This window comes from Apis cerana, linkage group LG7 (genome assembly GCF_029169275.1).
Source record: "Apis cerana isolate GH-2021 linkage group LG7, AcerK_1.0, whole genome shotgun sequence".
NCBI lineage: Eukaryota > Metazoa > Arthropoda > Insecta > Hymenoptera > Apidae > Apis > Apis cerana.
Window position 1 is genome coordinate 310,547 of NC_083858.1, and position 256,880 is coordinate 567,426.

General features: G+C 30.1%; 6 protein-coding genes and 8 long non-coding RNA genes across 22 annotated transcripts; 5 read left to right on the forward strand and 9 right to left on the reverse strand.

The window, feature by feature from the left end:
* Positions 1-4,472: 4,472 nt before the first annotated feature.
* LOC133666386 (uncharacterized) lies at positions 4,473-5,610 on the reverse strand. Its single transcript, XR_009830479.1, has 3 exons — positions 5,065-5,610; positions 4,645-4,970; positions 4,473-4,558 (listed from the first exon to the last, which is right to left on the reverse strand). It is a non-coding gene; the product is annotated as an uncharacterized LOC133666386 (long non-coding RNA).
* An 8,554-nt stretch (positions 5,611-14,164) lies between these two features.
* Positions 14,165-16,020, forward strand: LOC133666382 (uncharacterized). The gene is made up of 4 exons (XR_009830475.1): positions 14,165-14,222; positions 15,148-15,246; positions 15,555-15,822; positions 15,917-16,020. It is a non-coding gene; the product is annotated as an uncharacterized LOC133666382 (long non-coding RNA).
* Positions 16,021-29,102: 13,082 nt separating this feature from the next.
* LOC107994566 (uncharacterized) lies at positions 29,103-53,281 on the forward strand. Of its 2 annotated transcripts, none has more exons than XM_062076924.1 (8): positions 29,103-29,429; positions 33,065-33,232; positions 38,322-38,506; positions 40,507-40,745; positions 41,281-41,559; positions 49,310-49,652; positions 51,140-51,428; positions 52,341-53,281. In XM_062076924.1, exons 2-8 carry the CDS (start codon positions 33,071-33,073, stop codon positions 52,557-52,559), a joined length of 1,716 nt encoding a protein of 571 aa, XP_061932908.1. In that variant the 5' UTR covers positions 29,103-29,429; positions 33,065-33,070; the 3' UTR covers positions 52,560-53,281. The 2 variants fall into 2 exon arrangements, with proteins under 2 accessions (XP_061932908.1, XP_016907035.1); XM_017051546.3 differs by lacking the exon at positions 29,103-29,429 and adding an exon at positions 29,446-30,254.
* On the reverse strand, positions 40,377-41,404 carry LOC133666379 (uncharacterized). The gene is made up of 2 exons (XR_009830470.1): positions 41,271-41,404; positions 40,377-40,850 (listed from the first exon to the last, which is right to left on the reverse strand). It is a non-coding gene; the product is annotated as an uncharacterized LOC133666379 (long non-coding RNA).
* Positions 53,282-65,649: 12,368 nt separating the features above from the next.
* On the forward strand, positions 65,650-74,262 carry LOC107994567 (uncharacterized). Its single transcript, XM_017051547.3, has one exon. The coding sequence runs from the start codon at positions 66,957-66,959 to the stop codon at positions 68,631-68,633; it is 1,677 nt and encodes a 558-aa protein (XP_016907036.1). The 5' UTR covers positions 65,650-66,956; the 3' UTR covers positions 68,634-74,262.
* Positions 74,263-76,615: 2,353 nt separating this feature from the next.
* LOC107994568 (uncharacterized) lies at positions 76,616-98,055 on the forward strand. Of its 3 annotated transcripts, none has more exons than XM_017051548.3 (8): positions 76,616-82,522; positions 87,542-87,749; positions 87,871-88,063; positions 92,624-92,940; positions 93,476-95,106; positions 95,189-95,584; positions 95,972-96,357; positions 96,545-98,055. In XM_017051548.3, exons 2-8 carry the CDS (start codon positions 87,637-87,639, stop codon positions 96,896-96,898), a joined length of 3,390 nt encoding a protein of 1,129 aa, XP_016907037.2. In that variant the 5' UTR covers positions 76,616-82,522; positions 87,542-87,636; the 3' UTR covers positions 96,899-98,055. The 3 variants fall into 3 exon arrangements, with proteins under 3 accessions (XP_016907037.2, XP_016907038.2, XP_061933464.1); XM_017051549.3 differs by having other exon boundaries at positions 96,548-98,055; XM_062077480.1 differs by having other exon boundaries at positions 76,616-77,603.
* LOC133666466 (uncharacterized) lies at positions 92,349-93,477 on the reverse strand. Its single transcript, XR_009830641.1, has 3 exons — positions 93,237-93,477; positions 92,612-92,994; positions 92,349-92,543 (listed from the first exon to the last, which is right to left on the reverse strand). It is a non-coding gene; the product is annotated as an uncharacterized LOC133666466 (long non-coding RNA).
* On the reverse strand, positions 97,810-99,654 carry LOC107994563 (protein HGH1 homolog). The gene is made up of 6 exons (XM_017051540.3): positions 99,422-99,654; positions 99,101-99,329; positions 98,793-99,026; positions 98,433-98,717; positions 98,199-98,360; positions 97,810-98,122 (listed from the first exon to the last, which is right to left on the reverse strand). The coding sequence occupies exons 1-6, from the start codon at positions 99,504-99,506 to the stop codon at positions 98,017-98,019; spliced, it is 1,101 nt and encodes a 366-aa protein (XP_016907029.1). The 5' UTR covers positions 99,507-99,654; the 3' UTR covers positions 97,810-98,016.
* Positions 99,655-100,504: 850 nt separating this feature from the next.
* On the reverse strand, positions 100,505-105,370 carry LOC107994569 (calcium-independent phospholipase A2-gamma). Of its 3 annotated transcripts, none has more exons than XM_017051553.3 (8): positions 105,299-105,370; positions 103,911-104,313; positions 103,452-103,818; positions 103,152-103,364; positions 102,652-102,860; positions 102,357-102,555; positions 102,061-102,267; positions 100,505-101,978 (listed from the first exon to the last, which is right to left on the reverse strand). In XM_017051553.3, exons 2-8 carry the CDS (start codon positions 104,217-104,219, stop codon positions 101,725-101,727), a joined length of 1,758 nt encoding a protein of 585 aa, XP_016907042.1. In that variant the 5' UTR covers positions 104,220-104,313; positions 105,299-105,370; the 3' UTR covers positions 100,505-101,724. The 3 variants fall into 3 exon arrangements, with proteins under 3 accessions (XP_016907042.1, XP_016907039.1, XP_016907043.1); XM_017051550.3 differs by having other exon boundaries at positions 104,989-105,364; XM_017051554.3 differs by having other exon boundaries at positions 105,347-105,362.
* Positions 105,371-111,951: 6,581 nt separating this feature from the next.
* On the forward strand, positions 111,952-221,114 carry LOC107994565 (octopamine receptor beta-3R-like). 3 transcript variants are annotated; one of them, XM_017051545.3, is made up of 5 exons: positions 111,952-112,537; positions 119,347-120,703; positions 122,708-122,945; positions 216,201-216,312; positions 220,613-221,114. In XM_017051545.3, the coding sequence occupies exons 2-5, from the start codon at positions 120,059-120,061 to the stop codon at positions 220,821-220,823; spliced, it is 1,206 nt and encodes a 401-aa protein (XP_016907034.1). In that variant the 5' UTR covers positions 111,952-112,537; positions 119,347-120,058; the 3' UTR covers positions 220,824-221,114. The 3 variants fall into 3 exon arrangements, with proteins under 3 accessions (XP_016907034.1, XP_016907033.1, XP_061933466.1); XM_017051544.3 differs by having other exon boundaries at positions 111,952-112,350; XM_062077482.1 differs by lacking the exons at positions 111,952-112,537; positions 119,347-120,703; positions 122,708-122,945 and adding exons at positions 191,347-191,967; positions 197,709-198,009.
* Positions 118,192-119,453, reverse strand: LOC114577067 (uncharacterized). The gene is made up of 2 exons (XR_003696816.2): positions 119,313-119,453; positions 118,192-118,949 (listed from the first exon to the last, which is right to left on the reverse strand). It is a non-coding gene; the product is annotated as an uncharacterized LOC114577067 (long non-coding RNA).
* Positions 188,766-198,621, reverse strand: LOC133666467 (uncharacterized). Of its 2 annotated transcripts, XR_009830643.1 has the most exons (3): positions 197,641-197,776; positions 189,016-191,940; positions 188,766-188,943 (listed from the first exon to the last, which is right to left on the reverse strand). It is a non-coding gene; the product is annotated as an uncharacterized LOC133666467 (long non-coding RNA). The 2 variants fall into 2 exon arrangements; XR_009830642.1 differs by lacking the exon at positions 188,766-188,943 and having other exon boundaries at positions 190,133-191,940; positions 197,641-198,621.
* An 8,825-nt stretch (positions 221,115-229,939) lies between the features above and the next one.
* LOC133666468 (uncharacterized) lies at positions 229,940-238,371 on the reverse strand. The gene is made up of 2 exons (XR_009830644.1): positions 234,156-238,371; positions 229,940-234,052 (listed from the first exon to the last, which is right to left on the reverse strand). It is a non-coding gene; the product is annotated as an uncharacterized LOC133666468 (long non-coding RNA).
* A 4,181-nt stretch (positions 238,372-242,552) lies between these two features.
* Positions 242,553-243,390, reverse strand: LOC133666398 (uncharacterized). Its single transcript, XR_009830483.1, has 3 exons — positions 243,321-243,390; positions 242,902-243,226; positions 242,553-242,815 (listed from the first exon to the last, which is right to left on the reverse strand). It is a non-coding gene; the product is annotated as an uncharacterized LOC133666398 (long non-coding RNA).
* Between the last annotated feature and the right edge of the window lie 13,490 nt (positions 243,391-256,880).

Below are 256,880 nucleotides of genomic sequence, written 5' to 3' on the forward strand. Positions count from 1 at the left end.
AATATATAATTTTAATTTGTTAAACTCTTTATATATGAAAAATATATTCGCGTTCGCAGCCATTAGCTCATATTATTCGCTATAAAATTTATAATTATATCCCATGATATAATTATGAATTGTATAGTAAATAATAATGATTTCCCAGGTCTCACCGGCGTGGAGGTTGCTGCGACTTGGAGACCCACCCTAACCACGACGTCCCATCCACCCTCCTTTACAGCGAAAAATTTATTTCAAATCAATGATAAATTTTCCTTCCGATGTAGATTTGCGAAACGTTCAATCCTTGATCGTTACGCAAAACGAACAGCGAAAGGAATTTTAAGAAAAACCGACGCGATAAACTAAACCTGAAATTAAAATTGAAATGTTATCTTAATCTAAATAAATGTAAAATATAACTCTACATAAGATATAAATACGTTGTTTCGATATCGATATTTTATATATTCATTGCCATGAAAATACAAAATATTGATAATTACGAGGTTCTAAATGAAAAAAGAAACGAAATTAAATATGTATTTCACACAGAGTTATATTTATTTGACCACCACCATTGTTAATACCAACACTACTATCATTACCCATTAATTGCATGCACGCAGTTACAAATTCTACTTTAAGCAGTTTAAGCAGTTTAAGCAGTTTAAGCAGTTTTCTAAAGCAGCAATTTTCTACAAGCCAACTACTTATATTTTACAAATTTCACATAAAAAAATTTCACAAATCTTTGATTAATTAAATATCCATAGAAATATGTTAATTTTAAATGTAACCATACTTCTTAAAGATAATTCTTAACATAAGTCTACAAATATTTTTCCAATACAATTATTTTATACAATAATACAAAAATTTCTTTGCAGATAGGTGAACCTATCTACAAAAAAATTTCAATAAAATCAAAGGAATTATACAAAAATACAAGTATCTCTCATTGATTACATACCCACTCCTTTACATACATTACATACTCATTCCACACTCATTCCATTAGTCTCGGATACAAAAGATTGGATTAAAAATTTTATTTTTCAATGATATGATTCCTATCTATGTAGAATCTAAATGCCTTTCTCAATACTTAAAATACTTATGAATTACCTATCTATTTATAAAATATTAAGATTTGTTTAGGGGCCCCTCCTACAGAAAGATATCGATATCATTAAGGAAAGGGAAAAAGGTATTATATCTTCTTTAAATGATAGTCCCTGAAAGAAATCAAATTAAACGAATAATTAATAAAATTCCATAAGATATAATTATTAATTGACGACAGATTGAACTACCACATTTTCTTGAAATAATTGGTACCTTTTAAGTTGATGTATCTGAAACAAACTTACTTAGAAGATTAGTATAATAGTTAAAAAAAAAAAAAACAAACAAACAATTGAAATATTATAATGTGGAATAATATAAGTCTTATAATGAACATTCACCATCATTGATTACAAAAAATTTAATAAAAAGAATTTAAATCTTAAAAAAATTCCTTACCAGCGATAAAAACAAATATATATCATGGCAATATTTTCTGTAACAAACGCAGGAAGTGATGCTGGGGTGCTGAAAAAGAAAAGAATCTAGTAGCCAGAGTGACTACTAAAATAAAAATATTTTCCACTCGATATGAGCCCGAGCAAAAAACCGTGAGTGGAATATTCATTTTATATCGCAACACTAATAAACTATTAATATTTTTTTTTTAGAAATCAAACGCGATGAGTGCTTTAATATATTTAATATGTAATATTATTTAATTTACATTAGCAAAAAAAAAAAAAAGATGAAATATTCGCGAAAATTAATTATTTACGCAACACTACTCTATGCACTCGAATTTAAATAACGCAACACTAATGGCGAAAAATCCAGTGCAGTCTCCTTAATGACTGCCGTATAGTCACCCTTGTAGCTTTTTTAGCCACTTAAGGTGATTCAGGAACATAAGCATTTCCACAATCTTAGTGGAAATTTGGGCATTTAATATTTGCAACACTACTTGAAAAAACGCGATTATTTATAAACGCTACGCTACTTTTTAAAATAAATTCAATAAAAATCATTTTTCTACAATTAGAAAGCTATTAAAAATAGACAAATTAATAATTAGTGATATAAACTATAATACTATTTTATAAGAAACTAACAATTTATAAAAAACAGAAATCGCGACATATTATAATTCGCAACACTAATGCAAACGCGATTCTCATTTAACGCAACACTAATAAAAACGCGATTTTTATTTAACGCAACACTAATGTAAACGCGATTCTCATTTAACGCAACACTAATGCAAAACGCGAAATTTAAACGCAACTCTAATTCAACCCGTTATTGTATAATCGCAACACTAATAAAAATCGCGATGCCCATGATGACTGGATCTGGATGATGGGCCGGCATGCAAATCGGCCAGACAACACAACAACAATTACTACATATACTAAAACGAGCACAATGACAAAATAGTAACAATGACTTCCCATCCTTTGGACCCAAAACAGATCCAAAAGATGAGAAGCCATTCGTTGCAGCCCCTCTTCGTGACAGTTTGTCGAGGCCTCTTCGGTCTTCCTCCTTCGGGCGCGATGCCCGCTGAAACTTAAATCTAGGCTCGAGACTCACTAATCGCAAATCAAAGAAAAAAAAACGAAAAAAAAAAGGCTAAATCGCGGAAGCTAAATGCACATAGACGATCAACCATCAATTGTCGATCGTACACGTGCAGAATCTCGAGCGCAACGTTCGTTTCGAATTTACCTCGCGATCGCGACCGCGGAAATTCGAAAAATCGATGAATGAAGTCAAATACGAGTGGCATGCTCCATTCGTATATTCCAACTTCATCCTCGATTTTTCAAATTATATTTCCTGAAACAAGTTGTCACGCGAAAACGCGCCTACCCGACCAGAGACTGTGACAACTTGCCCGGCCCTACCTACTTATAATTAACACACACACCAGAAGTATACTACCTATCCTACCTAACCCTATATTTAAAAATATGGCAAAACAGGCATTCCAACACATTCGTTCTACGATTCTCACGCATAATACTCGGGCGCAAAAGCCTACACTAGGGAAAGCGTCCCGGGACGCCTCCGACACCCGAGCTTGGCACACAACTCGCACACTCTAACTTTACGTACCATTTTCCTGAAATCGACTGACGATGGCTAGTGACCATTGCGTGAAATGCGATAAAAAACATGTATCTCTTAATTCTAATTATAAATATTTATTATTAAATGAATATATCTTTTATAATATATCAATTGAATTATTAAAATAATGTAAATTTGATCATCATTGACCATTGTTATAATTTAAAAGTAAAAATTATAATATCGTGTACAAATATTGTTGTTGGAAATCGTAATGATATTAATCGTGAATACTTTAAATATTTCATAAATAAATGAAACGACGCAATTCCACAGCCTAACCACACACACATAATGTGGAAAATACGTCGTGCACGATACACTAACGCATCGTCAGTCGCTAAAAAATGATTATTAACTTATAAACTAAAGTCATCATGCCCATTGCCTCTCTCTCACCCAAGTAGCACTTGGGCACGTGAGTGAGATCCTGGCAATAAACATGGAAGGGGTTAAACCTGAAAATCCTGAGCTAAAAAAAAGTATTAGTGCGAATTAACGGGCTAAAATTATATCATTTTACTTCATTCTTTAATGAATGTTTTATTTAACAAATTTAATGAATTATTGAATTATTATTTTTAGAAAATAGCAATACAAAAAGATATTTATTTGTAATAATTAATAAAAAATAATTGACTCTAAATAAAATATTAATCAAAATAACCTCAGGCGATCTCTCCATCAAAGCATATATTCGAAAATAAAGAAACAATGTGCAAAACTTTTTGCCCTGATTCAGAGATCTACCTGTCGCGAAATATCTTCTTGCACATAATATTTCATACATTTCTTTTTTACGGAGGAAATTAAATATTTTATAATTTAATTTAATTCAAATCATAGTTATTATATATTTATAACATATCAAATAATTATATATTATGATCAAAAGTAAAACTGAATTTGTTTTTATTACTACATTCATATAGTTATTCATATATAGTTTGATTCATATAGTTGTTTAATTTTTACTTTACAAATGATTGCGGAAATATTTTCAACTATAAACAATCAAACTAATTTATATCATTCTAACTAATCATATTAAAAAAAATCAGATATATATTATATAATATTAACTATCAATATTATCTTTAAAACGCGATGTGCAAGAAGATCTATCCTGATCTAGTAAATAAAACACAAAGAAATGTTACTATTCACGGGTATGATGAATACCCGCGGTCATTGTGCTCGTACAAAAATCTACGTATACAACCAATCACTCGTGTCGGTTCGGACTTTTGTCCTACGACATGATTGAATGACCGGAGGAACATAAATGCATGCGACTCACCGATAGATGCGAAGAATCTGCATTGTCGTGGCCCAAGATGTCATCGCCAAAGTAGTCATCATCAGGAAGTGGAAACTGTAAGAAAACATGAAACATTTTAATTAAAACGCAATACTGATTATTTTAAAAGATTGAACTGGAAAATATATATAAATAATTACCTCTTCGCGTGGTGGATGATTGTCCTATTCCTTTGAGAAACACTGACTCTACTCTGTACCGAAAACGAATATTAAAAATAAAAAAATAAAAATAAAAAACTACCATCGCGTCGATTTAAAACATCGGCGACGAACAAGCACTGATTCTAATTTCGCGAATAATTATGACAGTTTAATTATTAAGAGTTATTATACATTAAAATATAAAAAATAAAAAAAAACTGTTACGGAACAAACACTGATTCTACAGACCGCATTGCACGCGGTCACAAAACGTTATTTAAAATTGAAATCCAACAGAAATGTTCACTGGCAAAGTCAGGCATCTTTAACAAAATATAAAGTGTTATGTGTAATTATTTTTTCAACAATACAATATCGATGATATAAAAATATTAAAATAATAAAAAAAATAGTTACCTCTTCGCGTGATGGATGACTGCCTTCTTCCTTAGAGAAACACTGACTCTACTCTGTACCGAAAACGAATATTAAAAATAAAAAAAATAAAAATAAAAAACTATTAACGCGTCCGTTTAATTTACAATCGGCGAATAAACACTGATTCTAATTTCCCGATTATAATAAGTAAATTTAATTAGAGCTATCGCGCTCTAAAATATTAAAAAACTGTTACGAAACAAACACTGAATCTACCGATCGCATTGCGCGCGATCACAATAATTGTCTGAAAATAAAACTGTATTAATAATGGGGGGGAATATAATAGAAAAAGAAGCAAAATATTTTTTTCTTCTTCTTTCTATCATTTGTTTCAGAAAAATATTGTCATTTCTATTGAAACTATGGATTCATTATTATCAATTTTTTTTATGAATAAAAAAATTTTATATACAAGAAAATAGTATATATATCATTAATACAAAACTATTAATATTTATGGTGAATGTTCATTATAAATATTCATTATAATATACTTTAAAATGATAAAGTATATCATAAAACCGATCGAATAAAAACAGAATAAATACATACAGTAAAATGAAACATCAAACTTTTTCTTCAAAAACTACGATGGCGTCCATATTGAAATTCTTCCCGCCTTTCAAATCATACCAATAATCGGGTAATAATCTGTACGAAAGAAAATAAGAATTTTCAAATATATATGTATATGAAATGAAATAAAATTAATCGATCATACATAAAAATAAAACTAAAATCAAACACAAATTCCATTTTAAAAAGGCATACATACGAATTAATTAAAATCTTAACTAAAATTCTAACCGTCGAATAAAAGATTATTATTACGATTGACGAATTGAAGGGAAGGGGGGGAAGGAGTATGCGCGCGCACGATAATTCGACAAGTCGAAACCTGTCGAAACCTGTCGAAACTTGTCGAAGCATGAACTTTCAAATTCTTAGAAAAGCGATATTATGATATTATGAAAACAAATAATGAGCCTCGAGCATTGAACAAAAACTGAAAAAAAATATATAAACATTACGGAGAGATGCATTTAGAAACGAAATACATTTATAATACGTATATATATATATATTATACGTACATATCGATATATTTCGAATATGATAAAATAAAATTGATTTTATACACGTTCGTTTCAATATGGATAAAAAAATTATAAAAATCTATTCCAAATAAATTTATTCTAATAAATTTGTTCGTTAAAAGATATATTAACATGAAAATCATCGGTCATAAATCGTTGTAATGTGTCCATATCACGAAGCTATTTTTCCTTCCAAATTATCCCGACAATCGAGCGAACGAATTATTTCAAATAAAAATTAAAATTGTAAAACAAATATATAAAAAAACTATATTAAAATGAAGCAACAAGTGAATTCGAAACACGATTCAACGAAGCACGAAATACCGGTAATCTCGACGGAAACGATCGATGAAAAAAACACAAAAAAAATCTCAAATACTAATTAATTTTGACACTACAATAATAAATAAATTATTAAATAAACGAAAATGATAATAATTTATAAAATTGATGATGAAATATGATCAAAATTACTTACTGCGTAGTAGAATTTTCGAAGCCGGCTGCGACGACACGTCCACTCACTATCACTTTCCACACAAAACTGATCCCTGCGCGCCAAAATTTACTTAGGAGCTTTCTGATTGGTTGGCATCGTACGATTCGATAATCGAAATTCCCCTGAAAATTAAAATATTCTATAATATATTTTATTTATTTTAATTAATAATATTAACTAAAAAATTAATTTACTTACATATTTTTAAATTTTAATCTATTATTTATTTTTCTAATTCTTATATTTATATATTTTTTATTAATTTATTTATTCATTAATTTATTATCGATATATCGATTATCGATTTATCCAATTTATTTACTGAATTATTTATTCCTTTAATGATTTATTTTTACATATTTTTATAAATTTATATTATAAATATATTTTTATATTTTATAAATATATTATTTATATTATTATTTTTATAAATTTATATCATAAATTTATATTATTATTTTATTTTATAAATTTATTATCGATATGTCGATTATCGATTTATCCAATTTATTTACTTAATTATTTATTCCTTTAATGATTTATTTTTACATATTTTTATAAATTTCTTTAAACTGCTCATTTATATACACAAAAAATTAATTATTTCTTAATTTGTCATTTTTTCTACAATTTATATTAATAAATTTATTTATATAATATAATTGTTTATATATTTATTTGTCTATACCCATTTGTCTAATTATTTCATAAACATTTTTATGGATATTTTTTTTCTGTTCATTCAATCATGCATCTATTTATTTATTTATTTGCTCTCATTTATTCCTTCATTTGGTTATTTATATATTTTTATATATTTATTTATTCATTTGTGCAATGACTTATTTGTACACTTCATTAATTATATCCATTTATGCATCAATTCATTCATTCATTTATTTACTTCTTCACCTATTTATATTTATTAATTTATTCTTTTATTAATTCATTTATCTACTGACTTATTTATAATAAATTTCTTTATTTTATTCATTTATGTATACACATGAATATATTTCTTTTCTCTTTTATTCCTTCATTCATTTAGTTATTTTTTTTATTTCATTTATATATTTATTCACACATTTCTCTAATGAATAAATAAATATATAAATTATTAAACTAAAGTAATAAAAATTTCTTTATACATATCTTGATACATAATACATAATACATAAATGAACAAAATATAAAATCTATAAATAAATCTATAGAAGAATGAATGTATAAAAGAATAAATATATAAATAATTAAATGAATAAATAAATAAATAATTTAATGCATGTATAAATGTCAAAAATAAATATATAAATGAATATATTTTTATTGTTTCATATATAAGTATATATAAAACAAAAAAGTTTACAAATAAGTCATTAAACAAATGAATGAATAAATATATAAGTAATTAAATAAAGAAAAGAGTGAATAAATAAATAATTTGATATAAATGAGCAAAACAAAAAATCTACAAATAAATCAATAGACAAATGAATGAATAAAAAAATAAATGGATATATATATAAGCTAATAACTTAAGGAGTACTTACACAAATAACTTGATGCATATATAAATAAACAAAATAAAAAAGTCCAGAAATGAATCATTAATCAAATGAATAAATAAATATATACATTTATACAATAACTGATCAAAATATTTAAAAATAGTTAATATATAAATGATTTGATACGTACACAAATGAACAAAATTACAAAAAATTTTATTATATGTATGATATTTGTTATTTCATTTGTATAATGATTTCTTTCTTGATTTTTTTGATTAGATTTTATTGTTTTATTCATTTATATCTACATCAATTTATTAATTTATTTATTTATTCTTTCACATATTAAACATTAATTTTGTCACAAAAGAATGAATATATAATTTTACAAATAGTTATGAATGCAAATAAAAAAATATAAAATAAATAAATGTATAAATTTATATAATTGAAAGAATAAATAAATCAAAAGAAGAATATTTATATAAATATATAAATAAATAAATAAATAAAGTGAATGATGAAAATTAATAAATAAACAAATGAAATAAAAATATTAAAAAATTAAAAATAAATTAAGAAATAAATGTGCAAATAAATAAATAAGTAAAAATATAAATTAAAAAATAAATCAAGAAATAAATGTGGAAATAAGTAAATAAAAAAATATGAATTGAAAAATAAATGTTTAAATAAAAAAAATATGTAAATGATTAAACAATTAATAAAAATTTATTAAAAAGTAAGAATAAATAATATATAATGTATATGGCGATATATAATAAATGTATTAAAAATATTAATTTACAATAACGTTGAAAATTATTTATTATAAAATTAAAAAAATTTACAATTAAATTAAAACTTAAAAATTTAATTAATATACTATAAAATCGACCTACTCGTCGACAAAGTTCGATAAGGAATGATTATTCCGTCCCGACCTGCTTTGTATTTATAGGACGCGAAGATATACGGAAACGTACGTACTTTGTCGATTGCTTTAAAATCGACATTTTGAATATAATTATTAATAATTTTCCAAATTTTAGATTTTTTATCGTTAATTTACGCATCTAACAATTAATTACGATATTAAATGTAATAATTATTGTATATTTTTACAGACCAAGTTGCTGTTTTATGATGTTGATCTTCGATTTACTACTGTATTAAAATATTTTAAATATTTTGTGTAAATAATAAATATAGAGCAATTACAAATGAATTTATGAATATTAATTATTTAAAAATTACAATTATTAATTTATGAATCCAGTAAATCTTATAACAAATGTAATAATTTTTGGAAATTAGGTTATATATATATATATATATTTATTATTTTAATTATTTAATTATTTATATATTTATTATATATTATATATATATTATATATATAATATATATTCATTATTTTAATTATTTAATTATTTATATATTTATTCATCCATTTGACTAGTTTTCTTTTGAAGTTTTTATATTCACTTATATATGTATACATATTAAATTATTTATGTATTTACCGTTTTAATTATTTATTTATTCACATATCTATTCAATTTTTTTATTCATATATTTCTCTAATGAATTATTTTTTGACTTTTTGTCTCATTTGAGTATAAATTAATTTATTTATTTCTTTCTTTCTTTTTTCTTTTATTTAGTTATTTATGTGTTTATTCATACATTTATTTAGTTACTTATTTTCAGATTTTTTATCTTGTTCATTTGTATATAAATTAATTGATTTAGTTTTTTATTTCTTTTCTTTTTTATTTAATTATTTGTGTGTTTATTCATACATTTGATTAATCACTTATTAGATTTTTTGTTTTACTCATACATATATTTATTTTTGACACTTATGTATCAAATTATTGATTTATCACTTCATTACATGTAATAATTCATACATTCATTCTTCTATACATTCATTTATTTCTTTTAAATATAGATTTATTTATAGATTTTTTTTTTTTCAATACATCAAATGATTTATATATATTAATTACTTTGATTATTTAATTATGCATATATTTATATTGTATAATTAAACAATGTTTTAAAACCATTAAATATATATTATAAATTTACATAATAATTTAGATATAAATTATGAACAAATGTATGAATAAAAAAATGGACAAATAATTAAATAAAATGAAAAGTATAAGAATATATAAATAATTTGATACATATGTAAGTAAACAGAATAAAGAAATCTAAAATTAAGTCATTTATTAAATGAGTGATTAAATATATAAATTATTAAACTAATAAATATTTCTTTTCACATATTTTGATACAAAATACATAAATGAACAAAACATAAAATCTATAAATAAATTCATTGAAAAAAAATGTATAGAAGAATAAATATATAAATAATTAAATAAATAAATACTTTAATACATGTATAAATGTCAAAAATAAATATATAAATGAATATATTTTTATTGTTTCATATATAAGTATATATAAAACAAAAAAGTTTACAAATAAGTCATTAAACAAATGAATGAATAAATATATAAGTAATTAAATAAAGAAAAGAGTGAATAAATAAATAATTTGATATAAATAAGCAAAACAAAAAATCTACAAATAAATCAATAGACAAATGAATGAATAAAAAAATAAATGGATATATATATAAGCTAATAACTTAAGGAGTACTTACACAAATAACTTGATGCATATATAAGTAAACAAAATAAAAAAGTCCAGAAATGAATCATTAATCAAATGAATAAATAAATATATACATTTATACAATAACTGATCAAAATAGTTAATATATAAATGTTAATATACAAAAAATTTTATTATATGTATGATATTTGTTATTTCATTTGTATAATGATTTCTTTCTTGATTTTTTTGATTAGATTTTATTGTTTGATTTTATTCATTTATATCTACATCAATTTATTAATTTATTTATTTATTCTTTCACATATTAAACATTAATTTTGTCACAAAAGAATGAATATATAATTTTACAAATAGTTAAGAATGCAAATAAAAAAATATAAAATAAATAAATGTATAAATTTATATAATTGAAAGAATAAATAAATCAAAAGAAGAATATTTACATAAATATATAAAATAAGTGTACAAATAAATAAATAAATAAATAAAGTGAATGATGAAAATTAATAAATAAACGAATGAAACAAAAATATTAAAAAATTAAAAAATAAATTAAGAAATAAATGTGCAAATAAATAAATAAGTAAAAATATAAATTAAAAAATAAATCAAGAAATAAATGTGGAAATAAGTAAATAAAAAAAAATATGAATTGAAAAATAAATGTTTAAATAAAAAAAATATGTAAATGATTAAACAATTAATAAAAATTTATTAAAAAGTAAGAATAAATAATATATAATGTATATGGCGATATATAATAAATGTATTAAAAATATTAATTTACAATAACGTTGAAAATTATTTATTATAAAATTAAAAAAATTTACAATTAAATTAAAACTTAAAAAATTTAATTAATATACTATAAAATCGATCTACTCGTCGACAAAGTTCGATAAGGAATGATTATTCCGTCCCGACCTGCTTTGTATTTATAGGACGCGAAGATATACGGAAACGTACGTACTTTGTCGATTGCTTTAAAATCGACATTTCGAATATAATTATTAATAATTTTCCAAATTTTAGATTTTTTATCGTTAATTTACGCATCTAACAATTAATTACGATATTAAATGTAATAATTATTGTATATTTTTACAGACCAAGTTGCTGTTTTATGATGTTGATCTTCGATTTACTACTGTATTAAAATATTTTAAATATTTTGTGTAAATAATAAATATAGAGCAATTACAAATGAATTTATGAATATTAATTATTTAAAAATTACAATTATTAATTTATGAATCCAGTAAATCTTATAACAAATGTAATAATTTTTGGAAATTAGGTTATATATATATATATATATATATATATATATTTATATTCATTATTTTAATTATTTAATTATTTATATATTTATTATATATTATATATATATATTATATATATATAATATATATTCATTATTTTAATTATTTAATTATTTATATATTTATTCATCCATTTGACTAGTTATTTTCTTTTGAAGTTTTTATATTCACTTATATATGTATACATATTAAATTATTTATGTATTTACCGTTTTAATTATTTATTTATTCACATATCTATTCAATTTTTTTATTCATATATTTCTCTAATGAATTATTTTTTGACTTTTTGTCTCATTTGAGTATAAATTAATTTATTTATTTCTTTCTTTCTTTTTTCTTTTATTTAGTTATTTATGTGTTTATTCATACTTTTATTTAGTTACTTTTATTTATTTAGTTATTAGATTTTTTTGTTCTATTCAAACATATATTTATTTTTTTTATTATGTATGCATCAAATTATTTGTGTAAGTATTCCTTAAGTTATTAACATATTTATATATCCATATTTACTTTTTATTCATTGAATTGTCTACTGATTTATTTGCAGACTTTTTATTTTGCTCATTTATATCAAATTATTTATTCACTCTTTTCTTTATTTATTATTTATTATTTAATTACTTTTATGTTTATTCATTCATTTGTTTAATGATTTATTTGTAAACTTTTTTGTTTTATATATACTTATATATGAAACAATAAAAATATATTCATTTATATATTTATTTTTGACATTTATATATGTATTAAAGTATTTATTTATTTAATTATTTATATATTTATTCTTCTATACATTTTTTTTCTATAAATTTATTTATAGATTTTATATTTTGTTCATTTATGTATTATGTATTATGTATCAAGATATGTATAAAGAAATTTTTATTACTTTAGTTTAATAATTTATATATTTATTTATTCATTAGAGAAATGTGTGAATAAATATATAAATGAAATAAAAAAAATAACTAAATGAATGAAGGAATAAAAGAGAAAAGAAATATATTCATGTGTATACATAAATGAATAAAATAAAGAAATTTATCATAAATAAGTCAGTAGATAAATGAATTAATAAAAGAATAAATTAATAAATATAAATAGGTGAAGAAGTAAATAAATGAATGAATGAATTGATGCATAAATGGATATAATTAATGAAGTGTACAAATAAGTCATTGCACAAATGAATAAATAAATATATAAAAATATATAAATAACCAAATGAAGGAATAAATGAGAGCAAATAAATAAATAAATAGATGCATGATTGAATGAACAGAAAAAAAATATCCATAAAAATGTTTATGAAATAATTAGACAAATGGGTATAGACAAATAAATATATAAACAATTATATTATATAAATAAATTTATTAATATAAATTGTAGAAAAAATGACAAATTAAGAAATAATTAATTTTTTGTGTATATAAATGAGCAGTTTAAAGAAATTTATAAAAATATGTAAAAATAAATCATTAAAGGAATAAATAATTAAGTAAATAAATTGGATAAATCGATAATCGACATATCGATAATAAATTTATAAAATAAAATAATAATATAAATTTATGATATAAATTTATAAAAATAATAATATAAATAATATATTTATAAAATATAAAAATATATTTATAATATAAATTTATAAAAATATGTAAAAATAAATCATTAAAGGAATAAATAATTCAGTAAATAAATTGGATAAATCGATAATCGATATATCGATAATAAATTAATGAATAAATAAATTAATAAAAAAATATATAAATATAAGAATTAGAAAAATAAATAATAGATTAAAATTTAAAAATATGTAAGTAAATTAATTTTTTAGTTAATATTATTAATTAAAATAAATAAAATATATTATAGAATATTTTAATTTTCAGGGGAATTTCGATTATCGAATCGTACGATGCCAACCAATCAGAAAGCTCCTAAGTAAATTTTGGCGCGCAGGGATCAGTTTTGTGTGGAAAGTGATAGTGAGTGGACGTGTCGTCGCAGCCGGCTTCGAAAATTCTACTACGCAGTAAGTAATTTTGATCATATTTCATCATCAATTTTATAAATTATTATCATTTTCGTTTATTTAATAATTTATTTATTATTGTAGTGTCAAAATTAATTAGTATTTGAGATTTTTTTTGTGTTTTTTTCATCGATCGTTTCCGTCGAGATTACCGGTATTTCGTGCTTCGTTGAATCGTGTTTCGAATTCACTTGTTGCTTCATTTTAATATAGTTTTTTTATATATTTGTTTTACAATTTTAATTTTTATTTGAAATAATTCGTTCGCTCGATTGTCGGGATAATTTGGAAGGAAAAATAGCTTCGTGATATGGACACATTACAACGATTTATGACCGATGATTTTCATGTTAATATACCTTTTAACGAACAAATTTATTAGAATAAATTTATTTGGAATAGATTTTTATAATTTTTTTATCCATATTGAAACGAACGTGTATAAAATCAATTTTATTTTATCATATTCGAAATATATCGATATGTACGTATAATATATATATATATACGTATTATAAATGTATTTCGTTTCTAAATGCATCTCTCCGTAATGTTTATATTTTTTTTCAGTTTTTGTTCAATGCTCGAGGCTCATTATTTGTTTTCATAATATCATAATATCGCTTTTCTAAGAATTTGAAAGTTCATGCTTCGACAAGTTTCGACAGGTTTCGACAGGTTTCGACTTGTCGAATTATCGTGCGCGCGCATACTCCTTCCCCCCCTTCCCTTCAATTCGTCAATCGTAATAATAATCTTTTATTCGACGGTTAGAATTTTAGTTAAGATTTTAATTAATTCGTATGTATGCCTTTTTAAAATGGAATTTGTGTTTGATTTTAGTTTTATTTTTATGTATGATCGATTAATTTTATTTCATTTCATATACATATATATTTGAAAATTCTTATTTTCTTTCGTACAGATTATTACCCGATTATTGGTATGATTTGAAAGGCGGGAAGAATTTCAATATGGACGCCATCGTACTTTTTGAAGAAAAAGTTTGATGTTTCATTTTACTGTATGTATTTATTCTGTTTTTATTCGATCGGTTTTATGATATACTTTATCATTTTAAAGTATATTATAATGAATATTTATAATGAACATTCATCATAAATATTAATAGTTTTGTATTAATGATATATATACTATTTTCTTGTATATAAAATTTTTTTATTCATAAAAAAAATTGATAATAATGAATCCATAGTTTCAATAGAAATGACAATATTTTTCTGAAACAAATGATAGAAAGAAGAAGAAAAAAATATTTTGCTTCTTTTTCTATTATATTCCCCCCCATTATTAATACAGTTTTATTTTCAGACAATTATTGTGATCGCGCGCAATGCGATCGGTAGATTCAGTGTTTGTTTCGTAACAGTTTTTTAATATTTTAGAGCGCGATAGCTCTAATTAAATTTACTTATTATAATCGGGAAATTAGAATCAGTGTTTATTCGCCGATTGTAAATTAAACGGACGCGTTAATAGTTTTTTATTTTTATTTTTTTTATTTTTAATATTCGTTTTCGGTACAGAGTAGAGTCAGTGTTTCTCTAAGGAAGAAGGCAGTCATCCATCACGCGAAGAGGTAACTATTTTTTTTATTATTTTAATATTTTTATATCATCGATATTGTATTGTTGAAAAAATAATTACACATAACACTTTATATTTTGTTAAAGATGCCTGACTTTGCCAGTGAACATTTCTGTTGGATTTCAATTTTAAATAACGTTTTGTGACCGCGTGCAATGCGGTCTGTAGAATCAGTGTTTGTTCCGTAACAGTTTTTTTTTTTTTTATATTTTAATGTATAATAACTCTTAATAATTAAACTGTCATAATTATTCGCGAAATTAGAATCAGTGCTTGTTCGTCGCCGATGTTTTAAATCGACGCGATGGTAGTTTTTTATTTTTATTTTTTTATTTTTAATATTCGTTTTCGGTACAGAGTAGAGTCAGTGTTTCTCAAAGGAATAGGACAATCATCCACCACGCGAAGAGGTAATTATTTATATATATTTTCCAGTTCAACTTTTTAAAATAATCAGTATTGCGTTTTAATTAAAATGTTTCATGTTTTCTTACAGTTTCCACTTCCTGATGATGACTACTTTGGCGATGACATCTTGGGCCACGACAATGCAGATTCTTCGCATCTATCGGTGAGTCGCATGCATTTATGTTCCTCCGGTCATTCAATCATGTCGTAGGACAAAAAGTCCGAACCGACACGAGTGATTGGTTGTATACGTAGATTTTTGTACGAGCACAATGACCGCGGGTATTCATCATACCCGTGAATAGTAACATTTCTTTGTGTTTTATTTACTAGATCAGGATAGATCTTCTTGCACATCGCGTTTTAAAGATAATATTGATAGTTAATATTATATAATATATATCTGATTTTTTTTTAATATGATTAGTTAGAATGATATAAATTAGTTTGATTGTTTATAGTTGAAAATATTTCCGCAATCATTTGTAAAGTAAAAATTAAACAACTATATGAATCAAACTATATATGAATAACTATATGAATGTAGTAATAAAAACAAATTCAGTTTTACTTTTGATCATAATATATAATTATTTGATATGTTATAAATATATAATAACTATGATTTGAATTAAATTAAATTATAAAATATTTAATTTCCTCCGTAAAAAAGAAATGTATGAAATATTATGTGCAAGAAGATATTTCGCGACAGGTAGATCTCTGAATCAGGGCAAAAAGTTTTGCACATTGTTTCTTTATTTTCGAATATATGCTTTGATGGAGAGATCGCCTGAGGTTATTTTGATTAATATTTTATTTAGAGTCAATTATTTTTTATTATTAATTATTACAAATAAATATCTTTTTTTGTATTGCTATTTTCTAAAAATAATAATTCAATAATTCATTAAATTTGTTAAATAAAACATTCATTAAAGAATGAAGTAAAATGATATAATTTTAGCCCGTTAATTCGCACTAATACTTTTTTTTAGCTCAGGATTTTCAGGTTTAACCCCTTCCATGTTTATTGCCAGGATCTCACTCACGTGCCCAAGTGCTACTTGGGTGAGAGAGAGGCAATGGGCATGATGACTTTAGTTTATAAGTTAATAATCATTTTTTAGCGACTGACGATGCGTTAGTGTATCGTGCACGACGTATTTTCCACATTATGTGTGTGTGGTTAGGCTGTGGAATTGCGTCGTTTCATTTATTTATGAAATATTTAAAGTATTCACGATTAATATCATTACGATTTCCAACAACAATATTTGTACACGATATTATAATTTTTACTTTTAAATTATAACAATGGTCAATGATGATCAAATTTACATTATTTTAATAATTCAATTGATATATTATAAAAGATATATTCATTTAATAATAAATATTTATAATTAGAATTAAGAGATACATGTTTTTATTTGCATTTCACGCAATGGTCACTAGCCATCGTCAGTCGATTTCAGGAAAATGGTACGTAAAGTTAGAGTGTGCGAGTTGTGTGCCAAGCTCGGGTGTCGGAGGCGTCCCGGGACGCTTTCCCTAGTGTAGGCTTTTGCGCCCGAGTATTATGCGTGAGAATCGTAGAACGAATGTGTTGGAATGCCTGTTTTGCCATATTTTTAAATATAGGGTTAGGTAGGATAGGTAGTATACTTCTGGTGTGTGTGTTAATTATAAGTAGGTAGGGCCGGGCAAGTTGTCACAGTCTCTGGTCGGGTAGGCGCGTTTTCGCGTGACAACTTGTTTCAGGAAATATAATTTGAAAAATCGAGGATGAAGTTGGAATATACGAATGGAGCATGCCACTCGTATTTGACTTCATTCATCGATTTTTCGAATTTCCGCGGTCGCGATCGCGAGGTAAATTCGAAACGAACGTTGCGCTCGAGATTCTGCACGTGTACGATCGACAATTGATGGTTGATCGTCTATGTGCATTTAGCTTCCGCGATTTAGCCTTTTTTTTTTCGTTTTTTTTTCTTTGATTTGCGATTAGTGAGTCTCGAGCCTAGATTTAAGTTTCAGCGGGCATCGCGCCCGAAGGAGGAAGACCGAAGAGGCCTCGACAAACTGTCACGAAGAGGGGCTGCAACGAATGGCTTCTCATCTTTTGGATCTGTTTTGGGTCCAAAGGATGGGAAGTCATTGTTACTATTTTGTCATTGTGCTCGTTTTAGTATATGTAGTAATTGTTGTTGTGTTGTCTGGCCGATTTGCATGCCGGCCCATCATCCAGATCCAGTCATCATGGGCATCGCGATTTTTTATTAGTGTTGCGATTATACAATAACGGGTTGAATTAGAGTTGCGTTTAAATTTCGCGTTTTGCATTAGTGTTGCGTTAAATGAGAATCGCGTTTACATTAGTGTTGCGTTAAATAAAAATCGCGTTTTTATTAGTGTTGCGTTAAATGAGAATCGCGTTTGCATTAGTGTTGCGAATTATAATATGTCGCGATTTCTGTTTTTTATAAATTGTTAGTTTCTTATAAAATAGTATTATAGTTTATATCACTAATTATTAATTTGTCTATTTTTAATAGCTTTCTAATTGTAGAAAAATGATTTTTATTGAATTTATTTTAAAAAGTAGCGTAGCGTTTATAAATAATCGCGTTTTTTCAAGTAGTGTTGCAAATATTAAATGCCCAAATTTCCACTAAGATTGTGGAAATGCTTATGTTCCTGAATCACCTTAAGTGGCTAAAAAAGCTACAAGGGTGACTATACGGCAGTCATTAAGGAGACTGCACTGGATTTTTCGCCATTAGTGTTGCGTTATTTAAATTCGAGTGCATAGAGTAGTGTTGCGTAAATAATTAATTTTCGCGAATATTTCATCTTTTTTTTTTTTTTTTTTTTTTGCTAATGTAAATTAAATAATATTACATATTAAATATATTAAAGCACTCATCGCGTTTGATTTCTAAAAAAAAAATATTAATAGTTTATTAGTGTTGCGATATAAAATGAATATTCCACTCACGGTTTTTTGCTCGGGCTCATATCGAGTGGAAAATATTTTTATTTTAGTAGTCACTCTGGCTACTAGATTCTTTTCTTTTTCAGCACCCCAGCATCACTTCCTGCGTTTGTTACAGAAAATATTGCCATGATATATATTTGTTTTTATCGCTGGTAAGGAATTTTTTTAAGATTTAAATTCTTTTTATTAAATTTTTTGTAATCAATGATGGTGAATGTTCATTATAAGACTTATATTATTCCACATTATAATATTTCAATTGTTTGTTTGTTTGTTTTTTTTTTTTTTAACTATTATACTAATCTTCTAAGTAAGTTTGTTTCAGATACATCAACTTAAAAGGTACCAATTATTTCAAGAAAATGTGGTAGTTCAATCTGTCGTCAATTAATAATTATATCTTATGGAATTTTATTAATTATTCGTTTAATTTGATTTCTTTCAGGGACTATTATTTAAAGAAGATGCATCCTTCATATAATACCTTTTTCCCTTTCCTTAATGATATCGATATCTTTCTGTAGGAGGGGCCCCTAAACAAATCTTAATATTTTATATAAATAGATAAGTAATTCATAGGTACTTTGAACATTGAGAAAAGCATTTAGTTTCCATATAGATAGGAATCATATCATTGAAAAATAAAATTTTTAATCCAATCTTTTGTATCCGTGATTAATGGAATGAGTGTGGAATGAGTATGTAATGTATGTAAAGGAGTGGGTATGTAATCAATGAGAGATACTTGTATTTTTGTATAATTCCTTTGATTTTATTGAAATTTTTTTGTAGATAGGTTCACCTATCTGCAAAGAAATTTTTGTATTATTGTATGGAAAAATATTTGTAGACTTATGTTAAGAATTATCTTTAAGAAGTACGGTTACATTTAAAATTAACATATTTCTATGGATATTTAATTAATCAAGGATTTGTGAAATTTTTTTATGTGAAATTTGTAAAATATAAGTAGCTGGCTTGTAGAAAATTGCTGCTTTAGAAAACTGCTTAAACTGCTTAAACTGCTTAAATTGCTTAAAGTAGAATTTGTAACTACATGCATGCATGTAATTAATGGGTAATGATAGTAGTGTTGGTATTAACAGTGGTGGTGGTCAAATAAATATAACTCTGTGTGAAATATATATTTAATTTCGTTTCTTTTTTCATTTAGAACCTCGTAATTATCAATATTTTGTATTTTCATGGCAATGAATATATAAAATATCGATATCGAAACAACGTATTTATATCTCATGTAGAGTTATATTTTACATTTATTTAGATTAAGATAACATTTCAATTTTAATTTCAGGTTTAGTTTATCGCGTCGGTTTTTCTTAAAATTCCTTTCGCTGTTCGTTTTGCGCAACGATCAAGGATTGAACGTTTTGCAAATCTATATCGAAAGGAAAATTTATCATTGATTTGAAATAAATTTTTGCTCAAAAGGAGGGTGGATGGGACGTCGTGGTTAGGGTGGGTCTCCGACTCGCAGCAACCTCCACGCCGGTGAGACCTGGGAAATCATTATTATTTACTATACAATTCATAATTATATCATAAGATATAATTATAAATTTTATAGCGAATAATATGAGCTAATGGCTGCGAACGCGAATATATTTTTCATATATAGAAAGTTTATTATGAAATTAAAATTATGTATAAGTAGATTTTAGTTCTGTATTTTTTATGCGATTTATTTTTATTCGTGTGTTTAGATTATCACATATTTGATAGCGCTAGAATCTTACTCCGATTTTTTTTGATATTTCAGAATGTGCGATCCCATAAGATATCGTTCCTATTTTATTCTCGTCTGTGATGATTCGTTCATTGAATGGAGGAAAGTAAAAAAAATGAAAGAATCGATCGTTAGTGTCCTTTCTTGCCTCTTTGAAAAAATTCTCTTTGATCCTTTTTATTTTTGACGCTTGCAGAATATTAGTTTTTGTTCTTCTTTATCTCTTACTTCTAGAATAGTATTTTAGACACTCGATAGATGGCGACTTCTATCCATTTTGCTTCATCTTTCTATATTTCTCTTGCTATTTTCACTCAACAGATGGCACTGGTTTCGAAATTGTAGTTGTATGACTTTCTTTTGCTCATTGTTTTTAGTAATTCGTATTTTCAGAAATAGTAATATTACACTTGAATCGTAACATATAAATGAATTAATAATTTGTTGTTATTTTATTTCAATCCGTTTTTGAAAATATTTCGCAAATAATATAATGAAAAAGTAATATAATTTAGTATCTATTAGAATTCACATATGTAGAATATAATTCGTAAGTATTGAAATATATTTGATAGTTTATAACTAATAATAATAATTTTATGTATAAGTTTGTGTTGTATTTGTAATTAGAAATTAAATATGAATATAATTTCGATATCTATAATACATGGGCATATTTATTGAAGTATGTATGAAAAAGTTATTTTTAAAATCTATCGATGGTTTTAACTTTTATGATTTAATTAATTATAATTTCTCTATTTTCCATTCTCATTTCTTCTAGCAATTATCTATTATCTTATTATTATTATTATTATTTTCTATTTTCTTAATAGTCAAATCTTTTCAAAATTCTTATATTGAATATAAAAATGATACAAAGGATTATTCCCGAATCCGAATATTGATGCACATGATATCTTCATCTCTTCAATCTGTTCTTGATTCATCTGTTCTTGATTCATTTCATCTTGCTTAAAGCGACAGAAATCTCGCGAAGCATTAATGCCATGTTTTAACATTACATCACATCGCCACTTTCTACATCCACTTCACAGTACTGTTATAAAAATTTCCTCGACATTTAATCATGTGAAAGGAATCTTACAACTCTTGGATCAGAATGTTCTTTCTGACGTAGATCATATTTTTCTCGAACCAAAAAAAAAAAAAAAAAGAAAAAAAAATGAATTCCGTTTGTCGTATTCATCGCAATAAAATATTACGATACTCGTAGTTATGTAGGATAATTGTTAAAAATATTAAATTCATTTTCGTAGCAATTGGAGTTGATTTCATGTATTCACCGTTATATGTATTTGAACATACGTGTATCATTTTATGTACATTTAATCATATGTGCGAAGCATATTAAACATCGATAGAGTGAAATATCTATATTTGTTAAATCCGATATCTCCGAAAAATTTCTTGCAGTTTAATATTCCTGCCATCATTTTCAAATAAAAATAATCCATTTAAGTTTTTCAGTGTACTTATCAATCTGATTCGAAGATAAAAAATCAATTATTCTCTTTTTTCGTTAATTCTTCTGGAAAAAATTAATTGTATATATATTCATTCAATAGATTAACAACGAGTATATAGATTGTGTATGAATAAAAGTAATCTTGGAAATAAACTGTTTAAATTTCAAAATAAGTTAGGATTTTTGTTAATAATTGCTGATTTTTTCTACTGAAATACAAGGGAACGTGAATATTCGGATATTTGAATTTTGCTCTCGCAAGAGTCTCGATCGATGGAACCTTTAAAGATGCGTGTCATCTTTTCACGGTTGATTTTACATTGCACCGGAACTGTTTACTTTCTCAGCGGCGTTCTACCGTAACAACGGTGGACACACGTGTCCTCTTCCTGTTTTCCCTATCTTTTTCCCGGGACATTACCCCGCGATTAGATGGCGGAGAGAACGTTACGTGAAATTACGCAAGCTCGTTTCCAAGAGTTTCAGAGCGTATTGCTGGCGTAATCGTCGTAAGCCGTTACTTTGATGAGATTGAACTTCCTTCGACCACCAACCGGTAATGAACCGTATATTTTATTGAAAAAACATTGTCGTTTCACGGAGATCGATGGTTAATAGTTCATAAAGGAATAACTGTACCTAAAGATCGACTTGTGTATGTTTCCGACCAGTGAAAATGTACACACATATGCAGCAGTACGATGTAGTAGTATAATAGTTGAAGGGAAATAGAATTAATATCGCGATTATTGTTGTAGTCGTATGTATTAAGGTAATTGGGTCGCATAATGCAACAATTCGATTAGTATAGTTGGCAACTATTTTAAATGCGTTGATATTTGTTGATAAAGTGGAAAATTATCGAAGCATTAAAAATACGTGTTATTCGTATCGAATTTCAAGATATTTGCAATTTTCAAAAACAAAATGAAATTTTTATAAATTGGATCGCGATCCGTTAATTATTTTTAATTAATTGGGATTTTTTTTTATTCGATTTATTCGATTATATATTTATAAACGCGTAATATATTTATAAACGTATTTTTGTCAGATTTTCTTTTAACTTGTTCACGTTTCTTAAATCATAAATCGCTTGAATAAAATCGAAATTCTTATCTTTGTACATATTTTGTAAATGAATATCTTTGTATATTGTGAAAATGATTAATAAGTATCATTTGTAGCTAAAAACTGAAATTGAGGAAAAAGAAAATAAAGGAAATAGATGTAGAATTCTTTTGATTATCATTTAATAAAGTAACCTGTTAAAAGAATTCATTTTTATATAGTTTAAATGAATTGTCTCGTCACTTTCCAGACCGATGAGCAAAACTTGGAAACAATGTTTCAGTGGATTTTTCTCCGCTTCAATTTTAATCCCGTTAGATTTTTACTCTTAATTTATAATTCCTTCTTGATCTATATTTTTTATTCCTTGAATCTCATTCTTTCTTTAAGGAATTCTCTTTAATTTACATTCAAAGCCGCTTCATGAATATATTTATATTATATTTATGCGTATTATGTAAATATTTTAATGATATTATGTTATTTATAATACACGTTATGTAAATATGTATTTTAATAATATTATATTATTTATAAGATTTTATTTTAAGTATTTGGCAATAGATGTGTCATAACATACCAATATATTACAACATGTTAAACATATAAATATTTAATATTTATAAACAATGACAAATTGATCAATTGACAAGATGATGAAAACTCATGATCGATTACAAAATATTGTCTTTATCGATACTAATTAGGATGGAAATATTTTTTAAATATTTCTTTCTTTTATAAATAAACGATAAACCATAACAGTTATCGAAATCTTATCGTTATTTTAAGAATATAACAATTTTTATCATTATTATATTTGAAAAATAAAAAAAAATCCCTTTAATTTTAGCTTTATCTTTTTTTTAAATAATGTTCATAGATATTCGATATTTTTGCATAAATATCCACAGCAGATAAAAGTATTCGTCCTTTTAAAATTAAACAGAAATGCTAGAATTGATTCCAAAGTAATAAAAATCGTTAAATAAAAAAGATTCAAGATTTTGACACTGTACTAAATTAAAAGAACAAAAAGACCTTTTGAAGCAATATAACATCGACGCATCAAGTGTTCCCAAAGAATAAGAAGAATGCGTTTTTTCCACAGTTTCTTTGCTTCGAAGCGATGTTATCTGTAAATGCTCGAGTGCTCGAGTCCTTCGCGAGTTCGCCAACGATACTTGGCGCATCTGGTTAACATTCATGCCAGTGGAGGTGTACACGTTCTCGCGACTCGCTTTTGTGCATCGTCTCCTATATCGGGTGACCCGAATAAATAATACGCACCAACCTCTAATTTCTCATCCCCTCTAACTTTAATTTTCATCATCGAGCGATCGGATACGCTTGATTGCCTCTGCGAATCGATACTCGTGGATTGAGTAATCCGGTGTTGCTTGATACCATAGATTTTCCTTTTTATTTGTATAATTAACTTAAACTACTCTAACTACTGTATAATATCGGGACGTGTTAATTGCGATTACAACGGTGATTGGATTATATTTTTTTCTCTACGATAATGTTTCCCAATTTTTTTAATAGCGGCCTTCTTTCGCAAACCTTGACATTTCTATAAAAACAGAATTAAAATTTAGTAATGTAATATTGTGATAACCGTTGGAATTAAAAGGCTGAAATGCTTTCGACTTTTTTTCGAATCGCTTTTATAACAAGCGATCTGCATGTTCTCTCTTTAAATTTGCATAAAAATTAACCGATAAATTGTTTTAGCGACATTGATATTATGATTCAAAAAGAATGTGTGTATTTTTGGAAATGTAAAAAAAGATCTTTAAAATTTATATTTCATTGTTAATGTCGAAATGTTAAAAATCTTTCTATAGTTTCGATTAGTTGCATTACTTTTTGGATCGAATCGCGTAGGAATTCGAAGTTTAGAGGTTTATTTTCTATCAATCGTTGAAATATATTTTTCATTCTTGAATATTGGTGGATATAATACTGGTATATCGTTATATCGTCCAAAGAAAATTTAATATTACAATTTGAAGATGGTTTTTTTGATTTAGATTGACCTGTCAATGGTCTACCATTGCGACCCATCCGTCCTTGCGAATCATCTCGCATATTAACTGACCTGAATAAATAATAAATATAAATGGCCAGGTTTAGTTTTAGCCTCACCTTTCATTTATATTCGCCGATTGCTTCTAATCCGCGCGTGCCTGGTTAACGCAATCTGTCATTATCCATTCTATTCTCGCCCATCTCATGAACTGAATATGTACTAATAATCTATTAATTGATAAACAAAGACAAAAGACGTAAAATGTATAGAGAGGAATTAAAATTAATAATAAAATAAATAATAATTACAAAATTTTAAAAACAATCGTCGAATTATCACGAAATAAATCTACTTTTGAATCAAGAGGCAATTCTGCGTTGATTTTGACAAAATCTCAGGGATTTAGCCACGGTAACGATAAATGGTGCGAGTCGATCTTCGAAATACGCACCTTAACGGTTTCAAATTATAGGCCATCGTGTTCTCCGATAGCAAACCGCAGCATAGTTTCATATGTGCGCCGTACAAAACGAAATATATCACGTATCGGCAACGATACACCCCGTGGCGAGCACGGGTGAAAATAAAATAGCACAGATATCCCTCTGCAGGGAACCGAGTATAGTCCCGATATACTCAAATGGCAGTGAAAGTCCCAATCGTGGCCATATATTGCGGTAAATCCTACCACGTGCTTCGTTATTGTTGATCCGAATTTAATGCCAAATTAACGCGAATTAACGCAAATAAAATTTTTTTCGAAGAAATTAAATTCAACGAATATATTACGATTTTCTGTTAGATACGATAATAATTTTATGGATTATTTTTTAAGATATTTTTAAAAAATAATGCGTCTCGAGTTTTCGTTTTTAAATTTTAAATTATGAAAATGGAATTTTCTATTACGTATCCCGTGATTCATAAATAACGAAATAGTAAAAAATAATTTCACAAATTTCACAAGTTTCTGAATCATATTCAAAAGTTACGGAAAATTTTTCCTCCTCCATCTTCTGAATATAATTATTTTTGTGGACTATAGTTTCGATGGTTAATCGATTTCAGAAAATCTTTACTAGCTTAGACATATTGAACTAGATGATTAAAGCTAATTAAAAAATAACGATACTTTATTGATTCGTTATTTAACTCAACACTGTTAATGGTAAAAAAATTGATCAATGATCGATGCAACAGGTCTTTGCCCTCGTTGCTTCGACGTTAACCTGCATTCCAGGAAAACGGAAAAGCGTCTAGCCACGTGGCACGTGCGCGCAAATAGCATCGTGGATAAGAAACAGAATCATTAATATCGATGAAACATGAACGACCCTGAACGAAACGATGTATGACGCGGATAAATATGAATTCGTCCTTCGACGAGTAAGAAATTGTAAAAGCCTTCGAGGGAACTTTCTATAAATATGCGTTTTCACGATGATCGCGTAATGTTTATGGCATCTTTTGAATTATGGATGGACATTATACCATATGACGAGGAGCGATAAAACTGTTTCGTATTAGACAAAGTGATGCCTTCGATAGTCGTTTGACAAATCGTCGAGTATGCTCCTTTTAATTTCGCGAAATGGGACTGAAAATTAAAAGGGAAAGAATCGGTGTCTGTTGGATATATTTAAACAAATATTTCTTCTTTTATTCGAATAATGTAATAATCGGTGCCTCGAACGCAAGCTGGAACGAATAATCGCATTATTGCTCGCACACTCACGCATCATCTACCTTTGCAAAATCTTCTTCAACTTTCGCGTAATAAGACCGCACAGGTATCTTTGTGACGGTTAATTGCGTTCAACGTGCACGAACGCACCGCTTCGGTTCACGCATTATCTGCACGCGAGCGTGCGCTAATTCATATAATGCGTCCAATTTTCTAAAAAATCGAGATCTTTAACAAAAGTTGAGAGTTCTTTTCTCAGAAAGATCAAATACTATTTTTACATTCGAGAGATTTATTACTCTTCATCGGTTATTATTATTAATATTTATTATAATTATTATTCTTCAATCGAATGCAATTGTATAAGTGCATTAATAATTCAATTTTTCTTTTTCCTCTTCTTTTGTTTATTGCGAAATGAAATCGAAACTCATCGAATAAACTCGTCGATTCGACATATCCTTCGAATTTTCGTCGTTTTTGATCAGAAGAAGAGATAGAAGTACGAGATACGTAATAATAGTGAGATGTTAGAAATGATTAAAATTTAAGTAAAACGAAGATTATAACAACGATAAGAATAAGAAAAGATGAAATTAACTAGAAAAATGAATCCAATAAAATTTTTTGGAATTTATCGTAGGGAATAAAATTTACACGTGTAAAACAAAAAAAAAAATTGTAATTGCATTATTTCAGACGTTGTATCATAACGTATTAATAATTGTAGTTTTATAATTCATCTCTGAAAAATTACACGTTACGCTATCCGAATTTCTTTGTCCAATTTTTTCTCAATTTGGAAAAACTAAAAACTATTTTCTTAAGCTTTATGATATATTATTTATACAGCAAATTCATATGAAATTTCCCAAAGTTATTATTCGTGTTTTTTTTTTTTTTAATATAACCGCTCTGAAATTTTTTAGTTTAAAAAGGATATCTCGTATTTCTACCTCTTCCTCTACACCCTATAGAAACACACCTGGCATCGGGTTAAGCGAGTATCTATAGAAGCGCGTAGGTGGAGAGGGTAGGGTCCCCGTTGGAGGCCTGGTCGGCAGAAAATGGGTATCGGGGAATCGTTTTCGAGTGGAAGAAGGAGGAAGCGATGGCGGAGCGAAGAGGAGACGAGAAGAGAGATAATGATGGGAGGGAGATGGCGCTAGTTGTGGCCAGAAGAGGAATCGCCCGCCATAGGTCTGTCGCTTGCATTAGCGGTAGTGATGGGACCGACTCGATACCTGTCTATCAGTTCAGAGACGTTATGCGTTAATTTGAATATTCGACTCGTCTCGCGAAAACAAGAGAAAAGAAAAGAAAGAAAAAAGCAAATATCGATTACTTAAATTACCCCTATGGGCAGATATATTTTTCGCGTTTATAAGCTTCGTCTTCGATTATCCCGTAATATAACCTCGAGTTTTAAGTTCAATGACTAATGCTCACCATTAATTTCGCAACATACGTGAATATGACTGCGCGCACGTGTTCGTGGAACAAATGGCTCGATTTCATGCGTACATAACCTGACTGACCAGCGAGCAACGTTGAACCTGACACGCTAACATTTAACGGAGGGGAATTGAAAAAGTTGACGAGCAATCGACACCAGCCGCATGTTGTTTCCATCGCTAATCAATGGGGCCTCTCTCTACCTGGCTGCCTCTTAACCTGCCATCCTCGGGTAGGGGGAACGCGCGCAGCGCAGGCTAAGGAAGAGCAAGGGAGTTGGAGTTGGGACCGAGGGAGGGGATAGAGGGAAAGAGAAAGAGCGAGGGAGCGAAGGAGGGAGGGAGAAAGGAAGGGAGAAAGGAGAAGGGGCCCGGTTCTTCCACCACTTAGCCGCGTTACGCGTCTCTTTCCCTACCTATGTCCGTCTCCGTTGCTCGAGAGGCCCCGGGACTAAAATTCAGGACAGAAAACCGTCCGGTTAGTTCGAGGCTGCTGGCAGAGAACGCGTTACCGGCGATCGCGAGTCAATCTCGGCAAGGTGTGGCGATTCGTCCGAAAGAGAGAGGAGAAAGAAAGAGAGGAGAGCGCGCAGAAGATCGAGACCCGTCGAAACGGGCGTTCGAAGCGAGAGGGAGGGACCCAACGCCAAAGGATAGACGTAATCTCGACTCGAGTCGATCCGCCTGTCTCTCTTCCGCTCCTTCCTAAGGTAGCTCCACCTTTCTCGCTCGTTCACTCTCCCTTCATTCGCGTTTCACTCGAGCTCTTCGCGGAGGATCTCCACCGTGGAGTCAGTATCCCGTGATGGTTAGGTACGCGCGAATCCACTCGCGCCGCGTCGTTGACAAGTGAACTCTGCCAACAAGCGACGCCTTTACAGGATCCTACGAAATTTTTCTTTTCGTTTCCTTTTTCTCTCTCTCTCTCTCCCTCCCTCCCACCCTCCCTTCCTCCCTCTCTCTCTTTTTCTTCCGAATTTCATAAATCCTCGTGTCCCTCGAACCTCGTGACTGTGGACGTTTTCGTTCCGTTTCGTTTCATTTTCTTTCGTTCCACCGTATTCACTCGAGGTTTCTTCAAGCGTACACAGTAAACAGAGAAGAACGCGTAGCGTGTGCATATAAAGAAACGGTGGCGAGCGTGGAAAAGTGCTTCGGACTGAAATCGCGCAGCTGTCAGATCAACCGAAGCGACGAGCTTCTTCTTCTTCTTGTTCTTCTCGTTCTTCTTCTTCTTCTTCTTGTTCTTCTTCATCTTCATCTTCTTTCTCCGCTTCTTCTTCGACGAGCTAGTGTGCCCGGCCAGGATTTGTGTATACACGTATTATACGTACTACATAGAGAAGGTTGTGCATGTTGCAACACGTACGTGGGCCGTACGTACCGTACAACTTGTTCTTCTGCTCACTGAAACCAACCGCCTCCGCCACCGCCGTCTGTCTACAGAAGATCCGTTGCCTCTCCGCTGTGCTGCGTTGCTTAATTCCTGTGAAAATCGCGGCGAGCTCTGAGCATCCCGGACACATTTGCTGCTGGTCAGTTTGATTCGTCATTTCCTCTTTTAAATTTATTTCCTCTCATCTTTTTTACTCTAAAAATTAATCGAGTTGCGTTACTTTTAACGAAATTTTTTCATTTTCTTTTCTCTTCCTTTCTTTCTTCTTGAAAGAATATATAAGATAAAGTATATATTCTCGCCGAGTGTTGTAATTTTAGTATTAAAATGATACCAATGATATTTTGTATTTCTCGTAAGAGATATTTACTCACTATGGTAATTTTCGTGTTAACTCGATGTATCAAGGAGGTATTGTTAATTGGCAATTAATTAAAATCGTAGATATTGTTGGAAATATTGATGTTGCGATAAAGATAATAATTCGAGTAGGAACGTGCACATTATCAATGATGAAATGGTCGATTTAACAAGGGAAGTGGAGGAAATTCGTTTAATTATTTCCGCCGCGGTATGATGAAAGCGATAGATTTGAAAGTTGCAATTCTTATTCAAAGTTCGATTCGCGACGTTCGAATAATCGCGTTTAATGTAAAACGTAATTTCCATTCATCGAGGCGGATAATTTTTAGCATCTGATAGAGAGTGATAAATGATTCGATCCGTTTCTCGTCACGCACGCAAAAATTACCTAAAATTAATAGTTGTTTCACGCCTTCTTTCTTCCTTCAACGTTAGAACTTTTAGCAACTAAATTTATTATTAATAATTAAATTAAAATAATAAAAAGATATGGGTTATACAGGATGTCTCATTTAAATTATTCTCAAACATTTTGAATTGTTCTCGATAATTAATATTTTTCTAAGTGAATTTTTTTATAGTAGATACAATTTTTCATTTTTCACAAAATGTGATAAGACTATCAATTTTTTATTACGTAATTTAACTCTAATTTTACAAAGCCTTCTTCTTTTGTTATCAAGAATTTTTGATCAGTTTTTATGAAATTATTAACACGTTCGCGTTATATACATATATATAACCAAATCGAATCGATTTTAGCTTTTAAGCTTCGAATAAGAAAATTTTCATTCGCTCTCATCGATAATTTAATATTAGCAACGATTAATATAGATGTCGAAACTATTAATCAGAATCGATACACATACGTTCGATGGATAATCGAATGGGATTTATCGTTAAAAGAAATATAACTCTCCTCGTAAATAGTGTTGCGTCCTAAGGTAAAGCGAACCTATTACATATTTACGACTACACGCGAGCGTATAAGATTTCGAAACGCGTGTAATGCATAAATAAAGAGAGCAAACCTATACCGTAAGAGCGGACAGTATCGTGTACAGTTTCGCATGATTCGATCGCGTGCATATTGAGCGATTCGAGTTCGAACATTTCCAAAAGCGAGAATCCGATTCTTCGCCAAACTTTTGGTTACGCATTTTAATACGATGATGACTTAAACGGAGTAATCGAAACAAATATATTTTCATTTGTATTCACCAGTCTTTAAGATTAACTATATGGATATTCATTTCGATATTAATTGCCCTCTTTAACTTAATATGAGTAGTCTGAACGTTGGGATAAATAAGTAAATGAGATTGTTTTTAGATTTTTATCGATTATATCGGATGAAGAAGAAGTAACAGATGTGTGGAAGCTTAAATATTTAAACATGTGTCGAGAAAATAACGATAGAATTACTCTTAATTATTTATAAAGATATTGTTTTAATATAATTTCCTTTGATAAATTAGAATTTATGTTTATTCGAATATATATATATACGGTTAATTATAAAATAATAGAATCTAAAATGCGTTTCATTCAAATCAAATATATTAATTTCATTTTTGATATATTAGAGTATTCGACTATTTTACCTTCATATTTTTGCATTTTCGTATTTTTTCTACATCTGTACATTTCTAATTTAATAATTTAACGAAAAGAATTATAAGTAAAAATAAATTTTAATTTGTTATAAAAAACACAAAAATTGTTATCTCTTTATCTTAAAAATAATAAATTATACTTTTACATTTGTTTAATTACGAAGGTAAACAAGATCTTTAAATCTTTCTCTTTTTCTCCGACTACGATTAATTTCCTCGAAATATTCTGAAATATGTTTTCAACATCGGAAGGATGTTGGAATAATTAATCGCGTAGAACGTATGAACGGGTTATGGATGAAAAATCGGTCGATAATTGGTAATACGAGGTCGACATTGATCCTGAACACGTTTCTGTTCCGGTTCCTGGGATATTTTCGCTCGAGATACGGCGATGCAGATCGGTGGGAACCGATTCTTCGCGAGACGGTTTAAGCATAGAAAACGGGTTTAAGCGTGAAAGTAATTGAGGAAGCGGATGAACAGACAAGCGGTTTGTGTACTTGGCCAATCACGGCTGCGAGCTTGCCTCGTGGAAAATCGATGTTTTTGCGCAAGAGAAAAGTTATGTATGCGATATGTCCAATGGAAGAAAATACTCGGCTTTGAGAAAATTTCAGTAATTACCACTACGTATAATGAGAGCTAATGCGCTGGCCTTGATTAGAATCATGCTTGAACAATACGTTCGATTAAATGTTGGGAAAATGCTTTACAATATTTCATTTATATACAATATCGAATACTTCGTTTCAGCTTCAAATTTTCAGAACTTCGATCTTCTAAAAATTTCCGATATCGATTTTCAACGGATTCGATATTAAATTCGGGAATCAAACCTACGAATATCCAGTTTTTCACGATATCGCAATCTTTCCGTGATCCTCAAAGATTCGAATCGTTCGAACTGTGGAAAAGAATAAAAGTCTCGAAGCTGACAGACGATGCATCTTTTCTTTGTTTGGAACAGTGAGTGATGGCCCTACGTCTGAGGAGCAGCAAGGATGTTAAGAAGAGCTCGTACTACGTTTGGTACTTGGGCGCGAGGGAGGCCAAGGGGGTGGACGCAATGCCCGGTGCCATAGCTTACCTGCTCGAACGAGAACGACTACAGGAGCCTTTCAAGGTCACGCTACAGGTGAGCGGTACCATTTCGGAGATCCGGTTTCGTGGCCGAAAATATCGCGAGAGAGAGAGAAAAAAAGAGATTAATCGTTGGGGTCGAAAATTGGGAAGAGCATAACCATGTTTCTTCGTTTCGCCCGTTTCATTTAAAGACAACGAGGAGAAATCTCGATAAATTGCATTTTCTAATTTTTATAGAAAATTTCTTTCGAGTAATTTAAAATGATCGTATCTTGAAATTTATTAATTTTCCGTCTAATTTTTATAGGAGAGCGATTTAAAGATCAATTTTTTGAAAATATTTCTTTGTGCGATTAAAATTGGTCGTATTTTGAAATTTGTTCCCTATTTTAAAAAAGTAGGAATAATGAATAAAAAATGGAGTTATTAAGTTTTTCATTGTTTTTGGTTTTAATTTGATTCCGTTGCGTTCAATTGCGGTCAAGCGCGCATTCATCGGGTGGCAGTGAAAGCAGTTTGCAGGTCGAATAAAAATCATCAATTTATGACCTCAGCCTACATACCAAAATCGCCAGGCCTCGACCTGTTCGAGACGGTTATCAGTTTCCTCGAAAACGCTTGTATTTTTCTACGAATTCACCTCGAAACGAATAAAATCGAAATAAAAAGGAGGGGTTGGACCTCGAATCGATAGCTTCACGCACTCTTTTTCAGATATAAAGAAACGAAAACAAGGTATATTTTTGATACGCAAACGACTATATGGTGATAACGCGATGACTAAATTTTACGGTGACGTTATACAATGGAGAATTCATAGCGACAGAATTTGGGGATGGAACGAGTTTCGAGGTTTAGTGGCCGTCGTAATCCGAGTTTTTAAATTCCTTCCTCTCGTAGGAGTCGGATTTTAGAGTTCTTTATTTAAGTTGAAAACGTTCTTGGTTGTTAGAAATGCTACGAATAAAAAATGGAAAAAGTTGATACTAAAGAATTATTTTTATAATCCTTTGTATTTTTCTCAAACTACTTGGTATTCAGATATATTTTATATACTACACGTTTAAAAGTCTTAGGTCACTTCTGTTTTTAACCTCTTAAATATAGTTAGTCTCTGAATGTGGTCTCTATAATGGCACGTATTTTTATATTTTTTATTATATTCTTATATCTTGTTTTTATTCTATTCCGTTGTCGTGATTTTATGAATACATAAGAATCATTGATATATAATGAATATATAGCGAATGTATTTATCGTTTACAGCAATGAATTTTCATATTTTTTAATTTATCTAATTTTTCTCGGTTTCGAAGCAACTGATAACTGTTCCAAGATTCTTGAGTAGAAGTATATCGAGCGGAGAAATGATCAAACAATTTTACGTGGTTTCTTAAAATTAATTTCATATCGTTTCTAGGAAAATCTGTTGTGTCAAGATTTCTTCGAAAGATTTTGTTATTACGAAAACATGCCACAAGCAATTATTGCATCAGAAAATTTTCTGGAACTATGTGAATCAATTCTTCTTTGCCTATATATTATTGCCTATATATATATATTGAACTTTCATCCAACTTTCGACGATCGATAATTCTTCCTTTTATTTCCATTATTTCATTCGATTAAATATCAATTATAAAATGAATATATCATAGAATGCAAAGAGAGACTTGCAAAAACAAATGAAGAAAAGAAGGATAAAAATAAAATTCCTTCGTTTCGTTTTCAATGATACGAATGACACAAATGAATTATTGGTTAGACGTTATCGTACGTACTTAACATACGTGAAAAATTTGGAATAAAATTATATTCTTTAAGATTTTATTTTTGAGAGAATCAAAAATATATCTACACTTAAGATATTCTCTAAGATATCTTATTTTCGAATTTAATTTTCTTTAATTATTAAATAGAAAAATTTTATTCTACGATCATTTTTGTACAATTAATTAATAGTATCTGATCCTGAATCGAGCGAATACACATTTACAAATTTGACGAATGTCTCCGTACTCGATTTTCTCGAAAACTAAACGTCGAAAAAATGTTATTCCTCATTCTTCTACGAAATTATCTTTAATCCGCTCTGAATTGTGTTACTCCATTTAAATAAATCAAAGTTAATGCAATTTCCCAGGGTCAAAGATACAATTAAATACAGATTAATAAGAGATCCCATGGAGTAAGGTTAATTAGATTTTTTCAATAAAAGATTCATTGACCCGAATGTTAGGAAAATGGGCACGAAACTGATGGGCACACAAGGCGCGTTCGATATGGGAAAGAGAAAATAAATGGATGGCACCGAAATTGTATCGCGACCGTTAACCTGGCATGTTACTCGACATTGCCGTTGCATATCAATTGAAATTTGCTAAAGAGGGTTGTATGTCCGATTTAAAAATCACCACGTTATTCCTCGTTTATTTTACAATTATTTCGACAGAAGATACGTGGATTCCTATGTAATTCTGTGTAGAAATGATCTTTCAATTTTATTTTTTCATTTAAATTGCTGTGAACATCGTCGAGAAATGATATATAACGATAGGATATATTTTAATATTGGTGTTTTAATATAATGTTTTTAAAATTTTCACGTGTTATATATTTTTATTTTATAATTAATTTATCGCTGCAATTTGACATCCTCTATAAAAACATATGAAATATTTTTTTATCAAGTATATCAATTTTGAGAAATATCAATTCTTTACTTTTTATTCATAGTAGTTAAAAATTTATAAAGAGATTATTACTTTTTACTGAACGAAGAAATATATAAGTCATAATAAAACTTATACCTATAATTAACTATTTTAAATTTAGATAGAAATTTTAAAAATCGATTCTTTTTTTTTTTTACAAAGATAGCTAATTTATTCGTGTAAAGATAAATAATTTTTATCGAGCAAAAAAATATAACTTTAATGTTTAAATCGACAAAATTCTCGAATCAGGATGTGAATCACGTGATTCATTTCTATCACAAAAAAAGAAAAAAATTACATCTCTTGGAATCTTGGATAGTCCAAGGATTATCATTCGGTAATTTATCACACGTTTAAAAGCCAACAAGATCCTCGAAGCTTCATCGCCTGGAAAACAAAGGTGTTCTCCATATCGCCTCGTTCGATCTTAATGAAAGCCTTTTGCGTAGATTTAGGCGTTGCGTTAAATCGCATGCTCATCTGACAAGAAAGAGAGAAAAACGAGAATGTAGGAGAGGAAAAGGGAGGAAAAAAAAAAAATAAAATTATTACAAAATTCCGCAAGAGGCCCAGCTAATTATTGTGCAAGTGTAATTGTCGGTACCCGGTTGCGAGAGATCGCTTGCCTTGAGAATATTTTAACTCGCCGAATTTTCGCGATGGCGGTTCGCGACAATTTTAATGAACAGTCTTCCAGTTGGATGAAAATTACCCCACGTCATTTTCTTCCCGACCGATTTCTTCAAAACCGCAGACGCGAGAACAGGGACTGATTATTGTTCGTTTCAGCATTGGATTTTGTAATTTTCTTGCAGATGTGTGTGTGTGGATAAAAATATAAAAGAGGTCGTTTTAAATTTATTTTTTTTTTTTGAAATATAGAAATATTTTAAAAAGTTTTAGAATTTGTATTCTTTAAAATTTTTCAGTATTTGTTTGAAAAAAATTCTGGCACGTTATCATACGTGCTATTTACGATATATTTCGCATGCTATTAATTAAGAAAAAAAATGCAAAATTTTTCCGTAATTGTTTTCTTATTCAAATTTTTTTCATAATAATAAATCATTAGGTTATTATTTTTACTTGATTAGTCATTAAACTATCAATAATTCATTAATAGTCACAATGATTTAAAGATATTTCTAATCCGAAATTTGAGTTAGTTGATCTATTTTCAGTGGAGGATAATCTTTTCGCGATCGTTATTCGGGAAAACTGTTTAATTTCGAGGAGAGTAGAAAAATTAGAAATTTATTCCTCGCGTAAAGCGAAGGAATTAAAATTACAGGTATTATTTGTCCGATATTGTATCGTGTTAACAATCGATTATATTTAAAATCAGTTATTCATTAGATTATTCTTTGATTTTTAATAGATGTTCATGATCGTTAATGAAAGGATACGCAATTTTAACGCCTTGGCAGACAATAATCATCCACATGCTTGTACGCACATTCCTCTAAAAGTTTGATCGTAAAATGAGAGAAAGTCTCATTTTTTCGTGTTCACTTTCATCGTTCTGCTGTTATTATTTGCTTTCCAAAAGGAAATTGCGTTTTTACGCATTCATATGCAAAAGACACAGGGGTATTGTTATTGTTATTGTTATTGTTATGGGGAAAGTATTCTTTGTTCGATGACAACTTTACTTATCGAACGATATTGCTTACTGATACGTTCTTCGTTACCGTCGCTGACATTGAATTAGAACGTATCAATGGGAATTAATCGTATGCTCGAATGCTGATATAAACGAATCGATACGAATGCGAATGTCAATTAAAATATTGTAAATAAACAAGAGAACGAAAGAATACGTAGTTTTCAAAACGCAGAAACGTGCAATTCTTTAAATTGTAAAGAATAGTCTCGGTTTTAAGCGTAAATTATCGTACTGCAACTAGTAAACTAGGAGAAATCGTGATTACAAATTTATTGCGATTATTTATTGCATATAAAAATTTAAAATATTTTTTAAAAGCGTAAAATCCAATTGCGATTATCGTACAGGGATGAGCGCAGCAATTACGCGATTATGAAAAGAACATTAAGAAGCAGATACGTAAGTTGCGAAGAAGCAAAACAGGTGGACATAAAAAATTCGGGAAAGATAAAAAATTAATAACCCAACATTCCCCTACAGTTTTTCCCTCGCAAAACCGTCTCCTTTTAAAGCATAAAATCGAGGCGACGTTTAACGTTCATTAAAACCCGGTTCACCGATGCGTTACAGCCGTGGAAGTAGCACGATCCTCGCGACTGCACGATCCATCGCTCGATTTGCATTTTAGTACGCAATAATGCCGCGTTTCCGCGGCCGTGTAACTCATCGTGGAGGCCTGGCCCGCGTCGAATCACCGTTAAACGGGGCTGCTCGTTAAATCGGCGACCAGCTGATCGTACACGTTTTACGATTGCCAGGTGAGCAACAAGGGGCTGAAGATTATACAGACGGTCCATCCAGGCGGCTCGACGAGGTCGGCTGTGAAGCATTTAGTGCCAGGACACGCTGTACTTGCGGCCGTGCAACGAGAGGACGTCGTCGCCGCAACTCTTCTGCTTCCAAATCCGGCCACCAACAATCCTGTCCACGTGCACGCGTACAGGTTACCAGAAACTTGAGAATCATAATTTATTCTTTTTTTCTTTTCTTCCTTTTCTCTCTTCTCTGTCCTCTACCCTTGTCGGATGTCCGTGAGGATTATGCTGGATGTTGGCGCGTTTCAACGGGAGGAAAACAGGAATGGCGAATGTGCTGGGAAGCGAAGATTTGAAACTTTAACTACGTTTTTCTTCTACGCAGCGAGAATGTTGTTTTTTCGATTCGAGACGATAGCACGAGGCTGGAACAAGTCTCGTCGCAAACTTTATACGAAGACGAGGGATTCGAAATAATTCCAACTGATTCGTATCATCCTGTAAAGTACTTTGGATCTTCTAGAATATCTTCGGAATCGTATACCTGTCCACCGCTTTGACCCAACTCTAACCGAACCGCACAGGATTACGCTCGAGATTTTAATCATTTAAGATCATTATAGTTTTTCAACGATTTTTCTCGCCTTTCGTTATTCTACGTCGTGTTTTGTACCGGCTGAATTTTAGTGCGTTTATTCTTTATTCCGGTAATTTCTCGCAATTTCTTCATCGCCTACGATTATTCGTACGATAATTGAATCGGCGATCGAACGATTAGAATCTAGTTTATCCCTTAACTACAGCAATATTATGAGATAATATTTAATTCTGGAACTAAATTCGAATCGAATAAAAAATGAACCGAGTCGTTGTATAAAAAAACGAAATAACGAAACGACGATTCGGTTAAATCTCTCTAGAATTTTTGGACATCTTTCCTCGAAATATCAGGTTTCTTGATTCGCGTTATCATAAATTAGCATAAATCTCTAATTAAACGGTATATCGCGCGAAGCAACCAGTTGGCGCAATCTGATCGCATTAGTACCAATTAACGGATAATTATCCGGAAAACGAGGCGCGTTACCAATTGCATGGATCGCCGTGAGATCCCTCGAAACGCGTTAATTTCCGCCTCTATCCTCGTTAACCGTTGTCAGCGAGTTCGAAGAACGCGACAGAGAGTCCTCTTCCAATCTTTCCTTTCTTTCCTCTTTTTTATTCGGCAAACCGGATAAGATGAGCCGCGACCTATGCGGCCATTTCATTCAGATCTCAGCCATCGCTTGTCTTCGCTAATTAACGAGCTGCGCGATTCTAACGGGTCGCTAATAATAAATTCTTAAGTCGGTGTTCGCACCGTGTTAATCCTATCGGCAAGAGAACAGCCTTGCCATTCAAAATTCCCGTATTTTCTTCATCTCGTGAGAAGAGGCTCGTGTTTCTCCTAACAACACTATTACTTCCTTTCTTTCCTGTTTTTCTTCTCTTTTCTTCCATTCTTTCCTCTCTCTTTCCCCCTTCTTCTATCTCCTTTCATATGGTACAACCATTTGCTCGTATACGTAATGCAATCGTGGATTATACAACGTTGGCATTGAATTCATGAATCGGCGGTTTCGATCGAAACCAGGTAAATGGTTCGTTCGGGGTTTCGAGGCTCGCGATCGTGCTGGCCGCGATTTCTTGCCGAGTTCATGGAAAATAATAAAGGTCATCGATTACGCGGAGAACGTTATCCCAATGGTGATTAGAATTTAAAAGACGGTTGTATTTATACGGAGACCAGGGATTAAGTCGGTAGGTCGGGATTATGGGGCTTGGCCTTCACTTCTTTCTTTACTCTAGAAATACGAGGAATGTATTTGAAAAAAATTTTTAATCAATTTAATTGGAAATTCGTTTCTTATTAATATTCGATAATTTAATTTGGACCGTTATAATAAACTCCAATTAACGTTCCAAATTAAATTAATAATTTCTAAACTAGATTCTAATTCATAGATTCTAACCGTAGATTGTATATACGAATTAGTCGTTTGATCTAGTAAAATTCTCTAAAGTTTTCTTAATTTTATATTTCAAATTAACCACCTAACAAATCGAACAAGTAATCATAATGATAATAATAATTTTGAAGGGAATGATCCGAAAGCTGTCCTTACGGATTTGATTGTTTTAACTTTAGATGCGACTCGGTCGAAACGGCCGAATTGTTGGGCGGCCAGTTGAAAGCGCTGGCATCGCACACCGACAATTTGGCAAGGGTGAACTCGGTGGAAGGCAGAGCTCGTAGCAATTTAGGGAGCGACGGTCGAAGTACCAGGGAATCGGAGTCGTCGGAAGGCAGCGGTGAACTGAGACACGATTCCGTGCAGACAACCACGATATACGAGTCCTTGGCCGCGGAGTTGCGTGCCAAGCTGGGTGAGTATTCCCTTTCGGAGTTACTTCCTTTATTTCTCTTCGACGCACAAACGTTGTACAAACGTGGATCGTATCGTATCCATTCGGAATTGAAATTACATTTTCCTATAAAAAATGCAAATGAGATCTGTATTATAATTTTGTAAAAATTTTCCAAACAGGTGTGTGTTTTAAAAGAATTCAAATTTATCTTATACCGATTCGTAGGAATAATTGCAATCTACATTTTAATTGTAAATTTTATCTATATTTTCCATCTTAGATGCAATTGCAAAAAATATTAAATAATAAATTATAATTCTATTTACATTTCAAAGTTCAACCGCGTCTGCATTTTTCAGTGCAACTGTAAATACAAGATTATAATTTTATCTACATTTCAAAGTTCGCTCGCATAACTGCATAAGTACAACTTCAATATGCACGTTTTAATTTTAACGCGAGGCGATAATTATAAATGCGGAATTGGAGTAGAAAATAAGAGATTGGATGGAAAAATAACGGAGGGATAAAGTCTCGACTTACTCGTTTTCAGGTAGAGGGAACTCGGGTGACAACGACGTGGGTCCAATTTTGCTACCTCCGCGAGATTACGATACCGTGCACAGACACAGAGGCAACCTGGCCGGGATCGAGTTCAGACGTTGCTTGAATCAAACGATCGTGGGCGGCAGTACTACGATCGACAGGGGAGGCACGAGGAGCGCTGCGAGCAGCGGGATAGGATCGGATAGCGCCGCTACTCCCCCGCCTTATCAGAGCCATCATCCTTTGGGCCCCAGACCCTCCAGACCTTCCAGAGATTCCTCCTCCGGTAAGTGCTCTCTTATCTCTTACTTTTAAATCATCGATCCTTCGATAATTGCGGATAATTGTAACGAGAGTTTATGATAATTTGCTTCGTTTTATCTCGTGAAAATCTATCGTCGACCGTCTAATTAATTTTAGAGTTGGCAGTTTTATTTTAATTCGTGTCTATCTGTTTATCCACGTTAAATAGGTATAATTAACTAAAGTAGATAATATGAATCTAATTGAAATTGTTATTGAATTATTAGTGTTACTTGTGATAATAAATTAGCTCGTGCTTTCTTCTTTATGCTTCTTCGTTTTAACATCGAGCCATAAGCACAACAGGGTCCAAATTTGATTTAATCGCAAAGTAATTAACAATTTATTAATGTCGGGAGAAAGAATGAAAAGTTCAGTCTCTTTTCAATTGAAGTAACGCTATAAGAAATCGAAATTTCGTGTCAACGCTTATAATTCTACAACTTCATGAGTCACGTTACAATAACCACCCACGACATTCTCCAAATTTACCATCGAATTTGTCGTCACGCGAAACTTTGAAATTTGCACAACGAAACGTGGATAGCGCGAAAGGGAAGAAATTACGACAGCATGGAGGCGTTACGTTCTCGTGGCGTTTCGATAGTCATGCTGAGCAAGTGTGAAATTTATTGTAAATGAAAAGCGCGAGTGTTCACCGTGACCGCGGTGCGAAAGATACGTACTTACTTAAAAATCTCGATTCGCGATACACGTTGAGCAATTGAAATTAAATTTACTCTCGGTTGATTTTTAGCCGGAGGAAATTGTCCGAAGAGGCAATTAGAGGGACTCGTTCGTTTCATAACGTTCAATTACGATTCGCTAGTGGAATCGTGATCCATATAAGACGAGGCGCTGTTATTCCCCGCCAATTTCAAAATATTTTGCAATCCGTGATGCAACAATTTCGTTGTTGCTACGATACTCGCACTTTTGAAACGTTCTTCATTCAGAAAAGTGAACACGTTTCGGATCGTTGTTTGAATGAAAATCATTTAACTCGACACTTGTGCTTTTTACGCAAAATTGTATGCACGTGTATCGATAACATGCATAAATATAATTACGTACAATGTAGATATCGCGTGTAAATTTTAATGTAAGCGTTTTTAAATATTAAACTGAAAAATTCGATCGCATAAATTATATAAATTCAGATTTTCAACGTAAAGATATTACATTACGTTCTAATTATAATTTTTAACTCGTGGTACGTTTTCATACGCATTTCATCTTCGTGTTCACGATTAAGTAGATACGCGTGCCAACTTTCGTTTAAATCGAAGAGTCGGTTGTGAAGCACCCCTTGTTATTACACGGACTACTTCATTTCCTTTCATTTCACAACGATCTACTCGCGCTTGTACCACGAACACGATTACGATCCTTGAAATACTTCTTCTTAAACTCAGTGCAAACTGTTTCGAATAATTGCAAGGAGATTTAATTTCAAGCAAGTGCAACACGATTCATCGATTTTGGTTGGCGAGGGATCGTTTCCTGAGCGGGATCAGGAAAACAAGAAGCGGAGGACTTTCACTTTCGTGCAGCATCAAGCGACGCGCGATCGTTTAGCGGGCGTAATGGCGCGTTCAACCGGATCGCCTAATTTCCTAGGAAAACGCTCGAGCCGCTTTCCACTTGCCAATTAGACGACAATAGCGCGCGATTATTCTCCTTTCCTCGTCGAGACTTTTTATTCCAACTAGCAAGATTCGAGATTGCGATACAACTGTGAAAACTTTCCGCTGGATATGTATGTTCTTGTAATTATTTTCACGATGCTTGTGCGAGTACGACAGATTTGAAATTTATCAGATAAGTATCTGGTATATCTGCACAAGTGTAATAAGTTAAATGCTTTCATTGTCTTTTTTTTACGAATTTTTGAAAGTTATATATGCTATAATCTTGAATTTCTATATCTCCGTTACACGCTTAATTATCCACTTATTCTTTACTTTTTTTATTTTAAAGATAAACTTTACTGTATGCAGTTGTATGTCATTTCGAAATATAAGTAGAAGAAAGTACAAATTCTTTCATCCATAACCGTATCTTGGAACAATTAATAAATAATAATACAAAAATTAAACGAATAATTTTGGAAAATTTTCTGCGAAATATTATATTCTTTTTAACTCTTAGAACATATTATAATTAATACTTTATTAAATTCCTCTCTATTGAAAAAAAAAAAAGATCCGAAGAACTTTCTCTAAAATTTCGATCACGACGAAAAAGGCTGCAAATTGGAAGTAAAAAAAGGAGATCCGTGGCGATGACAAAAATTTGGACGCTTTCTACCTGTGGAACAGGTGGCCGCGTGTGTTCTGCCTCGAATCTTATCGGTGCTCGTAGAAAACCGGGCGGAAGGCGACCCGGTAACCCAGTTTCTCGTCGTGCTACGAAAAATCGTTTCTTCGTACACATTCCTCCTCTTCATCGTCCACCCGTGTTCCTCCTCAATTTTTCTCTCTCCGCGTCGTTGCTCCTCGAGCTGAATGCAAACGCGCCTCTAACATCTCACCGATTCTCTCATCTGCTTTCACTTCGAATCGGTCGGCGACGATTCTTCTTTCGAATTTCGTGCCGACAAATTGTTGAACCATACATCAATATCGGAGAAAGTTACGTTTTTGGAAACTTGCCGCCTCCTTTTGACTCCAACTCGTGCTCTTTCTTCTCCATTTTCTCCGTTTGCCCGATCGATCGTGCTTGCGATACGAAAATATGTATCGTGCTTCTGCACCTCTTCCGTGTTTTAATTTTTAATCGGTGATCGAAAATTAAAGATTAATATTCGATCCTCAATCGTGCTAGAATTTGTCATTCGGATCGCCAATCTGTTATGCTTTTACGTATTGTTTTATAAGTAGTTAATGCTAAGTCGGTATCGATACATCCATTTCGATTTCCGGAAACGTTTCTCTATTTAATCAATATTCTATTTGTTACCAAAGACCGTCCTCTTGATTTTATTGCCTCGAGAGTAGGTCTTAACATTCTACTTTCTAATCATGGAAGGTATTTGATTTTCACGAAAACGAAGTCTAAAATGTATAAAATAATTTTATTCTTAATTTCCGACATACTTTTACATCCCCTCCTTCTCCTATTCATTATACAAATATTTTATAAATCTATATATATATAAATATATTTTAGTCGATATAAGAATATTATAAAAAAAATATTGTATTTATTTATGTAGTAATTACTTAAAAGATAGTTACATATATCTAAAAATAAGGAATGTTAAAAATTAGAAGAAATTTGTCTGATACAATATTGAGATAAACTACTTGACGAAAATACCATTGACCTAAAATTTTAATTTTATTATCTAAAAACCAATATTTTTAAAATCTCGTAATTCCTTTTATCTTTATTATATAGTAATTATAATGTTTTTTAATAATTTCGTTAAATAAATTTTAATAAAAATTTATATATATGCATATTGTTTTTCAGATATTTTTCAGATATGAATTTATTTTAAATATAATTTCCAATTTGTTTGTTAAAATATTGATTCGTCAAAAAATGCATAACCATGAGTCTTTGCATTAAAATAATCGAAGCGAAAGAATACAATTTTGAAAGCCATTTACTCGATTTTGAATCCTTCAAAATTATTAATAATTCCGAATATTTTTGTTCTCTTTCATCTTACTTTTAATCGTTTCAAAGTTTTCGAGATTAAATAATAATCCTTCTATAATCCAGCGAATTAAATTTTACGACAAACTCATGGCTGAAAGAAAATTCCAAGAATCAAAGAATAAGAAAATATCCGAGAATCAAAGAAATGTCAAAATCAGCTCGTTCTCGTTCGCCATACCGCCATACGTTCTTCCGTCTTACGTGGTGGAACATGTTTTTAACGGACGACTGACCCATATAACGAATAATCGAATAAATTTCGCGGACGAAGATAAAGAAAAGAAGGGAAAAAAGAAAGAAAAAAAACAGGAAATACACTGTATATTATACGTCGACTCCGTTTTATAAGTACGCGCACATAGGGGACGTTGGTATTGGGCACCTGTTACGGTGGAAGGAATACCGTTAGGATGTCGTGTCAGCGGCAGGTACCGGCCTACAGGTACACGCATACATCTTACCAGGGCTCTCTGTCGCAAAAATCAAGCCGCTTCGACACCAGGACCCGATGTCGAGACGCTGTGCTGCTACTTGAATCGCTACACGGTTTCGAGTGGCGTGTACCTGTTCCGCTAATTCGATGTCTGTCGTCCGATTAGGATTATCCGTTGCGTATCTGCGTCATGTATATTGCCAACTTGTGTATTGGGCAAGGATTAAGGACATGGACGATAATTATTGTATATAAAAAGATAAGAAATTTCTTTTTATATAATTATGATTATATGAATAATATGATGCATTGTTGATACAATATGTGTATCAGGGGTGAGATTAATTAATCGAATATGGAACTGTGGACGATTACGCGTGATTTAATGGTATATTTCGTTAGATAAATCATTTTTAAGTGAATATAAAAAATGAGAAGAAAATTCAGGAGAAGAATCATAAATGATATATCGTCGATAATATTTATGATAATAAATTGCCATGTATAATAGGAAAAAGTTATATAAGAAAAAGTATAGGTACGAGAACGTGGAATTACGGACGACGATACTCGTTACTAATGATATATTTTAGTTATATTTTTTAAGATATATGGGTGTAATTATTAGAAAATAAAGGAATCGTAATAACGAAATATTATTTAAGAATGTGTTTTACATTGAAATATGAAATATCTTCTTTTTATATTTATCGATTCACGTTATTCGATACGTAATATTATATATTATAATAATATTATAATATCACTATAATTAAAAAAGGCTAGACGTTTCAAATGAACGAAGTTGAGAAGACTTGAACTTATAATTTATGATAAATTATTAAGCAAGGAAGTTTTTAATGTTTATTATTTAAAATGAAGCGAGTCTTTACCCATTATTTAAGACTCGAAACAAGTTTTTAATCTAATGAATTAAATTGTTTTGGATTTATACTTAGATTTTTTTTTTTGGTTAGAATCTAATGCGCAGAGAGAATATCTAGATTTTTTTTAATAAAGTTACATCGAACAAATTCCTAATTGGTATTTTTAAAATTCGACAAGATTCGATGTCGGTATAACATTACTATGTTTCTTAATTTAAATTGGATAAATAATCGATAAATTTATTTGAATCGACGAAAAATACGACAGTTCGTTCTTCCTTTCCAGTTTACGTTAGTTATCTATAGTTTAAAACATTCGTTCTTCCTGTCTAATTTGCATTAGTTATCTACAACTTGAATAAAATAAATTTAAATATCACGATTGAGAATAAAATGAAAATGTCCAAGCATCAAATAACTGTTTCTTCAAGACAATTAAATCACGAATAAAACGAGAATCATTTGATTGATTTACAACTTCGACACGAAATAATTACACGATTTTTCGCGTGGTTATGCGATATTTTCTAGCTAAATGTGCCACTGACCGACTAAAGCAAGATTATCACCGATGTTACTTTTTATGGGGACTCGCTATTAATCTTTCTTGGATTTTCGGCTCCATTTAATCTTCTTACTATAACGTATAGTGTCCATTATACGACGGCCTTAATAAATGTCTACATACATCGTACGTCGTGTATTTTGCACGAATATAAAACGAATATAAATTATGCTCGAACAAATTTTCCTCAAATTCTAATAAATTTAATAAAAGTGAATATTAAAGGATAAGATTAAAGATGCCACCACCGAAGCAAAAAACAAATATGAAAATAGGGTGTTGATTTACCAACAATGGGCCATAATAATACCTATCTTTTCCTCTATCATTGGTGTTTTACTGGCCATATAGGAACCCGTTTCGCAACAGGTGTCTCGAGGACGTGGCTCGATCACGATTTCCACGTTCGTATCTCCATATAAGCGGCGCTTCTGGCTCGTTCGCGATCTGGCACACTTTGCTCACGATCCGTGGCTCTCTGTATCGCCTCTCGCGCGTTGATGCATCGCGTGAAACTATCCCGTGCTCGCAAGATTCCGGCCGTTGATTAAGACGATTAATTTATCGCCACATTCGGTAGCCGCTTTACTCTTGATATGTTACTCCGTTCTGAAGATACTTATGGTATAAGCTTCAGCTGGACGAACGAAAAGCAATAAATATGTTTTATAGATTGTTTCATCGAATGCTTATTTTTTATTTTTTTTAAACGTAGGAGATGCGTTTTTATCGCGATATATTTGCAAATTTTCGTGCCAATAATCGTAAAGTTTTTTTTAAATTGTAATATAATTGTATTTATTTATTTTAATTCTAATTAGAAAAAGACAAAATTGTCAGAAATCTTAAAGATCGAAAGATGGATGATTTTAGATATTATGTGCTATTTGTGAGGAAAAATTTAAAAAGTTATCAAAAATTTTAAATTGATTAAATTTTAATTGATCATAATTTGTGGATGAACGAATAAAACGCCAACATAAATAGAAACATAACTATACGAATGTCAGCTATTTATTTCACTATTTCCTTGGCCAGAACGCACCATCTCGATCGAGTTAATGCTCGATTTCGATAGAATTTTATGATTATTATTCAGGTACCAATTCGACTCCCCTCCATCATCGAGTAACAATCCACTTTCTCCATTAATCCATTACCAATAGCAGATGGAGAAAAATGAATCAAAACGGTACACGGGAACGGTGCAACGATCTCTTCTCAGACGCCAAGGATCGTCGATGATATTCAGAGGAACCTCGGGCACTTTGCCTTTTAACTTTTACCCATTGCAGCATTCCACGAGATTACGCAAAGCGACAACTCTCGAAAGGCTGATTTCCATGAGGAGCCTTCCATTCTCCTCGTGTCTCCTTGCTATTAACCATCATCGTAGTATCCCGCTGACAACGATGATAACGATGACGATTGACGAATATACGTCATACCGATGTAGTATACTCGATGAATTGGCATGGAAATTGACCTCGTGGAAGGTCAACAAAATGGGAATAAAGTTCCGCATTCTCGGCCCACAGCCCGAGGCAACTGTTAGCCTGACTCCTCTTTCGGCCTCTTCCGCCTTCCTCCTGCCTTTTCCATCTTCGAACCTTTCCGATCTTCCGCAAAACAACCGAGAAAAAGACACTCGCTACATCGATCTTCTCCTCCAACTTTCTTCATCCTCTTGATCCTCTTTTTCCTCTTTCCTCTTCTTTTTTCCAACGAAGGTATTTCTATGCAAAAGAAAAATATATTTATCTCTTACTTTTGGATTTTACGTACGCATCGATACACGTATTATAATTTTCGGCTTTTGTTGTTTGTTGCAGGATAATCGAAATAGTTTAAGATAAGAGATTTTCATTTCGATGATTAATTCTAATCTTTATCCGATTTTTTTTTTTTTTTTGAATTGATCGAAGAAATTGAAACTAGGTATAATTAAAAAAGTAGATATAAGAAATCAACGTTTGATTTGGAATCACTCGATATTTGAATAGAAAAATAAAACGATTGTATAATTTTGATCTGAGAATGTGTCATTTCAAAATAATTCCTATTGAAACCCAATAAATAATAAAAAAAATTATATTAGAGCATATGTTCAATTATTGATGAATAATTACCGATAAACATCTCTTTGGCTCTCTAAAACGATTCGTTCGGTTTGTTTCAGACGATGATTGGGGAGCGCCGGCAGAAGAGAACGATTATTTACCGGAAACAGAAACGACTGGAACAAGTCTGACGTTGCCAAGATTACCCAGAAGTCCCGAAAGATTGAGCAGCCAGGTGAACAGAGGTGTTTCGCCGAGTTGCAATAGAAGTCGCAGGGCACCGGAATTCAGACAGCGGTCGCCTAGCCCTCAGTATCAGCCTAGAATCAATCCTTGCGAGGTGTCCAGTCCCAGAGAGAGATTCCAAGATGCCAAGGAGATGTTCCGAGCCATGGAGAGAGAGGCCATCGCAAGGCCTGTTCTTTCTCGGCAGAGAGATGTGGAAAGTCATCCTGTTCACAGGTACGGTTTTAAATGTTTCTTTCAACGTATTGGTTTTCTTTTCGCATTCCCATTAAATTTATTATACTATAAAATTGTACACAAAGCTGTAATTTTACCGCGTATAAACCTACTTACCAAATTTAAATCTTGGTTAAGGATATGTATACGGATAATTCATTTATTTTAATTTATCTATTTAGAGATATTAAGAGAGTTTAATCTATTTACGGATATTTAATTTGTTTGTACAAATAGAAATATAAATGGAGCAAGTGCTAGGAAATTAATCTCATCTTAGATTCTTAGAAAATTTGCGATATTATTTTATTGCATTGTTATCAATAAAATTAATAAAAAAATAATATTTCAAATAACATGTTTGAAAAGTGTCGGTGGGGAAAAATATGAAATAAAATAATTTCAAAATTGCTCGAGTCTCCGAAGCGATGCAAGTGCCATAAAATGCCACTCGGTGTCTCTCTCCTTGAAAACAATCCGGTTAGAAAGCCTTGAAATTGAAAAGAACCCGATATATCATCGATAAAAAGTAAAAAGTCAAGGTATGCGCAGAGTCGATCAGCTTTCAGTACCACAACCGTCATTACGGTAAGCGTGGTCGATCTTAACAAGTTCTGGGTATTCGTTTTCTAATCCAGAGAATCTGCACCGATCCCATTGTAAGAGAGGACCGTTCCCTACTGCTTCTTATTTTCTCTCGAGCCGACCAGAAAGACTAGTTTTAAAAGGCCACGCGGTTGCTTTTTCCCTTGCTGACATTCGTTTTGGGCCAGCAATCACCGGTGTCGATCTCGGGTAAAAGCTGTCCAACCAGCTGGAGAACGGTCTCGAACCACGAAATAGTCGAAAAGTCGAGCATTATTTCGTAGATACACACACGGTTCGCTCCATTGATGCCAACCGACAGTTTCTCCCGTTCGAAACGCGAGATCGAGCATCTACATCTCAATGCTCTTGCTCCACTTGATTTCTATGAAAAATTATCTTGTTGCTCCGAACCTGTTTAACATTCTTAAAGATTATGGTAGAACGTTCGAACAAGTTGATAAATGTTCCTGTCGATTTATTTCGCGAGAACTGTCAGGACTGGTACGTGGCAAGTGGAACAAATTTGTGGCACGTATACCTTTCCAACCTCTTTCGAACGTGTCTGCAAATTTGCAGAAAATCTTTTCTTTAATTTCACATTTATTAATTTTCATTGGACGCTTGAAATCAACGAAATATGAAACGTTAACTCTAGAAAAATTAAAAAATTAGGAAACTTTCTCATTAGAAAATTTGAAAAAAAAATGTTTTCTTATTTAAAAAATGTCCAAAAAATTACTTGTTCCCATTTTTAATTTCAACATTTATATATATCATAAAATAATCAGCAATTAGATTGTATTTCTTTCTATTTTTCTATCTTCTTCCATCTCGATCTAGAATTAAAATTAACTCGATCATTCGATACTAATTTATCGTGAATTTTTTTACATGAACAGGGTTGAGTCAGCCAGACAGAGCCACGAGGAACAACCGAGTCGTCAACATTCGGCGAGCAACAGTTCAACAACTGGCCACGAACATTTGATCAGACGGAATCATTCGGAGGTATCGGAACGGGAGAATGATGTTTCTTACAGAGCTCGACCGCGGCCACGAACCCATCATTATGCGATGGAACGACCAGCGGAGCAAGAGGTCTCGAGGCCTCGGCCGAGAAGCTTCTACGAAAATCCAACGGTTGGAAGAGACTTCCGAGAGCAAAGAAACGTCGCTGATCCGAGAGAAGTAATGACCATTGATTCCACGATTTCTCTTTCCGATGATCATCACGTTCCGTTCCTTCAGATCTCTGCCTTGAAATCCTACAGTGTCATCGAGAAATTAACTTTACCTCTCAAAGTATTTTTTAAGATATTTACCGTGATAGATATTTGACCATCTAATTTTTAGAGATTGATTTACCGATATATCGTAATTATATTTCATTTTGATCGTTTCTTGCTCCAAGATTTTCAATTCTTTCCTCGAATTAAGTTCGGAAGATTTAACTTCCTATTAATTTCGTTGTTTAAATTTTAAATTTACAAATCTCTATTCTAAGATCTTCAATTTTACGAAGATTCAAAGTATTAGTTAATTGACATCTTCGGGTTTGCACTTTCTAAAAGATAGATTTTGTAAGAATCTACTAATAGCTTCTCAACGTTTGATGACGAAAAGTGGATAAATTTTCACTTTCCTGGTATCTTGTTTACTCGTGAATCTGTTCCTTGTTCGTCCATTTCAAGATGTAAGCAAATATAAATGTGATTAATCACTCGCAAATAATATGTAACTATATAACAGTTACTTAAAATTATTCGATTGGATATTCTACTTTATATATATAATACATATATAATACATTCAGTCTTATTTTGTATTGATTATTATAGAATTCTTATATCAAATCATGAATTTATTCCTTTTCTAATATTATTTTCAAATTCTTTACAAATATCTATTGAATTATATGACCATTATACATTAATCTATTCATTTCTTCAACTTTTTATTTTTACATCTTTATGTATGTTAAATTCATACGTCGTTACATACTCTTATCAATATGATATTGATATTAATTTTTTTATTTCTTCGATCGAAGACTTTATCTTCTATTAAATCATTAATATGGTTATTTTTTTTTGCCCACAGGTTCGAGATTTCCGTGACCGCGCGCACATGAAGGAAATACGCGAGAAAGTACGCGCCAGGGCAACCACGTACCAAGAACTCTCTGAGCACGAGAGATACCCAGGTTTAGACCGTGACAGCGCGAGACCACCCTTGGAAATCGTGCCAACCCCGGGTCGATATCGACACAGCTATGCAGAACCGCCCAGACTTGGTTTGGCGGCTCTTCATCCATACTGAGTCGATCGACTCGTTGTTAACTAATAAATTATTTAATTAATCCGACCGTATCGTTATCGTACCATTCTCTAAATGGCGTCCTCGACGATATTTTATGCGTCGAATAATTAAGGGGAGCGAATGAAAACCTGAAAAAGACGAATTGTACAAAATTCATTTTACAAATTCTGCTTTGTTCGCTGTTTAATCGTATCTGATCGTAAAGAATAAACTTGCAAACTTACTATTTAGGTATTAATAATATTACGAGTGTACAGATGTTATTTATAAATCAAGTTCAAATATCTTCATCTTCATCGTTACATTCTTTCGATATTATCTGTGAATACTTTTTCAATTCAATCGTTGTTGTGATAATTTTCACTGTTATATTGTAGTTCTTTCGAAAATAAGTTCGAGATAGAAAATGAAATAAATTTCATTACAAGAGATAATAATTATGAAGCTTTTGTCTTTTCGTCATTGTAGGGTTTCATTTGCCCCGTTTTTATAAATTCTAAAAAATTTGCGGATTTTTTCGAGCAGTCAAAGACGACGATTTTTGTATTCGTCGTTTCATAGACCTCGATCCTCCGAATCGTGGGTCTTATATTGATTTCTGACCCTTATATGCACTATATTGATATTCGTGCCAGATGCCAGGCTAACGATAATGATAAGAACAAGTAACAAGCAATAATATTGACAATAACAGAAATAATAATAACGTTAATAACAATAAAGATTGGCATTATTTTTCTTTATCCTCTTTATGGATCCTTTAGGTTAATTTAAAGTCTCCAATTAAGGAATAGTTGAGGTAATATTTTAAAATAAATATTTATTAATCTAGTTTCAGATGCAATATTTTATCTTATATTATTATTTTCAGATGAGATAGTATTTTAATAATAAATATTTATTGACTATATTCGATTTCTGTACGTTTCTTCTGTTTAAATAATGATAAGTATTTGAATTGTATCATCATTCGTATAAATTAATTTATGAATTTTATTTAAAAAACAGTTGAAGCAATATTTTAAGATAAATATTTATTATGTTTCGGATGCAGTTTCTATTTTTATTGTTCAATCAAAAATAAATATTTGAAGGTAATTTATAAAGAACGGTGAGAAGGAAGATTTATTGAATAATTCATGAACCATCATTTGGGAAAAATATTTTCAAATACATATATTCAAATAAATCTTGAAAGATCATGAAATAAATGTTTCATGGAGACAGAATCCATTTCTTGATGTGCACGATAACACGAATTGCACTCGGATTCTCATTTTCCTTTGTATTTCTATTGTCTTTTGTTACGCCTCCTTCTTTCAATAGCTACATAATTGCCACGAATTATCTTGGCGCAATACTTTTCTATTTAATATACCGTTATAATTTTTTCTTATCGTTCGAATTAGAAAGTATTTCCTGTTGTTTTAATTTTAGAGAAGGTTATCGAAGAAGGTTATTGATCCTGGTTAATCCTTTTCTCGCGAAACAATTTATTTTATGATTCAACAGATTATGAAAATTTTTAATTTTTTCTCTTTCGATTATTCCATTTTTATCTTCCATGTTTTAATTATTTTATTCATCACATCTTTGATTTTTGTTTTAAAACGGCAAAGAAAATTAGAAATTTATTTTCTTTTTATTTATAAATCAATATTAGTATGAAATTAATCATTGATCAATTCCTCGTTTTTCCAAAATTCAATTATGAGCCATAATTTAAAAATACTTGTATTAAATAAAAAAAAAATATAAATTTAAAAGCATTGAATTAATTTACACGATCATTAGAATTAAAATTAAGATAAAAAGCTTCAATAAAAATACTCAGTTTTCATCGTTCTTCCCCTTAAATTGCATTTAATTCTAAAAGTAAAATATAATATTTTGAAATATGAAAAATATTCGATTTTATTAATTTTTTACATTATCTCGCATTCTCTTTCTACTGTTATATTCACATCGATTCATTAGCATCGTTTTGAGACTAAAATTTCTTTGATAACCGACTGGCATGGCATACGTCCACTGAATCACGTACAGTGGCTCGTTAAATTGCTTTCATGGTTAACGGAGCAGGAAGTGGCCGGTTTGCATTGTTTCAGTATCTATAGTTGTTGCACGAATAATAAATGAATAGAAAGTTTTTCATGCTAGGGAGACGAATAAATCTTGGGCTAGTCAGTTGCGTTTTTCTTTCGATTGGGTGCCTGAATTTCCTCTCGAAACTCGGTTTGGATTTCAGTTTTCTTTTGACGAGAGGAATTCGTATATAGACATTTTTTTAATCACTTTTATTTTTTGCAAAAGTTTCTATTGAAACTTCTATTGAACCGCAGTATTCGTAATCATCGTAATCCGAAGTAACCACCGAGTTACATTGGAGTAGACGTACTCACCGCAGAAGCCAGATCCATTTACCCCCGATTTCTAACGCGTCTCGGTTAACCCGTGGTTTTCCTCATTTCTCTGTGGAATTTCGCAAGTTTATACTCGGTCGTTATGTAAAATATACCACGGAATAATAGGATAGATGCATATAAAGAAAACTTTATATATTTTTCTAAATTATTATATATTTTTTTATTTTTCTATTTTTTATATCCTCTAATTTTACAAGGAAAGATCGAAGAAAAATCACATTGAATTCTAATAAGTATTCCTGATTTTCTATAAAAATCTATAGTCTAAAGGATCCTTTTTTTTTTTTGTATTTTGAAACTAAACCAAAATTCTATTCCATTTATCCATTTTTACCTTCTATTTCTTGTAATTTTGAAGAAAAATAAAACGTTATTTCGAACGTTCAAATTTAAGTATTAATCCAACATTGAAGGAAAATTAAAAAAAATTATTATAATATTGGGATCTAACAAATATTCCTGATTAGAAATCATTTTTTTTCTTTATTTTCGGACCAAAAGTATCATTTTTCATCTATTTTTTTAATCATTTTTATGTTTCATTGATATCGAAGAAGAATGAAATATTTACATAACGTACGTAACATAACACCAAGTATTTCGAACATTTCTCGGATGGAGGCCTTAAATCGCGCAGAACGCTGTTCGATCGTGGATCAAACCGTTACAGCTAGGACGTGGAGAAACGGTACCGTGGAGTAGGTCCGGCTACCATGGTTGGATAATGAAATTCGCGCATCTAATGGAATTCAGAAATTTGATTACCGTTGCCAGCGATGACGCGTCCTGAATGGAGCGACACCTTGGCCTTGAGGAACGAGCGAGGACAATATGATTCCGGTGGAATGTAAGAAAAGAGACGAAACCTTGAAAACTCGAGGGAACTTGAGGGAAAAGTGACTCGTCGGAATGTTGAAATAAGAAAACCAAGTGTTCGTTGATTTTGCCTGAAAACGCGGAGAGAAACTTCTTTTTTTTTTTTTCGAATCGTTCCATTTTGGAATGTAAATAGATGCCATTTTTAGCCGTCGAGGAATTTAAAGAAGATACAGTGACATTTACAGGAGAAGCTCAAGTCTGATTGATACGTACCGATTTCAATGAAATTTGCAATTTCTTATTCGCACACTTTCTTTTTCTTATTTTTATTTTTAGCGAGTCGATCAAAATTCTTTTTGAAATTTGAGAGATTTGCTTCAATTAAATAAATTATACATATATACAATAGAATATACAATAGAATAAACGTTATATTTTTTCAAAGAAGGGAAACAAAGAATCGATCGAAGAACAACATCACTGTTTCTCACTGTTAAAAGATACATCGATGTTCAAAATTGCAGCGTAATACGTAAATACGTCGCATCGTAGGAAAAAACCTGCGAGAGAAACAGATTTACGGATTAAAGAAGTAAGCTGGATGGAAGTGGTGGATCGTGTTGGTAGAAACGTACGTGGAATAAAGCGGATCCCTTTCTCCCATAAAGAGACACGAACTACCAACCTGCTTGCTTCTCTGGATGGCAGTGACCTGTTATAGAGGGTCTCTCTCACGGGATCTAAGTGGCTTTATGCTCACGTGCAATCTCTCGGTTAAATGTCAGCCTTTGTACGGTTAAGAAGTTCGTTTGTCGATGTTATTGTTCAACGTTGCGCAAACTTCGAGAAAATTGACGATGAAACTGGGCGAATTTCATTCCATCGAGTCGCTCCATTTTCGTGATTCTCCCACATTTTTTAAATTTAAATTTGTGTCGATAGAATTGAAGATATTGGACAAGAATTTTTATTAAAATTATCCAATTACTGTAATTTTTTCTAAAATATATACATGGTAAGAAATTATAAGAAATTAGTAAAATTGTCACGTCCCATTTATGTAAAATTAAATTTATTATTTATCATAATTAATATATTGCACGTCTTTGCTAATTGCTTTCTATTAATAATTATATAGTCAATCACAAACTTTCGAAAAATTAAAGGTTATTAGAGAAGCTTTCTGTTTCTATCCAGCAAACTTTCTTCCATTAAAATGTTCCTCTTGACAAACATTAAGAAAATAATAGTAATAACGAAAAAATAGTAATCGAAAAATCTTTGAAAATTCCTTAAGAAAATAACAAACTCGCATAAAAAATCGATTATTCCGAGATTAGGAGCAAAAACGAGAATGGTTGGATGCACACAGGGTCCCGATGAGGTCGTAGAAAGAATTTCAAATAGTGTATTCCGTGAAATGTTTGTATCTGTACACGTCATTCTTTGCTACTTTCGCATGAGTTTCATGCGTCGGCCCCTGCCATCAATAGTCATGTCGATGTATTGCAAGCTACGACCCGCTGCCTATCTAAAGGCACACGAATACGTGACGGAAAAGCGGATACTTGGTGTCGGAAGTTCCCGTTGCTCCCGATGCGCCTACGAGAAAGAATTTTTCTAGTTTCTCTTACGGCATTCGCGTCACTTATGAATATAATTCTCCGTTCTTGGCTTATACGAGACTACAACGAGGCAATTAAAACGTGGATAGTAATTAATGGGAAAAAAGTCGAATGAAAATTTATTGTTTCTTTTATATATACGTATATATGATTTTTGAAAGAGAAGCATTTGCGAAATTGCATTCAAATAAACGCGATAAAGATTAAATTTACAGTTTCGGATGGATTCAAATTTTGTTACGTTTTTTTTTTTCAAATTTGTCTTTGATATTCTAAATGAGTTGATTAAAAATTATGAGTGAAAAAATTTGATTATTTATTAATAAATTTTAAATATCATATGTGTATGTATATATATATGTTATATACTATTAAGCTCAGCATTTTACTTCATTCTGTCATTATATCACAATCATTTCGAAAACATTTACAACATACTTTCAATACTCATAAACGTTCTATGATTATTGAATAATAACATAAATCTTTGACGATCAAAAAATAAATTAAAATAAATTTCACTTAAATACTTTCTATTACTATGGAAATAATAGACATTTGAATAAAAAATATTAATAGACTACAACAGCTTTGTTATGAAAGATGATCATAATTTCCATTTTATTCAAGTTTCAATTCTTATTAAAAATTTCACTACTGTAGAAACCACAGTATCTCGTATTTCAATTCTATCTCATATTTCTACCTTTCCTCTCTATTAATTACTTTCCAATGCTACTTCTTTTTTTGCGTTCTTGAAAGACGATCAAGAATCTCTGATCGTTCTCGTGCATATTAACGAACAGTTAATTAGTGACAAGAATGTTCGGTATCGAAAGACACCCGTTAGATTGGCAGGGCAACGGTGGATTAACTCGACCGCATTAGTAAAAGTGAACCGCTAGCGCAACACACCTCATCTCTTGCCTTCCGTTACTCGAATAGGCTGGAGATTTCGATGCGCGCATGTGGCTATCGATGTGATTAAAGTTTATCGTCGAACAACATTTTTAATGATACGAAAAATATTACGAATTATATTAAATATAAAAATATATTATATATCTATTTCTATATACTTACTGCTATATTATATATAAGTAGATGTGCCAATTTCAAATTTATTATAATATTCTCTTCATTTAATATCCTATATAGTTAAAACAATAAGTTAAATTAAAGAGGAATAAGTTGAAGAACAATAAAACACAATTCTTTCACAATTTTTGGTTAAGTTACGTTTACAATTATAATATACATATTATTTCAATGATCTTCTTCTTCTTTCAGAAGAATCTAACGATCCTCTTAACACGCGAAACATTCCAATGTAATTGCACCGATTAGAAACAATTTCACGTTTCTCAGTCACACTTTCGACCGAGCGCAACGAACAAAACGTAAACCGAATCGTTTTAATTAACATTGGATCCATTTCACCAGCGGTTAAACATCGTGCTACGTAACTGGAAGAGCGTCCATTACGTCAAGGCAACCCCTATTTTTTCATTCCAAGAACTTTCTCGCCTCTCAAACGATCGTTATGTTCTTGCTCTTCTCGGTAAACGATCTCCACTCTTTGAACCAGGCTTCGTTGGGAAAACGATGACACGAGATGGAAAGTATAATACGTAGCGATGAAATGCCAAACACGAGAGAGATTTGTCGATTTTTACGCGCGGCTTATAGCTCGCGGCTTATTTGCATAAAACTTTCGAACCTTCGAGACGATGTTGTCGTAGAAAGCAGTTAAGATCGGCGACGTGTCTTACAACCAATTGACTCGAGGATTTACGATATGCAACGAAATTTCAAGGAAATAATTTAAATTATTTATTAAATAGAAAAAAAATCGTATTGAACGAATTGGATGTTAAGGTAATGTGATTACAAAACGTGGTGGAAAGAGAATTTCTTTCGAAATTCCATAGATTTTAAAAGAATATACTATCTTTCGATAACACATCGCTCAATTTTTGATGTTATTAATTATATTAATATATTAATGAAATTCTAAAATTAATAATTAATAATGAAACTTTGATAAAACTTTGTTTCGAATAAATCATTAATGATCAAAATTTTATTCGAAGAATGCATTATTTCGTATGCACTAACTTAATAATTATTAAATTAAGTACTTGTAAATTTTTATTGTTTATTCGAACAGACGGACATGTTCTTTTTTTGAATTAAAAATAAAAGTTTCAAAAGGATCCAAAGAGGGATATATTTCTCTTTTTTACGAGGAATTTAAAAATGCGTATTGCCACAACTTTTATCGTAGACCTCGGACAAGAAACTTTCTTTTCTTTTTATCAGGATTCTGTGGCTCGAATCGTTAAAGAAGAGCTTATTATTTCTTCCATATAAGATTTTCTGAATATGTCGTGGCTTTTTTTTATATATATAGATTGTAAAATACATATGAAATCACTGCATGACTCGTTAACTCGTTCTCTTCAATTTTTCGTTTAAAATAATATTTTTTTTGTAATGCTCAATTATAACTTTTTAAAAACTAATTATAATTTTTTTTAATCTCGAATTAGATATTACTTTTGAATTTTTGTTTTTACCATTTTAAAAATATATAAAATATTTCGATAAAATTATTATTTAAGATAGATTAATATTATTGATCAAAAATTTGAAATCGTTAAATTAAAAAAGATTAGATCAAAATTTCACGACGTTAAAGAAATCCCTCGTGAAAAATTTATTGAGATTATCATTGTTATGTATAGCAATTTCAAATGAATATCAGAATTAGTAAAAGATTCAACGGAAATAGAAAAGAAAAATGATTTCCAATAATTATAAACAAAAACGTATTCAATATCTATTACTGAATATTACTGCAATATAAATTTAATACATGGTGGAAATAAACGATATCAAAAACCATTAGGATTGTGTTCACAAAAAACAATTACATTAACAAAAATTTTTGTTAATATTTTTAAAAATATTTTTAATTAAACTCGAAACAATAAACGAACATTTTTTTTACATTGTGGAATTACTGTCACAACGACTAATACATGTTGACCGATATTTCTCTTAGTCACGAGAATGTTTTTTATTTTCAGCTCGAACCGATATCTGAACACGCTCGAACGGTAATTCCAAAAAGATGTCAATGTTCCTCCTCGCAAAGAGTGCAATATCATTTATGCATCATGATTTTTTTAACGGTATTACAGTTAGATAGTCGTGGAACAGAAAATATTTGCGAAATTCGATATGTTTCTAGGTTACAAATGATTGAAAGATACAATGTTGCAACGTTCGAGGAAAACAAGTATCCTAACGTCGTTAACCTCGAAAAAAGAAAGAAGATCGTCAAGTATCTTGAAAGCTTTCTTTGGCTACCTTGTGACTGGTTGCTCTTTACCGGAAATACAACTTGGAATTTCTTGGTAAAAGTTCTGATATTATTTATTGGAGTATCATTATTTGAAATTATCGAGAAAAAAATCGATTCTTGATTCCTTATATCAATGTTTATAATTTTCGATATCATTAAATTTCTAATTTTAAAATAATATTTTTATTAATCTAAAATCTTGAATTTAGAACGATAAATAGATAAATACGACGATTTAATTGAATTGAAAAATTGATTCGAATTGAAATTATAAATTTCAAGTAAAAAAAGAAGAACGTATTTACGAAGTGTTAAAAATTTCAATAAATATATATTTTTCTCGACTAACAATCGTTATTTATTTTGCGGAAACTGACTCGTTTGACTCGTTTGAAAAAACGTTATATTCTAATATTGGTATTGTGTAAAATAACGAGGGAGAGTAAAAGAGAAAAGAATTCCTGTACAAGGAGGTGATTATTCGAACTGCATGCAGCCTCTGAATTCCTCGTAATTAACGTGACAACGACCCACTAACCCACTCGATCGTTGATTTCAGAAACCTTCGAAATCTCAAGATGTAACCCAGTCCTTATTCCGTTTTCTCGATTCATTCGATATTTTTTAAATACCAAAAATCTTCTCATCCACGAATCATAAAGTAATTAATTTTCTTCTGCAAATAGAATTCTATATTTATTTCGAAAAAGAATTAACAAATTTTAATCATAATAATTCATCGAATATCTTTATATTGTTTTCCTTTTTTCATTGAAAGCGATATAAAATTATCTAGGATTATTGACACTCAAACGGCTTTAATAGATGATTATTTTATCCACCAATAAAAGAAACATGGTGGAAAAAAGGCGCGACTGGTTTCAAAGATCATCCTCCGAAAGATCTCTCGTGATTTCATCCTCTGAAATAAATATACGAAGAAGCAAAGATTGGATCCGACAATTTACATACTAATTTTCCAGATTGTTGGTCCGTTTAGCATGTTTTCGGCGCTCGTTCGGCTTTTGCCTTCAAACTGAAACGAAATCGCGAATCGAAACTTATGTTTGAAATTTTTCTGTTTATAGAATTTAATAGATTCTATAGAAACTATATAGAATTGGCAAAAGTATCAGTTTTTTTCTGTTTTTTAACAAATTATATTTCAATATATTTTGTAAAAAAAAATTATATAAGAAAAAAGTTTTTTATCTTAGATAAATTCTTTTAATCTTACATAGAAGATGGATTCTCGTAATTATATCAATCTTTAACAAACTTGTGTACAATATATGACGAAGATAGATATTGAAAATAATTATACTTATTAATTCTAGTTGGAAAAGTTTCATGATATGAATTTCTATTCTCAAAGTCAGTTCACATTCTTCACGTTAAAATAGATGATGATCAAGCAAAGGTCTTGATTAAAAATATTTTCTTGAGTAGAAATTATTTACGAAAATTTCTTCGGAATATAGTTCATCGATTTTATTCAGGTTTCAGTATTTTTACCATTATTATTCTTACTGGCTATTTATTAGATATTATTTTCTATCGTTGTAAATGGCAGAAATGAAAAATATTGTTTCGATATCTATTACCGACACGTTTGAGAAGAAAAAAAAAAGAAGCTATCGAATATCCTGTTCGCAGCGTCATACGCAGACCATGAACAATCCCGGTTGGAATTTCCAGTGTGGAAGAGCCGTTTCCCTTGATATTCCTACGTCTTCCCCTCGGATCAAAAGCGGTCTAGCGACAAAACCGGACGATGTTTTCCATGTAATTAGCCGCAAGTGCAGGAAGCGACGAGGAACGCGATTGTGTCACGAAGCCAGAAAACATGGAATCAGGATCGCGTGACCGAAGACCCTGACCATGGCCCACTCGTCAGATTTTATACTAGAAAACCAGTTACACTTTTTACAACGAAAAAAAAAAAAGAAAAAAAGACAATTATTAAAGAATTATTTTGAATTTTACTTTTTCTTTGGAAATTAGAAATAAAAGAGAAGTTTAAAATGAATTTTTCTCGTATATATAATAAATAAAATTAATTGATGTTTTTTATCTATATATTATCTATATAATACTTGAAATCAATTAGGATACTTGATTAAATATTTATACGGAATAAATCACACGAAGATTTACACGTTGTTTCCTCTTTGGAAGAAAGAAAAGGGGTTTGCTGGGAATAAATGTTATTTAATGTTCAACATGCTTTGGTGATTAAAAGTTTTGTATTTTAAACTCTTTATAGAAATTATGAAAAACGAATAATATCTTGGCTCAATTATATCTTGCAGAATAACGGAATATCAAGCAAATAATAGTTACTGATTCGTTTCCACGATATAAAATTTCAAATATCCGAAGAAAAACATCCATAATATATCCATTAATATATCTTTTCACGGAGGAAAAGGATCGAGATCATTCGTCCGTCTAAATTTCTCATAAATAAAATCGAGTACTTAATAATTTCCAAAAATTGTCATATTAGTTTAAATTTAAGAAAAGAAGTTCCATTCTAGATGGATCAGATTTCCCAATATCTTAAAAAAATGTAAAAAACAAGAATGAAAATTCTCAATTTTTTTCAAGATTAATTCGTTTCGTAGTGAAAGAAGTTTGAAATAAAAGAGATAAGGAAAGAGTAATCGGGTGGTGTGTTACAAATACATGGTTACCCATATACATGTAAGACAACGCACACCTGCCCTTTATAGGTCAGAGACTGCACGGGTACCGTGAACGAGGCGAACGTGCACGATTCTCTTTTGACAGAGGCCGATTCGAGGTCTTCAGGTCGACTCGTCTGGATGTCCGCTCCGCTTCGTGGCACGTCGCGTGGCCACGAAGGCGAAATCGCGAATATTTATTGCGCAACAGAACGAATCGGACCGTTTGCCCGTTAATCCTGGAAAAGGGAACACGTGATTTATTCCTACGAGATGAAAAACGAATCGTGCTCGGTGCCATTTAATGGCCATTCGTGAAATAATTACCTTCGTTCTCGAATCTATTTTCCGTTTCGAAAGAATTCGGAATCTACCGTATGCATTTTTTCTTAAAAATCGAAATAATACTTATCTCTAGAAATATCAAATTATTTTGTAATAATATGATTTTTTCGATATAGATATTAGATACAAATAAACAAATTCTAACGAAGCAATAGTTTCATTGAAATGGAATCTTGTTAAAAATAGTTGGAATATTTTAATTATTGATTAAAATGTGTAGTTCAAAAATGGCTTTATAAAATATATAAATCTCAATAATTTCGATTTGACGCAATCGATCGATGATTTTATAAAGCGAAATAAATTGCTGACTCAGGTCTTATCAGAAGAATTGAATAAAACATTTGTTCAAGTGTATTGTATTCTGCACAATTTCTTAAAAAGTTGCACAAGTATATTAATCAAACTTTCTGTTAATAATTAGGATTGTCTAAATCTAAATTATCCAACTTTAATTTTTTTTTACAATTATAAAATATTTACACAAAATATTATAAATATATATTAATCATCTGCAACGTATTTCTTTGTATTTTTTATAATTATGTGGCATATTCTTTCATTTTCTATTTTCTTTTTATAAAATTCTATTGTTTTAAATTCAGCAATGAGAAAAGCCTCTTATTTATAAAGACTCAATATATTACAGTTCGGGAGAAAACTATCTATTCGTTTTAAACATCGATGCTTAAATCTTTCTATGAGATAGATTTCTTCAATGAGAAATTGCACTGTTAAATATTTATGAACGAGATATCCTCTACTCGCGAATTCCAGGAATAATCTGTATTAATCCTTTCCCTCCGATTCATTCATAAATCTGAGATTCGAACAACGATTCGATTGAAAACTCGTATAATTTTACGAAATGATTTTTATTAATTTTTATTCTTCTTTTTTTTTTTTTTGCAATTTCGAAGAACATCGATCACGAAAACTTTCTTTGCGACACGAGAACGGAAGCCAATAAACGCGTACTACTTTCTTTTCGCATGTTCTGGGAGATTTAATCGATTAAAATTTTAAAAGTATCCCTAAAGGTAATTTATAATTTATGGATAAATGTAGACATTGATCGTTAAATTATTATAATGACACGTAAAAGTTTTCATTTTTCTAATTTAATTTGGAAAATTAAAATGACAAATTGTCTTTGAAATTATTATCGGATTAAAATGAAATATAAATGAAAATATTACAAATTATACGAAAAATTTAACCGAAGTAAATCCTCTTTTCATTTGTATTTAAACATTGTATTGCGTGTGTGTATATATATATATATATATATATTTATATATATATATATTTAATTTCGTTATCAGATCTTCCATTGAATAAAATAACTATAATGAAATACAATAAAATACGTGCAGGATTTTTTTTCCTTCGTCGATTATAATCTGGCTATGAAATTTATCACATCTTAATTTAAATTCTACAATTTAAAAATATTTTGAATCATGAGAATTTGCATCTTTTTCGAATTAACCACGATTATTTTCAAATATTCTCCGATCGGAAATTCTCCAGCATCTATGTCACGGATAATTATTCAATAAATGCAAATAGGTGGAAGAAAACAACACAGTGTTGCATCATCCGATTCGAAGAAAAACTCGTAAGGAGAGAAAGAAATGCGCAGGTTTCCTTCCGACAGAGAGGGAGAAGAAGAGGGAGAAGGTATCTCTGCGTTCGTTGGTAAAATCGGTCGGAAAGAATGTTCATTTTCCTCGGCACAGTTCCAAACACCCCATCGGGCGAAGGGTTCTCGAGGCAGGTACGGCTTGCCAGGGAGTGCCTCTCTCGAAGCAGAAAAGCGGCAGAAAGAGAAGGAGAAAGAGAGGAAGAGAAAAAGGGGGGGCCCGGTGGGACGTAGTGGGGCCCAGTCGGTCGAAGTCTCACGCCTTCCGTCAGTCCTCAGTCCGACGAGGAGCGTAGATCGGTGAACACCTTGTTATTCCATCGCCACCCGCTCGATTCGTGCGCGTTCCATTATCGAACGTCACTCTGGCTCGCGATAAACAACGTCCCCTCGATTTTCAATCGACCTGGAATCGACCCTTGCAGACTCTCGTGTAGGAGGAAAGTTGGTTAAATAGGAAGCAGTCGGTCAGGCGAAGGCGACCGACAGCGCCATCTACGCGGCTAAAGGACAGTGCGATCGTCGAAAGGCTGGCAAATAAGCGGATAAAGCGAGTGGATAAACTCGTCTCGGGATACAATAAGACGGAAGCTCGGACATGTTTCGGAAGGTCGATCGCCGATGAGGCAGCGAGGAACGTCGGATACGACAGCCTGCGTGGCTGACGAAGGCTGTCGGCCGCGCCTCTGGATTCCAACAGCGGCGACACACTCAGCGGGCCCGTTCGATTCCGCAGTGTGTCGGTGAGCGTTGCTCGTTTCTTGTGTTGCGTGGAAAGAGTGTGTAACCTGTCCGCCGCGGTGGATCGGTACACGTGGAGGTGAGGGGCGACCAGGAGGACGTAGACGCCACTGGTGTATACCGCATACCACAGGAGGACCTGGCCTGGACGAGCAGAAGAAAGAAGAAGGGGAGGAGGAAGAGGAACGAGGTGGGGGGTTGAAAAAGGTAGGCAAGATCGGGAGCGGTGTTGGAAGAAAGAAACGCGAGCCGGCTGGAGGATCGAGGAGAGAAGGCCAGGTAGAAGAGGAAAAGGGAGTTACGGGCAGGGAACGGTTGGTGGGGAAGCCGTCAGAAGGCGGCCATAATGGCCTGACGCGATCTCGAGCGAGCGGCGGCTACAGCTGCTGCGAAATAGCCGAGAGCGGCTCTCCTCGTTGTCCACGCACACGTATTTTGCAATCGCGGACGGGCTACGTGTTTGGAAAGTGACTGCGTAATCGCGAGTGAAGTGTGTTACCGGGTGGAGTCCTCCTCTCTAACGTTGTTCCACGAGTGGTGCTTCTCGAATTTTATTTTCGATCGGCTCGATGCTCGATGCTCGGTGTTCGATGATTCGACGGTTCTGGATCGTTGCTGGCCACTTCGCTATCGCGCCTACCTGCTTCCATTTCCTGTTCTGAGTCGAAAAAGCGAGGGAGGAGACGCGACCGCTTGAGAAGATCTTTAATCGCGCAACGAGGCTCGCTCCGAGGTAAAGATGAGGGGTGCCAATCAAGATACCGCGACACCGTATTGTCGTTGCAGAGTCCTGTACTTGGGTAGCTCCGTGCCCCATGCCAGCAAGGAAGGGTTGCTCGGTGTCCAGGAACCCTTGAGGGAATTGTATCCGGAACAGGGGGCCCTAGGAGCACGTGGACTCGACTCCTGGCTCAGCGTTTGGAGCAATGGCCTGTTACTGGAGAACGTGGACGAGCATCGCAAGAAGGTTACCAGGTTCTTTCCCATCGAGGCGCTTCACTATTGCGCCGCGGTCAGACACGTCAAAGGCGGAAGCGGCGACTCGTCAAACACAAGGTTTCTGCCTTTGGACTCGCCGTTCGCCAGGACGCCAAGTGCCAATCACCCGCCCCTTTTCGCCGCGGTTCTTCGACGAACTACCGGTATCAAGGTTCTCGAGTGTCACGCGTTCATATGTAAACGCGACATGGCGGCCAACGCCCTGGTCAGATGTTGTTTTCACGCGTACGCCGACAGCAGCTATGCCAAGGGTCTGGATCCGAGCACCACGACTAACGGGGTAACCGGTCATCCTTCGAACAACAGTCTGTATCACACGTTGGGTGGATCCAGCACCACTTTGGACAGCCCTCAGGCGACGCGTTTGGACGCTACCTCGACGGACGATATCAGTCTGTACAACGGTGACGAGAATCACAAAGTTTGGGCCAGGGGTCGCGACGAGGTCGAAGGTTTATACCAAGAACAAGGCACTCTTAGGAGTACCAAGGGTTCCAGACCCCGTCAGCTGGTCGCTCCACCTCCTCCACCGCCGCCACCGCCCCCACCCTCTCAACCTCTGCTCCTCGAGGAATCCTCTTCCTCCTCCGTTCGCAGGAAAGCCAACAAAAAGTTGAAGAAACTGAAAAACCGATCATCTCACGAAGATCCCTTGCAGCAGGCGCATCTACACCCTCAGCTTCACCAGGGAATATACACGAACGGGCATGGACATCACACTCTGGGCCATCCGGTCAGGCAGCAACACTATCATCCTCACCCTCTGCCGCCGAGCAGTCGATCCGTGGCCGGAACTCTGGCCAGACCGGCCCCGGTCTTGTTAGTCCCAGCTGCCACTTTACCCAGGAAGGCTCATCATCATCCCAAAGGGCTCAGACCGATCCCAGCGGCCGCTCCGATTGTCCCGGTGTACGCCCCCCTTCCGGTAGTGCCTCCACCACCCGCCGCAGCTATTTATCCGGCTGGAACTTACGGGACGGCTGGGAACAGAGGCAGAAGGCAACACGCCGACGCGGATTCTTCGACCTTAGGCGCTTCCAGGAGGCTGGCCGCGTCTCACGCTGACCTAACTTCCGCCGAAATGAACAGAGCGGCGGACAGTCCTGAGAACGAATCGCGTTTCGGTACCGGGATCTATCGGCGGAAGGGCCATTTGAACGAGAGGGCATTCTCGTACAGCATCCGAGCGGAGCATCGTAGCAGAAGTCACGGAAGTTTGGCTTCTCTAGGTTTTAGCGCGCAAAATGGGAACGCGCTGCCCAAAGAAGAGAAGAAGGACAGGGAGATAGCGCAATTGGTGGCTGGTTTGAATTTGGACGATAGCCCGGAGAGGGCACAGCCGCCGGCCAACCCCAGGAACGGTTATTCCCATCATCAGCAGCAACTCCAGCCTCTTCCCAGGCCTCGACCTCGTTAAGATCACTCGCATCGATTCGTAGTCGATCCAAGTCTGGAGAGATCGTTGCTCGAGTCGATCCATAACCGAGTCAAAGCCTGACTAACGGGGACGCTTTATCCCCTCGTGGAAATGTGAACGATTATTGTAGAATTTATTTACAGAGTCGGAAAGAAATCCGAGCTGACGATGCGAATGGATTTGAGATCGATCGTCTTTCGTTGAATCGAACGACACGAGATAGACGTTGCGTATCGTTTTCCTTCGAAGAACCAGTGTTTTCGTAGATGGAAATTTCGAAATTTCGTTTCTTCCAGTTTCCGGCTGTTCAAACAGGAATACTCGTTTGAGCAGAAAAATACGAGGAAAACGATTCGTCGCAGCATTAGCGTGGAAAATCGCGATAGGTGGTCGAGCTGTGCCCAACTGGTTCAGTTGGCTTTCGTTTCTCGGAACAACCTTCCCCGAGTAGGAAAATTACGGACAGGTAAAAAGCTGACAAACGTCAGGCCTCATCTTCGTCGTGCAGGTTTCTACCTGTGACCTCGATCGTCTTATCTCGAGAGTTGGTTACCTTTGTCGAATTAACAACTCGGATCGTGGGATGCTTTGGTGGAAAGAAATTGAATACAAGTTCGTCTGAAACAAATTGATTTTTCTGGATTTAGAAGAAATTTATATTTTAACTTTTCCGAAGTTGTTTTCTATTCTTTTTTATTTCTTCTTTTTTTTCCAAACTTTTAGAAGTTAAATTTAACATTTTACATAAATAGATTATCCCTTTGACGGAATATAGCAAAATTATATATAGTCTTGAAAAAATAATTTATTAGATATGATTCAATGGAATTAAAATATGAATAGTCGAATATGATTTTGACTCTTCTAAAGATTAAATCGATAAAAATCCGATGTTTTTTTCTTTAATTGATGATGGTTGGCGGAAAAGATTGATGTAACGAAAAAAAAAATCCTTCCTGTCTAATTGGACAAGCTCGAATTATTGTCACCAGACCAAGAAGATCGTTCTAATGGTTGAAACTCGTTAGACACCGTACATAGGCACGCAATCTATATAATATTTCCTTCAAGAATATAATAATAATTTTGAAATTAGAATTTTATACTTTCATTAACGAAATATTACTTACAAATTTTACTAATTTTTATAATTCGATGTTCAAAATTTCTTAAAATCGGTTAAAAATGAAATATTAAAGGAAGATCGTTCGTTGTTATTTTTATTATTTCAATTTTAATTGAATCCGATCGAAACTCTTTCATCGTGATAATGGTGAACAATTCGCCATTCTTCTAAAATTATCGAAAAATCGTCGAACAATTTCCCCCTAGAAAACTGATGGTTTTCTCGCTTCCCGACGCACGACTTTCAGTTGGCTCGCTCGTGAGAACGCAAACGTTAATCTTAATTGCATGAGAAAAAGTTATGCCGCGAGGGAAAAGGAAGGAGAATTTTGAGAGATCGAGGGAAAAGAAAACTTGTATATTTCGTTCTTTCTTTCTTTTTTCTACGATCGAAACAATATTATATCAAAAATGTATCTTACGCAAAATCTTTACATTTTTTCGCCAACGAAACGCATAAATCTCACGATAAAAGGAAACGAATATCACGCGTCAAGTTTTATAGATATACATTGTTTTCGTGACGAATGAGATTTCATAAGTGTGAATCGGCCTTGCGGTATTAACCTTAAATCCAATTACAATTATTAATTACCGGAATCTATAAAATTTCGAAGAGAATGCGCGGTAATTGCGATCATTTGCATGTTTCCAGCTGTTTATTTTTTGTTGCTCGATGTTTCACGCGCGTAGCGCAACGCGGTGGGAAAATTACTCGGGTTGCAGGGGCGCCACCATTAACATAAGGGAAACGGCGTGTATCGCGTTCCTTTGACACACGGCCCCGTTTTTCCACGGGAAAAAAACAAGTATCGTAACGAACGAGTATTTAATAACCGCGGAGACACGGGGATTACTTAAGCGTGCATACTTTGATGCGACTCGCGCAATCGCGTGTAGAATCGTGCTCGTGAGAACCAAATCTGGGAAGCTTGAAATGCAATTGCTTTGTGCAATAATATCACCGAGACGAAGTTGCCAATATTGTTCCGCACAATTAACCTGATGATAGTAATTAGTGCGCGGCTTAACAGGGGGAGAAAATCCGCGAAACATTTGTTTCTTCACGCTCGAGTCGAAAATTGAGCAAATATCGAAATATCGAGAAAAATATTTCGCGTTAAAAAATTAAAATAATTTTCAATGATGATAAATATTTTCTCCGTTGAGATTATTACGAGGAATTCTAGGTTATAATTAATAGTCTTTATAAAAGAAGAGAAACAAGTCCGAATTAATTAATTAATCAGAAATGAGAGCCAATCCAGCGGTCGTTCACTTGGGCATCGAATATATCTATTTTCGAAACTGGTTATAGATATCTTGCATGCATAAACGAATACATTTTTCCTATGGACGAGTATTGTATGTATTATTAGATATTATTATTAGATATTAATCGATTATTATCGATTCGCGGCCGATGTTATGCACTCGCTGCATATTTTCTTATTGGATTTTTTCTCGATCGCTTGTCGAAACAATTTGCGCAATGAAAATGCGAGATATATTTATTTATCATTTCATTTATTTGCTATTAAAAAAAATCGATAATTTTTTTCTACTTTGATTTATCGAGTCAAATATAATATTTCTTCGGTTCATAAATATGACAATTGTTCGTTAATAGCGATTTAAAATTTTTTAAAATTATCCTATAGTACGTTAAAAAAAAAGAAAGTAGAAATTACAACGTTTGCGTTTCTTTACGTTTCCTTTTTGATTGGCTTTTGCGAAGGAGATAGACAAAGAACGATATATAAAGGTGGTTAATGATCGGTAAATGAACAAGTAACGTGGAATATCGCTTGAAAACTATTCTTTATACTGCTCGCGCTTCATCGATTGCATTGATCGGCTTGGTGAAAAGTGTCTCTTTGGTTTCGTAACGAGTTTCTTTATTCTCGCAACGCATAACTCGTGAGGAGGATAAAAAAAAGGGAGGAAGGGGGGAAATGGAATTGCGTGGTTGGTTCAAGGTATCGCGAGTGCAATGGACCGAATTATGCCATGGAATGTATAATTCTTAGATAGCAAAACCTGCTTATGATTTAATTTATAATTTAAGCAACGTGTTTTAGATGGAAATGTTGAAAGAAAGGCAGAAATATTCGAAGTGATTTTGATAAAATTTTAATGGAAGTTTAGGATTTTATAGTAGAATGTTTAAAAAAAAAAAGAAACATAAAAATTTACAAGAAAAATTCGTATAGAAATAAAAAATTTTGTAAATGTTTTGCGTGATATTATATTTAAAAAAGACATTTATAATTAATAATTTTGTTTATTCCCTCTATCTTGGTGCGTTTAAAAACATAAGCAAAACGTACAATCGCTTTTAAATAAATGTGTTCGTGGTCAAAGAAGTTGACCTGACCCACTGACACTTATCATGTAACAAATTGAACTCTTTGGTTTGCGACATCACGAAAATTCTTTCCATTGGTTACAAACCAATTGTCTTCGAGATTTCTTTTCAGTTCTAATGACATCATTGTTGTAAGCAAATCGTATCTAATTTTACCGCCATTGCATCAATCAAAACGAGGCAAAGAAATACGTAGAAAAAAAAAAAACTGAATATCAATTTCAATTTTAACGATGCTTCAATTGCTTAAAGTAATAAAAAAGATTCGCTACATTGATTATCCAATTTTCCACGCTAAAATTGCGAATTTTTCCTTTTAAAAGGCAATTATTTTGTGTTGTTAATTATACATGCGACCACCGTATCTTCGATTTTTCCGTTTCTTGTCCTCTTGTCTCTATATATAAATATAAATATAGATGAGTGATACGACGTCGTTGTTATTTTTCTGCATTAAAATTGCATAATTCGGTAAGTTACAAGATGCAATTGTGTGTAAATTCTGCTATGAAAAATAGAGATACCGAATTACCGGATGTGAGATCGCAATGATGTCGCGTCAGTCATTTGCTTCGAAGTTAAACTAGACAGATAGCGCCACCAAGTGCTATCCCGAGTGGTCCAGAATGGGAATCAGTGCCAAACGTCATAAATTGTCCGACTTTGCAAATTGTATCGACATTTTTTTTTTTTTTTTTTTTACCTCTTTCAATTCTGTCGCTTAATTCTTTCGGTGTGCTGAATTTAACAGAAATATTCAAAGCTTGGAGCCTAATAAGGATGATACGCGAGTTTTCGTAGATTCGCCTAGTCATTAAGATTATCAGGCTGGAACGGAAGTTCCGCTCGTTTGTCCTTTGTGGTTGACAAAAATAAGACTGAAAAAAATAATCATTCATCTTTTCAGCAGACGATTCAAACATCTTCATCTTTCTTTTCCTTTTTAATATCTATTTTTTTAATTTTCATACAATATTTCGATATTTTTATTTTTTTGTTATTTCTCGAGTCTGATTTTAAAAATTATTATGCTCGATATCTTCGATTTTTCGAGTATAAAGTTGAAAGTTTCGTGAAAAACAGCCTGGTATCGGAATGAAGGGAGAAAGAAAAATCCGGAGACTTGCAAGTCGGACAAAAAATGCAACTGGAACTTATTTATTTTATATTATCGCATGTGCCAGATGAATTGTATAGGAAATCACCCCAGCCGAGTGTTTTCAACTCGATGATATAATTATAACTTATATTTTTCATATAGAATCGTGTTATATATTTGAAGAGCAACGTCTAACATCCCTTCTATTATTATTTCCTTTATATTAAATAGAATCCTTCCGATAATAAATATTGTTTTAAATAACAGATGTGGCGTTTTGCTCTGCAAATAATTACACATTATCGTTAATGGGTTTACGAATCGTTCACCATACAATTACCTTTTTTTAAGGACTTCTCTCGAAAATTATCCCATTAACTCTTCCTTTGATAGACTCCTTTGATAGATGAAATTAATATCGGATATCAATGAGAGACAATAGAGAGACAAATAGCTGTTCGAACGAAGAGTTAAACGGTGAAAATTAATCGAGATTTTCGCGAAGCGCAAACGATTATTTATTTATCGTGATCTGTGCTCGTTTCGCGGACATGTATCGTAATGAAAATGTATTTATATGATTTATCGAACGCGATGGAGTCTCCCCGCCTTCGCTTTCTGGAGACATTGTGCTCGTAAACGCTTTATCTCGTCATACGTTTGTCCTTTTACACAAGCCTTTAAACATCACCGATCCTAATTATTTAAATATTTGTATTGAATTTGAAATTACGACATGCATGTCAATGCGGAGAATTAAATTCAGTTCAAAAATGCCATGGTAAGTTTCGTAAAAACTTATTTCGATAAATTTTATGAATTTCTGTAAAGAGTTTTTTGGGGAATGAGTTTGATTTTAAAGGCTCGAAATCTAAGAAGAGAGCGAGGATCTTTTTAAAAATACGAGAAATACAGAAGACGGATTAACTGGAGATCCATCCCATCCTCTTGAATTACTTGTGAACATATTATGTATATTGTTACGTGTCGATTGCCATGCAAGATTAATTAATAATAAACTAACAATGCAATTAAAGTAGAACAACGAAATTTTATTTTCATCGAAACGAAAATTCAAAATGACAATTATCCTATTTTATTTGGAATTTTTGTTTAAAACTTTCCATTAAAAATCGTAAAACATCGAATATTCATAATATCGGTGGAATAAAAGAAAACTAAAATTCGACACCAAAATCTGTACTAACAAAAAAAAGAAAATACAATTCTTTCTTTTAAAATCACAATTTCTAATTGTAATAATAATCTATCTTATTATCAAAACGATAATAATGATTTAAGCATTTTTAATACCGATCGATTTAGAGAAATTTTTCAAGAATATTACAAATTGAAAATTTATAATATAAATTGAAGGAATATAATAAAATCTACAGAGTAGCGATATTTAAATATTCATAGCACTAATCAAGGCTTAGAAATCTTTCAAAAATACTATTAATATATATCTACTAAGGAAGGAATAGTAACAAGTTTGGAAAGAAAATAAGGAACGACGACTATTGATAGCATTAGACAAAAACGTAAAAGAGCGTTCTAACGTGTATTTCGCGATAGATTTGAAATCAAGCGTTTCCTGCTCGATATATTATGCGCATACCTGTGTGCTCTCGGGACGAATACACGCGAGTCTCTATCGTCGACCACATTCCGTTCTCGCGTGTAATTTTCAGGGTTAACCGCAACCGACGATATACGCCGGTTTCGCGATCGCGGCAAACGTTCCTGGAATGCAAATCGCCTTGATTGGCAGCTTAAGTGGAACGCCTTTTTCCTTTTTTTTTATCTCCCTCCTGTTCCTCGCCTCTTGAAAACGAGTCTCGTTAAACTCTGCTATCGGAAGTCTTTTCCTGTCAGCCATAAGTTGAACACGTTTCATTTCCTTATGTCGTGCTTTTTATAGAAATTTCTATCCATCCTATTTTAAATGAACTTAAAACGAATATGGTTTCTTAGAAATGGATACATATATTTGAAAACCCATGACATCGATCATTAACTACGTTATCCTTTTAGTTTCGATATAAAGATTTGATTTAGAAATTCTTACAAGCACTTTTTGAGCATCGTTACGTTCAAGTGATAATAATAATTTCGTTCTTATTCTGAAAATAATATCTACATTAATTATCTTTTTGAAAAAGATAAAATTAAAGATTCATAGATTTGTAAATTTTTTTTTGACATTTTCATTTGTAATTTCCATCATAAGTATATATAAATATCGACATATCGATGCTTTCTTCTTTTTTATTATATTTAAAAAATTGAAACCAAAATTTCCAATTTATTATTTAATCAACATTTGTTTTTATCTTACGTATAAATTCTTTTTCAAGAAATTTTGTCAATTGATTAACAAACAATGAATCTTTTGATCGTAGTTGAGATAATATTGCGTTCAAATCGTAGGCAAAAATAACTTCACGGATAATTAATCTTGGGAATACAAATCATGGATCTCCATGATTCAAACGATGACACTGTGATGTTTAAACTCGCTAACCTTGCAAGTCGAGTGCATCCAACCACGAACGTCACGTGCTAACATGGCACTCTTCCTCTTCCATTAATGACTCCATGTTAAATACTTGGAACATTCATCTAAATTACGATTGAAATTACACGTTAATACCTCGACGAGCTTCTGGAATAGTCCTCGATTATGATTGGCGATTACTTTGAACGATGACACGATATAAAAGGAATAGAAAGACAGCCTTGGATTATGGATGCGCGAGAACCGACCTTTATTGCGCATCTCTATCTGACGTAACGCAAAATTCCTTGTTTCATCTTTTGATTTCTATACGTGAGATGTACGATTAATATTATATATTGTTTTTTTCATTCCTGTGGATAAATTTCTATTGAAATTATTATTTATTATTTTATAGATTCAAGTACTTCAGTACTGAATGTACTTTAGATATATTTGCTCTTCGTATTTAATTGTAGATAATTGTACCTAATCAATTGAAATTTTTATTTATTGAATTTCAATTCGTGTAAGATATAACACGAAATTATTCGTGATTGTTAAAAACAAAAAGACACATGATTTCATGAAACGTATTAATCGATCTTGTGATCTCATATGAAAGATGTTGTATGAAAGAAAAAGAAAATTGATGATCGAGGAAGAGAAGATAATAAAAAATATATTATATTGTTTAATTAAAAAATCATTAAAAAATCATGTTGAGAGATCAATGTAATCTATTCTCGATGCTGAAAATAATATAATTATGTAAGATTGCAATTAACATTTCACGAATATCCATGATGTATAGCATCATTCGTAATTACATGCACGCCATTACAAATTTTTATTGATAAATACAATGATTCTTCAACGCATTTACTCTTTTCATAACTTTTATAATTTTATGTTGTTGAGTAGAAAATTGTTCAAGTAAACACATAAATATTTCATTTTCTTTTCTAATTTATTTAACTAATATATCGTTTCAGTGAATTTTTATTTTTTTAATAAAATTATTTTTCCCAATATTATACCATATGCGTGAGAGTGAATAGAATAACAGTACCGAAACAATGTTAACACAGATAGTCCCGTTATAATTTGTAATTTGTAAACATGAGTTGCCACGAATAATTCATAAATTATAATCTGCGAAAAACTATCAACAACTCGTGGGATTTCTATATCTGTAAATCATAAACTATAAAGTTGAAAATTGAAACGATGAATTTAAAAAAGAAAAAAGATTATTTTCCACGAAAAAATACTTGAAATTCAAATATTGAAATAAGAATTCTTAAAATTTTTGATTATGTCCATATCTTATTTAAATTTCTTCTTCGAAATCATTTGTTTGAATAGATACTGTTATAAAAGGATTTTTTTCAAATATTTATATTTTTATTAAATTCACGATAAATCATAAGGATTAAAAAGAAAAAGGGAGATTTTCTTTCTAAGAATTTGTTTAGCTTACTTTTCAAGAGATTTTCTTTCTAAGAATTTGTTTAGCTTACTTTTTGAAGAATGTTTAAAATAATTCTAAAATGTTTTCACTTTTTAAAATTTCAAATTCTCTTTCAACAAATTTTCTCCAAGAAATATTTTCTCGAATGAAAATAGGTAGAATCATCATTATATATACCATCAACAGATAATTACGTTCTTCGTATTTCAAGGCAATACAATAAGACTTCTTAAGACGCATCTGCGTCCAAAAGCGAGAGAGAAGGGATGAAAACGAAGACTGTGAAAACATAGCATACATAACAGTTATTCTCGCGTTGAAGGCAATCGTCGATTGGAATGCGCCATCGAGAAGAAGACTCGTTACGTTCTATGTGTAATTTAACAATTAAGAGAAGATCAAAGGTGAGGAAAATCTTTGGAGAAATCTTCAGAGAAATCTGCACAAAGTTCAATTTTAATATAAGTATATACACATATATATATATTATAAAAAGTAAAATCATCTTCGTTCGATTCCCATGTAATTTCGCGATGGAAACATCAATGGCCCGTATTACAGTTAGACGCGACAATTTACAGTTACGCACACGTGTACGCATATAAGCGTAAATGCTTTTAGATAGAAACAGGGTCACCAATGGAACAAATTCATTGGATATTTGCCATTGATCGAAATTCAATTATCGATAAAATTCATTTTTCGTCGAATCTTCTCATCTTTTTCTGAGTTTGAAATATTATTATGGACAAGAAATTGCGATTTTTTAAAATAATTCATCGATCAAACGTTATATAGTTATTATTACGAATTATTGGAAATTTTCTTTTTTCAACGTAATTTGTTATATCTACTTTTTGATCTTTTAATTAAAAACTTGAAAATTTTAATAATAAAAACTGATTAAATATTTTTAAAAAAGTTTTAAAAAAACGGTAAAAAATGTTGATTTTTTATAGTCGACGATACAAAAGTATATGTTATACGACAGACTGCATATTACTTCTCAACCGTTGACAATCGCACGTTCCTTTTCGTATGAGCCAGACTGTGTAATTGCATCACACATGCTCGCGACTGATGTCTGAATCAAAAGGAAACAAGCAGAAAACACGAAGGAAAGATCTTGGACTGGGCTGAATTATAACAAACACGAATGGACAATGAATTTGCATTTGAATTGGAAGGAAAGGAAGAAAAAATCTACGCGACGAATTTAATTAAAGTTCAAGAGAAAGAGGAATACAATAAAGTTGAATACAATAAAGGGCTATATTAAATTACATCATAAACTTTCTTATTGACTAACATTTTTTTCTTCAATAAATACTCCGTTTTTGTAGAATTTAATTGAACAACAGTCGTCACAGAGTTATAATATTTGAATGTTCATTAGATGTTTAGGAAATAATGGCTTAAGAAAGCAATAAGTTATTTAAGAACCTAGCAAATAAATAATGTAGATATCGTAATAGAATAATAGAATGAATAACATTTTCAAATTAATAAATTTTCGAAAGACAAGGAAATTTTTGAAATCTTCTATCTATCCTTTCCTATCTTATAGGAAGATCTTTCGAAGGTAACGACAGCTGCGAAAGCGAGTCGATGAAAAATCAGTGGCCGCGATAACTTCCGCCTCGAAGCGATGTCCGTCAGCTGTCGTTTACAATACCCACGGCATGTAATGGTACAATGCATAAAATAACTGGATATTATTGTAAAATTGACGGTACGTTTTAATCAAGAAAGTCGCGAACATGCGAAACGAGCAACTTCTTCATTTTGAGGATTTTGAGAAACCGAAAATTATGATTTTCTTATGAAATTTTTTCTTTTGAAGATATTGTTTCTTATCATTCTATCTTTAAAAATATATCGAATATCGAATTACTTAATGCTATGTACAAATGTAAAGTAAAATCTTTTCTATTCTTTTTTTTTTTTTTTAAATATTTTAAGAAAAAGAACAATGAATTTATAAAAAAGAGAATTGTTAAATGTTTGTTCCTGAAACAGTAGAAAGCAGGAAAAATAGGTGAGAACGCGTTTATCTTTCAAACGATTACTTTCGCCGTGGCAATGTGATAGAAAAAAGGGAAGTAGATACGAGGAACGTAAACAAAAAATTAAAGTATGCAAATGAATTTATGGAGAACACGTAATTGAGCGTGCTTTATGTTGTTCTGGTACCGTATGATGTATTAAACCTGCAATTTCAAGTCCATCTTATTCGACGATGAACTTTGATCCCGCTAAGCGAAAGCCGTCATTATGTAAATATAAGCGTGACTAATATGATCTATCTAGTACGTAACATCAATATCAAGTTCAGGAAACGTGCATAGAAAATTTTTTTCTAAATCGAAATATGAACTTCAATCCTTAAAAGATATATTCATGTAAGTACAGTTTCTGTATCTAACGTCTCAGTATCATGTTCATCAGATGGAAGAAAAATAAAAAATTTATTTACAAAGAAATTTTATCATGAAAACTTATCTGAATCGAATTTTTTCTCTAGAAATGTAAACTAAATTCGTAGAAAATTAAAATGTATGCAAATTTTAAAATTTGCAGATATTTCTTCAAGAGATGTATGATGTATGATGCGATTTATCACTGCGACGAAGATTAGAATATAATTGCTTCCTATTTTGTTTACCTTCCATATAGGGGAAGAAAATGACGTGAGATAATTTTATCACATCTCTTTTCTTAACTATCTTTTTATTCGTCATCTATATATTTTCTATTCTATCTCTTAATGCTTTTAACCTTTTAAAACTTTATTGCTTTTATTTATTTTCTGAATTTCCAATAAATCTGATTAGCTAGTCGAAACCTCTAATTTTTACTTACCTGATATCCAATCTATCGTCTACAAATTTTATTTTCCTTTTATCGAATAGAAAATTTAATTCAATCTCTACCTATCCAATATTCGATTTATCATATCTTTGTATCATAATCAGAATTTGAGAGAATATTCGATTATTTTTAGTTTCTATAAATTGATTTTACAAACTCTAAATCGGTGTGATTAAACGTTAACCCCTGATTTCAATTTCTAAACTCTTGTAACACTCAATCTATCATCTAAAGCTCGTTCATCTATTCTTTATCTCCATCTAAAGCTCATTATATATTTCCAAGTACATCAACTCGAATAATTATCATCATATCACTGTCATTTTCAAAAAAATTCTCATCTAATCCGTTCTTAAACGTATCACATCACTCAATCAATCGTTATTAAAACTCATCCTTCTCCATTATATCTGCTCAACCTAATCTAGCAAATGTTGAAACAGTTATATAATCAAATCACTGTCGTTTTTACAAAAATTCTTATCAACGATCTACTCGATCCCACACCTATTCTTCCTACGTTCTCGACGAGCGCTAAGGAGCGACTAACAAGCATCCATGTTGCTTCACGCTTGCCGGGTGGCAAAGGAACAGGACGAGAAGGAACGACGACAGGAGTGGAACAGAGAGGAAAGCTGCATCGTTGGAATAACAGTACTCTCACATTGGTGAACGCCGTCGAAGCGCAGTACCGTTATCGGTTACCGCGTTACCACGTCGAAGAGGACCAACGATGGAAACCAGAGAATCCAGACTGCGGTTGCTCAGCTTCTCCCTTCATTCTCATCCTCTCTCCTCGTATTTTTTTTTTTCTCTTCTTGTTCCCTTGACCCCAACCGTCCTTTCGCGATCGGAGTAAAAATATTGGTCACTGGATACAATGTAACGCGTAACAGAACGCCGTGCAGATCTCGTTATACGCGATCGAATACTTTGGAACGAATACGTAGTCTCGCTTCATGAATCAATCGCATGGAGTGAAATTTGAGAGGTACATGCTCTTTTTACGCTGAGCTTAGATTTTTTTTAATTTTGCTCCCATCGTCTGGCACGGATTTGGATTGGTGTAAATACGAAGTGAAAATTTGTAATTAACAGGCATTGAGCGAGTTTCGATTTTTTAATAGATCATTCGTGAAAATCAGCAATTATTTTTATTAATGTTCTATTATACGGAATAATGGGGAAGTCAGCAATCTTTTCCTGTAATTTCTTTTCGATGCAAATAAGTTAGTCTTGAGTTAGTATTATAATGGTAATGAGTAGGTATCGTGCGTTTTTCAATTCCTTAGTAATTTAAGCATTTCCTTTGGATAATGATTACACGTTAAATACAAGGTAATTTGCATAATATACGTAACTAGTTTTCGACCCACTTTCCCGCTAGCACTGTCGAATTTCTTCTCGCTAAAACGCAGAAATTTAGATAAACTATAATTACGGTATACATATTATAGTCTTTTTGTTTCGAATAACTATTCCTACGCAAAAATATCTAATCGTTATCTTTCAAATTTCTGGAAACTAATAATCCAAAGTATCCTACTTTTAGGAAAGAAAATCGTTTTAGAAAAGAAAAAATTCTATGGAGAAAATTCTATGAAACTTGAAATTCGCAGATTGTTCTTAACCCATAATTTTAATAAATTATCAAAAAAAAAAAAAAAAAAAAGAAAGAAAGAAAGAAAGGAAAGAATTACAAGAAGAAAATGAATATCTTCCACACGAGGTAATCATTTCACTCTCTCGAGAATTCCAAAAATAGAATTTTCCCTCTAAACCACAACTTTCTATTTACTTATCCCTCTCAAGCGTCATATCTCCAGAAATTGAATAAAGATCGATAGTAAACCGATTAATCAAAATGATGCGTACGTGTCATCCATGTGACTCGAGACGAGGTTTCCGGTAAAAAGCTGTGGGATGGGGGAGGGGACCAGACGTTCACCCTTCCTATGGAGCACCGCGAAGAGAGCAGAAAGTCTCTCTCCGTCGATCTTAATCCTCTTGTTCCTCCTCCTCCTCCTCCTCCTCCTCGTTCCAGCGTGGAGGAGCCGACTCACTGGCCAGAGAACTCGAGTCTCTCCTGCGGAACATCCCCGGCAGTTTCACGTCGACGGTCATCCGGATCGACTCGCGGCCAAGGTCGTTCGTCAATGTTCTCCTCTTCTGTGTGTTCGCCAATCGACGTCTCCCTACGTCGATTTTAAAGAGAGCAAGTTTAATAAATCCAAGTTTCGATTTGTGAAAGAAGAATTGTGCTTCGATCTTTATCGTCGAAAGGATCGTGTAATTTTGTTAAATGAAGAAGATGGAAAAATCTGGAATATTGTGGATCGACGAGTGATTTTCACGATGGAATTAATAGTGCACCGGTGTTTCTCGAGAGGATTTTGGATATTTCTATATTTGAAGATTTTTTGGGAATAGATTAAGGGCATCGATTGGGAAAGTAAGTGGAATGAAATTTTAATGTATATATCTATATTCGTTATTAATATATAGTTATATATATATCATTAAAAGAATTTAAGAAAGATTTTAAGAATTGTCTTCTTGTTCTCGATAATAATTTCTCTGTTTCAGAGTGAAAAATATTTTTTAAGTATAAATGAAAGGGAAAAATATTCGATGTTCCTTTACTTATTTGTATAATGATATTATCCATATAATTATTCATATATAATTCATATAGTAAATCTCGTACATTTAATTTGGTTAATTCAAGAATATTTCTAAAAAAAAAAAACAAGAATAAAGTTTTTCTCGTTTAATATATTTATAAATATTCTTTGAATAAATACTATTAAAATATCAAAAATAATTATTTTTCTTTAACCTTAAAAAAATTAGTTCTTGAAGAAATTGAGTAAAAATATGTAAATTTTATTTAAAAAAAGATAAGTAACGACAAAGGAAATCAATCAATGATGTTTTGTTTATTTGTTTATTTCAGTTTTTACTCAATTTCACAAAGATTATCTTATTCATTTTTTAATTCTATTTTCTTCGATTTCCATTTTTCCTCAATTTATCCGACCAATCGGAGATTTTCACATCAAAGGAGTGAGCGAATGCATTCGACACGATTTTCCTTCGCACGCAAACAGTTTCGTATGACCAATTTTAGTAACTTCCGTCTATTTATTCGATTTTCATCAGACTGAACTCGGCTGGCAAACGAACTATAAACTTGGTAATTCGAACGATTCACACTCTTTAAATCGGGAAACTAGTTTCTTTATGCGATTCGTCGACACGTGATATTGATATCCATTTGTCGACCTTAATATTCGTTGCATTTGCCGGCCATCGCGTGAACAAAGATATACTTCGTCATTCGAAGAGATGACAGCCGTCTAAATAAACACCAGCTGGTTTTTATCTTGTAATTATTCCGAAATTTATATTTATTAAAATGATAGAATATTTAGTGAGAAGATATTTAAAAAAAAAAGAAAATAAAATCGTTTTTTGATAAATCAATCCCAATTAACTACATATGTATTCTATAATTTGTATATTTCTCTTGATATAATATAATACAATATAACATTATTTTATTATATTTATTTTATTAAATCCTAATCTTTGATTTATGTTATTACATTATTATTATTATTATTATTATTAGAAGATTATTAAGAAATTAACAGTAAAAATGATAGATAAAATTCATCGTTTTTTTGTTATAAATTATTCCAAAAAAATTTTATATTATATATTTCTAAATTAATTTATATATATTACATAAAATACCGGTAAGAACGTAGTAGTTTTAAAAAATATTTTTCGTTGATAAATTAGTTGATAAAGAATACAGAAAAAGTAGTAAAGTTAATGTCTCGTGAATAGATTTCGTTCAAGTTTATGGACCATTCTTTTGTTTGAGTTACGTTTAAAAATGAAATCTCGTTCAGCGGCTTGTTAAATAGACAATTAAGGCACGTGTTTAATTTTAACTCGAGATAAGTAACGATTGAATTTAAGCTCTTCAAATATCTTCATCTTGAATATTTTTTTTAATTGTATGCTACTCGTGTAATGTATAATTAATCATCTGTGATTTCAAATTTATAACTTAATCTTTTCATATTGGTATTGATTAAACAAGCATAATTCGTATTGGTTTATTAATTCAATTGATAAAATTTGAAAAATTAAATATTGGTCCTAAATTATTTCTTCTAAAAACATTCTTTAAATCCTATGGTCGTACATCAATCATTAAGGTTTTGTTCACAGAATAATTAGAGCCATTTTGTTAAGAATAATTTATCAATTAAAATTATAAACATTATTGACTTAATAAGTTAATAATTAAGTTTCTAAATAATTGATACTTCTTTTTTATAATTTTTCAATCGAAACATCATTATTATATTTCATTATATCTGTCGCACAAAATTCGTTAGTATATATTCTGCTATTATTGAATTTTACAATAATATTTAATCCGATTGCTCAATCATCTAACCATCATCCTAATATTTGAGACAAAATTTAAAATTCGTTCCCGTTTGTTGCAATTAACAGACAGAATAATTGTCCAATTTTCGATAATCGGTCACGACTTGAGCGTGCAACGGTGAACATATGAACAGATGGGCTTCGTTTAAGTGCTCGTGTCAGCGACAGTTATTCTCCATAATACACAAGTTGAGAAGATAACCACCTTCAGAAAAGTCGATCCGAATAACTGTACAAGGTTTTACGCAGCTTCGTTTTTCAGAAGAATTCGTAAATTAGAAATTATAATTACCATATATATACCACGTATATTCTATATTCTTCTTCGACTTATTCTGAACGGATTCTGATACGATCCGATACACCATCTCAGAAGGAAATGATACTTTATTGGCTTTTGAATGACATTCACAATTTTGGTGAGGATAACTGGATGAGGATTAATTAAGAAGATAGTGATTGAGTTCTTTTACGAATTGCTTTTATACGAACCACTTGGAAGTGAAAAGAATAGATTCTTATTACGATACGTGGATAAATTTACCTTCTGAATGTTATCAAGCTACGTGATTCGATATTTTTAGGGAGATTCATTTAATAGAGTTTAAAACTTGACTTAATTTAACATTTCAAAAATAAACTTTTTTATGTTAATATTTTTGAAAAAAATATTTCTTTTGTAATTAAAATTTTCAATAATTAATAATATTCTCATTTTTCCTTATATGTTTCTACTGTTTTGGTTAATTTAAATAAAATGTTAAAACAATGTGAATAAAGTATTATAATTATATGCTTTGGAAAAGTTTTCCAAGAGTAATGGAATCTTTTTTATTTTATCATGGCACAATGTTGATTTTGTAAATGTTATGTTAATAATATAAAATTTCACAAATATCAAATTTTAATAACAAAATCAAATTATAAAATATTAAACGAGCAAATTAGATAGCATTACCAATATGAAATCACAATATTTTCATATTATTGATCATGCACAAACAATTTAAAAAATAATTAGATTCTTTTAACATTGAAATTTTTAACTCGCACAAATTTTCATAATAAATTTGCTCTTCGCATACGAAATTTATATGGTTATTCTTATCAGCTCACTCGAATATATCTCTCGAGTCTGTAAAACAATTCAAAGAATCGTTATAAAGCATTACCGATTTTAATTAAACCAAAATTAAGATGATATCTTGAGAAATATTATATGTAGATATTAAAAAATATTATCACGCAACGTGAAATTCAAGTTTTGCATCGCTTCTTCCCCGAAAGATCAATGTTCAAAAGAAACGCGAGTGCCAAGTGAAAATCGAGCCGTGTTCATGTCGATGGCATGCGTGCAATAATTCTATCGAGTATTCACGATTTCTATCGCGGTAAACAATTGCGATTCGCGAAACATAATTCCTTCTTATCCATTCTAAACCAGGTTTCGTGTGACTTGCGAACTTGCGAGCGTGAAAATTCCTTTGGAATTCGCTGATGCAACAATAGCAAAGATGTTCTAGTTACGATTTACGATCAGACACAAACCGTAAGGAAATTGAGCGAGATTCATTGATTCATTGAGAGCTTAATTCGCATAGTTATGACGTATTGAATCTTTTGCATAAAAACATTGATATTGAAATTCTGAAAAAAAACTGTTTATACTTTTTAAAATTATAAAGAAAATTTTAAAATTTTATAATAATATATAGATCATGTTTATATTATATTGTTCATATATTCAAGATAATCTCTACTATCCAAGTTATTATTTGAAGTTAAAAATAAAACAATTACAAATTAAATTTCTTTATTAAATTTTTAAAATTAAATATAAAATTTAAAATAAAAAAAAAATAAATCTGAAAGTACTTAAAGCGCAATTCATTACAATTATTATATACATTAGATACGCACATCTGAATAAATCAGCTGATTAAAATGTATCATATATTAATAGAAATTATAATAATTTTACTAGTAGTATTTTTCCTAAAAATATATTGAAAAATATAAAATCTGAATATTTTGCAAATTAATATACTCGTTAAAGATATTACATATTCCAAAAAAAGTCATTCTGCAGCTTTATTAAGAATAGGTTGGATATTCATGACTAAAAGCATCATATCGAAGGGTGAAATTACGAGGAGCTATCACTTTTACTGAAACTTTGAAAGGCGTCCATCGAGAAGATCGGATAAGTCTTTCTTATCCAATTTTCTTGCCTGCAATTACAGTTTTAATTGCTAGTACGTCCGACGCGGTTTGTTCTCGCATAAATTTAACGCAGGTTGCGGATCAGCGGCAAGTGTCCGTGGAAACGAGGTGAGATCCTTGCCAGATCTCCACAATCCAATCCTGCGAATTTTTTTCACCGCCACTTACCTTCGTGAACTTCTTATTCGACGTTCAAAAGTTCATTGACATTTTTATTTTTTACCATCGTTAATAATCGAGTCTCTTTTTCCTGTTAATAAATAAAGTTTAGAATATTGCATCGATCCATCGATATACATTGCTGACCATAAATACTTTGGGAAAAATAATCGTACGATAATCTTCATGAGATCATTTTGATCTTTTTGAATCATCTATTTTTATATTCTTACGCTAAATTCTCTTTCTTTCTCGAAAAAAAATCATTTTACACCAGAAAATGAATAGTGAAAAGTAAAGATTTTTCTTCCAAGAAAATTAATAAAATTCAAACGGACATCAAATGTTTAAAAAATTTTTTAAACAATTAAAATTGCATATAAATTTGAAGATTGAAGTTTTTCCAGTTTAAATGAAATACTTTGCACGCGTATCCAAAATATTCTGTTGATATCAAATTATTTTTTACCATCGAAGACATGCTTTTCATCCAAAATAAAGATGTTGGTCTAAAACAATGTATAAGCAATCGATAAACGAGTAATCAATACCAATAAAATTTTAGAATGAAAGGTAATTACCTGTTAGTGAAAAAAAAACATTTATTGAATTATTTCAGAACGAATGACGTCGATATATAGAAGTACAACCAAGAGAAAAGCCATAGGGAGCCTGCAAGACGTGGATCTTATTCTAATATAATTTAAATTGAAAATGTCTTGCGTGGGGATGTCCTGTTACGAAGATGGCTTCCGGTTGGCTGGTCCCGCATCGGAATGCTCTCTCAGGAGCAAAGCTCGCATCGATGCCCTTTTCGAGGACTCGAGGTATAAATTTAACGTTTTCTTAAATTCCAAAATTTCAAATTCCTAGAAAAAAAAAAAGAAAAGAAAATATTGAAAAGAAATTAAAGGAATTAAATATTATTCAACATTTATTGATTTATAGATCGATTTACGGATCCAACATTGGGGGGTGGTACGGTGGGGTATCGACTATGAACTCGAATTACGTGGAGAACGTGGGGGCGGAAGAGCAAAGGCGGGTGAACAGCGCCGTACAAGCGCGGATCGAAGCCATGTTCGCCTCGGTGGAGGCCGAAAGCGGAACACCCGAAGAATGCGTCGCTGCAATTTTACCGGTAAATATACATATTGATTACTTTCCTTTATAATTTTTATTCGTTCTCATAGCAATTATTTTATTCCCGTGAATATATTTTTTTCTATCCACTTAACTGTAACTTTTGTATGAAACATTTTTTTTTTATACAATAAATAATTTATATGTTTGTTTAAATGACACTTTGCATGATTGACGTATACGATTAAACGAAGAATGTACTGGTAAAAATTTTAATTCAAAATCTTGTAATTCTTAATTTTCTTCTACTTTTTAATAAATTCGATTGTTGAGAATTTTAACAAAATTTTAAAAAATTTCTCATCTTCTTCTAGCTTCTTCACCTTTAAATACAAGAAGAAATCTCAATTTTTCGAGAACAAAATTCGAATTGATTTTCTTAAAATAATATTTTAAAATAAATCGGTATATTTAATGCAATTCGCCAAACGTATATCGTGCAGCAAAGATTTCACTGCAATTAGACGGGATCACGAAGAAAAAGAAGATTTTCACTTATGTTAATTTGACCATACGGCCTCGTCACCGCATCCCTCTCCCTAAGTACTGAGAAAAATCTCTGAACGATCATTCGTTCCACTCTCGAGACGAGTTCGCAGCTGTTCGCGCCTTGGCCATGTATTCACCTACTTCACGAGCTGAAAATTGCCTTTAAACACGCATCGATCGCTTCATGCTTCACCAAGAAAATATCAAACTCGTACGGACGATGAATGAAAAATCTTTTCTCGATTTTACTTTTAGATCAATTCTATTTGAGACGAGAAAAATATACTCGAATAACTATGAGATATTAAAATTGCAAAGTTTCTTAATACAACTACAGAATATTATAAATTAATTGAATATGTATTAAATATTTCAATTAATTATTTAATCATGGTTACTCTAAATTCTTTCATGTATGAAAAATTTTAAAAATAATTCAATGCAAAGCAATTTCGAATGGAAATAAAATTTAGATTTAGTATAATTGGTTGTACTACTTGTTCGTTCGAAAATTATATCATTAATTATCAATTCTTTTTTTCTACAATTAACGCAATAATATGGATTTTTATTGATTTTCAAATTTTTCTAATAACGTTGAAAAAAATGATAATAATTTTCAACATACTTCAAATCTTCGATAAACTGATCCCAACTTTACTTTAAGTGGATAATCCTAAAGAATATTTTCGTATTCGTCCAACAAACATGAAGAATATCTTAAAAATATTTGTATTTTTTTCTTTTTATATTTTTTTTTATCTGATCAAAGAGACGTATATTAAATATAATATTTGGCCGAATGAGGGTAGAACGAAACGTGTCAGCAGAGATTAAGAGCGTCGTAACACTTAATATTGTGTACTACTAATTATGCGACACGGTTGAGCGAAATTTTCATCGAGAAAGAGGCGAATATCGTTCCTAATGTCTAAGAGACGATGGAAAATATGTCGACGAGGTTGTTTCGTGTGATAGAAACGATATTTTTGAACAATTTTAACTCCTAATTCGCGTGATGTCGTGATACACATCCTTCTTCAAAATTGATTTCTCTGAAGAGAACATCTAGTCCAAAGTCATATGTACATATGAGCGAACAATTTCTTTGCAAAATTTTAAAATTATAAAAATTCTATAAATATCCTTCGATATATAATTTGACCATAGTGAGAAAAATATTTTGTGTCGTTTATATAATGGTTGAAGAAGAAACTGAAACTTTTACATGCTTTCGTTTGGATAAAGAATCGCCGAAACATACCTACTTTCTACTATATGAAATCATACGATGTATTATTATTTCTATTACCCGAGATTTACAGTTTTTCCTCGTGAAAATAATTTTATTTCATTATTCGTATTCTCGATTTTTAAGAATCATCACGATATTTTAATTGAAATTAAAATTATTTCTATAAAAACTTTCGTTAGATGAATTAATTTTAAATTTTTTCTATTTGATTATACACAGACATATATTAATACTAAAAATTGTAGAAATCTATAAAAAAGACTATAGAAACCGAGATAAATAATTTTTAATAGTTTTCTAACATGTAATTTACCATAAATATTAGGTAAAATCTTGAAAACAAATTACTTCAATGTCTTTTTAAAACTTTTTATTTAGAAAGATAAATAATTCGCATAAAAGAGGGTTTTTTTATCCAAGCAATAAATTTTTCGTCTTTTTTGAAGCACATCTTTCATATTTCATCAAGTGAAATGTTATTAATATATTCGTGGGATATCTCTATGAAGGACTGATTCTTCGAAGCAATTGAAATTAATTAGATGAAGCAAAATGAAATTCTATCTCACTTTACTTAACACAAACTTCAATCGTGTATGAATTAATAAATAAGCCTCAAGCGATATTTTTGTATACCAATCTTTACGTTTCTCTTTAATCTTCCAAAGGTATCTCACATATCGATAACTTATGACTCAATGTGAATCCACATTTAATGAATACGAATTAAATTGTAAATCTAGTTTACCAAAAAAAAAAAAAAAAAAAAAGAAGAAATATTAATAAATATTCAATTGAAATATTCGAAGACAAAAAAGCAGACTTTTCTCAGGTATCCGTGGTCCCAACGATTTTTAATCATCACTTTCATTCCATTCACGATTCACGAAGCGTGACTAGGCTGGACTATGTATTCGGAGCACTGAAAAATTCCCCTTCGTTGCCACGAATAGGTATGCGGATTTTTCTTATTGCCCCGCTTTTATGCTCTCCCTCTTCCGCATCGTTTCGTTGCGCCATCCGCGATGTTGCCTCGCCGAGGTCAGATCATTGCCTCAGATCATTGCCTCGACACGATCCAGAGAATTATACGATCTTGAAATTGAGAAAGGAATTTCTTCTAGGAGTTTGAGTTTATGATCTTTTCTAGATAACACAATTGTGATTGCTGTAGATTTTTTTAAAAAAAAAAAGTGCAATCGCATTTCTGGTTTTGAAACGGCGACGAAGCGATAAGAGAACTGGGAAAGTGGGTTTGTGGGGGAATTTGTAACATGGAGGAAGAACGAGTTCACGTATGGTCGAAGGTTCGATGCACGGTATATATATTTAAAAAAGAAATTTGGATACAAGATTTGGAGAAAGGGAGTACACTTGTGTATACTGTATTGAAGAGAGGTAGAGTGTAATGTAGGGTAGACTTAAGCATTATTGAAATAAAATATATATTTGAAAATAAAATATTTTGCAGTCGTCGTTGAAAATAATTTTAATTTAAAATATCGTGATAAAAATGGAGAATGTGAATAGAACAGAGCAATAGGAAAATAAAGTGGGATTAAAATAATATATTATCTTATTTTGGCTAAATGTTAAATAATCATCGTATATTGATTTTTTTCAAATATATGATTTTTCTTTAAATTAATTTATATTTTATTATTTATACTTCTCAAATGAACTTAAATGAAATAATTTCTTATAGTATTTTCTTTTATTAATATTTTGCTCATTGTAAAAACATCGAAATATTTCAATAACATTTTTTTATCAGCGTTAAATTTAAACCATTATCATATATTATTCGTTCCATCATTCGCAGATGTCTGTCCCAATATGCAAACTAACTTCGTTGTTACAGTTACGGATAAAGTCTGTTGGAGTAATAAAAAAGTGTGTCACATTGCATCTTTTAGCACACTTTAAAAATTCATTTTTTCACTATCTACACTATACTGAAACTCTATCGTATACTTAACGATAAACGTTAAAAAATATTCTTTTTCTTAAGAACATTTCTGTCTTTTAGAAATAAATTTTTCAAAAGATATCACAAATGTTTGTAACCATGGCATTTAATCAACTGTGTTAATTCTTATCAATACTTTTCGCTTCTTCCGCGAAATATTCTAAAAATAGTATTCATAAATCTTTGTATATTGTTCTAAATGAAAGGATATCTAATTTTTTCGTTAATAATTTTTCATTTCACTTTTATTGAAAACACACAACGAACAATTATATCGCAACGATGAAACGATTTTACGATGATTCTGCTTAATCACGATCGATGAAAATTCTTGATAATACCATCGATTTATCTATATAATTTACACGATATTTATATTTTAATGAACTTTCATTATATCGTTATTTAAATGCGCATGCCTCGCTATCTTTTTAATAGATCCATTATCATTTTTCACTCTAATGATATCTGCCTGATATACGATAACCATTAGTACAACTAATTTGATGTTTTTTTGATAATAGTCATATCATAACATATAGTAACAATAATCATTACTACGTTTTTTAATTTACTTTAATATTTTTAATTCGCTTTTCTTCATTTTAATTCCAACATATAATACTAAGAGAAATATATATATCGATAAATTTGTAATATTTTCATACAAAATACAAAATCTTTGTAAATAATTATAAAAGTAAGCGTTTATATCCAAATTCTATTTTCCTAACCAAGGAAAGTGATACGTTTGTATTGCTGCGGCTAGAAACGAGACAAATATTAAAAAATCTTATCTTTTACTTTAGAAAAGAGATCAAATTCATCATTACTCGTTCGCTCAGGTGAAATACATGGGAGCAGCTCCAGTAGGTGGTCGTGTGGCCAGCGTTCGAGGTCTCCAAGAGCCTCTGCGTCAGCTTCTGGAAAGGATCGACGAATCCGTGAGAGCGGAGCTCGAGGTGTCGAGACGAGGGCTCACTTTTCGCATCAACGACGCCTGCGAGAAGAACAACCCCTTTCGCAGAATCGCCGTGTGGAGCGCGTTGAGGCTGCGCGGTAAACGCGTGCAATCGGGAGAGCTGCATCACGCTTTCTTGCCGTTGGTAGGCGATCACGAGCAGAGCCAGACAGGCGAGGAGAAGCACGCAGACTTATACAGGTGAGCATCGCGATGGAAAGCGTCTCGCGGAGAAATTAATGACGTCGTGGTTACCTGTAATTAAATTTTTTCATGTGTTAGTACGATGACCTTGAGAAGAAGTATAATCGTTTGGAATTACAAAAATGGAGAAATTTTCGTGGGATATTGTCGTTGGCTGTATCGTTCTATATTTAAACAACATTTTTATTTTTCATTAATTAGCATCAATTAAGCAAATATTTTACATAATTAATTATAATATTAATAAAGTTAATAAAATGACCGAATTAACCACTTATCGAGCATCAACTTACCAATGATTAATAACAAAGTCTGACCATTAAACTGACCATCGATTCGATTATTGACTACTGAATTGACAAAGCAAGGACACTCGATTGACCAATGATTAATGGATCGATAAGTAATCGCTGACTTGTTATCGATCGATCAATAAACAATTTTGATGAGTAACCAAATGACTAATTAATTCCAAAACAGAAAAAATATTTTCTTTTCGAGAAAGATTGTTGACGAATTCGATTCTTTCCAGAACAATGCGTGGATTGAAAACGACAGCGGAAAATTATCCCCCCATATTCGCTGTAGTAATGCGACGACCAGGTGCAACGAGACTATTAGAATGTCACGCGTTCGCCTGTAAAACGGAAGACGACGCAGTGGCCGCAGCAGCGACCCTCTACAGAGCTCTTCTGGCTGATCTCGACGCGAATCGACGTCGACCAAGGCACGCGAATGGCATTGGTTGCGTGAGCCTAGCTTCGATAGCCTCCAGTGATAGAAAACTGCCCAGTCTAAGCAGCAGACTCGGCATCAGAACGAACATTTTGCAACCAGAGTCCGTTAAAGCGACTACCTCGCATCCTATAAGACCCCCACGAACGAAGAAGACCTCGGTGTCCAGTTCGGTAACGGAGGATGAAACCTCGAAACCGTCGGAATTACAAAAAGCACCGAGAAGGAAGAAAAAGAATTCGGACGTGAAAGCGGAAGATATTTTGGAGGCACGGGGAAGAAGAAGAGAGACCCCGAAGGAAAAAATGATTCCACTGGTCCAGAATTTCAATTCTATCCAGAAAAACTTCGACTCGAGGGTATCCGAAAAGGAGGAGTGGCAAAACTCGAAGAACAAGATATTTGCAACTAAATCAGACTTAATAATATCGGAAAAAATTGAAATAGACAATTTTAATAAATCCTCGAGTAAAATTTACGACATCGGAGCTAATGGATTGTACGAGGCTGTTTCCAATAGATACGAGATATGTCCTGTGAGTGGGAAAACAGGGAAAAATGAGAATCTTAAGAAACAGAGCCCCGATAAGGAGTTGGAAAACGCGAAGGACAAGATGTACGAAAAGACGCGTGATTCCTACGAACTGATCCCTTCGAAAGACGTCTCGAAGGGTCAGGAGGCGTATTCTTCAAACAAATCTCTCAAATCAAACGCTTTGATCCACGACAGGATCGACAAATCGACTTGCAAGAGCGAAGAAAACTCGCTGTACGAACGAGCGAATAAAAAAGGTAGCAAGGAGAGACTCTACGAAGATCATTTCAAAGACGTTGACAAGATATATAGTCTTGCTCAAGAGGATGTTCAGAGTAGTAGAACCGGCGAGAGAGGGAAGATAAGAAGTTCCCAGGAAGACATTTTCTTCGGCAGATCTCGTAAAAGTGAGTTTTACCAATCGAATCAGGAGAATTTCGATGATTCTGTGTCCGTGGAACGAAGAAGATCGAGGGACTACGAGAAATGCACATCCGGAAGACGCGTGAGCAGGGTGGTCACTATGGACAAGCCTCTGAAGAAACAGTTGAGCGATTCCACGTCGAATTTGGATTTGTCAGAGTGTAATCAGCCGAGGATCAGGAAGAGGAGCAGAGCTGGTAGCGAGCCACCCGTTAGCAGGTCCGAGGACGCGACGAAGAATCTTCAAGAAGGTAAATTGAAGAGATCTCAAAGCGACATCGACGTGGATCGAGGAGATTTGATGACCAGGGTCGAGTTACCTAGAAGAGGAAGCTTTTTGAATCCTGGAAGCGCTAGAAGGCCTAATAGCATCAAAGGTGGCACCCCTCTCGGATTCACGGAGTTGTTCGACGAGTTTAGAAATCAGGAAGGTCTGACCAGTGTTGACGACATCTTGGCAGCTATTATCGGTAGTTATCGTTCGATAAAATTGAAAATATTCATAACCGTATGATATTTTTAATATTTTTAATATTGTTTTTTTTTATTTAGATCCCGAAGGGATGTCCTTCAACGATTTGAAACCATTGTATAAAGAATTCTTGTTAAAATTGGCGGCGACACTGACGCAGGATGAGTTATATCAGAGATCAGCGAGCATAATGAGAAGACGTCGAAGACCGCAACGAAGACGATCGAATCGACGAACCTGCTTACTTGGCAGGGCTATCAAGAGGTCGGTGTCGAGGCTGAAAGGTGGACCGACAGAATTCACTTCCGTCATATTCCCTGCAAAAAGATTGAACGATAGTTTCGGTAGCAGTTCTTCCTGCGATGTCAGAAACAATCACAGAAACCGCGTATTGGCTAACAGGCTGGCGAAGAGAAGGTCTTCTTGGAGGACGAGTAAAAATGGTTGCCACACTACTTCGGAGGACAGTGATACGTGTAAATAAATATTTAATTTCTTATTTCTTTAGGAAAATAACCGTTCGAATGTAATTGCCACTTTATCTTTAAAACTTTTATCGTATAATCATATTTATTCATATTATTTGAATATAAAATTTTCTCATTTTGACAAACAATAAATCTATAAATCTCAGTTCTAATTTAATTATTTATTAACTATTACGATTATTAAATCATTGAAAATTATTTGCAACACTTATATTTAATAGAGTAATGTGAAAAAATGTAGATATTTAAAATTGTTGAACTTTACGAAAGAAAATTACATATGAAAAACTTCTAGAGTTTGAAAATCAGTTACGATTTAACACAGATTCAAAAAAAATGTCACAAAAGACTTATCAAAGCGTTGAAATTCTTCAGGTAGAAGATTAAACAGAAGCGCAGGCGTTGCCGCGAATAGGAGCAGCAGTGGTTACGTGAGTTGCAGCGAGTGCAGTTACGATTCTGAGTCTTGCACCTGCGTATCGGCGGACAAATGTTACTGCTCGTTGTCCAGAAGAATTCCGGAACAGCCTCATGTACCTCCAAACACGGTGGTGTGCTCGTGTGACACCGACAGCTGCTCCGAGAGCAATAAATGTTACTGCGCCCGACAACCGATTCGTCCGACAATACTGGAACAATTGAGGCAAAGGGGCATCATGCCCTATGAAAGTACCTTAAGTCGAGCCGGAAGCCCAGACAGAGGACGAGCGACGAAAATGGGGAGAGGTCGAACGCCTTCTCAAGGTTTGGATGTACTCAAGGTACATTATATCAAAATTAAATGTGTTAACGTATTTAAATTTTTATACGGAGAGATTAAGATAGATTTTTATTTAAGATTTCAAAAGAATTCGTTCGAATATTTTGATAGCCGAAAAAGAAAATGAAATCGAATAATTAAAATCAGATAAAATAATTAAAAATTATATCGTTAATTATATTTTCTAGAAGCAGTCGTCATCAAGCTATGGCAGTTCGAACAATCTCGCCCTGGATTATGATCTTTTCAATCCAGATCGGAAATCTCAACAATCGTCGGACAGTGAAAAAGTGTTGGTCGTTAGTGCCAGAGACACACAGGGTCGTTTGGTATACGTTGGTGGCGCAGACAGGAATAAGAAATGTCATTCCCATTCTTCCAATCGATCTGGAGCGCATCACGAAGCCCTTTCCATCAAGAAAAGCGCGGAAATCGCGGCAGTCTTCGGGGCTGATTCGAATAGGATCAGTAGACGAGCTAGTAATGCCTCCAGCATTAAGAGTTCTATTAGTCTCGAGGCTGGACTAGGATATTTACCATGATGATTATTGATCTTAATTCTTCCTATTTGATCCAATCGAAATGTTTTAAAGATATAAAATATTTTTTTTTAAGTAAACTGATAATTAATAAATGGCAATGATGTAATTTTAAATAGGAAGATGCCAAAGAGATTAAAAAAATATATATGAATTTATGCAAGGAATTTTTTATCTGTATGTATAATTATACATTATATACGTATGTATGCATATATAAATTATTTTTTTATTTTTATTAAGAAAGAAACACCAGTTAGCAAAAAGGTGTAAATATTGTATGACGTACTTGACTTAAATGAAAATATTTAGAAAGAAATAAATAAAAGATATTAAATTATGTATTACTTAAATATAAATGTTAGTGATACTATTATATGTTCTATTTTTATCATTATAAATATTTGTTTTACTAGAAAAATATTTGAAACTATTTGAAGCGTGTATTGAGCTTTTACACAATTTAATTTGAAAAAATTGATGATGATAAATGCTCCAATATATCGATATATACATATATATATATATAGTTGTTAATTAATAATAATATCATTTATATTTAATTCGAATATATCAGAAATCTGAAATATTTTTAATATATCAATAATGGTATCATATTCTCATTTTTGCGAGACTTGATCTCAGCAAGAATTACTTTGAATCGAGTAAATTAAAATTATATTACTTCGTATTGAAAAGAAATGTAATAAAAAGCAAAAGAAAAGAGAAAAGAAAATATCAACTTATTATTTTAATAATATGCAAATATTTTACGAATATATATTACCTGCTTTTCTTCGTTTCTTTAATTCTTTTAATTGTTTGAAATATATATATATAAGAAAAAAAATTAATTTTATTAAAATTTAGTCTATCTTTATTTATAATTTGTGATTATTAAAATATGTGATCCATTATTTGTTCAAATTTTTATTAATTCGTCTAATAGTCTAATAATTATATAAGATCTGATAATTTAACTAAAAATAAAAACAATCAAGGGAACAGTGCAATATCACGCGCAATCTCGTTTTTTACGAGATAAATTGTTATTTTATATTTATAGTATGTACATTTTGTGCAATGTATATGAAATAATTCGTATTATTGTACCAATATCATCATGTACTATTAATAAAGTCTTGATCCATTTTATAAAATTTCTCTGAGTATTCTATTGGAACCTCTATATTTTTTAGATTATCCAAACCTATTTCTTCTTCGGTTCTAAAATTTATATAACATTTGTTATTATATATGAAACAACAAAAAAAATTTGAAGAAAGAATTAAGATCTCGTTACCTAATCAAAATATCTACAATATTTTCACAACTTAACAATGCATTTTTATTTTGCTCCCATTTATGATACTCTCTGAGTATGATGTACGTATTTTGCGCTCTCAATATTTCTCGGCCTTTTTTCGTTGCGCATAATTGAGTTAAAGCTTCCAGTAGCATAATTCTAAAACAATTAAAAAATAAAAATTTAAAAAAAAATAAAAAAATAAAAAAAAATAATAAAAATTTTTAATACCTAATATCCAAATCTGGCTCTCTCTGTTTTGTTTCTGGTAAGTATTGCAGACTAACTGGCAATTTATCATTATCATCATCATCAAATTCTTCTGGTCCAGCCAATGGTAATAAAAGATACGATAAAATATCTACTTCAGGACTTAACAACCATTCATGATTTTCTACATCAAAACAACAGTTTTTCAAGGTGCCAATAATTCCACCCCGCCTTATTATACTATCTGCATATTCTGTGAAAGGAAGTAGTCTCTGAATGACATTACGATCTCTATCCATTAAATACCTATATTGTATAATAAAATTACGATAAATAAAATTGATAATTAAATAAAAATAAAAGGATTAACTGATAACTTACCTTCTTACACGTGGAGATTGACTGAGATTGCTGAAAACAGGTCCTAAATAATGAAGTTTGGCACCAACGTTATTATATTGTTTAGCAGTAAATGCTGCCACAATACTGTCCCAAGTATAATCACTATTTTCAAAAAGTGTTATAATTCTATCCACTAAATGCAATGGTCTGGTCATATTGGAAAGAATCATACAACAAGGATCTGCTAAAATACTTTCTTTGTCCATTATAAATCTATAAAAAAAATTAATAAAAATATTTATAAAAATAATAAAAATATTATTTGATTTAATTAATGATATGTCTACCTAATACAAACATGAATTAAATTGTAATTATATTTTCCATTCTTAGGTTGAGTTTCTGAAATTAATAAAAATGCATTTGTTCCTAGTTCATCTGCAGTTATGTTTATCAAAGCTAGAGTTGCATCTTTTGAAATTGCAGTGGAAAAATCTTGAGTTAAGGCAATTAATTGTACTAATAAATCTGGAAATTTTAATAACAATTCCCGTCCTTCAATGGTGCCAGTTATACCTGTAATATATAGTAATTATCATGATGGAAATTAATAAAATTAAGAGATTAAAATTGAAATAATAAAACATTTTTTAATAATAAATACTCACTGAGAATATGTTCTAAAGCGGTAGCTTTTAGATCTAATCGCGTATTTGGATTTAAATATTGCAATATTTCTTGAAGAGATTCCATTATAAATAAATAATTTTTCTAATAAAATAATCAAGATATATACACGATCACAAATGAATAATAAAATACACAATAAACTTGGTTTTCTGAAAAAAATTTGATTATTAGAATAAAAATTGAGGAACTACTGCCATCTTCAGAGCCGTAAATAAAACATATATAGACAAGGAGAGTAAATAATAGGAGAAGGACAGAGATAGATAAAAATATTGAAATCAGCGCCATCTTCAGAGTGCCGCAAATGAAACTCACAAAGAAAGGACGGAAAATAGTAAGACAAAGATAGAGATATATTAAGAATTGACCGCTGTCGCCATCTTTGATTACTTTTAGAAAGTAATTCTTTGAAGGGATACCGGCAGTGCAGGAGAGATGGCGCTAGCAATCAAAAATAAGAATTGATCACCAGCGCCAACATCGGATACTTCTAGAACGATGATTCTTTGAAAAGATACCGGTAGTGCTCGAAAGATGGCGCTAGCAATCAAAAATAAGAATTGATCACCAGCGCCAACATCGGATACTTCTAGAACGATGATTCTTTGAAAAGATACCGGCAGTGCAGGAGAGATGGCGCTAGCAATCAAAAATAAGAATTGATCACCAGCGCCAACATCGGATGCTTCTAGAACGATGATTCTTTGAAGAGATATCGGTAGTTCTCGAAAGATGGCGCTAAATGTCAATTCTTAATATATTTCTATCTTTGTCTTACTATTTTCTATCCTTTCTTTGTGAGTTTCATTTGCGGCACTCTGAAGATGGCGCTGATTTCAATATTTTTATCCTATCTCTGTCCTTCTCTTATTATTTATTCTCCTTGTCTATACATGTTTCATCCAGCATTCTGAAGATGGCGTTAATTCCGATATTTTTATTCCACTATTTTTATATTTTTAAAAATTTTTATAACATGGAAAAAATGTTATGTCTATTCTACATTTTATTTGTATATATATTTTTAACAAATGATAAAGTAAAAATTCAATAACACTGGGTATGTTTAATTAAATATTTGTAATTTATTGTTTTGGTATTCTTACAGTATAACATTTTTTGAATGAAATTGATAATAACTTAAAATTTTCAAACTTGTACAATGTTTCGTAGAATAATATAAAATAATGTTTAACTATTGTTACATGAGATATTTTATACATATAACATAATATAAATAATATAAATTTTCATTCTATTTAAAGATTTTATCACATCAATATTATCATCTATATAATATGACTAGTATTAGAATTGATTATATATGAAGTAGAAATTATTTGAATATTTACATGCTTGTTAATTATACAAATTATAAATTATTTGATATAAAGCTTTGTTTTTTGGATATTTGCAATTTGTTAGAATACTGTTCTACTGTGCTATTTTAAAACAATATAATCATTTATGATAGTTAATTAAAGAAGAAAATATAATGTTTTTGTTATTAATAAAAATAAATAAAATAAATATTAAATTAAATAATCTTATGATAATAATCTTAAATTCTTATTTAATATATTCATTTTAAGCTATATTTATACATATATTATTTTATGCATGTGTATAGTATTAAATTAAAAGAAGTGCACATTCATAGATAAACTTTGAAATTACAATTTACGCGAAATAAATTATTTTTTAGCAAAAATTAATATATGTATTTATATATAATATTGTATATAATGTTTATTCATTATATCAATATCATTAAAGAATAAATAGAATAACAATTATTTTACATATTTTAACTACAAGATTGTTTTAAATATTTTTTCGACAACAAAATATAAAAATATATGGCCAACCCAAATCGGGAAGCTATAAATAACCACTTAAGTAAAAGTTACTTAAGTTTAGAATAAAGTTTTTTTTTTATCCTAAAAACTCTTAGTTTTTAGAATGTCAATAGAAACACAATTATAATACAATAAAGTATTATTATAAAATAAACTTTCGTGTCTTAGCTATAGTATTATACATACTTTGCATATATCATGGATTTTTAAAATTTGTTAAATTTTAGATAAAAATTCTATATTTTTAATTTATATTTGCATGAAGAATTGTCTATTGTCTTCATTGTTTCTTGTTCATTATTTTGCTCATATACTGTATATGTAAGTACATCTAATTAATATAAAATGTTATATAATAATGTCTATAGTTTCTATAGTTTTATATATCGTGGAATGCGAATTAATTTGTGAGATATGATAATTTAAAAGTTTGACATTTTTCTTTGTAATGTAATCCAATCCATAATTTTTTGTTGAAGTCTTCTTTTTTGTAATAAAACTTCAGCAGCTTTCTGAAATTTTTCTTCATTTCTGCGAATATACATTTTTGCATCCTGTTCTAATTGACTGATCTTTTCAGGACGTATTTCTACCATTGATAACATCTCCGTCAAATATGGATTAAAACGAAAATAAACATATTCTGGTAAGAGGTCGTTCAACATCGTATGTACAGCTGCATAATGCATCGTTATTAATATTTAAGTATATTCAATATGATGCAACGAAATAAATATTTCAAGAAATAATCCTAATACCTTCTGTATCAGTTGCACTATCTAAAATTTTATAAAATTTTTCTTTCCAACTTGAAATTGCAATTTCCGCAGATTTTTTGCTATTTCCACAAATTTGACTCGGCGTTCTTCCAGTTCCAAATGAAATCACACATTGAATTGGACTATTTGGCCATAATTGTTTAGCTTCATGTAATGCAACTGCACAGGGATTATTTACCAAAATACCTATATAAAATTAAAATATTATTTAAGTAAATTATTTAATGAATTTTTAATATCAATATCAATATTATATAATATTATAATATCTATACCTCCATCTTGATGAAGATATTCACCACATTTAAATTCTTCAAAATAACTAGGTGCTGCAGCAGATGCTCTAATAGCTTCCCATAATTTATGTTTGTAAGATCCTATATATAAACTTTCGACTCTATGAGGTAAAGTGTAATTTCGAAATACATAAGCCATTACGCGCTCATGATTTACTACAGCAGATATAGCTGAAAACTAAAAAATTTTTGCATTAAAGTTAACAAATATTCAATTTTTAATATTTTCATTTCAATCATCATATTTTGCTTATAAATAAAATGTAATAAATACTTTTGGAGAAGTAGAATCGCGAGCAGTTTTTATAAGAATTTTTTCTCCTAAATGTTCTTTTAATAATTTTTCCCAAAGAGCTGTATCATAATATCCATGGCTCCATACCAAGTTGCTTGTACCTTTTATAGCACTTTGAGTAAATACTTTGGCACTTAATTCTTTGTATAATTCTGATATTTCATATAATGATTTTCGTTTATGTCCACCTATAAATAATATTATTATTAAAATGTTAAGTGCTCTAATAAATTTTATTATTTTATATTAATTTTTATTCTATAAATGTTTTTATCTTAAATAAAAATTATTATAAATAAATACTATATTTTATTGAAAAAAAAATTAAATATGAAACTAATAAAAAGAAGAAAGATTCATTGACTATATTAGTAAATTATAGTAAATTATAGTAAATTAAATTATTTACATAATTAACTTTTAAATATTATATATTATATTATATATTATATAATATTATTATATGTACATATACATACCTAAAACAGCAGCAAGAATAGCTCCTGTACTCACACCACATATATAATCAAACATTTCATAAGTTTTTTTGCCCGTTAGTTTCTCAAGTTTTTTTAACATTTCTATAACTAATACTCCACGCATACCTCCACCATCAATAGAAAGAATTCTAATACCTCTGCCAGGCAATGGATCAGTATAACCTAATACTGTTAATGCTTCTCTTATAGGTGCTGAAATTTCAAAACATTTAAAATATTAAAAATCTTATTTATACATTCTCTCTTTCTCTCTCTCTAAAATTTTAAATTATTTTATACCTCTTATTTGTTCATCCTTAATTCTTTGTCGAGTTTTAAGCAATATTTTAATTGCTCCTTCCTTAATAGCATAATGTCTAGCTTCTGAATATTGATCAATATGTAATAATAAATCTTCAATTCTCCTCAAACATGAAGCATTTGATTCAGCAGTTGCAATAGCATTCAAAACATGACGTGTTCTAGATGCAATACTGTGTTTTGGTATATTTTTATGAAGATTTATTTTCCATTTAGGTGATACAACTAATCCAGCTGTTTTACTTTGAGCAGAATTAAATATTAGTGCATTAAGAAATTGAGAAAGAGATTGGGATCCTATTTTAGCTTGAAATTTATTCTCACTTGTGGTATCTTCATGAGTTTGCTATAAAAATTATTAAATATAAATAAGAAAATTATTTTTTAAAAAATCATTTGAATCTATATTTTTTATATTATTTAAATTATTTGACTTACTTTTTTACATTCATTAGTATTGGTAATTAATGTCTTTTCCTCTGAAGTTTCTAATATTACATTTTTCTTTTCTTTTTCACTATTATTACATTTTTCCACATCTGATATTTTCGTATCATTTATATTTTTTGAAAATTCAATTGGTGACAATTTTTTCAAAGTATTTATTTGCGAATATGTTACTTTTTGTAAAAAATCTAACCAATTTTTGGATAAAATAATTTGTAAACTTTTATCATAACCAGATTTGTGTAAGAAATCTTTCAATTGCATTAAAAGTTTTGTATGATTTTGCATAGACATTTTCATTTTCCATAAAGAAGCATTTTTTATACGATTTAACAATTTATTTCTATTAACACTTCCACTATAACCTTTACCCGCAGCACTATCTGTCAATTGTCTAAAAATACAAAGTACACGTTTATTATTCCATACACTTCTATTGAAGTAAGAAATTATTAAATTTAAATTTCAAAAAAATTTTGCATTTATCTTATACAAATATTTTATTTTATCTTATAAAAATATAAATAATCTACAACAATTATTAAAATATTATAAGCATAATTATAATAAATAAGTTTCTATCCAAACACTCTTATATTAAATATGATTGTATAAATATAAGAAAAATAAAATTAAGATTAATTAAATTCGTAAATATGTATATAATACTGAACGTTTTAATATTTGCTGAAGAATTTCACATGGACTATTCCCGAACAAAGTTTATTCCAAGTGCAACTATTATTAATTCAAACGTAAGCTCAATATATACATACGTATATATACGTAATGTTATATTTAACATATGCTTTTATATATATGTCAAATATCTAATTAATCAATTAGAAATTAATTTAGAGATAATTAAAAAAAAGAACAATTAAAAAACAAAGATTATAAAAAAATATATTATTTAGTATTTCAACATTAATTTTTTATAAGATTTCATTGAAAATTAATATAATATGTTTAACTTTTTAAACAGATATAAAAAATTTACAATTTTTTATCAAAGAATGACATACAAAGTTGGAATGATAATAGAATATTTTATTATATTATCGTTTACCTCGTTAAAAAAATAAATCTTTGACATTTAATACTTGTATTTCGCGTCATTATTTATTTTATTTTATTTTTTGCACTTTTTATATCAATATGAAAATATTGCAAGATAAATTAATTAAATGAATTATGAAATATTAGTGACAATTTTTTAAAGTGTCTGTAATAATTTTAGTTTTTAATCAATTTTCACTATATTTTATAGATCATTTAAAAATAATTGTTAAAATAATAATTAAGATAATAATTAATTAATATTATTTTTTTTCGTCTTTGATTTTACTTTGTTGTACTTCGTGATACAAAGTACTTACATAGGTACTAAATTATTTCGAACACTAAATACACACTAATCTAAATACCTTTGATTCAGCTTTTATAAAAGAACTGATGACGTAGTTGACAACATTCATTTTGTAAATAAAATCACTGTTCCACCAATGAGATTTGTTGGTAGCTGTGTATAAGATACTACTTTAGTAGGTAATATGATTAGAACAAGTGTTATATATTAATATTAACTATATTGTTTATAACTTTTGTATCATCATCTTGCATGTAAACATATTAATATTTACATATATATGTATATATATAAGATTGAAAATAAAGAAAAATAAAAATATTTTTTCTTTTAAAAATGTAAATATTTATATTTTTTATTCATTAATTAAAATTTCTTTGATTATAAGAAATATTTTAAATTGTTATTTCTGTATTTATTTTCTTTGTTGTACTATATTTCATTATTATAGAAAGAAAAAAAAATTATAAATTATTTAATCCTGATACATATACCAGATAAATTTTTCTTCCTTTATATATGAAGATATACATAAAAATTTTGAATCTAAACTTTTTTTAGGTTATTTTATATTATTTCTGAAGTATGTGATTATAATGTGACTAACGATATATCATATCAAAGAAAGTGTTATAGAATATACACGATACTTAAAAGTAGACTTACAGCTATGAAATGACTTTAAGAACAAGAACATAGATAAAGAAATTAAATAGTGAGAAAAGGACAGAGATAAAGTAAAAATTGCGGAATCAACGCCATCTTCAGAGTGGCGCAAATGAAACTCATAAAGAAAAGGATAGAAATAAAATAAGAATGGATCACTGTCGCCATCTATTAAATTCCAAAGATATCTCTTCAAAAGCAGGTAAATTAGTAAGGTAAGTAGAATTAAGAATTGATTATTAGCGCCATCTCTTAAGTATTTTTGAATATAATGCTATTGAATTCTGCTTCTATACAATAGATGGCACTGATAGTTCATTCTTAATATATCTCTATCTTTGTCTTAGCATTTTCTATCCTTTCTTTATGAGTTTCATTTGCGGCACTCTGAAGATGGCGCTGATTTCAATATTTTTACCCTATCTCTGTCCTTGTCTTATTATTAGTTCTCCTTGTCTCTCTTTATACATCCTTTTGACGCGGATCATAAATATATACCCATTGAATATACTTTCATTTTTTTAAATATATAATATATATAGAGTATTTCAAGCTTAACGTTTAAATTATTTTAATTTTCAAATAAAATACATCTTTATTCTTAAATTAAATAGCAAAATATTTTATAAAATTTTTTATTTTATAGAATTGTTGGAATTTAATATTTTAATAAATATGCAAAAAATATTTATTTCAAGAATTTTATTTTAATAGTACTAAATTGCGATTATAATAAATTTTATTGTAGATTTTATATAAAAGTTTTAACTTTTATTAATTAACTATATTAACAAAGACAAACAAATTTTATCAAAATTTATAATCGCACTAGATCGATAGATTGTTCAGTAAAATTATGTTTCTCAAGGTCAGCGTTGCAAGCGAGGAGATGCATCGATTATGCATTCGTGACCCTTATTCCACTCGAAGCAAAGATGATGAGGCTAATCGAAAAGAGAAAGACTATTGCCGGTCATATCGGATCAACTTTATGTGGAAACTGCGTCAAACTTCCTTCGTATTTCGAGGGCTGTAATTATTTAACGTGGAGATCCATTCGTTCTCAGTTTATCAATGTAACCTTGTAACGAATTTTAAAGACTTTGCGTGGGATGATAATAAAATTTTCGAAATATGCTGGGATATATTGGAACACGGAGTACTGATATTTTTAAAAATTTAAAAAGATGGATTTCTATATTTCTATGGAAGAAAGATATTAAAATTGATTCGGAATTATTTTTTTTTCTTTTCATTAATTTTGAACTGGAACTGGAAAATTGGACTATAATATAATGTAAGTTTGTTTTTTCTGAAATAAGTTATATGTTCTTAGAAGATATTCAAATATTCATGAGATATTCTGAAAGATTGATTTTAAAGATTACAATAAATAGAAAGTTTTTTTTTTAATACAAAAATTATACTCACGTTCACTTAAGTAAAAATATTCGATTATATTTATAATATTATCGATACATTATTAATGGAATATCATATCCATCATTTTAATTCATGATTATATGATTATATTGAATTTTTACGATCAATGTAGAAATAATTCTCGTACGAAATCTATTATTATAAAATTTTATATTTGTGAACCATTATACAACATATATTGTGGAAATATTTCTTTTTTAATTTTATCTTTACGTTCATATTCAGCTAATCCAAAAATACTCGATTCTTCATTTTTATTATTTTTAATTCAACAAAGGAATTCTTGATTAAAAATTTAATTAACAAAAAAAATATATCAAATCCTATATAAAATAATTCTTTTTTTAATAAGAGTTAACACGTTCAAAGAAAATTAGAAAAATGATGAAAATATGATGTATTTCTTTTCTCCGAGTCGTGTTTCAATGTTTTCCTCCTTAATGATGCATATTTCACACCCAACTATGAAAGCATTCGTGTTTTCTGTCCCAGTTGACCGTTGTTAAGGGGATTATTAGTGGTGTGCAACGTTTAAGCTGAAAATTATAGTCATCTTTGTTTGTGAATCTCAGAGTTATTTTAGCAGAACTTTGTCTTCTGTGTTCGTGACATTTTCTTTGTTAAATGTGAAGTAGACTATTATTACCTTTTTGTTCGGACAACATGTCATAATGCTTCCTATTTCTGTTTGCAATTATTATACAGAATTTATGATCCTTCTTTTAATTCTTGGTTAAATAATAGAATCTTCATAGAAAATATTTATGTTACTATTCAATATTTATTTATAAATTATTATATTACAAATTTCTATATTTCTATGAAATCCTATTCATTTTTAAATTTTATAACATTATCGTATATTTAATATAACATAAATCGTTCTTTTTCTTTCTTTCAGTTTCTTTTTTTTTTTTTTTTTAAATTTGCATTTGTTTTCCACAATAATTTTTATCATTTTCTCAATACAAAATTATAAATTAATTATATAATATTTCTATATTTTATATAGAATTATATTTATTTTAAGATTAAAAGCAAAAATTTTTAATAAAAGATTTTTATGAAAAGTTAAAAATTTGTTTAACATATTAAAATAACGATAAAGGATATTCATCGATCATGATTTTATAATATTGCAAAATTGTAAACTGATATTTTGCAAGAAAACATTATCGATCATTTTGATAGGAAGCACAAGCACAATTTCTTATAACATGAATTTTTGTATATCATAGCTATTGTATATCATAGTTTACTTTTGTAAATCGATTTATCGAATCGTGTATGATACTGATTGATAAATTATGCGTGTCACTGAATTCTAATTTATTTACAAAAAAATTTATATATAGAACTATTATACACAATATTTCTTTCAATAGGATGAAATAATATATTGTATTATAATGCCAAACAAAATAAAATATCGATAAGAAATTAATATTTAAAATTTCGCGTAATATTTTATTTTAATAAGATATAATTTTTGTAACTGTGTTCAGAAAATAAATTAAGTAAAATTATTGTTTAAATTGATAAAATTAAAAATTGTATAACATGAACGAAAGAAAATTAATATGTGTGCTGTATCTTGTAGTATAGATAAAAAATACTTGAAAAAATTTTCACGAGAAGTTGAAACTTTCATGTTTCGTCGAGGAAGTACAAGAAAGTTTTGAAAATTCCACAGGCGACGACACATTTCTTTGGCGAGAAGAGAAGAGATCGTGGTAAAAGTTTGATGAGCTTGCTACGAAAGTAACTCGTAGTTAGCTTGAGGCCATGGAAGAATAAGTGACAAACTACATGATTTTTATTTAAAGAAAATTCATGGCAAAATTTTGCCATGATGGAATTAAAAAACACTCGTATAATTATGGATGATTTCTTGTAATAATAATAAATATTATAGATATTGTACGAAATAAAAAAAAACTTAAAAATGAAGATAATTTTTAAAAATCAATCGATATCTGTTTATTTATTTATTTATTTAGATATTATTGAAGATAAAGTTTTTATTTTTATATCAGTTAATAAGTAATCATACACTTTAACATTTAATATAAGATGTTCGAAGATATCCTATTTTAAAATAATATTTTTCTAATGAAAATATATTCCAAATACAATATATTAATTGATTTTAATCGATTTATACTGAACTGATTTTCAATTAAATTTTAAATTAAACACAATTTAATAATAAATATATTTCTTACGAAGAAATATTTTTATTTTATTTTTATTATTTTGTGAAATGAAGTTTGTGAAATAAAACAGCAGAAAAAGTGTAAAATAATTTTATAAACGATAAATTGAAATGATTCCTATTTTTTATCTCATTTTTCATATGTCGTGAACGAATTGACAAGTAGTACAAACTATGATAACTGACTAATGATTAGTCAGACCGATTTTCCTTTTTCAGAAAGAAATGAAAGACGAAATAACCTTAATCCTTCTACATTAGTTCTCTGTTCATGGAATTTTAAAACTGTTTCAAAGAAAAGCAGAAACATGAAATTGAAATTCTTTATTCTTTAAGCGATCTTTGATTCTCTATTTTGACTTTGAAATGATGTTAATAATAAGTAAATTAAAAAATAAAAATAAATTATTTTTAGAAATAAAAAAATTAGTTATAATTAAAATATTAGTTTCATTTGTTATTTATTATTTATTATATAAATCAAAATTTATTATATTTGAATTCTTCGAAGCTTTTGATAAAACAAAGTTAAATACAGTAATTAATCTTTATTTAGCTGATCATTTAATTAATCGCTTTTTGTATTATTCCATTATTTTGATTAATTATTTAAAATTATTATTTAAAGTAATTTTGAAATTTAATTAATTTAATTTTTTTATTAATAATTAATTAATTTTTCAATCTATTAATGCTCAAAGTGTTCTTTGATGTATTTTATGGGAACGATTCAAAGGTATTAAGAGTACGACGAATTCTCTTCGTAAACAAGAATAAATAATCCTCGAAAAAATTTCATTTCTCCAACTTAATTCTAATTGTCTTTCTTCGAATAAATGAGTTGATTAATTACGAGATTGATGAGATTTCTTTAGGCGGAAACAATTTTTCGGGAATAAAATTTATTTAAACTTTATTCAAAATTGTATTACTATTTATTTTAATAAATTGAAGGATTCGTAGCAATAATGTGAAAATTTTATTTTTTATCTATTTTTTATCATGTATTACGATTTATTAAAAGAAAAGTAATAATAAGTTTTTTAAAATTTTAGTTTATAGAATGTTCATGTTAATTTTAAACGTGTAATAGTAAATCTATCCATAATAATAAATTCTTGTTGCCATTTCTGCGTAATTTATTTACAATTTGAATTAGAATATATTTAGAATTAACTTATATTATAATTATTATATTTGTATCAAATTATTTGAAACTTTGGAATAAATAGGACTGCCAATGTATGTATTTCAACAGAGAACCTCGCATTTACTATTCATAGAATTAGAATTTTATGTTAATTTAGATGTTGTTATTTTAACAGAAATATAATATTTAATAACCTCTCATATATCATATAATCAATAAAAAGTAAAAAGTATTATTTTCTATAAAGCGATAATCTAATGAATACTCATCGTTGTAGGGAAATTTAATAAATTGATTTCAATTAAGGAAATACGTATTACGGCTGAATTTTCCTGATTTCAATCGAATTTCAATCAAATTAATTAACGATGTAATAAGTTAAATCTAATGTATAATCAATTTCATAGTGAATATTTAATTAATTATTGTTATTTATTGTTTCAAAAAAAAAAAAAAAGAAAATGATATTAAAAAAAATGATTGGATCTTATTTGTTATAAGCTTATTAAATAAGAAAAATAATGTTTTTTTTAACGAGATTTATTTTGGAGATGAATCATTATAGTTTCTAATACTGAAAGGAAAAAAAGAAAAATATTCGTAATGCATAGTTCACCTCAAACATCGATAAATTTTTAAAAATTAAACTTTTTCCCTTATTTAAGAGGTTTATTTTATCTCTGGCTCATCGATAATATAACAAATGAAATAAATAAGTCGGTCAAAGGATAGAAAAATAAAGGTTTCGATTCACTTCTCGTTCAACGAACATAAGTGATTACCGAACTTTTAACAATTTTTCATCGATCGAGATGCTACAAAGTATGCACGACGTAAGAAGTAGTGATAACAGACGAATCTGATCGCAGGTTGAACGGTGAAAAACACAAAAGTATCGACGCAAACGTAGCACGAAAACGTTGTGTAATCATTGGCGAGAGAATATTTGTGGAAAAATGGACAGCACCCAATCCAGTGGACGGAAAGCAGAAATCATTCCGGTCGCTTCTGCCAATTAACCTTGCACTTGCCAGTGCGACGCTTATCGTGGCGAAGAGGGTGGCATCCCTCTCCGCCGCTGCCGCCCTTCTTTCTCGCCAGAAACTTGGTGCATCGCACCTGGCGCTCGGAGGGGGTTGTTTTCGACGTCGGTGGCGCCATCCACGGCGGTTGGCCAAATCAATCGGTGTCTTCCCAAAGCGGACAGTGCGCTCTGACCCGCTGAAACAAGCGGCCGGCCTCGCGGCTCTGATCCGCGATCGCGTTTCTACACGGTGTATGTTCGAAACGATGAATGAAAATATGCCGTCAACCCTTTCCTTGCCGATCCACGCTTCGGATTTTAACGTGGCCTGCACCAAGAACCGATGACCTCTCGTTTATGCACGCGTCTTTTGAAACGAAATTCGCCGGTTCGGCACGATGAATACGTTACTCTTCGGTACACACCGTGCGGCGAGGACAAAGAGAAATATCGAGACAAAGGGTTGACGTCTCGCTCGAGAGTTCGTTTGTTCGTTGCTCTAATTGGAAAGGATACACGAGTGCATGGTAAAGGCTGAGCAGAGCTCAACACGCCGGCGGGAAGGTCAGTTTCCGCTTGAAATGTCCGCGGTGAAAGTGTCAGGGGGGTATTAATAGAAAGGGGATGAATTTAGAGGGTGTTGTTTGTTTCTTCGTGTTTGTTGAAGATCTTTTTGTGATGTTGACGAGGTGGTCGTTTCGATGTGAATGCTTCTCTCTGCGGAGATAATGCGGTGTTTATCGGCCAGAGGGTGAGTTTTCAGGGTTAGTTTAAGCGACGATTGTAAGGTATTTGGAGATTGTACGCGTATATACGATTTTTATTCGTCTTGTTGATGACTCGATGTCTCTGTGCCAATGATTGTTCGTGAATTCGAGTAGGATCTTCGTTAAAGGGTAGTTTTCAGAATTATTTTGTATAGTATTTTCTTAAGATTTGTTAATTTATAAAAATTTGGTAGAAAAATGCTTCATTGCGTCGTATTCTTTGTAGAGATTAATAAAGCGATTTACCAAGGTGATTATTTTTAGATTGATTTAAATATTATTTTATTAAAATTATAATATTTCTTAAGAGGGTTGAGAGATTAGGGCTTTAATAAAATTAAATTATAAGAGGATAGGTAAAATAATATGCTTTGAAGAGAATTTAAATTTAAAAATTGTTCTAAGAAATATTCTGCAAGAACTTTGGAAATTGTTTTTTAAAAACGTTTCTTTATACATAAGTGAACAAATAATTATTGTGAAAGAGTTTAATTTTAGATATTGAATTTAGAATTGAATTTAGAAAAAAATTTCTAATAATACGGTGTTTTAGTACGAATATCTTTCTGTAAATTTAAATATACAAAAGATAAATTTTAATCTCTTCTTTTATGGATAACTTCCTGACATTAATACATTTTTCATCAATGATTCCTTCAGATTCTTGTCTATAAATATACAAATTATGACGTTTTATCTTTTCAATTTTTCTTTGAATATTCATTATTTCGATTTATTATCTTTAAAGTACGTAAAATTTATAGACATGTTTATTAAGAATGAATTAAATTCTGATAATTTAATTTTCCTCTTTCGGAATTTGATAATATTATTGACAATTTATTATCGATAAATATTTCAGCGTGAATATTTATACTTTATCATTTATTTCAAGCAACAAAGGATTTCTCAATCATGTATCTAAAAATTCTTTTAATAAGTTAATTATTGTTGCTTATTTATTATTTTCGAAGTATGTAAAGTATGATACAAATAAATGTATATGTATATATATATTTTTTTTTACTCGATTGGAAATGCTAAGTTCGAATTTTCGGTTGAAATATAGGCGAAATTTTTTTTCGTGGTTCCTCGTCGTTATCGTGCAATTATTAAGTTTTTACAACGGTATTTGAACTGGCTTCGTACATTCTCTGTTGCCGGAAGCAATTTACGTGTTAACTTCATGACTCATCAATCGATTTTTTAAAAGAGAAATGTTTAAAAAATGTACAAATTTCAGATATTCCAATAATAATCGAAGAAAGTAAAATAAAAATAAAATAAATGAAATTATTATGCTAAAATTACATGATATTAAGCTAGAAAATATTAAAAACATTAAAAACAATATAAAATATTCGAAATGAAACATTATTCATATACGATAAAATATTTGAAAATATTAAAATTCTTTTAATTGCTTTTTCTTGTAATTTCCTTGTTATTTAATTTGGAAAATAATGAATAAAATTAAAAAAATATATTAATGATATATTTTAATCGAACAATATAAAATGTTTAACGATGCAAAAACAATTTTTTTTTTATCAGAAGAAATAATTATATTGCACAATTCTTCGTATATTATCTTCCGCAATAGAGATTAAATTATTTTCCATCGAAAGATCTTCCATTGCATCGAGAACATACTTAAGTACATGTGTATTTGTAACGCTCATTGTCTCAAGATTTTCCATTGGTAATGGTCTGTAACTATTATAGGTTTCGAGGTTAAGTGTAATTGTTTCTCGATTTTTCTCCATATTTATACACGATGAATAATAAAAACCATTGTTATCGCTAAAAAACATTATTCAACTTTTCTGAAATGAAAATAGCTTTTCATTAACATTGAAATATGAATGTCATTAAGTTAAAGAGGAAAATTTTTTCTTTTCTTTATCACTGTTGAAAAGAATCTTTATTGCTATTTAAAACATTCATTATTACTCAGTATTTAGTAAATTGAAAAACAATAATATATAATATATATTACAAATTTTATCTAAGTGTTAAATCATACCTTATTGTAGATTTTAATATATATATATAACTTATAAAGAAGATATGATATAATACAAGAAGGAAAGAAAGAAAGAAAGAAAAAGAGGATATAAGGAGAATGAAACATCTGTTGTCAGACATGTTACAATTGAATAAAGAAAGTATCTTCTTTTAAATTATTTTCAGAATAGTTAATACCACTATACGTGATTTTTTGTCGTATTTGATTATTATATAAGTACATTTCTTTTAGTATGTTTTAATATATTTCATCCTCTCACGTTTTTATTATTTGTCACTGTTATTTTATACGTTATGTTTTGTGACAAAGCGAGATACAGAGGATAATATAACAGATAGAATTGTTTCACTTTACTTCCACCTAATTTCATCTAATATAAATTTCAATTATTTACTATTTAATATTAATATTAACGATTAATAAAAATAAGTCTCGATTTTACATTTTATTATTTATCTATTTCATTTAATCCTTCAAATGTGCCCAATGAATATATAAAATCTTGTAAATGCTTAATTCTTTGCATTCCGTGTACTGCAACAAGATTTAGAAGACTTATAAATGAAACGCTCTTATATACTTCAAGATAATTCATATTGAGCTTCCACGAACAGATGATTGACAGTGTACATGGTTAAAAAAAAGAAAAAAGAAATTATTAAAAACTAATTCAATCGAAATATCGATTATCCTTACTCTAAAATCTCAATAATTACAATCCAAATTATTCGGGTATGTAGATGATAATCGAATTCCGATTATTTTCCGGATATAATCCGGAGGAGATATTGGCCACCAGAGATCAACTCTAGTCCAATTAGTAATTGTTCTGGTCCATCGCGTAGCTGGGAGGCGTTACGCTCTCCCACATCGATTGAACACTAGCTGTCATGCTAATTGATCATGGTTATTCGCATTGGATTGTGAATTTTCGTCCACAAACCTTTTTCGCACGCTATTTCTGCTTGGCGTTGCACCCAAACACAGAAGAATCGTGTTTATTCAAACGCAAGATGGCCGTTAATAGAACGGTTATAAGGATAATCGGTGAGATTGTTCTTGACTTTTTTTTTTTATTCTACCGTTTGTTTAATTGGGAAATTGAAGTAATTTTCTTATCTTGTTACGTAAAGTTTTACTAGTTATCTAACAACGAGTAACAGTAACACAATAGTGCGTTCTGTTATAAAATACTTCTTATAAAATTTTGTTAAATCGTTTGTATTATCCGAATCGAATTGAAATCGATACCGAAGGTAGATTGGAAATATATATTTTAAACTGTAAAATATTATTTGCGATGTTTAGAATCATTCTTATTACTTTTTAAATACACCTTGGATACGAAAGATGACATTTTACGCGCAGAAACGATTATGAAATTTGCATAATATTAAATATACATAATGTTATTAGGGTGTTATTAAATACATAGCGTTTTGCATTATATCTTGAAAACTGAAATCACGCAGAAGCTAACCTGATTAATTTTACCAAGATGAGTTATTTAGCTTTTCGAAAGTTAATAATTAATCATATATTTTAACACGAAAATTAAATGGATCTTCGGAAAATAGAATTTCGAAGAAAATTGATTCTGAATTAGCCATTTATAAATAAAAATATATTTTTTACAATTAAAATTGATAGTGATTCTGCATTTTCAACTTCTCTTTGCCATCTCTTTAAAGACTCAGTCCAATGAGCTAACGACTCGTGCGATTAAGTCGAAAGAAACATGTTTATGCGTGTGTGATATAGTTATATCTCTATCTAGAACATCCTTATCTCTCTTTTTTTCTCAGGATTTTAATCGTACGATCGTAATTGCGCGAAAAGAAGAATGGAACGATGCAGCTTCATCTATCTTGAGACAAAGAAAACAGAATAAAATGGTGTTTTCGTCTCGCATCGTTTTCGTTCGTGAAAATAAATTGCCTCGGATTCGAATATTGTAAAATTGAAATTGAATTTCGCTAGGGCGACCCTGTTAATTAACACTCTGTTCATTTCGCCAAATGCGGCTAACCTATTTTTTACTCAAGGAAGAAAAGAGAGAGAGAGAAAAATTTGGGTTTCGTATACGAACGTGTCCGTTGCATTTGAACGGAAAAATGTCGGCTGTTTTGTTTTCATAGCTTTTTCTTCTTTTTCAATTTCGTTTGTCATTTTTCTTTTTCTATCAGTTTCGTTTCTTTTCAAACATTCGTATTTTCCGCTCGAATATCTCCACTTTTGTGTAGGAAATATTACTGAAAATTATTTATCGTTCTTTTTATAATTGAATAACAATTTATATATATTGTAATTCTTTCTCTTTTGACTTTCCCACGAAAATATTTTATTTCTTATATGTCACAAAAGAATTAGAATTATAAAATATTCATTTTAAGAATCTTTAGATGTCGAAATAGAATTTATTCAACTTAACTCGCAAATACAATAATTTCATTTTTATTATTTTCCTTTTCCAGAAAAAAATCTAATTAAAGGAATCAAAATATAACTATTTAAACAATGTTATATTTTATTATAGTATTATTCCAAGAGAAGCAAAATTTGTTGAAAATATATTTCAAGATCTAATTTCCATCTTCTCAAGTTTCAGTTGTATCTACTTGTTTTACTTACTAATTCTGCTCTTCATAATACAATTAATCTCGAACAATTAGAAATTAACACGATTTAACGAGAATGTAAATTTGTCATGTAAAGTTTCTACAGTTAACGCTCTCCATTGCGAACTTTTCCAAGAAATGTGAAAGAGTTTGCAATTCTCTTATTCGAGGCTTTTATTCATCTTTCGAACCATAATAATTCTAAACGCTTGCTTTTTACGTGGCCTAGTTTATTCGGCCATTTTCTAGGCCTAGGAGGATCACATCTGCGTAGTCATATCGCGCCTCGAACATTTCGACGGCAGAGAACAATGTTTCCTCTTTCGCAAAATTCCCCATCGCTCAACATCTGTAGAAAATTGTGGAAAATTAATCGAATCCCACTGGAACGGAGACGAACGATAAGAAGAGAATTCGTGGATATTCCGGTGGATGGGCTCGAATCGGACGTGTCCAGTCGGCGGAAATTAGTTCACGGTTGAACATAAACAGGAAGTACAAAGCGTGGAAAGGTCGGACCCTACAGACCATGTCGCGAGACGTGGCCGCCGATAAAATTGTTCCACGATCTATCCTGTGCGTTTTATACTTCGAAGAACGTCTATCGATTGACATACATTCCGTCTCCTTTTCTGGCATCCACGTGCTGTGTGGGCGATTTGTTCCGCTCGGTTTCCACGTCCTATCTCTTTTCATCTCGTTTCCTACCGGTGGTTACGAGATTGGATTTTTGCTTTTATAAGATGTCGATTAAAAATTTGACCACAGTTACGTATACGTTTCCTCGATGTCGAGAACTATTTCAGTCCGGGGAAAGAGTTTTCAATTTATGTTCCGTAGAATTCGAAAATTCTACGGATAAAATTCCAAGTTCTATAGGAAAAGGGAAAACTTTTAATATCTTTTATTGTAGAAGGATGTTTATATAGTACGAGATAGATATAGATGATAACGAGGAATAAGAGAAAGAAAATGATCTTTTAGCGAAGAATCATGGATTTGAACTTGGCTCATATATTTTCTTGGTTTTTACATTCGTGCATTCGTATTCGATGAAAGTTTATCTCACACGAATATTGCGAAACATCCTATGATTTGTCCTATGATAAGACGACTTTTTCACGAAGTGGAATTTTAAAAAAAATAAATGTATTTTTTTTCTCAGTCGAACTTTGATATTAATAAAATTTCAGCGATCTCTCGTTTGATTATTTTCGCAGATTATTTTCACTCATCTTCTCTCGAACATTTGTCGTTGGTAATTGATATTTTTTTGAAATAAAGGAGAAAAAAATGAACGAATTCTTTCTAATCTCACCACTGTTAAATAATTATTCGAATATGTTATTAAATTGTTCTCCATTTTAACACGGCTCCAGGAGTGGTGAGCCAACTATGGCGACATCGGTTGTAATTAAAGGTCCGGCGAACAGGGAACAGCAAGCCGGAATTCGCCCCTTTCATTGTATTCGCCTCCTCGTCCCACAACGATGCGGAAAAGTATTTCATCGTCGCGCTGCGTAATTCCATCGGCCCTCTTGCAATCTTCTTCGCAAATAGCCCCATCTCGGTGCAATCACTTTTTAACTGGAAACTACGGCCAGACCGGATGGCAAACTTTTTCTTACCACCGTTTCCCCGGAGATAGGGTGATCCGTCATCGATGCAATTTGTAACGGAAGTCCACAAAGGATGAACTTGTCACGGTGTTGAGTGAAACATTTGTTGCGCTCTTCCACCCGTTGCATCCTGGAAACGATAGAATTTTTATACCCGTTGCTACTCGTGTTTAGACACGAGAAATGATAAAAAAAAGAATCTAAAGTTTCTAAAGATATATTTGGAATTGTTGAAAATTCTTTCCTGGATAGAGGTAGAAAGATTTGGGAGAAAATATTATTTCTTTTATTTCTTTCGTGCGATCGATCGTTATTACTCAAAATATATCAATTTTAGATTTAAATTAGCACAATTAGATTTTAATATTAAAGAAAATACACGGGAAAAACTTAACGGAATAATTCTATATGATTTTACGTATCTTATTTATCTTAATTATTAACGATAAATTAAATTATTCAAAATTTTGTAATGAATTCTTTGATAATTTACCAATTGCACGTATTCTCGTATTTCTGAATTGCAGGAATTACGTTTCGAGGCAGAGACACGAGGAATTAGGCTAATGCTTTCGATAGCCATCGTTTAACTCGATAAACAGACATCGTTCTGGAACACGAGTCGTACAACATCCCAGAGATTGGACTCTAATTTTACAGAGTGTTCTCCAGTGAAATCAAACGTACAACTCGAATAAAAACAATCTTTTCCCTTAATGAATCAAGTTGGAAAGACATTTTCTACTGACATTACACGAGTCCTCCTCGATCAAAGAAATTGCGCAACCAAATACATTGGACATTCAACAATGGACATTCAACGACCATGGTCAATCGCCACGAATGCGCGTACGTCATTGAGGAGAGTCCTCGTTCATTCGGGCAAATGCGTCGAGACCGCAACCGTTTCTCAAAGAAGGTTCCATTGGAGGAATTCCCAACAATTACATCTACCTTCCATACACCATCTAAAACAATATCTCGAGGAACTGAATCAATATCGTCATCGATTACGTATTTATCGATCTAAAAACAGATTCTAATAAATAGAGATCACTTACCAAAAGAGGCTCGACACAATTTAACTTCAAATTCCAACAATCAACCACTAACCTACATTACCAACTATTCGAAACTGAGGAGGAGAAAGTGCGACGGCGATGATCGTAAACGATCAGGCGCGTCGCACAGCCATGATCGAGTAAAATTGCTCGAGCGGAGCATCAACGGTTCATCACCATGTTGAACGTAATGGCAGCGATGACGACGAGTCTGCCCAGCCGAGTGGATCCCACCCCTGCGTCTTCCAGCAACGCGAGCACCCCGTCGAGCACCGCCGCGAACAACGTCACCTCGGTTCCAGTGGAGAACCCCACGGTCGAGAACCTGCCGGAAAACGTGAACGTGTTCGTGGTGGTGATCAAAGGCATCGTGATGGGAAGCATAATCACGACAGCGGTGCTGGGCAACGCTCTCGTGATCGCCAGCGTGAGGAGGCACAGAAGATTGAGAGTGGTGACCAACTGCTACGTGGTGAGCCTCGCAGCCGCGGATCTCCTGGTGGCTATGTGCGCGATGACGTTCAACGCCTCGGCCGAATTGTCGGGCGGTAAATGGTTGTTCGGCCGGTTCATGTGCGACGTGTGGAACTCGCTGGACGTGTACTTTTCCACAGCCTCCATTCTTCACCTGTGCTGCATCAGCGTGGATAGGTATTACGCCATTGTCAGCCCTCTCGAGTACACGGTGATCATGAGACAGGGAACTGTGGGGTGTATGTTGGGTAGTGCGTGGATTTTGCCCGCTTTGATCAGCTTCATACCGATATTCATGGGTTGGTACACCACGCAGGAACATTTGGATTACATGGTGAAGAATCCGGAGGTGAGTTTGACACGTTGATATTTCGATTGTATTCAGATTACATGTGAGTTTGAATACTCATCGATTCATTGTAATTCTAATGTGTGTATGCCATGTATTTTTCTCTCAAACATTCGTATAAGCTTTTCTTTAATATTGTAAAAATATCACGAACTATGGTAATTAATCACCAAACGCACAAAGTACTCTCTTAATGGATTCGCAATTTACGATGTCCAAAGATAATATCGCGTAATAATTACACGTCAAAGTGACACGTTTCGTCGGACAATCTTTCATATGCATTATACAACGTGACTTTCGGTCGACTAGATACCTGTAACGTGTCTGCTTAATAAGCGTTCCGACTTGCATACCAAATTATGAATACTGACAATAATTCCTCCGGGATAAGAGGATTTGTGCAAGGCTTTTGCTCAATTTGCATACGCGTGCGTTATAGGCAAATCGACCAATCACGTCCTTCACTTGGTCCACCTAACTTGCACTATTATTTCCTTGATTGGCTAATTTGGTTATGCAATGGCCGAACACCATCGTAAAGATCCCATCGTAAATTCACGAGTTATGAGTCCTAAAAAATTAAATTTATAATATTAATAATCGATTCTTATTTTCTAGAATTATATTAATAATAAGTAAAATTATTCGTTAATCTGATTGAAAACAATTCCTGTTATGTTTCTGCTCGTGATGAAAACGTCAAGCGTTCGTGTCTGTTTCACCAGTTGGCTAGACAAATCCAATTTAAATACTCGACTATAGTAAAAATAAAGTAACATCGAAGCGTCGATGCTCCATTTGCTCAAGTACTATTGGACGATACAATTATGCGTAGTTTTTCCATCAATTTTTTAACGAATGTTTTTGTAAATCTTCGCACTCGTAGATTTCTTTCAACGAATCCGATTCATCATAGGATAATAATTTTATAAAAATTTCGATAAAAATTGAAAATAGTCCGAGAAAATAATCGGTCGATTATTTTATTTTATGCGTAATTACGTAAAGTCAAATTTTTTAACCGAAGCATATTTTTTTTCGATAAATATATTTATTGGAATTTTTAATAAAATAAATAAACGTATGATTGATTTCATTGTTTGTTTAATTGAAATTGAAAAGTGACGCGTTTCTTTTAATTAACGTTGACTTGCGGCACAAGCTTGACTAGGTTTATTATTACGTGGATTTATGTTTCAAAATGAAGTTTACGTAAGCGCGGGGAAAAGGTTTCATCTCATTATGTCGCAGATTTAACATAAATTCCGCATACACGACAAGATTACCATTACGAGGAAAATTGAATTAAAAATTTTGCTTAACCCTTGATGAAAATTGGAACTCGATCGGACAATTTTCTATGCCATTAACCTTCATGCGTTGTAACAAATTTATTACTGTCATATATTTTTTAATATACCTTGATTATATAACGGAAATTATTCTATCAAACAGAGAAATTTTATTTTTTCGAGATATTTTCAAAACTATATACAAAATGTATTCTCAATTTGAAAGGCCAATATCAATAGGATGAGATTTCTATTAAGATTAGACATCTAATATGTTCTCTTAGCTATCGAAATTTTGACATAATTCTAATTAAACCACTTCGCATATACTTAATCCAAGTACCCTTTGCACACCCTTTATACAATCATAATAAATCAATAATCTCATTTACTTATATAATCACTTACGCGTTAGCTTCCAGCAACAGCACAACCGACGCTCTTTAAAGCAAAACATATATAATTTTTGTGTAATAAAAAATTTAAATAAACATTTTGCACAAATAGCAACATACGTATATACATAGCAATATTGAAAAACACGTGATGGATATTTCATTTTAGGATCTTTGTAAGTCATCGAAGCCTCAGGTGTTTTCACTCTGAGCATTACTATCTTAAAGCAACCCTTTGTAAATCTCGTATCGATCGGAAGATAAATTGCAGAGACTGATGCGCACGATGTTGTAGCGTATCCCTATCGTTGCAGGTTTGCTCTTTCGTGGTGAACCGGCCATACGCTGTGATCAGCTCGTGCATCTCCTTTTGGATACCTGGCTTGGTGATGATAGTGATGTACTGTAAGATCTACAAGGAGGCGGTCAGACAAAGGAAGGCGCTCAGCAGGACGTCGAGCAACATCGTGCTGAACAGCGTGCACCATCACAGGTCCTCGACCAGGCAACACCATCATCAGCAGATGCTGCTTCAAGCGGCTGCCGAAACCGGTGAGTTTGCACGATTACACGTAAAACGTTTTAGCGTTCCTGTTTTATTGTTAGAACGGTGCATCCTCTGTCGTTTCAAAGTCATTTTCCGACGTCTCATTCAGCAAATCTGTTTCATTTTCTCTTCTGATTGCCCAACTTTGGGATATATACGTCTTTTCGAAAGTAATAAATTTCATTTAGATGAAGAAACGTGTTTTATTAAAAATAATAAAAATTAATATTTAATTGAAGGTGTGAAAAATGAATTTTGATAATTTTCAGGTTATAGAATAAGGATATATTGGGTGTCTTTTCATTTCTTAACTTGTTTTATTGTTAGAAAGTTTTAGACGAATTTCCATAGCACGAAGGTAACCATTGTTCTAGTTTTCATAGAATACTTAATAGGATGAAATATTCAAAGTTAAAATAAAGACTTTTAAAAGGCATTCATTTGGAAAACAAATGACTTTTAAGAATTTTAAAAAAGGGAGATTTATATCGTGTTAAATTTAAAATGAATCATGCAAATGCAGAATTATATTACATAAAATATTAGAATAATTTCTTTCAATTTTACGTCATAAAAATAAATAATTTAACGTTTCGAAATTAAAATGTTACAAATATCTAATCCATGTTTCTCAAAGTAATTACGAAATAAGAAATTTTCATTTACCTTTATATTTATACAATTTTACACAATTCATTTTATATTTTTCAAAATAATTCGCAATCATTGCGTGCTATTCATTTCAACTGTGCCAAGCTTCAAGCTAAAACATCGATCGAACGATCATGATTAATTTTTAAATTTTTAAATTAACCGATCAGTGATCGGAATATTTGGAAATATCGGAAGCATCGATAATGAAAACGAGTGTTAATTAAAATTGATTACAAAAGTTGCAATTTCTCGCCTCATTTCGAAGAATTTTTATTAAAGGATTAATTAAGCACGTGACGTAATATCTAATATTTGGTGATGAAAGATTTCTTACAAATTTATAAATTTTTCACTAAATTATTTTCATTTTTTCTTAGCTTTTTACATTCTTTAAGAATGAAATTCATATTGTTAAATCATGTTATAATTTTAACAAGGATTAATTTAATGTTTTAATAAGAAATAATAAGAAATAAATATATTAAAGATGATGAGATACGTAATTAAATTAATAACACAATATTGTAATTATTTGAAAAAATAATGGATCTTCTTATTATAAAATTATATGTACTTATTTTTATTAACAGAACAGTTATCTTTTATTTATTTTTGACATATCTTTAATAATAATAACATAAAGTAATATTCTTCCATAACACTAATTGATAAATTTTTAATATTGTTATAAACATAATAAATTTCCATTTGTGAATGGGACACAGGAAATTTATGGATAACGTATCTCATCTATCTAGGGACGATCTAGTAATGGTTATCCTAATCTTACTATTATTACCCATGAATCTTACTATATAATTGTTGGATCTCTCTCAGAACATTGAGCATCATAAATTTCGATTTATGAAAAAAGCAAAATACATTTTCTACAAAATTAAAAAATAAAGCAGATGAATACTAGAGAAAATTATATAGAATAATATAACTGAACTTTCTAATCATGTAAATCACGTAAATTACAAGTCGCGAATAAAAGTATCTCGCGCAATCAAGTTTCGCTAAGAATTTCAATAGGATTCAATTAAAAAACAAAAAAAAATAATATATGAAATTTCCACGAGATTCTCGAATGAAGAATATTGGAAGAAATTTCCAAAAGAGCATGATTTCCGGTTGACGAACAACGTTAACGCGAAATACTTCAAAATCTGGGAGAAGTCGCAGAGACGACAGGAAATTGTATTTTCCTCGGCATTTTCGGCACGAGTCTGTGCACGGTATTATACAATATATAGTTTAACGAGATAAGAGGATTTTGCAGGAGCATTCACCGCTTCTTTTCTCCTTTTTCTAAAATTGCAATGACGGTACAAGGGCGCATCGTTGGAGAAAATAACAATCGGGGAAGCGAGTATTAGCGGACACTGAGGAACAAGGCGGAAGACCGCGACGACACGCGATTCGTAAGACGATTAACCAGTGGAAGAAAGATTATTTCTTGTGTAATCGAGTTGGAAACACGTCGAACAAGAAATTTCATCGATGTTCTTCGTTTTTTCTTCGAGAAAAAGGAACATCAGGCACGAATCGTTGAAATTTTTTTTTAATTTGAATTATTTCCTTCTAATAATAAGTTAGAAGATGTGTTTATATTACACTTTTTTAAATTTTAAATTAAATTTATGTAATTCTATGTGAGAACTTTTGGTTGAAGATTCAACTTTTTATAAAAATAAATAAAGCATATAACGAATGATAACAAATGATAAAATTATGACGAAAAAGTTGTCTGAAATTAAATTTCCTTTATTTATTATCGATCATTCTTTTATTATTGTATACAAAATATTCATAATATAAATAAGATCAGGAAAATAGAACGACTCAAAATAAGAAGAAAATGGAAAAACAAAATAATAGTAAGAGCTTCATTTTTCAGCAAAACGTATTTCAATCAAATACAGATACATCTAGTTTATTTCCAAATGGATATGAATAGATAATGTATGGAAGACAGATCTATATGCAAAAATAAATAAAAAATATAGAATATAATATTTTCTTCAAAGCCTCATTTTTGAGAAAATACAACTAAAACATTCGAATGCACATTTGCCTGAGCAATCGTTGATCATTTCACTAATAATATATATATTTTAATTGATCAATTGATCATTTGACGAGTTCATTTGTCAACATGTTCTAATTTAATACCTTTCTATCAATTATTTAATCATATTTCATTGGAAATTAGCCAAATTTATTTGTATTTTGTATATTAATATATTTAAATTTAATTTTTTTAATAACAATGCTTTCAATCTCATTATTAATTTTCATCTCGTTTTGAATCATAGAATCTCTATATTTGGAATGATTTTGATCGTAACTGCTCAAGAGATTAAGAAGACTCGATATAAAAGTATTCCATTGCTATAAAAGTATGTATTTATACATCTTTGTTATTCTGCAATCTGTTTCGATATAACGAGGATAAAAATATCGAATTTCCGATAAAGCTTTCGAAATCAATGAAAAATACGTGAATGTTAAAGTTTACAATTGTATTTTGATCGACAGTCACTGCGGTTTACAATTAAGGGCGGCGATTGAAAGCGGTTAAAACGATTGAACCGATTAAATGGGATTTTGCGGTTTCCTGATAAAGTCGTGGTTTTCGGCTATTTTCGTTCGCATGTTGGATGATGATAATCCATTCATTCTAACCATTATAAACGAATGAAAAAACTGATTGATTTCGAGGATCGTTAAAACGGCATTCGAGTTGACATGGATAGGATTTGTTTGTACGGTGCAGCATTCTGAGAAACAACAAATATTCTCACAAACGTATCATTTTCTTCCTTCCATAATATTTATTTAAAACCATCGAAATGCATTCTTTTCTTTTCATAATAATTTAAATATTTAACAATGACAATAATTTTTAATTCAACAAATCATACATAAATAAAGAATAGCTAATTTTAATTTTGTATTATTAATTGATAATTTAAATTTTTGATCAATTGTGCATCAATGCATCAAAAGTTTTCATTTAAGCCAACAGCAAGTCTATGAAAGTCGGAAATCATCCAAAATATAGGTGTATTGTACGTATGAATATTGTTTGCAAACGATAAAACGAACGCTTTGTCTTTGTTCATACCGGAAAGTGAGAGTCGAGTTTTAAACAAGAACGATACAATGGAGCGACGTGAATATATAGTGTGAATATACACTGATCAAATGTGAGTGTTGAGACAATCGAAAAAAAAAGGTATTAATATAAAAAAAATTCGCAAAATATCGTTGAATAATTTGAATCGTTACTTGCTATATTATATCATTTCTTTATTTTTTGCTTAGAAAAATCTTATCTATTTGTTTATAAATATTTTATTCGATTATTATAATGATTTTTTTGAATCAATAGAATGTTTTATATTCGTTTAAAATTCTATTATATATTATATAAATTATACTCGTATTATACTCGAAATAGAAGGTACTCAAGAACAAATATAGATATGTATTATCGACCACACAATCGAAACATATGAGTTTAGTTCTCGGTGGAATAGTTGCAGATTTTACTGAAAATAATACATTTTAAGTCACAAACTATCAAATGGATAATTTCTATAGCAATAATTCTGGAATACTACTTTTTACGTCAAACATCAAGTAAAATTCAATTCGATAAGAATAAATAGAAATTTGTATCTAATCTAAAAAACTAATGAATTTTCAAATTGGAAATTGAATTTAAAATTATTTTAGTATTATTTTAACCCAAAGTATTTTATATTATTCTTTTCTAATGTGATAGTTGATTTCTTTTTTTAAAAAACTTAACTTTCGAATATTATTTCGAAAACTATAAATTTAATTTGAATTTTAAATAATCAAGTACTTAAATTGTTTGGATTTTATAATGTTTCACGATGAATTTTGATCAAACAAAGTCGTTGGTTGATACGAGTTTCGTAAATCGAAGAAACGAATGAAATACGTCATTGTGACGCATTTCGAACGTGACGAAAAAGGAGGAAGTGGTTAATATGACAAACAATAAACAGAGATTTGCTCGATTCTATATCGTCTTTAATGACCCGTCATTAATATGTAACACCACGGTACGTGTCGGAAATTTACGAGCGCGCCTGTTCAACTGCAGTTGCAACGAAATTACGAATCGACTGCAAGTCACCCTCCTCTTTCCCCGGTGCGCAGAGGACTCGTCGGTCAGCCGACCTTGACCCTCAAACGTATCCTGTCATCGCTGCAATTTTATTCCGGTTAAGACTGAAAATTATAGTAGTGGAGAGATTGAAGACAGAAAATAACGATAATTCAATTTTCAATTTTTTCCAAAGATCTTCAAACGTCTTTCAAATTTTCTTGTGTGTGAATTTTATCGTTGGACATTTGAATCAGTTTACATGTCAAACGAAATTAGGTTAACGGAAAATATTTTGTTATTGCACAATTACTTGAATTAAAGTTTAAAATAATACTCATAATAATACAAAATAATACGTGTGATAACAATGGATATGAAATTTTCAAAAAGATTATGAAGATTTATTTAAAACGATAAACTATCTCTGTGTATCAATATTTTTATTTTTAACTTTCTATAGAATTTCATATAGTTTAATTTAAACTTTCAACTAAAACTTTCATTTATAACTTTAAATTTTGTATTTTAAACTTATAACAAAGATGATTAAATCAAAGAGAATGAAAATAAGCTATGATGAATCAGTGAATAAAATGAAATAATTTAAATTTTCGTAGGAACGTTTAAACAATTCTGTCGATCGCGCAAACTAGATTTGATCTAGAGCGACTCGAAGCCGTCGCTAATTCCGACTGGAGGGCGTCAGTAGTAACGGATCGCATAGATCAGCCATAAGATTTCCTGTGTCTCGACCAATGACCTTGACCTAGCACGATCCGCATCATCGTCGGTATTCGAGGTGAATGGTGGTTAGCAGATCGAAAACGGAGGGGTGGGTGGCCGTGGAAGGTCAGGGTGACAGTTACCGACGTATTTTTATTCTTGGAACATTGCTAGTGCAGTTTTATCGCTGAGAAGTTGTTTTCGGTTACATAAACAAGGAAATTTCCAGACTGCACGACGACAAAGAAAAGTGGCTCGTTATATTCTTACACGAGAGCAGCAATTAGTGTTTCAAAGTTAATTCTGAAGAGTTTGTAAAAATTCATTTGAAGAGATTGCAATATTGTTTTATTTTTATCTTGTTTCATTCCTGTTAGGAATGTATGTTTAAATTTTTTATCAAATACAAAATAAACGATGAATTTTAATTAAATTGCGCGATTAATATTCAAACACAATAAAATTTTTATATTCGTTATCGAGAAAATATATATTTATTTGTTTTATACGAATATTAATTTCACCATTAAATTACCATATTAATCTATGTAGTAAACCGAAAATATTTTTTTTTCCTTTTTTTGTATTTCTTGAATGATATATAAAAATTTGAAAATACAATTCCGCAGAATTTTCTTCTTAATTTAAATAATGTCATTTCATTTATCTTAATAACGATGTGAAATTAAATTAAATTTATAACTTTAAAGCGAATAGAATATATGGAAAAGATAAGCTTGATCTATATTCGTTAAATAATTTGAAGTGAACACATTTAAATGAAAACAATTCGAAACTAGAACAAATTTATTTATTAATTTTATGGAAAATAAAGAACGAATTATTGTGTTTGGAGAAACAAAATTTTAAGCAATCCTTCTAATTCTTGAACGTTGAAATTATAACAAAGAAAATGGACACAGATACGGATTTCCGCAACAATTAGCAAAGCTCTCAGTGGCGGACGTTGATAAATTATGGTTCAACCGCCTCGAGAGAGTGGCATTGTTGGATTATTCATACGTTTTAACAACAAATTGGTTATTTTTATGTGACTCGTCATTGTTCCAGTGAAATCTTGCTCGACAATATACACTGTTCTCATCTGGATCATTTTTCAAGACTTGTTCAATTCTCATCCATTTCACTAATTAAAAAAAAGTTTAATAAAATATAGTATGTCATTTATTACATGCAATGAAAGAACAACATTTCTTTGTTTTTCCTTTCAATTTGTTATTCAAGGAAACGAGATCATCAATATTTTGATTATTTGCATAATCGAGAATTCAATTTATTAATTGTATTTTATGTTAAAATTATATGTTATGAAAAAATAAAGTAAAAAATATATAAAAGATAACTTGAAAAAAATTTTATCCATAGTTTCAATGTGTCAGAGATTTGAATTTCGCCATTGAAAATTTTCTTTTTTATTCATTTTGAGGGGAAATTAAGGAAAATTTTTCAAGAAACAAATATGGCCACGACGAATTAAACGAATAGTATTATTACACGTACAACTTATATATATCATTGTTTATACCATGCATTTAACTTTATTATGTACATTTAATATTAAACTATGTACTTGATATTTCGTAGATGATTGGACCGTATTATCTTTTCTCATCTATGAGATGCTTAACAATATTTAGATTAGCTCTATTATCTATATTACCACTACAATTGCATGTTAAAATATGTTAATAATATTATTTGTGAAGTTTTATATGTCATTAGTAACGCAATTAATGTAATTCATAATTTTCATCACAATTATATATAATTAGAAATGTTGCGTACATATTATTATAAAATAACGTTGAGGTACAATATTGTTATTTGAATAATTGCACAACTTGGTAATTAAATGTGAATGTGAAAGCCAAAAATATTATTTTTATAAAATTATCTTTATAATATATATATCACGTTTTTCGTTTTACTTCAATCTTTTCATTTCGATATCAAATCGTACTTTTCTAAACGATCAAGATCAGACTCTACCCCCTACGACTTCTATCCCTATTGGTTGCATAACAAATAGGGTTAACGTAGGCCATTAGAGGACGCTCACGAAATTTACGGTGGAATGTTTTCAAATATGTATGTATATCGCTTTATACTCGAATTGACAAGTAGGACGATCGATATTCGACGGAGATGCATCCTCTCCTCCACTGCAATTCCTGCTGCACTCATGTCAAATTCGTGCAATCACGTACCAATATCTATTTAACGATCTATTTTTATATGTATATTCTCTAATTATTATAATAATTGCATGTGATTAGAAAGAAAAAGAAAAAAATTATAAAAGTTAGATGTTTTGTCGTTTCAAAAAATTAAAAATCTTCAAATTTAGAATTTTCATTATAAAAATCGTTTTCTAGTTCAAATCTCTTGAGCGACGTTTATTAGAAAATTGTTTAAAATTCGAATTCGTGTGTGGCTGAATTGAAAATTTTCTTCGTATTACGTACAACGGGTAAAAGAATCGAACAATTTTATCACAGATGCGTACGTGATTTCAATCATCCTGATTTTTGATTCGATTCTCGTTCTCATCCTCGGAATCATTCGATACTTTCAATATTTGCACTAATCACTCCCTTTAAATCGGTAATATCGATTGCTTGCAAACAACGATGGAATATAATCAATATTATTGCAATCAAGTTATGATTCGAAATTAAGGAATTTTCCAATCTTTCTGGAGATTTGTTCATTTTCAATAATTTAATTAATATAAGAATAAATTTTCAGGAAATTGGGTCATTAAATTTTAAGCGTTATACGATTATGAAAAAAATATCAATTTAATTTAATCAATAGTTCAATTTTAATTTTTTTATTTATTCATTTCTAATCATTTTAATCGTAAAAATAAGCAAATTTAAAAATAGAAGCTCCTAATGTCTTTTTAATAATATTTATCATTTTTCAATAACATTTAAAAATGCGATATAAAGATAGTATTTTGCATTGCTTAAGATAATAAAATAACAGATATTGAATCAATTTTATGTGTGACGATGAAACTTGAACATATAAATAGAAGAAACGTCATAACTGATCTATCAATCATTCGATCATATCAGTTGCTGAAGATCAATTTTGTGAGTAACATTTGAAATAAGATCATACAAGATTAATTCGAGTCTTACCCTCGAAAAGATAATAAATTCTTCTCATTCCGTCACAATTCTCTCATATTACATTATATTTCCATTTTCTTATTTTCCTCATATTCCTTCTTTCCACGACCAAACGTATTCGCGATAAAAATAATCAATCGGTAAAGAATTAGTTCGTTCGATCCAACACGAATAAAATCGAATTTTAAAAGCAGAATTCTCGAGAGAAAATTCAAGAGGTCGAAAATTCTGATCGAACATGGTTGGTAAGGAAGCATTAAATCGGTATCATTCCCTTTATTGACTATATAGAATGTTTCTTCGTGCCGCAATACTATTATTGTTATCGTTAGAATGAAGCAGTTTTCTCCGATAACTGAATTGGACATTGGTAAATAAGTTATTAACAAGACGTTCCGTAAGTGAATTAAACGTTACTTTTATCCGGGATACTTTAATCCGATTAAAATCTTGAAAACACGTGGAAATATTTTTAATCGACATAAAAGTGACATTTTATCGGTTTTACGTGTCAATCTATATTGAATTTATAATGTATTAAAGTTACGACAGATTTACATAAAAAGTTAATAAAATTCTAGTCTTAATTATAGTTCTTATTTACATTTTATTTGTATTACGATTTCCTTTTTTTTTCAAAAAAAAAAAAAAATGAAAATATATCGTTATAAATATTCATACAGATATGAGAAAAAGAATCTTTAAACTAATATATTTTAATTTATTTTGTATTATGATACTATTTTATAAGATTTTAATAATTGATACTATCCTTGAATTAATTTTATATAATAATATACAGTTAAAATTTAACTTTTTATTTATTGAAAGAAAATGATTTCTGTTTTTCACATCAGAATATTTGTAGCGAAAAATTTGTTTTTAAATTTTTCTTAAAAAAAAGAAAGTGAATTATTTTAATATCTTATATAAAGTACGATAATGTGATTACATGAGAATAAGTAAAAATTGGCAAATAGAAACAGCGGTTCCTCGAGAGAATTTTAATCTCAAAGGTTTAGTCTGAGATTACGCTGAAGAGGAAAACGAGAGAAGCTTATTAGTAGTGATGGGATCAACTTTAACATGTACTTGTAAATTCAATCAAATCCTACGCAAAAGATTCATTTTATGAACTTCGAATCTGAAAATGAATAGTTGCAAATTTCGAAAATCTACTTATAAATATTTCGCTATTCGAATGAATCAAATTTTTTTTTATAAAATTATAATCTTTCTAATTCTATTAAAATAATATTTGATTTTCAGTATATTCTCCTTAAAAACAAAGATATATCACATTTACAAAATAATACTATTTTGAGACGCTTTAATATAAAACTAAGTCATGTATGAGAATTAAAATAATTTCAAAGATTGAATTGATTTTAAATGAATTTCTATTTCTAAATTATTCGATCTTCCATCCTATTCAATTTTTCAATTTACAAGTACTCATATAGGATTCGAATCTGTAATATTTTTCACATCTACTTAAAAAAATCTTTCTTCTTTTAGATATTTATAAAGTATCCGAATGGTCTGGTCTGACAATGTTCAAATCTACTCGCGATATGTTTAGTTCCATCGCTATTTATTAGATGAAAAGCGCGAACGCGCAAGCTCACGAATACATCACGAATACATATACGACTTTGGACCTTGCCACCACTTTTGCCATCGACTTGAAGATTCGTATCTTAATAGTCGTTTTTTACAAGCATGCAACGTCGGTTCGAGCGAGCTCGACCTTAAGCTCTTCTTGAGTTAGTGGTGTACTTGCACGATATCGAGAGGATAATGATTCGAATTGGAAATTTTTCGTATTCCCGATCAAAGATGAATTCAGGTAATGTGAATTGGAGAAATCGAGAAAAAAATGATGGAGAACTTATTCCAAAATACGATCAAACACGATTATTAATTATTTATTAATTCGAAAGTTTAATTAATTATTTATTTAATTGTTTTCCAATCATTGGTATTTTAAGCGAAATGTATTAATTATTTTAGCTATGGAAATAATTCAATTGATTATTCGTGTTTAAATTTTCTGTACACGATATACATATAATTATGCTATAAATTTGTAATTTTTAACTTTAAATTCTATTTTATAGTTTTGAACAAGATTATTAAGTAATGAAGTATTTAAGAAAAATAATTAAATAAGATAAGATACCAAAGTAAAACGAAAAATATAATCAAAAAGATTTTAAATAAAATCTCTTCAATCCCTATTGTTAATGATTAGATTTATAATTTTCTAATTTTTTAAATTCAAGAAAATTCACATAATGCTTATTTCAATATTTTTTTCTATAATAATTAAATTCAATAATAATATTAAAATAAAATTATTTTATTTTAATATTATATTATATTTTAATAAAATAAAATTCAATTCGTTAAATTTACTTCTTACTATTCAATAATCAAATTAAAAATATTTTTTTAATTAACGTAAAAACTATCTTTCCACCCAATCCGTCTATACGTGATCAATTTTCATCTATTAAAAGCAAATTGAAAGGGATATACATCAGAGTAAATGAAATAGAATCGCCGAATAATCCACCTTGACCATCATACTTTTAATAAATGTATCGAACCTGACCTGGAAAAAAAAAATAATGGAAATTTGATTCAAGAAACGAATCGAGATCCGAAAGTAGTTCGCCATAACAATCGCTTAACTTAATCGAATCGAACATTTTCTGACGTTGTTTAACTTGGTTAAGTGGCACAGTGGGATATACCAGGATATGTTAGAATGGAAGTCGATTGAATTCGGCTCGATCGGAAGAGATCGGTTTCAACCACTTTTACACGTTTCCAACCAAGTTCGATCGGTTTAGCTCGACCTCCAGACTCTTTGGCGCTATCGTGCGATATATATCTGCGATTCATAAATAATGAACACTGTAGATACGAGTAAATAATCAAATATTTTTTTTTCTTCGTTGTCACACGGAGACATATTTTTTAATCGAATTATTTAGAGATTAGGAATCCTTGAAAATGGAAGTTCAAATGTTAAACTTTTTTAGTCAAATAAGTTTTCTTTTTTTTTTATTCTAGTTTAAATCAATATCGAATTTTAAAATTATAGAATTTTTTAAGAATCACTGAAACATAAACAATATTAAATATAATTATATTAGACATAATTTATAAACATTGAAAAAAATTTGAGTTTTCTTTCTTCATAAAAGATAGTCCACATAAATATTCTATATAGACAAATTTAAATTATTTCTGTAAATTATAATAGATAAGTTTTTTAAATTTTACTTTTAATTAAATTAAAATTAGGAATTAAATAATTTTAAACATAAATTAAATTTTGTATTTTAAAAATAGAACGTTTTAAAAATAAATGAGAAATTTGTTTTATTGAGAAATGTTCAATCATGCTAATGCTATAAAAGAATATTAATTACAATGTATTAGCAACATCCATTCTTGCTCAATATGGAAACTACCTTTCACTTTTATACAGAAGAGAACCATTGTGGTTACTTGTTGTGCAATTACTGTCAGATATTCCATAGCTGATTCATAAACTCGAACTTGACCATTAGACATCTTTATATGCTGCATATTTCTACAATTGCCAATACATGCAGCTACTTTCGTATCTCAAAATATTAGCATAAATACAATGCGACTGATCACTATGCAACCATCAACAGTGCTTCCTGTTATTACATAGAACACATCAACAAATCAATTTACACAAATGAAGCATAATGTTCGTTATTATAAATTACTGGATTGGTTTAGAGATTTGTAAAGTTTGAAGATTTGTGCGATTTATGGAAAGCCTAAAAGAATTTTTGCTTTAATGATTCGAATAAAAAATTTATCGAAAATAGAATAAATATAGCAAAATTTATTATTTGTCACTGAAAGCAAAAAAAAGAAAAGTTTTCAATATATAAAGGAAAAGATTTTTTTTTTAATTATTGGAATTCCAAGAGGAATAACTTACTTAGATTAGATTTTCCATAATTGAATATTTCGCAATTTTTCTTTTTTTTTATTGTATCGTTTTAATATTAAAAAATATTTAATAAAAGTATTAAAATAATATTAAATTATTATTTAATATTAAAATATTTTCAGTTTTAATTTTAGATAAGAATTATAAAAATACAGAATTGGATACTATTCAATTATTTCTTAATGATTTTATAATCAATTATTAAAAGTAATCAAGATAATCGTATAAAAATTCAATAAGCAAATAATTCAAGAATTATTTTTCTTCTTGCTTTTTGTATCAATATTTTTTCGCGAAGTAACTCGGAAATGCTCTTTTAAAGATATAATAATAATAGTCGACGTTGCATTCGAAAATAGAGCTGTACGATAAAGTAATTGTTTTTGTATAGAAATTCGCGGTTAATCAATCGATTAACCGATTTACAGCGAACTCCAGCAAATTAGTTAAATGCAGTACAGAGACGGTATTGTAATTCATTTTCAAGAAGCGTTTGCTTGGACAAAACACCACCACATTGACACGATTGAAACAATCGAATTTCAAGCTTGTTAATGTTTTGGAATTGGAAATGAGGAATGAATTGCTCGTTTGGGAATTCAACGTGAATTCATCTAAATGAAGACAATTGAAGACTAAATCAATAGTTTTAAGACTAAAATTAATAGTTGTATCATCGAATTTTTCTCGGATTAAAATATTTTAAATAAAATGTTTAAAAAATTACCAAAATTACTCACTTTATTCCTAAAAATTATTATTCATAATTAAAGCAAAAGTTCAAAGAAACGTGTACGAAGGATGCTAATATAACATTTGATAAAAATTTGATCCATTTTTATGAAAAATCAGTGATCTAGATTTAATCGCTCAGGGTTAAAGCCGAGTTAATCTCCTCTGGAAACTCCTACACGTTGGAAAAAGTCATTGCTTTGCTTTTATTCCTTTTCAGTACCGCGTTTTCGTAAAAAAAAAAACTCGAGTTAATATCACCGTAAAAAAAAAAAAAAAAAAAAAGGGTGAAATTAACGTCTCTATATAATCGACCTTCGTTTCAACGAGAAACTAAATCCTCCATGCCACGTATTGAACACTTGATAATTTTAATCGTATTTTATAGCACGTTGACACATAAATATTTCTTGAAAATTTCTGATGCAATTAAAGAAGTTTCTTAAAATCTCATTTTAAAGTTTCTACTTCTTCTCTACTTACTGATTTAATTAACTTTCATAATACTAAAGATATTAAACAGGATACAGGTGTACCAGACATAGTTGTTGTTACAATTTTGAAAATATGTTTTTATATAAATTTCTCCACATTCTCTACATACATGAATGTAAAGTTTATATTTTTGAATTAAATAAAAGAAATGAAAAACTTGAATACAGAAAGATCAGACTTGAACAATGTTTTCTGTGTGCATACAAAGAATACAGATAGAGAAATGTAAGGTTTGCATATAATATACAATCATGTATATACGAATCATTGTAAAAATAACATGTTTAGTAACAATGAGAACAAAAAAAGTGTCCAAATACTACAATATATTATTGTAATATATTATCAATATTCAATATCACATTATTCACAAAAATTAAAAATTAATACTCTGATGTACTCACATCTAAAGATACACATTATATAAATAAAATTTTCCTTAAACGGAGCCATTCCTTCCAGAAAGATTCGAGAAAATCTTCGTTTATAAATTCAAGATCTAATTGAAAAGATTATTGCTTTGATTGTATCTGATGAACGAAAGAAAAGTAATTTCCTTTACATGTCACGATGCTAAACGATCTTAAAAGCGTTCCGCATAAAGTTGTTCGCGTGTCACGTAATCGACCTATCGATCTGTATCTTCGAGTATCGTTCCGTTTGAATGGGCCGAAATTGGAGGAACAATCGGGCTCGTCGTCGAATCCCTGATGCGATTAAAGTTGATCGATCGATTTCCACGTTTGACGATTCTCATAGGTATTTCACGATTGTTGTTGCGTTTGCATCAATATTTAATTCAAATTCAAAACTGAAAATGAGAATAATAATGGTCATTGTAAACATCGTTTATTGTTGTATTTGTACCTTAAATGTTTTTTCGAGAAATAAAAATAAAAGATGTATCATTGTTTCGTTTTCAAAAAAGCAGGATTAATTTTTATGTTTCTTCAACGAATTTATCTGCGAATTATTGAGATTAGATTACACGCCCTTTGAAACCAAGCATATTTGGTCTAGAATTTTTTCTCTATTATAAAAAACAAACGATTTATTCAGGTGACCTGTTTTAGATGCTTCAACCTGTGTACTACAGAGTGGGCCGTAATTCATTCGTACAAACGGGGTCAGAGAGATTCTATAGTTTAAAAATAACGATATTACGTTAGAGGTTTCATTATTGAGAAAATCAAATTTAATTTATAAATTCGAAAATGTAGAGAATACACGCGAATTTAGTTAATACTTTAATTAAGTGGAATAGTCAAGAATTTACCAGACGCGCGTGCACTAGATGAATTTTCAAATTTCATTTTCTCGAAAAGAACCCCTTGAACAAGAAAAATCTTATTCTATATTTTTTTATTTAGCTTTGCATGTAATATAATCCTGTTTATACATTGATTATTTAATTGCAACCAAGTGCAAATAATATATTTAATTTTCATTATATTTTACAACAAAGTCTCCAACATAATTGTGTTTTTCGTGTTTGTTTTACTTCAAATAATGATAAAAAAAAAATAACACTATCTCCTAAATCGCACGAATTATAAACCATCTTGTCTACAAATTTACATAACAATTAATTACTACGTTTCAATTTCAATCATAAAAAACTGCAATCTCGACGAGAGATTTAAAGTATTCAAGAATTATAATTACCATGGTCCACATTGAATCGATCGTACATTTACCGGAATATGCATTAAGATCGAACAAAAGCCGTTAAATGGATCGTGCATCGTTATTCTTCTTTATAAAGGGAATCGTTACACAATGTTTTCTTTTATTAATAACATCCCTCGCAATTTGCAAATCCTTCAACAATTAATCCATGACTTTAACGCACAGTCGAAACTTCATTCGTGCTTATTACTTCAAAAAGAAGACTGATTGAGTTTCATAAAAAAAAAAAAAAAAAAAGAAAAAGAAAAAAAAACAAAATCGATATTTCGTTCCATCGAAGCCACCCTTGTGGAATACAAATTTCAAAGTCGTTGGAATTTTATCACCAACGAACCAATTGTATTCCGGGTGTATCCTTTTTTGGAATTTCTTCTTTTGGACGTGTTGCTCGTTTCGAATACCAGAAATGAACTCGAAGTATAGTTCTTGAATGGGAAACTGATCACCTGTATCCTTCGAATACTATGACTTCTTTCAAATCTTCTACGAACTGATCGAGATACTACATACGAGGAATGTTTCATAGAAATTTGACGATATTATGGATGCTCTGTGTGGGAAGAACCGGTGATGATTGTGATTTGTCGAGATGAAAAAGGATTAAAAATATAAATTAAAGATATCTATATTAAATTTAAGGTGTATCGATGCTTAAAAGAAAAATTAAAAAAAAATATAACACACGAGTGAGTAAATGTTTGAACGAAATTTTTGTAGATGAAAAAGAAATTTTTTATACACTTGAGAAGTTTTATTTAAGAAGTTTTCGTAAAATTGTTCTTCCGATGTTTTTAAACTACATATTCGTATATCTCGAAGAAAAATCAATTTTTAAAGAAACAAGAATAATAAAATAAACTTTTTATTTTCCACTGTCGTAAAATCCACTCGATCATTCTATCACTCCTTTCTTAAACTTCTTCATCTGTATTAAATAACATCAAATAACAGTTTCATTCACGATCCGACAGATATGTATCGTTTCGACACTTGAAAATGACAAACGGACATATCGTATCGTAAAAACGATAAAAATCAGAGATATTTCCATTCGAAGTATATCCTCTTCAACTCGGATCATGTCACGCGCGACACTTTTTCTTCGTGTATGCGCGTGTATGCGTTTCTCAACCGTGAAAAGAAAACGAGAGCTAGTGTCTACGTGGGTCATCGTTCAAAAGCAACCCTGAAACTTGGACAGGGAGGACGAGTCTCATCAGTCGAGGGCAATCGGGATTACATCGCTTTGTCGATCGATTGTACGGATGCAAGAATCATATGCGATGACTAGAAGCGTGGAACGAACGAGAAAGATGAAGATAGGGCACTCTAGAAGATTGTTTCTCGATAACATACGTCTTTCTAATCGTAACCTGGTTTCAAATTTATAACGCGCCGGCCCAATAGTAGTCACGTTCCACTGTGAAATAAATTTTCGCGAATACCGCGTGTGGGTAAAGTTTCCGGAAAATTTTCGATCCGCTTTTAATCACGGAGATTGCCAGTTGAAAATTGTTAATTTTTATCGATGGTAGCCGTTGGCTACGGTAAATGGAATTAGAGATCGAAATTGAATTGGATATCATCAACTGTTCCACTGAAAATTCTCATTTGTCTCGAATAATTTTCTCGGGATCTCTTAGATTACGTAAAAAGAAGATGGATTTTTGTTTAAATAATAAGACAGCGAGAGAATTATAATGGCGACAAATCTGTATTGTTAAAAGAATTAGTTATTTTTAATATAATAATGATCAATGAGTTTCTCTTTACTTTCATTTGTTTTATTTTTTCGCTTTTTAAAAAAGGATATTTTATTCTATAAATTGTATTTTATAAATTGATTGCATTGAACGATATTTGTGGATATTTATAAATCGAAAAGTGCAATCAAATAAAATAATATTGGTATTAAATTTATAGTTCGAGATATTCTAAAAAATGATTATATCTTAATATGAAATTAAGAAAAATTTAGATTTTGAATAGTTAATAAACAAAGTAAGAAAATTTAATTAAAAATATTTAACAATCGGAAAATAAGAATTAATTAGTCTCGAGAAATCTGAATTCATAATCATTAATCTCACGTAACGTAAAACGTAATAGTAGTACGAGTCAATGAATCATCGTATCAAATATATTTCTATATAGAATATTCAACAAGTTAATTTTCCTTTTCGTTCCATTGAAATTATAAATCATTTATCTTATCAAATATATGTACGTGATATTTCCGCAACGGAAAATATAGAGTTTCGTCTATTATATAACATAGAATTTTATCCTTTTTAAATAGAAATCGATTGAAAAATATTGTCGACTGTTATTTTATCTCGATACGTGTATTTATTATTATCATTCGTTCATTTATTTACGTTGCTCAGTTTCCTCGATTTGAGGATATCCGTCAATTTTGAGAGAAAAGCATCGAATCATAGATTCGACCACGCAAAATAACTAACTTGTAACATGTGGCGACTTTTTTCACATGTCAAATGCCACGATGCAGAAAAATTGAACGCTTTTGCGGTCGTCAGACAATTTTGCGTGACACGTACGTTCACGCGTAACACGAAATAGTTATGCAAAAAAGTTTTATAGTTTTTCGAAAATCGGAAAAGCGGAAGTCATAATGCTTATAAATGTTTTATATATATATATATATTCTTCAAAGCTGCAAAATAATAATAAAAAATCTTAAACAAAAAATAAAAAAATTGATAATAAATTAGAATTTTCAAATACTATTTATAAATCGTAATCAAAATTACGAAATTCATCATAATTTAGCGAAATTCATATAAATTCTCCTATGATATTGAATATTTTAAAATTGAATTTTTAAAAAAGAGCAAAATATCCAATAATAGAAAAAAATTTACACAAAATAAGTTTAATAGATTAAATGCACATAAAAGATTTAGTTCTATCATAGTTATTAAAAACTCCATATATCTCAATATAAATTCAATTTTTTAAAATTGTTAAAAATTTGATGATGACCACGTTCAATCAATGAAGATAAAATATTTATAATAATAATATAATGTAAAGTAAAATATTAAAGATTCCTTATTTTCTCATCATTGTATAATAAATTTTTCAACGATCACGTGTAGTTCCCTATTTTTTCTTTTTTTTTTTTTTTTCAATTAAATGAAAGGGAATGAGTTAAAGAACATGCAGAAATCTACATTCATTTCTACTTCACATCCATATTGCACATAATTTATAGACACGAGGCTGTATGTAGGATTGCGAAGAGCGATAAGCGTTCTTTTACCGGAAGTCATGCGAAATGATCGAGAAAACAGGCTTCTATTCGTTGTGAATAAAATTGATTTTTCAATACTTGGTGCGTTATCTTCTACTACGTATTCCTATCCGTGGCTGTAATTGATCCTTGAATTCGTTCTCTCACTTCTCTGTATATCTCTATATATTCGATATTGCAAATCGAACAAACGTTTTATCTCTGTTAGAGCATGAAAGTTGACTTTTTCAAAGTATTCCATATCCGGTTGCTCGCATTTTTCGAATAATTCCATGGATTGTATTACCATGGAACAATATTTGCTTTCATAGTGAATTTTCGTTTTTCCTTTTTTGTTCCTTTTTTTTTTTTATTTGCTAAAATGTTATGTTATGTTCGAGCAGAATGGAATATTTCATATTCGAAGTTTGAATTTTTTTGTGGTTCATCGAAACGAAAATTCTATATATATATTTCGCTTCCCCATCTCTTTTTCGTTTCATTTCATTTAAACAATTTCATTTAACTTAACGAGAACATCGGTGCTCTATGTGTTTGATGTTATTTTAAACTATTGTCTACAGAGAACAAAAATATGGGTTTTTGTTATATTATATATTTTATTACATTCAAAACTTATTTTTGCGATATATGCACTTTTTAAATGTAAGATACTTCAATGATAAATAATAATATTATCTATATTGATTTGAATGTATAATGTTTTAATTCGTTTACTTTAATATGTATGGACGGATATATAATAATCTTTAATTAAAATTTGTTTTAATTAAAATTAGATAAGCAATTTTCTATATCTATATTAATAATTACCATACTATATTAATAATTACTGATACATCATACAATTGTTGCATCAATGAATAATATAATATAATTTTGAATGGTATGTATGTATATCTATATGTAATATAATTAATCAAATTTTGATATAATTTTCATCATTAGCCTTACGTTATGCATTACCTTAAATTAATCTTAAATTATACGCTATAATTTATATAGCTGCATTACATATTAATAATTAATAATTAATAATTAATAAATAGCTTCAATTATTATCTCTTTTTATTGGACTTTCTTATAATTATGTATATTATTTATAATTATATAGGTATAACAGAAGAAGATACAATTTTAAATATATACATTTTTTATCGCATATTTGAAGTGAAAATGAAAATACGTTTAAAATATACGCTCAAATATACGTATATTCAATATTTAATCTTTTTAGCAGCGAATGTTTTCAATGATAGAGATTAAACACGTTTTTTATTTCCAATATAAATATAAATATATAGAAAAAATTTAATGGTAAATTTAATGAATGAAAATATAAATTTAAAACGTAATTTTAACACGAAATATAAATCTTTTAAATCTGATTTAACTTCTACGATTTTTTCTTTTATTATTTTACTTTTATCGAATTGTAAAAGGAAAATTATTTTCGAAAGATTAGAGAACAAAATAAAAGTAAATATTATTTTCTTCTAGGTTTCGATTTAAACCGATTAATCGATCTCATTAATTCTAATTCAAAATGCTACTCGATATAGAATTAGATGTAAGAAGAAAATTCTTTGTTATATATTTACCATTTTCCTATATTCTATAAAAAAAGAACTTATTTTTCTATTAAAGATCGATCGTTCAAAGAATTTATTTGAATTTATAAATCGAAAAAATAAATCGAAAGAACGCGAAGAAAAGCAAAGGTTATTCGATAAGGTTGGGAATATCTTTTCATGTAAACTTCTTTCAAATATCACGTACGAAAGTTACGAGGTCGGCCATTTTTCAACCGAAAGGATCCATCGGTTTTATTGTTTTTACGGCAAATAGCTTGTCGACGTAGGATGCGGTTAATAATGGATTTCCAATTTTCCATCCATAGGTCGTGCCATCTTTCGTTATTGACCGACATCTCTCCTCTTCATCGAGCCAGTCGATGTTACGGAAAAGATTGAAAATCAAAATATCGCCGATTGCAGAGGTTTCATCTGCGGTCAATCACCATGATTAATCGTCCACGATAGACCGACAATTTTCATGCATCATTGCCCCTCTTCGTTATCATCCCCAAGTTTCTTCCTTTAATTCTCATTAGACCTTCGTTTCTTTTGTGATATTCGTTCGATCACGTGTTACTCTTTCTTTTCTTTCTTCATTAATATAATAATGATGATTAGTATAATCTGATAAATTTTATCAAATCATTGGGTCATAAATTGGTTTGGACCAGTAACGTGATATATCTTTCGTTATCTACACAATTATTACAAAATTATATTTGCTTGTAATGATGTTACGTATCTCCGATCTTGATGATATTTTTAATATATTACCAAGATTACAGCTCTGAATTATATCGTAACAAACAGCGACTATCGAATAAAATTTTTACAGCAATACGATGATTTTGATGATTTATAATATAAACAAACGTTTATCGTATTCACAAAAAAAACCTGACGAAATTTGTAATTAATTGCTGGTATGAAATTAAAGAACCATAAAGAATGATAAGTAGTTTTAAATTTCTAACGTGCAACGTACTAAACATTTATTCGATCCATGATAAAAATCGTAAAGATAAAAAAATTTGAAGCAACTTTTGCTGTTTTACGATGAGCAAAATAATTTTATTAAAAAAAAAAAAAAAAGAAAAAGGTGAAGATATTTTTACACCTTTTAAGGATTTCTTTTTAACGATTAAGCTTGGAGATCAAACTTCGATGTTAAAGAAAAATATCGGAATATTAGATGACAATTTAAACGTTATTTTCTTGTCACTTTTCACTATCAGTTAAAACGTGTAATAATCGTATTTTTATTGCACATTTACTGCTTTCAGCTGCATTTAGAATCGCTATAAATTGCATTTACCGCAACGCGTTATTTTTACTACCAATTTGTCGTTTTATGGTAGCGAATTATTATCTGGCGTTCCCTGATTTATAACGTAATCTACTAACAGTTCTTTCTTTTCGTAGTACTTTTACAACGTGCTCCTTTAAAGGATGCTTAACTTCTATTTTACATACCTTTTTCATTCTTAATCTCACAAAGAAACAAGAAAGGTGTTAAACAAGAAAAATTTAGAATTTTTTGAATTTGTTTCATCATTAGATATATTATATCTTTATATATTATATATATAGATATTATGATCCTCGTTATATTTATAAAAAAATATTGTTAAACATGAAAAGTTTTTTATTATTTGAATTTGTTTTCAAGTATTGTAGAAACAAATCTTGTAGATGAAATTTATTATAGATTTTTCTAAGAGTAAACTAAGTAATATGCTCTTGTTGACAAAGTGTCTCACTATGATTTTAATCACATAAATGATGATACATCAATGTAAGCGACAAGTTCAAACATTTTTCGATCTCTCGCAAAAATATTGCGAAATAACAAATAAATTATTAGGTTTTATAAGAAAATTATCGATTTTCAATTTTGAAATAACTTGTATAATAGAAATTTCATTTCTTTAAATAATTTTAATAATTTTATTATTTTATTCTTATTCTTATTCTACTGTTCCATTATTCGTTTTAATATTTTATATTTAATGTGGCGTTATTATAATTGCACAAACGAATACTTAATATAATTTCAAAAAGAAATAATAATCTAAAAATATTTACCTTATTTATTTATTTCTTTTCAAAGTAAGGCGTATTATTTAATTATATTCAGAAGAGAAATCAAGACGAGAAAACAAAATCACACAAAAATCAAATTAATGCATTTTTAACCTAATTTACAGAAATATTTTTAGTAATATTATAAAATTATATGCATTATTATAATATAATAATATAAAATACCAATAATTTCGCTGATATTATCATCTAAATCACTTCGTTTCCCGATCAAAATTGACAAATATGAAAGTTTACGTGTCAATTCTTGTCACTCCTAACGATGTCCAAATGATTGCCTATAAAACTTTCCTCCAGTGTCAAGTTCAATCGATTGCAGAGCGTTTGGCAAGACGGTCAGCCAAGTTGTAAAAATTTACTCGCTGGTCTTAGCTTTGTACATAGACATAGTCGTTATCCTGGCAATCATCTCGCAAAATACCGACAGTCCAAAATTTATCGTTATTACTTTCGAAACTAGGGGAAACAGACACACACACAACGGATTCATCCTTTCTTTTGCCAGATGGCGAATCTCGTGTCAAGGGTACGATAATAATCCTTCGATAATAATTCAGTCTGAAACAATATCAAGAGTTAAATTATGGATGGTGCAAAATTTTAAGATTTCGACTCCGATTACCTGATATCTGATCCGTTTTGAACGATTTACGAGGTTATTATGAGGGAAAATTCCGTATCCGACTTTGGATTTCGAAGAAAATATACGCCCGTGAGAATTAACCACCCCTTGAAAAGAAACTTTGAACAATTCTCCTTAATGAAATTTATCCTCCTGTCTTTGGATTAATGCGACTTTTTAGTTGCTCTTATCGAACTTCACTGAAATCGAATTTATGCTTTCAATATTTCTCTTAGTATCTTCATTGCGATTATACCAAACGATTTGTATAATATTTTCTAAATATCTTTAATGTCTATTTCTTCTTGTTAGATATTTATACGTATATCTCTTCCGGCATAATTGGAACGAACGATGGCGAAAATTAATCCTCTTGATTCACAAAAAGTATATACATAGCGAAATAATGTACGATGATCTCAACTATAGAAGATCCACTCTATTTCATATAGAAAAATACATCATAACTGCAACACCAACCTCGTTCTCGTCTCGTTAATTCTTATCCCGATTATTTCAATCGGTTCAATTATCAATGTAAACCATCCATTGATTAAATTCTAATTAAAGTTCGCTAATCTTCTTTCAAATTACGAGATGCATCGGGATCGATATCGGTTTGATTCAAAATTCCATTTCATCGTTCTCAATAACGCTACCGCGATTTAACCGGGCAAATGGGGGAAAAAAGAAAAAAGAAATAAGGGAGAAAAAGCAAAGGAAGGAATATATCAACATTTTTTCACGATCCCCCATTGCAACGCGCGGCATGGAACGAAATCGTTCCGTTCGACGCCGAGGTGTTACGTGTGTACAATACGATACACGTATTCGGATTCGAAACGCAGCGTTCTCTTATCGAAAAAAAGCATCGATGTGAATTTTGGTCGCGTATGGAGGTGTTCTGCTTTTGCTACGCGTGATCCAACTTAAATATATCGATATCGGTGGCGATTCGACACGCGTTGTAGTTTATCGCGTGTGCGAAACGCCTGTGGCCCACGATAAACGCGATTTAAATCGGCCGCACCGACACTTTTTCTTGTTTTCGAACACGCTCGGTGTGACAGCTGTACGTGTCTTGTTCGGACGAGAGGTCGATATATTGCTTCTGGGGAAAATAGATATGAATTGAAATTTTTTGTCAAGCAGTACCGTGAACGATTCATAAACGTTAAATTTTCTCTTTTCTTCTTTTTCCTTTTCAGCAAGTATTTGATTAACAGATTTTTAACAGAAGAGTAATAAATTCAATCAATTAATTGACTGAATCAACATTGTCTTGAAAGAAATCTCAATCTAATGAATACCAGAAGAGGAAGAATTCAATATCCAATGTTCTTTTCTTCGAAAAAGAAAAAGAAAAGAACTAAAGCAAAAATTAACACTCACCCAAATACGATTATTAGTATCAGTTATATAGGAATAATCAACGTACGATCATGGTTGAATTCGTAGAAACGTTATTCACGAGTGAAATCACGATCGCATTAATTCATCCCTTAATTCATCCCCTTTTATTTTTCTTTCACTTTTCCTCGTGGAACGCGCAACTGGGTCACGGGCCGAAAATATCGATATTCCATAATCTGGTAAGTGAAAAGGCTTCGTCTACGTTAACCGCGCACAGGGTTGAAAGCTTTCCCGCCACCTTTTGCTCGAAACCTCGACCGTCCTTGGATCGAGGCGCCGGTATTTGTCGTTCACGGCCAAAGATCGCCGACTCTCGAGTGCATCTCGGTCCTCGAAAACACTCGGATACGCTTCCTCGAGATCCCATCGGCCCCCTCGTCCCCATTTTCTCGGATGGATAACCGCGAAGCTTAGGCGAATCGCGATAATTTTGGTTTATGTCATTTCCGAAGAGGAGATCGCGAGGAATCGAGAAGATAATGTGATTTCTTGAGTTAGAAACGACACGTTAAAACCGTTCCTGAATCGTGGCAAGTTTGGTTTACGTCGAATCGCTTCAGAAATGAGATTGAGAAGAATCGAGAAGAGAATGGTTCTTGAATTAGAAATGACGTATAAAAATATGGTTCATGATTTGAAGTGACACGTAGAAATGTGAAACGTAAATCATCGGTAAGTTTGATTAATCTTGAATTGTTTCACAAGTGAAATGTGATCGAATCGAAAAAGCAATCAAGTTTAAAAATATTCTATTTTATTATATTATTTCCTTCTTTATTATTTTAAATTAATTTTAAATTATACTGCTCTTAATGAATAGAAAATGTAATTTAGAAAGATTTCGTTAGGAACACTTTATGCAGAGGCATTTTATCATTCTGATTACGATTGGTGTTTTCATAAATAGATTATTCTTGATATATATACATTTTCTCGAAAACAATAATTTCGTCACTATTTATATATCCCTCGAAACAAATTTTATACAATACGAAGTTTGATTTATTACGAAGCATATATATCGAGAAAAACATATTTGGTTAAAAGCTTTGATATATTATATAGTATTTGAAAAAGATAAATGCCATCTCGTATGCCAAAAATTGGTCGAAAGCATGCCAAGCCGTTGCCAAATAATAATAACTAATGGATGAGATTGGATCCATATTTATCGTATTAACTTTTTTTTTAAGATATATTTTTGAGCAATATAAGACAATAAGATTGTATTTACTATTGTTTTTTATATTATTAGCTATTTAATGAACAATAATTTTAATGAAAATAAATAATGATTAATCGTTACTTCTTTTCTTTACGTAAAGAATTATTCCAAATAAGTGAAGAATTAAATATCGAGAGAATACAACATTTTCGCTAAAACAAAGAAAATGAAAGACGAATTTTAATAAAAATTATTTAAAATTCTGAATGAATTATTATTCGATATAGAAGAAATAAAAAATAAAACCTCCTGTGATAAGTAATTTTTTCATATTTTTCCAAAAGTGATTTTTAACGATATCTAGTTTAAATGTCATAATATATTGCATGGAAAAATCTGAATGTAAAAACATAATATTTGAATATATAAAGATAATACAAAGCAATTTTTATTCGCGCAAATTTCTACGATTTTAGACGAAAAATTTATGTAATAGGAAGATAAGTTAAAAAAATTGTAATTAGTTTTTCTTTAAGTTATCTTTCTATTATCTTTTATTCGCACCGAAGAAAATAAAGAATCGAGATTAAAATATTTTTAGAAGATCTCTGAAATTACGTGAATTCCTTTCTTTATATACGTAGAATAATCTGAAAGGGAAATCGTTAAGATTTTGGAGATGGCGCGTGGTAGACGGTAGATGGTACAAAATGTGAAAAAGAAGTGAAAAGGATAATTAACGAGTAAAGTAGAATCAGTGTAAATTTACATACAATTGTACGAATAAAAATATACGTAAAATATTCTTGTTGTAAGTAATATTCCTATATAAAAATTCCTATTCAAAATATGAAAGAATGCTGAAATTTTAAAAGTGGATTTACATACATATTTGTATAAATTTTCATTAAAATCAAGATTTTCGGATTAGCTGAATTTCCCAGTGTCCAACAATTTCATGAGCTACTCTGTATATGTATATGTATATTCAATTTATTCCATAACAAACTTTCTAGTTTTATGGCTATATAAATATAAAAAAAAATAAACATTGTTCTCGTTATATAAATATTTGTTGTTTCGAGTTTTATTAAAAGTGATAATCAATCGTGATAAATCAAAAATTTCGAAAAAGATAACACTTTTCCATACTAAAAAATCAAATAATTAAATTTTCATATATGGAAATTTGTTGAATAAAAAATACATCAAACGAGAATTAATAAACCTGTACAAAGAACTTATAATTTATCAAAAAAAAAAAAAAAAAAAGAGAGACAAAAATGATTGAAGAAAACATATTATTAAAGAAATTATAAGAAAAATGATGAATAAGTTTATAAAACTAAATATTACGTTATTTAGAGAAAATACAAAGAAAAATGAAACTAATAAATGTCAAGTCTCAAGATAACGATAGTTGAAAACACTTGTTACAAAATCAGTGGTGGGAAATTAATAGAGATAAAAGGGATACCAATACATAGCCGTGCACTTGTTTTTTCTGGAACGAATCCCTCGATAATATGTATGAAATCCTTGACCTCCTCTTTTGCATTTCTCCCTCCTACGCACAGCCTTGGGGAAAAAATCCAAAAGAAGACGTTACAATAACGCTCGCCCATCAATCCCAGTGTAAATCTTTTTAATACGTCATCGTTTCTCATTCTCATCCTTTAATTCGAATTACGTCAATCGATCGATTCTTGCATTTATATTTATTCCATCAATTCTAATTTTAATTGCAAGTTTACATATACTGGACGAAACGATATTTTTTTTTCTAATTTCTTAATTATATTCTCAATTGCGTAAGATAAAAGCGATTAAAAAAATGAGAAATTCAAGAATGAAATATTTCGTTTTATCGATCGTTTTAATTCTTTTTCCTTTTTTCAAATTAATTCGTATTTTTCTGTTAAATTACATCAGATTTAAAACAGAATTCATTTATAACATCATATCACTGCAAGAGATATTGATTTAAAGTAGCACTAATCAATAATTTTATCTCCATTATTATATATTCAATTACATTCGAAGCCTCGAAAAGAAGCATCTCTTATCAAAATTAAGATCTTCCATCTATCCTCCTTTTCCATTCAAACATCCAATGATCAAAAGATTCAACGAATGGATTCAAGTATGCTCGTGAATTTCAGTCGAGTATCCGGCCAAAATTCCTTGAGGTAGACCATTAAACGACAGGATGGATCCTCGACGCGATTTTTCAACTTTCAAAAAGATCATTCTTCTTGTTCTGGTTTGAACACAATTTTCTCTCTCTCTCTCTCTCTCTCTCTCTCTCTCTCTCTCTCTCTCTCTCTCGGACATAGCTATAAGTTATAAATGGTGGTGGCCTACGCGAATGTCAACCAGATACCATTTCGAATCGAATCGGGACCAGTCGTTTCTCTGCCCGATATCGACGAACAAGAGGGGTTGGAATGGGTGGAATAGAGGTCAGGATATTCGTGCAGGCTCGAAAAGCGATTGTAAAACGCTCATAAAGACCGTAACCTCCTCGTCGTTTTACGAACTTCGCTCTTCTACCAATCATTCACGCCAAACGTGATCGTAATTTCAATATTTTTTTTTTTTTTTTGTTTACTCTCATTATATACTATTTCTTGCTTATTTTTCATACTCTCATACGCTTAATAATTTTCGGAATATTTGTGATTTATTTATTTGCGACGATGAAATTAAAACTCGTAATTAAAGCATTACTGACATTTCCAAGGATTACGTGATAATTTTAATTATTCGAGAAAAATACAGAGAACAGGGATTTTTCCAAGTTATAAAAAAATGTTTAAACATATATATTTATACAAGATTTCAAAATTAAATATCGTCAAAGGAAATATTTTTATTTCTTTTCTTACGTCTTGCATACAGAAAAGACAAATATCACGTTCGATATATGAAAGGAAAATTAAAACTATTTTTCAGTATGATATATCACGAAATATGGCTTCATATATAGACCAATACAATTTTCGCAGCAAGTTCTTTTTTCATTTCTTTTTGAACAGCATACGAAATATCTTTCGTATCGCTCTTTTTTGATTGAATTAAAATTCAATTGAGAGATAAAATGCCGCGCTATTAATCTTGTTATATCTGTATCTCCGTTATCGTTATTATTCGAACGCATATATATCCTTAGCAAGGATTTATCTTTTATATCACAAGCATTATTCCATAGTGTATTACGCATTTGTTACGAGAAATTCCAATATTTGTAAAAGATACAATCGATGAAACAATTCCATATATTCAAATGCAAAGTACAATAATTCAATTTGGGAGAAACATGGTTCGAATACTCGAGAAATTCGAGGCGACATGATAATCGCGGAAATTAACAAAATATAATGCGATTTGTCGCTTTGTAGCTGAAAGCTTGATCGTCGGAATTCGGTAAAGTAGAATCTCAATTAGAACCTTCTATTAATGGAACGATTATCGAAACGTCGATTAAAGAAAATTCGATACCATAACTTCGACCAACCAAAACATTTCTAATTGTTAAAAAGTAGGGAGAATCTCGTTCCAACAATTATTTTTTCACTCTTTCCTTCTTTCTTTCATTTATTATTCGTTAAAACATAACAGGGAATGTATTAATATAACAGGAAATAAAAGATATATTTTCAGAATCCGATCACGAAGAAGATTTGATTTTCGTAAATATTCATGATTTGAACAATGAAACAAACATGTCAATAGATAAGTTTGAAAATTTTCATATTTTTCAAACGAATGTATATTAGGATGTTAGTAAAACGAGAGGATAATTAGATAGAAGAAAGTTATTCGCGAGTATCTCGAAAAATATCGAATATCTAACTCTGTAATGGAATATTTATGTAAATTAAACTACGAAATCTAGTGGTTTTAAAATTTAAACTAAATAGGTGACTCAAAAGTGATGCACTCTCCTCTCTAACGATTTTATACAGTATTATACAGTGTATAGACGAGGATTGCAAAACGTTCTTCCACCCCATGAAAATATTTCGAAGGGAAACGCTTGATAAAATGATGTTCGTGGTTATGGCTCGTAGTAAACGTTATTTATTCCGTGGATTTTTTGTTGATAGAGAACGAAAAAGGGGATGTGATATTTCGTTCGAGAAATTTATGTAAAGTGCTTTGGGGTTAAAAAGGATCATTGAACGAATAATGTGACGATTCTAAGTAAAAACGGTATTTCTCTGAAGGAGATCTGAAAATATTTCATCGTATATTTTATTGTACATATTGGGCATTTATATTGTACACATAATACCTTTTTTTCACATTTAAACTCGATAAATCTCAATTCTTCTATAATTTAAAAAAATTTTTTTAATCTCTCATCTCTCAATAATAATTCCATTTTCTAGTTAATTTATATTTTCAAGGAAGATTCGTAACTTTTCAAGTTTTTAACTTTTCAACAACTTTTGTTCTTTATTCTCCATTTTCATGAAAAATCATCAATGAAATTATAAAAATTCGCTTCGAATTCTTCCTAGAAGAATCGTAAAATTTGTTTTTTTAATTCTTTCCAACTCTCTGTTCCGGAGAAATTTCTCTTTCTGGTCTAAAAACTAAAGGTCCAACTATAACCTCGTGATCCCGCACACTCTGCTTTCCATAAAACCGGTCTATATCTCGTGCCATCCAACACTTCTCCCCCTTTCACCGTTCGAATTCACTTCCTCACGGTCGCGCGAGAGAATGTCGTGCTTCGCATAGCCTGTCGTGTTTCATTCGGCCATTCGACGTGCTCGATTAATCGTATCGTGCGGACATTCATCGGGGAAAATTGACGACGAGGACAGTTTATTGATTACTTCGTGGTTAAAGAAATAACAAGCGAAATTAGTTGATCGTTGAACGAAAATGGATAAATCTGATTTTTAGACTTTCAAACTTGAAATTGAAATTTCACGAGGTATCGACTACTCTTGAAACTTTTTCTTTTTTTTCACCTCCTCTAGAAAGTACCTGCTGGATTACAAAAATGATAATAAATCAGATAATAAATCACAACTTTACAAAGTTGAAATAAATAAAAAGATAATTCCAAAGATAATGGTAAACGTACCAAAATTATTGATTGAATGAACGATTTAAAATCTTGAAAAAATCATTAATTGTAAGATACTATTATCCATAAGAAAAATTATAGGATGAAATGAATAACGAGGCGAAAGTGAAAGGATAGGTGAAAAATGGCGAAGGTGAATGCATTTTGCATGATTTCGTGAACGCCCATTTCGTTTGATCTTGATCATAGTTACAATCTTTCGGAATAATGAGCAGCTTTCGAGCTGGCAGATTGCGGTGACGCATAAATAACAGACAGTTACACGTGTAATTGGAAAACAGCCCTTTCGTGGGATGTCGCCATTCAGGGTCAGTCTAAAAATAAAACTAAGTTAGTCTCTAGTAGAAACAGATATCGAAACATTTAAACTTCTTGAATTTTAAGACTTTTTATTCTTTTCTTTACACTTTTATTTATTCTTCTTTTCCTAAATTATTCGCTGAGTTGTATATTATTATTATCTGGATTATTGTGGGAAATGTAGGACACAAGGTGGATAAAGCGTGCAAACGACAATCTTTTTAAGAATAAAGTATTATATAGGCAATAATAAAGGGTAGAAAGACTGTCTTAAACCGCGAAGGAAAGCGAAAAGTGGGTAAGTGCTTGCAGCTAAGTTTGAAATTTAAAATAATCCCGTTTCTTCCACTTCGCGGCGCTAAGGGTCCGTTGTCGAGGCGAACCCTCATTAAAATGCACGAAATGTAGAATTTCTTTAATGATTTGCTCGGGCAAATTTGTCACTTTCTTTTTAACGCGATATTAAAGAACGAAATTTCGCAACACGTTAAGCGGCGTGCTTTTCTTTGAAAATCATTATCGAAAATCATGTAACGATTCATTATTTAATCTGAACTTTTTCGTATATTTTGTTATATTCTTCTAGATTTCAGAAAATGAAAAAATTATAGGATATAAAATTTTAAACGATTTTAAACAACGGGATGAATTAATTTTTCCAATTTAATATATATCGAAAACATAGTTTTCCAAATCAAAATTAAGTCTTCCCTTATGTATTATTCAAATATTAAGAAAAATCAAGAAAATCGTCAATGAATGAGTAATATTACCACTGTTGTAACTAGACGATATTATCCAAATCAGCAAATCGATTGAATTGAATTTACTGCTATCTTGATTGCTACTAAAAAAAAAAAAAGATAAAAAAAAGAAATTTCTTTCATTATATTCGATACACTCGACTCGAATCCAAACAAAACAACTCAATCCCCTAATCTTATATTCCGTCACGTAAAATTTTCACGTGGTTGACAGGAATACAATCGGAAAATCTATACATCCCCTCGATCGTTGCCTCGTGTACGCGTTGCACAAGCTTTGCAAGAACTATTTGAACGTTGGCGCATTAATTGTTGGGCCGCAACGGGTGCTCGCGTATGACCTAATTTCGAACACGTTCATCTCGACCTAGAGTTCTCTCCGCCGTTGATCCACCTACACTGGATTCTGGAGCTCGTGGCTCTGGCACAGCCACGAGACCGTGGACTTTGGACCGATGCCAATGGCCTTATTACACAATTCGGTTCCTCGATAGTCAGATATCCTCTCTAGAGTTCTAGGTTTTCTGCTGAACTTGATCCAGCCCCTCTTTTCCCTCTTTCCTTTGTCCTCTTTCCAATCTCTTCCCCTACTTCATACTGCACGTGTCATCTATAGTCAATATCTCGCGGAATTGTGTTATCGTCCAATCCGATTTCCAATGCGATTCTTATAAGATATATATATATATATCTTTGACAATATTTTTATTTTCCGTTAATCGTTAATCGAATTGCCAGCTTTCGTTTGATATAACGAACGTTTTATTTCATAACGATTGTAATTTCATTATTCTAATGTTTCGAATACAAGCATAAATATGATTGTAAGAAAGAATTTTTTTCGACTGTTAGAAGTCGTCGAAATTAACATGACATTTTGTTCCATATAATCAAATACAAAGTAGTGTAAAATAGGTTTGTATCAAATTTTTTTTTCACTTGCCACGATCAATACCACCACGAATAAACACCGCGGCAATTTTGAATCGGCGAAACGGGTCACCAAATAATCTCCACTGACTGGACAACACGTTTCGATGAATTAACCGACATCTATTACGGTGGGGATCTCATTCACGGAAACACAAGCGATACCGACTTTATCCACTGGATTAGATCCAAGTATATTCGTTTTCGTCTTTATTCGTTCACCACCGTCGTGCCACCACGTACAACGGTATAATCCAAAAGATTGAAAGCTTCGCGAGAAAGGCATCTATAAGTACATGTTTCTTGAATATTTCGAAAGATCCGCCGGAAGAAATTTCCTAATAATTTTCACGGTTGGGAATCTGGTCTGGCGAGAGCTAGAAAGAAAACCAATATGTAAAGTGAAAGGAGAAAATGGAAAAGTTTTCGAAGAAAGGTTGAAATTGCTTGCAGACTTTATCGACTCTTTCCTGTTCTTAGCGAGCGAGCTCTCCGATTCTAATGGAGGAAATGCGAAATTTTCTTATTGTTCTTGATCAAAGACTATTTGATCAAACCCGTATTTGAATATTTTATTTTTTTGTTTAAATTAGGGACAAAGAAAGTGATTATGTAGGAAAAAATCTCATCGATTCGATGATCTCGATATACGTCGTCGAATCAATGTTTCGAGCAATTAAAATGAAGAAATAAGAATGGAGGAAAATGAATTAGTATTATTTTTCAAACTTGTATTAGATTTTTTTTCCTCGAGCGCATTGATATATTTTAATATTTTTGTATGTATTCTCTTTGATTATTCTGCAATTAAAAAATCAAAGGTAAAAATATAGGAGATATATGTGATAATGGGGAATGGAGAAATCAATTTCTCCCCTTCAATTAGAAAATCGATTATTGAAGAGATGGAACAATGGTGGGGAGGAATAGAGAAATTTCTTTCTGATGTTGATATTATTAGAATTCGAATATTTTTATTATCGATTATTTTGATATTGAAAATCCTATGTTTCTATTTTAGAGAAAGGAAATATTAATAAAAATAAGGGATGAATATTGAGATTTATTCTCAATAGAGAAAAAAGGTAGCAATTAATTTATTAAATTTCACGTTGAAGTATATTATAGAAAAATTTAGTACTATTTTTACCACCGTGGTACATTTTTTAAAACCATATTGATTCACATTATATTCATATATTAATTTATATTTGAAATATTTTTAGAAATAAAATTTTATAATGTTTATCTAATAAAAGAATTAATTTGTATAATAATAATTTTCATAATTTTATTCCGTATTTAATATTTTAATATTAATTAAAATAAAAAATATATATATAAAGAATTTTTTAATATTATTGTAATATTATAATTTTGTAAAATAATTTTGTAATATTTCTTTAATTCTTGAATTCTATAGAATACTATGCGCATAAAATGATTCAGATAAAGAAACGATAAAGAATATGAAAATAAATTATTAATAAACATTGCAATATTTTCATATCGTAAATTTTTGAAAATATACAATCCTGCAAAAAAATTGTAAAGGTACTCCTAAACGTTTTCGTAATCTTAAAAAGAAAATTCACATTTTACACATAAGATCATATAACAGAATAATGTTCTTTCATTCTTTATATTTTAGGGCGACAGAAGATCGTTACCAGAAATAATCCCTTTATACAAAAAATCGTTTGTTATTTCGATGACAAATGGCATCAATGCAAATTGGAAACGCCACCCAATGCTTGCGAATTTGCAGCGATTATTTATTGTTATTACGATTTCATCCGCGGTTTCATCCGTATACAGCTGCCAAGCGTGTTCAGAACCGTGAAATTCACGATGGAAGGAACGACTTTAACCTTGAACCTTCGCTACTCAGAATTTTCGAACGATATCCTGTTTCCTGTCTACATTCGAGAAACTAATGCTTAATCGTGGAATAAATAGAATAAACTTGGAGAAAAACATACTCTGAGTTACGTAACGTTATATATCTCTAAAGCGACGAATTATGAATCAATTTAAAAAAAAATCGTGATACAAGGATGACGATTGCTCTTGAGAAGTAAATCATGATATTCATAACGTTATAAACGGAAGAGAAGAAAAAGAGAAACTAATAAGAAAAGATCTCGAAAGGGGAAACAAAGGGAGGACAACGCAAAAAGATTAAATGAAGGAAAGAAAGAGAAAAAGAGCAAAGGAAAAAAGAGATTATGATACAATAGAAAGTATAAAAATGAAAATATAATACAACGTAGACAAAAGTAATAAAAGAGATATCAAAACACGATAACACATACAATTTATAAATAATACAAACAGAATAATTTTAAGAAACAAATTCAATCAACTTTCGTTATAGAGCACAAAATTTCATAATCAATTATTTCGCACCAAATTACATTTTCGATTTACTTTTGCACGAAAAATCTTGTATCACGATTTTAAATATATTTACAATAATTATATTACTGTAACATCTTGATTCTTAATTATAATAAATTCGATATTTTCAATTCCACACTTAATATCACGATACTATTCAAATCACTTTGTATCAATCGATGCACGATCATAATTAATATAATTAATATAAGTTGTATTAATATCTTTCAATTATCAACGAATAAAACGATTATCTCTCAGTACCTAGTAATAAGATTATCTCGTCGTTATCCACCAGTATTTTGATGGATAAGTTTATCAGGAATACGAGTCATACGGAACAACATGGCGCGCAGTCAACATCCGGTACTCTTCGTGTCACAATCTGCTTAGTATCTGTAATTACGTGACGAAACTCTAATACGTTGTCTGTGTATTCCGTGTAACGTATCTATAATACAATTCTAGTAATATACGTACAATCAAATTATGACTGTGCACTAAGTGCGTTGCTCGATTCGCCAATCCTTGTCACAAATATTGACATCTTCGGTGTTTAACAACCGAGCATCTTGATTGCGCGTTTTGCATCTGTAACGCGCTTTGATATACCTTATCCTTTCATTTCGATTCGTGATTTTGACGAACATTGAATATTGATAAATTTAAATAATCATTATTAATAACGAGTTGATAACAAACACTCGTACCTATATAAATATTTTTCTATTTATACGAATTTGCTATATCGATATTTCCAATGGATTATTTCAATATTCAATTATATGAAAAAATTTTATCAATAGATTAGGTAATAATTATTATTAATATTTACAATTTAAATGATTTTAAAACTGGATATTGACTTTCTCTTTATCTGTTAATTTTTATTTTAAAAACTATACTAACCTCCTATACGATAATAACTTCTTCTCATATTCGTTAGGAAATTTAATCATTAAACTGTACTTTTCATCCTTCGTGATCACTATCGATGAATCGTATGCAAAAATGGAAAAATGTAAATTTGCCTTTAACGTTCAATATTATCTCGATGGAAACAGGTTCGTTACCGTGGCATTCTCCTTTAACAAAGCAAAGATTCTTACCGTCATTGCGCGAGGAAATTCTTCGTTCAATAGCGAATCAAAGAAAGATAGAGGTGAGACAGAGGCGGAGAATGGAGAGGATAGGACAGCTGGAATAGGATATATATTCCGCAGTGGCGCAAAGCCCGCGTCGCATAGAAACAGAGTTTCAGAGGAGAGGGTGGTTTTCTTTCACCCATCCCAACACTAGAACCCGACCAAATAACTTTTCTATTTTGCTTTCATCGCGATACCCGGTTATCAGCCACCATCTATACGTATTTTCGCGATTCACCGGTTATCCGCGCTCCTTCGTTACGGCTCGTGGAAAACGTACGATACTTCCTTCCAATTTCCCTCCACATATTTTCTTTCGAGAACGTTCTTTCACTTTCTACCTTTCTTTGTAGCTTCACAAGCAAAGTGCAAGTATTTATTTTTCTTTCCAACTTTGAAATAGGGAAAAAGTACTTGTGCGCACCAGTTCGATTATTTTAACTTTCGTTTCGTGTTATCGTCAAACTTTGTTAGATATTTTCTACGACAATTGTGCGACTTTACGGAGAAACGTTTAAAAAATATATATATATATATAAAGCGTAATATTTTCTTTCTAGAAGAATCTTATTTCTTCTTTATACGCGGTATATCTCGATCCGTAATGATGTGTCTATACCGGATAGAGCTATTCACGAGCTGTTTGCAAATAACAAAAGTATCGCATTATAGATAGCGCGTAGCTATAACCGCTCTTCTATTTTTTTTTTTTTTTTAAAGAATCTAATGTTTTCTTAACACGTATATAGTCTCGATCCGTAATACTGTGTCTACACTGGATAAAGCTATTCGCGAGCAACAAAAATATCGTATCCGCATTAGAGTTCGCGAATAGCTCTAATCATTATACAGCGTAAACGTGTATACACAGACGCAGCATTAAATTCGTTAAGATCAATAAAAACACGTCGAAAGATGTTCGAACTGTTTATTATTCGCAGACGGGTTCTCTGTAATATGTTTGAAGTTCATACTGTCGGCAATCATGTTTCGTGACCTGTTTATTTTCGCTCTATTCCGATCTATAAAAGAGGAAAGTTAGAGAACGGCAATGAACAATGAATAATAATTTTGAACGTTTGTAAGAGCAGAAAGACACGAAAGGTTCACGTCTGAGCAGACATTGCACCCCAAATAATTGCTTAATACCTTCTTTCTTTGCAGAATCGTAAAAGATTATGATAATTCGCACGCTCTTGCAATTTTTAATTGCGCGAAATTCTATAAATGAAATTTAAACCAAAATTTTACACAAAGAAAAATCATATCGATAGGAAAGTTTCGTCGTTGACAAATTATTTTTACCAAGAGTAGTTTAGATCGTTTGGAGGAGGACTTGGAGCAATCAAATTTAGATTTCCGATGACCGCAATCAACTTGGAATCTCAGTCGATCGGTTCGAATTAGTTCGCGATACACGGTCACTGTGGTCTTCCATTTGCGGATTCCGCGTTAACTAGGATATCAACTATCAGCCATTTCCAATAACAAGATTTATATCGATAATAAACGTGCAATATCGAGAATTCTGTAACGTGGATAAAAAGTCAAAAGCGAAAATTCAAAATCGTCACGGTAAATCGATTTTTACAATTTCGCGTGAGATTCATTTTGCAGAAAAATTGCAACTCTCGTTTCTTTTTCTTTCTTCTTTTTCCTTTTCCGTTAAAAATTGTAGTTTGCAAATATCGTAGGCTTTCAATATTTTTCGCTAAAAAAAATTTTCACGTGGAATTACAATTTAAAAATATTGCGTCAAATGTAATTTCTTTTTCTCCCTTTTTTTTCTTCTATGGAATATATATTTTTGAAGCTAAAATTGAAGAAAAATTCGAAATACCAGACTTTGAATTTTTTGCATTACGTAAGATTAGCAAAATTTTAAAATTTAAATATTTTATTATTAAATTAAATTATACCTTTATAGATTTGTTTCTCGACATATAAATCTCTCTCTGTATAAATTCATTTTATTTGATAAGTGAAAAATGAATCTTTCAAAGCGAATCTCTTTTTCTCTTTCTATCGTTTGTTTGTAGTATTGTGATAAAATGAAAGTATTCCAACTGATGGCTCGAAAGATAGGTCTTTTATTACGCACACTTCAAATTTTCATGCGAGATACTCGTTCGCGGATAATTTGTCAGAAAACAAGGTTTTATTCTACTTCGATTTGATTTCTTTCCATCTTTATCGTGAAAAATGTTGCGAATGTTTTTTATCACTGCTAAAATTTTACACATCTTATGTACACGATTGAAACGTTAAATCTTCAAATTTGGTAAATGCTCTTCGCGCTTATCGCGAAAGTACAATCAATCTACGTTTAATCCTTGTCAAAAGTTAATGGATGAACACCGTTTTTTTCGCGAATAAAAATAATTTTCAAAATCATCATCCTTCCATCCTTAATAATCCGAAGAATTAACTAGAATTAAAAAAAATCTATTATTCACGAACGTCAAACGTCGTTAAATAGTCGTTAAATAATTTAACGCAAAGATAAAGAAAAATTCTAAAGAAGCCCACGGCCTTTATCACGAATGGCGAAAATTATCGTTAATGGAAAAAAGGAGAAAAACTCGAAAAGAATCCCGGCCTCTTTCAAAATACACGTGCACACCGATCGATGAGGAATGAGTCAGCCGTGCTCTTTCCTACATAGGTAAATAGGTTAGCGGCATTGAGCGTGCGCCTTTAAGGTTGCTTTGCTCTTCCTTACGAGCCGCTTAGCGAATCGATAGTGGGAGAAAGCGAAATGTCCCGAACGAAAATGATAAATCTGTAGGCATGCACTTGCAGCGATCGGCCCGCGAACCACGAGGCCACCCTCTTTACCCCTCGTTACCGACTTCGTTAAGGATTGATTTCTGAGAGAAGCTTCGTGCGTTTGGCCCAGGATATTTCGTTTCTGTATCACGATGTTTTTGTTTCTGTATCAGTTGGTCGCGTTCTCGATCCATGTTTAATTACATGGTAATAAGGACGATAGTATTCGCGAGTTTATTGATGAAAATAATGTTAATGCATCAAGGTACCAAGGAAGAATAACAACAATAATTCGTGATCGTTAGTGGAAGATTTAATATATTGAGAATTGTCAATGCTATTGATGTTGATAATTTAAGTTTTACGATACGAATATAATTTGATGAGATACGATAAAAAGTAATACACGTATACGAAGTAATAAATAGATAAGTCTTGTATTTTGATTAGAGGAAATATCGTACGATAAATATCATACGCGAGTTCATTCGATTAGAGTTAGAGTTTCTTTACAATCATTCATTTTAAATATTTGAAATGTTTAATTTGCAATGTTTAAACGGTGACTTAATAATAAATAAGCTTTGGAAAAACGAAAAGCAATGCCAGACAACGAATTCATTTGAATATTCATAATAATATCGAATCTATCTAGTATTCGGAATAAATATTCAAAAGTTTAGATCAATGATAATCCTGTGTTTATTTGAATAGTATTTAAATGAAAATGAAACAGAAACATTATGATACAAATTATATTCCGAATGAAACGAATTCTTCGGAGTTTCAATGCTTTTCTCGTTTCTTTGTTCATTTTTAATCTTACGATACAAAGAAGAAAACTTTAAATATGTAAAATGTCAAATCTTAATTCCCTATTATCTTGCTGAAATATTCTCAGATGAAGTTGTTTCACAAAGATCAAAAATTTTAAGATTCGAAGTATTATTGCACTTAAGAAAAAATAATACTCCATGCTTTAATTAAAATCAAGATTAATTAAATTTCCCAAGGTAAAAGATGTATATTCAAATATTTGTCAATATTTTTATATAATCATATGAGTGATTTTATGCTTTATACGTAAATTTATACTGATGATCAATGATCTATAACGAATACGATTAATATGTAAAAATAACAGCATCGTTAACGATAATATCAACTCTTAAGAAAACTACATATCAACTGCAAATCGTTAAAATAGAATTCCTGCTGGACATGAGTTACATTGAAATTATTAAACGATAAAATAATTGCAATATTGATCATCAATTGTACATATAAAAAAAAATATAAAAACATATAGAAATATTTAAATATAATTTTAAAACGGCTCAATCAACGAGTGAAAAATATGGGGACGAAAGAGGTAAGAGTTTAGACAAATTAGCTCGCATGAAACACGAAAGGAATCGAAAACGGTGTGCACAACCTTGCAAGTTTATAATTAGAAATTCTCAACACGATTGCAAATCGTGCATAGTTACAATCTACTCCAGGGTAGGGTATATCATCGGGTGAGCGGAAGTTGGCCAAAATTAGCCAAACAGCACGATGAATTACGTAACATCGCGCCTATTTTAGAGCTTCGATGTTTAATTAAAGGTTTAGGGAGGCCATTTTCTTACATAGTAATATATATGTATTTGACTAATGTTGTTTCGATTATCGCTTAAGCAGCAGATAACGAAGCTTTCGAGTAATGTAAAAGGGATCATATTTTTACACGAATTTTACTTTAATCGATTTAATCCATAATTTAATTAATTAATAAGTCTTATATTTATATTTTTGTGCGAGGCTTTCGAGACTTTACGTACGTCTTGAGTTAAATCACTGATTTTTTAAATTGATTTCGATCCTATATCTCGAATAATATTTTTGAAAAATGGACATTGCAAGTCCAATGGACAAGCGTAAACATTTTTGTACATCAAAAATGTTTGTTTAACCTATAAAATCGATCCTCCAAAATTTCCATGAACATATAAACATCGTGTACAGCTAGTTAACACAAATAAACGACAATTTAAAGAAATAATCTTTGCGCAAACTTTCGATTGCAGAATTAACGAGAATCGCCCACACTGAATCCTAAATTGACAACTCGATTCTAAAACAAAATCTCCTTGCGTGAAATGTGGAAATGGACGAAAGTCCATCACAAGTAAATTGCAAAGTAAATTGCAAGATAAAATTGTTCTATGGATAAACTCTCTAAAATCTCTCTAAAATCGATCCTGTGAATGTTCGACTAAGATATTTTGATCATCGCATAAATTATGGAAATCGAAAAAAAAAAAATGGATTAAAAATTCTTCCTTCTTTTAATTCGAATGACATTTTTATCCTCGTTGTCGATAGGGAATTACAAGATCACATTGTAGTTAATGAGCAGTTCTGGCATATTAGTTCTGAACGTTGATTCTGTCGTTCATCGATTGGTTTCTAATTACGCGTTTCAATGATTCGATCAAACAAGATTCGATTGGACGAGTAATAGAAGGATACATTGTCAATTCTAGTACGAATTAATCCATCAAAGTTAAATCCATAATATTATCCATTTGAGATACATAATTATTAAGATCAAATTATTTAATTTATGGATTCGTATAAACAAACGAATAAATTTCGTTGATGAATAATTTTTAATTTTTAATTTCGTACGTGGTATTTGTTTGACATCTGTTAAACTTTGAATTCAAATTTAATAATAAAATTTCTTTTATATCTTTCATTTGCATATTAAATTTCAATTTATTAAAATATCTACTCCAGTACGTTAAAGCGTTATGAAAAGAAAGGAGGAAAGAATAAAGAAATCATCATATCATAGCCCTGATATATAGATAAAATATAAGTAAAAATGTTTAATAGCTTTAGATATCTCATGGAATAAGATTGAAGATTGAAACGAAAACGCAGCTACGATATTTGTAGAAAAAGAAATTATCAAGCAAATATTCGTGAGATATCAGAAATCGTGAGAAATCCCTTTCATAACAATATCACAGTATAATATCACACACCACAAAGAATCAACAATGATTGACAATCAAAATAGCTCGATCTATGGTTTAATCTCGAAATATTGAATTTTAAACATCTAGACAGAACAACTATTATCGATAATATTGGATAATTATTGATTTCACGATCAATTGCAAAATCTATCGAGATCTATCGAACTACCCGGAAATTTTCGACAGATACTCCATGTTTTATGAATCGTGGCAGTTCAAGTGATCGATCATCTATACGTCATTAACTTTCGTTCATCCGTTCGAAGACAGAGATCAGTGAGTCGTGTATCGAGCATAATTTCGGCCTGTTTGAAGCGTATTGTGATGTGGAGTCTATCAATCGAGAGGAATATTAGCGCAATTTATCGGATCATCATTATCCAGTGATCAGCACGCATACACGATTCTCTGTACACATTATTTGCGCCCAAAAGCCCTCTAATACCCGATTGTTTCGTCAAAGCAGCGATCATATCCTTGTCTCCTGAAACTGAATTTGTACCGGAATGAATCGACGATAGAAAAAGGAAAATTAAACGTTACGGGTATCGAGCTTCTCTTTCTTTCTTTTTATAAATATATAAGTATCTTTATTCTATCTTGAAACTGAGAAATTTCGTTTAAATCGCAGCTCTAATAACGGAAAAACGACGAGATATTTAATTGTCGTTTAAATTGTTTTAATTTAAAGGACATTTAACTGTTAACTGTCTTAGAAATAAAAATTATGTCTCACTCTATCTATTCGTTTAATTTCGCTTGGTCTAACAAAAATTTAAATTGCTTAAAACTTAATAAATAAATCTAGATCGACACTTTTGCATGTAAAACTTTTGTTTGCTTTGGCCTCTAGAATCGATTCATTTATGAATATATCAATATATATCTTTTTGTATATCCGTAGTGAAGGTACCCGTATATTGTCACCTCAGAGAGAAATATTAGAATTTGTCTCTCGAGTCATACGATGTTTCGTATTATAGACACAGATAAATAAAAGTATAAATGGAATAAGATATCGCATGAAATTTAATGAAATTAATTTTAGAACAGTTAAATTAACAATTAAATCGTCCAACGATTTAATTTCATACTTGTTAATTAATCAATTTATACATAACAATACTCCACTTTTATTTATTTTTACTTTTTTCGTTCGCGAAAATAAAAGAAAAATTTTTGAAACGATTGAAATTATGAAAAACTAAGGATCAAATGAAACTCTTAAAAGTTACAATTAATTACGAATTAAGAATCATCGTTATGTTTCCTGTTTCAAAGAAATAATTGTAAAATGAAATGTAATAATCGAAACGTTTATCCCGTATATTTTTGCACAGATGAAAAATTTTTATTTTATCTCTAAGGGAGTAGAATAAAATAATTAAACGGATGTGTTTCTGCTTTGAAAGAGTTAAAAATGAAAGCAGATTTCTCATTATTAATATACATATGTAAATTTATATTGTACTTCCGTTACGAAGAATGGTTTTAAAAAAAATTTATGTTTAACAAAAATAAGATAAATGTTGCAAATGTTGAAATGGAGTTTGGTTTCTATAGGAATGCAGTTTTCTCGTATAATATGGAATAATTTAAATTTAATTTTTATTTAATTTTTTTAATACACGAATAATTGGACATCATGAGAATTTCTTCATCAAATAAATGGCACGGTTTAATAATAATAATAATAATAATAATAAAAATTGAAGTGAAATAATAATTAATCGATGAATTTAAACTTCAAACTTGAAAACTCAAAGAAAATGCAATACCTTTTAGATTAGAATTGTAGATATGACGAAAGCTGTTGCTTCATATGGAATGAAAGGAAACACTATTTATGTAGCCACTGGTTTTATTCTGTCATCCAATTTTGTCCACCTAAAATATATTTCTGTCTTCTCGACCTTTTGCTTATAAAAAAATGCTGATAAAAAATACAAAATCCTCTGCTTTTAATTTTTAAAAGCGTCTAGTCGAAAAATTCTATTAATTTTTTAATTTCGAAATATCATCTATATTGCTTATTCTATTTCGATTTCCTTACGAATTTAGCATATCTATTTTAATCTATGTATATTTAATCCAAATCGTATAGTCGCGTGCTTATTTAAGCAGTATAAATACAGTACGTTATCCATAAATATGTAATAGATACCACGTACTCAAAGGTTCAACTCTTACAATTAGATTTATCTTCCTATACCTTGTGTTACAATATTCACCGAACCATTCGAGTATTCATCAGCGTTGATCTACGTCAAACGACTTACCGTTAACGAAAACCCTTAACCGAGATTAAAGAAAATCTAAACGAGAATATTATCCCACTTTCGAAACTTTAGACGTGACGTGTTCATCTTAATCGACCATTTGATCACAACACTTTTTCACGATCGTGAAATTCACGTTATTATGTAGGCAGATTTCTGGATCGTAATAGAAATTCACGGAAATCCATTCGTGCGAAATATTCGATAAAGTTCTGTAACAATAAGTACAATGGACATAAATAAAATAAATTTCTATGGATATTTCCACGAGAATATATATATATATTATCCATTTGCGTGTGGTGAGAAAATGTGCATTTTATAACTGGAAAACTGCATTTTCGCGAGACTGATGCGATATTGGGACCGCTACATTTCTTACTTTCTGTCTGCTCGATTATTTATGGAAACATGCTCGTTATTTATGACGTTCCTGACAGGCGTTGCTTCGAGGATTATGCAGAATTTTTTTGATTTTATAATATACCTCGTTGACGTTCAATTTAAATATGTTCACAATTTTTTTTTAATCTTTTTTTAATCCTTAAAATAATTTGATAGAAAAACTTTTTAATTATGTATTATGTTGTATTAAACAGTTTTGAATTGATAGTTTCGTTAATAAATTAGCGAATCAGGATAAATTACGACAATTTAAAATATTTTTTGTTGGTACGATAATCTATAGTTTTTAAATAAAATTAAAATCAATATCTAATTGGTAAAATTATACAGAGTGTTAATTATTTGTAAAATACCATTGGAGATTTTAGAGATATAATTAACATTCTACATAAGAATATGTTTTTCAACAAATTATATTATTATTTTTATTAATTTTAACAAATTTGTGAAATATATTTTTTGAGTAGCTGAAAAAATTTATGGAAATAGAAAAAGATTTATGTACTTAAGTTGAATGTTCAGCGGTCGAATGCGTGTGTTGAAGCTTCTATGAGAGGATTAATTTTAACTTTTAATTGTCTTTTTTCGTCTCTTTTACGAGAAGATACATTTATTACACTGATAGAGATTAAAAATCTGCATGGTTTAAGTATTCACAAAGAAATTTCATCTCTAAATGTTTTGTATTTTCTATTTTTTCATTTTATTTTCTACTTCTCAGTTTTAAAAAATCATATTCTAAGCATACGCTCTTCTTTAATAATTCAAACAATTATTTTTCGTTCGAGTTTCTTCTTTTTATTGCTTTTCATATCCCGTTTCATAATTTTCATTCCCTTCAGATATTTTTCAAGAAATATGAAAAAATGAAAGAAAAGATATCGATTATTATTCAATCACTCGCATTAGCTCTACTTTTTTATCGTTAATTCGAAAACTTATTAATGATCATGATCGGCAAATCGAAACAACCAAAATATTCAATTTAATCTATTTTCTAACTTTTAACGAATCTAACTTGAATATAATAGAACAATTCTAAAACTTTCTAATGCATCTACCAATTTTCCTCCAATTAAAAGTTGCACGCGTTGAATAATTTCCTTTTTTTTTCCTTTCTTTCTTTTTTTTCATTTTATTTTTCAACCACTATTCATTATCTATTAAAAATCTTTTCAACTCTTAGAACATGCTATGTACTTGAAGATAAAGTATCTTTCCTCGCATCCTTCATCTATTTTTTTAGTTAAAAAATGAAAGAGCTTAAAAGAAAATAGAATAAAAGGTACAAAGGTTATCAGGAATAAAGTGTTAAAAGGGTGAAAACGAGACAAGAGAGTTCGCGACTTATCGATTGGCATACAGATGAACTTGACACAGTAAAGTACAAGGATAGATGGATGATCGAGATACGATGAATATTAGGAAAAAATGATAATCAGTGATGACCTTCGCGTACATAAAGAATTTGCTCTTGATATTTTGTTCTAAATATTTTGATAGATACATGATGAATAGTAAATCCATTTTTAAAAAGCTTCCGTTTAAAGTTCGAGCTCGAAAGAAGTATTTCTCGTAAGAAAATACTGCATTGATTATTTAAAAATATAAAGTATATCACTTTCAACGTGATAAAGGAATTAATTAGAAATGATTTTAAGAGAGCAACTTACGAAAGTTAGTGAAAATGGATATGAATACATGGTTTAAATACGATTGTAATGAAAAATATGCTTGTTCAGTTTTGAAAAGAATATTTAATGTTTTTCTAAAGTTTGTTTTTTTATTGTAATTGTTGAGAATTTGCTCGTTGCAATATTATTATTTTATTTATTTTTTATCGTTGATTAATTCATTATCAAGAATGTTAATTTAAATATAAATATTATATCTGTACAAATTTTTTTTAAGATTTAAGAATTCAAGTTTTAAAATTTTTTAAATTCAATGAACATTTTCGTATATTTCATAATTTTTTTTATTTCATAATTTACACGTGAACGTTTAAATATTCATATGCTTATTGAATATGAATTTTTGCTTCCTTTTATTTTTATGTATAAAAATCTCGTATTCTTTTAATTTTTTTGTTATAACACATTATACTGTAGTATTAATTTTTTACAAATATCTTGACGTCACTTCTTCCATTCTTCCAAGATTTTTAAACAAATATCTATTAAACTTTAAAATTTGTTTCATACTCTTATACTTCATACTCGTTTTCAACTCGTACAAATTTACTAGTTTCTCAAGATTTCCAATCATATTAAAGATTAATAATACGTAAATAATTTCAAGAAAATTAATAAACGAGGATCAAATGCCCATCGATATAGTAAATCACTTTATCCGACGTGTCTCATTTCAAATTATACTTCCAAACCACCCTTTTCCATTTCGAAAAATATCAACTTGACCGAGTTCGATCGCACACTTTCTCTTGACCTGATCCAGCATTGCTTTTCAAGCGTGTTCGTAATATAAGTCGCGTAGATTATCTGAATGAAAAACGATCCCTGGAAATTGTGCATTGTACGATATTAGAAAATAAATTGAATTATAGAAATTTTTTGGCTTGCTCTTTTTTTTTTATAATTATATTTTACATATAATTTTACATGTTAACAAATATATCAATATACGTACAGGTTGTTAATATATTCTTAGGGCATCTCTGGAGAGTTCTCTATTCTAGTTGGTTATATTGGAGACTTATTTATTAAGTTATAACCAATTTAAGTTTGCATTGAAGAAGATGACTCTGTCACTTCACTCTATCTCGTTTCATCTAACGCAAATTTAAGTTGTTTGTAACTTAATAAATAAGTTCCAACCACCACAATCCACAAATGTATTATCTTCTTCTGTAAGCATTTTTTAATAATTATATCATTAAATTATCAAATATCATAAAATCGCTGAAATTCTTTTATCTTTTTGCATATCACGCGCATTACACGTTTGTTTATTTAAATTTTCCATAAATGCACAACAACACTTGCACATTATATATATTTATAGATATTTATCGTATTAGTAATTCCTCTTCAATGATAAATATAATACAAGAAATATGATATTCCTCCGTAAATTGCAATAATATCACGATATTACGATCTTCGTTAAAGTATTGGAGTTCTCAAAATAGCATACATCTCATTCATTATCTTGAACTTGGTACATTACCGCTAAATTTCTTGAAATTCTCGCCTTATCTCGGATACAATTCAGTTTCCATTTCACAAGAGTCACGAAGAGGCTTCCTTCGAGCGGTGCCTTTAATTCTTTTTTTTAATTCTCAAACGGAATAATCTGGTTCGTTTGATCTCCTCAGAGATTGAACTCGTTCCAGTTGCACGCGCAGACAATTCGAATCGATCGTTCTTATTGTCAGTGTTATCGTGGCCATTAATCAAGGATACCTTCGCGGATCTTGTCTTGCATTCATTGTCTCCGTAAAAGTGGCATCGTTATCTCGTGCTGGTAGTCGCGAATGATGCTCCACTTTCACGCTTTTGTCTCGAAGAAATCATTAACCACGTCTGATTGACCGCGTGTTATGATTTTTCGTGATTGAACGAAAGGATGTTCGAACGAAGTGTCTTGCCACGACTTATTGCCGAGCGATAAGTATCATTATATCGTAACAGGTTTTATTGTATTTTCAACCGTGATTTTATTGTAGAAATCGTGTAATTTTTATCTATTCGATATAATTATTGAAAAGATATACGAAAGATGGAAAAGAAGAATCGAAGCCATTCAAGTTTTTGATTGACACAATTTCGACTATTCGACGATCTTTCAAAAATCACGACCATTTAATTTAACATATTTATTTTAAAGTCAAAATTAAAAGAAGAAGAAAATCGAAGGCTTAAGGAACAACAAGTTCTTGCAAGTTTAAGTAACGAATATTTAAAATCGAATTGGTTAAAAAAAAAAAAAAAAGAAAACAAGATAGAAAATTCCTGTTTCAATTCCACTTTCCAATTTCTGCTCGAGCGAAATAAAAAGCGAAAGAGAAGATAGAAAGTTGGTCCATAGTGAGAAACTTGTTACCGGTAGAAACATCGTGGCGAACAATGGCTGCAATTAAAAACTTCTCCTATTCTGAAGTTGGAGCCGGGTGTGTGGTCTATTACAGAATCGGGTTATACTACATAAGAAAAAGTTTCCACCCGTGCAAGCAGTGCATCTCCAAGACTTTTCCTCCCGGCTGATCCCGCCGAGAATTACGACACTTCCGATGCATTGGACAACCTGAAGGCAACTTGTACTACTTGAGCGAACTTCGAACTCGAGAAGAAAAGGTTTTCAACTTTTTCTTTTTTTCCAGTTGATTTCAGGCCGGGAGTTACAACTTCTATCGAATTTTTTATTGTCTTCTATCGAATTTTCACGCCTAAGTAACGTTTCTTCCCTTTAGTAGAGGGGGAAGATCTTTGCGAAAGGAAGTGAAGTTTCGTAACTGCGTTGAAGCTGAGTTATATCACTTAATGAACATTATTGATTATCAGTAAGAAGTTTGGAAGTTAAATACACGAGATGGCAATTCAATTTTGTTATATCCTTCGACGAATACTTCGAAATATTTTTTTCTTTTTTAATCTATTTATTTTAACATTATTTGAAATAAAAAATTATCTTTAATCACTTTTTCTTTACTACTTTTTATTAAATTTTATCATTTATTAGATAATATATATATATATATTTTTTAATAGTATAAATTTAAGAATTATATTTCGGTAAAATACGTTATTTGCTACGATTTTCTATTAGATATTACATCTGATCGGTAAACAGTTCGTTTCTGATAAAATCTACAAAAAAGTTTTCTAATCAACTCGCGAAATGAGAGATTCTCAGACTTACCAAGTTCTAATATAGGTCTAATATAGCAGTTATATCTCTCGAACAAAGTTCTTTTTCTAAGAATATAATACATTTAGAAGAGTCTCTCGATCGATTCAATTGCGATTCGCTACTCGAATAGACTCGATCTAAAATTCTTTCAACAAGTAACCAATCTGAAAGACTTTTTCTCGGCCAATTTCATGAATATTGCAGAATTCGATCGTATGCACGTCTGTCGATATCATGTCTGTTATGATATATACCAATCCTATTTGAAAACTGTTTTATGGACCGTAATAATAATATTATTATTATTTATATTAGTTTTTCTTAGATTTTAACATGTATGAATCTTTCCACATATGATTTAAAAAAATGTATTGCAATATGTCTGATTTATTTATTGTTCGTTAAATATTTTTCGTAAACAAAATCTTATCTAAATTAATATAATTAAACTAAAAAATTAATTTAATTAATTCTATCTATAGAATTAAAATATGTAAAAATCAACGAAATATTTATTCTTTATTAAAAAGAATTACTTTAGAGGAATGCTCGCTCGAGTGCTCATTTTATTATTTCCATTTCATCGATTTGATTAAATTCTGCCAGCAAAATCTTTGAAATGCTCACAGGCATCGATACAGAGCCGCCAGCTTGTCTCACACAATGCGATCCAAGTGCAGATTAAAAGGAATTTGGAATTCTCTCAAGGCCCAATCATTCGTAATCTTTTCAACGATGTTCTTTTATTTGTCAAAGTCATAAAAATACGTTTTTCAAATACGCCTCTATCTATAGAATTATTTCTTTATAGTATTCTAAGAAGTAAGAATGAAAGGTAAAATTATAAGTGTCTGATATTCGATTGATTCGTTTCACTTTGGTTAAAAATTATAATTTGTTTGCTACATCAATATATCATTAATTTAAGTGAAATACCGATGTTTTTTTTAAACAATTTAAAAACACATTTGTTTCTTTAAAAATATTTCTTATATATATATATATTTTCATTTTTGTTTTGTACAATTACGAATATATTTTATTAAACCGTGACGAATCTTCTTCGATATGTTCGTTTTAATAAATTTCACTCGAATATTTATCAGGACTTTTTGTTATAAAGGATACTTATTAAATATCTTTGATCAATTAAATTTATCGAGAACCATTTTAGATTCATCTGTCTTCGAGAAGGACACTTCAGTAGGTTAAAGAAAACACATAGAATTTCAATAAATATCCATTTTGCCAAAAACTCGATCGTTTGCATTATTTTCTCATTAAAACATGTTTATAAAATGTTGGTGTAACTCGAATTTCTTGTAACTCTGTACCTCAACTTTGTACTATCTCTATCGATTTCATTTCTATTCTGTCTTAAAATATATTATATACAAAACATTCTTGGAATAAATATTTCAAATATTTCACATTTTGTTTTGCATTTCTATTTCTAATAAATGATTACAAAATCTTAATATAATTGGTACATTTTATTTTATGAATCATTGTATTTGCTATTAATTTTTCATTTTATTTATATATAAAGTATAAAGTATTATTCATAAAAACTATTATAACTAGAAAATTTATGTGAACATTTCAAATATTTATTACACGCATATCTATGCTTTTAAAAAGAGAAGAATTACATGTTATTATATATAAATAAACGAATTAAAAAATATCCATTACGAAATTATCCATTACGTATTTGTTCCATATGAATTGAATTTAAACGAAGAATATTTCTTTAGTGGAGAGATAAATACTATTTCCAAATTATGGACACAAAAGATTTCAGGTACGTAGGTATTAACTATTTCATTCGCACGAACGTTAATCCTCTTACGTTAAGAGCATTTCATTAATTGCTGCTTACTTTTGTTCGATTATGTTAATCTTTATCTAAATACATGAAAAATTGAATCAAACCTTTCGATTGTATTATATAATACGTATAAATTTGTTATCGTTCCTTAATCTCTCAATTTTCTCATCATATTTTAAAATCTTGTTAAAATGTTGTATCCATCGTTTCATCTTTGAATTGTATTATTATCAAAAAATTAAATCTTAACATCACCTTAGATGCAATTATTATAAGATGAATAAGTTACGCGATTTTTCTTCGTGATTTAATTAAAATTCTGCGATTTTTTTTACTAGTAATTTCGTAAGTTTTCTTTTATAATTATAAAAGATCTTCTATCTTCGTCAGCTGTCTCACTCTGTCTCCATATCGCTTCATCCAACTCAAACTTAAATTACTTACTTAAATAAGTTAATAAATAAGGCTCGACCAAGTAGTATATCAACTTTCGTGTTTGTTTTGGCCTCTATAATCAACTCTCCAAAGATATTCCACGAATATATTAATCCATATTACGTTTGTTCACAATTCTTCGATGGAAAGAACCATTTCTGTATTTTTACTATTTTACTCATTATTCTTGTATCATAAATTATTTATCATAAAACAATCTATTCCCGCCCAATTTTACATCGTCAAACATTTACAGATCCTATCATCCACGTCCAATGTAACAATTAAACGTTTCGACGAAAAATCTTCTCCAAACGTTAACAACCCTTAAAAGTAAACTCGCAATAAATAGGTGGACGGGGTCGATACCCGGTTTACGGCACGAGTGATAAAACGTCGAGACCACGTGTCGCGTAAGCCGGAGACAGAATTTTCGACGTCTAAATGGTACGTTACTCCCATGGGTAGACGCGATCGGTTTCTTGATACGTTCTTATTCCCTTTGGTCGTCAAGGAAATGATTGTCGTACGGCGAATGTCGTCGTCGAAAAGTAACAACAACAATCCGAACTCTGGTGGAAAATACGAGCTACGAAAGGGGAGGATATACTCTGATAAAGGGAGAACTATCGTCTTAAAATCGTTGAGACGACGGTAATTTATCCGTCTGGCCAATGTTGGTGAAATGAACTAATAGTTTTTTTTTGTTTCTTAATTCTTCTCTTTGTTTATTGGATATAGAGGGAAATTTGTATTAAGTAAATCTGCTTACGGATTTATTATAGAATTAATTGATTTGTGTCAAGGCTGAATTGAGCCTATTTATATTTTATTTGTGTTAGCCAACTTTTTATAATGTCAGTATATTTTTATAAAAAAATGCATGGGAATAAATAATTTTCTTTTATTTTTTCCTTTTCCCATTTATATTTCCAATATTATATAGTTTTTATTTATAAATAAATAATCGTGTTCTATGTTGATATAATAATATATACGTTAAATATAAAATATAATAGGTTTTAGGATAATATTAGTTAGCGAAACAAAAGGCTGTATTATTATTGACGTTGCGAACAAAGCTTTATTTAATGAAAACACTAACTATCGATATTTCGCTATTGTAATCGGCTCTTTCATCGGTTTGTTTATGAATCTCTAAAATGAAAATTATTTGAAATCATTGAACTTCAAGTGGCAAAGCGTTATTGCATGGAATCTATGCCATCGATGAGACATTTTCTTCGAACTCAATGTTGAAACCAGTAAAAGCTTGATCGATCAATTCTCATTAATCACCGTCATATTATTTGCTAGCATTAAATTATTCGACAGGAATTAATTACACAATTACGCAAAGCTTATATGCTTTTAATAGGATTAATAATTAATAATAGGATTTTATTTATATCGATTTGATGTATTTACACTTCCGAATAAAACGATAGGACGATTTTCGATGTATTTAAATTTTATGTGTGCACGAAGTGTTCCTTCTTTGAAAAATATTTTGTCTTGATATTCGAAAAAGTATATTTCTATTTGAAAAAAATGAATAAATACAATCGTACACGAAATACAAAATTTATATATATAAAATACGATACGGTATTTTCCATTTCTTACGTATCACTTAACAATTCAAAAACTCTCCAAGAAAACTGAACACTAATAATAAGAAAAATTTTGTTTCAAAAAAAAAGAGAGATATTTTCATATTTTCGTAGATAGTGCATGTTTTTAAATACCTTATAATTTTCACGTATTCAATAGGAACAATAATTATGATATGACCAAGCAACGGATAACAGATAATAATAATGACGTAGCGCCAAAAATGTCCATGATTCGAAAAGGATTCAGAGATCTTAAAAGAAACTTAGAGGAGAGCTCGTAACGACACACTCGTGAATAGACGTGGTTAGAAAAAGAGGGAAAAAGAGAAGAGAGTGGAAGAGAGAGAGTGAGCGAGGGAGAAAGAGAGAGAGAGAATGGCACGCCGCAACAGAGAAAGACATCGCGAGCACGAGAGAGGTCCGGCGCCTGTGCACGTCGCGACGCTCAGTCTACCGGCGTCGTCCGTGAAACATGAACGGTCCGAGTCGTTACTTTGCCGGTTAAAGTCGCGTGGATCTCGTGCCTGTTGGAAATTCGCCTCGAGTGTCGTTTCCAGTGCTCAAAATCGTTTCTTCGATTCGTTTCACCGCTATTTCGCGCGAGTGTGTGCTCGATAAAAAGTAAACACTCGTGTATCGAAACGATGGTGGCAGTTTGTGAGGAAGGTGTCTCGAGAACAGCTCATAAATAGTTTTTCAAAGTGATTCGAAACGTGTTGAAAAAAATAGCCTTCACGAAGGAAATTTTGACGAATTCTCCGTTCGACGGATTCGTATATTTCCATTTTCCAATGGGAGTTGAAGTTTCCAAGTTCGAGCAGTGACAAGATTTTGAAAATGATGTTTGGGGAATTAGCGTGAATCGAGCGTGAAAAATATAAAATGCGGGCAGCGTAGAAAATTTTCCAAGCTCGATTTTGAATTCAATTGAAGGTAGAAGTAATTCCAATATCGATTTAAAATTTTACACTAATTTCTCGTGACAATTATTCCTCTATGAAATTTCAACGAAAATTTTCTACCGAAAGAAACGGAATTATAGTAATTAATGTTATCGATGAAAAGTGTACAAATATAGAACTCTATATCGCTCGTAACAACAATATGATTCTCTATTCTCGCTGCACAATTTTCTGTCGTTAAATTTTGATATGTTTCAATTGTAGCGAAGGAATAAATTTCGCGAATTTAAACCAAAAAGTCATTTTGTAATTATGAAAATGAAATCATAAATGGGGAAAAACTTTTTCCTTCTCTTAAGGGACAAATTTTTCACGAAGAAAATGAAATTCTTATGACGAAGAGTTTATAAAAAAGTGGATAAAGCGGTAAAAGTGTTTGAAATTATTTTTGTCAACACAGCGCTTGCGTTGCTCGAGCTCCTATCTTTTTTTTCACTCTCTCTCTCTCTCTCAGCGACATTGATCCAAATTAATCTATTTCGCGTCGAAAATTCGTGTTTCACAAAACGTTGTCAAAAGCAAACTAAATCGAAACCGTTTAAAACATCTTTTTACAGATGTAAATTCTATTTTTAATTCAAAAAAGTGAAGAACGCGTCGTGCATAGCGATCATTTGCGAATTTATCGAATACAAAGATATTGAGATTTAGAAATGGAAAAAAAATGAAGAAAAGTATTTCTCGAAACTACAGCAAGTACGAAAATATCTGTTTCTTTCAAATACAATTATTATTGTATTGTATCATTCGGTCATTATATTATTGGCCGTGCAACGAACTTTCTACTGCTTTTCTATATTTCCTCCATTTAAATACATTTAAACTCTATAGCGTATAATTTTGACGTTTCTCGCATTCTTCTACTTGACTACGAGCATTTTAACTAGTTCGTACGATTCGTAATTCGCTGAACTGGTAAAACTAAGGAAATGGTTGGTGGCGGAGGATCCATTCCGGAAATAATAACCAGTTTCGCAGTGTTTCTTCCCGTTTTCATTACATTTTCGCTCGTGGCATACAATATTTCCCGCATGGGAAAGCATCTCGTATACGATGGAGCGCGGTTCGTATACCAGACAATGCATTTCCGCGGCATAAAGCAAGAGAAAATTTTGCCGATGCAAGCGGATAATAAAAGCAGTCGTTTGTCGCTCGATTCATGGAGAAAAATTCTTGGAGGAATTGTGCACGGATCCTGTGCGCGATCGTATTCGAATTTCTCTGCAAGATTTCTATGGGAATTTTTTGATTCCTCTGCAAATCTTGGAAATTCGTACGACTTTGATGGTAAGTCTTGGGGAATGCGCGATATCCATCGCAAGTTATAGCAATAATACAACTCTCGATGCTTTAAAAATCGCAACGAGGATAGATAGCGTCGATTTTTGACTTTCAAGTTCGACTTCAAATTTCCAATTTTTAGGAAATTTCCTCTCCTTAAATTTTTAAACCTTCGATCACCGAAGAAAGAAAATTTATTCCTCTTCTTCATTTTCATCCATGAAAATTTTCATCGCTGAATTTTTTTACTGAAAAACCTTTCATCCCATCTCCAAGGAACAATGGATTTTTTAATATTACATTCGAAAATGTCGTTTCAACTTCAGTACTCGAGGGAAAATAACATTTTGCGCAATCCACCCGAGAAACGTGTTCATTTCGTGCCCTGTACGAGAAGCTTAAGCAAACGCGAAAGTTATAACTCGATGAAGAATGTTGCGTTCTATACAGACATGTAGTCCGACAGTTTTGCAAGCTTAATAACCAACAACACGCAAGATAACCGACCCTCTTTCTCGATACACGAGAGGCGGGAACGCAATATTAAACGCGGTGTAAAACAAACGTGTCTTCGTCTTATGCACGATCTTAAACTCTATATCTATCGGTTTCGTAGAAAATACAAATATAAATGTTATTATTTTATAATTAAAAAAAAATTTTTCTCTCTCTTTCTCTCTTCTCTTTTCTTTTCCCTTTTTTTTTTTTTTGATAACGAAAAAAAATTTCATATTTGGGAAGAAGATAGATACTTTCGATACTTTCGATATTATACTTGATTTATCGAATTGTAAATGAATAAATAATTATGATACGGATGAAAGTATATATTATAATATTTTTAAATAAGATTACGTTTTATTCACGGTCACTGATATTATATATTAATTGTTATTGTTAGATACTATTATGACGTCAACGAGAATATTATGTTACGTGACATTATATTTTATGTAAATTATTGACACAATATCGTGAGACGAGTAAGAATACATTACTTTCATGCGTTGGTGTCAAGCGTTATATATTATTTAAATACCTATTATTAATACATTATTATGATTTTATTGATGTAACGATATTATATTTTAACTTCTTAATACAAAGGAAAATATTTTCGTGGAATAACTAATAACGAAAAACTCTGCTTTTGAAAAACAAGTGAAGTAGTGAGCAATCAAGAACAAAATAAAACATATAAAAAAAAAATTGTCGATCAATATAAAATAAAATCAAAAATAGTTTTTGAATTGTATAAATATCAAAGTATGAAAATATTACGTCGATTAATCTTCATCAAAAAAACATTCATAAAATAATAGATAAATATTTATAAAAAATAACTTTTATTTCTTTGCAAGTTCACAGCCGATCTCATAATTTTTTTTCTCTTTTTCTCTTATTAATATATACGTATAATTTCTTCTCTACGACTTTATATCGTGGACAGAAATATTAATACGGTCAATATGCAAATCGATATACTATGTACCGAGAAAAAGATGTTTTTAATTAATGAACTTGACGCATATATCGAGAATCTGTCCTTCGGTTTTTTCCCTTAATTTAAACGTAGAATAAATAAATAAATTTGCAATCATTTCAAATTAAAAATAAAAATACATTTCTATATCTTATTGAGAATTGAACTATACTTAAAATAAATTCATCTCCGTCCAACGTGTTAAAATATTATCGTACATACATATACGAAAAATGAATTTTTCAATGGGAATTTTAATGAAAAATATTTGAATATTTTTTTCGTTCGTCAAGATGCTCGTTTCACGCGCCCGCAAACGCATTTTCCACGCTTCCGATTAACCATATATCGCGTTTAACAATAATGTAAACTGCTCATTGGTTTTCCGCAAGTTCGCTGTTTGATCGTGAACAAGGACGCGTGCAAAGACGCGGGATTGGTACGTGATTCATTGATAGACAGGAACTGGCACGCGTACGTAAGAGGCTTTATCGAGAAAATAGATCCGTGCCGCTCGATGGTTAACCTTTTTATTGGCCCGACTCCGCGAGTGCGTTTCATTAACAGCGAACGCTCGCACCGGAATTGCCTTGGAAACCGTTATTACGATTCGAGCCTTCCGGGTGTAAAGCTGTGAATTTATTTCACAGTCACGAATCACTCTCGACGAGTATTTTTGCTAGCGGATACTGCGCTCCAAGTGATCCTACTCTTATCGCGAGAGTTTCAATTTTAAATCGAATCTTCTTCCCGTCCCTCGTGTTGGATTTTTGAAGAAATTTTGTTGCTCCTTTCGTTGGAACCAAAGTTGACAATTTTCCGAGATTATCGAAAAATTTATCGGGCTTCGATAAATTTTTTTATTTCAATCGTTAAAAGTCTTGGCAATCGAACAAGTAGTAAACAGGAAATTCTTGCGTTTTCAAACGGATCGTCTTAATATTTTTCTGTATTTATTTCTCTATTAGAAAATGTGCTTGGATCGCTTTTCCATTTAGATTTTAACGAAGAAAAGGACAGAGGATATTTTCGACGCGTTACTTTTTACAATTTCATTTAATTATAAATCTACGTAATTCATCGATGGAAAAAAAAACATCCTATATATCGTTGATCGTGGAAACTGTCGTTCCGGTCGAGCATCGAGAGGTTCGTACTGAGACCTTTACAGGTCTCTAAGATCGTTGTCCGTGTTAAAAGCTTTTTGGTCGGATGATGTTTGGGTCAACGAGCAGTTTGGGTTTGCGTTTGGGAGTTTCCAAGGGAAGAACGATATTTGGTTAATTGAACGATGCCACTGGGAGATAATTGAACTTTGTGGAAATTAAGAGTCGTTAGTTTTTGCCGAGGCTAAAGGTGACCGCTTCATCCATCCAAGATAATTTCGCTCTGTGATGCTCGATTAAAACTTTATAAATCGATTTTTATTACAATTTCGTGCTTTTTTCGAATCGTCAGTTTTTAGATTTGAAAAAGATTTCTCGACGAGTTCAAGTTAATTTTTTCATTTAACCAATGATTTGATAAATTAATCCTTTCGACGTTTCAATTTTTAATCTCTCTTAATCTCTTCTGAAATTATTGTTCGAAGGTGTGATGGTTTAAATAACAAAAATTTCTTAAAATATTAAACGAATAATACAACTGATCGTAATATAATATCGCGAATCGTCGAAAGGGATTAACCGTCACTTATATCTTGGAAAAACATTTTAATTTATGCAAAAATTAAAGCATCTTATGTTTATCCGATTCATTCGGTGAGTCAATTACTCTACTTACTTAAGAAGAGTTTATTCTTCGAAAGAATCGTACGTAATCGTGATTACATAAATGTTTCTAATGCACGACCGAGTATTTTTATCATTCTTCTGGATATTTCGAATTCGTCGAAATATTATATCAGATCTTATCCAACGTTATCCAACAATTTTCAAACCCATTTGTTGATTTCATCTTTTTATATAATTACGTTCTTTTTCTTCCGACAATGGTATAGTTAATTATAGTTAGCAGTTATCCTATTAGTTTTTTTTTTTACTTAAAAAGAAACAAATAAATTCCAAATATTTAGTCTCATAGCGATCTCAATGATTTCGAAAGGAATCTGGATGTTGGATCGAGATCGATCACACAGGCTAAAATATGCGGTTCTTCCATAAAATTCCACGCTTATCCGTCTAGATTCACCCATCGTTACGAACAATTTGCATACGCAAACGTCCACCGACTGTTGGCATTCGATCGCGGCCACCATGTCGTCTCTATGAATATTGCAGTATGTAAATGCATCCCTCTTGAACTTGCTCTATTTTTGTGTCACCGCTATTTTCTCTTTCTGCCTCGTCATCTTATCCTCCTCGCACCAAACTTATCTCAATTTTTCAATCTTGGTAATGCAGTACTTATTCTCGTGATATAAGATAAATCCGAAATCAACGATTGCTCCAATTTTACGTGGAGCAAAGTTAACGAGATTTCGTACGATAATTCAGGATATTGCACTATCTTCTGTGTACGAAATATTTTCTTGCTCTATTCAGGACGATTGATTATAATTCATCGAAGATTTCTTGTTTCATTTATGAAACAAACGAAACATCCATCGTTATCACACTATTTTGATTAATTTCAATATTTTGAGTTTCCAAAAATTATAGGATACTTCGACACATCGATCTATTTTGTCCATCTCGATGTTTTTAACGTTTCAAGTATCGAAAGATCATCATTTCGCATAATTTCAAGTTTCGGGTTGAAAGAGAAAGAGATTTTATATTTTTATTTTATATTTATCAAATCCTCGATATTATTCGCGAGATAAAGAAGAAGACGAAAATCGTGATGAATCGTGAGATCGAAACGAAGAAAACAATCGATGTATTTATCTTGTAAATAGCGTTTGTTGAGAAATTGATCGACGTTTTACTCGACTCGATACGTAAGCTTCCAGTAGAATGACATCAGGAAATTATCTGTCCACACTGAATTAGTTGGTCACATATTTCACTTTGCCTAAAGACACGCGAATGGAACTTTCATTCTTGCATTCAGTTTATCGTTATCGCTCGATAACATTAATTGTTTTATACATTGAAATTTTATTTAAATATTTTATCCATCATTTTCTTTCAACATTTCATTTTAAAACTTGTGATTCGCGGAAATATATTTACTATTATTTTGAATATTAAATAAGAAAAATAAATGTAATCAAATATCAATAATTAATTGTACACTTTTCTCTTCTTTTCGTTTATCATATCGGATAAAAACTGTCTTCAAATTTATAAACTTGGTTACAAATATCGTGGCAATACTCGAGTCTTATCGATTGATGAGAAAAGGCGAAAATTGATTTATTATTTGACGGTACATAGCATACTCTTCGTTCGCTCCATCTTCATCATTTGTATCCTCTTCAGGTTTAGGAGAGTAAAATAAACTTTCGTTTTATTTTATCGATGTATACGTTGTATCGCCTTATTTTCATTTGAAACTTCTTAACAAGGAAATACCACATATCATAAAACAAAGAAAATTTTTTCTTTGTTTTTGTATAATTTGTATCGCCATATTTTTGTATAATTTGTGAATATGAATACCATTAAATTCATTAATAATAATAAGAATAACAAATGACTGTAATATACATGATCATAGATAATCTTCTAGAAAGGTATCCACTATCTTTCAGATTTTTATTTCGTTCCACTACTTTTCACTCATTTGAAAAATATTGCTCTTATCTAGAGCGTGACCATAAAGCGTGGACATTTTATCGTTCTTCCGGTTTCCACATCGAGTTTTGCAACAAACGATTCGAGAAATATGGGTCGAATTTTACTCGACCATTCTTCTTTCGATTCGTTTTTCCTTCATCGATCTGATCGATTTAGTTGCTGGTTTCGTTTATCGTGTTTCAAAGTGGTTACCGACACACCAATAATAATATGTTTTCGATTAACTTATCGCCGATTAATCGAACAGTCGGGTTAACTGTCTTCCAGCACGAGGAAATCGATGTATCGGATATGCGCAATATCGATAAATTTATATCACGTATTAACGCGATGTTAATATATTCATGAAATACTTTTGAAGAATTTATTCTGGGGGCCGAAATAGCCACAAAAATTGGTGTAAAAAAATGAAATTGGAATTTACGAGCGAAGCCAGACATAAGTGGAGTATGAAACAATTTTATCTCATAATATTCTTCTCTTGCTTCGTTCAAAACGTAAATTTAAATTGTTGGTAAGTACGTTCCGATCAACATTTTTACATAGTTTGAAAATTTCCAAGTGAAATTAACTATTTTCCAATTAAATCAAATAATCGATTGTATCATCAATTACCAGACATGATCGTGTATGCGGAGGAAATACGGAAATTAGAAAAGACACTTATCGATAGCTCGTGAAGATCGATGAGAAATGTGTTTTTGTAATTTGTATGGAAATGTGGAAAAGAAGATAAATTAGATTTAGTTTTATAATTATTTTTCCGAGTTATGAAAATGATTACAAATGAAACGGAAACGATTAATGATAATAACAAAAATAATTAAAAGTTTCGATTATAATTGTTAAATATTATTTATATTTCATATAGAAGAATAATATTTCGAGTGCCAATCTCGGTTAATTTATAGTTGACTTGGAAAATGAGAAGATCGAAAATATCGTCTTTTTTTATCTTCTCATTTGACTTTTCATATTTTCGTGATCTTTGAAAGATTGTTCAACGATTCTCCCAATCGATTTTTACATTTTACGTAACAAAATAATGCGTCTATGGAATAATTTCTTGGATAAGATTGCAACGTCTCGGAAAATGACACTTTGTTTCTTTGAAAATAAAAGAAATCACTGAACAATGAGATTTTAAAGATGTTTTCACAGGTGCATTTTAATGCGTCTTGCGCGATGCTTGTTTCGTTTCGTGTTAGTTCACATCGACGCCTTTGAAGGAATGTTAAGAACATTACGTATAACTCAGGGTATTAATTCAATTCGAAATAAATAGCTCCGTTGTTATCAGCACCGTTCGAGTTACATTTTCATAAAATTTTTATAAATTTTCAAACAAAAATTAAATTCTCTTCTCTTGTGCGTTGTTTCGAAATTAAACAAAAAACTCGAGATATATTTGGTTTACGAAAATTGTATCTTTTATGCGAATTATTCCTAGAGAAAACTGTCCTCCCATAAATCATCATTATTCTTACATTAATTTTTTTCCCGTGACGTATAATTTCTTGATACTTCCACATTTTGTTCGAGCAAAATTGCAATTTTTCACAAAATGTTATAAACATTTTTTACTCGTTTCGAAAAATATTTCGCGATCCCTCTTATATAATCTTCTATCATGGTATATTCGCTCGAAAGTTTCGTGTCGAAAAATGTAACAGCGGCCGAGATCTATCCGAATAACAATACGAAAAGGGAAAGGCTGACCCTGGTTTCTTTTATAAGAGATCTCGCATCGAGATCACGTAACGTCTGTGACGAGTCTCTTCTCGACACGGGGACGCGATTTATGAGAAGCAACCTTCGTAACCGAGCCGATTACGACCAGGATTTTCCTTTCGTTTTTCTCTCGTTGCTCGTACGCCCGTGACACTCCTCGTGCAGCTCTACCATCGTGTCGCCGGCAATCGATCGCAGTTGATCGGATTGTAGGATTCTCTCGAAACGAGAATAGAAATATTTCAAATAACGTATAATAAATATTCCTCTCTTTTGATTCGAGATTTTTCCGATTAAAGATCGTCGATGACGAGTAATTTGTACGAATATCATTTTTTAATTGGAAAATAAATTTTCATCGTCGAATGAAACAACAATCGATTACAATTTTTTTTTCTTTTTCTCCACTACTTATTTCATGATTCTATTGTCTTCGTTAACGGCACTTGATATCGTAGACGTGGTTCAACAGAGATATCGAACGGATTGCTAATGATCTCGAGACTCGATGTAAACCAGTATTCCAATATTTCGAACCGCTTTCGAGCGTTCGATGCTCATCAACAATAACCGCAACTGAAATTTACAAGGATCGTTCAAGTCTTGTCCAACTTTAAACGATCTTCGATGAGGATCGAGCAATTTCTTTGAATATTGAGGTCATTTTTGTTTTCGAATTTGTTTAATTTCCTCGCATTAGCATCCATTGAAACGAGAAACTCATTCGTCGAATATAGAAAATTAATTTTACTTACTCTTTTCGCTTTATTTATTTTCTTTTCTTATTTAAATTACATAGGATAATTCTTCCTTTCATTTTCAATTCTATTCATCGTGTACTTTATTTTAAGCTCAAATGTATTTCAATTGTTGCTTTGCTTTTTATTTATTCCGTTATCTATCTTTTATTTCGTTTTCTATTTTTATTCCGCGATGCATGGATATTTTGATGTATCTCGTTCTATGTAATTCACGTTTCTGTGATATTTCTATTTCCTTTTTATCCTATTTTTTCATACTCTATTTTATCCTTTTTCTATTCTATTTTCTTTTTCAAAATGAATTCCTCTCAATCATCTGTTATTACTTTCTATTTCGATTCTTCTTTTAGTTTTTGCATTATATTCGCTTGTCTCACTTCGATCTGTTCTTATGTTTCGTCAACTATAACGTCCCAGTTCTCTTTATTTCATTTATTATTTCGGATTATTATGCTTATACGTTGTATCATTTATCTGCATCTAATTCTAATTAAACAATTGAGGGAGAGTAATATTTATTGAGTAATATTTTATATCTTATTGAAAATACACATTCCAAAATATCAAGATGCGAAGACGGTAGACATTTGCTGGCAATAAAAAATTCACACATTTAACATCGAGAAAGAAAAATTATTTACAATTTCTAAACTCGATAGGTTGATGATCTCATTTATAATTCGGTCGACACAGGCTTAAGAGCGACTAACGCAAAGTCGTAAATCGATGCATCACGGTGATGAATAATTTTTACTCCATCGTAATTTAACCGATACTTTAAAAGAAAACAACCTATCTTTTTTAATTAACGGGCAGAGATTAGAATAGCGAAGCTTAACAGTGACAACTGGAAGCTTTTAAATTATAGTCGTGATTATGAATACAACATGAGGTAGTTTTTTTGAAAAAAAAAATCGTTAATGAAGCATCTCAACCTAACCACTAGTTGCTTGGCGAAACATTGATACAAATGTAATAATAATTAAATTCCAAGTAACGAGTATTCCATTTCATAATGAGCAAGATAAAAATGTTCGAAAAGAAGATCTAGATGCGATTAAAAACGTTGCACAACTCGTGATTAAAAGCTTTTATTTTTTTATTCGATTATATAATTTAATTACCTTTAATTAATTACCTTTATCCCAGTTACTTTTAATTATAAAATCTTGGATCGTGTATTGAAAGATTTTGTTGTTTTACAGAGATTCCGTTTTTTTAAGTGAAAAGATTTAACCAAATACGTATAGATGTGTACACAGTGTTAATACATTTGTGTTTGCTTTGAAGACATGTTTGCGTCTTCGAGAATCAGCCTTCCAAAGATGTCTCGCGAATATAATTAACACGTATGTACGTTCGTAAGTTATAAATAGTTTTAAAAAGAATAACAGAAATAATCTCTTACAGAAAAAAATCTGATATTACTTAATAATCTTTTATCTAATAATAGAAAGTTACAATTAATAGAAAAGTTCTTTTCTTCTTCTTCTTCTTCTTCTTTTTTTACTTATAAATCAACAATGCAATAATACAATTACAATACAATTCAAATGTCAATTTGGTTTTTGAATTATTACCATATAATTTACACATGGTTATTGAATTGCTGGTAAATATTCGTAATTACCGCTTTAATTTATCATCATTGCATACCTATCATTAACTCAGCGAAAGCGTTGATTGCTAATTATTACCTTCAAAAAGGTATATTTAAAGCAAACAAGAAATCTTAATGAAAAAATAATTGTTTGTGTAATATATAAATATAAAAACGTGGATCCCTGTCAGAATACAAAATACCCAACAAAATCAGTGAAATTCGTTTAGTTCTCTTTGTACAGTAATTATTGCAATTCAAAAGATGCAACGAGTAAAACTTGCAACCGATAATAAACGAAATTTATACTTATCGTATTTACAATCAGCAAAATAATCAATGCGCCTGTTAATGTAACAATAATTCCAATTCAAATAATTCAAAAGCACGTTTAAAGTAGCAGTCTTAATGAGAATCCCTTTCCAAAAAAGAGTTAAAATTAGAGAAGATTAATAGAATTAAAAGCTAACTATGCAGATAGAAGAAGGAAAATTTTCTAAATTTATGCATGTATCATAATAAATACTCGATTATATTAGAAATGTAATATAATAACAACCGATACTTACTTGTTGTTAAATCAATTTTTATCGATATATTAATAAATATATATATAATATCTTTCTGTGAATATGTATTTTCCTTTCCGCTATTGTAATACGTTTTACAATTAATCGCTCGAAGTAAATATTCCTCGTAATAATAATTAAGACATTCCAACGTATCCAAATAACTTCGATTCATTGATATCAGAATCATTTATTATTTCAACAATACCGGTGGGGATACCGTTATTATCCTGTTGCAATTATACCAATATTAAAAACAACCTTCCATATGTATGCATCATCGGTAAAATTAGAGTATTTACCTCAAATGTAATAACATGTCTCTTTTATACACGACATGTATACGCGTCGAATCACGACACTTTTAATTTATTCGATTTCACAGTTTCCAAGGTAAACGTTTTTCAGAAAAAGATAAAAAAAGAACACCGATTATTCTTCATTGTCGACAAGTTTCTATCAAACGCATCACACGCAGGAAATCGAGCCAGTCCCCGATATCCACGTCGACCATGTGCCTATTCACATTTCCGCCGGAACTACGGCATTTCGGGTGCCATTAATTACGCCCATTGAGGCTTCGCATCTCCAACGTCCATTTCTCACGCATCTCTCGTACGGTGTCATGATCTAGACCTTGGATCTTTGCTGGATTCGATATCATCGCGTTATTATTAATCGAGTTATAGATACTCGATTAGCGTATATAATTGATATTTATTTAAAAACTGGGAAATATAGTTATCATAATTTTTCGAGATATTTAAATAATTCTTCTTCATATTCGATTAAAAAACTGCAAATATATCATATCGTAAAAATAGGAGGACTCGACTAATTAACTCCTTTATAGATAACGCTACGTAACGATAAACAGGTTTCGTTCGTTTCCAGGTGACAAGTTCTAAGACCGATTTTGCGTTTGACACCTGGGATGGGATCTGGGATTATCAAGTTATTCGCTACAGTCGTTGGTTATAGGTAGTGGTGGAGGATTTCGCGAGGTGAAAACTGTCTTTTCCATAGCGTGGCAGGTGGTTTGAGGTGGCAGTGTTCCGGATGAACTGTGCCAGACACGTCGGATGACGAGAAATTAGATTGTTCGGGGATAGAATATTTGCGGTTAGACTTACGGTAAACGGGGTAAGCGATAAGCTGAACTCGAGGGAATTCATTTGGGACAGGAGCAGAAGTTACTTTGAACGGAGTATGGTTTGTAATTGAGCAACTACAGGTGGCGCTGTGTTCCAATTATTGCGTTAGGTTTATATTGTCCGTCCACGACTCGTCTCCTCCGCTTCTGATAAAGAACATCGAAGCAAAATTGAAATTTAATCGTTTAATCTATATTTCGGCGAATATTATCCATAATTTTATTTTATTATCTACACGACACGTAAATAAAGAATCGAGAAAAACTGTTTGAAAATTCTTGTTATTTAGTAAATGAAAACTATTTACCAACCAATGCAAACGTGAACAATGTATCGATGTATCTTTGGTAATAATTTTTACAGTATATAGAATCTAAAGTTCTAATTGTGAGAAATTTACATTGTTCTTGGCGAAAATTGAAAAGTCAACGTTGTAAAAATACGATACTCGTCGTATCAGAAGTTTTCTAAATTTCGAAAAAGCGAATTAATTAAGCATTATCGCGTCGATTCCTCGCAAAGATTAAACACGATACGTGAAATATGCATACGGAAAAGAAACGAATTCTCTGTCTGCAGGATAATTCTAGTTCTCGAAACGTAACATCCAACGAGATCGGGTCATTGGCTGTTTGCACTTTACTTGGAATACCTGAAAGCAAGACGTTTTTCGAGCAAGCTAAATATGCACACAACTTGTCTCACCCGGTGCTCCAGCTGTTTGTTTTAACGTTAAAGTATATCCCGTCGCTCAGGAACAGGAGGAACGTTTACGAGGCAAGTTTACTCACGCGCATTCGTCCATTGTACAGCCTCCAGTCATTTCTTTTCTTCCTTTTTCTTGCGTGCAATTCCCTTGGGAAGAAAAAATTGACGAACGTTCGTACAGAGCAAAGCGTAGAAATTCCAGGTCGAAGAAGATTCGAAGATTTTTCTTTTTTAAATAATACAAATGACATTTTGATAACGTTTTGCACGATTTTCGAACGAATCGATCCATTTTCGATTCGACGACCAATCCGAACAATTTGTCGTACAATTACTCGTTCGAGAAACGACGAGGAAAAACTTATGAAACGTATTACGAAACCCGATAACATCCATTTATTAATTCCATCTAGACACGCTCCATTCTCGTATGCATTTATCATTTTACACGTATCATCGCTCAATTTTATCACGCCAGAATCTTTTTAACAATTTTAATCCACCGTATATATCCAGATAACGAATCCATCGAATACCTCGGAAATTTGCCGATCACGGGACACGAAATCTCCATAAGCCCGGGCCAAATCCTGCGGAACTTTGCATTTTCACAATGCACGTCGATACGCGAGTGAATCGATCTCTTTCTCGACGCCAGTCTTCCATCCCCAAGAATTCCAACACCGTGCTCGCGTCCGACTGCCTCGGACAGACTTCACCCTGAACGATTTCCCGGCGTGTGTAACATGGTCACAGGCGGTTCGTGTTGGAATGGAAGTCAGTGAGCCATCGGACGAGGACGTGGACCGATCGATAGGCAGGCTCACCACGACTTCCGGCCTCGAGCGCCTCTCGCTCAACTCGAGCGTCCACGACGCGTTATCCGTTTCTGGGGACATTTATCAACCGATCAACGTCGTTTGGACGGGTATCAAGGGCGTGGTGATCATCGGTATCATCGTGACCGCGCTCGTAGGCAACGCTTTGGTGATCGCGAGCGTGAGAAGGCACCGGAAGCTGCGCGTGCCGACCAATCGTTACGTGGTCAGTCTGGCGGCTGCCGATTTCCTCGTCGCGGTTTGCGCCATGTCTTTCAACGCGTCCGTCGAGCTGAGCGGTCGATGGATGTTCGGCAGGATCATGTGCGACGTGTGGTGCTCGTTGGACGTGTATTTCTCCACAGCCTCGATCCTGCATCTCTGCTGCATCAGCGTGGACAGGTATTACGCCATTGTCAGGCCGTTGGAGTACCCCGCGATCATGAAGAGGCTCACTGTCACCTGTATGCTGGCCAGTGCGTGGCTGCTGCCAGCTTTCATCAGTTTCATTCCCATTTTCATGGGGTGGTACGCCACGGACGAGCATCTGGAACAGTTGGACAATGATTCTCAGGTAGAGAGGTTGGAACGATTTAAGAGAGAACAATTTCTCTTGCGACTTATTTTGTGGCCACGCGTGTTCAATTACTCTCGTTGAGCATTTTTACTTGGAATTTCTCGTTGCAAAACGATTTCCCAATTTCACCGATTCCACCTTGATTGGAGAAAAAGAAGATCGAAGAAGATTTTTCTCGAGGTTCTTTTTTTTTTTTTTTTTGAAATTTCGATGGCGATCGATCGAATTTGGAAAGATTTTCTCTTTGAAAAGTGAAATTGAACGAAGATGGGAGAAAATATTGGTATTGGTTGGATAGAATGGAGGATTATATTGAAAATGAAGGAACGACGATAAAGAAGAAAAGAATCTTTTCTCGAAGATTATTAATTCTTACGATGAATTCTTTTATTTGATTTATCGCTTTGTTAGTTTGATGCTAGACGATCGTACTTATTTCCTCTTGTTCATCTTCCTTTCCGCCGTTTCTTCTGAGAGGAAGCGCATTTACGTGGAGATATTCCCAAGATGGAAAGCCACAATTCGCTCGAGATAACGTACTGCTGCCAGTTTCCCGAGAATCCTTTCCCAGTGAATATTAAAGTGAAGTTTTTTAGAGCATGACGATTCTAAATTTCAACCACTGATTGAAAATCCCAATTTAAACAAATTTCTTTTTATAATTCGATTTTTATACTTTCCTTGCCGTCATTTTAAGATGATTTAGGGACGAATCTTCTTGTCATTTACAATAATGGTAAAAAAATTGTACTATTTAAATAAGAATAAGAAACAAAAGGAACGCCATGATGTAACGAACAATTTGTATATATATATCGTTTCTAATTATTTTTTCTTCGAATACTTGAAAAGTTGTGTTTTTATCTATACGAAGCATTTTTCTATCATTTTTTTTAATTTTTATGAATAGATCTAATTGGTGTCGATGCTTTGTGAACCGTGAGCGTTCGTAAATTGCGACGATTTCTCGGTACACTGCATATCAAATTAATGAGAAACAGCTGATTACATAAGTAGTTCATGGTTATTAAAACGTAAAAATAACCGTTGATTCGATTTAACGCCGACTACGAGTCGCATTTGAGAGAAACGATTTAAAATTACATCAAATTGAAAAATATAAGTTTCAAAGTACAAAGTATAATTTATATCTGAATGAAAAACTTCGAAACGGTCAAAACTACTTTCTTTTTTCTTTTTTTTTTTTTTTTATTAAAGTTTAACATTCGATAAAAAAATTCTCAAAAAAATTGTTGAACGTTTCAAACGATCGCGAAACACACGTTCGAAAAAGCTTCGTAAATTCTGGCATTCTAATTTTATATACATATATTATAGTATATAGAATATTTCAATTCTGTTTGAAAAGTGAACGACGATTTATTTTTCTTTCTTCGATCACCGAATAAATTCGATCTCATTACGTTTATTGCGTCGAGAATAATCCCTCGAATTTGTAATTCGAACGCGTTTCTCCGCGTTAACCTCGTGGATGGGGAAACGGACGATAAGTGGCGTTCAATTTACTGTCGTTGCTGTTAATAGAATATTTCATCGGATATTTACACTCGAGCGAGACAAGATTTCTATCCAAGAAAAATCGAACGTGGATCGAGGGAACGCGAAGGAAGTGGCGGGGAAGATGAACGATTTTCGAAATTTGCATAGAGATGATTTGCTGTCCTGCCTCTTACTTGCCCACCCTGCTATAAACGGAAACTCGGAATTAATAGCTTCGATAATTCCACGTCCAACGACCATGTGTTGCGTTTCTCTTACTAAAATGCCATTGTTATCAACTTTTATTCGTTCTGTTCTAGATCGCCGATAACCTTCGTTATTTTTATTTTTCTTCCCTTCAATTATTCGACCATCTATTTCGACCTGTTTTATAGAAAGTTGCTAATAAATTAAGATCTGAATAGAAATTTGTTTTTATCTTCGAAAGCTTCCTCGTAATTCTTTCAAGTATATGAACGAATGTATACACACTACCGTTCCTATTGAACATTATAAAAATATTATAGCGTATGATAAATGATTTTTTGACAACTATTTCGATCGAAGAAAAATTAATAGATGGAATGAAACTCGAAACTCGTTTGGAGATGGAAAAAAAAAGTAGCCATTCGAACGAGTCAAAAATTTGATTTCTGAACTTTAGATTTTGTCATTTTTTGTTCCAATATAAAATTGCTTCTAAATTCTTGAAATTAGAAAACATTACCTCTTCGAATCGTTTAAGTGCTTTTCAAACGTAATCTAAACGATCCAATTGTGGATTAAAACGAAAGTTCATAAGACAATTTCTATATTAATTTATTTATTAAATAATACCTCGAAATGATGGAAATCTCAATCTCTGTCGAGTGTAGCGGATAAAAGCGGTAGGGAAACAAGACACAACTGATTTAGCGAACACCAAACTATCTGAATCACCGTTTCTTCGGTATTCATGACAAGAAGGCAGAACATCTTATTACACAATGCTTCTTGTTCAACAGAACCGACAAAGTTTTCCAACGACGTGCTCGATTATTACGTTCCAGGCCCTTACATTGTAATCTCTTATCCAATATTCGATCGCTTTGTATACGTACAACTTTGATTTTGTAACGTACTCGCATCCGTTAACCTACGTACAATGAACGAGGATGAGCACGGTCTCTCCCATTATTATAATTTAACAAAATTGCAGCTGGAACGAAAACGACGACCAAAGAAACGGTAAATTTATTATTTTTCGAGGACGGTGAAAATTCTTATGCGAGTTTCGAGCGTTATCTTGTTACTCGACTAATAAAGTCGGACGTGAATTTCACTCGTTTCCTAATTTTCAGTGTCCCGCCAAGTCGAGCTCGCGTTATTACGTAATTCAACATAGCGAGTTATGTTTTTCTGGGAACTTGTTGAAAATTTTATTATTTTAATTTATTTAAAACACCGACAATCTCTATGAATTTTTTTATATTTTATTGTAGTAATTTATTCGTTCGTAAAAATTTTCTGATTCTTCTTCAATGATTTCTGATTACGAAAGATTTGGATATTTACTATGTTCGAGAAACATAAATTTTGAATATTAAAATTTAAAACGCGAATAGCAATAAATGTATTTTTAAGAATTTTTTGAACAAAGTAAATAACTCTTTAAATATTTCCTACGTAGTTTATTTTTTGTATTTTCAATGTCTATTTTTAAACTTTCTTTATTATATTTCTGCGTGTAGCTCTTCTAACTTCTAACTATTTAAATATTACATTATTCCTATTAATACTTCCTTTCATCTTTATTTTCAACTATTTCTTAACTATTCGTATATTCGTAACTTCTTAGCTTGTCCTTAAATTCACCGTTGTTTTTTTTTTCTTTTTTTGCTTTCGCTGCTTTCATTATTAGTTCTTACTCCTTTATTTTCAATTTTCTTACTGCAGTAATGGATCTTGATTCTTCCACCCACATTACTACCTTATCTTTAATTTCTTTCTTCTACCATTTATTCCTTTTATTTTATCTCCAATTTTCTCGTTCTCATTTTCAATCTTCTTACTTCCTTTAATCTTATACTTTCGTTTCTTTTAATCTTATCGGTATTCATTTCTTCTTAAACCTTTTTCTTTTTTTTTTTTTTGATTTCCAATTGCTTTTTATCAATTGTTTCTTGCGTGATTTTTAAAACGGATAAAAATTTCTTCCTCCATCGATAATATTTATTTTTGATCGTCATTTCATTATTCATTTAAATATTTTATTTCAATCTATTTTTAGAATATCCATTTATTTTCGTTCACTGTTGGATAACACGAAATACAATATAAATAATATTAACAATAAATTAAGATCATTTATTAAACGTAATGCACATAGAATTTATTCTCCAACAAATGAAGTCACAGTTAAATAAGTTCCCGATTAATCGTGATCTAGTGCAAAATATTAGCGAGAAAAGGAGCAATATGGCATGACGAAATATATTGTTTCGATAATACACCTGGTACAATGAACGATTCGAACAATGGACGTTCCGTTAATCGAAATTCTGCCGAGACTTCCACTTTCATATTTCTCTGTCCTCGAACAATAATTCTTTCGTGCTTTCGAAATTTATGCGATTATAATGGTTTCTATAGATTCCGTTGATTAAAAACCCATTGCCATTATAGCATATCCTATATTTTTCCATAATTACATTTATTTTTAAAAAAATAGAGGTTTCGTTAAAATTTAAACAAAATTCTTCTCTTCTTTCTCTCTTTTCTTTCCTCTAAAACATATATCGAATATTAATTTCAATTTTATGATAATTCTACAATTGTAGATTATACATAAACAAGAATGACAAGATTAAAACAATTAAATTAAATTTATTCAACTAAGTGGATCGAAAGTTCGGATAAAATGTTAGAAGAAAAAAATTAACGAGATCGAAAAATCAAGAGTTCTCGAAGAACTTTGGATTAAAGTTTTAAACGTGTAAGAAATAATGATCAAGTTGGGAGAGGAAAACTCGTAGATGAAATATAAATAAAAAAACACCGAGTAAATATTGAAAAGGATTAATCTCAAATTATTCTCGATTAAAAATGAAAATCTTGATTTAATTTTAAAAAAAAATTGTTTCATGGTATATTAAAAAAAGGATATATAAATAAATTTAAAAGAAGTTGAGAGAAGAAGATAAAATATAAAATTTATTGAGAATTTTATAATCATTGTAAATTGAAAAAAATTTCAGTCAAAATTAAAAATCAAATCGTAATTAATCGAAATCTTAAGAAAAACGTGATCCAACCAATATTTACAATTTGACATCAGAATTTTTAATCCAATTAGAGAAAAGCTCGAAATTGATAGATAACAAAGAACATCAACAAACAGAAACGAAAACAAAGGAAACGAAGAGGAAGGTTTTTAGTAAAAAAAAATTATCTCTTTGAAAAATCTTCAATTGATCTCAAAGAAAAACTTGTACCTAACTTAAAATCTTTTCCAACGTGGAATAATTATGAGAGAGATGGCACATACGTCAATACTTTTCAACAGAATTTTTTTAATATTAAATATTGTTGATAGATCATTTTGTATTATTATTTCGATTAAAATAAAGTTTCAATATGTAGACGCCGCTTTAAAAAATAACGGAATAAAAATTTTCTTTTTCAATTTAGAGAAATATCTCAATTTAGAGAATGATACTGTAGTCCAAGAAACTTTTAATTTTCAATTTAAACTTGTTTATCGAAATATTTTATTTAATAAATTAATGAAAGTAAAGTTAGAAATTATTTTTAAAATTTTTTAAATTTATGAAATAAAAATTTATAAAATAAAAACACTAGTATGACAAAATATTAGCGAAATATTATTATTAAAGTTTCACAATTTGTTTTCACAACTTCTATGACAGTAAAAAAAAAATAAATACAAGAATGGCAGAAACTTTAAAAATAATAAAAGAAATATTTCCAATATAAGAAAACAAACGACTTAAAAATCCCTATTATTTTACTATTTTTATTTTACGTGACTCTCAAAATATCAAAAAAATGCCTGAATCTCTCTCATAATTACTAATTATTAATTACTCCCCTCCTCCTCTCCCTAAAAAAATATTATTATAAATAAATGGATAAAAATAAGATAAAAATAAAAGAAAGAAAGAAGCGTACCACAAAATAATACATTCTCCTCGATCGTTCCAAGGAGAAAGTATTGAACACATGTGTCGGTGAATCAGATATGCACGTTCGAGGTGAACCCACCGTACGCTGTGATTAGTTCCTCGGTCTCCTTCTGGATCCCCGGTCTCGTGATGATCGTCATGTACTGCAAGATCTACAAGGAGGCTGTTCGACAAAAAGAGGCGCTTAGCCGTGCCTCGAGCAATACCGTCCTAAATAGTGTTCACTTGCATCGGGCGTCCACCTCGAGGCATCATTCCAGGGCGTCCCATCAATTGTTGCTGCATCCGAGCGACGCCAGTGACTTTGGCAGACCTATGTCGTATAGAACCGCGGCGGAGTTGAACGTGGAGAACGGTGAGTGAACCATCTGATCAGCGTTTCTCGAGCAACACTCGTAAGGCCCCATGTATTTGAAACGTGTCACCGTGTATCATGATGGATTTAAATCGATAGATTATACAATGTGAATATACGTGTGAATAGTCTTGAGAGTCGATTTTTCACGATCTCTAATATACCTTTATATTTAAATTTATTTAACTTTTCATATCCAATTATGAAAACACGCATTCAAGAGTTAAAATAGCCAATTAATAACGTATTGATATCTCCTGTTCATCAGCAATCGACTACCATTGCAGATACCATGAGAGAACGCGAAGTCACAAATTCCATAAAATAAATTTCTCGATAAATCATGTTCTCGTTCTCAACGAATCACGATTTAAATATCGTGATTTCCATACGTGATAAATAAACTTCTTCCCACTTATTCCTTTCCAACAACCAACTACTCGAACCTCTCTGATAATTAATAAATTGGCACGTAATCGTTGCTAATTCAAACATCCGAAATAGTGTCGCTAGCGTCAACGTTAACCCATCTATTTCTTCCACGGTATCTTCGTTTATTTTTACCCAATAAACCCGCTCTTTCCTGGTTCGTTGAAACCCGATACTCTGGTCGTCTTGCATCGTGAATCGTGTTATTTATCGAGGACCGTGAACAACGTCGGCGTTGTTTGCTTCGACCTTGTCGCCGTCAATCGTACAAATTTCCACATCTTCTGCATGTTTAAACGTTCTCGCTGCATCTTTTGTTATTTGCGTCTATTCCAAAGAAGTATTGGATATATTAAATTTGAAGATACTTTTTACTTAAATTAATTTAATTTTATTTCATTTAATTGTAACTTCGATATATTCGTTGTGGACTTTATGTACCCCCAAACGATGAATCGTGCATCTTCGTGTGAAAATCAAGAATTTTTCAAATTTTTTTCTAATAGATTTTTCAATAAACGAGAAGTCCCTTGTTGTTTTTCCAACGAGGTCACAGCTTAATGCACGTATTTGCGATAATATTGTCGCAATCGTTTTCGGGAGCACGACGACTCGTTCTGGAGCTTTCGTATTTTTAGATCTCGAAGTGCTCGTTCTTTTCGCGGGCGTTTATTAAGTAGACACTCGCGGCTTGGAAGAAGCAGAAAACAAACAATCTTTCGCACTTGTAAGATCACTCCATCATCTGCGTCATCGAAATTATTTCTGTCGCACACTGCTCTACTGTATTTTTATATTTTTACAAAATTTAAATTTGACTTTTCTCTTTCTTGAAATTTTTCGTGTAAAAGATAATAATAGAGATATGCATATATGGAAAAAATTCCTTGAGAAAATATTTTTCGGATCGAAACGATTGGGACGCTTTTGATATAGAATGGAAATCGTTCGAAAAGCGAGAATAATTTTGGTATGCAGGGCGCAAAAAGGATAAGGCCGCAACTTTCGCCACGAATCGCGATGTAATAATACATTCCACCGGTACCAATTATTGCTCGGCCAAAAATGACGTACGATTGATGTCGAAATTACTCGGGATTGCGTGTAATCTTTCCGTCATTTTTTCTGATAATTTTGATCGTCGCACGTAGATATTGGAAAATATAAATATAAAAATTACCCTCTCTTACAATGTTGATGGTTAATTTTTTAACGAACGGATATTACTTCTTGTAAATTGTTGTTTATTCGATTTATTCATCGCTTCATTCATGGAAATTTTTAATATATAATATTTAAATTTATAAGAATAGAAATATTTAATCACGTGGTACGTGAGCTCTGAAGGAAGAGAAGGAAGAGAAGAAAAAAGAATAGAATTCATTGAAATTATAATATAAATCTGTATGATGATTAAATGTTTTAATGATTAATTTTTTTAATTAAAATTATTAATTCCTTTTTTCGCTTCGAACCACGTTTTTCAGATTAAAAGAAAAAAAGATACCAGAATTTTTATCTCCTAAACGTAATCTACATATTCGTACCATTGGTACGATCAAAAATAGAATTTTCAAAGCGAGTTTATCACAAGTTTAAATCATTCGTCAGATAGGCGAAGATTACTTAATGCATTGTGTCGTTTCTCGTGTAAAAATACGTGGTGCGTTCAAGGAGAAACTCGAATCTCAATGGGATTCGAATCGTCTCGCAAGGTGGCAATCATTATAATGGAAATAAATAACGCCTTCGGCCTGTGTAATAGTTGGATTGTTTTTCAACGAGCTTTTTACGATCTCGAAATCATTCGCAATCGGATTCAGAATGAGAAACATCTTTCTTCGTAAACTCATATTAGTTGCTAAAGTTGTAGCATTGTCTAAAAATATTTCTTCTTCATAAATGTCATATTACCATTATATTTATGCGACCAATAATACTCGGGTTTGTATATTTTCCTATGCAAATCTCGATTCATCATAATCAAATTTGCTTCGCATCAACATTTGTATTAACACTTAATACTATGTTTGAGTGACGTTTCCTTGATTCGAAAATTTGGAGAATCTGGCTTCTACACACGGCGAGTTGTACGAAAATTGATCGAGTTTATTGCCAAAAATTCCATGATCTTCCGTTTGAAAATCTATTATTTATTCGTGTAAACGTTATTAAATGGCTACTAATAAAAATAGGAATATCGATGAAGATTTTCTCTCCAGAGATTTTTATAGTTTATATATTAAATGAATCGCATAATCTGTGTCCAACTAAGCTTGAAAGGGTTAAAATTTAAAATGATTATAATAGATCGTCTATATTTCTTTCTTTTTTTTTTTTAAATTCTTAAGGTCACCTTCAGCCTTTAATAGATGTATATAATTTTTTTTACGCCTTATTATTTAAAAATATTAAGATAAGTATCGATAAGTATCATTAAATGTACTATAATCTTCTTCTAAAAATTAAAATAATCTTTGGAAATTCGGAAATGACGAAAATAGAATGAATTTCTATTTAAATATAAAATACTGTAAATACATATATATTTGCCGCTAGGTAGATTGCAATGGATGTTATTATTATGATTTGAATATTATCTGCATTGAATATAAGCCAAAAGATTTTTTTCCAATATTTAAACGTATCGTATAAATTATTTAATTTCAAGGGATAAATCTGTAATTATTATTATCAAAATCAAAAGATTGGTATTTTTTATTTTAAAACTTTTTCCCGTATAAATGGCAAAATCGATCGCTTAGCGATTGTTAGCGAAAGGCCACACATCGAGACCAATTTTAACAACTGACGGATTACCAATTTCAAATTACTTTAATACACCGAGAGATCTCTTATCGTAATCTCATCCTTTCAACCCATTATCTCGTACTCTTCAAAGGAGAGATTTCATTTAAGATTTCCACCGTGCTGTTAACCGTTCGAATCACATTTTTTCAATCTTCTCCACCTATTTTGAGTAACGAGATGTCCGTCGTAATTTCATAAATTCCCGCGTAATGAACGTCTATTTATTGGATCTTCGTTTTAACCTCAAAGTATCGGTTTGACGAGCCACATAAAATGAAATTTCTCAGCTGAAAGCATTTAACGCGAGGCACGTCATCAGGCTAAGTGTCGTTTTTAACCCATCCCATATATCCAACAGATGAAAATTTTGTCTCGATGTCGTCGATGCATTCGCTAAATGCGTTTCGCTTAAAATAATTCGCGCCTACGAGATCCGCCGTGTAACGAAACGTATCATTTGTTATTTTTGCAAAAAGTGTCGATCCGTGCATACATTATTCCAACGACGCGTCGTTCGTCGCGCGAATTCGTCTCGAATGCTGTCGAAGATGGACAACACTTTCGACGATGTCATTTTTGCTGATTTATCGCGGTTGAAATCGAGTATAACGCGTGTAAAAAATGATCGTTAGAATCTCATCTCTCTATTCGATGTGCACAGTTAGGTTATGTTGCAGTCGTCACGTGCTTGTTCCGCCATTGTTCTAACCTTTGACCGATATTACACGTGTATTCTCTTATCTCTCTTCTTATCTCTGGTAATATTTAAAGCGGTGACGTATCGCTGTCGAGCAACAAATTGAAAATACTGCGTTGTATAAATACGTGGACGATGACAGCAAATGCATTTCGCGCGAACGATCGCCATGATGGAGAACGGCCAGACAGAAACGTTGCCAAGAGCTTGAAAATTTGACATTTCGTGACCATGAGGTATCCAATCGTGTCGTGCAAATCTTCCTCTTCCATATTTAATTTCTGCTTTGTATATTTATGAAAACATGGATGTTGATAGAAAGATTTCTTCCACTATACGGAATGCTTTATAACTTATGAATGCAAGATATGGAAATGTTAAAGATGGAGTTATATGCTTGCGGGATATTAATGGAAAGACCTATTACACAGAGTATAAGATACAAGTCTTATAACTGTGAATTATAACCTGTGAAAATGTTAAATAGACGAAGTTATGTAATACTTACAAAAAGATTTATTTGAAAATCTTATGAGGAAGAACGATGAACACGTTTCTGTATCAATTACGTTTTTGGACGTTTGCACGCTAAAATGCACTTGCTGATGAATCTTGTTCGAGATGATCGAATTTCTTTCAGATACATGGAATTATACGTTGAATTATACGAGATTAATCATCGAGATTCTAAAAAACTCGAAACCCTCGGTAATAAGTTTTAATAATTTTGAAACAGCATTTAACGATTATAACCATCAAAAATCAGCATTTGGAACAAAAATCTATTTTTTACCATCGATTCCAATTTTAGCTATCTCTACTCCATATATACTTTCCATATACAAACGTGTGAATAACGCGAAATAATTATCTGCAAGATGCACAAGGTGTAGCGAACGTAATTAATGAGAAAGATTATATGTTGTAAACGTACAAGCTTATTGCATCCTCTTACGATATTGAGTTACAATTTAATAGTAGCGTTAACCACTTCTAAATTCAATTATTTAATTAATCATTGTTGAGAGATTATTGCACTGGTTCGCGCAATTAATTTTTTTGAAGTGTGAAAATATATTCTTTATTAAATCATGCTTATAATTTTGATTTGATTTCAAAAATATGCCAAATTATTGAACAATTTATACATCCATAGATACAAACATAGATTCACGATAAACTCAATTTTTCTTATAAAAATATTGTTAAGTTATACTTGGAGACTTGCTATTGTAAAAAACGAAATAATTAATTTTTAATTATAAATTTTTTGATTTCAGAAAATAATATTTCCCTTGGTGTAAAAATAATTTTTAATTAAAAAATTTGGATAAATTCGAATAAGATTAAACAAAATTTATCATTTCACGAGAATTCTTAATTTCCTTATTCTTTGTCGACATATCGATTTCGTTCCTTTCTAATATAGACATTTATCCATTCTATACTACAAACTCAATAGAAATCTACGTCTAAGTCTATAGAAGTTTATTTAAATCTATTGGTCTTGTTTTTTCTTCGGATTTTCCATTTCCAAGATTTACAATGCATATTTTTCTCTCATCTCGTATTTTAATCTTTTTACATATTTTCGAGTACAAGTATCATTATTTCGTGATATTTTTATAATAAATTAAAGCTACATTAAAATAGAAAAATAAAATAATTCTCCTACATTATTATCTTGTATTCCATTTCTACTACCATTTCTTTGCCGCGCTGTAATGAATTCTTCATCGTCCCTATCTTAATCGAGTCGTTCATGGAAATGTCATATTAAAACAAAATGAATCTTGTACCAATTACATCCTTTCCGCGACAACTGTAAGCATCTTTTACACGTTCATCTTTTTACACGAGCACGGTAGATTTTTGCAAGTCGGAGAGCCTATTTAGAAACTGACCCAGAAAGGATCGTACAAAGGCGAGTCGTATGCGAGACCTTCGTGGTCGTGACGCTTCTGGAAAGAAGGCGGGAGGAAAGAAGATGGTCGATGAGGGGGTGAGGAGTGGCGCATCGAAATTTTTAGAAATTTTCACAAGATTTGACTCGAAACAATCACTTTATATTCCGAATCAATGGATTCGAGAAATCTTGGGCAACGATTCGAAAAAGTTTACTCGCGAAAATATTAGATGGAATTCTTTGAATTCTTCTCGAATCGTTCCTCTACACACGATCTTTTCGAAAAATAAGAGAAGTTGCTCTTGGTAAAGAATATACAATCGAAAAGTTTATTACAAGAGTTAATTCTTAATAATCTTCTAGAAATCGAATTTCTTCAATTTTTATTCAAATTTATATTTTAATTCTTTTCCTTTAACGAAATATTAGACAGTCGTAATATTATTGATATTATTTCAAATTGATTGTAAATTTTTTAACTGTTGTCAGAAACTGATCAAATCGGAAAAATGAAATAAATAGAAAAGATATGGAAAAATCCAGATGTGTAAAGAAACGAACGTAATGTAATTTTCATTATTCATCCGCATCAATGACGAGCGTCTCAAGGGCTATTTACCATTTCCCTCACGTGGAATAATATAAGCCAAGGTGCACTGACCTATTCCCCAGATGAACTTTGCCATCCGCTTTTTCTTCGTCGTCGTTTCAGTCCCTCGCACCGTCGCGTCACGTCGCCGAGATCTCGAACACCGCAAGAAAAATATTTCTTTTCTCGTCTTCCTTTGTTTCCCCACCCTTCTCACCACCCTTTTACTCGCCGTTCTTTTTATTTCACCTAACCCTGTGGCTCAAAAGCGAACGTGCCAGATTATTGAAATCGTGCGAAATGACTGTGAACAAGTTTTTTTTATTGGGACGGAAGCTAGTCCGATCGGTGAAACGATTAATATTAGTACTTTTTAATAACTTACGAAAATAACTATAAATATAACTGTAAATTGATTTGTGATTTACAAGGTGGTAAAAATACGACATTGGTGGTAAATCTTACGTATTCGTTTCATCTTCTTTCGAGAGAGTTGAAGAATTTATTAAAAAATAATTTGACGAAATATTTTTAAATATTTAATTTATCAAAAATAGTGGGGAAGATCGATAATCATTTTTCAATTCTACATCACCCTCGTATTTTCCAATCTCATTCTATCCAATATTTCCAAAAAACGATCTTTAACGTCCAACGGTCAAATATAAATACAAAGAAATACCAATATTTTCCAACTCCAAAAGAGCCTCATAAATAAATACGATCCAATTACCATTCATTCTCTAATCCTGTCCACTTTCGGAGGAAACGATCAGGAAACCTACAATTTTAATTACTCGTTATACACGATGATCGACCACCAAAACAAGCGTTTCCCCATCCTATCGCGAGCATTCCTCATCGTCCATAGCAAAATTCCTCGAGTTTCTCGAATAATTAGAACATTTCCTCGGGTAAGCAACAGGGCGTCAAAGAAGTCGGAAGACGAAAGAATGGCGGGTCTTTCGTTTGAAAAGCGTCTGGCAGAAGCGAAAGATGAGTCTGAAGAACGTTCTAGGAACGCGGGGGGGAGAACGGCAGGAAAGGAGGGAAAAAAGAAGGAGAGTGGAAGGGTGGAAAGGGGTGCGTGGCGTTGGCAGAGGCTTGATCCCTCGCAGGCTGCGGTAGGGTAGGTCAGTGAACGCGGTTCCAGTAGGAACACCCCGGGACACCCTCGCCCTCCGCTCGCTCATTCCGCTCGATATCTGGAAACGACGGCTGCAAACTTAACGGAAAGAAGGGGTAGAAGGGCAGCAACCGTGGATGGCGATCGGTGAAATGGCTCCAATCGTTTTTACGATGTCGTTTCGAATTAAAAGAGGGTGAATGTTAAGCAGAAAGGGTATATCGTGGATGGGGATGCTTGGATTTCGATTTAGAGTTGTCGAATGCGGTTATAATATTTGAACGATACGCGTCCATTATCTCTTTCCCATTATCGAAAATATCTAAATATAAAATCATCAAGTCTTTAATTTTTAAATTCCAATCCAATCATTCTCCTAAATAATTCCATAATTCTAACGCGAATACAATTCTTTATAACGTGGACAAATGTTCGGATACCTGTGATAGATTAAAAAAGAGAGACGTATCTTTGCGTTATTCTTGGAAATAATCAATTATCCCACGAAATATAAATCACTCCACTTCTAAATCTCTATATTCCGTTGGTGAACAAAAGGGGACGCTAAGGTATCGTCCCCAAAATCCAAGCTCGCGCGAACGAGGGCTCTGGGAAACGTAGATATAAATCTCTGAAATCTCTCCAAGGCATTTCCTTGTATCTCCCTTGTCGGAAAAATGAAGGTCATCGAGATAAAAATAGATAAAGAGATAAAGACGAATAGGAACGGAGAAGTAACGACGTTCGTCGCTATCGATTCGACTCGCGGATCCAGCGGAATCGAGATAAGACCTCGTTTTTAGGACGCGCATGTGAACGATCGATTCCATTCAGTTGTTCCATCATCGCGAACAATATCGATAAAAGGACGAGAAGATGGTGAATGAACGATAGGCTGCATCTAGCTTCACTTTCCAACCAAATTAGACCAGCTGCCGCGAGATGGAAAATTTTAAAGAAACGCGTTGGATCGAGCGATGACAGAGCTGCAAGATCTGTCTTATCTACGAAGATTAGATTGAATTTGCACGATGTATAGGGGCTTCTTGGAAAAGGAGATCCATTTCTTGTAAATTAAATAGTCCGTTAGTCGGGGTTTCGATGAATTTAAGAATTGGGTCGTTATAAGATATACCGTCAGCGAAGACCTTTCAATGTTTCTTTATCGGATAAGGATTTAGCTCGAAACGGTGTAACTTTAAGATCTACTTGATATAGCGTTATATATATAGTACGTTTGTTATTTCCAAGAGATTTATATTTTAAATACATTCGTATCGAGTTCGAAACATATTTTAATTAATCTTGTTATTTTTATTTTAGTAATTTATCAAGTAATTTTTTATTCGAGATAATTTAAGAAAACGTACTATCGATGATACATTTTACGCTCAAAGTATTTTTGATCTTTTTTAAAATCTTCGCTATTTTCTTTCCTTCCAAATCTTTCATTTTCCAATTGTACACGCTAAAGGATTTTCTTTTTCAATTGACAATTTAAGGAAGACAACCACTCGATTCTTTTTCATCTTTTTCATCATAACGAAACAAAGGGACAGATAATTCAAAGCGTAGAACCAATCCTCGCATCGAGGGCGTAATTCTCAATTGTATTCCAACCTCGTGTTGGAGAATGTTTAAACAAAACGGCCGTAGTAAAACCAATTTCCATTTATATCTGCTATTTCTCTCGTTAAATGGGAATTCAACGTCGTTTCAGATGAAATCATAAATATCGTTGATAAAAGCGATTTCATTGGATCTAGGAATCCCAATTTTCAACTTTCGCCAATTTTCCCGTTCGTCGTTATTTACGAATCGTACCAATCCTGGAACAATAGAAAATTGTAGAATTAGAGAATTTTTGTGTATAAATAAAAAATAACTACGTTCTTAATTATATTAAAATTCATCGTTCGATACGTTGAATGCGATCAGATAATTATTTATATCCTTTTCCTCTCCAAACCAAAGTTTCCTATTAATATAATTCTTAGAATATATATATACATAATAATTTTTAATATCGCCAAGTTAAAAATTCTAATCCTTCTTTCCGATCGTTTTCAGATTTATTTCATCCTCCCATCGAACGAACTTGCCGAGATCTCGAAGCTATTTATAACTACAAAATAATCCTAATAATTGAGAAATTGCTCTCGCGATTATTAAATTATCGCCTCGTTTCGAAGAATGCGACACGAGTCGCTCTCAAGTTCAACATCCGTTTCTTGAAATATCTCATCGAGCAGCTAATTACGCTGTAACTAAAGAAAGAAGAAGAAAGTGAAAAAGGTAATAAATCTACCTTCGCGAAATTTCTCCCCTTAACAGCAATAACGGTTAATTAGGGAAATGGAGAGCAATTTCTCACGATCGATTTTTCATTTTCTCGGAATGATCGACCGATCTTTCTTCCTCCGACGAAACCGGATAAAAGATTTGCAGGGAAGAGGATCGCGACGTGACCCGGAAAAACGAATCGCTCGATTCTTCACTGGGATGGCAGTCGCGTCTTTAATAACGAACGCGGCAAGAAAAAAATGGCATTAATTCCCACCGCCCGATGTAATTTATCGCGCGACAAACGATGTCGAAAGGAAAGGATAGTCCTTTTCCACGTCACGAGATCTCTCTTCTCGGCCTTTCGTCGCCGGCAAGATTGATTCGATATAGAGAGGCTCGATCAAAGTAGCCGTTTCTTCCTTTACTTAAGGAAAGTGAAAAGAGAAGGCGAGGGGAAAAAGCGAGGCGAAGCTTATTAAGCTTGGGAGGGCCGAAAGATTTGAATAGAAGTCATCGAGGATTTTATTAACCGAGATTTTACCAAGTACGCGCTAATGTAATATCCCCCGCGTCTTGGAAAAGGGAGATTCTTTCTTTTTTTTCCAGATTCGCGGTTTTAATAACTTCGTTAACGAGCGAAACACTTTCTTTCGACAAAGGAAGGATCTTATTCGTAGAGCATCTTCGGGGAAAGATGAAAGAAGTTGTTGAAAGGAACTTATTAGTTCTCTGGCGTTAGGCTCTCGTGGACGAATCTATTTAAATGTCTCTCTAAGAACACGTTGGTTTATTTTAATTTAATATCATCACTTGTTTTCGCGATGACTACAAATTTCAAATTATCGCAATATTTTTCTTCGTTGAAGCAAAGAGTAATAATTATCTGCGTGCTTTGAATTAGCGTTAATTAGGTTTAAGCGTCGTAACGATACACAATTTTTCCAACAAATGGAACAACGAGTACAATTATTGTAAATTCTATGAAAAATTATTTATAAAGAAACGATTCGGTTTATCCTCAAACGACAGAGTCTCGAAGTTTACAAGCGTTATTCTATGGAAACTTTATAACACCGAAACCATGATATCCGATTTAACCCACTTCCAAACTCTATAAGAACCATGCCAGCCATAGAACCTTTAAACTTCGTGACTTGCAGAAACGTGGAATACGCATTTCGAACTTGGCGACTCCACGCTAGTTGTCAATCGAACACTTTAGCTTCGTGAAATTAATTAATTCATGCAATCAACAATTTTATAACTTAGAATTCTAACTTAGAACGTGAATTTTGTTAAAATCAGAGTGTCAGATTTCCGAGATTAAAAGGAAACGATCGATAGGTGCAATCTTTAATTTTTAAAAAAATATCCACAGTATTTCTCGTGTAAGAAAAGTAACCGTAACAACAAACTGCAACGATGAGAATCTCTTTTACGAGACTAATAAGTGTTCCGAATAAACTTTACATTCCACTTAAGAAACTCTATTTGCGATGGAATCTCGTAAATCTAGCAACTCTAATTTGCAAGTAACACACACACACACACACACACACAGAACATTCCGATCAACCCAATAATTTACTTTATCTTTCCATCAATTGAGATATCAAAATCTCCAACATCTGTCTTCTTCGCTCGGTAATTACGGCAGAACCACGGCAATTAACGTTGCAACAACGAAATTACAACGTTCCTTCCCAAATCCAATTAAGCATGAAGCAAACGCGACGTAACTCACAGTTACGGTTCGTTTCTCGTTAGAATTTAATCGTTCATAAAACGGAACGTGTCCAGGTCCTTTTAAAACGTCTTCTCTTGCTTTAATCGATCCAGATCAGGCACAAGGCATCTGGAGATACGTTCGATCTCGCGGAATAGCATTTCGACAATGGCGAAAGCGCATTGAATTCGCCGTTCTCCGTTTGCCCCCACCGATCGAGAATCTTGCCGGTAATACCGAGTAGTTACACGTTTCGAATGTGTCCAAGCAGCAACTTCAAACATCGATTTTATAGCATCTCGAGAAATATCGTTTATAACGTTATTTCCTCCAAAAAATGTATAATTCATTTTGCAAACGGTTAGATCGAAACTGCATCAACGAAGTATATCCAAGAGAGAGGGATTTATCCTCGCGATAATTGGAAATTTCCTCGAATGAAACGAAAAATGTGCAAATATTTTTTAATATCCGAATCTCGATCGGAATAAATTGAATCGCGCAAAATGCGATTCCAACTTGAAACTGAAAATTTATTAAAATAAGATTATTTTAGAAAATAACGATTTAATATCGTTGCTAAAATGAATTTTGGTTCTCGCAATCGTAATTTTATCGTGGAAAAACAGCCATCTTTGAAACATTTATAATGCAATGGCGATAAGAAAAATTATAAAATTATATTACATAAAAATATTATAGGATGATACGAGCACGTAGTTATTAACAATTAAGGGCGTACGAGCGTTTGCGCAATTGAACGTGGTCACGCGCGTAGCGAAACAAAAGCGGAATACGTATAATTCTCGTTTAACGAGGGCCGCGTATTACTCGAAAGTGGGACACTGTTGTTTCCTTAAACTCACGCCCGTGTATCCGTCGTGCCTCCACGCGAAATTTCCCCATGGCACACGCGTTAACATTGCGATTACGAGGACAACTGGACGATTGAATCGTTTTTGTGTCGGCATCGAAATGGTTCCAGTCACCTGCTGCCTTGTAATGCACTCCAAGTACGTGGTAATTGAATCGAAAATAGCGACCATTGAATTCGCATCGTCAATTCATATGAATTCGAACCATCATTTTCTCGCGATACTGAGTCGGATATCGTTTCTTCTTTTCAATTCGTATTCAATTCTTCGCTCTACGAAATTTGAATCTACGTACAGTGTTAATCGAAAACCTGAATTTACGAATAATTAAGAAAATTTCATATCGATCGTTCACGCGTTGAAGAAAACAGTAATGTTACCGATCGATGCTAGAGCGCGTAGTGGAGTAGTAGCATAGATTTTCAAGTCCTTGTATAAATACGAATGCTTTACATACGAAAAGTTGTTGAAAGGGTTACGCGATGCTCTTGTAAAAAAGCTGTTGAAAAGTTCGTATCTATCAAGGTAGAATAAAGATAGAGAAAAATTTCCTGGGATCAATCTATTAAATTCAACGTGCAAGAACAATAGCAGAAGTTGATCCGCAAAACAATTTTCCCTGTCTCGCTCGTGATGGTTTCAAGTAATGCTTTTCATTACTATTAAAAAATTTTTGCATTCGAGGATTCGCTTTTTCACGATTCTATTTATTGGCTCGAGTGGAACACGATTAAAAACGTCCCTGAGTTTTATTGATGAGAAGTTTAAACAAATTGACAAGAGTCCGTTTCTCCAGCTACAACACGCGAATCCAATTTCACCATGGTGAATTTTTCACAACGTTTGAAAACGTTTGCTTAACAGGGACGTCTCTGGTTACAGCATCGCGTTTTAATTGCCTTTGAGATTTAATTTAGAAAAAATTTCTTATATTAAATTATTCGAATACGGTTAATTGCAAATGAAATGGTGCGCCTTTTCTAAAACTATTAACGAAAAGTAAAATTTTCAAGTTTATCGAAAGTTCGATCAAATTTTCGCTATTAATTACGGTAACGGTTCATCAGATTAATTTTTCTCAAATTCCTTTGTAACGATTAAGTATCAGGCCAATTTCGATTTCATCATTCTTGCCGCATGAATTTTCATTCTATCCTCGAATCCCGCATCCCATTATTTTTTTGCAAGTTGGAACCGTATAAATTCGTCGACGTGTTCGATAGAACGACGAGTAATTGCGTGTGTACATTTAAATCGGGCATGCCGCGAGGTTGAAGCTTCCTGCATCTTGATAGACGAGCGCATCGATCGTACGAAAGCGGAGAAGCCGGTGAGCATCGACCAACCAACCTAAATCCAGCTGACTGCGCTCGAGCACGCCAACTTTACAGCTTTCGCCTTTCAGACGCGACCGATTTCTCGTTCTCGAGCTGTACGTTATCTAAACATCTGCTTCAACACCATCCTGTCGAAACTAATTCGTTATCTTTCGCAAAGGACGAAAATATTTCGGGAGAAGTTTCGTTTTACGATTCGATTCCTTCGTTTCGTTCCATTGTTTGTATGGAAGTTAAATAAGGAAATAAATTCGTGCCACGATTAAAATGTTGCTCTCAGTTTTCAAAAATTTATCCATGTTCGTATTTCTATGTCTCTCTTGTCATTTTAAGACAAACTTCATACCCTTGTAATTTAATAAACGAGATTCGATACGTTTATATCAACTTATTATTAAAACAACTGAATTTTATATTTAAAAAAGGAAATTTATATTCATGAATAAGAAATAACGGAATTCCAATATCCAAAGTTTGCAAAGAATTCTTTTATTCGAGATGTAAATATCTCAGGATTCGTTGAAAAATAATATTACATTATTCGAATATATCATTTTTACGTGAAATATTTTTATTGTTTCAAAATAAACTTGCTCGTCTTGTGTTTTTATTCATTCACCGTTTCATGTTTTTGCATAACTCGTACGTAAAATTAAATGAAACAACCTATAAAAAATTAAAAAATCACCATTACATTATGAATTAAATTTTGAAAGGCCATTGTTGATGATGATATTATTATTTACAATTCGTTGCAATCGAAAATAAAATAAAAAAAAACGCGTGTATAAATGCAAGTGATAAATGTGAAATTATTCTTTAAAAATTTTTACCAGAAAACGTGGATAAAAGGGAACGTAATATAAAAGATAAAATTACTTTATTCAAATATTAAATAATATTGCGAAAAAAAATTGCATCAGAAAAAATTCTTGGATAATTTGTACAGGAGAGAGGATAAAGTGAAAAACGATTTTATTCTTATAACAGTTCCATGTCGCTGTTATATTATACTACAACACTTTGTTCGTTTATTCTTCATCGTGATTCACGCGTCATAAACTCTCACGATTTAATGTGTCAACTCGTTATTTTTGGACACAGCTTTCCAAATATATTTCACGTCAATGAATAAGATGACGATATAATGATATAACGATACAAGCAATATGGAAAATTCATTCATCGTTCGTTAAAACTTAAAGAACGAAAAATTAAAGGTGATAGATTCGAGTTTAATTTTTAAATTCTCGAATCCAAAACTTTGTAACATTTATTTGAACCGTGAATTTCTAAAAATAATTAATTATTTTATATTTTCAATTTTGCAAATTCAATAAATAAAATTAATATTAATATTAATTCTAGAAAATTTAAAATAAAATATCACTACTATTAAAAATATATTTTTTCCATATGATTTGAAAATTTAGATTATTCGTTCTTTTCCTTTTTCTTTTATCTACTAATTTTATTATTATTCTATTCTATTGTTATAATTCAGATTCACGTTCTGATATTTAAATTAAGAAAAAAAAAATAGGAAAGTAGTAAAGGTATATAAAAGGAAAACTCGATAGAATATAATTTTACAAATTAAGAGGAAAATTGATTATTCTTGAAAGAAGATCTTGCAATCTGATCGGTAACAAAGACGAGGAAATAAAAATTAAATCAAGAAGAAAAGTTGTGTCCAGAGCTAATGAGGTAATATATCTGGACCAAGTTTAATTACAAACCATCCAGTAGCAAAAATATATAAATAATAATATAAAAATATGGAGAAAAAAAATATGTGAGAAAAAAACGAATAATTTATTTTCTTTTGATAAAAATAAATATTTAATTACTACTAATAAAAGAGAGAATCACGTCTAATGTATATTTTTCTTTACTCTAGAAAATTTTTTATCCAATGAAGTTATTACAAATTGAATATCTAAGATTTCGTTTTCCACCTTTTTTTTCGATAAAAAATTATTTGTATTTGTATCGAATTTTGATATTTATACTAACATACATTAATATTTCAGATCTCAAAAACGAATTTTTAACGAATTTCACATATCGTTGCATTTGGAAACCATTTTCTGCCATAGTAATTTCTAATATTATCTTCGATTATGATAAATTTTACTTTATTTTCTAGAAATTAATTGTTTTGTACAATTTCAACTTTTGTCGATGTACGAAAAGAGCAATATAAATACAAAGAATTTACAAGCTTGAAAAAATTGGAAATATCGAAAATAAGAAAAAAAAACGAGAATATATACTAATTAGTGAAAAAATACGAATCGTATAAAGATAAACCTTGTATAAAATAATAAAATGCAAACTACGTTTTATGATATTTGTTAAATGAATGAAATTCTTGTCATAATTAATAAATATTTAAACAATAAAACAGTATCGCTACTTTAATGTGCCAATATACTGATTTTATCGCTCACGTTGATGCATCTCTGGTTACATATCGACATATCTTTATTAACATTTTCTCACGTTGTATGAATAAATGAGAAAACATTTGCACCTATACTTTTCCAAAAAAACGAGATCCTTAGACTCATTGTTAATAAAATTAGAAAAAAGAAAATAGAATTATTTATTAAGATTCTCTATACTTCGCTTACTTCGCTCTATTCTATATAATATTAATAGTTTTATTATTTTCAAATTTAGTTATAAATGCAATTTTCCAAGGTTTTGAAATGTAAGCTTAAGATTTATTTAAAAAATTCATCTAAAATTCATTCAAACTCTCTCGCCAACTCGAAGAAAAAAAATTCCTTTCTCTTATTAAATTATTCGTTATCAAATTTAAAATCGAAATTCAAGTTATTACGATCACGATTTTTCGAAATGTACAAAAAAATTCAACTCAAGATCATTAGAAAATTTAAATGCGTTCTCTTTAAAAAAGAGAGAGAGAGAGAGAGAAAGAAATAGTAAATTAATAGTAAAAATGAAATTGAAATTACTTATCAATGCAATTCGTGCGTGATACACGATTGCATTGATTGCCATTCTCGCGATATTAATAAACCCGTGAACATTCATTCCAATCGAACAATGAGTGATAACGAAAAGATCTCGTTAAAAACGATCGTGCCTGCTTCGAATATTTATATTACGAGAACGAAATTGATGGTTAAACGTGGAAAATTTCTCGTGATAATAGAGTATTTTTGTTCGTTTATCGATCAAATGTTTTCTTAACTGAAAACGAATAATTATAAAATATTTCTATACTTGGCTGCAATATATTGTTTAGACCTAATGTTTGAAAATTAACTGGAAAATTAAAATTTTTTCTCTTGCAAGAAACTAATAAACAATTGTTAACGAGAAAATTAAATGTTTCTCGATATTCACTTTTATATTTTGATAAAATATTACGAAGCGATGAAAATAGAATAGATCGAAATATGTGATGAAATAATTCACGATATCAAAATTTTCTGATATTGAACAACGATTAACGAGTACTTTGAAACTTCAGTGAACAAGTTTTTGAACAAAAACGGGAAATTTTCACTCCATTACTTTCTTTGTTATAAAATTCTCTATCAGCTTTCCTATCTATGAAACTGATTGCTATATTATCATTACATTTATGTATTTATAAATGAAAATTTATTATTTTCCCTTTATTACACACTTTATTCTTAATCTGTGAATATTATAATACTCGAATTCAAATGTAATTATATTATTCTTCACAAATGTGTAAAATTTATCTAAAATTTTCAAACCATCGATGCATTCTGCTAATTTTAAAACAAAGCTGAGAATTGATACAGCTTTTCCTACCCAAATTGGTTATCTTTCGCGTAACTTCGCATGCTTTTCTCAAATATCTAAAGTTTCAAAATCATAAATGCATCTCTACAGTTTCAAAACAACGTTCAAAGTTTTTGAAATAATAACACAGCTTTCAAAGACAAAATTGGCAGTGTTTCGCATAACATTGCGTTTTCTCAAATTTATCTAAAATTTTGAAATCATCGATATATTTCTGCAATCTTAAAACGAAGGTCTTCAAAACAATAAGTTTCAAAACACAGTTTTTTATGTCAAATTGAAACTATCAAAATTTGAAACTCTTTGTAAAAGGATTACAACTTTATCGAATTAAAGGACCACGCAATTTTTCCGTGTTAAAATTACCTTTCGGAATTAAAGTTCAGAATCTTTTTTAATAATTTTATATCGCGTTTCGTATATTTTTTGACATTTTACGTAATCATGATAATATGACTATTGATGAGCTCGATGAATCTGACATTTTGCTTTGAACACTTTGAAAAGATGCAGTGTTACATGAGAATTATCTTCAGTTTTTTAATTTTGAAAGTAAATTACATTATTAACACATTTAATAATGTAAATTTATGATTTTTCAGGCACTTCGATACGACAACAAACGAAGAGTTGGAGAGCTGAGCACAAAGCTGCGAGGACGCTCGGAATAATAATGGGCGCATTCCTTCTTTGTTGGCTGCCATTTTTCCTTTGGTAAGCACCAACAACGAGTCAGTACTTTGATAATGACTCTAATTTTCATTCCAAAAACTATTCCTTTGTGTTCGTTATTTTCGATTACTATCTTTATTAAATATTTTTATTAAACAGGAGGATTCGAGATATACCAAGTTTAACAAAAAATATAATCCATCTCGATCGATTCATTTGTTATAATTTATCTTTTTATTTTTTTAATTTCAACTAAAAAAGAGAAAGAAAAAGATTCGTTATAGCTGTGCGAATTAAACTATTTCTCTTTCGTAGAAAGTTTATTCTACATACAAATATTTCCATAATATTCTGCTTACTTCCACCCTTTAGCTAGAATCCCGTCATAAGACAGAAAAATTCCGTACGAGCGAGTTTTGCCAGCTGCAAGCTGTTCACCGGGCTTTCGTTTCATCGACGAACAAGTTTCCAGAGTCGGTGAATACTCGCCAAAGTCGGTGAATACTCGAGCCAACCGCATGTATTATTAATGCAAACCCGAACCGCGTGTATCAAGTTTATCGCGAATTTTACTCATCTCCTCGCGTCGAATCTAACTATTTGCTTGACTAAGCGATGCGATTGCGCCGTTTTCCCGAAGAAATATCCTTTCTTAGCGATACGAATAACGGGGAAACCACCGATCCTGAATATTTCAAAATTTTTCATAATAAATGCACGTTGCCGCCCGCTTTCACCATAGATTATGCATTTCGTTCTGTGAAATTTCGATTTATCGTGGATCCTCTTTAATAATTAATCCTATTTTGTTAGAGAAAAGTCACGAGAAGAAATTTCCCTCTACGTAAATTTTACATTTTTTTAAAGAGGATAAAATTTTTAGAAATAAGTGGTTGGGTAAAATTTCCCAGTTTGAATTACGTCTTGTCGAACACGTTGAATAAATAATGTAAATATATATATTGCAGAATGTTCTCTCGATCCAAAACACTGTTTGCAAGTTTCGTTTTAAAAGTAAAATATAGTAAAAAATATAAAGATGAAAATTTTTATCGAATTTTGCTTTTATAAATTTCTTTTGAACGAACACAATTACTTGAACAAGTACAACTAAATACAGGATGATATAGTCTTCGATATTGTAAATATAAAAACTAATGTCTCTATTATATAACATCTTAACGAAATTTAAAACATTTAAATTCTTTAAAAAAAAAAAAAATATCAAACTTTTAAAATTTTTACAAAATCGCGATAGACTGGAAAAAGTTCACATGGAAATTACAATGTTCAAATGTGTAATATTTGAAAAAGCGTGTTCGAGCTTTTGTTTAAAAGTGAATATTTTGTGTAACATATGTTCCAAGTTAATATAAATTGTCCTTTTCGCACATTCTCTGAGAAATAATTCAGAAGTAATATTTTGAATAAAAAAAGGTACCGCCGCCCATTAACAATAAATAATACCCATATTTCCAACTACTGTGCAGAAAATATTTATTTTAAAGATGACACATTTCGAAATATATGCCATGGTCCACAAACCTGAGTCCAATACCATGCCGAGTTAATCGAGCTGAACGAGCTTATGATTTATGACGGTCACCGTATATGCCGCGAGTGCACAATAATGTTCCTCCCATACTTATAAATTGTTTCAAAATTTTATATATAGTATTTTTATTCCATATTTTTGCCGAAATTGTTCCCTCTTGAGAATTTGTATTTCTTATCGTTTCATTCATTTCGACAAATTAAAAACTATAGATGCGTAACAATGTAATATTACACGTGTTTATATTATCTTACAAATTTCTGATTTTAATCTGATTTTGTATTTTTCTTTTCGCGAATTAACGATAGTTACAACTAAAAAAAAAAATATATGTAATTATAAGAATAATAATCGTCGAGATAGTTTTTGAACAATTTAGAAAAGATAGATAATAAAGATAACATTTGAGGCAAGACTTATAATTTTTCAGTCGTTTCAATGCCTTTTTCGTGCGTTCATTGAAAAGGAACTTCTTTTACGCAATTACTAAATTTGTTCGTGGAAGTGGTACTTATTCTTTAATTATTTCATTGTTCTAATTATTTTTTTCCGGGAAATGTTCCATAATTCCTTAAACGTTTCAATGTTATATTATTAATTTACAGAGAAACAACTCCATTGTTTTTTTTTTAATTCATATTTTATTTAATCGTGGATAAAAAACGATTGTTTAATTCGTTCAATTGTTTATTTCATTGTTTCGTTTATTATTCGTTTATAGGAGAGTCTGCTGCTCGTTGTCTCTCATTGTTTAATCGTTCTTTTTGTTTAACCTTTCATTTAATTATCCCTTCTTTTCCTTTTTGAAATTTTAAACGATCTTTATTTAATGTAGATTACATAAATCTATTATATTTATGACATTTTTTTATTTAACGAATAATCTATACACTAATCTATACAATAAAAGAAGAACAAAGTTTTTTTATGTCGTTCTCAATCTTCCACTAACATTTAACAACATTTAATAACTTTGTTATTTTAACTTTGTTTAAAAAATAATTCTTTTTGAATGGAACAAACTTGGAAGAAATTTGATTTCTTATTACACGTTTGTTAAATTACAGTTTATAAAGCAGACGAAACTTAAAGTTCGCAAGAAACTCGGCAGTAAGATTAATCTCTTCTACTTGATAAACGAAAAGAAAATCTTGAACAAGAGGCAAAAGTTGTAATCGATCATCGTAATCGACCAACTTGGCCACACTCGCTATTTATTATATTCGCATCGATACGATATATTATAAAAACGAATAGAATCTGAACAAATTATCGAGAAACTTTCCCACGAAAAGGATGATTCGCGTTACTCTCTCATCTTAATAAACAATGAAGAATTACGTTCCAAGTTTCGTGAATTTATTTTCGAGATGAATGGAACTACCATCAAACTGTGATCAATCTTAAAGATGGGGCAACAAGCTGAGCAACGTAATACGGTAATAATTTTGTTTCTGAAGTCATTTGGCTCCAATTCGAGTACTTCGAGTTTATTTCAACTGTAAATTCAACGTGGCCAACGATTATTATTTATAAATATTAAATATTACACGAATTCAATAAAGTAACAAAATTTTTATTTTTCTCTTCTTTTCATATAAAAATTAATTTCAAACTTGTGAAATTATTAAGAAGAACCGATTAACGAAGTGTCGAAAAAATGCGAGTGATTCAAAATAAAGAATAAAATTTGAAACGAGATAGAGATAGAATTGTTTCATTTTAATAAGTTTATTAATATATTATATTTTTTTATAAAACTAATACTATCTTTATCTTTTCGACTCTTAAAAATACTAATTAAATCGTTGTTTTGTACTTGATAAATAATTGTTTAAAATTTGTTACTTTTCAGTTCAAAAATAACATAAAAGAAGTAAACGTAAGATAAAAAATAACCTATGAATAAATTTGTAACAAGATAAAGATAATATTTCAAAAAAAAAATACTTCTATAAATAAAACGAGGAAACAAAAGAATAAATCTCGTTTCATTATCAATTTTCAAAACATTATCCCACGTGAAGAAGCGAATCCATTCTAATCCGAACATCCGCGAGAACATCAGAGAAGTTTTTACCGGAGCGATGAATTCTCATTTATACCGTCAGAGCAACGTTTCGAGTTTGTGGACAATTTTTTAATTAAAATGGCAGAACGTGACCGCAACGTTCCTTCGAATCAGTTTCCATTTCTGGCTCATGGCGCATCTCTCGAAATGAATTTAAAAGATTGTCTTTCATATCGTGAAAATTCGATACGAAATATCATATGCCAACGAAAAAGATGTAAAAAAATAATATTGTCCCCGATCAAAGGCAAAAACAATAGAAAATGAAGTGCTTCGAGAATGGCAATTTCTAGATGAAAAGTATTACATCTCTTCTCTTTTTCTCTTTTATGTATATGACCAATGTGATAGATATAGGGTCGATGGACTACAAAAAATTAAAAATTAAAAAACGAATATATGTTATGCTAATAATAATTAAACTCATATGCAAAAAAAGGAAATTTAAACATTTAAAAAAATTCTTTCTTGCACATTTCTTGCAAATATATTAAAATATCCGTTTAAAAAAGTCCTAAATACTCCATTCTCTCATCTAAATTCGTATCATCCATATTGAACGAATTAATTTTCCGTAAACATTTGATGCAATGAGATAAATATTTCACAGAAGAAAAAGAAGAAGAAGAAGGAGAAGAAGAAGAAGAAGAAGAAAAGAAAAGAAAATTTTAATTTTACCATGCTCCTAAAATCCATCAACCCTGTTTCTTTTCCAGGTATCTAACCACGTCCTTGTGCGGCGAGGCCTGCTACTGTCCAGACACGGTGGTGTCCGTCCTATTCTGGATAGGTTACTTCAACAGCGCCCTGAACCCGCTTATTTACGCGTACTTCAACCGCGACTTCCGCGAGGCCTTTAAGGACACGCTGAAGAGCGCCCTCCCCTGCTGCGCCAGTTGTTGGAAAACACCGTCGCAGTTCGTCTAGCGAGAAAAACCCCCGAATAATCGCGTCGAGCAAACTGTTTCTTGCGATCCATTGGGAATATCGGTATCTGCTCGTTCGCCCGATCATTCGTCCAACTCGATTTGGTAAACATCGTAAAAAGTAAACCGTCAATTTTGCCTATCGAGTTTCTTACAATTGTGATTCGATTCCCTTTAGAACGAAAGACGGTGTAATTAAAAGTAATGGAGAATCTTTTATAATGTATGCAGTTTTGTATGATGGAGAAATTTGAGACGTCGATTACATAAACACGAAAATTACAAAGAAAAATAAGATTCTGTTATTTTCCCGTTAAAATTCGTGCACGTATGAATTGACAAATAAAATGGAATCTATAAATATGTCCACTGAAAATCCAATAACGCGAGAATTCAATTTACTTATAATTGTTCGTCATAGAATATCATTTTATATATCTTATTTTATATACGATCGAAACTATATTTATTTATTAAATACAATTAAAACGAAATAAAGGCATCATCGTATAATTAGAAACCGACGTTTAAAATCATAGAGCATGGATATATTTTAAAAAAAGTAAGTAAATAAATTAACGAATGAAATATCTGCCTGGAACAAAATATTTATCTTAACATAAAAGGAGGGAATGAAGAATAACTTGAAAAATTATCAAATATTCGTGAAAATATTCTATAATGCTAGTTTTATGTTGGATATCTATTTGATTTTGTTAAGAATTGTTTTAAAAGGAAAAAAAAATAGGATAAATTTATAGTGGCTATAACGTATAAAAGTTTTAATGTTTCCGGCAGGTAGATAAATATTGTCGCTTCAGTAAAATTCAAAAGTTGGAACAGTTTGTTTCTGTATTTTATTGCTTTGGACAAACATTTTTCTTTTATACCTTGATAAATAAATATCTGCATTGTTCTACTTTTAGTTTAAATATTCACGAAATAAATTTCACGAAATTTCACGAATTATGAGAATATTTAATATCATGAAAATATTCTAAGATAAATATCTTGTATATATTCATATTTAATACTAGATAGTTATATCTAGCTTTCTTTTTCTTTTATTATTCTTTCAAAAAATTTGGAAATATTCCAGCATATTTAAAAAAATCTACAGTCCTTCGTCGAGTCAAATTTTTACCGTAGAATTTTAAAACTTGTGTTAATAAAAAGTGTCAAATGTTTAAAATTTAAAAAAAAATGAAAATTTTGAAAAATATTTAACAATAAAATTTTGCCATTGATAGTTTACTCGATTTGGCTACGGAAAATTACGTTCTTGTAGTTTCATTCAAAAAATTCCAACTTTTGTTCTAAATTAATCTAAAATTAAATATTCCATGCTAAAAATGTTGTTTTATACTGAAAAATCTACTATTTATGCTAAATTATGACACAAAAATTTTTAAATTTACAAACCTATTTTAATGTAAAAGAAACGAACGAAGAAACAACTATCTAATTTATCTTTAAAAATTATCAATTAAATATTATATTTAAAACTGCCTTCAAATCAATATGAATTTTTTGAATCAAAAACAAAACATTATCTAAAATTTCTTTAGCGAAAAAATTCAATTTGATCACATCACACGTGCACGATCGAGAATATACGATTTTTCAATTTAAACAACTCTTGATACAAACGAATGAATTTTCTTGTATTATTTGTTATTACCAACATTTTAATTTCATCCTAATAATATATAATTTATAATTCCTCTCTTATAAAATGTTGAAGTTTTGGCTTAAAGTTTACAGCGATTGAAAATCAATTATCACTAGTCTTTGATGTGTTCCAGAAATATTCGCAAACTTTGTGATAACTATCTAACAACTCAAGTGCAAACAAAATCAATTGATCCGTATTGAGCTTTATATTCCCGAACACTGGCTGTTCTTGTCGATAAAATTGATCAAGATCGAGCTGCCGTCTCGGTTGGACGATCTATCAATGCCGCGTTAATTAATCAGGAAATCCGGGGCCGTTTGAACTTTGTAAAACGTTCAGCGCGAAGAACGAGTGCAACGTGTTGTATTTCAGACTGATATTCATGCATTTCTCGATTCGAATCGAGCTTATTCTAGATACTTTTTGCCTGTGGATCGCAATCAGCTTCCTCGTTACGGTCGCTTTCCTCGAATTCGCGAAATTCTCGATTTAACAGATACGTGGGAATTTTTCGGATTATTGAATCCACGAAGCGAAATTACAGCGAAAGGTTCAAATACTTTGAAGTTTGACAGTTTAATTTTATTAATATACGATGACAGTTACGACGATACAGAATTGATCAAGGCATCGTTTATATCATCCTTAATATAAATTATTTATTCACAGGATTTATTATCTTCTTTCAACAAAATTTTGTTTAATAAAGTACAGAGAGAAGGATATATAAATTTTAAAAGGATACCATCATTCGAATAAGAATGAAAAATAATTAAAAATTTTTAATTTTATTAGATCGTTATCTAATCCTCGTTATCTAATTGTTCCAAGAATGATAAAAGTAGCCTCCCTCGATTTGAAATTCCTCCCCATTTCCGTGTCGAAATGTTTTTACGACTTTAGGAATCTCGCCTCTTGGGTTCAATGGCACGTATTAAAGGGGATTCGAAGGATTCGACGTGCAACCGGAAGCTCATAAACGAATTCGCTGGTTAGGCGAACGACGCGGTCATCAACAGTAACCGGAAACGAGGGGAGAATGACAAGTATTCTTCTATATGTCTTTCGCCGGCACGCAACGAAATTGCAAATTTTCACGATTGATCACGTGCCGGAAAGGCATCGCCCCCTAAACGTTAAATCTTTACGGATGGGCCAGTTAAATTGGGATCTTGCACGCTGTTCATTTGTCAATTATAGTTTACGACTTCTCTTTATAATCTACTACAGCAGATTTCATGAATTATCTCACTTCGAAAAACATTTCTTTTTTTTTAATTCTATTCGTAATTATTTGAAAGAAGAAATTTAAAACATATTTTACCTTCTTTTTCTTCGTTTCTCGAAATACAAACATTTCGAATTTGTGTTTCAATGAAATTGTCTTCCAAACGTGATTTTTGAAAGTGATACACCTTTTAATTTTACCGATAATTATTTCGTAATATAAATTGTTAAAAATAATTTCGAGTAATAATTAAGTTATGTTTACCCGATCTCGAATTAATCTGATATGGAAGGCAAATCAGTGCGCAGGATTCTTAAATACGCGTTCACTTTGTAAATAAATTGTCAGTCGTAAACGTAGGTTAAAAGCAAACAGTGCTATCTAGATGTAATTAGACAAGAACAAAAGCTGTATTACCTGTAATGCGATACTTATTAAAAATGAGATTGTTGCGAAAAAAAGAAGCGTTGTGTTAAATAAAGAGAGAGAGAAAAAAAAAAGGAAAAAAGACAGACGATCACGCTCACCCTCTGATAATTTTGAACTAATTTTCAGTCAATTTGAAATTAGATTCAACCAAGTCGATGTTGGTGGACAAATTGTACAAACAAAATTCAGTCCGTACATCAATTTTACAGTTATTTTTCTCGTTAAAAACCGATATTTTAATACCGTTCAAATATACTTGTATATAGAATGTTTATAAAAATCTGAAACATCTTTCCAAAGTGGATTTTAAATATCGATAAATAATTCATATACACATATGTGCATTAAGATTTACCTAACGAATTATATTTTAAGTTCGAGGTATCAAATCAAAACAGTCTTTCTCTGTTTTGACTCAACATATATAAATTTTTTTCACCGTTTTGACATTTAGAATCCACTTTCCAAAGTTGAATGTTGCATTTTTCTAAACATCTTGTACATATAAAACTTCACAATTAAATTATATTTAACAATTTATAAAATCATTGTTTCGCTAGTAATTTAAACTCAAATCTCTTGGTCACTTGATTTTTTTGTTCCTTTAAGATCCGATATAAAAGAGAGTGAAAGTTCGTTTCACGATTTTTAAAAAAAAATACGATAAAAATAAATAAAAAGAAAAAATATCGATCGAACGATTTGTTACCAGCAACGGCACAACTACATAATGAAATGTTGAATCGCACTAAAAACGATCCATGGAGCAATTTAGACACGATACGAGGGATCAAGTTTTCGCTTGGTTCCGCATCAAGCGTCACGCCCACCATTTTCTTTCGTGGAGAATAGCGAGTCGAGTTTTTCTAGAACAAGAGGAACGAGAGAAAATGGTAAAAGAGAAAAAGAAGAAAGGAAAAAAAGAAAAATCGCGAACGCTTCACTTTTCATTCGTACGGCCTATTGTACGCGTCTAGACTGTATAAATGTACCATAGCAATAATTATTAACGAGAACTGTAAATATATTTGGCGACGAATAATTTTTTCTCGCGAGTGTGTCGAGTGTGTGATCGCTGTTTTTGTAAGTGACCACGATCATTTCGTGTGCGGCGTGTGTGTTACATGTTGCTTACGTGTACACAATCCACCCTTTAATCCACGTCCCGAACAGCGATTCATTAATTATTATTATTATCATCGTCATCGTCACCGTCACCATCATCATCATTATCATTATCATTATCATTGTCACGTTGCCATCGTCCAATAATCGAGCAGATTGAATAGGTTCCCGGTGAAATAATTTGTAGAGATAATAGATTTTTTGACCGTCGAGAGGAAAATCTGAATGGTTTTTCATATGTCAGTGACAGCTGTCCGAATAAATTTTCAACCAGTGCAAAAACTCTCTGTGGAATCGGTGCGTGCGTGATTAATCGATGGTACACCAGTCTACGAAAGTCTCGATTAACGACGCACGATTGCGAATTGAAATACGATGTAACGCGTTTGTACGCAAAGTTGTCTTGATTTTGGAAAAATGGAAATGGAGAAATAACGCCTGTTCTATGGTATTATCGTTTGCACAAGATTTCTGACAATTGAGAACGAAACAGTTTTGAAGAATCTTGGATCGATTGCTCCTTGTTTTTCTGTCTCTATACTTTTTAATTTTATTTTAATCTATTCATTTATTTAACATCTTTAAATCTCGTAATATTGTGTGAAGGTTTAATCGGCAACAGTGCGAGTAATATAGCATTTTAAACGTGTTTTTTTTTCTTTTTTCAATGACACATTTAAACGTAGAAATTGTTGGCTTTACTCGATGGAACGCTGTCACTGACCTAACTAAATATCATCGGTCGCTTCTCGTTTCGCTCGAATTTCCGATTAATCCTATCTGTTCGAATTGTCCGATAATAACACACACCTACAACGCCAATCGTTTCGATATCGATATTGACTGAAAAGCGGTAATATTGGAACAGGAATTATATTCGGAACAATTATCAATGGAACGCATCATCGATGCTATTATTGAACACGACACAGTAAAAATTGCTGTTACACAAGTTGTCCCTTGTCTTTTTTTATGGTAAAAAAAAAAAAGGAAAAAGAAAAAATTGATGCAAATTGTTGGAAGGTGAAAAACGTAAATAATCTGGAAATTTCGAGCGAGTTTCGAGAGAAACTTAGAAATAGAATTTAGTTTACTGGCAGCCATTAATCAAATGACAAGCTTTTATTTTTCTAAGCGCAAGTGTTCCTTTCGACGCATCGACACGATCTTTATTTTTCTATGTATACGAATTACATTGGTCGACGCGTTCATAGATATTTTCTATTGGGCTTCCGTTCTTCCGGCGTCACAGTTATATAAATAGGGAGAACACAACCTCCGATTCTGTGTAAATCATACCAAAGAGTACATATTAACTTTGCAAACTGTAGCTTCGATGTAAAATGAAACGATAAAAAGACGTGTCATTTTTCTCATTGTAAGGGATGTGAGCGAAGAGTAAAGCTACTACTTGAATTGTACTCGATCAGTATTGTATTCCTTTCTCTCTCTTTTACTCTTAAACTGTACAATGCACGTTATAAATATTTCTTTCTCTTCTTTCTTTAATACTGTCGTAATACTTTTCTTTTTAAATCTCTACTTTCGTTTAATATATGTGATTACGTGCGATTACTCGATCAACATTCGAAACGATATCTATATCTAATTGTTCGTAATAAATGTGTTAACCCTCTGTAACCGGAATTCTTTTATTTAATTTGCTGACTGAGAGAATGATAATTTCTTCAGATCTTTATTTTAATTCGCGATACAAAAATCAATAATGATTACTTTCATCTGATTCTAAAAAAAAAAAGTGATAAACAATATTAAAAATAAAGAAAAATATGGATAAAAAAATATATAACTTTCACATAAGGTTACGGAGGATTAATAAATTTATAGCTATTTTTATTGTTTCGATATCCACTTTTAATTTTAGTTTGATGTATATAATATTATATACGTTTTTTTTATTCTTTTTGTTAAACGTATAATTTTTGTATCTAATCTATCTTTCTTTTAATGAAAAAAAAATATATATTTAACTCGAAGACAAGATAACATCGAGAAGAAGATTCGAGAGGAAAAATGTGAAAATAAAATGCTACATAAATAAAGATCGATGATATCGAAGTAATGGAATTTTAACAAGTTTCTTTTTCTTCTAGGAATTGGTCGAGCTTAGATCACTAGTGTTATTAAAGCGCAACATCAACACGTAATAAAGAGTAATATTGTTGCATTGAAAAATAATGAATTTTTTTATATGATTTTGTATTGCAATTTTCACAACATCCTTATTTTATTTTTTTTTTTGCTCGGATTCCAAGAAATAGCTTGGAAAATTAACTTATAATTAAAAATTGATCGTATCAATGGACAATGGAATTTTACTATAAAAGAGAGAGACAGGAATAAAAGAAGTGACAAATAACGATGAAGAGAGGAAAAAAAACAAATGTCATAACGAAATAAAATAAAAATTGTACAATGATAAAAATACGGAAAAATTCTTGAAAAATATGCAAAATATAATAAAAAAGAGAACAAATCTTGGGTTAATGTGAAAATATATGTTGCGTATGCAATAATAAAAAAAATAAACTTGGAAAATTAAAATTTAACGAACTCTGTTTCAAGATCAAAAAAAAATTTTAATCTGTCTAATTTTCATTTTATCCAAATAAAAAAAAAAATAAAAAAAAAAAGAATTTGCACCGATATACCGAGAAGTATATAATATAATAATCGTTTCGTTTACCTTTCCGTGTCAAGTGATTGATGCCAAGAGAATGGAAATGTTACGTATCATTATGCCATCTGATGCTCGAATTCTCGTTCAAAATGGCGATTTCAAGTTTCGTGAACAACGTGCAAACCTAATATTGGATGAAAGTATTCAAAGAAATAAAAAGAAACCGAGTTAAGATGCAGCATACGAGTTATCAAAGAACTTGCTCTCTCTCTTTCTCTCTTTCGTTCTCTCATTCCTTATGTTCCTAGCAGCGACCCTGGTAAAATAAGTGGGTAACGACCTATATTCTACCCCACCCTTTCGAATGGCTTTTCATTTGACACCGTTTAATGAGACACAGTTGAACGCTGTGTAAACTCGATGAAAAGCTCTCGAGATTTTCATAAATTTTCATGACCGGTATCTGATATCAATTGAGTAACAATAATGAAGAAAAATGGAAAAGAGGATCAAGATTTTTGAAAAGAAGAGGATTTCGTGATGTTTTCATTCGTATTCGTAATAAAGATACAAATATTTAAAAAAATTTCTTCTCTCTTAAATTGTAGAACAATGAATAAGAATTTATTTGGATTATGTATAAGATAAAATAAGGAATTATCTGACGATATTTATCATTAGCTCGAGTATTCAATTTTTATTCTTTGATCTTTGATCTAAATTAACGCAGTCTTGAATTTTGAGTAATATATTTTTTTCTATATTTTTTCCCTCCTCTTTTTTTTCGTGAATAACGAAGAAACAATTTATTCAAAACTTCGTTTCACTGTCAAATTTGTTTAATTAAAAAAGGGAAAAAAGTTTACCAACGTGATTCGAAAATAAAAAATTTTAAAATTAAGATCCTCCAAAATTCGTAAAATATGTCGATCAAGTCGATAATATCAACGTTTCGTTTTATTCGAGAAAAATCTCAATTTGCTCGTCAATTCCTGACATTTCAATCAAACTCGCAAAGATATTTGGACTTTATTTACTTAGAGAAATTCAACTGATCCAAAAATTCGATGAAAGTTTGAGTATAACATGGAATAAACTCATAAATAAAAGAATTTTCTTTAATTTAATCAAATTTCTTGTGTTACTATTTACGTATAATTCTACGAGTTTTAATTTAAAAGACGAAACATCGATTAATAATTAATAATAAATTTGATCTCGATCGATGTTTGCAAGCAAATTTGAATTTGAATTGAAGAAAAAAAGACGAAAAGAAAAATATAAAGTAGAGATTATAAAAAAGATATTACACCTACAAATCCAGGATTATTCTTAATAGTTTTATTAATCCGCTTTGAGCTTTTAGCGCAAACGATCTTCCACTGGCTTTTAATTACTCTCTTCTGTGCGAAATAAAGGATTCTGAAAATAAGTACCGCAGTTGAAATAAAAGAATTATATGGTTGTTTAACTACGCTTTGTCGAAAATGAAACCTCGGAAAATATGATCAAGTATCGAAAAAGAATCTGTTAAAACATTTTAACATATAATCGATAAAAGTAAGATATTTAATCTGATATTTTCAGATGTATTTTAAACATATTTCTCTTAACATAATTACGTTGCTAAAAAGATAAGACAGTCAACCCTGTACATTAATAACAAATAAAAAGAATTTCGATTTTAAGTGTTCGATTTCTCGCACAATAAAAATCGATAAATGGACTAAAATAAAATTGGATATAGCTAAAAGCTATACGTACGTTACAAAGGCATCACGGTGATATTTTATTTACGAATCTCTTGAGAGAAATTCTCTTTAATAGAGACATCGAATAAATTTAAACGCGAATAAATTTTTTTTTTTATACCTCGATGGCTTTGTTTGTTGTCCGACAATCAAACTATATTTAAATTTACTTGCCACAGTTTTAAAATTGTTACTCTTTTTTTCTCTCTTTTTTTTCTTTTTATTTGATTTTATCGGCTGGATTACACGCATTACAATTTGCTGTTCCCTTTTTTCTTCTTTTTTTTTTTTTTTTATTTTGAATCTTCAATACGTGAAATTCGCGTGTTGCTGAATCGTATGAAAGAGACAGACATGAAAAATTCTTCTGCTTTCTCCGAGACATTTTTCTAGATCTTTTTATATATCTTCTCCGTAGCGACACAGAAACATATTTCTACCGAGTTGTCATAACTTGGTGATGTTAACATTTTTATAACATTTTTATATCGATTCAAAATAAAAAAAAATCGAAAAAAATTAATGACTTAATCCATTGAATAAAATAATTGAATAAAATGAAATATAAAATCATCTTGTTTATCCAACAATTTTCTAATTCGTTTTCAAACAATTTTCCAATTAGACAAGTTGAAAGAGAATATGAGCAAACGATTTACTTAGCATGTTATTTAACAGTTGGAAACTTTCAAGGAAAATAAATAATCTTTTTGAAACAGATTTCGCAATAAAGTTAATCTAAACGCTTTATCGTCAAACCTCGCGTATCAATTTTTCATTCTCCTTTCCTTTCTTCCTTTATTTTTCAATCTCGATAAAAAACACTGTCGATCGAATATAATCAACCTGACCCTGTTCGAGCTTTGTTGTCTGCATAACTCTACTCCCAGATGAAAATTTTATTATCGGCTCGATGCGTAAACTTCTTTTTTACTGGTGATTGTATTTACAACTGAAAGCAACGTTCCCATTCCTGGCAATAATTTTTACGTTACGTGCATATAAAAGTAAGATCGTCGTGCGGTACACCGTTACTTCAAAACTTACTTCACACTTCCGTCATTCAACCTTTTATCCGTGCATTTTAATTTTATATAAAATACGAGCTTTACTTTATCAGAAATTAAATATTCCGTTGATATTCCTTTTCCTCCCTTTTCTTCTCTTCTTTCTTTTTCTAGGCGAAATGTTAAACGAATCTACCGAATTTTATAGAATTCTAACAAAAATCTATTCCTTCGCATCTTTTTCGTCAATTTTTTCTTAATTATCTTTCGTTTTGCAGCGTTGTTTCTTCTTCTTTTCTTTTATTTTTATCTGATTAAATCAAATCAGATTTGATCGATGTGATATTTTTGATCCGGTATATTGGACGTATCGAAATAAAGTTTTATTCAAGATAATTGCTCGAATAAAATTTTCCTTCCATTTGTGTGTATATGATATTTGTTCTATTGGTGATTTCATATTTGTTTTTTTTTCCAAAGCGATATTTTCACATGGAACAAATATAATTTTATCGATGACATTTGTTTTCAACACACATAAGAATAGATTTGTAAAAACGGAATCTAGATTAGATTCACATCACAAAAGTTATTTTGGAAAGTTATTTGTCGGATATGTTTGATTTTGTAACGTTCGTAAAATCATGCGATTTTATTCGTTCACACACGCTTAAGAAAACGTACGATATGATACATTTAACAAAATGTAACAAATTGCGTTCTTTGTTGTATGCATGAAATGCTTTTATCTTCACTTGGTGTCAAATCATTGTAAAAAGAACAATGAGTATAATGTAATTTAATTTACAAGTCGATTATCTAAATTTCCAAAAATAAATCACAGTTATGTAATTTTTATTGTTCTTAGCCAGTCAAGGAAAGCGTTATATTTTCAATAATTTTAATTGCCATTGTAATAAATAAATCTTTATTGTTATTTTATAATATTTGATTAAAAATAATTCTATAATTATTTCCAACAACTCTTGCTTGAAATGTAACTCTTATTTATTCGTTCACTTTCCGCATGCATAAATAACACGCCACCAACCATCAATTTGAATTATTATAGAATTGACATCTTCTGATAACAACATTTTTATCAATGGACATTTTCCATTATATTGTAAATATTTATTGTGAAAGAGATCAAACAACGTTATATCAAGCGTGATGTCTTTACGATGATAATGTCCCATGATAAAATAGTCATCGAAGAAAATGTCCAATCAGAGCACCAAGAAAACTTGCATCAAGAATGAAAAATGACGAGGAAAGCTTGCTCGATATTTTCACATATATCTTCTCTAAAAAGACGATTCCTTTCAATATGAAATTACAGGTAATGTATATTTTTATTTATATTTGTTTAAAATATTTTCTACGGCTGACATGAATGAAAAATATTTTTTTTTATCGTGGATAATATATGTATAATATTTTTAATTTTTATAGATTGTAAACGTTTTATCTCGCGGTAATATCCCTCGGCTATTCGTTCAAAACTCAATTTACGGAGTAAGTATTCTTCCGCTACTTTAGAGAAATTTCTTTAGAAAAAAGCTTCTTTTTTACGAAAATATATATATATAGTTGCTGTTTCGTTCGAAAAAAATTATCATTTTCATTAAAGTTGTTAATGAAACGTGATGAAATGCAAATGTTCGATCAAAAAGACAAATTTTTGTAATCTCACGAACGTATTATTCCTTGATAAAATTCTATCCCGATATCTTTATCAATTTTTATCTATTTCACAATGATTTATATTTCTATTTATAATTTTTTCGCGTCTATTTATTACAAGCTTCACATCCCTTTTATTAAAGATATACCGAGATTCTTCCGTGTATATAAGAAAGAAGAAAAATATTAAATCTCGTCCAAATTTCCAAATTTAAAACATACGTTTCTATGATAAAATGCAAATTCCACCATTTTTCTCGATGGTGGACAAAAGGAGCGACATACATTTTTCTCTCTTTTTTCTCCTCTTTTCTGTTTTTATGTCCGGTAAAAAAGAAATGATCTAGGTAGATCACAGCTGGCACGATGCCTGCTCGCTTACGAAAAAGGTCATCATAGTGTTCTTGGAAACCATCATCAGACTTAATACGAAATCGTCCTATTTATATTTCACAATATTTCCTTCATTTTTGCTTTTTTCCTTTTCCTTTTCTTTTTTTTTTCTTTTTTTTTTCTTTTTATATAAATGCCGTGATTTCGACGCGATTTCAACAACTTTAATTTATCGTATCACCAGATATTGACTGGAACAGGTGAGAATAATTACCTTCGAATTTAGTTGTGATCGATTGATGTTTCGATGATCGATGTCTACTGTTTTCTTGCAAGTTTCTTTTATATTATAATTTGCAAAAAGTTTAAATAAATTTCTAATGACCGTGATATATGGAATTTCTCGATGAAATATGTTTCGCGTGCTATTGAATTGACTATTAAATTATATTATTATTTAAATATTAGATAAAAAAAATTTCCAGGCGAAAATGAGATGTAATAATTTTACTTTTAAAAGTTATTCGAAAATATAGAATAAAGTGTATATTATAAAGAATATTTGTAAAAATCTCCTAATATCATAAAATAATATAATTTTCCCTTAACCGCTCGCTCTATTAATTATAATTAAATATAATATCTAGGTTGATGAACTTTACATAATCAAAATTTAATTAGATACACGTTTATAAGGGATATTTTCACAGTATCGTTCCGCAATAACAAGCCTTATATCCCAAGAATTTTTAATTTACCAGGAAACCAAGTTTTGTAAATAAAAATTTGTTAAATCAAGATAATAAAATAAATAATGTTCATTTTATAATTTGTTATTTTTGCGGAATTATTATTATTGCAGAAACGTAACGAAAACTCTCGTTGAAATGCAAATAATACGTTCTGAGTAGGATTACTCGATGAAGTTTTTGCGTATTTGAAATTTGATCGTCCACCTTATTTTCAATCAACATCGCACTGATGCGAAGTACGAATTCAATTTCTTATACGTCGCATTTGAAATGAATCTATTTCCACAGAAGCACAATCCATATTCATTTTCCTTATATGCTTGTGAAAATTATTTTCAATCTATTCACATTCGCATTTTATCGATATTTCTTGCCTCGACGGTCGATATATATATCTTTTATTATAATAATAATTATTAATATTCAAACGTATAAACCAACAGCTTCCTAGATAATTAGAAAAATCAGATTATAACTTTGCCACAACTCTTGAAATGGAATTTCAAAAAGAATATGAATATACTTCCAAGAGAATAATAAATAGTAATAAAAATATTAATCATTTCTCTATCGATATCGCGAAATTTTGATACATGGAAAATCCTGAAAATCATCCGATTATATATAATATTTTGTAATTCAAATATAATCGAACATAATTAAAATTTATAATACGTTTGCATACGTAGATATATTAAATACATACAGTTTTCCGATAAAATCTTGTTTCAACGTCAAGTTTTTTTCCTTTTTTTTTTTTTTCATAGAAAAATAATCTTGTTCGATCATAGTCGATCGGATTCAGAACGTTTGAGTAGAATCGAACAGATTTTTCCTCGGAATACGATACTCGGTTAGTCGTCGATTCCAGGCCGCGTTTGCAAATAAATTTTCCGGCGTCGCTATCGATTTCCAACTGGAATTGGGACAATCGACTGCACGCCACTTGAGCGACCTTACGGCCTCCGTGGTGCATCCGGCGGTAGCTTTAAAACTGCTAGGATGCCGTGCACTTCCGCCAAGGAACGATCGTTTTCACAAATATTGATACGACCATGGAAAACCTGGAATTTTTTCGATAAAGAAAAGCTTTGTTTGAATTAATGATACGAACGATTGAAATTTTTAATATATATATAATGTAGACGAAAGAGAAAAGAATTAAATGAAAAAAAAAATCGAAGAGAGATATCTTTGATAAATTGGATTTTTGATACGTACGAAAAATACAATGAAACAACTACGCATATTAATGATAACGTTTATACTGAGCATATGTTATAAAAAAATAAAAAAAAAGCGAATATGTGAAAAGCTTTTTTTCATTTTTCATATTTGAAAAATGTACATGACGCGACTATACGTTTCAACCGTCATAAAATAATGGAATGGTGTTAATTTTTCAAGTAATAAATATCTTATTTTGAATTAGGAAAATTCGATAAGATGAATAATTTATTCAACGATAATTGAGAGCATAACTAACTATTATTCAATATCCGTATATTTGTCATAATTAAGATTAAAATTATTATCAGTAATACTGATTATATTTTTAATCGATATAATTGGACAAAAAACGACACAGATTTCGATCAGCTGATGGCTAATTGGATTCATCAACTACATAAAAATTGTCGAGGCGGAATGTAATTGTTGTTAAACCAATAGGGAACGCTTCAGTGATGTAGGAATATTGACCAGAAAATTATAATTTTTTTTAATGGAGCTAACATACCGTTACAAATCAGTAGAACACGATTTTACTCAATTGCATTTCATGTAGTTTTATTATTTTTTTTCTCATGTTTCACGAATACGTATGTTGCATTTTAAAGTTTCAAATCATTCATTTAATAATTAAACACTTAATCTGCACAAGTGTTTATTCGTTTCATCTTAATATAAAATACAGCTTTATTCTAATTTCAATTACTTTGTTATCTAGTTATTTTAGCTGTTTAAAAATGAAATTATTCTCGATATAAAAACGTCTTTTAATATTTGTTTAATTTTTTTTCGAATATTATAAAATATTTCGAATATTGAAATTATATGTCACGAAGTTGTAGAAATGTAATTTTAAAAGCTCCATAACATTGCTTTGAGTTTCTTATTAAAACGATCAATAAATTCGACATGAGGATTATTAAAAGCTGCAGAAATTAAAAAAAAAATATATCTCGTGTATTGGATATCGTTAAATATTTGCACGAAGTAAAGTAGAAGATGATGAAGGAAAGAATAAGCCTGAGCAGTAACAGCAGCCTCAAATTTAGCCACCATAACTAATTGACAGAACTGGGTCAAGTTGTTCGTATTTCCGCGATGACTCTATTTTTTAACCCGTTCGGTAATAAGAAACTAATTATGAATTAAATCGCGGTCCGAGTACTCTTTAATTTTCATAGAATTTATTTGACTTTGATTGAATATTAAAATAATAAACATTTATTTTTTTTCTTTCACGGTGGATTGATTTCGCTTCAAAGTAGCGAAAGATAAAGTTTGATAAAGCATTCGAAATAGATGAAAATATAATAATTATTTTTCGTATCGGTAAAAACATTTTAATTAATATGAATGTAAAAAAAAAAAGAAATTATAATTAAACTTTTTTTTGTATTGTTTTTAAAATATATAATTTTTAATAAATTAGTTTCTTAAAAAATTACTAAAAGATAAATTCAATTATATTTTGAACTTCATTTTTGTCATTATTATTAATCATTTCGTCTAATTGTAATTTCCTTCAAATATAAAATATACTTTTTTGTTGAAAACTTAATATACGCAACCCCCCATAAAATATGAGTATAATCTCAAAAATGAATGAAATGCAAAAGAATAATTTCGTGTCATTCAAATTACCGGAATACGTTTCATTACCATATTTTATCATATCTTAATCATTCTTTCTTTCAATTAAATATCAAAATTACGAATGTTTAACATTCCAATTTTCCTTAAATTTCAATTTTTCTCTTAAAGATCATTTGAAGATTGACATACTATGAACATTTAACGTATACATAATAATTCTCTATCAGTTAAAATTACTATTGTACTATACACATTATCACCAATCATTATCATTTTACATCATTTTGAGCTAAACAACTCAGTCTTGATAATTTTTCATATGAAAAAAAAATTACAAAAAAATATTATAATTAATTATATTAGAATACTTAAAAAAAACGAAATATTTGCATAATAATATGCAATAATGTGTAAAGTAGAACACACAATCAAAAATGGTAAGATATTTAAAATAAATGAGAGAGATTGGATCGAACAACGTTCACCATTTTAATAGGGTATTTAACCGGACAGGTGTACAATGATCCTGTCAGAAAAGTGACCTTGTTTGCTACCAGCTTCCATAAGCAGGCCATACTTCACTGATGGCGATTGCCTTATTAATAGTGCTACGAATCTGTCTACAGTCCAATATCAGCTGACATTAATCAAACGTTAAATCACAATTAACCAGATCATATTATTAATCTAAAAGATTATTGTCATAATTGATCGGTTTGTCGATGGATGATAATAATATTTATGTTTCGATGTTGCATTTTCGAGACATCTGATCACATGTTTAACTTATCCTGATCAATTGCTTCCAATCATAATAACAATTAAACGATGATAAAAGATGATTACAACGAATTGTAATATTAGGAATAATATATTAGAAAAAACATGAGACACTTCAAGATCTGAAAAATTAAAATTAAATATTTAATCCTTGTATCGATAATAAAAAACCTTAAATTTTATAAATAAGATATCTTAATAAATTTTATTATATAATTTATACAAATTTTGTTATATTTGTTATATAAATGTGTGTATGAGTGCAAATGATAAAAAAAACTACAATTTAATTATTCTTGAATTTTCCTAAAATTACTTATTTCATAATCTTGATTTCAAAATCTAAATCGAAAAAGTATTCCATGCATTTTAATGTGAATCTGTTGTGAACCTTAATAATATTTCCTAAGAACAAGTGAAAACAAAGAAGGGGAAAAAGAAACGTTCGAAATCGAAGAATTAACACAGTTTGTTGAAGAAGAAAAACAGAAAAATTGAGGAACTAACGCCATCTTCGCGTCACCGATGAAACACGTATAGACAAGAAAAACAAATATTACGACAAGGATAGAGAAGAGCTAAAAGCGACAACTGTCGCCATCTCTCCAAAAACGATGAACTAACAAAAGAATTGAGTGCCAACATTTCTAAGGAAAATGAATTCTTCATTCATCAAGAGATAAAGCAGATTTTCAATTCTAAATCTACTTTATCATCAAATCTTCGAAAACTTCATTGACATTTGAAAGATGGCAAATAATAATTAATTCCTAACAGATAAAGTACGGAATAAGCGCGAGATGCATTTATTGAGATGGCAAATCCAGAAACAAGGGGTAAAGTAGGATAAAAATTAGCTATTATCTTGCAAGTGATCAAAAATATTTGCCTAAAAGTGCCAAGAGAGGGCACTAACGATCGATTCTTTTATCTACTTTATCCTTCAATCATTGAACGAATCGTCAGAGACGAGAATAAAATATCATACGGGATATCATACGGGAATTCGTATCGCATATTTTGAAATATCGAAAAACATCGGAATGAGATTCTAGCGCCATCAATATGCTATAATCTAAACACACGAATAAAAATAAACCGCGTAAAAAGTACGAGACTAAAATCTACTTAATGCATAATTTCAATTTCTTAATAAACTTTCTACATATGAAAAATATATTCGCGTTCGCAGCCATTAGCTCATATTATTCGCTATAAAATTTATAATTGTATCGTATGATATAATTATGAATTGTATAGTAAATAATAATGATTTCCCAGGTCTCACCGGCGTGGAGGTTGCTGCGAGTCGGAGACCCACCCTAACCACGACGTCCCATCCACCCTCCTTTTGAGCAAAAATTTATTTCAAATCAATGATAAATTTTCCTTTCGATATAGATTTGCAAAACGTTCAATCCTTGATCGTTGCGCAAAACGAACAGCGAAAGGAATTTTAAGAAAAACCGACGCGATAAACTAAACCTGAAATTAAAATTGAAATGTTATCTTAATCTAAATAAATATAAAATATAACTCTACATGAGATATAAATACGTTGTTTCGATATCGATATTTTATATATTCATTGCCATGAAAATACAAAATATTGATAATTACGAGATTCTAAATGAAAAAAGAAACGAAATTAAATATATATTTCACACAGAGTTATATTTATGTGACCACCACCATTGTTAATACCAACACTACTATCATTACCCATTAATTGCATGCATGCATGTAGTTACCAATTCTACTTTAAGCAATTTAAGCAGTTTAAGCAGTTTAAGCAGTTTTCTAAAGCAGCAATTTTCTACAAGCCAACTACTTACATTTTACAAATTTCACATAAAAAAATTTCACAAATCCTTGATTAATTAAATATCCATAGAAATATGTTAATTTTAAATGTAACCGTACTTCTTAAAGATAATTCTTAACATAAGTCTACAAATATTTTTCCATACAATAATACAAAAATTTCTTTGCAGATAGGTGAACCTATCTACAAAAAAATTTCAATAAAATCAAAGGAATTATACAAAAAAATACAAGTATCTCTCATTGATTACATACCCACTCCTTTACATACATTACATACTCATTCCACACTCATTCCATTAATCACGGATACAAAAGATTGGATTAAAAATTTTATTTTTCAATGATATGATTCCTATCTATGTAGAATCTAAATGCCTTTCTCAATGCTCAAAATACTTATGAATTACCTATCTATTTATAAATTTTAAGATTTGTTTAGGGGCCCCTCCTATAGAAAGATATCGATATCATTAAGGAAAGGGAAAAAGGTATTATATCTTCTTTAAATGATAGTCCCTGAAAGAAATCAAATTAAACGAATAATTAATAAAATTCCATAAGATATAATTATTAATTGACGACAGATTGAATTACCACATTTTCTTGAAATAATTGGTACCTTTTAAGTTGATGTATCTGAAACAAACTTACTTAGAAGATTAGTATAATAGTTAAAAAAAACAAAAAAAAAAAAAACAATTGAAATATTATAATGTGGAATAATATAAGTTTTATAATGAACATTCACCATCATTGATTACAAAAAATTTAATAAAAAGAATTTAAATCTTAAAAAAATTCCTTACCAGCGATAAAAACAAATATATATCATGGCAATATTTTCTGTAACAAACGCAGGAAGTGATGCTGGGGTGCTGAAAAAGAATCTAGTAGCCAGAATGACTACTAAAATAAAAATATTTTCCACTCGATATGAGCCCGAGCAAAAACCGTGAGTGGAATATTCATTTTATATCGCAACACTAATAAACTATTAATATTTTTTTAGAAATCAAACGCGATGAGTGCTTTAATATATTTAATATGTAATATTATTTAATTTACATTAGCAAAAAAAAAGATGAAATATTCGCGAAAATTAATTATTTACGCAACACTACTCTATGCACTCGAATTTAAATAACGCAACACTAATGGCGAAAAATCCAGTGCAGTCTCCTTAATGACTGCCGTATAGTCACCCTTGTAGCTTTTTTAGCCACTTAAGGTGATTCAGGAACATAAGCATTTCCACAATCTTAGTGGAAATTTGGGCATTTAATATTCGCAACACTACTTGAAAAAACGCGATTATTTATAAACGCTACGCTACTTTTTAAAATAAATTCAATAAAAATCATTTTTCTACAATTAGAAAGCTATTAAAAATAGACAAATTAATAATTAGTGATATAAACTATAATACTATTTTATAAGAAACTAACAATTTATAACAAACAGAAATCGCGACATATTATAATTCGCAACACTAATGCAAACGCGATTCTCATTTAACGCAACACTAATAAAAACGCGATTTTCATTTAACGCAACACTAATAAAAACGCGATTTTCATTTAACGCAACACTAATAAAAACGCGATTTTCATTTAACGCAACACTAATGCAAACGCGATTCTCATTTAACGCAACACTAATGCAAAACGCGAAATTTAAACGCAACTCTAATTCAACCCGTTATTGTATAATCGCAACACTAATAAAAAAATCGCGATGCCCATGATGACTGGATCTGGATGATGGGCCGGCATGCAAATCGGCCAGACAACACAACAACAATTACTACATATACTAAAACGAGCACAATGACAAAATAGTAACAATGACTTCCCATCCTTTGGACCCAAAACAGATCCAAAAGATGAGAAGCCATTCGTTGCAGCCCCTCTTCGTGACAGTTTGTCGAGGCCTCTTCGGTCTTCCTCCTTCGGGCGCGATGCCCGCTGAAACTTAAATCTAGGCTCGAGACTCACTAATCGCAAATCAAAGAAAAAAAAAAAAAAAAGGCTAAATCGCGGAAGCTAAGTGCACATAGACGATCAACCATCAATTGTCGATCGTACACGTGCAGAATCTCGAGCGCAACGTTCGTTTCGAATTTACCTCGCGATCGCGACCGCGGAAATTCGAAAAATCGATGAATGAAGTCAAATACGAGTGGCATGCTCCATTCGTATATTCCAACTTCATCCTCGATTTTTCAAATTATATTTCCTGAAACAAGTTGTCACGCGAAAACGCGCCTACCCGACCAGAGACTGTGACAACTTGCCCGGCCCTACCTACTTATAATTAACACACACACCAGAAGTATACTACCTATCCTACCTAACCCTATATTTAAAAATATGGCAAAACAGGCATACCAACACATTCGTTCTACGATTCTCACGCATAACACTCGGGCGCAAAAGCCTACACTAGGGAAAGCGTCCCGGGACGCCTCCGACACCCGAGCTTGGCACACAACTCGCACACTCTAACTTTACGTACCATTTTCCTGAAATCGACTGACGATGGCTAGTGACCATTGCGTGAAATGCAAATAAAAACATGTACATCTTAATTCTAATTATAAATATTTATTATTAAATCTTATATCTTGAATATATCTTTTATAATATATCAATTGAATTATTAAAGTAATGTAAATTTGATCATCATTGACCATTGTTATAATTTAAAAGTAAAAATTATAATATCGTGTACAAATATTGTTGTTGGAAATCATAATGATATTAATCGTGAATATTTTAAATATTTCAAGTTATATTGTGTCATAGATAAATGAAACGACGCAATTCCACAGCCTAACCACACACACATAATGTGGAAAATACGTCGTGCACGATACACTAACGCATCGTCAGTCGCTAAAAAATGATTATTAACTTATAAACTAAAGTCATCATGCCCATTGCCTCTCTCTCACCCAAGTAGCACTTGGGCACGTGAGTGAGATCCTGGCAATAAACATGGAAGGGGTTAAACCTGAAAATCCTGAGCTAAAAAAAAAGTATTAGTGCGAATTAACGGGCTAAAATTATATCATTTTACTTCATTCTTTAATGAATGTTTTATTTAACAAATTTAATGAATTATTGAATTATTATTTTTAGAAAATAGCAATACAAAAAAAGATATTTATTTGTAATAATTAATAATAAAAAATAACTGACTCTAAATAAAATATTAATCAAAATAACCTCAGGCGATCTCTCCATCAAAGCATATATTCGAAAATAAAGAAACAATGTGCAAAACTTTTTGCCCTGATTCAGAGATCTACCTGTCGCGAAATATCTTCTTGCACATAATATTTCATACATTTCTTTTTTACGGAGGAAATTAAATATTTTATAATTTAATTTAATTCAAATCATAGTTATTATATATTTATAACATATCAAATAATTATATATTATGATCAAAAGTAAAACTGAATTTGTTTTTATTACTACATTCATATAGTTATTCATATATAGTTTGATTCATATAGTTGTTTAATTTTTACTTTACAAATGATTGTGGAAATATTTTCAACTATAAACAATCAAACTAATTTGTATCATTCTAGCTAATCATATTAAAAAAAATCAGATATATATTATATAATATTAACTATCAATATTATCTTTAAAACGCGATGTGCAAGAAGATCTATCCTGATCTAGTAAATAAAACACAAAGAAATGTTACTATTCACGGGTATGATGAATACCCGCGGTCATTGTGCTCGTACAAAAATCTACGTATACAACCAATCACTCGTGTCGGTTCGGACTTTTTGTCCTACGACATGATTGAATGACCGGAGGAACATAAATGCATGCGACTCACCGATAGATGCGAAGAATCTGCATTGTCGTGGCCCAAGATGTCATCGCCAAAGTAGTCATCATCAGGAAGTGGAAACTGTAAGAAAACATGAAACATTTTAATTAAAACGCAATACTGATTATTTTAAAAAGTTGAACTGGAAAATATATATAAATAATTACCTCTTCGCGTGGTGGATGATTGTCCTATTCCTTTGAGAAACACTGACTCTACTCTGTACCGAAAACGAATATTAAAAATAAAAAAATAAAAATAAAAAACTACCATCGCGTCGATTTAAAACATCGGCGACGAACAAGCACTGATTCTAATTTCGCGAATAATTATGACAGTTTAATTATTAAGAGTTATTATACATTAAAATATAAAAATAAAAAAAAACTGTTACGGAACAAACACTGATTCTACAGACCGCATTGCACGCGGTCACAAAACGTTATTTAAAATTGAAATCCAACAGAAATGTTCACTGGCAAAGTCAGGCATCTTTAACAAAATATAAAGTGTTATGTGTAATTATTTTTTCAACAATACAATATCGATGATATAAAAATATTAAAATAATAAAAAAAATAGTTACCTCTTCGCGTGATGGATGACTGCCTTCTTCCTTAGAGAAACACTGACTCTACTCTGTACCGAAAACGAATATTAAAAATAAAAAAAATAAAATAAAAACTATTAACGCGTCCGTTTAATTTATAATCGGCGAATAAACACTGATTCTAATTTCCCGATTATAATAAGTAAAATTAATTAGAGCTATCGCGCTCTAAAATATTAAAAAACTGTTACGAAACAAACACTGAATCTACCGATCGCATTGCGCGCGATCACAATAATTGTCTGAAAATAAAACTGTATTAATAATGGGGGGGAATATAATAGAAAAAGAAGCAAAATATTTTTTTCTTCTTCTTTCTATCATTTGTTCCAGAAAAAATTGTCATTTTTATTGAAACTATGGATTCATTATTATCAATTTTTTTTATGAATAAAAAAATTTTATATACAAGAAAATAGTATATATATCATTAATACAAAACTATTAATATTTATGGTGAATGTTCATTATAAATATTCATTATAATATACTTTAAAATGATAAAGTATATCATAAAACCGATCGAATAAAAACAGAATAAATACATACAGTAAAATGAAACATCAAACTTTTTCTTCAAAAAGTACGATGGCGTCCATATTGAAATTCTTCCCGCCTTTCAAATCATACCAATAATCGGGTAATAATCTGTACGAAAGAAAATAAGAATTTTCAAATATATATGTATATGAAATGAAATAAAATTAATCGATCATACATAAAAATAAAACTAAAATCAAACACAAATTCCATTTTAAAAAGGCATACATACGAATTAATTAAAATCTTAACTAAAATTCTAACCGTCGAATAAAAGATTATTATTACGATTGACGAATTGAAGGGGAGGGGGTATGCGCGCGCACGATAATTCGACAAGTCGAAACCTGTCGAAACTTGTCGAAGCATGAACTTTCAAATTCTTAGAAAAGCGATATTATGATATTATGAAAACAAATAATGAGCCTCGAGCATTGAACAAAAACTGAAAAAAAATATAAACATTACGGAGAGATGCATTTAGAAACGAAATATATTTATAATACGTATATATATATATATATATTATACGTACATATCGATATATTTCGAATATGATAAAATAAAATTGATTTTACACACGTTCGTTTCAATATGGATGAAAAAATTATAAAAATCTATTCCAAATAAATTTATTCTAATAAATTTGTTCGTTAAAAAGATATATTAACATGAAAATCATCGGTCATAAATCGTTGTAATGTGTCCATATCACGAAGCTATTTTTCCTTCCAAATTATCCCGACAATCGAGCGAACGAATTATTTCAAATAAAAATTAAAATTGTAAAACAAATCTATAAAAAAACTATATTAAAATGAAGCAACAAGTGAATTCGAAACCCGATTCAACGAAGCACGAAATACCGGTAATCTCGACGGAAACGATCGATGAAAAAAACACAAAAAAATCTCAAATACTAATTAATTTTGACACTACAATAATAAATAAATTATTAAATAAACGAAAATGATAATAATTTATAAAATTGATGATGAAATATGATCAAAATTACTTACTGCGTAGTAGAATTTTCGAAGCCGGCTGCGACGACACGTCCACTCACTATCACTTTCCACACAAAACTGATCCCTGCGCGCCAAAATTTACTTAGGAGCTTTCTGATTGGTTGGCATCGTACGATTCGATAATCGAAATTCCCCTGAAAATTAAAATATTCTATAATATATTTTATTTATTTTAATTAATAATATTAACTAAAAAATTAATTTACTTACATATTTTTAAATTTTAATCTATTATTTATTTTTCTAATTCTTATATTTATATATTTTTTTATTAATTTATTTATTCATTAATTTATTATCGATATATCGATTATCGATTTATCCAATTTATTTACTCCTTAGGAATTATTTATTCCTTTAATGATTTATTTTTACATATTTTTATAAATTTATATTATAAATATATTTTTATATTTTATAAATATATTATTTATATTATTATTTTTATAAATTTATATCATAAATTTATATTATTATTTTATTTTATAAATTTATTATCGATATATCGATTATCGATTTATCCAATTTATTTACTTAATTATTTATTCCTTTAATGATTTATTTTTACATATTTTTATAAATTTCTTTAAACTGCTCATTTATATACACAAAAAATTAATTATTTCTTAATTTGTCATTTTTTCTACAATTATTAATAAATTTATTTATATAATATAATTGTTTATATATTTATTTGTCTATACCCATTTGTTTAATTATTTCATAAACATTTTTATGGATATTTTTTTTCTGTTCATTCAATCATGCATCTATTTATTTATTTATTTGCTCTCATTTATTCCTTCATTTGGTTATTTATATATTTTTATATATTTATTTATTCATTTGTGCAATGACTTATTTGTACACTTCATTAATTATATCCATTTATGCATCAATTCATTCATTCATTTATTTACTTCTTCACCTATTTATATTTATTAATTTATTCTTTTATTAATTCATTTATCTACTGACTTATTTATGATAAATTTCTTTATTTTATTCATTTATGTATACACATGAATATATTTCTTTTCTCTTTTATTCCTTCATTCATTTAGTTATTTTTTTTATTTCATTTATATATTTATTCACACATTTCTCTAATGAATAAATAAATATATAAATTATTAAACTAAAGTAATAAAAATTTCTTTATACATATCTTGATACATAATACATAATACATAAATGAACAAAATATAAAATCTATAAATAAATCTATAGAAGAATGAATGTATAAAAGAATAAATATATAAATAATTAAATGAATAAATAAATAAATAATTTAATGCATGTATAAATGTCAAAAATAAATATATAAATGAATATATTTTTATTGTTTCATATATAAGTATATATAAAACAAAAAGTTTACAAATAAGTCATTAAACAAATGAATGAATAAATATATAAGTAATTAAATAAAGAAAAGAGTGAATAAATAAATAATTTGATATAAATAAGCAAAACAAAAAGTCTACAAATAAATTAATAGACAAATGAATGAATAAAAAAATAAATGGATATATATATATAAGCTAATAACTTAAGGAGTACTTACACAAATAACTTGATGCATATATAAATAAACAAAATAAAAAAGTCCAGAAATGAATCATTAATCAAATGAATAAATAAATATATACATTTATATAATAACTGATCAAAATAGTTAATGTATAAATGATTTGATACGTACACAAATGAACAAAATTACAAAAAAATTTATTATATGTATGATATTTGTTATTTCATTTGTATAATGATTTCTTTCTTGATTTTTTTGATTAGATTTTATTGTTTTATTCATTTATATCTACATCAATTTATTAATTTATTTATTTATTCTTTCACATATTAAACATTAATTTTGTCACAAAAGAATGAATATATAATTTTACAAATAGTTAAGAATGCAAATAAAAAAATATAAAATAAATAAATGTATAAATTTATATAATTGAAAGAATAAATAAATCAAAAGAAGAATATTTATATAAATATATAAAATAAGTGTACAAATAAATAAATAAATAAAGTGAATGATGAAAATTAATAAATAAACGAATGAAATAAAAATATTAAAAAATTAAAAAATAAATTAAGAAATAAATGTGCAAATAAATAAATAAGTAAAAATATAAATTAAAAAATAAATCAAGAAATAAATGTGGAAATAAATAAATAAAAAAATATGAATTGAAAAATAAATGTTTAAATAAAAAAATATATAAATTATTAAACAATTAATAAAAATTTATTAAAAAGTAAGAATAAATAATATATAATGTATATGGCGATATATAATAAATGTATTAAAAATATTAATTTACAATAACGTTGAAAATTATTTATTATAAAATTAAAAAAATTTACAATTAAATTAAAACTTAAAAAATTTAATTAATATACTATAAAATCGATCTACTCGTCGACAAAGTTCGATAAGGAATGATTATTCCGTCCCGACCTGCTTTGTATTTATAGGACGCGAAGATATACGGAAACGTACGTACTTTGTCGATTGCTTTAAAATCGACATTTCGAATATAATTATTAATAATTTTCCAAATTTTCGATTTTTATCGTTAATTTACGCATCTAACAATTAATTACGATATTAAATGTAATAATTATTGTATATTTTTACAGACCAAGTTGCTGTTTTATGATGTTGATCTTCGATTTACTACTGTATTAAAATATTTTAAATATTTTGTGTAAATAATAAATATAGAGCAACTACAAATGAATTTATGAATATTAATTATTTAAAAATTACAATTATTAATTTATGAATCCAGTAATTCTTATAACAAATGTAATAATTTTTGGAAATTAGGTTATATATATATATATATATATATATATATATATTCATTATTTTAATTATTTAATTATTTGTATATTTATTATATATTATATATATATTATATATATATATATATATATATATTCATTATTTTAATTATTTAATTATTTATATATTTATTCATCCATTTGACTAGTTATTTTCTTTTGAAGTTTTTATATTCACTTATATGTGTATACATATTAAATTATTTATGTATTTACCGTTTTAATTATTTATTTATTCACATATCTATTCAATTTTTTTATTCATATATTTCTCTAATGAGTTATTTTTTGACTTTTTGTCTCATTTGAGTATAAATTAATTTATTTATTTCTTTCTTTCTTTTTTCTTTTATTTAGTTATTTATGTGTTTATTCATACATTTATTTAGTTACTTATTTTCAGATTTTTTATCTTGTTCATTTGTATAAATTAATTGGTTTATTTATTTATTTCTTTTTTCTTTTATTTAGTTATTTATGTGTTTATTCATACATTTATTTAGTTACTTATTTTCAGATTTTTTATCTTGTTCATTTGTATATAAATTAATTGGTTTATTTATTTATTTCTTTTTTCTTTTATTTAGTTATTTATGTGTTTATTCATACATTTATTTAGTTACTTATTTTCAGATTTTTTATCTTGTTCATTTGTATATAAATTGATTTATTTTTTTATTTCTTTTCATTTTTATTTAATTATTTGTGTGTTTATTCATACATTTGATTAATCACTTATTAGATTTTTTGTTTTACTCATACATATATTTATTTTTGACACTTATGTATCAAATTATTGATTTATCACTTCATTACATGTAATTATTCATACATTCATTCTTCTATACATTCATTTATTTCTTTTAAATATAGATTTATTTATAGATTTTTATTTTTTTCAATACATCAAATGATTTATATATATTAATTACTTTGATTATTTAATTATGCATATATTTATATTGTATAATTAAACAATGTTTTAAAACAATGTTTTAAAATGTATTAAATATATATTATAAATTTACATAATAATTTAGATATAAATTATGAACAAATGTATGAATAAAAAAATGAACAAATAATTAAATAAAATAAAAAGTGTAAGAATATATAAATAATTTGATACATATGTAAGTAAACAGAATAAAGAAATCTAAAATTAAGTCATTTATTAAATGAGTGATTAAATATATAAATTATTAAACTAATAAATATTTCTTTTCACATATTTTGATACATAATACATAATACATAAATGAACAAAATATAAAATCTATAAATAAATTTATAGAAAAAAAATGTATAGAAGAATAAATATATAAATAATTAAATAAATAAATACTTTAATACATATATAAATGTCAAAAATAAATATATAAATGAATATATTTTTATTGTTTCATATATAAGTATATATAAAACAAAAAAGTTTACAAATAAATCATTAAACAAATGAATGAATAAAAAAAATAAAAGTAATTAAATAAAGAAAACAGTGAATAAATAAATAATTTAATATAAATAAGCAAAACAAAAAGTCTACAAATAAATTAATAGACAAATGAATGAATAAAAAAATAAATATGGATATATAAATATGTTAATAACTTAAGGAGTACTTACACAAATAACTTGATGGATATATAAATAAACAAAATAAAAAAGTCCAGAAATGAATCATTAATCAAATGAATAAATAAATATATACATTTATACAATAACTGATCAAAATAGTTAATATATAAATGATTTGATACGTACACAAATGAACAAAATTACAAAAAAATTTATTATATGTATGATATTTGTTATTTCATTTGTATAATGATTTCTTTCTTGATTTTTTTGATTAGATTTTATTGTTTTATTCATTTATATCTACATCAATTTATTAATTTATTTATTTATTCTTTCACATATTAAACATTAATTTTGTCACAAAAGAATGAATATATAATTTTACAAATAGTTAAGAATGCAAATAAAAAAATATAAAATAAATAAATGTATAAATTTATATAATTGAAAGAATAAATAAATCAAAAGAAGAATATTTATATAAATATATAAAATAAGTGTACAAATAAATAAATAAATAAAGTGAATGATGAAAATTAATAAATAAACGAATGAAATAAAAATATTAAAAAATTAAAAAATAAATTAAGAAATAAATGTGCAAATAAATAAATAAGTAAAAATATAAATTAAAAAATAAATCAAGAAATAAATGTGGAAATAAGTAAATAAAAAAATATAAATTGAAAAATAAATGTTTAAATAAAAAAATATGATTAAACAATTAATAAAAATTTATTAAAAAGTAAGAATAAATAATATATAATGTATATGGCGATATATAATAAATGTATTAAAAATATTAATTTACAATAACGTTGAAAATTATTTATTATAAAATTAAAAAAATTTACAATTAAATTAAAACTTAAAAAATTTAATTAATATACTATAAAATCGATCTACTCGTCGACAAAGTTCGATAAGGAATGATTATTCCGTCCCGACCTGCTTTGTATTTATAGGACACGAAGATATACGGAAACGTATGTACTTTGTCGATTGCTTTAAAATCGGCATTTCGAATATAATAATTAATAATTTTCCAAATTTTAGATTTTTTATCGTTAATTTACGCATCTAACAATTAATTACGATATTAAATGTAATAATTATTGTATATTTTTACAGAGTTGCTGTTTTATGATGTTGATCTTCGATTTACTACTGTATTAAAATATTTTAAATATTTTGTGTAAATAATAAATATAGAGCAACTACAAATGAATTTATGAATATTAATTATTTAAAAATTACAATTATTAATTTATGAATCCAGTAATTCTTATAACAAATGTAATAATTTTTGGAAATTAGGTTATATATATATATATATATATATATATATATTCATTATTTTAATTATTTAATTATTTGTATATTTATTATATATTATATATATATTATATATATATATATATATATATATATATTCATTATTTTAATTATTTAATTATTTATATATTTATTCATCCATTTGACTAGTTATTTTCTTTTGAAGTTTTTATATTCACTTATATGTGTATACATATTAAATTATTTATGTATTTACCGTTTTAATTATTTATTTATTCACATATCTATTCAATTTTTTATTCATATATTTCTCTAATGAGTTATTTTTGACTTTTTGTCTCATTTGAGTATAAATTAATTTATTTATTTCTTTCTTTCTTTTTTCTTTTATTTAGTTATTTATGTGTTTATTCATATTTTTATTTAGTTACTTTTATTTAGTTATTAGTTTACTTATTTATTTAGTTGTTAGATTTTTTGTTCTATTCAAATATATATTTATTTTTTTATTATGTATGCATCAAATTATTTGTGTAAGTACTCCTTAAGTTATTAACATATTTATATATCCATATTTATTTTTTTATTCATTGAATTGTCTATTGATTTATTTGTAGACTTTTTGTTTTGCTTATTTATATTAAATTATTTATTTATACACTCTTTTCTGTATTTAATTACTTTTATTTATTTGTAAACTTTTTTGTTTTACATATACTTATATATGAAACAATAAAAATATATTCATTTATATATTTATTTTTGACATTTATATATGTATTAAAGTATTTATTTATTTAATTATTTATATATTTATTCTTCTATACATTTTTTTTCTATAAATTTATTTATAGATTTTATATTTTGTTCATTTATGTATTATGTATTATGTATCAAAATATGTGAAAAGAAATATTTATTAGTTTAATAATTTATATATTTAATCACTCATTTAATAAATGACTTAATTTTAGATTTCTTTATTCTGTTTACTTACATATGTATCAAATTATTTATATATTCTTACACTTTTTATTTTATTTAATTATTTGTTCATTTTTTTATTCATACATTTGTTCATAATTTATATCTAAATTATTATGTAAATTTATAATATATATTTAATACATTTTAAAACATTGTTTTAAAACATTGTTTAATTATACAATATAAATATATGCATAATTAAATAATCAAAGTAATTAATATATATAAATCATTTGATGTATTGAAAAAAATAAAAATCTATAAATAAATCTATATTTAAAAGAAATAAATGAATGCATAGAAGAATGAATGTATGAATAATTACATGTAATGAAGTGATAAATTGATACATAATAATTTGATACATAAGTGTCAAAAATAAATATATGTATGAGTAAAACAAAAAATGTATGAATAAACACATAAATAATTAAATAAAAAAGAAAAGAAATGAAAAAATAAATCAATTAATTTATATACAAATGAACAAGATAAAAAATCTGAAAATAAGTAACTAAATAAATGTATGAATAAACACATAAATAACTAAATAAAAGAAAAAAGAAATAAATAAATAAACCAATTAATTTATATACAAATGAACAAGATAAAAAATCTGAAAATAAGTAACTAAATAAATGTATGAATAAACACATAAATAACTAAATAAAAGAAAAAAGAAATAAATAAATAAACCAATTAATTTATACAAATGAACAAGATAAAAAATCTGAAAATAAGTAACTAAATAAATGTATGAATAAACACATAAATAACTAAATAAAAGAAAAAAGAAAGAAAGAAATAAATAAATTAATTTATACTCAAATGAGACAAAAAGTCAAAAAATAACTCATTAGAGAAATATATGAATAAAAAAATTGAATAGATATGTGAATAAATAAATAATTAAAACGGTAAATACATAAATAATTTAATATGTATACACATATAAGTGAATATAAAAACTTCAAAAGAAAATAACTAGTCAAATGGATGAATAAATATATAAATAATTAAATAATTAAAATAATGAATATATATATATATATATATATATATAATATATATATAATATATAATAAATATACAAATAATTAAATAATTAAAATAATGAATATATATATATATATATATATATATATATATAACCTAATTTCCAAAAATTATTACATTTGTTATAAGAATTACTGGATTCATAAATTAATAATTGTAATTTTTAAATAATTAATATTCATAAATTCATTTGTAGTTGCTCTATATTTATTATTTACACAAAATATTTAAAATATTTTAATACAGTAGTAAATCGAAGATCAACATCATAAAACAGCAACTTGGTCTGTAAAAATATACAATAATTATTACATTTAATATCGTAATTAATTGTTAGATGCGTAAATTAACGATAAAAAATCGAAAATTTGGAAAATTATTAATAATTATATTCGAAATGTCGATTTTAAAGCAATCGACAAAGTACGTACGTTTCCGTATATCTTCGCGTCCTATAAATACAAAGCAGGTCGGGACGGAATAATCATTCCTTATCGAACTTTGTCGACGAGTAGATCGATTTTATAGTATATTAATTAAATTTTTTAAGTTTTAATTTAATTGTAAATTTTTTAATTTTATAATAAATAATTTTCAACGTTATTGTAAATTAATATTTTTAATACATTTATTATATATCGCCATATACATTATATATTATTTATTCTTACTTTTTAATAAATTTTTATTAATTGTTTAATAATTTATATATTTTTTTATTTAAACATTTATTTTTCAATTCATATTTTTTTTTATTTACTTATTTCCACATTTATTTCTTGATTTATTTTTTAATTTATATTTTTACTTATTTATTTATTTGCACATTTATTTCTTAATTTATTTTTTAATTTTTTAATATTTTTATTTCATTCGTTTATTTATTAATTTTCATCATTCACTTTATTTATTTATTTATTTGTACACTTATTTTATATATTTATATAAATATTCTTCTTTTGATTTATTTATTCTTTCAATTATATAAATTTATACATTTATTTATTTTATATTTTTATTTGCATTCTTAACTATTTGTAAAATTATATATTCATTCTTTTGTGACAAAATTAATGTTTAATATGTGAAAGAATAAATAAATAAATTAATAAATTGATGTAGATATAAATGAATAAAACAATAAAATCTAATCAAAAAAATCAAGAAAGAAATTATTATACAAATGAAATAACAAATATCATACATATAATAAATTTTTGTAATTTTGTTCATTTGTGTACGTATCAAATCATTTATACATTAACTATTTTGATCAGTTATTATATAAATGTATATATTTATTTATTCATTTGATTAATGATTCATTTCTGGACTTTTTATTTTGTTTATTTATATATGCATCAAGTTATTTGTGTAAGTACTCCTTAAGTTATTAGCTTATATATATATCCATTTATTTTTTTATTCATTCATTTGTCTATTGATTTATTTATAGATTTTTGTTTTGCTCATTTATATCAAATTATTTATTTATTCACTCTTTTCTTTATTTAATTACTTATATATTTATTCATTCATTTGTTTAATGACTTATTTGTAAACTTTTTGTTTTATATTTACTTATATATGAAACAATAAAAATATATTCATTTACATATTTATTTTTGACATTTATACATGCATTAAATTATTTATTTATTTATTCATTTAATTATTTATATATTTATTCTTTTATACATTCATTCTTCTATAGATTTATTTATAGATTTTATATTTTGTTCATTTATGTATTATGTATTATGTATCAAGATATGTATAAAGAAATTTTTATTACTTTAGTTTAATAATTTATATATTTATTTATTCATTAGAGAAATGTGTGAATAAATATATAAATGAAATAAAAAAAATAACTAAATGAATGAAGGAATAAAAGAGAAAAGAAATATATTCATGTGTATACATAAATGAATAAAATAAAGAAATTTATCATAAATAAGTCAGTAGATAAATGAATTAATAAAAGAATAAATTAATAAATATAAATAGGTGAAGAAGTAAATAAATGAATGAATGAATTGATGCATAAATGGATATAATTAATGAAGTGTACAAATAAGTCATTGCACAAATGAATAAATAAATATATAAAAATATATAAATAACCAAATGAAGGAATAAATGAGAGCAAATAAATAAATAAATAGATGCATGATTGAATGAACAGAAAAAAAATATCCATAAAAATGTTTATGAAATAATTAAACAAATGGGTATAGACAAATAAATATATAAACAATTATATTATATAAATAAATTTATTAATAATTGTAGAAAAAATGACAAATTAAGAAATAATTAATTTTTTGTGTATATAAATGAGCAGTTTAAAGAAATTTATAAAAATATGTAAAAATAAATCATTAAAGGAATAAATAATTAAGTAAATAAATTGGATAAATCGATAATCGATATATCGATAATAAATTTATAAAATAAAATAATAATATAAATTTATGATATAAATTTATAAAAATAATAATATAAATAATATATTTATAAAATATAAAAATATATTTATAATATAAATTTATAAAAATATGTAAAAATAAATCATTAAAGGAATAAATAATTCCTAAGGAGTAAATAAATTGGATAAATCGATAATCGATATATCGATAATAAATTAATGAATAAATAAATTAATAAAAAATATATAAATATAAGAATTAGAAAAATAAATAATAGATTAAAATTTAAAAATATGTAAGTAAATTAATTTTTTAGTTAATATTATTAATTAAAATAAATAAAATATATTATAGAATATTTTAATTTTCAGGGGAATTTCGATTATCGAATCGTACGATGCCAACCAATCAGAAAGCTCCTAAGTAAATTTTGGCGCGCAGGGATCAGTTTTGTGTGGAAAGTGATAGTGAGTGGACGTGTCGTCGCAGCCGGCTTCGAAAATTCTACTACGCAGTAAGTAATTTTGATCATATTTCATCATCAATTTTATAAATTATTATCATTTTCGTTTATTTAATAATTTATTTATTATTGTAGTGTCAAAATTAATTAGTATTTGAGATTTTTTTGTGTTTTTTTCATCGATCGTTTCCGTCGAGATTACCGGTATTTCGTGCTTCGTTGAATCGGGTTTCGAATTCACTTGTTGCTTCATTTTAATATAGTTTTTTTATAGATTTGTTTTACAATTTTAATTTTTATTTGAAATAATTCGTTCGCTCGATTGTCGGGATAATTTGGAAGGAAAAATAGCTTCGTGATATGGACACATTACAACGATTTATGACTGATGATTTTCATGTTAATATACCTTTTAACGAACAAATTTATTAGAATAAATTTATTTGGAATAGATTTTTATAATTTTTTTATCCATATTGAAACGAACGTGTATAAAATCAATTTTATTTTATCATATTCGAAATATATCGATATGTACGTATAATATATACGTATAATATATACGTATTATAAATGTATTTCGTTTCTAAATGCATCTCTCCGTAATGTTTATATATTTTTTTTCAGTTTTTGTTCAATGCTCGAGGCTCATTATTTGTTTTCATAATATCATAATATCGCTTTTCTAAGAATTTGAAAGTTCATGCTTCGACAAGTTTCGACAGGTTTCGACTTGTCGAATTATCGTGCGCGCGCATACCCCCTCCCCCCCTCCCCTTCAATTCGTCAATCGTAATAATAATCTTTTATTCGACGGTTAGAATTTTAGTTAAGATTTTAATTAATTCGTATATATGCCTTTTTAAAATGGAATTTGTGTTTGATTTTAGTTTTATTTTTATGTATGATCGATTAATTTTATTTCATTTCATATACATATATATTTGAAAATTCTTATTTTCTTTCGTACAGATTATTACCCGATTATTGGTATGATTTGAAAGGCGGGAAGAATTTCAATATGGATGCCATCGTACTTTTTGAAGAAAAGGTTTGATGTTTCATTTTACTGTATGTATTTATTCTGTTTTTATTCGATCGGTTTTATGATATACTTTATCATTTTAAAGTATATTATAATGAATATTTATAATGAACATTCACCATAAATATTAATAGTTTTGTATTAATGATATATATACTATTTTCTTGTATATAAAATTTTTTTATTCATAAAAAAAATTGATAATAATGAATCCATAGTTTCAATAAAAATGACAATTTTTTT

Excerpts from the sequence above, each read along its gene's own strand:
- LOC107994566 (XM_062076924.1), top strand. The coding sequence starts at position 33,071 with ATGGCCCTACGTCTGAGGAGCAGCAAGGATGTTAAGAAGAGCTCGTAC. Across the intron at positions 49,653-51,139 it reads GAAAGTCATCCTGTTCACAG|GGTTGAGTCAGCCAGACAGA; the intron begins GTACGGTTTTAA and ends TTACATGAACAG. Across the intron at positions 51,429-52,340 it reads ACGTCGCTGATCCGAGAGAA|GTTCGAGATTTCCGTGACCG; the intron begins GTAATGACCATT and ends TTTTGCCCACAG.
- LOC107994567 (XM_017051547.3), top strand. The coding sequence starts at position 66,957 with ATGAGGGGTGCCAATCAAGATACCGCGACACCGTATTGTCGTTGCAGA.
- LOC107994568 (XM_017051548.3), top strand. The coding sequence starts at position 87,637 with ATGTCTTGCGTGGGGATGTCCTGTTACGAAGATGGCTTCCGGTTGGCT. Across the intron at positions 88,064-92,623 it reads GCGTCGCTGCAATTTTACCG|GTGAAATACATGGGAGCAGC; the intron begins GTAAATATACAT and ends TCGTTCGCTCAG. Across the intron at positions 95,585-95,971 it reads TTCGGAGGACAGTGATACGT|GTAGAAGATTAAACAGAAGC; the intron begins GTAAATAAATAT and ends GAAATTCTTCAG.
- LOC107994563 (XM_017051540.3), bottom strand. The coding sequence starts at position 99,506 with ATGGAATCTCTTCAAGAAATATTGCAATATTTAAATCCAAATACGCGA. Across the intron at positions 99,027-99,100 it reads TTAATTCATGTTTGTATTAG|ATTTATAATGGACAAAGAAA; the intron begins GTAGACATATCA and ends TTTTTTTTATAG. Across the intron at positions 98,718-98,792 it reads CAATCTCCACGTGTAAGAAG|GTATTTAATGGATAGAGATC; the intron begins GTAAGTTATCAG and ends TATACAATATAG.
- LOC107994569 (XM_017051550.3), bottom strand. The coding sequence starts at position 105,038 with ATGACGCGAAATACAAGTATTAAATGTCAAAGATTTATTTTTTTAACG. Across the intron at positions 102,861-103,151 it reads TATTCTTGCTGCTGTTTTAG|GTGGACATAAACGAAAATCA; the intron begins GTATGTATATGT and ends TATTATTTATAG. Across the intron at positions 101,979-102,060 it reads TAGTGCAACTGATACAGAAG|CTGTACATACGATGTTGAAC; the intron begins GTATTAGGATTA and ends TGCATTATGCAG.
- LOC107994565 (XM_062077482.1), top strand. The coding sequence starts at position 191,347 with ATGGAAGTCAGTGAGCCATCGGACGAGGACGTGGACCGATCGATAGGC. Across the intron at positions 191,968-197,708 it reads AGTTGGACAATGATTCTCAG|ATATGCACGTTCGAGGTGAA; the intron begins GTAGAGAGGTTG and ends TCGGTGAATCAG. Across the intron at positions 198,010-216,200 it reads GGAGTTGAACGTGGAGAACG|GCACTTCGATACGACAACAA; the intron begins GTGAGTGAACCA and ends ATGATTTTTCAG.